The sequence below is a fragment of the Ctenopharyngodon idella genome, chromosome 10 (assembly GCF_019924925.1).
Source record: "Ctenopharyngodon idella isolate HZGC_01 chromosome 10, HZGC01, whole genome shotgun sequence".
In the NCBI taxonomy this organism is placed as follows: Eukaryota; Metazoa; Chordata; class Actinopteri; order Cypriniformes; family Xenocyprididae; genus Ctenopharyngodon; species Ctenopharyngodon idella.
Window position 1 is genome coordinate 43,118,128 of NC_067229.1, and position 261,831 is coordinate 43,379,958.

The window sequence follows — 261,831 nt, forward strand, 5'->3', positions numbered from 1 at the left end:
ATCTCACAATTCTGAGAAAAGAAGTCAGAATTGCAAGGAAAAAAGTCAGAATTGAGAGTTTATATCTCGCAATTCTGACTTTATTTCTTGCAATATTGAGTTTATATTTCGCAATTGTGAGATTATTACTCGCAGTTGAGTTTATTACTCACAATTCTGACTTTATTTCTCACAATTGCGAGTTTATATCCTGCAATTGTGAGTTTATTTCCCACAATTGTGAGTTTTTAATTCACACTTATTTTTATCTCGCAATTCTGACTTTATAATTCACAATTTTGCAAATTTTGCAATTTTGTGAGTTATATTTCGCAATTGCGAAAAATAAAGTCAGAATTGCAAGTAATAAAGTTACAATTGCGAGTAATAATCTCACAATTGCGAGTTATAAACTCACAATTGCAAGAAATAAAGTCAAAATTGCGAGATATAAACTCACTATTTTATGGGAAAAAAAGTCAGAATTGCGACTTTATATCATGCAATTCTGACTTTTTTTCCCATAAAATAGTGAGTTTATATCTCGCAATTTTGACTTTTTTCTCAAAATTGAGTTTATAACTCGTAATTGCGAGTTTATATCTCACAATTCTGAGAAAAGAAGTTAGAATTGCAAGTTTATATCTCAGAATTCTGACTTTATTTCTTGCAATTGTGAGTTTATAACTCGCAATTGTGAGATTATTACTCGCAATTGTAACTTTATTACTTGCAATTCTGACTTTATTTTTCGCAATTGCGAGTTTATATCCTGCAATTGTGAGTTTATTTCCTGCAATTGTGAGTTTTTAAGTCACAGTTGTGAGTTTATATGTAAGCTCGCAGTTTGTGAAAATAAATGTCAGAATTCTGAGACCGAAAGTCGCAATTACCTTTTTTTTTTATTATTATTATTTAGTGGCGGAAACAAGCTTCCATAGTTTTTGGTAGAGTTCTTTTGTGGAGTTTTTTCTTTTTCTTTTAAAGAATACATGCAGTGCTCCCTTAGAATTTGTCCAGAACAAAGTATCTTAGATCTCAGCATGCTGCACGCCTGTAATGTCTTAAAATGCTGTCCAGGTAGGAAGGTTAAATTTTGGAACAGAGCTTGTATATTATTCAGACTTTTTCACATTGTTTTTTTCAGGCTATGAGAGGAAAGATGATTTAGCAGGCAGGAACAGTTCAGCCGTCCACAGAGATGAACAGTCATGTCAGTGAAGCTTGTCAAGCTGTCAAAGAAGAGCAATAGCTGCATCAAGCTATCTAAGAATTAATCTCAACACCAATCAAAATTGTAAAGATTTGGGGCTGGAGAGCTGGTCTAAGCCTCTTAGAAGAGCACCCGTCATTTTGATATCAGGTTAAGATGTTGGAGTCTTTGGTTATGCCAATCATGTGTTTGAAAACTTGAGATCAGACACATATGACATTGCAATAATGGCGCCGTAATCGAATTCTAGCACTCCAGAGTCACAATTTCTTCATCCGTCAGCCCCTGCCGGCGTGCCGGCTTTATCTCTAGAGGAAGACATCACACAGAGCCGTGAGTAAACCCACACACACTTAAATTTATCAGATGACATGGCTTTCCTTCCATCAAATAATCTTCAGCGAAGATAATAAAGAGATTAAACACTTCTACTTCTGGACGGGTTTCTCCGTGGAGCAGATCCGAAACTGTTACGGATGGTGGAGCTCATTCATCAGCTAGTTATTTAGAAAAAGGGGGAAATGGATTCTGCACTTTGACTATGACTAATACAACATTCAGTTAAATGTATAAGAAGCCAGTGAGCCGTAAAGAAGCAGGAGAGGCTTAAGACTGAGCTGAATAATACACACTCATGCTCAAAGAGGTAGGAGGGTAAAATACCGTGATTAACGATTTGTTTCTGTACGATGTGGGTATGTTGATCATCACTTGGCTGCTGGAGCAGAGAACTACTATAAACCCAGCAATGAAGATGTTCATGTAGGTCAGATAGAGTTGTTGGTAAAACCACACGGAACCTGCGGCTATAGGAAGTAGTATTAAATACTTTGTCTAACTGACCCTTTGCTAAGCTCTGTCCCCCTCCTTCGTCTGTCTATCTATCTATCTATCTGTTTTACTGTATTTATGCATAATTTTTGTACAATTATCTGTAAAAACATGATTTCCATGCACTTAGAAAAGAGCAAAAGCTTTTTTGAGGAAATGGTGGATACATTTCAGCAATCTTTATTGCATTGCTTCTTGCACGTTTTGCGACACTTTCAAAGTGAAATGTCCAGTGAGTAGCGTTAAAAGTGTGTTCAGTTTGATCAAAAACAGGTGAACATAATTCTGCCGTAGTTTTATTATGTTGGTTGTTGTACTTATTGCGGTAGTTAAAATGTGCTGTGAGAGGTGCTAAAAGGTTAATGCTCTATAGAGTGGTGCAGTGATGATGTACCCAAGAGTTGGCATCACCCAATAGGATTTTTTTATTGGATTTTGGATTATGGCAGAAAATAAGGTCTGTGACAAATCTTGTGATTCTTACACGTTTTGTTCATCATGATAATCTTCACAAATGAACACAACTTTCATGAATTTTGAAGCATAAAATACAATCGGCGTGATGATACACGGGGCAACTTTTTGAGCAGTGTTGCCGGGCAATGTTGCTTGGGCACTTTCCTATTGAGAATGGGCAACAAATGCCCAAGAAAAAAAAAAAAGTGCCCAAGCAAGTTCCCTCACAATCAACAAAACACTCTTTTGGTGACAGGAGCTGCATCTCATTTCGGAGGCTGCGTTCTCCGGAGGTCGCATTTGAAGGCTGCATATGGGTAATATAACTGACTGATAAGTCAAAAGTAACCATAATATAACTGACTGATATTCAATGTGAGGTGTAAAATACTGTAATTTCTTTCTTACGTTGGAATGTAACGGTTATTTTTCTTAAATGAGACTGCCTCGATGATGTATGCAGCCTTCAAAGGGTGCAGCCCCTGAATTGGAACACAGCCATTGTTGAAAAATCTCTCGGCTTCCGTATCCCGAACGAAGCGCGTTGATGGGCGTGCTCTTGCTCTTGTTCAGGATGATGTGTGTGTGCACGCTTATCAGGGAGAAGTGCCTATACAAGGAATTCCGCTCTCTTTTGACGTCATGCAGGCCATACTTGATAAAAACTCTCCGAAACCCAGTCCGAAACCGGAAGTAGTGTATTTGGCACAGAAATACTCCGTCATACGTCCAACTCGTGTTTTGAAACTTTGGCCATGTTTAGCATGAGAATGCAACTCTTTAACAGTGTAAATAAGTCAGAATGCATGAAATAGCATTATACCCCCCCTTTAACCAAAAACCCATTTAAAAAACCCATTGACTTCAGGGCGATGGAACTGAAGTGCTAAAATGCTAACTCATTTCCAGGTTTTGGCCTACAAGTCATCCCTGCACCACTCTATTGCATTTGAAAATAACATACCACATACACTTAACCCTAACCTAAACAAATTTGCTGAAAGTCTCTGAGCTATTAAATTGTGACTTGTGTTTCACAGGTCTCATACCAGCGTTCAACATTGTAAGTGCAACGCTGTACCAGGTGAGCTATTGAGAGTTTTGTTATAATATCAGAAAAGCCATACAAATAGAGCTGGTTAAAAATTTGAGCTGGTAATCAAAAATGTATTAGTTTATAAATCATGCACTACGGGTAAGTGTTTTGAGGTCATAAAGTATTGAGCAAGGAACTGTGCAAAAATAAGTCTTTATTGATCGATGATCTGTATCATAATTTGTGTGAAAAAGGAAAAGAGTTTGTTTGTGTTTTACTGGTACTAGTGTTCATTTCAGCTGGAAACTGCAGTGAATTGTATGTACAGTATATGGTTTTGGAGTTCTGTAATAATATAGGTAGAGGCACGTTTTTCCAATAAACCTAGGTTGAATGACTTGAACACAGCCCCATTTAACACATTTTGCCATGTTCAAATCTATTCTGTAGATTTTTCCCTATCAAAATCAGAGCAGAGAATGCTTAAAAAAACCCTGCAGATTTGGTCAGGCTCTGGTTATGCATCTCAAAAAACAAAACAAAACAAAAAAAAAACTTTACAAAAGTATAGTATGTCAGGTACAAAAGCTCAAAGTCAATCAGGCAAACATGCCAAATATGTTAGTGGTTTTGAAATTGCTATTGCAGTAATTTGTGATGATAACATTAAACATTTGTATTGGCTTTCCAGTCATGCACATCATGTGAGATACAATCAGGTTTGATCTCTGAAAACATGAGCTGTGCTTTACCGGCAGACAAACAATGCTTTTATAATGATAAACTGCACAATATTTTCCATGTTCTTGTTACTTTAGTACCACTGGGTAACAGGTAAAATGTTATTTTATAAAAAAATCCCACATATTTCCCTGAATGGCTAAATATGGTTGAATGCTATACAGGATGAGTATACTTAATAATACAAAATCATACAAAAAATTAGATGGTCGCAGTGTATCACATGAAGCTTATAGCCGTTAAATATATGGGTCAGAAAAAAACAAATCAACAGCTGTTTATTCACACTGAACTCTGATGACTTGGATTTTCAATTTGATCCTCCATTTGATTTCCTTTCATGCTGGTAATTGGTGATGTGTTTTTTGATGAACATGTAAGCAACAGAAGGTAAGTGCTGCATGATGGGTCTTTCAAAGGAAATGTTTTGTGAACACTTCTAAACCTTTGTGTTTTTATCCTTACGCTCTTCATTATGCTTTAATAATGATCAGTGGGATTGAAATGCTCTGTTTGTCAGCGAGGACGTCTCAAGGTTGAAACACTCACTGCTTGATATGTAGAAATAATCTCAAATAAACTCTGCGTGAGATGGGACATTCAGGAACATATGCACTGTTCGCTCTGGGTTTTGACACACAGCAAACATCCCAACCATTTACAGTCAAAAGGAAATGATATTCGCAACCCAATTTTTATGAAAGTCTAGGGTAGGACTGATTTTTATCCATAAGGAATTGGATTGTATGGCCCTGTTAGCCCGTGCAGGAACATGTAACTACACTATCTGGCAGCAAAAAGCATGTTCCTCTATTGACTGCAGTTCTGACAAAATTACTTTTTTTTTTTTTTTTTTTTGCAAGTAACATTTAAATCACAAATATTTTATAGTGGATATTTTGCCACTGACTGATTTTTTTTTTTTTTTTTTTTTTTTGAGGGCTCTAAATTTGAAATTGATACTTGTTCTTGTCTGCTGTCCTTGACGTCACAGCTCAGGGTGGTTGCTAATGTAGGGTTTAATGGGGCTTTCACACTGCGAATGTTTGCCACGGTCCAAATCCGAGCATGTTTGTTCCAGGCAACCCCCGCAGCGTTGGTCTGGTTTCACACTCACTTGATTCTATCAAACCCTGGTGCATTTGCGTTCATCTTACGTCATCACAAACGATAGAAACAAATGATATTTTTTAATTAATGAAAGTTAAAATGAAGTGAAAGTGACATGTGAAGGCCATACTTGGAATTTGTCCTCTGCATTAAATCCATCCAAGTTAGTGCACACACATTAGGAGTGAGTAGTGAACACACACACATACTACAAACTGTAGACACACACACACCCAGAGCAGTGGGCAGCCATTTTGCTGTGGTGCCCGGGGAGCGATTGGGGGTTAGGTGCCTTGCTCAAGGGCACCTCAGTCATTTGCTGCCAGTATTGAGAGTTGAACCTGCAATCTTTGGGTTACCAGTCTGACTCTCTAACCATGACTGCCCTAATTGAGTGTTATTATACGCAGCAGAGTGAATGACGCTGTATGTGCGTTGCAAGAAGGCGGCTTTCTGCTGCTTGCAAACTAACTCTTTTGAGGAGACAGCGGAATGCAAGCCATTCATTTGCCACTCATACTGCACTCACTATGCACGATTACACTGCACGCTCACTCTCGCTCGGATCCCACGTAAATCATCACCATTGTCATACCATGTGTTTTGTTGAACAAAATGAAAGCCTCATTTTACAGTGCAGGCATCCGTGTACTACGTCAGAACGCCGACTCAGTATTGGCCGACGCTGGTCACATGAGCACCACGTCACAAGCGTGTGATGCTGATGCAGGAGCCAGCCAACAATGAGTTGCGTTCTGACGTAGAACAAGAAAGCTCTGCACAGTCTATACAATGTAAACAGCGTAGGAGACTGACAGGAGAGAGACAAAATTGTTTAATAAAGTCGTTATTTTTGTTTTGTTTTTATGCACAAAAAGTATTCTCATCACTTCATAACATTAAGGTTGAACCACTGTAGTCACGTCTATTTTAACGATGTATTTACTACTTTTCTAGGCCTTGAATGTGGTAATTACATTGCTTTCTATGGGGGATAAAAAACCCTCCAAGATTTCATCAAAAATATCTTAATTTGTGTTCCGAAGGTCTTACGGATATGTAATGACATGAGGGTGAGTAATTTATGACAGAAATTTTATTTTTGGGTGAACTAACCCTTTAGGAGTCACACACATGTGAGAGGACAGCCCCAAAAACCCGCGACACTCCAGTACAAAAGTGGGCATGACCCTTGCCTATCTACGGCAAGCCCCAAAGGGAAAATTTACGTCAGAATTTATTCGGCAAATGCGTTTCCATCTCCCATTATTCGCATTAACTCTTTGTCGCACAAGTCAAAAACCACCTCAAGCGAGCATAAAAACTTTTTTTGCGAATTAAGTGAAATTGGGCGTTTCCATCACTCGTTTCTGATGCGATACTTCAAAATGTGCATAAAAACAGGGTGATGGAAACAGCTCTTGCGATTTTGTAGTGTCATTTACCTTTCATTGTTGCCATTACGTCCTGTGGCTTATGAGTCACGTGACATTAAGGCTTAACTGATTGGCTTATAACAACCTGGCTGCAGAACTTAATGAGCAGAATGGGCAGATTTCAGTTTAGCAGAAGATATATTAATTGGGATTTTTTTTTCTCCGAAAAGCCCCCAGATTTGAAGAGGTTTTTGGTTTAGCTTCTGATTAACATTAACATATAACCTGTGCAGCCTTGATGATGTCATGAAAGATTACAAATTTTTTTTGAGAAATAAATGCATTATAAATCATGTGCGATAAGACCAGGAACAGCTATTCATGTTGGCTGTAGATGACTTTTTAAATACAAACAAAAGAAAAAAAAATAGCATCACCAGATAAAGAAGTCACTTTAAGACACTCTAGGTTGCATTTCAGGGTTTCTTGACCTTGTTGACCCATCGAATTGATGTCAGATCAGTCTAGAGGTGTTTTGAATCGCTAAGGGGTGGTCAAAGGTTAAGAATTACTTTGCTGGATAAAGTGCCAAGTTCGATCCAAACTTTGATTGATGTTGATTTGATACACCCCTGAAAGCATTAAAATGTTTGATATAATTAGGTGTCTGATAGCTTGAGCTCTATACTTTCTGCATGTAAATGGTCTTATATTCCGTTATCTATTGATTAGACAATTGGGCATTTTGTTGCAGATAACAGCTGTATTTTTAGGTACTGTTGAAATGAATGGAAGTCAATTATGCTTGAGGTTAGATTTCATGTAGTGATGATGCAAAGGGACAATGTGAAGAATCAATATTCACTGAGGGGAAAAAAACAAGCGGATGAGTTGAATTGAAGCATCTGAATGAATGTAATATATTGTGAGTGAGTGATCAATTTGCAAAAAGTCAGTTTCGGTAACAGGACCTTGACGTTGTGAAAGAAAGCATTTGGGTAATTTGCAAATAAAACCTCAAACTAAAATCTCCTCTGTCGACACACACCCACATACCTCTTCATAAAAGCCCTCAGGAGGCAGTCGGATGTGTCTGTTTGGTGGAGATAAAAACTCGTTCACTGGATCCCATGAGCTGGAAAGTTGGCGCGACACAATCTGGCAGTCACTCTACTCCTATAACAAGCGCTGCCACTAACTGAGAACGGGAAAGAGACAGCAAAAGAGCTGCGGGAAGAGAGAATGAGAGATTCATTCATTAATAGAATATTCCACTTTAACTAAGAGTTGGATAGTTACACATACAGTACAGGGAACTTTTTTTTTCAACATTTCAGGTTCAATTTAGTAGAATTAATGAGGGAAAGTATATTTTAGATGTCTTGACCTTTTTGCAGTTTATTTAAATGGTCCTGCAGTGTGACATTTTCTGAAGTAAATATTCCATGAAGTCTTGACTTTATTGCGCTCTGAATGCTTATGTAACTTTTAGAACAATATAAGTGAAATGTGGGAAATTCTGTCAAAACTTGTGTTGTTCTCAAAAGAACTAAATTACATATATATATATATATATATACACATTTTTTTTTTTTTAATGGATACATGACATATTGGCTCTATTTTGGTTATTATAGTTATCTATTTTAATATCGGATATTTATTTATGCATGCTCATTTCCATTATTTTTCCATTTAAACTTACCTTTGCCATCATCTAACACTCACTTAAAGGTGCAATATGTAAGAATTTTGCAGTAAAATATCCAAAGACCAGTGTTATATATTTTGTTCACTTGAGTACTTACAATATCCCAAATGTTTGCAACTATTTGTAAACCGTGAGAAAATTGCAATTTTAATCAAGGCTCCGGGACGTGTGAGGAGTCGCCTGTCAATTGCGTCATACCCGCGTTACCCTCGGTTTCCGGTTTTATTTTGTAGAAACCATGGAAACATCAAAGACGCTTTAATATTTACGTTTTAATAGACAAGGGAACAACTGTTTTGATATATTTACAGACAGAAAACTAATTGTTGTTATATAGCTCAACACGTTTAGTCTTATTGTTTAAATCTAATTTTCCTGATTTTTTGCGAGTACCATGCTTTACCATGCCTCAGAGAAAAACACTATTTTGTGAAGTAGCTAACATAGCATAATCAGATGCAGCTTTATTTTTAGTAACAGTAATACAGCATTTTCTCCATCATACAATATGTTTTAAAATTAATTGCATGCCATTTATCAACACAAGCCATCCAGCATTTAATATGATATTCTAAAATCGATCTAGCTTACTGCAGTGTGTAACAGTGTCTCACAGCATCCACTGAGTGAACGCACAGAGTAACGTTATAACATCATTTTCAACACAGTCAAATGTATCTAATATGATAAACAGAGCTGCGTTACCTCATACTCATGACCGGAAAAGCGGAAGCAGCGCCGGCGACTGTGGCATAATAAAAGTTCCACTGCTCACGGCGTGTGTTGCGCAATCGTTCCAGCGGACTCGTTCAGCTCCTACAACTCTCGGTCCTGCTCTGCTTCATACTACAGTAATGTTAATAATCGCATTCATGAACATGATTTCTTCCTGAGTCCTATCCCAATTCTTTTCCACCAGCCGTTGAGGTGAAGACCACATGTCCCAAGATTCCGCGCTCAAACTTGGCGTCATCAAGCTACGCCTTTGTTTTGAATAGGCCTCTAGCGACCTCTAGCGGACAAAATGTTACATATTGCACCTTTAACGTTAATCTTAAATGTTATTTTTTAGCAAATCTCTAAATGAATACTCATTTATACTGTACATTACAATGATGTCATGCCACAAATCACTTGTAACATTTAAAAAGTGTTTTTAGTGTTTTATTTATTCATTTATTTAGACGAAATTGTATATAGTAAAAGAAGTAGTATAGAATTTTGAATAATCATCGGCTTATCGGTTTTGGTCAGAATTTAAATATCAGTGCATCCTCACTGTTTTTGGCAGGGAAAAAATACATGAAAAGGGGAAAAAATGTATTATATGAGCCCTAATATGAAGTAATGTATGTAAGTTCCTAATATTTATTAAAAAATTCAAGAATGTTGTTTGAAATATGGCATTTTTGATGAAGTATATCATGTCACACTGCAGGACGCTGCTATGAGTGATCACAAATGTTCATATTTATTCATTTATTTAGACAAAATAGTAAATAAAGTAGTATAGAATTTTATATCATAATTATTGGTTTATCGGTATCGGCCAGAATTTAAATATCGGTGCATCCTCACTGTTTTTGGTAGGAAAAAATTGCATGAAAAGGGTAAAAAAAAAATATATATATGACACCTAATATGAAGTAATATAAGTGAATACCTAATATTTATAACGAATTAGAATGTTTTGGAAATATGGAGTTTGGGATAGAGTATATCATGTCACACTGCAGGAATGATCTCATCTGCCTGATTGTGACTGATAACACTTCAAAAGCAACAGCAGATTTTACACTTTTGGCATCTAATGGACTGTTTATGCAGACATATGCTGTACATTTTCAGCCTGATAGATGAATAAATGCAATATCAGACTCTTTGGTCTGTATTTAGCTTTTTAGCTGATGATGAGGAGGATTAAATGAGTCTTTAAAACTCACCCTAACCCTCCATTTTCCTCTAAAACTTTGTAACATGTTAATGCATCTCTGTGTCTGCAGTGACAGGGAAATTCTCTGTTGTGCAGAGAGATTGTTTGCAGGTTAGACAGATTGTGCTCTGAGGAACAATCAATATCCTTTAAGCATCAGGAAGTAGGCAGAGGGTGTGGAAGTCCCTTGTGGGTAATCCACACGTAAAATACAAACACATACTTAACCAGCCTTTCCGCAATTAACAAATTGTGCGATTCATAAATGTTTTATGGCGTGAGCTTGTCTTTGAAGCGTTTTGATGTCTCTGGGATCTAAACAAACGTCAGTGATCAAATCAGCCATTTGTGAATTGTGCGGCTTTAATTATTGTACGCTGAAAGAAACACTAGATGAAACTTTGTGCTTTGAATATCAAATCCTAATCACAGCGAATGACATATACACACACTCTTTTCTTAAATCATAGCTGTATTTATGCCCAGGGCTTGGGCAAAAATGTGAGCATGATTCATTACCAATTATGATTTTATTGTAAAAATAAGAAGCAATATGTGCACGAGAAAGAGGGATGTTTTTTTTCTGCGGCTAGTTTTGCCGGTCTTTTGAGATTTTATGTATGCATTGTATTCTATTCAAACTGATGTGAGAGCTAAAGCCCGGGCAAAACTAATAAAAATAAATGCCTGGGCAAAACTAATAAAAAATTCAAACGGTGGAACTGCACGGCTCATAAATTTACTCATAAACTCCAGATACCGCGTCAGTTCATTTGTTTCCTTATTTGATTCATCTCTAGCACAGTCCATTTCATGGATTGCCGCACGTCTTCCTCTGAAAACCATGTTTCTTTCTGTCCACTGTGCAGTGATGCAGTTTGCACACAATGTGATTTAGCCAAATAGGATATGTTCCTGCATTAACAGCCTTTATTGATTCTGCAACAGCATTTTTTATCAACCAATCATAGGCCAGATCCTAACTCTAGCCTTAAACCCTTTAATCTGAGGGAAATTATGGGTTGATAAGAACATTGCTCAAGCTCTAATGATGCTTTCAGGTTGAGTTCGGAAATTGTAAGCAGCAAAAATAACCATTTCAACAGTAGTACAACAAAATAAAGAGCAAAGGATGCACAGTAAGTGTGTATTTGACGCTTTATTTTTGAATTTGATCATTCATTGTGCTGCTACGGAGAATGATGGATAGTGTACAAACCTGTCACTTCATAAAGCAGTTAAATGAGTAGGATTTCCTGTCATTAACAGTACACAAAATGTGCAGAAAGATAAATTGTACTGTCATAATTTACATTTATAGCTTGAACGTTGAGGGAATGTTGACAACCAGCAAGGATGTTGATCCAGGAACATGTCTTACTTGAGTAAATTACATACACTTAAAATTTAGCTATAGAATAACTTCCCTGGATAACTAAGTTGTTAGTTAATACAACATTTCAAGTTGACTTAACTTGAAATTTACATTTCAAGTTGACTAAACTTACTTTAATTTGAAGCAACATTTTTTTTTAAAATCATGTCATGTTTTAAAATAACTTGTTTTTGTTACATTTAGGTATGGCAGGGTATGGTGGCTGCCATACTTTGGCTGCCTGGTCAGGTCAATGCAATTGCAAAGTAATATATTTTTATTGCAGGATTAACGGAGTTATATTACTACGTGTAAAATGTTATTTGTAATTGTTTAATAAAAGAGAAAAATACATTATATTTGTGTCACATGAGCTAAACGGCATTGCCATTTACAACATGATTTTTCAGTGTTGAGTATTGTAGCCAATCATTGGCATTTCTGTTGAAAATAATGACCAATCAGAGGTGTTTAAGTTACCAAGATTCTGAGAATCCGCTCAGAATCTCTCAAAACGCTGAATGAGTTTATGTTTACGGCAAGTTTACTAAGTTCTATACATGCACAAATCCTCTCATTATAACAAACAAAGCGGATACACAATGTAGATAAAAGATCCATTGATTAAAATGGGACTTTTGGCACTCAATGAGTTTTCGCTGAACTGACTGACAGTGTCAGTGATTTATAAAGATAGTGCTCTTTACTCACATCTGTGTAATTTCATTCACAAGTTGAAAAAAAGTATAGTTTTTCATTAAACTTTATAACATTTCCTACAATTATATATTTCATCTTTAAAAACAAAAAAGTGACAAAAATAGATTTTTTTAAATGTTATAATAGTTATAAAAAGCTATATTATGGATTGGAAATGGCTAATGAGCCAATAAGTGCTCCTCTGCAGCCACTGGTTATAGTGGTAATTTAATGTCTTTTTAAATTTTAAAATAAAAGTTTTTGTTTTTCACCATGTGTTAGTTTTACAAGTTTTGAGCTTTGAAGTGCTGTAAAAATATTTTTTGCTGTGCTGTGATATTTGAGAATGGCTGCTGCAGCAGCAGCATGTATAGTGTCAGGAATTAAAGAAGATATGCTGGGCTGTCATGTCGAAGGGGGTAAGATTTCATGACATCATCAGAGTTCGCCATTCCTTGGCTTTTTAGTGAAATGGTTAAGTTCATCTAAACTCGGTCTTGTCAAAAATTTAACTTAAGTTCACTAATTGCAAATAGATTTGATTGTTTCTACTCAGTAATTTCATTTGATTGCCTTATTATCTAAATTATAATCATCGTATTGATTATACCATCATCATTTGACATGATACAGACAAGAGCTCCTTGATTTTTCTGTGTGCATTAAAAGATTGTTGGTGTGGAGCAAAATGGCTTTTATGAACATCATCAAAGGGAATGCTAACCAACCTAACCATGACTGAAACCAGCTATAGAGCACTGCAGATGATGTATTTTTGTAGGCCAAAACCGGAATACAAGTTGCATTTTAGCACTTCCAGTTCCATTGTCCTGAAGTCAATAAGCTTTTTGAATGTATTCTTGTGTTTTCTTTAGTGCTGTCAACGTTAACGCGTTAACACATGCGATTAATTTTTTTCCAGTTTAACACATTAAAAATATTAACGCAGCATCCATTTTTTTCTGTCATCCTTAGGCTAGCATTACAATATATGATCACGCTCTTATTCATGCAAATGCTTTTAAAGCATTTAAATGTACCAAAATAGAAAAAGAGAATGCGCTGTCTGTGAATGTCCTGTCACACACACGACGCACAGAAAGACACGCGCCAGAATCGAGTTCTCTGTCACACTTGAACGAACAATAACACTCATAATAATGCCAAAAATATCCGTTTTGTCGAGTATTCTCATAAGAGGAGCCTTGAATGAGTTAAATAGAGTCTTAAAACGAAAGTAAAGAGCTGTGAGAAAGTGGGACGTGTGTGAGATCTGTGTCATGTGCAGCAGCGGCAGCTCTTAAAGTGACAGCAACCACTAATGCTGTCTGTCATTGAAGTAATGAAAGAACAAAGGTAACAGAGAAAATTACTCACTGCTCTTGACTAAAGAACTTTTGTAGCTTTAATAATGATTATCTATATTTAATTTAGGCTATAAATCATGCAGTACAGACTGTTTGGTAACTTTATTCAATTTCTGTATTTTTGTTAGACAGGTAGGAAAGGCACAGGTAAATATGACATTTATTATGGGTTTATGTGAGGATTGTTCTAAGTTCACTTATATTAAAAGTTGTTATATTTTTGAAGCCTAATAAATGTAAAAAATTATATAGCTTTCAATTTCACTGTAATGTCGAATGGCTATAGTTCATGTTTAAAATTGGGGGAAAAAAATCTATTTCATTGAGAAATCAGTGATACTGATAATTCATAAAAAGATGCCATTAAACATGTATTTAAAATATACTGTCTTCATGTTGTTTCTTTATGTTGTTTTAATTTGGAGATTAACTGTGAAATTATTACATTATAAAATATATTAAAAACATATAAAAACTTAAGTGTTTTTAATTGCGATTAATCGCGATTAATCACAGAATAAAATTGATTAATCAAGTTAATTTTTTTAATCGATTGACAGCACTAGTTTTCTTTTTTTCTTTTTTTTTGTTGAATGCCTGAAATAAGGTCTGTGGTTAACACAAGCTCAAGATATTTTCACTTTGTGTTGCTAACAAGGGGCTAAATGGGACTAGGTTGTCGGGGATGATAAACGTCATCAGCTCAACAGGTAAACTCATCTATTCACTAGTCTGCTTTTACAGTCTTATTGTGTTGATAATTGCGCTCTTGCAGATGATTCTAAACTCAAAACTTTTAGGGACATTGTTTTTAAATAAAGAGTTGAATACTGAAAGAATTGGAAGCTTAATGGCAGTGATGTTGAAGTCATGCAACTGTAATGTAGTTCATATAGCCTTTTATTAGATTTTTACTTCTGCCGACTGTATTTAGGCTTCAAAATTCATAAAGGTTAGGTTTATTTTTTAAGATTACCATGATTAACAAAATGTGTAAGAATCATAAACTTTTGTTGGTTGCAGAGCTTATTTTCTGCAATAACCCAAAAGCCAATGGAAAAATCCTATTGGGTTTTTGTCGAATGAACCAGGGTGGTGCCAACTTACAAATATATGTCATCAATGCAGTGCTCCATTTGCACGTCCCTGTAATTTCCCATGCTTTAAATGAATTAAAGTGCAAGGGCTTATGGGTATTCCCCCTAGCCACAATGCTCAGTATCAGATAATATTATGAAGTTCATCGTTAAGCCTTAGCTTTATTAAAGATTTATCATTCCGTCTAATTAGCTTCAGTAAAAACATATGGATTCAAGAAGGGAGTCCAATCAGATCAAAGACAGAGTTGTGGTATTTCGTAATTGAACACTTAGAAACTTAACCTTGAATTTGTGAATTTTTTTTTGCCAGAGAGGTTGAAGGAAATGTGACATTTCAAGTAATGTTTAATTAGGACAACTTGATGCTTTTTTTTATTAATGATGACATTACTGTGTACCACGTGTCATTTAGCCTGGAGGGCCTGTTAGATTGTTTTTGGAGAGTTCAGTGTGATGATAGATGCTCATGTGCATGCTCTGAGGCAGTCTGTTTCATTACCGAATATCATCTCACCTGCACAATGGGGAATTTTACCCTCCTGGTCTGCATTGTCAAGCACTGACAGACCCCCTGTGGATTTGAAAAGAGAGACGTTAGAACATCAAACGCTGAGTTGAGCTCTCAGAGATCCACTGTAGAGAATGCAGTGACTTCTTCAAATACACTGTGGAGGTCTTTTAAAAGCTACATAAAAGAGTTGAGGTAAAAAAATCGAGGGCTGTTGATATTTGATGCTGCCAAGAAGTGAAAAACCAGAGACTGATCCAAGTTTGAACTTCTAATCCATTTGGAAGTGGTGCGCAGCACGGAGGCACTGGACTTTAGCTCCTCTGCATGGAGCCTGATGGTTGTTTTGCAATTAGACTTCATTTTCCTTACTGCTTTAGTTCGTGGAAGTGCTGATTGCACCTTGGACTACCCGTCAAGGCCAAGACTCTTGATCACCAGCCTTGAGTAAACCTTAGACATTTTAAAGATGTTTTAATGACCTGCCTTGTACCCATGGTGCTCACAATTGCACTATTAGCGCAGGAGTGAATGGGGGACTAATTTAAGTGTCACTCTGTGCTGAATCCACTTGAACATGAAGTCTTTGTGCTTCCTTCCACAAGCTCTGCAGATGCTTTTTGGAATCATATGCACGGCAAAAGGCGATGGAGTCTGAATGTGAATATCATCATATAAAGTCACATCAAAGTAATAATAAATATATTAAAATGAAGACAACACTCGGTTCTTTTTCTGTGGATATGAATGGGTTGAGAAGAGTGTGTGTGTCATTGAAAAGCTTTTCTATCCTAGAGACTTTGGTAATTATTGCCTTTGAGTGAGATGAACTGAGTGAAAAGATCAGGGCTAAATGGGTTTGGAAAAAACAACAAAAAATAGCACCTATAATTTTGTCTGAATAGTTGCAGGTATCCAAACTTGATGGAAAATTATAAATAAATAAACAAATATTTTCATTTTTTCCATTTTTTTTTTTTAATGTTTGCGATTTAAAAGTACACTTTAAAAGTTTATATATTTAAAGGCACAATATGTAATATTTTTGGGTTAAAATATCCAAAAACCACTAGAACAATGTTATATATTTTGTTGACTTGTGTACTTACATTATCCCAAATGTTTCCAAGAATATTTTAAAGGGGACCTATTACGCCCCTTTTACAAGATGTAATATAAGTCTCTGGTGTCCCCAGAATGTGTCTGTAAAGTTTTAGCTCAAAATACCCCACAGATTATTTATTATAGCTTGTCAAATTTGCCCCTATTTGGGTGTGAGCAAAAACATGCTGTGTTTGTGTGTGTCCCTTTAAATGCAAATGAGCTGCTGTTCCCGGCCCCCTTTCCAGAAGAGGGCGGAGCTTTAACAGCTCTCACTTTGGTTGCTAAACAACAACAAAGCTAGAGAATCTCACGCAGCCAAAATGAAGATTGGATTGTTAGTAACGGTGTTCAGCCTTACATTGTTCAAACCGGAGTCAGACACTGATGGAGAGACTCAGGGAACTTCAACTTTTAGAATGAAACTGGATGTTTCTGAACGGTTAATAAATACATTTATGTAGTTGCTGTGGAGTTGATTCAACTCATCGACTAGCATGTGCCGTCATGTTAATCTTTTGTACAAAACCTGTATTGACGCCCACTATACACAGAGTACCTGTTTGTCAAACAGAGCCATACACACCAGGCTAACATTTATGATTGCTATCAAATGCTGTGAATGGTCTAATAATTTTTTTCCCCCCAAAATATCCTTTTTAGCAATCGATCTTGCCAAGGTCAACTTGCAGGCTATCCAAGCTAATGAGACTCTAAATAGTGTTCTGTGCTCGTCTGTGCAGCCAACGACAGAACAGTTAGCATGCTTTGCTCTAACTTTTGCCGTGGCATTAGAACTGGTACACCATTGTGGCTTGCGAAAACAAAATGGCAGCGCCGTGGGTGGAAACATGCAGATTAAGGGGCGGTAATTATAAGAAGATCCCCTTCCTAAGGGGAGCGAAATCTGAGCGGCTTGTTTTTTCACATGCTTTCAGAGAAAAGCTTACCAAAACAAAGTTACTGGGTTGTCCTTTTTCACATTTTCTGAGTTGGTAGATGCACAGATTTTCATGATATGTCCCCTTTAATTCAGAGAAATAAGCAATTTTAACCAGGACATGGACCGTGTCCGTGCATTGCCTATCAATGACATCATACCCGTGTTACCCTCGATTTCTGGTTTTATTTTGTAGAAACCATGGAAACACTAAAGACGCTTTAATATATTATGCGTTTTAAATCTCGTTTTCTTGATTTACCGTGAGTACCATGTTTTACCATGACTAATATTGATCTAGTTTACTACAGTGTGCAACAAGTGTCTCATAGCAGCTGCCAAGCGAACGAACAGAGTTTCACTATAACTGGATTCAGCCTTGTGTTTCATTGACGTTTCCGTGGTTGAAACACTGATTGAGCGATTACATGTGACATGATACATTTCGGTATACTGTACTGTATCTTTCAACATACCTGTTGGTGTTCATTCATGTTTATTTCGTGTTGTAACTAGTAAGGTGGAAGAGACGATCGGTTCATGTACACTCCACGCTGCCAGCTGAAAAGACGTCAATGGTCTCGCTCTAGTCTATGGGAAATTAGCCCATTTTCGATTCTTGTGAGGTTTATTGTGCTTGCCTCAAAAAAAAAAAAAAAACTTTTTGTAAGGGCAAAAAGGGCATGTGCTCTGCACAGGCTGAGCCCTACCTGTGCACGTGCCTGACAATAACAACTTTCAGCACACAAGTGTATCTAATATGATAAAACAGCGCTGCTTTACCCCACATACTCATGACTGGAAGAAGCGAAAACGCTCATCTGTGGCATAATAAAAGTTCCACTTCTCTCGAGCCGTGTCGTGTCGCGCTTGCAATCGCTCCAGTGGCCTCGTTCCACTTCAACAGCTTTCAGCCACACCCTGCTTCATACTACAGTAATGTTAATAAATCTTTAATACATTAGCTCATCCATGAATATGATTTCTGCCTGAGTCCCGTCGGATTCTTTTCCACTGACTGTAGATGTGAAGACAACACCTTCCATGATTCCGCCATGATTCATCAAGCTATGCCTTTGTTTTGAATAAGCGACCTCTAGCGGCATAAAATTACATATTGTTCCTTTAAGTTGCTTGTCAATTTATACTGAAACCTACTTGCGTAAATGTAGCAGCTATTTCTTTACCATGATTAATTTATTCCATGATTGAATGTGTCCATAGCATGAGGTTACTGAGTAGTAACAAAAAATAAATAAATAAATAAAATAAATAAATAAATAAGTAGCATTCAGCTGGTCATGTGACCTCAACATGACAGATTTTATTTGGCTACTGATATGAATACATTTTTCAAAAGTATTATTCCTTTCTTGGTAACGCTTTACAATAAGGTTGCATTTGTTAGATCATGTTAACTAATGTAGTTAACTAATTTTAACATTGAAAATGCATGAAATGCATTAGCTAACATGAAATAACTATAAGCACCCCATATATTTTTGACAGCATTTATTTATCTTAATATTATGTTAATTTTAGTTAATACAATTGTTTATTATTTGTTCATATTAGTTCACAATGCATTAACTAACGTTAACAGACCACTTTTGATTTTAAAAATTGAATTTAAAAATTGTAAAATTAAATTTAACAAATACTGTAGCTAATTTAAACTAACACTGAACAATACTTCTAATGTAGTGAAACTAAACTTTATTGTAAAGTGTTAACATTTTAACAAAGGAAAAATTACTGAGTGCATCTTTTTCTTTTTCTTAATATAAACTCTAGCAAATACATTTTAGAGAAGACACTTTATTGATCCCAGAGGAAATGTATTAGAAGTGTTCATGGATTTCCATTATCACACTTGACTTCAGTTGTAATCAGGATTTTGGGTTGCTATTGCTTCACAAAACAACTCTATCTTAAACTTAAAAGATGTACACTCTGATAATTATTTCATTATTATATTAATGTCAAAACCCAGTGCAAAAACTGATCTCCTAATATTGTATTTCAGAGTATTTCAGTCTGTTTTTATGATTTAATTATTACTTATAAAATGATTTCTCCAGGTTGAGTGTCAAGGTGAAACGTGAATAGACAGTTTGCTCAAGGTGCAAAAATCTATTCATTCGACGTAATTAAATTTGCTGTCACAAGATGAGGCGACTCATGGCTTCATCATTGGATCTGAATGAAAGGTGAATGTCAGCATCACAGAGAACTTTCATGGAGAAGCTTAATTTCTTATAGCATCTTCTTTGCTGCATATGTGAGTAGTACCACCTCGTAGTCCAGAACTTCTTTCGCCCACTGACAGATACAAAATGTCACGTTGCAAAAAGCAACGGAATGACAACAGTTATTTTTTTCATATCACGTCAAAATAAAGACAAAAGCTGTCGTCATTCTGCCGCAGTTCCCATGGACCTGTCAGCACCCTTGCTTCTCTGTGAACGCAGCACCAATCATCTGTTTCGACTCTACAACTGAAATATTACTGCTGGCCTACCAACGCTTTAAACATCCGCTGATATTTTATTTATCTCTAGCAGACAGGATCCAAATGGCGAGAGATTTGCCCATCCTGAGAGATATATTGAGGAAGACACCTGTCAACAGCCTTATCTCTCAGAATAAAATATTTCACTGAAATTTTGATCATAAACCTTTAAAACTACTCTTTCAAATCGGATCTGAATTTGGCAGGTGTTTTATATGCAGTACAGCTGGTTCTCCAGGGGTGATTTGAGCCATAACCACTGGCACAAAAACATGCATGAAAAAGAGGAGGGGGGAAAAACACAATGAAACAGGACAGAAAGCTCCAGATTTATATAACACATAAACACAGACACATTTATTTAAGATGCCGTGTCAAAGTGAAAATGGTCAACAGTAACATTCATTTGTCTTAGAATGCAATAACTTGTCTTGTGTTAATGGAAATTGTGACTTTTTTTCTCATAATTGCAACTTTATATCTCGCAATGTGACTTTATATCTCGTAAAGTTGGCATGAAATGGAAGTTGCGATAGTCTTTTCTTCCCTATTGTGACTTATATCTGAGTAAAAGAGAGAAAAAATGTAGAGCGGGACTTGATTTTGTCCATTGTTATTGATTTGATTGTTGGATGGTTGTGGTTTGCTGAGGTTTGCTTTGGTCTCTGCAAGAAGGAGGGGAAGTTATTTTTATTAAAGATTACTGATGATGTGCATAGATAAATCGTTTATAATAAATACTGCAATATTCCATAAAAATCAAGAACTGTCAATTTTAATTGCGGCTTTAATTATCTTAGTTGCAACATTATTTCCCGTAATTGGGACTTTTACTCATAGTTGCGACTTTATATCTCACAATTCACCCTTCGCAAAAACCCATCCCCCTTAGGTACTGTTGCTTTGTCTGACAAGCCATGCACTCTCACACTACACATCATGTTCTGACAGAGAGAAAAATACATATAGGAGTGAAGAGGACACTGACAACGTGCCGACAGACAAGACAGAGCAGGTTACTTTTGGTATGAAATAGAGTCTCAGCTCTCAAATTTTGTCATTTAAAAAAAAAAAGAAATTCAAACAATAAATATTGTTTTGTGGATCTTTAATGTATCGTGACAGATCGCTGTAGCACCTCAGTTCAAGCGAGACGTGAACCGATCATCTCTTCCTACTAATAAACATGAATTAACATTAGAAGGTATATGTTGTTTCAACCACAGAAAGACATTAATACACACCATTTTTTAAAGTTCAAGTCCACCAAGGTTCATTTATTAACTCTCCTGTGTTTGTTTGTCGGACAAAATGGCGGATTCAGCGTCATGATCGCCTGTCAATCAAACTCCCAGCGAAGGGTGAATTGCAAGTTAAAATCTTACAGTGTGTCTATTTCTTATTTTAAACTTTCTCACAGTTTTCTGTCTTTTTTTTTCTCTTAGGTGGAAACACGCTTCTATACAAATAGGTTCCATTGGTAATTTATAATCAATTTTATCAATAGCAGTTTTAGTAAAACAAATAAGGTCTGTGGTAAACGTTACCTGAATATACGTTCACGTTTTGTTCTAAAACAAAGGTATATGACTCACAGTTATACATCAGATATGATTTTTGAAACAACTGTGTTTTGTAACATAACTGTTGCGTTAAAAACATTAAGTTCCTAAATAGAGATTTGTCATGCATGTAAACACATTTGTTTGTGGTAATTGTTCTTGTGTTGCAACTTAAGTTTTAAAGTGTTGAGGTACAGTCAGGAGGCATGAATAAATGGGTTTTAATCATATTATTCATGTTTTATTAATAGTATAAAACATGTTAAATTGACAGACCTAGTAATATTCTACGCTAAATATCACACAAAAGGATGCTGTTCATGAGGATTATAGAGATGTGAATCACAATTCTCTCTGTGTGGTGTATCCGGCCACACGTATTCCATTGGGATCTAAATGAACCATAAAACCAGCTGATTATCATTCACAAGCACTTGGCACTGCAACCTCCCAAAACCTCTGCTTACATAAATTATGCTGTCGTTGTTTTACAGAGGTAAGCCTACGAGCTGTTTACATAATTGAATTCGTATGCAAACACGACTAACTGGAAAATATGAACTTCTTTGGCATTTTAAGTACTTTGACCTGAAAATATCAACTTTTTTTCGGTGGCTTTTCTCTTCATGTAATCTTCCCTGAAGACCCGACTGAGACCTAAGTAAGTTGTTCATCGATTGCGAGGACTTCAGGACCCATAAAGACTATGGAGATTAAAATTTTTCCGACTGATGAACATTTGTTTGATATTGTTCCATGCGTACACTGTGGCAATTCAAATACATATTTATGAATATCGACATGATAAATAAATGAAATGCAGAAAATGAGACGAGTAAAGTACATGAGCCAATGGAGGATAAAACTATATTCATAATCTGTTAAATTATTCAATATAATGTCAGTCCACATCATTCTGAAATAGTTATACACAATCCCTATCTGTCACCTTCTGTGGAAAGGTCTATTTTCTGGAGGAATATGGCGGGTTTGGATGCTAATTTAGACCAGTTTTGGCCACAGTATAACTAAAACTAAAGCTACGAATAACTTGGGTTTCTTTAAGCTTTTATAAGCACTTTTAATGTTTTATGCATAATTTTTAGGCATAATGTCACGTTCAAGTGATGCATTTCCAATGTCAGATGGCACAGTAAAAACATTTATAGTCTTCTGCCAAGCAACCTAAACATGAGTCAAAGGTGTTTAATGATTTTTAGAAACACTTGCTGAAGCCTCATATTTCACATTCGGTATCTTGTTTCTTTTAGACAGAAATTGATATAGTGTATATACAAAAGCCCAGTTTCCCTGACTGCAATGAAACATTTTCTTTCTGCATATTTGAAAATTCTTCACTTGACACAGAAGGCCAAAGTTTAAAAGAAATTCTGCAGCTGAAATGAGTATGTCTGATTAGTTTCTATTCATAGAGTCGCTTGATAATTGAGACTAAGAGTGACTGATGTCTAAAAATACAAATGAAAAGCTAAAGTTAAGGTTCAGGCAGTTGTTAGGTCTTCTGTTGTGATGTTGAAAGGATGTCATATTAAATCATAAGATTTTTAAAAGCAGAAACTGTTTATTCACCCTTCTGAGATGAAATTGGAAACAACATACCCAAAGTGGTAAGCAATTCAAAATAAAAGTTATTAAAGTCAACATGAAATAGAACCTGACCCTGTTTAATTTCCTAATACACATTCCTGGTCTCATCGGTATGATTCATCACACATTTTTTTCAGAAGGCTAAAAATGTTTGTCTTTATAATCTTTCTCAAAAATGCAATGTAACTTGTTCCGTCTCTGAAACAACTTTCCTCTAGGTTTACGTCACCAATCCTTCGTATTTTTTAACCCTTACTTCCAACCAAGTGTGCTGCACAAGTCCTGAAAAGTGAAACCAAAACGTTTCTATTGCCCCCAGGTAGCAGGTCCCAGTATAGGTCATAAACCCCGCCCTCTCCATGTAATCTTATGGGACGTGAGACAAACTAAACAATCAAATTACACTTCAAATAAGTGAATACATTTTTTCCAAAGATGGTTTCTGTCATTTTAGGTAGTTTTTATTACACTGATATAAGTTTAAGTGTTCATTTTTATATTTTTTAATAAGTTTGGTTTTAGTTAGTTATTTGATGCTATAAAAATGTGACGTCATGATTGACAACTGAGATTGACAGCTTCTCTGAGCAAAGTAGTCACTGAAGCACCAACAGACGTTTTTCGGAAGGACATTGGAGCTTTAACTTTAATTTCTACATTCCCATAGCTGTTTATTTCACACTGACATAATGAGTTGTTCTGCAGTAAACTGTACTAACCGATTCTGCAGGAGTGTGGGCGGGGCCTTGATATCGCACCTCCACTTCTTGCTCACTACTGCACAGACTCAGGTCCCTAATCAGCGCAAGATGTCAGCACCATATTGCGCCACATGTTGGCGGCTTCACTTTTCTACAATGGAAGAGAGTGAAGGTGCGTCATCCATCTTTTTTTACAGTCTTCCAACCAAATGTCTCCATTCACTGTAAGACCGAATATGTTGGCAAAACAGTTGCAACAATCAGTTGCCTCAAAATTTTTAAGTTAAGAAATTCAAAGTTGAAGTAAGCAATACTGGCAGATTTTTATTTTGTACTTGAAATGTTTGAGTATACTAATTCACACATTTAACTTAAAAATTTCATCTAACCTCAATGTGAACATTTTTATTAGTGTAAGCTTAGCTAGCTATAACAAGCTAATTCAGAAAATGCTAACTTGCTTACATGTTAACAATAGCATGGTATAGAACTTGCTTAATGAGTGCAGAAATATAAAGCATTTAACATACTTGCTCTCAAACCAAGCTGCATGCACCACTTGTCACCATGATAACCTCTCCAAAAACCCACATAACAGAAACTCTTCTAAATTAGCATAACAAAACATTAATCACTACTAAATCTCCCACATAACATTAATCTTGCACAAAAAAAAACAATTATATAACACTTAATTTTAGCATTTACTCTCCCTTAAAACTTAAGTTCAACTTAAGTTCTTTTAAATGAAAAGAAATAAGTTCATAAAACTCAAAACAATTTACTTAAAATATATCAGTCCTGTGAACTTAAAAGAAAAAGAAAGTGCTAAATACTCATAAAAGTTAATTTGACTGAACTAATTTGTCTAATTTAAGTTTGTCGTACTAAAACCAATTAATTATTTTGAGCGTTGGGGTTTACAGTGTTCCATTCTATAACGCCACTTTTCACTATCCCTATGGAAAAAAATCATATCCCACCCTACTTTTTCTCTTAATATCTTGTTTCATGCGGAAATATGTAAAATTGTGAACATCATTTCATTTTGCATTTAACTGCAGTTGTAAATGTTGGTGATGCATTTTAAGTACTGTTGATGATGAATAGTGATAAAGCTGTGAAAACATATTTATATATTATGCATTTTTGGAACTTACAATACTAAATAAGAATAGACTATGAATAAGAAAGTCTGTGATGTTGTCTATTTACTAGTTCACTATGTTGTGATAATGAGTTCAGAAATTCATTAGCTTGTAAGCCTACATAATGTTGTGAAAATTATGACATATTCACTAAGGATAAAACAATAACAAACGTAGTATGTCATGATGACATGGTTATTAAACTGAGATTTAGACACAGTCAGAGATGAACATGTAGTCACATACAGTCTGTCACAACAGACGTCTAATGCACCACAGTTTCCACAGAATGACAGCAAGTAAATGAAGCAGGAAAAGAGATGAGTTTGTGTCTGATGGGAACTCATTCATTCAAAGTAAAGTCAGATTGAGGCGACCTTTGGCACGAATTATATCTTGAACATGAGTTTGGTTTTGGTGTGTCACTAAGACCCATATTTGAAAGTATACTTATCAAATTGCTTCAAAATGATCTCAGTGTAGTTTTTATAGGTGCATAGAATACAGTTAGGGATAATGTTGGCATTAGGGAAGGACCTGCCTATATATTATGCTATTTAAGTCGTGGCTCGACTCAAATATGCAGCATGTTAATTTAATAAAACCGCTTAAGAGAAGCAAATAGCTTAATCTAGGCTGTTAATTGAGCTTCAGATGACCATTAGCCCAGTCCAGAGGTCTTTAATTAACAGCAGTGTGGAAATGGGTTAGGATGTATGTTTGTGAAAAGAACGAACTGAGGAAGGGAGTTAAAACAAGTGAAAGCAATGCTTTTATCATCAATCGTCCCATAGGACAGAGTCAGAGTTTTAGAAACCCAAAGTTAAGAAACCCATAAAAAAAGATCTATAGAAAGAAAAGTAGCACAAGCACAACTATAATGAGTTGACGTAGAACTGCGAGAAGATGTGAGCTTTCTGCAGCGGTTTCTGCTAGTTTTGCTGATATGTCCTGACAGGAGGTAGGTAGCACAACCTACATTCTGTCAGTCAGCCGCTTTGATTTCAAAAAGGAAAGACGAATGTTTGTGGGAAATACAAAATGCCTCTGGGCAATGTATTGTATTTGTATACAATCGATAGCTAACACGTGTTCTGTCATTTTGTTCAGTAAGAGAATTTGCAGCTGACATCATAAAACCTGAAATGTAGTAAGAAAAAAGTTTTTTTGCTTTATTGAACTCTGACAGCAATTTAAATTGTCAAGACTTGTATAGAAGCTCTTTAGTTTGTCTAAGGAGCTTCTATATTTGTCTTGACAATTTAAATTGTTGACAAAAAGTTTTCAGATTACCACAATTGGGTTACTTTTAACTAGTTTTTCTTCACTAAGGGTTTTATTCTTCACAAACCAGTAAGAATACAAGTGGGACAGATTAGTGCTTTAGATATGTTTGGTTACTAGTTAGGTTATTTTTAGCCCAACTTTTTTTCAGTTCTTTGTTTTACAATACTTCGTTTTTATTGAAGCCGAGTGAAAATGACCCTAAGTTGGGAATGTGCTTTATATCTGTATGTGTATTTCTGAAAATTTTCTTCTATTCTATGAATTTATAACAGCTAAGGGGTGTTGTTAGGCACGAAGCACAGCGGAGTACCTAAAACCCCATTAGCTGTTATAAATTTACTGTAAACCGCGGCTTCACAGGGCTTATTGCTTTTATAATAATATAAATGCAACTTTCATGAAGTAAAATCATTAAAAGGCTTCCTTCCGCTGGAAAAAATAGGCCCTGACCGTGAACAGCAACAGAAGTTACATTTATTACGCCATTAGATGGCGACAAAGATTGTCTTTATGAGCGAGTCACTCCACTCCAGTTTTATATTGAAACTTGTTGTGAACACAGAACAAGATGCAAATGACAAATGCTTTGACTAGCGCTGTCAGTGTCAGCAGGGCACAGGAAAACCCATTAACTTAAATGTTAAAGGTGCAATATGTAAGAATTTTGCAGTAAAATATCCAAAAACCACTAGGCCAGTGTTATATATTTTGTTCACTTGAGTACTAACAATATCCCAAATGTTTGCAACTATTTGTAAACCGTGAGAAAATTGCAATTTTAACCAAGGCTCTGGGACGTGTGAGGAGTCGCCTGTCAATTGCGTCATACCCGCGTTACCCTCGGTTTCCGGTTTTATTTTGTAGAAACCATGGAAACACCAAAGACCCTTTAATATTTACATGTTTTAATAGGCAAGAGAACAACTGTTTTGATATATTTATAGACAGAAAACTAATTATTGTTATATAACTCAACACGTTTAGTCTTATTGTTTAAATCTAATTTTCTTGATTTTTTTTTGCGAGTAGGCAGGCTTTACCATGCCTCAGAGAAAAACACTATTTTGTAAAGTAGCTAACATAGCATAATCAGATGCAGCTTTATTTTTTAGTAATACAGCATTTTCTCCATCATACAATACGTTTTAAAATTAATTGCATGCCATTTATCAACACAAGCCATCCAGCATTTAATATGATATTCTAAAATCGATCTAGCTTACTGCAGTGTGTAACAAGTGTCTCATGGCAGCCACCGAGCGAACGCACAGAGTAACGTTATAACATTTTCAAAACACTCAAATGTATATATGATAAACGGAGCTGTGTTACCTCATACTCATGACCGGAAAAGCGGAAGCAGCGCCGGCGATTGTGGCATAATAAATGTTCCGCTGCTCGCGGCGTGTGTTGCGCAATCGCTCCAGCGGCCTCGTTCAGCTCCCACAACACTCGGTCCTGCTCTGCTTCATACTACGGTAACGTTAATAATCGCATCCATGAACATGATTTCTTCCCGAGTCCTATCCCAATTCTTTTCCACCGGCCGTTGAAGTGAAGACTACATGTCCCAAGATTCCGCGCTCAAACTTGGCGTCATCAAGCTACGTCTTTGTTTTGAATAGGCCTCTAGCGACCTCTAGCGGACAGGAAATATTACATGTTGTACCTTTAAAAAGACAGAATGCAGCGGACATTCAAGCGGATTTTTTTATTAAGAACATAGGACTGACCTGAAGAAAAATGCTCAATTTGAATGCAGGTAATACACTCGGTCACTCGATATCTCTCTCACAATACTCTTCTACATAATGCAGTAAGCTTTAATGAACTAAATCAATAGAGAACAATCGTATGTTTACGTCGCTAAGACAGACGCAGCAACATATAGGCTACACATTCAGTGGCGCAACGATACTTATGTAATGCGGTCAGCTGTATGTTTTCGGGAATTTTACAACGACTTCGAACGCAGCTCATCATAATCAAGGGCTTTATGTTTTCATTGGCCAGGCGTTCTTGTGTTGTTGTTCTATGCGTGCTTTCTTGTCTTCTTTTTTACTTGCTTTTGGGAAACGCAGCCCAGAACAAAAGTGGAAGATGGGCTGAGTGGAAAAGTAAATCCACTGTCTGACAGTAGGTGGGGGCGGGGCTTATGGAACAGCAGAAATAGAGCGGTTTCCTTGGTAACGGCTGTACACAAAGGAGCGATGCACTAAATTACATGCAGGTAAGATTAAAAGAAAATGCAGTCAAAACTTTTCTGAAGACAGTCATTCCTTTAAATAAATCCAGCAAAAATCTTTTATTCTAGATTAGAAAGTCACCGCATTCCTAAGCATCCTGGACAGATTAGTGCTTATGTTTGGTTACTAGTTAGGTTATTTTTAGCCCAACTTTTTTTCAGTTCTTTGTTATGCAGTAACGGTAGTTAGATTTTATCCGAGTGAAAACGACCCTAATTTGAGAAATGTGCTTTATAAACGTTTGTGTATTTCTGAACACGTTCTTCTATTTATTTCTTTGCATGACTCTTTCTAAATATAAGACATGGTTTGATCTGCCACAATGACTTGGTAAGAAAGATCTTCTGACACTAACAAAAGGTAATTAAAATCTGAATGTTTCGTATATAAATACATCATATAAACTGTATTAACATGTTCTACATTTCAAAATCACTGCATTTCTAAATATGTTCTGCTCTTCTGTTCCTTTTTTGCATTACTCTTCCTGTCTACATGCCATGGTTTAAGCCAGAGCCATCACAATGGTAAACGGCAAGAAACATTATGTGACAGCAATAAAAGGCAAGTCAAATCTACAGTAAATGTTTTGTATATGAATACATCAAAAACTGTATTAACTTGTGTTAAAGTGCAGCATGAATCTTTTTTCTAGAAAATCACTGCATTTCTAAACATGTTCTTCTATTTATTTCTTTGCATGACTCTTTCCAACTTAATGCTATGGTTTGATCTGCCACAATGACATGGCAAGAAACATCATGTGACAGCGATAAAAGGCAAGTCTAATCTGAATATTTTTTTAGATGAATACATCACAAAAACTGTATTGTTTTAAATTGCAAAAAATCTCTATTTCTGAACATGTTCTTCTCTGTTTTTTCTTTGCTTGACTTTTTCCAACTACATGCCATAATTCGAGCCATCACAATGGTAAGCAGCAGAAGCTTGAGTTGCAATTATTGGTAATTGATTCATACTTGAACATTCTGCTACTTTTATGATGTCATAAACTTGAACAGTAGTCACTGTGTATCTTGTGTTTAACTAGAACAAACGAGATCTGTCTATACATTAAAATAAATATCTATAAAATTACAAGAATACAACAACAATTATTGACGTGTTCAAATTAATTTCACCAAAAAAACAATTTTTTTTCTGAAAAGAATCTCTAAATCATGTTCTTTGTTTTTTTCTTTGTATGATTCTGTCCAACTACATGCCACGGTTTGAGCCGTCACAATGGTAAATGTGGTAAGAAACAAATCTGAATGTTTTATATATATATATATATATATATAAAAACATCAAAAACTGTAATAACTTGTGTTAAAGTGCAGCATGAATCTTTTTGAACATGTTCAATTCACTTATTTGAATAGCGCTTTTCACAATACATATCGTTTCAAAGCAGATTTACAGAAAATCTGTGTGTCTACATTACAATTGAGTAATAATTTGTCATCAGAGATAACTGTGTCCAAGTAATCTCCATATGTCAGAAATGCACAGTTCTAAGATAATACAAATCATGCCATTAGCTACATCATGTATTCACTTAGGCAGAAACAATGATCTCATTACAGCAATTATTAATAGCTGTGATCATGATTACAATAGTCTACATGTTCTTCTATTTATTTCTTTGCATGACTTTTTCCATTTGCATGGTTTGATCTGCCACAATGATGTGATAAGAAAGATCATGTGACAGCAATAAAAAGTCAGTCTAATCTGAATGTTTTATACATGAATACATCATAAAATTGTATTATCTTGTTTTAAAGTGCAAAATCACTGTAAAATTTTGAACGTGTTCTTGCACGTTTCTTGTTTTGCATTACTCTTTCTGTCTACATGCCATGGTTTGAGCCGTCACACTGGAAAACGTGTAAGAAAGATCAGGTGACAACAAAAAAGGCAAGTACAATCTGAATGTTATGTATATGAATAATATCCAAAATACTGGAATAACTTGTGTTAAAATACAAAATCACAGTATTTCTGAACTTATTCTCTTTTCCTTTCTTTGCATTGCTCTTTCTCTCTACAAGCCATGGTTTGAGCCATCACAACGGTAAATATGGTAAGAAGATCACGTGACAGCAGTAAAGGCAAGTCTAATCTGAATGTTTTACATTAAATTCTTGTATTAACTTGTGTAAAAGTGCAGCATGAATCTTTTATTCTGGAAAATCATTGCATTTCTGAACTGTTGTTCTCTTTTTCTGTCTTTGCAAGACTCTTTCTGTCATGTCATGATTTGATCTGCCACAATGGTAAATGTGGTAAGAAAGATCATGTGACAGCAATAAAAGGCGAGTACAATCTGAATGTTTTGTATATGAATTAGTGCTGTCAAATCGATTAATCTCAATTAATCGCATCTACACATATTTATACATACACACACACACACACACACACACATATATATATATATATATATATATATATATAGGCTGTATGGGTGTATATGTATATTTGCACACACATATATAATATATAAACTTAATAGATGCGATTAATCGTGATTAATCGATTTGACAGCACTAATACATCAAAAATACTGTAACAACTTGTTTTAAACACATTATCAATTTCTATTATTTAAATCAGTTAAATGATTGTTAGGCTGCATAAATTAGGTCAACCGGAACTGGGAACATTTCCTCTAATACCCGATGTATACTTGTTACATCATAAGAAGAATGCCGTTTAAACTAATATTAGTTTGTCTGTTTCATCCTTATCCCGAGGTTACCGTAGTCATGGTGGACCTGCACCTAGACATGACCACAACGCAGCCCTGAATGTCACCAGAGACCTACTAAATAGACAATCTCCTGTGAAGACCTAGTCGACATGACAGCACAGATCCTCAGCAAAGACCACAAGAACCAGACAGGCCATCCGCACAGACCTATGACCAGCTTCGTTTCCATACTGGCAAGGTGAATCCGATCTTCAAGCAAAAGGAACTGGATGAATATTTGAATGCTACCGATCCCGGTCTGAATTATGACTTGTGATGCAGCCTGAATCATAATCATACTGTGTTCGTTCATTGGCCAGAGGAGAACTGGCCCCCCAGCTGAGCCTGGTTTATCCCAAGTTTTTTCTCCATTCTGTCACCTGATGGAGTTTGGGTTCCTTGCCACTGTTGCCTCTGGTTTGCTTAGTTGGGGACACTTAATATTCAACAATATTATTGATTTGACTGCACTGACACTATGAGAACTGTGTACACTATGTAAATAAAGGTGACTTGACTTGACTTTGCATGCATTTTATTCTGGACAATCACTGTATTTCTGAACATTTCTGAACAAAAATACTGTATTAACTTGTTAAAATGCAAAGGTTACGTCAAAAGTACTGTCATGACTTGTTAAAATACAAAATGACTGAATTTCTGAACTTGTTCTTCTCCTTTCCTTTGTATTAATTTTTCTGTATACACGCCATGGCATGAGCTGCCACAATGGTAAATATGGTAAGAAAGATCATGTGACAACATTATTATTCTTGTTTTAAAGTGTATCATGAATAATTTTATTATGGAAAAACATTTTATTTCTGAACATGCTCACTTTTTTTCTCCTTCCATCTACATGCCACGATTTAAGCCGTCACAATGGTAAACGTGATAAGACATCATGTAGGCTAACAGCAATAAAAGGCAAGTACAATCTGAACTGAATGAGTTGTAGCCTATATAAATACATCAAAAACCTGTATTAAGTGCAGCAAAGTGCAGCATGGATCTTTTATTTTGGAAAAATCACTGTATTTTGGGGGTAGTTAAAGTTATTTTTCACCCAACTCTTATTTTGGATTTAGATTTTCCCTCCTTTTTTACAACTCAGCAGGTCTCACGAGGACAATTTCAAATCATAACGGTCGTAACGGCCAGACACTGCAAGATGAAGGTGAATGTTTGGGTAACTAGTCTGTTTTTTTTTTTTATTTTTTTTTTTTAACGCAATTATTTTGCACTTATTATGTTTTAATATCTAGTCCCTAAACATTCCACAGCACTGGTAAGACATTGAAACCCCCAAAACGAAAATATTCACCTCAGAATATCTACCTCAGAACATGCTTCAGTTTGGCGAGCCGTTTTAACGACGTTGTTCACAAACCGTCCAGCTCTCTTTCCTAAACTGAGAACAGTGATAATTGAATTCGTTAGTTCATACTGTGTGCTTCTTACTTGTGTCAGACTCTTCGAGAGGAGCTGGGAGGAGGAGACGGGGGAAGGAGGAGCGAAGCCGTTCAGCGCTCTCTTCTCTACGGCTGTCTCATCCGCCACTGAGTGATGGAGAGAGTGAGAGAGTATGGAGCTAACTGTGAGTGAGCCGGACACTGATGCTCTCTGAGCGGCAGAGTGAGAGAACGCACATCGGGTTCGAGACACAGCACACGAGAACAGCGTCTATAGGCTGCATTTAACACTAAATTAAGTCAAATCAAGAAGAAATAGCGTAGAAAGGGAGCAGGAAAGATCCTCCACAAAGAGTAGACCTACCTTTTGGAAGAAATCAGCGCTCCTAACTTTGAAGGACCGCAGTGAGCGCGCACCATCGCCTCAGTAACCATCACATTACTGAAGAGATCCTCACCGACTCCAGCGATGCGCTCCGGGATGCTGCTGCTGCTGCTGGTCTCCGGGCTGCTCGGGTTAGGTATGTGAATGGAGTTTTTACAAATAATCTACGCATAATATTCACCTGCCAGCTACTTTATGTGCAGCGAAAAGTGCGCTGCCCACACAATAACTGGGGTTCGTTTATTGTAAATGATCTTCTAATTATTTGTAATGTTAACTGTCTTGTACATTTCGGACGATACGGTATTTGTTTGTGGTGGTTCGCCGTTCCCGTCCCTTATTTTACGTTTGTGCTGTACAGGTTTGCATCGGTTGTGTTACAAACATGGAAATCACATACTCTTTGTTCTTATCGGTGTAGTCATCACTTTGCAACTTCTCTTTATATTCCATGTGTAGCGATCATTATAACTTGCTTTAAAAATGAATATGTGATCAGTACCCCTGCCTTAAATTAGGCTACCATTGTGCGAAGTTTTGTCTGTGGGGGTCTGACCTCCCTAATTAAGAGTTGCACCCTTCCAAAGGAAGTCAGAATAATAAGTCGGGGTCTTCAAAGAACGTAAACTTACTGCATATGAATAGATAGGTACGTTTAAAATGTCGATATTTGTTCGCGAACAAAAATCGCGTTTGGCTGAGCAATAGAATTGACTGCCGGAGCGTTTTTCACTGACAAAAATAATAGTAATGTAATTATTATCACAAGAACTTTCCTTTAAAACTTAATTGTTTAATTTTTGCACAAAAAACAGCCTACTGCAATAAAAATGTGTGCTGAAATTCATATTTTGACCCCTGCCCTTCGCACACTGCACATTATTAAGTTGTCAAATATTTTGCACCTAAAAATACAAGAGAATGTGTATGTGTAAAAGTTTGAGTGGTTTTGTTATGGCTAGGATGCATTGTTAAATATTTGTCCATCTTCCTTAGTGATTTAAACTTTTGGGGTAGATTTAACAGCGGAGATCACACTCATTTTCATTTAAAGTGCGGTGACTTCATGCACCCTTCCGCCCTCATCTGAGATTCTGTGTTATTTGATTATGTGAGCTTGAAATAACCTGAAGATGAACCCCTTAACGCTCACATTTAAAGTCCAGCATGGGCCAAACTCCTCATTTGAATCTGAAACCAGCAATAAAGCCTCCGGTATGGCTCCCACATGCACACTTGAGCGAATGAACATCAAATCTCAAGAGGCTTTCTGGTTTATTACTGCTTTTTATGAGTCTGTGTGCCGAGATGTTAAGCCTCGCAGGGCTGTTTCTTTTTTTCTTTTCTTTTTTAACCTCCCTCGTGTGAGTCTTGAGAGGGAGTGCTTTGCCATCACTCTGAAATCATTTTTTATGACCTGAGAGGAAACACTGACAGGATTTTTGCTGCAGAGTTGTGTTTACGCCATATGCACACGGTGTTGCACTTCAGTGGCTCAGAACTTCGAGTTTACACACTGATGATATACTGCAGGCCCCCTCCTTCTCCTCTCCGTGTTCCTAGTTTGTGTTACCTTACAGCATCTCAGCTTGCCTGCAAACCGAGAAACATTTCATGAACAGTTTACGACAGGACATTGATAATTACCCTCAATAATTAGAGATGGCCAAACTGTACTCCATTATGCTCTACTGTACTCCATTATGCACTGCTCTGTTTGTTGTTAGGATGACAATATTTTGAAAGTTATATTTTTGGCTGATCTGCCTCAGCGGTCTAACAGTGTTCATCACTGTCAGAATGAGTGAGCTGGTCAATCAAATCAAAGAAGGCGGGGCTTACTGTTCACTGAAGATGAGTACGAATTCCAAAGCGACGCTTTCGTTTTAGCCATAGCAGTGAAAGTGTAGGCTACATGGTGGGTAAGTAGCTAAGCATATTTGATGACTGTTTTATGATTTAAATATTCAGCGACCGACAGTAATATGATGCAAACAACTCAACATTTTTATGAAATTTTGCCATTTTGAATTGAAAGCATGATATTATTTGAATAATATGATATGATTAATGTAATTCATAACTGAATGTGACGAGACAAGAAACCTTTTGCATTTTTGACATTAGATATACAAACAAAAGTGAATACATTTAAAAAAATAAAAAAAAAAGATTACTTAACTACAATATACCTGTAACTTTTACCGTTCTTTTTTCTTTTTCGTTATTCCCTTAAATCCTTTTTAATCTTTTAATTATTTAATTCAATTTAATTAAAAAAATTACCCAATAACACCTAGGGTTGAGTACCGAACTCTGTACTTTTAAGGGCACCGACCGAATTACGTCGGTACTACCGAGTATCGATTCACATCAAATCAATCAGTGCCAAATTTCGGTACCTGAGAATGCATCTGGGCTCGAGAGGTTCGTTAGAGAAAGAGAGAGAAAGACCATACTACAGCGCACACATATCATTCACTGAAATAATTGTTTTTGTTATTACACTGACTAGTAAAGTACCGAAAAAAGGTACTGTTGGGTACCGGCACCGAATTTCAGTTAAAATGTGAACGGTACCCAACCTTAATAACACCCCCCCCCGTCCCCCCCAGGAAAAAAAAGTCCCTCCAATCCAATGTTCAAGATATGGTTACGGCCTTGGTTTACAAAACTATACATAAAATTAATGATCACCTTCTTCCAGCCAGCTACACTAGAGATTAATCGGAGTATCAGTTATTTATACTCGCCGTCAGAGAAACTGTTCCTCTGGTGAGCCGAGATGCTATCAGGTGAGCCTTGTGCTTGTACCAGTCCCCGGGGATGCTTTGTTAACCATGGCCAACTCTTGTGTTACAAATGAACGCCGGGTTTATTTAGCATCTCTTGACAGTTGAATCGTGGTGCTGTGGCCAGGGAAAACAGAAGGAGAAGAAAAGTCGATGCGATCTGACACCCTTCATCTGATCCCTTTATCTGTGCCGCGGCCCCGCTGCCTCCCCGGCAGTGAGGGGGAGCAGCAGATCTTTCCCCCGCAGCGACGAGGACAATCTCATTCACGCTTGGCCCAGACACCACTTATAGCTCTCACCGAACAAGGAGCAGCCAAGGACCCCGTGAAAGGGACCCTCGGGCGGAGCGACTCAAAGAGACTCAAGAGGTTGGCGAAAAAAAATGTTTTAGCTTTACTTTAGCTCTGTCACACGTTTTAATAGTTGTGGGACGTTGAACTGAGCAAATATTGAATTTCCCAGATCCCGCCCACTGCACTCCACAACTTCCTGATTGCTGCAGAAGGCATCATGTTTCCTCTTTAAGTGTCATAAACACCATCAGCATTGTCAGCAGTGGCTTGCAGCCATGGGGGCAGTATAGCGCTGCATGGTTTTGTGCAGCCCACATGCTGTTATACAAGATGCTGTCAACGCTTGCTAACAATTATATTGTAATCAGAGCTTGTCTTTCATAAAACATGGACTGTGGGGGCATCTCGGCTGTTGTTTGACAAGCCACCTTGGCCTTTTATCTGTAAGCGGCTTGGGTTGTATTATGTAGGCTACATTTTTACAGCTGTGGCACTCCGATAATGCTGGAAACTGAGCGCCTTTGTTTAGTCAGTGCTTTTTTTTTTTTTTTTTTGATTAAACTAGTTTATGAACATACAAGACTTAACACTAAGGATTTTTTGGTCACACTTTAGATTAGGGTCCAATTTTCACTATTAACTATGACATTTGCCTCAATAAACTCCTAATTATTGCATATTAATAGTTAGGTATTGGGTAGGATTAAGGGATGTAGAATATTGTCATGCAGAACAAGTCATTAATACAGTATGTGCTTTATAAGTACTAATAAACAGCCAATATCCTAGTAATATGCATGCTAATAAGTAACTAGTTAATTGTAAGAGTTGGACCCTAAAGTAAAGTGTTAACGTTTTTTTTTATACTGGCCTGACCATCGGGCCAGTGGTTCCGATTTTTACTCAGCCTGCACAAAAAAAGTTATTGTTTTCATTGTTTTTGACTTGTATTCTAATAGATAAGGTTGTTACAACACTAAAATGGTAGAAATCAGAGAAATTTCACAGTTGACTGTTCGCAAAGACCTGCCCCCTTTAGTTACTTTTGCTATGTCCGACAAGCCATGCCGATCTCACGCCACACATCATGTTCTCACGCAGTGAAAAATACATTGTGGAGAAACGAAGTCTTAAATTTTAAATTTTGTCATTTTTAAAGAAGTTTAAACAATAAATACAATTTTGTGACTCTTTAATGTGTCATGACAGATCGCTGTAGCGCCTCAGTGAACCAATCATCTCTTCCTACTAGTGAATTTATAGCATTAAATAAACATGAATGATTCATTCCTTACATCATAAGGAATGTTAATTCAACCCACGGAAAGACGTCAGTACAAACCATGTTTAAGTTCAAGTCCACAGACGTTAATCTACTAACTCCCCTTTGTTGGACAAAATGGCAGATTTGGTGTTATGATTGGTTAGATCGCCTGTCAATCAAACTCCTGGCGAAGGGTCAATTCTCGATTCTAATTTTGAGACCACAGCATGAACTACTAACTGAACTAATATAAAGTTCAAACATTATTGAAGATATGTAAACATCACTAATAAAATAAGAACAAATAAACAAATTACAAGCAATAGCTCAAATAAATACAATAGAACAATCATACAAGTGAAACAAAGTTTTTCAGATAGGTATAGTATTCAGGTAAGAAACACTACAGAAACTGAATAAAGTCATCAAATGTAAAATAACACAGCATAGTCTTCGCTCTATGAATTAAATATACACTGATTCTTATTAAAGCTGAAAAAGTGATTTCAACCAAGAGCAGTGAGTGATTTTCTCTTTTCCTTTTTCTGTTGTATGATTAACATTAAAAACAAAGACAACAACAAGTATATTAGGTTGCTGTCACATGTCTGATTTTATCCCAGCTATTTATGTTCACTTAAGGCATAACAAACTGTGTTTACAAGGATATTTGCCAAGATGGGCATCTTGACATAAATGTGTGTTTATTTGTCCATTCAAGTGCAATAAGACACAAAAGAGAACTCAATTCGGTACTCACGCTGTCTAAGAGGTGGCTTTATGTGTGCACAGAAAACCGTCTCAGTGCGGAAGTGCCGAATTGTGCTGCTTTTTCGTGCCTTCTTGTGCATAAATGATTTAAAATCATTTGATTGTTTCCACTGGCAAGACTTAAAAGTGATAAGCAAATGATAAATTTGCGTGACGACGCAGCACTGGACTGTTCGGGCCAGTGTCAATTCTATCAACTGTCCTGAGCGTCTTTCATGCTGGTCCCAGGACATCGGGCAGTCCTGAACATAGAAGGAATGATAAGATCATCCCTGTGGGCCCTGTATTTATTCTGCTTATATTGAAGATTCTGAAAAGTATCATGGTGTTGGTTTATGCTTTCAAGGACAGCTTGTTCAGGCATTACAGATGCAGGGCTGTATGTCTTTTCCTGTTTGTAGAAGCTTAAATTTTCTCCCACCTGTTTCTTTTATTTTACACATCTCTGAACTCTCCATTGCCTCAAAGCCGCATTTAAGCTTCAGCCTGCAATGTGGTATTTAAGAGTAATCTGCTCTGTGAAGCACCCAGGTAAACACCAATTTTCTCCCAGCTGGTCTCATCCTTTTTGCTGTCCGTTTGAGTGTGATGGCTCGACTCAGGCCGGGTCAGCCCGGGAATGAGGCGGAGTACGTTCCTGACTTCGGCTCGGCCCGTGTGGATGGGGGTCAGCCTCCATCTGCTCTCTCCTCTATTTGTTTTTTATGTAATTTGATTTGAGTCAGACAGAGACGGATTAGCCCATAAATAAGTAAAGAGAAAATCACAACTCGAGAGACGGCAGAGATAGAAAGAGCTTTGCTGGCTTGCCATCATTCCGAGGGCATTTCCACAGATGCCGACCGGGATGCATGGATAATACTCGTAAAAAAAAAAAAAAAAACCTGGCTGTCAGGAAAGGCTATTTGTTAGGGGGCCAAGAAAATAAGACTTTTACATTTTCATCAGTGGTTCTAGCTCACGTACGTCTCGTAACCTGACAGTTACGAGTGCAGAAGTGCTGCTCTACTTGTCTCGGGGTTAATTAGATCACATTAAAGCCTGAAGGCCGTCAGATTTTCTTAAATGTCACTTAACACTTTTCATCAAAGTTTCTTTCTCCTCACCCACACTGAAGCATTGACAGACCTAATGGGATCTAAGCAGGTAATAACAAAGTCATTTCTTGACATGTTTGTATATGAGCAATCCCGTGTGTGTGTGAGGGTCCCTGCTGTGTATGTGGGTGGCAGTTCGTCTGTGTGTGTATATGAGCTTATTTTTCCTCACTCTGCACAATCAATCATTTGATCATTTATTTCTCTCTCTAATTTGCTGAAGGGGGTAGTTTAAAAAAACATCAGCATCATTTTATTCTCGCACTATATTGCAGCTATGAATCAATGTGACGCTGCCACATATTTGCGTCGCATTGCAAGCAGTTGTTTGCTTGTAGTCCTGACAGACTCTGAGAGATAGACTTAAGCAGGCCTGGTAAATTCCGCACGGATTTATGTTGTTGGACGTGAAATGCTTGATCTGATAAGGGTTTCTGTGTCTGCAGGAAGTTTGTGCCGCGGACAATCGCACACCTGGATTGACAGGCCTGGAGTCTGGTGGCATTACATAGCGAGCCTGTTTACCGCGGCACGGATGAGTGCCACAATACAAGCATAAGCCTGGCTTATTTAAATGCAAATCAATCCTGTGACTACACAACAGCGATTGAGGGCGGGGTTACTGTCCTCTTACCTTCAGATAATTTTGTGTATGTTTTTCTGTGGTAACAATGCATCCTTAACAGCTGCTGTTGTAACTTCACCTTCCAAATCCCCAGATTGCTTTGTGGTCACATTTCTGATAAGAGGCTGACGGTGTGCTTCAGAGTGACCAATTTCAAAACACAGGCTGTTTTGCCGCAGAGGAAGGCTTCTTTCTACCGGGAGTGTTGTGTGATCTGAACCCCGTGAGGCGCGGTTAATACTTCTTCATTATTTTGTGCTAGTAAACCGAATGCTTTGATGGCATCTTTTGATGGGAACTGCAAGTAGTCGCCACGGGAGCTTATAATAATTGTTCTCAGCATGCATCTCTGTGTTGTCTCTCTTCATTGTAGGCAGATCTGAAAGCCTTAAAGCATTTCCCATAAAGAACCTCTAATAATGTTCTTCTTGAAAGAGGCCCAACACCCAAGTTGACTCTCTGGAGACTGGAGCGGCTGGCGAAGACTCGTTATCTTGTGTTTGGTGATGTCTGCAGTGGTCAGGTCTCGGTAAAGCATGCAAAATGTTTAGCTAACAATGAGTTATTTCCTGCTAGTTTGAAACAAAGAAGACTTGTGGCATCTCTTAAAATAACTCACTCAAAACGAGCCGCTCAGATTTTGCTCCCCTAGTGACGTAGGAGGGGGATCTTATTATAATATTACTGCCCCTTAATCTGCATGTTTCCACCCACGGTGCCGTCATTTTGTTTTTGCAAGCGATAACAGTGTAACAGTTAGGGCTGGGCGATATGGCAAAAAAAATAAAATCTCGATTTTTTCAGAACGATTCACGATTTCGATTTCGATTTTTTTTTTTTTTTTTTTTTTTTTTTACTGTTTAACTAGTCAACTTAAAAACTTAACTACAATATGATTTAAGTAACATTCTCTTTATTAACAATCTGGTTAAAAAAAGTTCCATTCCAAGTGCACCACACCTGAAGTGATCAACATGGTGTAAATGTAAAACAATTTGCTAAATATCTTTGCAGAAAATATACCTGAAATATGAAGGCAATTGTTGTACAAACTTATCTTAAACACATATACTCAGAAATAATATAAAATAAGAAAATGCTAAATATTTCTTAGCCGGAAAGTAATAGCAATAAATAACACCAGTAATAGGCTATTATTAACAGCAAATACGGTTATCATTGCTGTATTGTCAACATGTCTAATTGTAACTCTTGCTAACATTTTTATTCAAAATCACGATTTCTTGATTTAAAAAATAATAAAATCGAGGCAAAACATTAAATTCGAATTAATCGAAAATCGCCCAGCCCTAGTACCAGTTCTAATGCCATGGCAAAATATGCAACAAAGGGGGTGAGGCCATGTTGGGCTGCTTTAGAGAAAAGGAAGAGTTGTTGTTGTAGTAGAGCGTTGTTGCAATTCCGTCATCTTATTCCGGACTGCTTCACAAATGAGGGTTAATTAAATGCTGGATTTGCACAAAAGATTAACATGACAGCACATGCTAGGGGTTAAACGGGTCGTTGTTGATCCATGATCCGTATGGACCAGGACCCACGGTTCGGCACGCATGTGATTCGCGGATTAATTTCAAATTTAACCGCCATAGACTGAAAGTTTAAAATTTGCATGTGTGTTGTCTTGCTAGTTTACACATTCAATAGATTTTAAACCATTCAAGCACTAGAAGAGGCAAAAGAGAATTTAATTTAACTCGTCTTGTGCACTTTTATCTGTGTGCACGGCCACACACACACACCAGAGGCACGCACACACAGAGAGAGGTGCATTTCAGATAGCGTGCGAACTCCGAATCGATTCCTCTTCCGCGCCTCCTTGCACCTTTTGTGGACACATACACACAAAATTCATTCAAAATACCAGTCTCGGCAAGTGAACACAGTCAGTTATGCCTCAAAAGAAAGAGAACAAGAGAAGGATGTATATCATTAGGACTATTTTGGATCCGTGCATTCAGTCTTAAAGTGACAGCGGCCTATTAATACCTGCTGTTGTCTATATGTTATTAATGTTAATCAAACTACAAAACACAGCTTTAACAAAGATTTATCTAAATTAAATTTATACAGTGAACATAGTGTTATTTTACATTTAATTATTAATGAATACTACAGTTAGACCTCACTTTATATGTAAATTTGTTAGGCTATATTGTACATATCTATGCTTGTAATTCGTGTATTTGTTCTTTTTTTTTTTTACTGATTGTTCACTTGCTTTTAATAATGTTTGAACTTTATTAGTTAGGCTAGTAGTTTTTGCTGTGGTATCAGAGTACTTAAAGTGGGCTTTAAGTATTAAATGGAAAGCAAAATTATCCCCACCCCCAAAATATTTTTTCTTGCTGATCCGAAAAATGATCCGATCCGTGACTCAAAAACTGTAATACGATCCCAACCGTGAGTTTTGTGATCCGTTGAACCACTAGCACATGCTAATTGATGAGTTGAATCAACTCCACAGCAACTACATAAATTTAACCACTAACCATTCAGAAACGTCCAGATGCATTCTAAAAAATGTAACTTCTCCCTGAGTCTCTCCATCAGTGTCCGACTCTGGTTTGAACAATGTAAGGCTGAACACCGTTACTGACAATCCTCATTTTGGCTGCGTGACATTCTCCAGCTTTGTTGTTGTAGATCAACTGAAGAGCAAGCTGTTAAAGCTCCGCCCTCTTTTGGAAAGCAGGTCGGGAGCAGCAGCTCATTTGCATTTAAAAGGACTCACACAAAAACAGTGTGTTTTTGCTCACACCCAAATAGGGGCAAATTTGACAATCTATAATAAATGATCTGTGTGGTATTTTGAGCTGAAACTTCACAGACACATTCTGGGGACATATATTTCATCTTATGAAAAGGGGCATTAAGTTTTGTATAAACCTTAGGATTAAGCCTTATTTCAATTAGGATATTTAAGTAGCTTTTATAAACATATTATAGAAAAAAAAACATTACTGGCGTGCATCTTGAGACAAAACAATGGCTCTGACATATTTTAAGATTTTAAGTTGCTTTTAGTTAAAACAGCTCAAACATGCATTTTGGTCTAGGACTAGCTTAAGCCTTGTCTGTGAAACCGGGGGTAGATGTAGAGCAGTTCCCTAGTTCTATCTCAAGCTAGATAAAGATGCATCTGGCAAGGCCTGTGAGACTGTACTTTTATTAATAATTTTATCTTAAAATTGAATCATTCCCTCACGCAAAAAACGAAAAAAGTTGTCCGAGACTCAGCTGTCTGAGTGTTTGTCTTTGACTTACATCTAAACCCCTAGACTACCTCAGAACAACCGAGCAACTTCTGTTAAGCGCCATACAGCCGTGCCTTTTTCAGCACAGTAAACGAAGCCATCTGTACATTAAGAAGAGCTAGTTTTGAACGGCTGCATCAATTGCTGTGGTGCTATGATTTAATAAAGGAGAACTCTGATTCAATCAGCAGCTCTGAAACATCCGCAGAAAATCACACATGAAACGCAGACGCATCTGTCCGGCACGCCTGCTTGGCAGCCGACCAAAGCTAAATGGTGCAGCTTGAGTGAATTGACTCCTCCTGCCTCAAGTGAGCCAAAAAAACTCAAAACCGGCTTCTTTTAATATCAGATACGTCCGGCGAACGAATGAAGCAATGCACGACACCAGAGCCAAAGCAAGATTCTGTTAAGATCCTGTCAGTCCTCTGCGGTTTGAGCCGAGAATGGGCCGATAAACAGAAAATCTGTGAGCTAAGTGCACTTTATTTTCACCTTATCAATACCGATAATGGTCTATAATGAAGAACGACTGGGCAGTAATCTTATAAAAGCCATGAAGTCAGATCAGATAGCATGCAGACAGACCTCTGGAGAGCATGGTATTTTTTAAGCTGTACCCTGTCTTCTTAAGTGCGCTTTGAAAATGATGCATCTGTCGAATGACATCGCTTGAGGTTCAGCAAAGCAGGTGAAACTGAACTAAAGGTGCAACTATGTGTTTTTGCCTGACAGCTTTTCAGGACTGAAAGCTCCATTTCCTGTTTGAAAGCTTTTTTTTTTTAGATTGCTGGAAAAAGATGAAACGAGGTTGAGAAAGAGTCGACAGGCACGCCTCAACTTTGACAGACAGAGCTTGATTCTTTTGTGAGACAAAAGGCTTTTTGATAACGGATATTTTTTTCCGGCGAGAACATTAACAATAACTCAACTTTACATTTATTGATAGTTATTCAGCAGAAACAACAAAGACGCTAGAGTGTACTGCTGTAATTTTGAGACATCGATATTTATTGACAGGCACAGAGTCCAGCTGACCTCTGCTAAATGGAAAGAAAATTATTTCTTCAGAGGTTCATATACAGCAGAATGCTGCTTAGTGCTGTAGTACTTGAGACCAGTCTTGGCCTCGAGACCGGTATTAAGACCCTTTTTTTGAAGGTCTTGGTCTTGTCTCGGTCTCAACTACATATGTACTCGGTCTTGTCTCTGTCTCAGATTAAGAGGGCTAGGGATTTTGTTCCAAGACCAGTCAAGACCACAACTGCAGGGATATCACTAAATTGACGGTGCATTGTCTGATTTATTTATTTACATCATTAATGTGACTGGATGTAAAACTTCCTGTTTCAAATGCAATCAATAACTTGTTTCTAATATGATTTATTTATACTGTTGTGTCAGGTCCAAAATTAATGAGGGATTAAGCCAAAAATTTCACCAAAATTAATACAAATGCCCACAAATTTTAAGATATTGTTGCAAAAAAGTATTGGATTTTTATATTATAACATATGTTTCCATTAAGCAATATTACAAGAGTAAGAGAGCCGTTTTCACAAATTTGAGCACAATTGCAAAAATTATATTGTTTTTATACAAACATTCAATAAACAAAATGTTATTTTTAAAACATTATTCTCAACATTATTTATGCATTTGTAATTTTACCAATTCAGATGCAGCTTCTGTGCCACTTCTGCTGCGCAAAGATGAATTTTGTTGTTAGTGGTTTCATTTGATTGGTAACAGCTCTATATAGTGTCTTATTATTCTAATTGTATTTAATGTTTAAAAATAAGTTGGTCTTGTGCTTGTCTTGATCTCAACCCCTTAAAGCCTTGGTCTTGTCTTGGTCTCAACACACATTGGTTTTGGTCTCGAGTCTCGACTTGGTCTTGGATTAGGTGTTGGGGAAAGTTACTTTTAAAAGTAATGCAATACAATATTGTGTTACACCCTAAAAAGTAACTAATTTGTTACTTAGTTACTTTTTTTGTGCAAGTGAGATGAGTAAATGCATGCTCACATTTAGTCTAGAACTACAATAACCATAATGTTTACACAGCGCACACAACGCCTCTGCACTTTATTTCTCTCAACATGGGGACAGGAGAGCTGTCAGTCAATAAATTTGAAAAAGTAACTTGCATTACTTATTTGAAAAGTTAACGTAGATATTTTGTTGTAAATTGAAAAAATAATGCGTTACTTTACTAGTTACTTGAAAAAGTAATCTGATTACGTAACTCGAGTTACTTGTAATGCGTTACCCCCAAAACTGGTCTTGACTACAACACTGATACTGCTTGTATTTTCATGCTGCCGAAATATTTCCCTTTGGGCTGCTAAAACCTTCTCTAACTCCTCTACTGAAGATATATCTCCAAAGGAATAAGAGAGGAAGATGTTGTAACTTCAAATGTTTATACTTACATCAACGATTTCCCCCCAAAAAATGAATAAAATGCACTTCGCCATGAATTATTGTGCATCTCAGAGGGTCTCGGCAGAAAATCTGCATGAAATGATACATTACCCTGAATTCACTATCATGAGCCTTGACTGTATGTGGTTGTTTATCTTCCATTTAAGGTATGAATTTATTATAGAGGAAAACAAAAGAGGGCCATTTTCAGACAACTTAAATGCTTTTGCACAAATAAACAAAACTAGGGAGCCAGGTTCGTCCCTATAAGCACTGATAAAGCATAAATACATAATTAATAGGCTCTCCGTCAGAGGTCCTCACATGAACGCCGTCTAATGCTGTAAGCGTACGGAATGATGTGACACCATCTACACTTATTAAAGATCAAGGTCCCAGAGGATATGACTAATGTAGGTGGCCTTACAGCACTTACCACTTTCTAAATCAGAGGCAATGCTCTATATATCTGTAGATGTTTTTTTCATTTATTGTCATTTCTACAGCCCTAGCAGTTTTTAGGAAGCTCTTTTTCAGGGACATGCATCAGTGCGAAGGTTGGGAGTCCAGCTAAATCATCTTCAGCTTTGAAGCACGAACATCCAAAGTGCATTTTTCAGGTGGAGAATTTTGGACGGACACACTCTGGCTAACCGAAAGCTGTTTTTGGCCAGGAAACTTTTGTGGAGGGTGTTTTAACTTGCCACTGCATTCTCCTGAACCCCTACAGCTCCTTATTGCTTGCAGCCCATAAATGTGCTCTCTTGGAATTCATTTGTAGGTCGGCTGTATGGTGCGTATTGCTGAGCTGTGTGGTTGTACCTGGCATGTGGTCCTGTTTCTGGCCCTTGGGGTTCCCCGTCCTAATGCTAATGGTCCAACTCATGCCTCTGCTGTGCGTTAGATGATGGAAGCAGGTTTGGTAAATAGCAAAGACGGACTGCTGTGTTCAAACATCCCTAATGGGATTCTGGTGCAAATTATCATCTGGGAGGTAAAGACGACAGCAGACGGGGAAGGAGGGAGACAAGACTGATGGAATTCCATACGTGCACATTTCCTTTAAATGGGACTAAAGGTGCGAAAACATTCTGAACAACAAATAAAACCCTGAGAGTCCATTAGAATATCGTTCACAGTTTTGTACTTTCATTTCATGCATCTTCTCTCCGTGAAGACATTATCATATATCTGCCGTCAGTACTAGTGTCATATTGAGTTGAGAAAAACAGAAACACACTCCTTGCCGAGCGAATTAAGATTTACACCTTCTCTCGTCTTCTCTCACTCATTATTTTGCTCCATTTTCAGAAAAAAAAAATTATTTTAAGATACAGTCTTTAAGGACTTTGAGCATCCTGTTAGGCTCAGTGGACATTTCCATTTCTCAGATGCTGCTCTTTCATAGCTCAGGAGACTTGGAGTTTCATCAGTTATGTTTCTTTTAAAGGGGTCACACAATGGGAATTTTTTTCCTTCTTTGTACTATGAAAACATATTGTAACTTTCAGAACTTTAAGCTTCCTTCCAGTAGTTGTTCATTCTCATTTCCATCTATTTTTACATTTACCTTTGCCATCATCTAGTGCTCACTTAAAGGTAATCTTTAAAAACAATTATAGTATAACATCACTGTGAAATGTAATCTTTAGCCAAGACCTGACTAGTGAAGAATGCAATTTGCTGTTGATTACTTTCATTAAAATATTCTACAGTGACCTGTACAATGAAATGAAAAACACATATGATTATAAATAACTTTGTGTCTTAGTATTTATCTCATGCTACTGTATGGTCTTTTAGCATATTTTTATCCAGTTGACATTTCTGATTGTTTTTTTTGCTTTATTTGAAGTTTCAAAAAAATAGGCTAATGAAGCATGTCTGGGGTCTAAAGAGTCTGTATCTCCGGATGGAAAAAAGGAGATAAAAGACTTAAAAGGGATAGTTCAGCCAAAAATGAAAATTTGGTCATTATTTACTCACCCTTATCTTGTTCTAAACATTTTTCAATATATATTCTTTTGTATTCCATGGAATAACATGAAGGGAGGTAAATGATGACCAAATTTTATTTTTTGAGTGAACTAGCACTTTAAAGAGGTCCTATAATGCCCCTTTTATAAGATGTAATATAAGTCTCTGGTGTCCCCAGAATGTGTCTGTGAAGTTTCAGCTCAAAATACCTCACAGATCATTTATTATAGCTTGTTGGCCCTGTTTGAGTGTGAGCAAAAACATGCCATTTTTGTGTGTGTCCCTTTAAATGCAAATGAGCTGCTGCTCCCGGCCCCCTTTCCAGAAGAGGGTGGAGCTTTAACAGCTCTCACTTTGGTTGCTCAACAACAACAAAGCTGGAGAATCTAACGCAGCCAAAATGACGATTGTCAATAACGGTGTTCAGCCTTACATTGTTCAAACCGGAGTCGGACACTGATGGAGAGACTCAGGAATGAATCTCGATGTTTCTGAACAGTTAGTGGATAAATTTATGTAGTTGCTGTGGAGTTGATTCAACTCGTCGACAAGCGTTTGCCATCATGTTGATCTTTTGTGCAAATCCAGCGTTGTATTGACCCTCGTTTATGAGGGTGAAAGTGAAGTGACATGTGGCCAAGTATGGTGGCCCATACACGGAATTTGTGCTCTGCATTTAACCCATCCAAGTGCGCACACACAGCAGTGAACACACACACACCATGAACACACAGCCACGCAGCCAATGCTGCGGCACCCGGAAAGCATTCTTCCTCTCATTCTTCGGCATTCTTCCTCTTCTCTAAAGCAGCCCAACGTGGCCTCACCCCCTTTGTTGTGTGTTCCCGGGGGCAGGGTTATGTAAATTTTGGGGTTTGTGATGTCACCAACCCAGGAAGAAGCTTGTTGTAGTCCCTACTAGCGATTTCTGTAAAATAAAATATATCTGTTTGCATTGATCTTTGAGCATCGTAACTTTGCAGATGTTGTTTATGCTCAAACAGCAATATTACACACTAACTGAAGTTAAAAAAGTGAAATGATAATCAAGGACCCCTTTAAGTAAACGTGTCTATTGGCTCTCATTTCAATCTAGGAGAAACAGTTACTATTAAAAAGATTTCCTTAGTAACTTTTCTTTGCTACGGGGGTTTTCATCGGGCCCTTTTTTTACAAACATGAAAAACTGTCCAGGACTGAAATGAGAAGGTCACAGCTCAGTCTCTGAGGCAGATGCATGGGACTTGAGCCCATGGCAAGGTTGTTTTGAACCACAGTGAGGTTTCCTCCAGTTGCCTGTGATGTAAGTAGGACAAACCCAGGATCCCTCAGAAGATCTCTGTCGTTTTAATACCGCTAGTGTCCAGAGGGTCCAAGAGACGGAGGCCAGTGATAGAGTTACAGCTCCTTCAGAGGGCAAACAAGGAGATATGACACGACGCTGTGATGGGTCTTTAATGCCAGATAGCAGGAGGACACCAGGGACCCGTGAGTGTGTGCTCGCACACTTACTCCTGGCTTTTAGGGGTGTGAAAGAGTAAGAATGTTCACATAGGTGCAAAAAAGAGTAGAGACAACATTTAATTTAGCTTGTCAGTTGTCACGGGTCAGGCTGAAGGGAAAACATCTCCTGTGGCTAAGAGAGCTGATGCGAGTAGAAAGCATGATGTTGACTGGGAAAAATGTGCATTACGATGGAAAAAATATTTCAGAAAAACACACAGTTAAAGCTCAAGATGTCAAACTCAGCCTTTTGGCCACTGGACAGTGCATAGACTCTCAGCTGATAGCCTTGCTTCCCCCCTGAGGAATCACAAACCTGTCAAGACATTTAAATGTGAAGCAATTTGACGTGACAGAAAGGTTCAGACATATGCTTCCTTTGAAATCATTGACAGACAAATGTCTTTGAGAATCACATGTCATTCACGGCTTCTAGTACTCGATGATTAGAAAATCTCTCCCTCTGTAAGATGCAGACAGGTCTCGCGCTCTCTGCATTACTCCTTTCCCTGTACCTCCTAATCTGTCCTTACGGGACTGTGCTACACATTGATTCACAGTGTGTTTGGCAGTTTGAAGAGGAGCACAGGAACGACGCATTGACTCCATACTGACAGTGCTGCTGCTCTTTCTTTTATCCATCTGCCCTAAATACCTACCTCTTGCTGGACAGAGAGAATGTCTTCATCGCTGAATTATAGGGCAGGATGGTCATTAGCCACAAGATTTTTCTTCTACACACAAACACTTACACACTCCCAACTTGTCTTCTGAGAAAAGAGGGTTGAATTAATGGCTTAGTTTTCTTTTCAATTGTATTTTTCTGCACTTTTATTGATTGAATAGTAGAGAGTGGAAGGGTAATGGGGAAAATGTTGCGACCCAGATTTGAACTACTAGGCAATGGCTTTGACAGCTTTAGAAAGTTTTCAAATCTGCAGCACTGAGGTAGTGGTCACACTATATGTTTTGTTCCATTGACTTCTATTCATATGCATGCGAATGCGGGAGACCAGAAACATAAGCTCATGTGAATTTCGCTGCGTTCAGGTTTGGTGAACTCTAACCAGAGAATTCACATCACGTGAAGACGTGTGACTATTAGAAGACCAGCTTGAACCCATTGATAAAACTTTCACTCTTACGCGAAATTCCAAATCGTGTGGATACCTACCGAAATGACTGGGCTTATCCATGTTTTTCCTATACCCCATGATGCTTTGCACGAAATATGGGGGTAGCTACCGTTAAACTGTAAATAATCAGCGAAAGTTTCGCTCTATGAACACAATGATCATTTTCAAAACAGGGTACAATGAGATCATAATATTCTACTCACCCTTTAACCGTCAAACATTAAAAGGACATTTAAAAGTGTAAAAGCATTAACAAATGTCTACCACAAACCATGAATAACCCCGATTATTTCTGCAGAAATATTACAGATGTGTTAAATATCACTTTAGTAATATGTCTGTATTAGGCCTATGTAACATGTTACCTTATTCAAAAATGTTAATTAACTGGAATATTGAGTGATAATAATTCAAAGTGATTTCCGTCATTGTGATGGAAAGAGATGTAAGTATTTAGGGAGTAAAAATGAGAGATTCTTAGTGCATTCCAGTAAATTATTAATGGGCTATATCGTAAATTAAACAGACCACAAATGCGCAGTACTGTATATGTTGTCCTTTTTCATACTGTTACAGCAGAATACAAAGATAAAAAGAAAATAATCAGGACGAAAAGAATGCAGTGATTGAAAAGAGCTCTTGTTATAGATATTCTTGTCATACCACGTACCATTAAATACCAAGCGTTACATTTTTCTCTTGAAGTCTGAGAACATAAAGGAAATTTTACAGCTCATTCAGTCAAACTGACGAATCAGGATTATTTGTTGCACATCCTTATGATTTGAAATGATTTGTTTTAGTCTTTTTGAGTGGAACTTCTCCAAACCCATAATCTAACTTCCACCCATAATCTAAAACACAGTAGGCTCGTTAGCAAAAAGGTGGATTGATGTGGATATCTTTACAGCATAATCAAGTGTGCTTACATGCATAACAAATTGGTGATAACTAATTCAAAAACCCAAGAATTTAAGAAAACCGTGTTTACATGAGATTTGAAATTATTTTGTGTTTTATTCTGTTTTGATATTTGAGTATTGTTTCAGATTCTGACTCGCAACATCCTGATTCGTTTGTGATCTGAATATGATTCATTTGGCTATGTTTCGGATATAGGGTAATATCATACACCTGGCGCAATCGGATGCCAGGCGCGATGCAAGTATTTTTTGCTAGTTTCAGCAAGACACAGTTATCCTTTTCACGTCCAGCGCCTACGTTGTTTAAATAGCAAATGCACTCACGTCCATCTGTTCGCCCATAGGCGTGCTGGTCTGAAAAGGAGTGTTCAGGCGCATTGTTGGCGTGTTGCTATTTTGAGGCAACTGAAAACGACTTTGTTGGAAATTGACCAACAAAAATCGTGTCTAAAGTCAATGGCGCAGTATTTTTGTTGTTATTTAAAGGGCACGTTAGTAATATGCGCCTATAGGCGGGTGCACAACGCGCGTACACTCTGCTTGTTACGCACACAGGGACGCGCAGCAGTACACAAACATGCCAAATATTAAAAATAAAAGGATTACAATGCTTTAACCTTGCTCACGAGCAGATGTTTCCTCTCTGGAGAAGCATGCAGTCTTTCCGCTTGCAAACAGCAATCCACCATGGCGCGAGTGCAACTGGCTTTTAAAGGGTATGGGAGATGACACTCTGATTGGTTTATTGTACGTTACGCCCAAAACATACCCATGACTCATTAAGAGACAACCCTTTTGGATCATTTCGCCGACCTTTTTTCCGTCGTTAAACTAGCAAATTCTCGATGAAACGTGCAGATTTTTAACTAACACTATTTTATGACCTTTCATCAATAAAAGAATGTAGTTTAAAGAATTTATATGACCTTTCTTTTCAGTTTCATTAAGTATAATTGTCGTAAGGTGTAAGTGAACTCGAGAGATGAGAGAGGAGGGGATTGTTGAGCTGTCACATTGTTCTGAGATTTCCCTAGAGCTCTAAATGCTACAGGGCAAACCCCAGAGGTTGACTTTACTTCAGTGCTTTATGATACAGCATTGCCTTAAGTCTTGTTACATTTACACTTCTCTTCTTGTAATTCTTGACAGTTTCTTACCAAGTGACTTATAAGGAGATACATATGTTGGGCTTGTGATAATTATCTTGGCAAGAAGGAGAAGGCACTTTGTCTTAGCACCCAACTTGTCATTAAAAACACTTTACAAAACGTGTCATTTAAGTTTTTTAAAGCAATAAGATACTGAAGGCCATGTGTCTGAGCGCTTTTAATGGTTTGGTAGCAAACACAGTAGTACTGAATTCAGCTGTTGTGTGTATATCATGAAACCGTTTTTGAACGCGGCTCATCGAATCAAGATTTTAAGAGCTGGAACACTCTGAATTTTGTATTCTGAAATAAGTTGAGACATTTTCCATCACACATATGAGCAATCTTTGCAGATCAGGTGTAGACAGGAAGGTTTTGGCCTTCAGAAGGACTCACAGTTTTCTTGGCACATGCTTCTCTAAAACACTCAAAAGCTCTCGCATTTTCTCTTGGGCTTTGTTTTCTGGCCAGTTGGATGAGACAAGCCGTGTCATTTCTATAGCTGCGTCAGACATGCTGGACATGTGCTGTTTTGAACTTTGGCTTTGATTGCTGGGGCGTGAAAGTGAGTCAGCAAAAGTGTGAAGTGTAAAACTGGCTGAGGGAAATCAGGATGCTGCATGCCAACAAACATCTTGAATAAGACTTTTTGGACTAGGGATTTTGTATGGTTTGTAATTTTTCATTTGGTGAAGATTCTTGCTGTGTACTGTATATTAACTCACTGCACTTTTAACATACATTGTACCACATGAAAATATGACTTCACTGTAAAACTTTATAAGTTCAGAATACTCAAAACATTTGAGGACTTATTAACTTAAACATAAGTTTTGAGATAACCTTATTATCTCAAAACATTTAAGTAAACTAACTCATTTTAGTTAGTAAAACTTACAATTTTTGTGATAAGTGGGGCGGGGCCAAGAGCCGTGGAAGCGGAGCAAGGCCAGTGTGGTGCACAGGTGTCTCTCATTAACAATCACGCCACACCGTAAACCGAAATAAGTTGGGCTAACTCAAAAAATTTGAGGTAATCAGTTACATAAATGTTTTTGAGTTATGATGTTCCCAATTTTAAGTAAGCAGAACTGTCAAGTTTTGAGTTTGTAGTACTCGTGCTTGTTAATTGCTCCTAACTTGAAGTATTGAGTTAGCTAACTCATACATTTTGATAGCAATTAACATAAAATATTTAGTTAATTAACTTTTTCAAATCAAATGAGTTATTTACTTCACTGTAAACCCTAAGAAAATACAAAAAAATGTTAATTTGCTAACATGTTAACAATAGCATGGTATAACACTTACTGTATGAGTACAGCAACTTAAAACATGTAACTTACTTGTCACCATGATGATAACTCTCCAAAAACCCAAATTAACAGAAACTCTTCTAAATTAGCATAATAAAACATTAATCACTACTAAATCTCCCTTACCATTAATCTTGCACAAAAAACATTATATAACACTTAATTTTAGCATTTACCCAGTCCAGTTTCAGTTAAACTTAAGTTAGTCTAAATTAAAAGAAAGGAGTTGTTTTGAGAAAACTCAAAACAATGAAACAGTTCAGTTTACTTGAAATATGTCATAGCTGTGAAAGAAAGTTCTAAGTACTCATTGCAATTAATTTAACTGAACTAATTTGTTCAATTTAAGTTTGTCCTACTCAAAGCAATTAAGTATTTTGAGCATTAGGGTTTACAGTGCACCCGCATCCCTTCACTCCCACAGTTCTCAGCCTCGCCCCACTCATCATAATGTTAATTACATATGGTTCATTTACATAACATCACATTCAGATCTTGGTTAAATGTTAGATAGCAAATAACACATGCTATTATAACTATTAAAGAGACTATCATTATATACTTGGATGTATATAATCAAACAACATACAGTATATGTGGTCTTAAAAGTTTTGCAGCCCATCCTCAACATAACCACAGGCTCTACTCTTCACCACAATGGTGAGCCTACAAAACTAACAGAACAGAACCCCCTGTAAATCCCAACATAACACAACATTAAACACTAACTTATGTTTCCCTATATGTTAATCTTGTGCAAAAACACACAAAATAACACTTAATTTCAACATTTATTTATACAGTCTGACGCAAAGCATGCTGGGAATTAGAGATCTGGTGCAACTCTACTCAATCATATAAAGTTCAGCTTACTACAGTGAAATTTTGAGTTCACGCAACTTTTCTCTATTAAGTACAATAAACTTTAATTATTATTTGAGTGAAATAAACTTATTTCATTTAATTAATTTTACTGTTTGATTTTACAGTAGAAAAATGCGGATATTATTGGTAAGTCTGTTAATATTCTCATTGTGACTTGTTTATGGAGAAAAGACACAAACAAGAGACAGATACCAAGAATCCAAAGCACACTTTGCGTTTAGAATATGCAAAAAGCAAATAATTACTTTGACTTTGAAGAATAAAATATGTTTAATTAAGCCGTAACAAAAGGAGAGAAAAGATACTGAAATAAATGAGTCTCTCTCTGTCTTTTTTTATCCGCTAAGTCTGCGGCATAATTTGTCGTGAAAACATGAAAAATACATCACCGGCTTCAGTCTGGTGGGCCTAAGTGTTAAATAATTACAATGAACTGCCTCAGGTTCCTCTAAACCAGAGCACTTCAAAGAGCACAACTTATATTTGACGGAGAAAAAAAGCCTTCACGCTGTCATGCTCTATTTTTACATTGACTACGTCTGCTGTTGAAAACTGCCTGTTTACACGTCCCATAATCCCGTTGCCCCCTGTGTTATGTGTTATTGTGATATTTCATCAAAGCTCTTGGGAACGGCAGCGCTGGATGCTAGAAGGTTACTCTCTGAATGAAAACACCAGAATGATGTCTGCTTTACCTGAAAAACAGAAATAACACAAGATGATGGCAGCTGTAAAAGTAGATGATGGCATTAAAGGTGGTAACGAGAGGCCACGCGAACTGCAGGCAACACTGCGGTGCTGTTACTAGTCGTCGAATCCTTTCGCTTCAGCATATCTTAATATGTTTCCGTCCTTAGGCCCGTTTCATGCAGGAGCAACAAATGTCGATGCTGAGAAAATCTTTTCAAAGGAAACGCAATGTCTCTCAGGTTTAGCAGGTTCTGTGTTTGGCCATCTGTTCATGCTTGCATCATTCTGCGGAGAGCTCTGTAAGTCAACATGAAATCAAAATTGACACTATCTAGTTTTTAATAAAAGTCCCAGGTCTTACTGAGGATGATTCATCAGTGCACTTTATTCCAAAAATAAACTTGTTTGTTGCAAATTATTTTCATGGAAATGCAATATCTTTTTACGTCTGTGAAATTACATTTCGGCTTGTGCAATCAAGACAGTGTGGGTGTGGAAAAATAATATTAACCAATAATATCGCAGCATGTTCCAATCCAGTTCCCAATGTTTCACTTTGAGCATGTCATATTGCTATTTTGTGTTTAACCCTCCTGTAATGTTGCTATTTTTAAACTGCTTGAACACTGGATAAACAATTTATTTATTCTTGAATTTTTGTGACTTTTCATTATTTAGTGTCAAGAATGTGCATGCAAAGTTTTGACAATGTGTTTTGGAAAAGCAGTATAAATTTTGGTTACATCAATTGTGTTGAGGTCAAATTGACCCCTATTGGTTTCCATTCAATTTATAAAAAGAAGTTCCTTGAAAAACAGCAAAGAGTCAGGTAAAAAACAGAAAACCTTTATTGTAGGTGGTCAAAAACTAAAATATGAAATACACATGGGAACTTTTTCCCATGTATTTAAGATTCAAAGTTTACTCAAAATTGAAAACTCATCTTCTGAATTATCCAAAGAGAATTTGTGGTTTCTTCTTCTGTTAGTTTCACAGTCAAAAGTCTGTGAAATTGTTTTTTAGTTATTCCTTTTTTGAATCTCAAATATGTCCGTACACCAAGTACAAATAGCAATAGATACTATTTACACTACGAGTAGAAGTACAAATAATGTTAGATGCTATTTATACTTATAATTGTAGTCACAGTATTTGCATCTCAGTGTGCAAATAGCCACTTCATGTAGTCATGACAAAGAAAAAATCAAGGAAATGTTTTTTTTTTTTTTTCCCCGTCTGTCTGTGCAACTTTTTTTTTCTTCTTTTTTTACATGAATGACCCGTTAGTGCATTTTATACTGGTTATCTATTACGGAATTGCATGGAAACCAATGTGGAACTATATACACACACACACACATATATATATATATATATATATATATATACTGATCACGTCAGGAAAAAACACTTTTACAAGCACGTATTTTAGGTATTTTAATACTAAGAGAATAAAATTTGTATTTTGAGAACACTATCATATATACAGTGTTTCCCACAGGATTGTGTGTTTTCTGTGGTGATTGTACCTCTGTCCCTATAGGGGGGTCTGGGGGCATGCTCTCTCGGAAAATTTTTTTTGTACATTTTAAAGATAAATTCATTAATCTGGTGCACTTTAAGAGTTCAAAATTAAGAGCTCCAACCCATGTTCAGTGTGCAAACTGAACAAAGAAAAAGTCTTGTACCTGAACTTTAAAGGGGACTCTATAGGGCTTGTGCACTAGAGATGTGTGGATCAGCTCTAACATCACCCAAATCCGCTGTTAAAAATAAATCATCCACCCAGCAACTTTCCAAACCTACGATATTCTCAGATTTAGATATCTGCACCTGATCATCACAAAATAATTATTCAAATTCTCAGTGTTAAGCATGATGATATAATAACATATGACACTTGAGTAGGCTGCTTTCAAATAAATATCTAAAATAAAAGTTCTTCTTTGGCAAAATTACATTTCCTTACTAGCCTATAAACACATGTTTTACTCCCTTCAAACTTTTACTCCCTTTCATTACATCATTGTTGAAAAAACACTCTTATCAGAATAATTTCTGTTAAGCTTGTGTATATTTTTAGTTAAAGCTGTTACGTTTTAAGCAATATCATGTGGGGGTTTTCTTTGTGTTTTATATAATGACCACTAGAAGGTGCTCTAGGCATATGCTTTCCTTGATTGGTTTTCCCTGAATAGAAATGCGTTGTCGTTGAAAACGAAAGTAAAAGAGTGACGCGCATTCCTTGCATTTTACCAAATAAGAATTCCGTGTCTTTATTAAAATCAATACATTAATGATTTATCTCTCATCCACCCGTGACCCATCCGCAATTACTTGAAATGTTATTTTGTATTACTTGGCCAGCCCAACCCGGCGGATTATCTGATGCGGATATAACCGCTATCCGTGATTTCGTGCGCTCTCGCAGAATGTCCAGAGTGGCTCTGTTCGAGGCCAGCAAGTTGTAGGGCCAGAGCGAAAGCGATTTTTGTTCGGCACGGAACCCCATTTTCTGCAGTGGGGATGGGTGGAACGGTTCGAGAATGGACACAGGCCAGGAAGCCGCAACGAACCGTGGTAAACGGGTATCTGGGCATGTGACTGCCTGTCTGAGTTTTGTCAACACTCGACAGTCGGAGTTGGCACGAAATTTGACGGAGGCAGCCGCCTCGTAATTCTCTATGCAGGAAAAACCCTGTATATAATAACTTAATAATTTTATATATATATATATACTTGGGCAAGGCGGCGCTGTTGCGCATTCTACAGGCTCGCGCAACAGCGCTTTAGACTGCTTCAAAGTGATTCTCAAGCAATGAATAGCGCACATTTATGCCAAGCGATTGCTAATGAACTCTAGTTGGTGAATTAAGACAGTGTCTACTTTATGGCCTTTATATAATATGTTTTAGACGGTTGTAAGAGTGCACGTTTTATCTCTCTCTTCTGAAGTATCAGCCTGCAACTGTATATACATTTCAAAATAAGAGTCCCTGTGTATTTCGGGCTTGTTTATAATTAAAAGTCACACGCTACGTTTTTTTTTCCTTCTGGGCATTACTAGTATTTTGGTTACACAATAAATTGTATTTAATTTGATTTCCATTTAATTCATAGTAATTTATTGTAGTCTCCCCCACAGGAAGAAAAGACTAAGAACATTATTTGACATGTATATTATTCATTATATAAATTTTACTAGTAAAATCTGTCCCATTCACTGAGAGACACTATATGACATAGCAAGGAGAACTCCATTTAAATGCTGTAATGTTGCATAATTTACAGTGCATAAAAATGCATAATATTAGTATGTAATTAAATGTAATAGTAGGCTATGCAATTAAAATTAATTTAAATAAATAAAAATACTGTTAAAAATCACATATTATTTGTTGTTTTTCGCATGTAGTAGACCATTTTTGTGCCGTGGGTAATAGGAGGATTTTCCACCCGGCTACCACCGCAAGTATATTTCAAACCTGTGGGAAGCACTGATATATTATAGCCATTATTATAGTGATACACTCCCCCCCCCCCCAAAACAAACCAAAACAAAACAACAACAACAACAACAAAAACAATCGATACTGAGAAAAAAAAAAACTTACCAAATAGCTTCTTCATTTAATGAGACACCTGGGCTTGTTTGTCTTTCACAGGTTGTAATGTTCTGGAAGTAATTAAGAAACTTTCTAGAGAAAGACCTAAGCAAATTTTATTAAAGAATGTAATCTAATTAAATGCTAATTTCAGTTTTATAGTTTTAACGAAGCAAAATCTTTCTAGGTAGGGGGTACTTTTATCTAGGAGGAACATTATTTGTTAAGCCTCTAAAATATGTACCTCTGGTTAAATTATGTCAGATTTGCTCCACCCTCATGTTCACCCTTTCTTTCAAACAACATTGGACCCCAGTGTTATTCATATTGATTATTTTTTTGGCAAATTGCATGGAAACCAATGTGGGAATATTTGACATGCAACAAAAAAAGCAAGATTTTCCACACAACAGGAGGGTTAAAAGCTTAATTCTTTTTAAGCAGCAAATATTAATGTGTAGTAAATGAGCAATACATTCATACTTTCTTCCTATTGTTACGCCACTACTGGATATGAATTGATTAAAGGTCAGCAACATGCGCATATGCTCACATGCAGTTCAACCTTCAATGTGTTTTAAGTCACTTTAAAGATTTTTCCATTAAGTGACTCTAGGTTGCTGGCAGAGGCAGAGATGAGCGGGGAGAGACAGAATGATGGAGATCAGTAACAATAGAGGGGGATAATTGTGCCAGAATCACAACCATCTGGTCTCAGTCTCCTCACAGATCCCCACGCACAGCTTGCAATCCTTCCTCTGAAATCCTTAAATCCTCACAATCTGCCACACGCTCTTCTGATGTGACTGCCATCACCCTCTCCTCTCTTCTGCTATCTCTCCTTCCCTCTATCTCTATCCTTCCTTCCTTCCTTCCTTCCTTCCTTCCTTTCCTTTCCTTTCCTTTCCTTTCCTCTTCTCTTCTCTTCTCTTCTCTTCCTGATGGTTCATGCGTCTCTCTATTTGCCTGAGCAATGCTCTAACCTGTGCAGAAAAGCTTGAGGAATTGTTGTTATTGGCCATTCAAGATGAACAGAGCAGTATTGATTCCAGCTGGACGTAACAAGGACAGATAAAGACAAAACCCTTTTGTTGTACAACCATGTTAAGCATGCAGCCACAGAGGAATTTATTCACTACATAATGTCCTCCATGGTCAGAATGCTTCAGTTCATTTTTGTTCTTTCTTCCATTTTCTGTTTGTGCTGTTCTGAGCTGCCTGACTCTTTGCATTCCAGGTTTCTTGTTCTCTTTTGTCTCTGTAAATACTAAGGACCAGATTTACTAAACAGGGCAAATTAGCATGAGAGCGCAATTCCAAAAAAGTGCCGATGGGACTGGAAAGTTCTGCACGTGTCTGAAATGCTTTGTTTGGGTGGTAAATAATGGCACAAATACCAGTAAATTGACTAGCAAAAACCTTAGTAAATCACCTTGCATGATTCATTTAAATACTCTCCTCCCATAAGTCTTTTCACGTCTTTAGTAAATCCTGACAGTAGTTTTTTAATGCCAAAAGAGGGTTTGCGTTGGCGCAATCTGGCCCTAAATGATGCTCCGTACTAGCATGACATTGCAAGTCAGACGTAAGGCTATAAGCGTTAATTATGTGAGCCTGGCACAATTTTTCTTTCCCATCTTCACAGCTTCAGTTTTATATTCGTTTATATAGATACATTCGGATGCATTGAAACTTTCAGGGCAAATTAGGGATTTTTGGTTGATAGAGTGCTAGAAGAATTATATATTATATTATATTATATAAATAATTACTAAACTCAAAAGTATGGGTTAAAATGTTACTGTAGACTGCATATTATATATTTAACTTCATCAACAACATCAAATGTGTTGAAATGTGTTGTTATTTAATGATATTATTTTGATTATAATTCAGGATTATAATTTATTTTAATTGTCCATTATTAAGGGGATACACTTCTCAACAAAAAACAATCGATACTGTGCGTGGAAAAAGACTCACCAAATAGCTTCTTCATTTAATGAGACACCTGAGCTTGTTTGTCTTTCACAGGTTGTAATGTTCTGTGAGTAATTAAGAAGAAACTTTCTCGAGAAAGCCCTAACAGCAATTTTTTTTTTTTTCAACATTTTTATTGCAGATTTTATTTATAAATGCAATCCAATTAAATTCTAATCTCAGGTTTATAATTTTAATGAAGCAAAATTCATTTCAGGTAATGGTTACTTATGTAAGTGGATCATTATTTGTTAAGCCTATAAAATATGTACCCTGGTTAAATTATGTCATCATTTATTTCACCCATATTTGTTTCAAACCTTTCTTTCTTTCAAATAACATTGGACCCCACTGTCTTTCATTGCTGACAATGAAAAAAAAAAAAAGAAAACTGAGACATTGTGTTCCAACATGAGAATGAGTTAATAATGACCAGGGTTCCCGCAGGTCCTTAAAAAGTCTTAAATGGTATAAGAAAAGTCTTTAAGTCCCCCTGTAGTCAATAATTTTATCCCTTAAAACTCACCTTTGATCGCCAAAATTACATATTTAAACATTTTTTCCTGTGAAAAAAAATCTTAATGCCTTAAAATAGCTTGAATGTAACTCTACACCCTTGCCTCATTTAATATACATGGATCTATGAATATGATAATTAGCCCCGCCTCCACTTACTCATTCAACTTACTGAGGTAAACGCTGCACAGTGGTATCACTTTTTACAATGTCGGACACATAACGGTGATTAATATGATTAGCGTTTTGCTTGACTACATTATCAAACAGCTAATAATGTATTGCTAATGTGACAAACCATGTTCCCGTTCGCCATGTCAGAGTCAGACAGCTGCCTTCTAACAATCAGTATCTTTGCAAACGCTTTGAACAGCTCAGAACATCAGTAGAGAAAGGCTAATAGTTCATCATAACATCGTAATATACATCATATACCCGCCATATTTCTAAATATACCCGATTTTTCATATCAACAGAAAAATATACTGGGATAACTTTCTTTTGAGACTCCCTTGCGCGGTCAGTTAATGGTATGCTAAAACCCACTGGCACATTGACATGATTGGTTACAAGGTAGTTTGTGATGTCAGAAACACCAGCAATTTCAAACCGCAAGTTTGAGACTGTCTTTGGTTTACTGCAGTATTAAAGAGAAATGATGAATTTGCACATGGTTTGCAGTGATGTAGTCCTAAAAAAAGAAGTGGTGTACTATACAAAAAAAAAAATTACAACAGTAAATGTTTTATGATGTTGTTCACTAATAACATTTGTTTCATTAAAAACAAATAAATACAGTGCATTCTAAAATTAGTTGACAGTTTTCAGATTACTTTTGACTGCATTACAGTGTGACTATTATTTAAACATGTTGCTTTGGAATTATATTCATTGCGAAAAGTGATATCTGAGATTAATGTTTTATTTTATTCAAGTGGGTGCTAAAAAATAACTTAATATGAAATAAAAATTTCGAGATAATATATGTATTTTTTTATTTGCTTTGGCATTAGTGGCAATATAAAAGCCAATTATTCAAGGGTGTAGTTTTGGTTTGAACATTAGGTAAAAAATTTACTACAGCAACAGCGCATAAAAATGTGGTCTGAGTTTCACAAACAAAAACTGCAGCCAGGCTGAATGAAAATTTAAATCCACTCTTTGTCAGTAGGTGGCACTTACAGAACAGCAGAGATAGAGCCATTTCCCCGGTAACCTCTGTAAACAAAGCAGCGCTGCTTATAATACGCGTTACATGGAGGGGAGATGAAAAGAAAATGCCATCAAAACCTTTCTCAAGTCAGTCAGTTCCCTTGAGAGATACATTCATAGAATTCATTCATACTTTAATTCATATAATTTCCCTCAGCACTTGCTTGTAAAGGTTGTAAAACCTCTCATCTTTCCATCATTTTTTAAACGAAACGAAACCTACGCTGCATGCCCGTGTCTGCCTGAGACTGTTGCTTACTTTCATCATTTTAATGATGATAAAAATATTAAACAGTGGTATACTAACAGTCAGAAATTGCATCATGGTTTATATGATTTTTTTATTATTATTTAAGCACATGTAAGTTTATCAGTTTGACAGAATTTTCTACTTCAATGTGCCATAAGAAGTCAAACTATAACATTTTTCTTTTTTTATCATAGCATTTGAAAAATAGCAACCAACACATATATAAATCTAGTGAAAATATATTCACTAGATTATAATTTATAATAGATTATAAATTCTACAAGTTAGCCGAATTGACCACCACAATTAATAAAATGTGATACATTCTAGTAAGGGAGGGTCATGAATAGTTTTAAAAGCTTTCTAATAAATGTTGGCGCAAGATGATATTTTTTCCTCTCTTCCTCAGGCTTTTGTTCATTTTGTTCACCAGTCTCTAGATCATGTTTGACTTTCTCTATAGCGTTTTAAAGTGTTTAACTCTCAATAGAATTCAAATTGATCGCTCATTTTTCATTGTGTCACGATAGGAATGGCTCGTTGAAATCTTATCACTCTTTTGGAGCGTGATAAGATCAGAGTAGGCCTATAGCTATAGGGTGAATTGCGCGCCACTAATGCATTAAATAAACCGGGCTGCGCTGATGGTCTTTTCAGTTCGTATGGGAACTTAGCGCTTATAAAAGCTCCGAACGCATGATGTCTATAATTAATTAATAGTCTTATTCGCTCACCACCATATTTCTCACCCCGTGTCAACTGCAGTGAGAGAACTGCGCTCAATGCACCGCTCAAAACACAGAGCGGCTTTGATCAAGTTCTCTTACTGCAGCGCGAACACGCACAGTTAAGCCTGGTTTTTTTAGTCGATGATGGGCGGGAAAAGGTAGAATGATAGAAGTGCTAATGCACCAATTACAACAAAGAATCGCGAGTTTACAGAACAGCATTGGACATACAGTTAAAGTGGAAGCTAAAATGATAGTAGATTATGGACTTTCAAGCAAAAAATACAAGTGGGTATACGCAAATGCTGATCCTTAAAAGTCGTAATACGCAAACAGCCCTGGGCAAAAAGTAAGTATACGGCGTATACGTGCGTATGGCCCTGACTACACCACTGTCAGTTTTGTCTTAAAGCATGTTAAAAACACCAGATAGACATATAAACAACATTAAAAACTTGATTTTCACCACAGGGGGACTTTAATTATCATTTCAAGTGGTGTTAAATTTGGATGAACTATCCCTTTAAGAGTTTAGAATTCTCTTACAGGAATGAGCTGTATAGGAGTCTGATACTGACCTCTGCTGACCCTTGCTTGCTAGTCTTTAAAGTCTTTCCAAGTGAACTATATTTTAGTGTTTCTGTTTTTGCCAGATAATAGTGTTTTGTTAAGGCAAGCTTCACTGTTACTATAACTGATTCCCAGGGTTATGAAATAAAACACCCCAGAACATTCTATGAACCTGATAGCAATTTGTTCATAGCATTGCCTGTGTTTGTTTCTTAGACGCACACTGACATACAGTAATGACCCTATTAAGCTAGAAAATGCTCAGGACCAGGGGGAATGAAGAAATGAAGTATTATTTGTTTGCCTGAGACTTTTGATTGCTCTTTGTTACCTGAAAAAGGTAGTTTTCTTGTATCATAAGCGCATTGTGAGGGCGTAAGGTGAGAAATACTCAATCTCTGCTCGCCGCTGATGAATTAAAGGCCTGATTCGTTTTATATAGCGCTTCATACTAAAATTTTATTGATCCATCAACTCAAGGCTAGACCATTCTTGGATTTATTTCTGCATTTTGACCAAATCAGACGGCCAGACTCCATAAAGTTTGAGGTATATGTAAAAGTTCCCTGAGATACCACACCTCTCTGTAGTCCTGTTCGGGGCATTCATTACCCTTTGACATTTCACTTTATCTTTTCCCAGAGCTTCCCAAGAGCGATGAATATTAAACATGCTGCCTGTTTGTAAAGCAGCTTCTGGCTTCGCCCGCCGGCAGAATGTAGTGCTGTGTTGTGAAGCTTCGCTCTCCTGTGAATAGGAGGATATTCGGATTCTGCAGTTGCTTGAATAAGAGATGCAGAAATTTGTACCTCAGAGATATAATAAAGCACGCGGATCATATCTCGCTCTTCGACATAAAATGGGCTCCAGCAAAATGTATACGTAAACAGGTGGCGTGGGAGCAGAGTCTAGTTTATGGGGCCGCTTTCTGGTCGAGGACATTCAGCCGCTACCTTCCAGAACCTCCCAATTACCGTCCCCATGAGACCGATTTCATTAGCATTACTGCTGATTTTCAGTGAAACTATTTTGATTTTTTTTTTTCTTAAATGAGCTACCGTCAACACGTCATGGCTTGCCCAGCGCTTCTGGCTGGGAGGTCAGGGGAGGTCAGACGTAAAATTCGGTAGGCACACGAACAAAACTGCAATTGAATTTGAATTAGCACCAGCTGATCTTAATATTAGCAGTGGCTTATTGCCAGGGGGTGTCAGCTCAAATAATTAACATGCACAAATAGCAGTAAGTCTTGTGGTAACGTACTGTGTGCAACCCAGCAAGTCTTTGAAAGCTTAAGAAAAACATCTTCTTTCTTGTGAGCGGGGAACTATCTATTTGTAGCAAACAAAAAAGAAACAAGCAAGCAAATAAATAAATAAATGGAGTAAGCAAATAAATAACAATATAAGTGTGCCTCGAATCACTTTTCTAGCCATTAATTTTGTCAACTTTTATTCCTTGTATCTGGTTAATCTCGTTCCGTGTTCCTCTGGCCTCTTGAGCCCCGCACATCAAATCTTCTCACATCTTTTGATGCATCTGGTCCTCCCGTGGAAGCTTTTATCGTAGTGCGGCTTGCATAAGTAAGTGACCCTCTTTGAATGAATTTTGAGACTGTCCTAGTTTGTTCTGCTCGAAGAGGCTCTTCATCTTCTCATTTACATGTGATGAAAGCATGCACCACTTACTCTGACTTGTCCTACATCATCTGTCCATTAATTTTTTTGGTGTGAAATTCTCTGAATGTTTTGGCAAAACGTGGCCTTCACATCTATGTGGAAAATGGATTTAATGTGAGAAATTTACAACACTTTAAAAACAGCGAGTCGGTTTTTATTGGGAGTTAATGATGTTTGAGCTTCCAGCGCACAAAATATCTGTATCTATATCTGTACATATACTGATATGACACATGTTTGAGCTGTGACCTTTTAACTTTTTAAAAGGACAAAAACTTGTTTTGCAAACTACCCTTGTAAAAATTAAGTGCGCTTAATTGTATACAACATATATTCACCTGTAGAGTACAAATCTTAAAAGTGTATTTAAAAAAAAAAAAAATGTACTTGCAGTTAATATAATTTTAATCAATTTGAATTGCCACTTAAACACACTTCAGTAAACTTTTAAAAATTGCACTTATTTTGTACTTGATTATAATTGTATAGTGTTAAAGGCACAATATGTAAGATTTTTGGATTAAACTATCCAAAAACTACTAGAACATTGTTATATATTTTGTTGACTTGTGTGTTTACATTATCTCAAATGTTTCCAAGAATGTTTAAATCCAGAGAAATAAGCAATTTTAACCAGGACACGGACCATGTCCGTGCGTCGCCTATCAATGACATCGTACCCGCATTACCCTTGGTTTCCGGCTTTATTTTGTATTTTATTTTATTTTCCGGTATTTATTTTGAAACCATGGAAACACCAAAACACATATTATGTGTTTTATTAGACAGGTGAGCAACTGTTTGTTTGGATACATTCATGGACAGAAAACTACAATATGATTCAAGTAACATTTTCTTTATTAACAATCTGTTGTAAATTGTTGTAAAACACATTACAAACTTATCTTAAACACATCCTATATACTCAGAAATAATATAAAATAAGAACAATCCTAAATATTTCTTAGCCAAAAAGTAATAGCAATAAATAACACCAGGCTATTATTAACAGCAAATGCTTTGTAAAAACAGAAAACAACAGCTTTCAGCCTGTCACCATCATGTAAACATGAAATATCAAACATACAGTAGTAGTCCTTTACAGGTTTTTGCATTCCATTGCGCTATTTGTCCTATTGTTATTTGTCCTATTGGTTTCCACAGCCACCAGCCTTGGCGTCACTATAGACAGTGATTTTAAACTGGATAAACAAATTAACACTGTTGTAAAATCGAGTTTTTTTCATCTTCGTCTTTTATCTAAAATCAAACCTTTTTTATCTTTTAAACATTTTGAGCAAGTCATGCATGCTTTTATTTCGTCACGTCTGGACTACTGTAATGCACTTTACACTGGAATATCTCAAAATGCACTTTCTCGCTTACAGTTAGTCCAGAACTCTGCGGCACGGCTTTTAACAGGAACCAAAAAGCGCAAACACATCACCCCCATCCTCGCCTCGCTGCACTGGCTTCCTGTTCGATTTAGAATTGATTTTAAGATTTTATTGTTTGTTTATAAAGCTCTGAATGGACTGGCCCCTCAGTACATCACGGACCTCATCCAAATTTACACACCGGCGCGTTCACTGAGGTCTGAGTGCCAGCTCCAGCTCGAGGTTCCTAAGACCAGACTTAAAACCAGGGGGGACCGGGCCTTCTCTGTGGTCGGCCCCAGACTGTGGAATGCTCTGCCTCCCCAGGTTAGAATGGCCCCAACAGTTGAATGTTTTAAGTCTCGTCTTAAGACCCACTTTTATTCCTTGGCTTTTAACTCCGTGTGAGTTGTGTGGTCCTGTGTCTTTTATTGGTGTTCCCTTTCGAGGGAACTCGCGCTGCGTCGCCGTGGCAACGCTTTGGGGATACCCTCCAGCGTAAGCGCTCCTGAAGACGTGTACAACTAGTCCAATCGTGATTGGTGCAACGTCATCCCATGAGCTATAAAAGAGCTGTCTAACACAGCTGTTTCAGCTTTCTGATCTTCAGCAAGCGTTCTGTGTCTCTGTGCGTCTTATTTGGTGTTGTTTGTCCCGTAGAGAAAAATAAAAAGCTATATATTACTAGAAATGGTGAGTGAAAGCAGTGAGCAGAACTTTAGACCGTGCATTCCTCCCTGCCAGCGCTTTATAACGCAGGGAGATGCACATGAGTTTTGTGTTTACTGCATGGGAGTGGAGCATGCACGATCAGCCTTTGAGAAGGCTGACTGCCCAGCGTGTGAAGCATTCCCTGTTAAAACGCTCCGCTCCCGACTGGCTTTATTTTCTGAAAGTGGATAGTTTGGCGTTCCTCGCGGCTCAGGTCCCGCGGCTGCTGAGGCAGCTCGCCGCCTGCAGTCGTGGGGTTCGCAGATAGACCTGGCGGCGGGGGTTGAGACGGCTGCGGCCCTTTCTCAACCCTCAACCGCTGGGCCCAGTGCTCAATACCGGGATCCGGAAGCCCGCTCCGCGGCTTCTTCCGCCCGTGCGAGCCTTTAATGCTGAGTCCATCTGCTTCTGAGGAGGTGGATGTTCTCAGTATTGATTGTGATATGAGTGATTTGGGTGACTCGCCAGCCCAATCACCACAGTATGAGGAGCTTGTGGAGGTTGTTTCTCGGGACGTGGCGAAATTAAACATCGATTGGCCAGCCGAGAGACAGGAGGAGCGTAGTAAAAGCAAGCTTGATGAACGTTTCCTCCAGTCAGCACAACGACCTCCACGTCGGGGTTTGCCGTTCTTCCAGGATCTCCACACCGAGGTGGCGAGATCCTGGAATAAACCATATTCATCGAGGCTTTCGAGCCCCACCGTCCATCTTTATTCATCCCTGGTGGGGCTCAAACAGAACGGTTATGGGACGATGCCCAGGGTGGAGGATACCCTGGCGGCGTATTTGTCTCCTGACGCTGCGTCGTCCCTCAAAGCCCCGACACTGCCCACCAAACCATGCCGAACTACATCATCTTTGGTGGGCAAGGCGTATATGGCAGCAGGTCAGGCCGGTGCCTGTTTACATACGATGGCACTTTTACAAGCTTATCAGGCCGAGCTGCTGAGGGAAATGGATGAGGCGGAGGAGCTGCGGCCCGACGATATTAAAGAGCTCCGTCGGGCCACTGATTTATCTCTCCGTGCCACAAAGGAGACGGCTCGTGCTATCGGCCGCTCCATGGCAGCTTCAGTGGCAACGGAGAGGCACCTCTGGCTGAACCTCTCAGGCATTAAGGAGAGGGATAGAACTTTCCTCCTTGATGCCCCGCTGTCGCCATCTGGTCTCTTCGGCGACGCCGTTTCTACGGTCGTCGAGAGATTTCAGGAGTCAAAAAAACAGGCGGCAGCATTTCAGAGGTTCATCCCGCTAAAATCCAAATCCCAAGGGGCTGCACCCAAAGAGCAGCCCCGCCCATATACGCCGAGCTCCTCATACCGGCAGGCACAGAAGGAGAGTGTTGCCTCTCGAGTGTTGCCTCTCGAGCGCCCCCTGCAAAAGGCGCAGAAGCAACACTCTCAACCGAAGCCCCAAAGAGAGAAGACGGATCTGAGGAACGTCATTCTCTCTAGACGGGCTTCGGGAAAGAGGTCCTGACGATTTTGTCAGGCCTCTGAGGGCGCCCCCTCCAGGGCGGGAGCTTATTACAGCCGCTCCCCCGTGGAGCCCTCAGGAAATCGATTTGTTAACCCCGCCGCCTTCAGCGCTTCGGGGCACAACGATTTCCAACGAACCCGTAACTCAGTGTTCGCACAATCTTGTGACGCTGAGGGGTTCGCTCTCAATAGAGAGGCCTGTAGAAAATATAAAACGGTTGAACCCTGCCGCAGACGCGCTTCAGGGCACCCAACCTGCTCCATCGAGTATGGCTGGGGCCAGCCCCGAGAGGCTGGTACCCTTAGTGAATTTCCTCCCAGCATGGGAAAAATTAGCCAATGTGTCAAGCTGGGTCACTTGCACCATTCACAACGGCTACAGACTTCAGTTTGGGTCTCGCCCACCCAGGTTCAACGGAGTTTTGAACACGGTAGTAAGCCCCATGCTGACACAAGTGATGGAGGAGGAGGTTCTGTCTCTACTGGCAAAGGGGGCCATAGATATCGTTCCCCCCCCAGAGAGAAACACCGGGTTCTACAGCCGGTATTTTATAGTTCCCAAGAAAGATAGAGGATTACGTCCTATTATAGATCTGCGTCAGCTCAACCGCTCTCTGAGGAGATTTCGGTTCAAGATGCTGACGTTGCCTCTCATCGTGAGCCAAATCAGGTCCGAGGACTGGTTTGTCACGATAGACTTAAAGGATGCGTATTTCCACATTTCCATCCTTCCGGAACACAGGAAGTTCCTAAGGTTCGCTTTTGGGGGCGTAGCGTACCAATATCGGGTCCTTCCGTTTGGCCTAGCTCTTTCTCCTCGCACGTTCACGAAGTGCATGGATGCTGCTCTAGCACCCCTCAGACTTCAGGGAATTCGAATACTCAACTATATAGACGACTGGCTTGTGTTAGCTCAGTCTCAAGAATTGGCGGCACAACATCGAGATGTTGTGCTCGACCACATGAAACACCTGGGGCTGAGACTGAATGCGAAGAAGAGCATGCTAACTCCCGTCCAGAGGACGGGGTATCTAGGAGTAATATGGGACTCGGTTACGATGCGGGCACAGTTGTCTCCCGCACGTATCGAGTCAGTTCTGGCCATGGTGTCCAGGATCAAGCTAGGCCAACTCATCTCTGTAAAACAGTTTCAGAGACTGTTAGGGCTCTTGGCAGCAGCGTCCAACGTGATACCTTTTGGCCTGCTGTACATGAGACCCCTACAGTGGTGGCTCAGGACCAGGGGGTTTTCCCCGAGGGGCAACCCATTCCGTGGGATCAAGGTAACGCGCAGATGCCTTCGTTCCTTGGTCATATGGAAAAAACTCTGGTTCCTGTCCCAGGGCCCTGTTTTGGGGGTGTCCTGTCATCGCAAGATAATTTCGACAGACGCATCCAACACGGGGTGGGGGGCGGTCATGGAAGGCCGCTCTACCCAAGGTCTGTGGAGCGGAAAGCATCTTTCATGGCATATAAATTGCCGGTAGATGTTAGCCGTTTGGCTAGCCTTGCGGCATTTTCTCCCAGACCTCAGAGGCAACCATGTCCTAGTCAGAACAGACAATACGGCAGTGGTTGCCTATATAAATCACCAGGGGGGTCTGAGGTCGCACCCCTTGTGCAAGCTGGCTCATCAGATCCTCCTTTGGTCTCAGGGAAAATTGCTCTCTCTGAGGGCAATGTATATCCCGGGACATCTGAATGTGGGGGCAGACGTCCTGTCGAGGCAGGGGCTGAGGCCCGGGGAGTGGAGACTGCACCCCGAGACGGTGCAGCTCATTTGGAGAAAGTTTGGACGGGCGCAAGTGGATCTCTTTGCAAACCAAGAGAACTCACACTGTCCTCTGTGGTTCTCCCTTGCTCATCCAGCCCCTCTGGGGCTGGACGCTATGGTACAGCCATGGCCGAGGCTGCGGCTGTACGCTTTTCCCCCGATCGCTCTGCTCCCGGGAGTTCTAGAGAGAGTTCGGCAGGATGGGGTCAGTTTATTGTTGGTAGCCCCATGTTGGCCGGCCCGAGTGTGGTTCTCGGACATAGTAGCTCTTCTCGACGGTCTCCCGTGGGAGATTCCGCTCAGGAGAGATCTCCTGACTCAGGCTGAGGGCTCAATATTTCACCCCCGGCCGGAGATGTGGAAACTCTGGGTCTGGCCCCTGAGGGGGACCAGCTCATAAAGGAGGGTCTCTCTGCTGAGGTGGTAGATACCATACTTAACTCCCTCGGGTCGGCGGTCACGCCGGCGATACCACCTCGGTTTTTTTCTTACCAGTGTGAAAGAGACTCAAAATACTCTGTCAATGTTGCACATATAATTAAGAGTTATACACCATTAAAATTTGTGGAATATCTTCTTTTATTTGTGTACACTCAGAGTAAAAACTAAATTATGTGCTTTTTGCAAAATAAAGAAAACTAACATGATGCGTGATCTCTCGTCTCCCTCTGAACGAGGTTTAATCCGATAGTTCTCAGAAAATGAACTGTAACTTAGTGAATACTAATGACACAAAAATGAGACTTATGTCTAAAAAAACGTTGAAATGTCAGGTTTTAAATCGTGTAAGTCAAATCGAAAACAAATATTCTGTGTTTATGTAATCTGTATGAAAATAGACACATGTCAGACGCCCGTGATTCAGCTCATTATCCGCTAATGCGGCCACGCCCACGGAGCGAGCGCTATTCAGACGCAAATTCTGAGGCAACACATGTATACATCATCTCAATCGTGCATTTATTGTCTTGAAAAGTGTTTATCTGGATGTTAAAGTCATGGTTAGCGATCTGTGGAAGACATGCCGTTAGTTCCTGAATTTCCTGTTCTTCTTTAGAGTAATTTGTGGACTAAAGGTGTACAGAGCGCCCTCCGGCTGCCAGTATGAATTGAAAACACAGTATCCAGCGCTCACAGTGATGACAATAAATATTGAATAAATATTACTCCTCTGTATAGAAAATTGACATAAACATATGAGAATCCATCAATATTTCTCCAAATGTGCATGCTTTTAAGCTAAAAGACTATATGAAATGCCATAGAGGTAACATGAATGTTCAGACGCTTTGCATCACAGAAATACATTATATTTTAAAGTATATAATAGAATACCATTATTTTAAATTGTAATAATATTTCACAGTATTGCTGTTTTTTCTGTATGTTTGATATACACCATGATGAGCTTGAGACATGATCACAGAGGGTTTTTTCACAGCCTACCTGACTGAAAGGCCTCATTAATATGCAGCTCATTAGAGGTTCTTTATGCGATTCTTTTGTCTTCTCAGGTGTAAATCACCCATTATTCATGATGATTCACGCCTCCACGCATACTGTGTTTCTTGACAAAAAGTGTCTTACAAAAACTAAATCAATATATTGTTATAAATGAACGAGTATGCAGGATAATTTTTACATCATTTTGAAGTAAAAATTCTAGTCTACAACCTCCAATACCCAGAAGTCTTATGAGCACAGATTTAATATATATTTTTTGGCTTTATTTCAGTGACTTAAGTTTTTTGTTTTTTCAATAACCACGCATAAACGTTATTCCTTCAAAAACACAAACATGTACATACATGTTCCTCACATATTATTGTAGCCTAGTTTGTGCTGAATACAGTGTAATGACACTTTTTCCATTAATATGTTTATGAACAACTGAAAAAAGCACAAATGTCAGGGCATGTCAAAACTTCTCCAGGGCCCCGAAAATCCTCAGACCCCAGAGGGTTAACTCTAGAGCTCCCTCCACGAGGAAACTGTATACTCTCAAGTGGAGAGTATTTTCTATATGTTGTAGGAGGAGTCAACTCGACCCAGTTAACTGCCCGGTGGCTTCAGTGCTGGAATTCCTCCAGTACCGCTTTTCGGCTGGTCTTACACCATCTACCTTGAAGGTGTATGTGGCGGCTATATCTGCCTTCCACACACCTTTAGATGGTGCATCCCTAGGGAGACACCATCTAATAACTCGTTTCCTCCGTGGAGCTTTGAGGATGAGGCCTACGGCTCAAGTCAGAATTCCCTCCTGGGACCTGACTGTTGTTTTAGAAGGGTTGTCTTTGGCACCCTTTGAGCCTTTGGATACAGCATCTGACAAATTTGTCACACTTAAGTTGGTGTTTTTGTTGGCTATTACATCCCTTAAAAGAGTTGGGGACTTACAAGCTCTCTCTGTGGCTCCATCTTGTTTGGAGTTTGCCCCTGGCGGAGTCAAAGCCTTTCTGCACCCTAGACCGGGTTACGTACCAAAGGTACTCACCAACGTGGCGAGGTCCACAATCCTCCAGGCCTTTCATCCTCCAACGTCGACTGAACGCGAGAGGCTGCAATTGCTCTGTCCAGTCAGAGCCCTCCAGTGCTACGTCAGGAAGACTTCTAACTGGAGAAAATCAGATCAGTTATTAGTATGCTTCGGGCCCCCAAAGAAGGGTTGCCCGGCTACTAAACCTACCATCAGCAGGTGGATTGTAGAGGCCATATCCAAGGCATATGAGGTGCGCGGGTTGCCTTCACCTCTGCCTCTTAAGGCCCACTCTACTCGAAGTATGGCATCGTCCTATGCATTATGGTCGGGGGCCTCCCTCCAAGACATTTGTGATGCGGCGGGTTGGTCTTCCCCTCACACCTTTATTAGATTCTATAGTTTGGATCTACCGGTCACGCCCGGTTCCCAACTGCTTATGTCCTAGTTTGTGCCATTTTTTGCTTCACATCAGGACAGGCATTTCGTCAGTATGGCGACGCGGGTATTCGTTCTCCAAAGCGTTGCCACGGCGACGCAGCGCGAGTTCCCTCGAAAGGGAACGTCTCAGGTTACACATGTAACCATGGTTCCCTGAGAGGGGAACGAGACGCTGCGTCCCCTTGCCATACTTCCTGCATGCCTGTCAACCGCTTGCTTCAGATCAGTAGCTGAAACAGCTGTGTTTGACAGCTCTTTTATAGCTTCCGCGTTCCGCCGGCATACGTCATGGGATGACGTTGCACCAATCACGATTGGACTAGTTGTACACGTCTTCAGGAGCGCTTACGCTGGAGGGTATCCCCAAAGCGTTGCCACGGCGACGCAGCGTCTCGTTCCCCTCTCAGGGAACCATGGTTACATGTGTAACCTGAGACGTTTTTTTTTTTTTTACTTATTTGTTTACTTTACTTATTTGTTTATGCGCCTTTTTATTGTATTCCTCTTATTCGATTTTACTAGTTTTTATTGTTTGAATGGAGGCTAGTGAAGTTAATTAGACCATTTATTTATTTATTGTTTTTTTTGTGCAGCACTTTGGAGACTGTTTGTTGTTGGTAAAATGTGCTATAGAAATAAAGTGGATTGGAATGGATTGGATTGTTTTTATGTTTGGCTGTTGCACTCGTGTCTCGCGTTTTTTTGCAGGTCTCACCCATGAACAGCATTCTAAAAACACGGCGGTCAAGTTTAAAAAAGTTCGCATTTAATAACTTTGCCTTTTTTTTCTCATTCCACTGCATTCCACAGGCAAAGGAAAAAACCCTCTGGTGTGCCAGATCCAGCCTTGACAAGACTCCACACCTGTCATTCAATACTGTATAATATTCACTACAATACTATACTTGCAGTACATACAGGATACAATATATTCACCTAGTTGCGATTACTTTTTTTTTTTTTTTTTTACGTAATTGCAAATTTTGTTTACTGTATACAATATAAATTTTTCCCCATGTAACTAGATGCTCTGGATACCGTGTTCTCCATTTTTTTTTTATACAGTGTCTAATAAATGATCTGTAGTGTTTATATATTGACTGGCTGTGTGTATGATCTGAAAGCATTGTTTGATTTTGAGTACAGGTGAAATGGTTTTGAGCCGACTGTTTGAATTTACCAGAAGAGTCAGAGGTTTTATGGATGTATTTTGTTTGAAGATTTGGTTTTGTGTTTAATGTTAAAGGCTTCAAGAAATTTGTCTTAGCAATTGTGAAAAACTGTAATACATTTTGAATGTATTAAATTGCAACTTCATCATTACAAATGATAAATTACAAACCTATTTAAATACATGACATACAAGTTTCAGTAGAAATTACATTTAGTATATTTTAGGTTACCATAAATATTTGTCAGTACTTTCAGTAGTAGTCTTTATTCATGTTTCAGAGAACAATAAAAGTAATTATGAAATTACATTGTAAAGATTTAAGTCCTACTTATGTAGGTCAAAAAGAAGCTCATTTAAACTATAATACATTTTAATTGTTATTAAGTGTCTGAAAACATTACTTTCAGTTTGTACTCAAGTATATTCTTTTAACATGTATTATTTCTGTAATGAGCAGGCCTACTCTTTTTAAATGTATGATGACGTGTACATCTTTTTCACTGTAGACTGAAGAGAACTTTCTAGAGCTTCTATCTTTCAGAAGAATCACTTTCTTTTGGCATGCTGGGCATCCAAAACCCAACAAGTTCTTTTAAAGAGAAAAACGCTGAAGGGCACAGAAGGTCACATTTCCGATTACAGAGACAGACCACCTCACATTACTTCAGCCAGGCAAAAAGAACACCTTAGTTTTATGGGATCTGCTTCTTATTTCACAGCGAGTGAAGCAGTTACGGGGTCATAGTTGGCCACCCACGAAATGAGTCCCGTGCTTTGCCCCCCTTTAAGGGCTATTTCATTAGTCACAGGTGACAGAGAGCTCTGCTAATTACAATGAACATGAAGCTCGTCTCACTTTGATCCTCAGCGCTCTGAAAAATCAGCTTAAAAGAGAATATTTCAATGCTGAACTTTTGTTGTGTTAAAAGTGTCTATCAAAGACTTAATTGGACAATAGAAGATTGGAAGTACGTTGCCTGATCTGATGAGTCTCGATTTCTGCTGCGACATTCAGATAGTAGTGTCAGAATTTTGTGTAAACAACATGAAAGCATGGATCCATCCTGCCTTGTATCAGCGGTTCAGGCTGCTGCTGGTGGTGTAATGGTGTGAGGGGTATTTTCTTGGCACACTTTGGCACACATTGAGCATCGTTTATACACCCACAGCCTACCTGAGAATTGTTGCTGACCATCTATCCCTTTATGACCACAGTGTACTCATCTTCTGATGGCTACTTCCAGCAGAATAATGTGTCATGTCACAAAGCTCAAATCATCTCTGGTTTCTTGAATATGACAATGAGTTCACTATTCTCAAATGAGCTCCACAGTCAGATCTCAATCCAATTGAGCACCTTTGGGATGTGCTGGAATCGGAGATTCGCATCATGGATGTGCAGCAACTGCATGATGCTGTCATGTCAATATGGACCAAAATCTCTGAGGAATGTTTTCAGCATCTTGTTGAATCTATGCCATGAAGAATTAAGGCAGTTCTGAAGGGAAAAGGGGGTTCAACCTAGTCCAACCCTACTATTTTGGTTGTGTTGAGCAAAATTATAACTGAAACATACCCAAAAGAATCGGAATTGAATTAAATTAATGGATTTGAATTGAGAAATTGTGAATCGTAATAAAAACATATCAGGAACAGTGTATCAATACTATAACTTGGAAAGGCACGGAATATGATTAACGCATTCTACGGACCCCCTAAAGGGACATGGTTAGGCTTGCTGTGGTAGTCGGTTACATCACAGTAAATCATGTCCTTGACGAATATCTTGTCTTGTAAAATGTGTGGTCAGTATCGGCACTCACTATACAAACGTGAAAAATAAAAAGCAAGCGTGCATTCAAAAGTGATTTCAGTACCCCGCATATTGATAGTGGCTCTCTGATGCCCGAAAATTATGTACAATATAATTACCCAACTATATAATTGTGAGAGAACGCAAAAGCATTGAAATATATTTTTTCCTCCCATCTCATGTTTTTCCATCAGACATGTCCCTTTAGGGGCTCTGTAGAATGCATAATTTCCTTTTGCTTGACAAGTTAAAAAATATTTATATTTCAGTATTATTTGTACTATTTTTTAAAGTTTCCATGTTCCTTTTGCCATTACAACCATGAGTACATTAACACATGAAGCCCACATTAAAAGGATTAGTTCACTTTCAAATGAAAATTAGCCCAAGTTTTACTCACCCTCAAGCCGTCCTAGGTGTATATGACTTTCTTCTTTCTGATAAACACTTTCTTCTTTCTGATATTTTAATATTATAATTTTATAATTATTGTAATTTTAATATTATAATATTATATGATAAAGCTTGGATGCATCAGGATATTAATTAAAATATCTTAGAGATTGTTTATCAGAAAAAAGAAAGTCATATACACCTAGGATGGCTTGAGGGTGAGTAAAGCTTGGGCTAATTTTCATTTGAAAGTGAGCTAATCCTTTAAGTTTTAATAGTGTTATACATGGATAAAGTGCAATAAAAGTGTTTTATCAGCCATTGTTTTGAACAGGTTTAAATATGTGTGTTGTAATGCTAGCTCAGAGCGCAGACGCTCAAGAGTCAATAGTGAGACATGAGCGGTTCTGCTCTCCTAGTGTTTTGCCTACTGCCGTACAAATGTTGTTGTTCTCTGTTGTCCAGTAATGTCTGCCATAATCAATGTTCCAGATAAGTGGAAAACTTTTGCAAACCATAATATTGCCTCTTTGGCTTTCCACAAGTTTGTTGTTCAGTTTTCGGAGTAGATGTGACATCAGTTCAATTTACCCTGACTGCTCGAGTCTCTCAGACGTGACGTTCTGCCACTGTGTGCCGTTCAATAACTCCATCATGAATTCGATAGAATCTGCCCCTTCATTTGCGCTAATGTTGGTCGAGGCTCATTAGCCAAGCTATGTTAACCTCTGCTGGCTGGCCTGACACGCACCGCACACCCCGGCAACGACAGGCTTGTTAGACGGTTCACATTAACATTCTTAGCAACAAACACAACCCACTCTGTGAAACAAAATGTTACACACTACTGCTCTTCTGTATCGACTCACAAACGTGCAAGAAACATCCACAATGCAGGACCTTGATGGGTTGTGAGAATTCTCCACCCCCTCTTTAGAATTCAGCCTAATTGCATTGTAATGTGGCATAATAAATTATCCTGATGGTAATTACTGCACGGAGAGGAATGTCTCTGTACTTTCAGAGCGGAAGTTTCTGTGTTGTTTAGATATTGTTGCTACAATTTGTTTTGTGATGAATACCAATTTTGTGCGTGGACCAGTGGGGAGTAACTAATTGCAAGCAGAAACGCTACTAACATAATAAAAATTTTCAGCAGCGTGGCAATAGCTTTGCTGTGCTTTTCCAGAGAAAAACTCATTTTTTTTCCGGCAAGTCGATGAAAGGAAGTTCGATTCATTTTAGTGAATTAGTTCATTTGAATCAGATGTTGATCCAGAAACATGTTGCACTTGGTGAAATCAGGTTCTGCAACAGATTGGAGTCTTATTCATTCAACAGCTGACAGGAACAGCTCGAATACTTCCAAAGTCAAGCCATTTATATATTTTTATGATAATAGCTGTAACAGTAGTGAGAGTGACTAAAGTGAATATCAAAGATACCGACTTCCATAACATCGGAAAGTCTTATCAGAGTTGACACATCGTAATTTAATAAACAAGTCCAATCAAGGAGCGAGTTCATCCGTCAAATCTTAATTAACGACAGTGACTTTTTTTTAATATGAGTGTAGAGCAGCATTTGAGTCGTGCACGGAGCACAAAACTGATGGCAGCAGCTTCCGTGGAAACTTTCAGATGACACACTACTCATATGTCTGTCTCTGTGAGTTACCGAATTCCCACATGAAAACATATAGCACAGTATATGCACAGTATAGCACCATATGACGTGACAGACTTGTTGTACAGTGTGGTTCCATTCACATAACACAAGTTTACTGAAAAAAAATTCAGAAAATTTAAAGTGATATTTTACCTAAAAATGAAAACACAGAAGTCCATACTGTACAATGACCACGTGTCCAACATTGGACCAAAACAACATAGGACCCCATTGGATCCCAATGACTCATTTTATGGACAAAAATAAGATATTTGTCAAAATAATTTGTGTGTTCTGCAGAAGAAAGAAGAAATCTTACAGATTTGGAACAACATGAGAGTGAGTAAATAATGACAGAATTTTCATTTTTGGGTGAACATCCCTTATAAATGAGTCACTTTGCTTGGAAAATGTGGTTGTCACTCTTGTTAATAACCAAATTGTGCACTAACAACTGTATGTAGCACTCTTAAACAGGACTGATGACCACATTTTGCTGCTGTGGGAATGTAACCTTTTTTAGCTTCAATAACATAATAAGATACTTTTTCTTAGACAACACCAGATTTTAAAAACCTGTATGACTGGCTTTCTTCTGCAGAACACAAAAGAAGATGTCATTTGTAGTGTAGCAAACATCTTTTTAAAAAAGGTAGCTTGGCTGTAGTTTAACTACTGTAAATGATGAAAAGTTTGTAGTTTGGGAAAACTCAGTTTCAAAGTAGCTTCCCCAACACTGGCAAGTGTTTGAATGCTGATGTCTCCCCTGGTTTAATTCCTTTTAAAGTATATTTTTGTTTTATTGTTTTTTTTTTCTTTCCCTCCTATAATGTAATTTGGTTGACAAATAGTCACAGTGTGACTTGGTAAGCACAGGACTCACCAGCTAAAGGTGTACACAAGTTCATTATTCTCCATGGAAACAAACCCCCTACAGCAGAAAACATTCTTGAGTGTCTGAGCAACGCTGATTTCACATCCTCACCTTTCTTCTGATCAAAGCAGATGAAGCTGTTTATTAATTAACCTCAGGATTGGAGTGATTGTGTGAGAAATTCATGACTAAAAAAAGCTGATAATTACTCAAACACACTCCTACCTTCCTGGGGAGTAATTGTTGAAAGTTTCAGGTGGACAGATGTGGCGAGCAGCTGGCTGTTCAGTGTGCAATCTGAGTTTTATGAGAGGTCTGATCTGATGACATACAGTGATTATGGATTTTAATATGTCTTACACTCATTACCAGGAGCAGCACTGTTTAATTATTTCATTTCTGATTTAGTCTATTTAGGCTTTCATTACATCACATCTTTTTTTTCCCAAGGGCCTCCAATGAAACAGACAGAAGACAACCAACAATTATGTTTTCATCGCCAGTGTTTCATGCCTCTATATTGAAGTGCAGATGCCAGTACATCCACATAATTACTCACGACATGCGAATGAATGTGAAATGACAGAGAAAGCGAACACGCAAAGATATACTTCATCTCAACTTCAGTTAAAAACAATCAAGCTGAAATTCTAGCTAGGTAGTTTGACCTTTTCGGATGGATTGGGCAATTTGTCCATAGAAAGAAAGGCTGACCTTTTTAAGCACTTACACTCAACGGGATATCAATTAGCAAGAGCCAAAGCACTGACAGGGAAAAGGAAAACGTGTTGGATCAGAAAGAAGCCTTTCCTTAATAATGAAGCATCTCGTCGCTGGAAACCAGAAATGTAACATTTGTGTAGCATGAGTGGGGTTTTGGCTGTTAATTATGGTGACGAGCATTTGACCAAATACCAAGAGTATTCCAGGGAGCCGAGATCATAACAGACACCCTAATGTGAGAGGTTTTGAGTTGCTGTTTATTAACAAGGACTGGAGGAAGCAATGAAATCTGAACTCTGAAAGCATTAAACAGATAGATAGATAGATAGATAGATAGATGATGGATAGATGGATGAACGGACGGACATGGACAGAGACAGGCAGACAGACAGACAGACAGACAGATAGATAGACAGATAGATAGATAGATAGATAGATAGATAGATAGATAGATAGATAGACGGACAGAGACAGACAGATAGATAGATAGATAGATATGTGGATGGATGGATGGATGGATAGATAGATAGATAGATAGATAGATAGATAGATGGATGGATGGATGGATGGATGGATGGACGGACGGACATGGACAGAGACAGACAGACAGGCGATAAGTAGATAGATAGATATATAGATACATGGATGGATGGATGGATGGATGATGGACGGACGGACACGGACAGAGACAGATAGATAGATAGATACGTGGATGGATGGATGGACGGATGGACACGAACAGAGACATACAGATAGACAGATAGATAGATAGATAGATGCATGGATGGACGGACGGACGGACAGAGACAGACAGATAGATAGATGCGTGGATGGATGGATGGATGGATGGACAGATGGACACGAACAGAGACAGACGGACAGACAGACAGATAGATAGATAGATAGATAGATAGATAGATAGATACGTGGATGGATGGATGGATGGACGGACACGGACAGAGACAAACAGACAGATAGATTGATAGATAGATAGATAGATAGTGTTTGTACTACATGAGACATTTAACTGCAGTGCATCTAAAATTCACACTGTGTTTTTTCCCTTTAAGTGCAATTATGTTTGTCATGCAGTGCAAACAAGAAAATGAGATTAATTACATTTGTTCAAGCAAGTACTTTCAGTGTGTTTTGTTTGTTGACTTAAGTACAGTTTGCTTGATCCTAGCAGGAAACGTTGTTGACAATGATGTATGACTCATGAAAAGAATATACTTTTATTTCAGCTCGCTTTGAAAGCTAAATTGTGTACATTTTGTCTAACCTATCCTTTGTGGCATCCTGTTTTGTTTCACATTTCCGATGCAGTTTATTTCTCAGAAGCAGCTGATTTTTTTTAATTTTTTTTGTCCCAGACCTATAATCATTGGGTATATTTCTCTAAGTGAACGCAAGTATCACAGGAACATTAGAGAAAATCACACTCTTGTCCCTTTTCCTTCATTCACATTAAGATGAAAGAATATTTTCATGGTCTATTATCTATTCTGATGGTTTCTGTTGTGCTCTATAATGCAGCGCAGTAGCTGTGAATCAGTGAAGAGCAGGAATGGAGAAGCATTATTTTCTAAAATGTTGCACTGATCTAAATAAAAGGTGAGGAATTCCTCCACGGGCTCTGAATCTCTTCAGACGAAACAGTCTGTACCCGTAACACTGGACAATGATGTTAAGCATTGTATTTATGAAGGCTAAATATAGTGACTTCTTTTTCTTGTGAAATTATAGAGGAATAGTGTAGCAAAAAATCAATACATAAAAGAATTAGTCAATCAACAAACAATCAATCATATCTGAGTCATTCTGTATTTGAACTGTGTATTAACCAATCTGCTTAAAGGGTTAGTTCACCCAAAAGTGAAATTTCTGTCATTAATTACTCACCCTCCTGTCGTTCCACACCTGTAAGACCTTCGTTCATCTTCAGAACACAAATTAAGATAATTTTGATGAAATCTGAGAGGTTTTTTATCTCCCATAGAAAGCAACATAATTACCTTCATTCAAGGTCCAGAAAGGTAGTAAAAACATTGTTAAAATAGTCCATGTGACTACAGTTGTTCAACCTTAATGTTATGAAGTGACGAGAATACTTTTTGTGCGCAAAAACAAAAATAACTTTATTCAACAATATCTTTTTGTTTTTGCGCACAAAAATTATTCTCGTCACTTCATAACATTAAGGTTGAACCACTGTAGTCACGTCGACTGTTTCAACAATGTCTTTACTACTTTTCTGGACCTTGAATGTGGTAATTACATTGCTTTCTATGGGGGATAAAAAAACTCAGATTTCATCAAAAATATCTTAATTTGTGTTTCAAAGATGAACGAAGTCTTACGGGTTTGGAACGACATAAGAGTGAGTAATTATTGACAGAACTTTCATTTTTGGGTAAAAATAATTAACATTTTCAACAAAACATTTTTATGTATCTTCAATTGCGCAGTGGTAAAGTGATTCGTTAAAGTGATTCGTTAGACTGATTTGTTAAAAGAACTGGCTCATAAGAGTTCATTGTTCACTATACTGGTCATCATGATTCCTATAACAGTGCCTTCCTAAAAACACTTGCAAAAGAAAAGAAACAGTACCATCAGTATCAATACTTGGGTCTCTGAGGGATAAAGCGTTTAAGTTAAACGATCTCACTGAAATAAAAACCTGTTTATCTCCAAAGTTAAAACGGAAAGATTTGGCTGTACAGGGAGGGAAAATTTGTAAACGTTTAACGCTTGATTAACATTGCTTTAATTTTCTGCAGTTAAACATCTGTGCGGGTAATTGCTTGGCTGATTTTATCGTCTCTCCCCACAGTGCCCTCCTCATTTGATACATGAACCTGGGGAATAACAACACCGTTTGATTGTTGGAATTCTAATAATGCGCACTGCACCATGCATTCACAAATAAGACCATATGAGATATATAAAAATCAATACATGCTTGAAACAACTCCAAGTGAGTGAAATTAGGAGCGGAACTCGGACGGGAGTGAGTGTGAGCATATGCAATTACGATGCCATCTAAACAGTTCATGCTAATAATGAAGCCCGGCGAAATGTCCAGCCCGGACAGCCGGTGCAGAAGTGTAGATGAAGGTTCTGCGGTCTATCTGAGATGATGATGTTCTCGTGTCATGTGGAAATGGGGAAATAAAAGTTGTGCTTGACGTCCGTGCGGAGGGAGTTGTCAGGTTTGATTTATGAAGTGAGGCCCTCTGCCTGACTGCCGCTAACACGTCAGTCTCCGCGAAATGGATGAAGCCCACAGCTCACTGCTTTCTGATTGGCTTTTTCCGGCTCACAGAAATAAGGTGCCCATCTTCATACAATAACTCGTTTTGATTAATCCAGGATCCCCGTACAGAGAGGCATCGAAATGAGAGATGGTGTTTGGGCTGTTTTTGTTTCGGTGGCTACATGATTTGGTTCTTTTCTGAGGTCATCACCACTAAAAACTGCATCTCATTTTGCACCAGACTGCTCTCCTCTCAGCAACACTGGAGAATTTGTAATGCTGATCGTCTTGCCACGGCGAAGCACTGGTGGGCCCGAAGTCTCCCGCGGTCACACATGGCAGAGTATTCTGACTTGCATACTGATGAAAACAAACTTCAGTCCAACATTTCACAGATCCAAAGCCGAGAAGTGTCATTTGGCATGTGTGAACAACACACTTATTGCAGCCCATACATGTTTGTTTTTCACAAATGTGACTTTTGACTCACAACCCCGTTGTTTGAATTTCCCGAAGAAGACGTAATTTAGTAGACCTTTCTGTAAAAGCAATTTATGGCTGACTTCTATTGATTTTGGTTATGTTGCTGACAGCCAATAACACGTGTTATTTAGCTTCCAGCAGTCTGTAAACAATCTGTCATCTGTTGTAGGTTTATTTTTGATTCTCTCCGCATGTAATGCGACCTGTCTTTAAGGAAGGCCTGTTCTTTTCAGCATAGTTACAATGTTATGTACTTTTTGAACAGATCGAGTGAACGACAAAGATGTGGAGAGAGGGGAAAATCAATGGTTCTCAAGTAGACAGTAGATTGTGTGGTGCAATGCTTTAAAATTGAACCACCTTTTGAAAACAAGTTCTTTGTTGCTGTCGCAAGCCCACTGGAAACTCGCTGTTTCAGAAAGAGGCAGCGACTCGCCCGTCAAACTGCTTTTTTCTCACGGCTCTTTTCCAGCTGGCTTCAGTAAACCCGTAATGTCATTGTTAAAGAAAGATGATTTAGTTTTTTTTTTTTTTTTTTTTTTTGATGGGTTTGGAATCTGACTTGTGAAGGTCAGCAGATAAAAGGGGAATCAAGACAATAATACTTGACAGAGGCAGTAACGCCTGTAGAAAGCATCACCCAACCCCCAGTGCTGCCGCTGCCGCATCCGAACACTTCATAGAGTATGCGCTGAGGTGTGTGGGTGGCCGCTCGCTCTGCCTGTCCATGGGTGGCACAGTAAAGTTGTTTTAACCGTTTGTTCCCCAAACAGGAAGTATGTTCTGAGAAAGTGATTCAGGTATAGTCAAGAGTTTTGTTTATGTTTAATTTCCATTTTTTCTACCTTTAGTTTATGGGAGTATTTTAAGTCTATGACCCCATTATATGATTCAGTTATTCATTTTAGAATGTTTGATGATTAAAAAGCTTTGGGGAAAAAATACTGACCCTTTTTTTTGGATGTTCTTGTGTTCAAACTAGGGCTGTCACGGTATCACTACACGGTTATTGTGGCCAAAAGAATTTGCAGTAACAATATATTGCGATAGCTATAGAAATCTTGAAAAATAAATAAATAAATATGTCTCTCAGTCAAATAGAAATTAAAAAGAAATTATATTATTTTATAGTATTATATACAGTGATAAAGGCTATGTCGATTTGCATTGCTTTTTAAGTAAACATTATCCTTATGAAAATACCCGAGATGGCTTTAAGAAACAGATAAACCATAATCCTGTCACAATGGTGTGTTAATTCTCTTCATGTTTAATCAGTCAAAACATCTCTATCTGCATTTTATTTCAGCCATTTTATTCGGCATGCAGAACCAGCACTTCTCTATTTTTCCCTTTAGTGTACTGCCAGTTCTCTTTGCGTACCGGCACTTCCGACATGTAGCATGTACGGAAGCCAGCCGCGCCCTCCCTACTTAAGGGATATAAGATATATCCCTACTTAAGACATATTATCCTGCGCGTAACTATTATGGTTATCGGCAATATGACATTGCGACACCCCTAATTAACATGATAACGATATTTAATTTTTTAAATATCACAGTTATCATTAATACCGGGATATCAAGACACCCCTAGTTCAAACTTTCGTTTGGTTAGAATCATTTTGTCTTTAAGATAATTGGTGAATGCCTATCGTTTTTTTTTTTTTTTTTCTTAAGTGTGATGATTGTTTTCTGAGACCGTTATCATCCACATCATTAACAAACAGCTGCAGGAAAGTGGTGGCAACTCCTGCCATTTTTCATTTCAGACAGTCCCTCTTTGCACATAAAACAGCCTTGTTACTTGCAGTAATTCAGCTACTTTTTTGTTGCCGTTTGCTTTTCTAAGAGGCAACGAGTTGGAGCTCGTTAACTAAGGTTTGTTCAATCATGGCCTAATGAGAACTCGATTGTATCACAAAGGCTGGAGGTAGGGTTAGATTAATGATTTCTTTTCATCTTCTCTTTGCATTTACTTATTTTTGTTCACTGACTTGTGTAAACCAAGAAAGGCTAATTTTGCCTTATGATGAGCAAAATAACACATTTTCACTCTAACACTTCCAAAGAATGTTCTTGAATTTCACACATTTTCTTTATCAGATATATCTGACATCTGTCTCTCTGTTCTCTTCTCTCTCTCTCTCTCTCTCTCTCTCTCTTTCTTTCTTGTAAATTAAACCACAACTGTAACTATAATTTCAGTCTGTCTGGGGCAGCTATTTTTTTCACACAAAAATTATCCTGTCATCATTTACTCATGCTCATGTTGTTTTAATGACTTTCTTTTTATGCAGGGATCACAAAAGGTGAAATTCTGTATAATGGTGCTTACAATGAAAGCATATGGACTGGCAAAAACACTGTATAGTACACAGTAGTCTGTATGACTTGTTTTGTAAATATTCTGAAGGCATATAATAGCTTAGTGTAAGGAAAGGCCACTTGCAATCAATGATTTAATTTGCTTTCAGATGCACCATGTGAAGACATGTCTTTTCAAATTTCACTTCAATGATGCTCAGTGCTGAATAGTTTCAAAGACTGTATATACCAAGAAGGTTTACTCATATTACTATGAATGGGAGAAAATGCAACTCTCAAAATAGCCTTAAACAGTGAATCGCTAATTGTCATCTCGTCACTGTAGTTGTCCTTAGAAGCTCGGGTTCCCATAGAAATGGTTAGTGTTCTGAATATGCGACCACGTAAGCAAAATTTCAGCAAAATTTTGTGAACAAAAATGGTCCATTGTCTATTGTCAATAGTTTAGAGAAGTATGAAGCACAGCTTACAAAGAAGTCACTGAGCAAGAAGCTTTCTGTTGGTCAGTGTGTCAAACCGTGTGAACTTGAACCCTTTGCGAAATTTCTGTTGGGAAAACTTTTGCCCATTGAAATTACCAGATTTTGGCCAAGAAAATTCACAGGACAGTAAATATGACTGCACCTTGAGACACTTGGGACTGAATATGTGTATTGGCTGGACCAACCTGAAATATTTTTAAAATATGTTATTTAAATGTGAGTTTTACAAGTAGTTTTTGAGATTTCGACATTTCCTTATTTAAATAGAAAGTAGTTGGTCTTGCATGCCGAAATGGCTGGCCGGAGACGTTGTGAATATGGCCACCAAGTGAACTGACTTTCTTTGAAGGGAACTTTGATAATTCTCAAGTGTCATGTGATTGATAACAGTAAAGGCCCATTCACACCAACAATGAGATAACGATAAAGATAACGATAAATATATAGTTCTAAAAATCGTTCTAAATATAGAAGAATAGCACTGTCCACACCACAGCTATAACAATATAGATATAGAGAAACAATATCATTGGGATCACTTTCAGAACGGTTATTTTTAAAGCTGTTGAACGATAAAACATTGACAATCAATCAGAATCCGTTCTAATTTAGGGGATTGCGCATTTAAAATGGCGGAGAAGTTAATCGAGGTCCAGAAAAAGCCACCACTGTTTGACAAGTCAAACCCTCTTTTCAAGGATACTTTAAAGAAAATGGATGTATGGAAAACAATTGGTCATACCCTAAGAATAAATGATGAGAAGTATTAACAATGAGATCATTATGCCAGGCTAGCAAACTGTTTAACATAAAATTACCTCAGGTATCCAGTGCTAGTTTCGACAACATTGTCTTGCTTCCTTTGAGGTTGCAGTGAAAAAAGACTAGGCGTTGTTTTTATTCCACTATATTGACTAAAATCACTGTTAGATTAGATCGATTACACTAGCTATTTACTCGAAACATAGCATGCTGAGGACATCTGCTGGTTAAAGCTGTGTAAATGCAACAAAAACAGCAAAAACATGTTGTACACTGAAACTGCAGCGTGTGAGCTTAGAATAAATAGACTGTTATCGTTCGTTGGTGTGAATGCAAATATAGTTATCATTATAGTTATCTTTATAGTTATCGTTCTTGGTGTGAATGGGCTTTAAGACAAGGTTGAAGGAAGGTTGAAGTTCCTCACACAAAGCTATCATATGGCTTCAGAAGACTTAAAATATAGTGCACAAGTTGTATGAACCACTTATACGAAGCTCTTTTTCAGGTGCTTGACTGGCAAGAATTTATCTGTTCTTCTTCATCTGGACTCCAAAGTTTCCTTAAAATTTCTCTAACTAGTAAGCAGGCACTCAGTTTGGAGGTTAGTCATTTTAGGTGACATATATCTCACCATTTGGTGTCTGAACACATTTACGCACTCGCGCGCCGTAAAAAGCAAATTTTCTTCTGCTGGATTTTGCACAAATAACCTTATAGAACAGAACACGGCCAGCAGGAAGGAACCTTGAATATGTCATTATACTTTCTCACTTGACGAGCTCCACTGTATGTGACCGATCACACTTATTATATATATATATATATCGCAAGACATTTCTTTTGCTACACAGTACACAAGTTTTGCTCAGTCTATTATAATATGACCAGCCTCAGGCTTCTTTTAAAAGGGCCTCGTGTCTGATCAAAGACAAACAAAAGTAACAGGAGAGCGTAATGTTCCAGCTCATTTCGGAGTTTTCTAATTCTGCCGGGTGCTGTTTCTAGTGGGGGGGAAGTAGAGCTGATCCCCGTCTGCTAATGAAAATGCACTGAAGCAGGTTAAATGCATGGAGCAGGAGCCAAAGGCTGCTCTGATTGTATTGCAGGCAGCGCTGTGGCAGCGTGTCTGTCTCCCTGCTCATTTGCATCTGATGGACTTAATAGGAGTTTGTCTCCAGAATGCAGATGAATGCACAAACAAAGGGCTGGAATGGAACCGATTCCACCCACCCCGCTGAGTCTTTCTGCCTCACTGTTTTTTTTTTCTTCTCCTCTTTTTTACTGTTTCAAACGATCTGAGTTTGTCCAGTCTCACAGCCACTCTCCGTTATTAAAACCGTATGCTCCTTAGACAGGAACGACGATCGGAATTAGCTGTTATTGACTATTTTGTGTGTGTGTGTGCGTGCATGGCTAAAGTGGCACTAGTTAATTATGTCTGGCCCTTAATTATGCACAGATGCAACATTGAGAACCGCACGCTATCCTGCAACCCGGCCAGGTGTGTGTGTGTGTGTGTGTGTGTGTGTGTGTGTGTGTGTGTGTGTGTGCTACTGTTTATAGCGGAAGGGAGCGGGAGGAAGGACTACTCTGAAGTGTTTATGATTCTCTGCAGTTGCTACATAGATTCATTTTCTGCATGAGAGCACATGGGTAGGATGAGAACGTTTTACAAGAGTTTCCTAATGAACAGTGCCTCCACCGCACAATGCACAGTGTGTCTAAACAATCTCGCAGGAACATTGGTGCGCTTTGTGCTGAGGGCTTTGGTTTTTAATGCTCGGTGGGGAGATATTTTGTCATTTTTTTCATTTGCTTGTTGAAATATCTGCATACAGGAAAACTTCTAGAAAGTTTGTTTTAGTTTAGTTCTTACTTTATAGATTCATCCATTTGATGAACATAGACGAAAATCGCAGTAGCCTACTCAGAAGTTGCACATTCATTTCTCTGGAGACTAAATAGAGTTTGCAGCTACGTTTCATTCAAGCATCAACTTTGTTTCAGATGTTTCTTATAAAAATGCTTAGGACAGTGGTTCTCAAACTCTGAGATGTGGGATGCCCCCAGGTGGTAAGCAGCATGGCTCAAAATGTGCTCTACCGTTCAGAAGTTTGGGTCAGTAAGATTTATTTTTAGAAAGAAATTAATACTCTTATTTAGCAATTTGCATTAAATTGAACAAAAGTGATAGTAAAGACATTATAATGGTACAAAAGATTTCTGTTTCAAATAAATTCTTTTCTTTTGACTTTCCTATTCATCAAAAAATCCTGAAGAAAATAATCTATCATGGTTTCCACAAAAATATTAAGCAGCACATCTGTTTTCAACATTGATAATAAAAGGAAATGTTTCTTTTTAGCACCAAATCATCATATTAGAATGATTTCTGAAGGATCATATGACACTGAAGACTGGAGTAATGATGCTGAAAACTTTCCATCACAGGAAAAAAAATCATATTTTAAAATATATTCAAAGTTATTTTAAATTGTAATAATATTTTTTAAATGTATATTTAATCAAATCAGTGCCGTCTTGGTGAGCATAAGAGACTTCTTTCAAAAACATTAAAAAATCTTAGCGACCCCAAAATTTTGAACTCTAGTGTACATTGTAAATATATACATTTTGGAATGTAATTTTATTCAAATTGTCATTTGAATAACATTGCCCCCCCCCAAATTGGGCTGGGGGGGGGCAATGTTATTTCATGCATTCTGACATATTTAAACTGTTGAAGAGTTGGATTCTCATGCTAAACATGGCCAAAGTTTCAAAACATGAGTTGGACGTATGACGGAGTATTTCTGTGCCAAATGACTACTTCCGGTTTTGGTACAGGTTTCAGAGAGTTTTTTTGTAGTATGGCCCTTTATTACGTAATAAAGGGCGGAATTTTTGTATAGCCACTTCTCCCTGATAAGCGTGCGCACACACATCATCCTGAACAAGAGCAAGAGCACGCCCATCAACGCGTTTCGTTCGGGATATGGAAGCCGAGAGATTTTTCAACAATGGCTGTGTTCCAATTCAGCGGCTGCACCCTTTGAAGGCTGCATACATCATCGAGGCAGTCTCAACAGAGGATGAAGTTTGTTTTTCCGGGGCAGCAACAGAGTTGTGCACATATGTGTGTTTGTTCCCAGGATTTTGGTGATGAATACTTTGTAAACAAGTCCTAGTTCGGCGCTGGATTTGCAGATCGTGGGCGGTGAGTAAAGCTGCATCAGATGTCTGTGTTTTGTTGGCAATCGGCGCGCAAGTGCATATGATGTAAACTTTTGTTCCCTTTGTATTTATAATGATGTCGCAGCTAGCAAACATCTCTACGCAGAAGCTGCGCGCTCGTGACTCTTTAGCTCCGCCCATGGCACTGATGGCAGGCATGCCTCCAGGATCTCGGCTTTTTCCGGAAAGACTCGGTTTAGCGTATCTATCTTTTATAAATATGATAAAACTAAAGACATTTCGGAGATATGAAGGATGCATTGTTACTCTATATGTACTCAAGATTAACAGGAGATTGGCAGAAACTGTGTGTGATACCCCCCCTTTAAAGCACATATATTTTGAACCCGCAGGGCATATATTTATTTAATTGAATCACCGCCTTTGTGAATTCACAATAGCACTATGCTATAGTATGTTTTTTAAATGGTTTTAATACATCGTGCAGCCTTAGAAAATGGTCTAATAAAGCAGTTCATGGATTCTCATCCATGGAATGCGCCACTTCTCGTATTTTGCCACTTACTCGACATGGGTAAATTGCAATCAAATATTTTTTTTTTAAATCGAGTACTCGAGGAATCGTGACAGCCCTAATATATACACCTATAAAGTTATAGCAAAAAGTTTTAACTAGGACTAAACTGCACCAAAAGTTACTATTGTGGCATGTTTGTATTGATGCTCTGATATATATCTCTTCTACAGATCTGCACATCATGAGACTAATGTCTACTGAGTCTCACAGTAACATGATTTATCTGAATTACAAGAATATTCATATTACTCAAAATATGAGTTTAATTATAAATGTTCTTAAGCCTTTGTTGAAGTTGATGACTAGGTTGTAGAAACATTTAAGTCCTGTCGTATATGTTGCATGGAAATTTGTCAAATTACTGAAGTTCAATGGGTTGTAAATGTCATTTCATGTTGACTTTAATGTTAATAGCACAACTCGTATCATTTGCTCTTAGAAGTTGGTGAGAAATGTTTAAGCTCTTATTGAAATCTCTTTATGTTTGATTGCAGACTTTCATATCTTGGCAAACCTGAGCACAGCTTGTGACATTTTTAAGAAATACTCAAGGAGGTACATGTGAAATTACTCAGATATTTTTCTCAGTAGAAAAATCTGAGCAGCAGGAGACAATTTGTTCTTCATCCAGTCTCATACTCTAGCTGTCTAGGAGAAACAACAGAGATATAAAAATTCTCAAATTCGAGATTTTCTTCTAATGCATAATTTGTTACTTTAGAAGTATCTACATTGTTCAAGCCTTGAAACTTTTAGGTTTCCCCATATCCAGACTCCCCCACCTAATCAAAACTTCATAAGTGAGAGTGTTTTATCTGTAGAACAGCTCTGCCCTGAATGCTTCGAGGGAACCAGGTAAGAGAGATATAAAAAGCTGGCAGAGATTTTCCTCCGAATGCCATTCTGACAGTTTTCAGCAGGCTTTGGAGCTGTTTGTTTGGTCAAAGCCAGTGGAGAACGAAATGATTATTCATTTTAATGAAGGCTGATTAAATATTTAGAGCATTTAATTAGAAATCCAGTTCTATTATTGAGAGTGTCTCGATTATAGCACAATGTTTTTGAAGAGTCCTTCATTAGAGGGTCCTTTGAGCGTTCACAGGGTTCACTGGGTCTCGTTCTGACGTACGATCTGACGTTCAGGGCATCACCTTTCCAGTGCATGGAGCAGCCAGCAGTGATGAGCCTGACAGGAAAGGAGGGATTTATTAATGAGGTGCGGTGATGTGGGGACTGTGACCCAAGCTAAGAAAACCTTCCACCCAGGACAGCGCCAGGAGAACTAACATGCCCTCCCCCCGCCGCCGCTGTCAGCTGCCAACCAGCGGGAGTGTGATCATGTCACACTGACGAGTCGTTGACTGACAGTTGTGCTGCGGTCTCCCTGTTTCTCCATCTCCTCATTAAAACAGAAATGAGTGGGAGCAATCACTGTCACTCATGTGGCAAAGCTACACGGGCATTAATAAACACTGAGAATTGTGGGGAAATAACCCGCTGCAGTCATCTGAGCTGTGGCTTCAGCGTGGAGAGTTTTTGAACCTTGCTTCTTGCCGTCACTCTATGCTGTGTAATGATGGCCAGATGCTGATCGTGAGCGTGTGTATGAATGTGTTGGTGCGTGCGTCCTGAAGATCTGATGTTTGCAGGACTGAACATGTTTGCAGGGTGGCAGCGGAAACCACACTGATCCGTTCAAGCCCACTGCAGGATGCACAGAACAGATGTGAATTGTCATTCGCTTTGCACAGTGCATGAGCTGCTCTCCAGTGAGTTTCTTACGTCAGGATGGTGATCACACAGGGAAAATGTGCACCAGAACCCAGCTGTAGTGCATACGCAGAATTGTGGAGTAAGTTAGACTACTGAAGGTATTACTTAATTGTATTATCTTTTTTGTTTTTGTAGTTCTGGTTAGCGGTTCGTGGTTATTTGATTTACCGCAGTTATTTCAGACAATCGTGATTATTGCACTCTTTTAGAAGGCAAAAGGGGAGACATATACAGTTGCATGAAAAAGTATGGGAACCACTTGCAGAATCTGTTAAAATGTTAATAATTTTAACAAAATAAGAGAGATCATGCAAAATGCATGTTATTTTTTATTTAGTACTGTCCTGAGTAAGATATTTTACATAAAAGATGTTTACATATAGTCCACAAGACAAAAAAATAGCTGAATTTATTAAAATAACCCCGTTCAAAAGTTTGGGAACCATTGGTTCTTAATACTGTGTGTGGTTACCTGGATGATCTATGACTGTTTTTTTGTTTTATGGTGGTTGTTCATGAGTCTCTTGTTTGTCCTGAGCAGTTAAACTGAGCTCTGTTCTTCAGAAAAATCCTCCAGGTCCTGCGGATTCTTCAGTTTTCCAGCAGTGACTGTATGATTTTGAGATCCATCTTTTCACACTGAGGACAACTGAGGGACTCAAACACAACTATTAAAAAAGGTTCAAACATTCACTGATGCTCCAGAAGGAAACACAATGCATTAAGAGCCGGGGGGTGAACGAGTAATAAATCATTAGAAACTGTAAAGGGTCTATTTTTATGTGCGCACACTCACAATAACAAAAAACTTTGTGCTTTTGTAAAATAAAGAAAACAAACAGGGGGCGCTTTCTGCCGTCTTAGTCTCTTATTTCTGAAACGCGTCTCAAAAATGAACCAAAGCTCAGCGAATACTGTGAAAAAGAAATTGGTCAAAAACGACAGAAAGGCTAATAAAAGTATTAAACATCTTTTCAGCAAAATAAATATCTATATTATATAATATAATACATTATATAGATAATATATCAGAAGTGTGCAGGAGCGTTTGAACAGTGATGAGTGAAAAGGTGGATTTAAGAACAGTAGAAAACTACAAATATATTTTTTGTTTGATCTTCTAATAAAATCCACTTGATCAGTAAATAGTCATTTTATACACTCAGACTTTTGAAATGAATTTTGCACAGCAGAATTAGTAAAAGAATTGTAAATTGTCATGTCAGCATTTGGCTTCATGCTCATCTAAAATTCTATTTCTAGCTCTTTCATGCACCTGTTATAAGATGTAATTTTATAATTATTGTATTCTATGATAAGAATTTTTAAAGAAAATCCAGATAAAAAATATAATTTTATTGATGGGAAAAAATTTCTTCTAAGCAACACAAGCAGATTTTTTACTTGATCATGTTTAAAACAAGTTAAAATATCTGCCATTTTTAAATATATTTTTAAAAGTAACCCTCCCAACCCTGTGTATACAACAGCATCTGATTGCTAATTTAGCATCCAACGTCTTCAAAGTGTATCTTTTGATCACCTTTTGTCCATCTGCACAATTAAGAATGAGTCCGCTGGGTTTCTTTGCTCCCACTGAGCGCCGTCGGCAGAGCAAACTGGCAGTGTGGACGGCATACAAATACTGACACATAACTTGTGTTGTAATTAACCAGCGAGACACACGTGGGGTACATATTCATCTCTCTTCCTGCTGGACGCCTCTTGTATACACAGGTCACTATCAGAAGGGGTAAACAGGGGTTGTGGCGGGTCTGCCAGTGAAGCATTGTGGGAAATCATATTAGCATTGCCCCCCCCTCCCATCACAGAAGGAACACTGGAATAGATCAGCCGCGCAGTGGATGCATGCTAATTAGAATTCTAGATTCAATTAAATAGCTCGGCTGATAAGCCATGGACAAGTGCCACATGCTGGGGAGACGTGCTCTCTCGCGCTCTCGCGTTCCTCTGTTATTATGTCCCAGTCTGAATCTTTTAACAGAATTTTAAGAGACCGCTGCCCGTTGAGAACGCAGATCTGTCTCTTGTCTGCATGTAAGGAAGGAATTGAGAATATGATAATTGTCTTCGTTTTAAGTGCTTTGGTCCACAGGGGCTGCATGTGCTGGATAAATGAAGCTGTAAAAGGGAAATTGTGGGATAATCAGAACTTCTCTTTGGTTCTAGTTCATCAGCAATCACATCCTGAAGCTTGCCTGTACATTCAGGCTTGAAAAATATTAATGAACTTGCTCAGAAACACAGAGAATTTAACTTTCTAAAAGCACAGCTACACTTTTTTTATAAAGATAGGCCAATTTCATTATTTTTATTTTTAAGGCAAGACACTACAGGCAAAAATATTGTTTTTTTTATGCACTAGCCAATTTTGAGATTTTGGGCTATTTGGATTTTCATAATATGTTGTGGAAAGAAAACATCCAAAATACACTTATTATTACACTTCATCTATTTGAGTCTGCAGATTTCATTTATAATATATATATATATATATATAAAAGCTGTTTTCTCAAAATGATTTTTTTTTTTTTATCATGCTGAGCCAGAAATCTCTACTTTAGTAGCACTCACAGCAAAACCTTTGACTCTAATATGTCAACAAAATGAAACAAGAATTTTGAACCTGGATTTTTGTTCTGGTAATGTATGTAAATTAGTGCATATTTAATTAGATAATGCAGTTATCAAACTTTTTTGGTCACGCCCTGCTTTAAACCTTTAAAAAATCTGGCGCCCCCCGCCCACCACCTCACCTCTGACTACCAAAAAAATTCACTAAAAATGATAAAAATGGAAAGTTTTTTAAATTGAAAAACGTGCAATGAAAAACACCTGCAATAGTTTCAGTTTGTAATTCCATTGAATCATTGAAAAATATAACAGTAAGTAAGAATAATAGTTCAGAACAAAACTTTTAATTTAAATAAAAGATGTAAATATTTCAGTGATGCTTTGAATGAACAGTATATAATCAGTGGCTGCAGTGAGCTCTTTTGACAGCGCATCACGAGCTTAGCTTCTTGTACATCTTCTCGCCGCAACACGGCAGCGAAGCGGCACATTTACAATAGCAGCTTGTGATGCCTTCTACTGAAGAGGTGCTTTTCTATGCTGACGATCTTCTATTTTGGGCTTGTTCAGATGGTGACAATTCAGTGGTTGATTTGCTCGTTTGAATTGGCATTCGGTGCCGCTTTATGAAGGCAGCTAGCGCTTGAATGGCGTTGTGATGGTTGTTTTCTTTTTTCTTCTTGTCTCCCGCACCCCCCTGCAGTACCTGTGTAACTGTTTCTCTCTATTTGACTACCTGTGTCCTGTGTGTCGCTTTCTTTGGTAAATGTGCACTTTTGATCGTTCTTAAGCGAAGGTCTTGTGTCAGATTGAGTATCTTGCACTCTCTTCATGTGAGAATCGCTTAACATAATATTTGAATCTCAAATACACGTTCAAGCTGATGCAACCCGAATCTCGAGTTTTAGCAATAAAGCCGCTTGTCGGACCAAGGCTGGGGTTTGTGGTCTTTTCGGAAGAGGCTGGGGGTGGAAGGGGCTAAGTCTTCAGCTTGGGCTGACAGCAATCTGTTAATTAAACATCCTAATGGATGTAATTGCAACCATTCATGGACCCAGCTGCTGTTGTAATGCTAGCTTTGCCATGGCTGCCAGGATTCAGCTGTCTAGGAGGTGAGAGCTCTTGACTGCTTGGCAGGCGGGGGGTCCGCGTTTGACTCCTGCTGCAGGCTGATAGCAGCTGCCTTGAGCCAGTCACCTATCTGCCTTGCTTCACCTTCACCTCCGCAGTATGGAGAGCAAAAGGGAGCAGTCTTCTGGAGCCAACGTTTGTGTGTATTCGAACGTGTGAATTGACGCTTTCCAAGCTGCTCACAATGCCGAAGCAGGTGCACCCAAACAAAAAGCACAACACAAACATTGGCAGGTTGGTATTTTTTTCACATCCTCAATAATAGCGCTGGATTCATCCCCAGTCCAAATGTCCTGCTGGCAGCAACAGGATGCTAATTAGGATTTTGGCACTGTTTGACCCAAAATGGATGTGTTGGATCCAGTCTAATCCCCTGCACAGTTCAAGCTGACCTTAAAATCCTGCATATATCAAATGATTTCCAGGGTTGTTCGGGCTGATAAGACATTCTGAGTGGCGTCCAAAACCTCAGCAAGAAAGGACTCGTATCCATATCGACATTTAAGTGCCTTGTGTAATTACGTAATGAGAATATTTCTAGTGTGTAAATATATTTATTTTTTATATATTTTATATATATAATGCTCAGTGTTTTAGTTTTGAGATATCTGGACCAGCTGAAGGGACCCAACCGAATGTTCATTATCGGATCTGAAGCCCAAGCACACGTGTTGGTTTGCCAGATGGATTTTTGTGGATGAAGTGTTGTGTGGGGGCGTAATTGGATGTTGTTTAAGGAAAGTGGTGACAGTGGAAATGAAGGAAGGAGTAAAGCTGAGAAATATTCATGTTGTCTCTGGGATCATGCTGGGTTGCTTATGGAACAGCCAGCCATTGCTAATTGTAATGCTAAAGAGTTATCTCGGATTCAGTTACTTTACTTTTCTACTACTTATGCAAAGCAACTTATTGGAATATAAGCTATTGACCGCATTTATGACATGCTTGTGTGTGCCAATTCTTGTCAGAACTATACAAAGATGATAAAACCTCATAAAGGACACCACAAAGGCACCGTTTAAGAAAAATGTCCATATATGTTGTCGTTATTTTAAAGAACTTTTGATTCTTGATCTGAATCAATCAATTTACTTTTTGTCTTGTCACTTGTGTAAAGTTAATTAATTTGGTTGATGCAAATGAAAATGACTTTCTGTTGGTTTAATTTAAACTATTTTTAGTTATAATGTGTCAACTTGAATTGTCTCTCCATGCAAGAATTCAAAGAGTAAATGTTTAGCAGGAGTGAGTTAATTTCAGTTTCCACTGAAGGATCCAGCACATTGTAGGCAATGGCTAAAGGCTGCAAAGAATCGTAAATGTGAAGATAACACCGCAACGGAAAATCTAAAAAAAACTCAGTTTTTGTAGTCAACTTGAAACTAGATGACCATGAACACAATGTTTAATGCCAAATGGAGGAGAAAAAACTGAATGAAACTGCATTTCTGTCAATTCCGCCCAACGCCCCGAAGCAAATGCCGTCACGTACAGGTAAGAAAGCTGTTGCCATAATGTTCCAATGCTGTTTAAATAGTAGGCATAGTACAGTACAATTTTCAGTGATAATTTAAACCTACCCTTACAATAACTGTTCGGTTAATAACCCTCTGTCAATCTGACTGTCTGTGGATGTAGATACAAAAATGGAGAAGTATAATCTATAGTTTTCATGAAAGCCCTGGAGCTGTCACAAATAAACGTGAATTTTTCAGATAGAAAAATATCCATATTTATAACTTGATAAACTATGATCACTAGCTTCCGGTAACGGCCGTATGCGAATCTAGTTCCTGTGGAAGAGTGACCTCCAACCCGACGCATAACGTATTGACGAACACGGAAGCACAGAGGATAGAGCAAAACAAAACACCAGTCACGAATTAGTCTAAAATGAGAATTTTTAAAGAGAAATGTTCGAGTTTGCTGCCCAGCCCTGTTTGTTTGAACCGAGAGAGGTGTTTACTCTCACCTAAGCTTACGCTACTCCTGCATTCTACGTCAGAGGTCACTCTTCGGCCACTCTTCGACTCGCGTACGGCTGTTACCGGAAACAAGTGATTATAGTTTATTTTTTAATATAACTCTGATTGTGTTTGGCTGAAAGAAGAAAGTCATATACACCTAGGATGACTTGAGAGTGAGTAAATTATGGGATCATTTTAATTTTTGAATGAACTAATCCTTTAAGTTTAACCCTTTCAAGTGTGAGTTTAAAATATTCTAACTGACCGCCCAGAGTGAGTTTTTTTTAAAGCGACTGTTATTTTAGAATGTTTGCCCTTATTGTTTCCATGGCGACGCATCATGCGTGTCATGTACGCTGAACACAGCCACAATAACACTATATGACAGATGGATCGCTATTATTTTGTTTTTCCTTTTTTATTTAAAATATTCACAAACTTGCTTACCATGTCATCAACTATCTGATATTCCGATTCTCGAATATGTGTAAGTGAGTGTGTTTTGTCATTTAAAAAAACCTTTATAAATTATCTTTATCTATAACGCGTGATGGGTGCCGCCATCTTAGTTTGCCCTACAGTTCGCAGAGTCCTGTCAGTCGGATTTACAGCAGGTGAATTCATCAGTTTCTCCCAAAATATATGCAAGTAAGTGGCTGGTGAACTGGAAGAATAATAGAGTAAACTTTATAGGCCCATTATGTGTGTCTGATATGAATAAATGTCGACAAATTATATTTGAATGGATTGTTATTGCTGCTTCCACTGAAGTCTGACATCAGTGTGTATTTTATAAACTCTAAATGTATTGTTTAACTGGTGCTTATGCGTATTTAAATGTCTGAAACCTTAAAAAAATCCATTATGTGGCTGAAAACACTGCATAGTTGTGATATATGACAAACGCTGAGCGCGTCCGTCTCGCAGCCAAAGCGCGAAAGCACAGTTTGAATCTGGCAGTTATGTGACGTTGCTGAACGTTATAAATCCCATATGTGGGACTGTACTCTCAGGGGCACAGAAATAAAAATCCCATATGTGGGACCGTACTCTCAGGGGCACAGAAATAAAAATCCCATATGTGGGACCGTACCGCTCAAAGGGTTAATGCACAATGATCATAATGCAAGGCAAACACAGGGCATATGACCTATTTCTCAACAGCATTCTGTATGGGATTTGACTGTTTGATTAATAGATTAAGTAGGCTATTTCAATCACTATTTGGATCTCTTATACAGACTTCTGTGGGTTTCTCAGACTAGTCAGTTCCAAAATTTCTGTTTAAACGTTACGGAAATTAATTGTGGCAGAAATCCCTAATCCTGAAGATTGAAATACCTATCCTGCACACCCTTATCCTGCAGAAAATGCTCTGTTTAGTTTCCTCTCTTCCATGGTCATGCCACAGGGACAGTTCAATACAAATTTGTAACGTACGTGGCAGGTAACAATTGTGCAGACTTTAATAGCTGAATAATCACAGGCAGAACCCTGAGATAAAGAGGTGAAGGCTTCTATGATTCTTCTGCTCATTTCACTCTGGAGGACCAATGAAGAGGCCCATTACCTGTTCATCCAAACTCATTTGAGTCGCCAAAACCAAGGTCATATTTACAGCATGGAGTTTTTTAATACCTGAGATTGTGTTTTACACTCAACTGAGTTAATGGCCATTATTATGCGGTTGGTTAGTTTGAACGTAGTAGTGTTTGGTATTGCAGTGACATGTGAAGCATGTTGCTCATTTCATATTCATGAGGCAAACCAAATCGGCGCTTATGAAAATGCTAATTACACAGCTCGCATTTTGCACGAAGAAAACTTTTTCTGATGAAACTTTGCGCATCTGCATAATTCCATAAGAACAGGCTCCGTAACAAGATCAACTTTCAGCTGATTCGTACAAGACCCTCAAAAATAACATAAACGAATAATTATGTGTTTAAAGACTGCCGCAGCCGGAGCAATATTACACTGCAGAGCAATCATTATGCAAATCTGAGATAATAAAATTAAAGGCGTATTGAATTTCTTGTCATGGGTGTGAGAGCACGTCCCTGTATCAAACTCTCCCGCCCATAACAACAGCCCGTCATATAACCTTCAGGTTGGAGTCAATAAGTAATTTCTCCAGGCCGAGGCGGTGAGTGTGTGTATGAGGTAATTAGGGTGTGTGTTTGTGTGTGTGTGTTGGGTCATTAAGGTGTTTGTGTGTGTGCGAAGTAATTGCGGTTCAGAGTTGCCACTGCTCTGATAATGGGGAAAGGGGGCGAGTGTGCAAACTCAGCGGCCCTGACAGGTGTGCAGCTGCTCTGATGAAGCTGTCAGACGTTACCGGGCTGCTGGGGTGTTTCCGGCACTCTCTTGGGAGGAGGAGGTGGTGGAGGCGGGGCAGACGGTGCTGATGGCAGGCCAGAGGGACACATGCTTGTTATTGATGCCGAGGCCGACTGTTGTCTACACAAAGCTCCACTCTACTCATCCGCAACACACCTGAGGTTTGAGTTGAAAAATGGAAGAGCACTCAGCAAGCTTTCAGGCAGAAACCTTTTTTTTTTTTTTTTACCTTTTTGTATATGTATGCGTGTAAGTGAACTGAAGATGGCTCTCTCAAGGTTAAGGTCAGTTTTTGTTGGAAAAGCTCTCAACAATACATTATTCTGTGGTGATAAGGCTTGCGGTTGGTTAGAAAAATGCTTTCATTCATTTTTTTTATTTAGCCTTTTAATTTTGTCTAGGAAGTTTTTTGTGCCAAAGAGAGTCATCATTTGGGGAATGTGACCCTGGTAAGCCCACATAACATATAAGCACTCTTTTTCTATTATTTTGGGGAAAAAAATACAAAGCATGAGAAAAATGAATTGATTCACAACAGCTGCTCATGTTTCTTACTGTCATTGCTTTTTATTTGGAGACAATTGAATGCTCAGATATTGTGCCAAAACTTCCTCCAAACACTATTTTTCTAGTATCCGGTCAAAAAAAGAAAAAAGAAAATTTTCCTAAAAATTACAATTAAAACTCTGAAAAATCCCATAGACTTACATTGATGGAATGTTCAAATGAGCCAAAACGGTTCTGTTTTCTGATAGACTGTATTGCCTTCAAAACTGTCAGACTTTAAAACTACTTTAAACTTCAAACTATTTCAAACTGAAAACCTCTGAAAACCAAAGCTTTTAAAACTTCTTCAAACTTTCTGGTCAGGCTTTCTCAAGCCAACTTCAAAGTTTGTCTTGATGATTTTTTTATCTAGTTGGGAGTTTAAAATAGAATTTGATAAGTAATTTGTGTCAGTTTATGACAAAACATTATAATACAATATAATACTCATTTTATTGGAAGTCTATTCAGATAACATATATTTACGTGTGCTTAATAGAGTAATTTCCCCTAATTGTACACAACCATCTGTTCCTTTTGTCACTGTACCTTTAAATATATGCAAATTACCTCCATTATAATTGGATAATAATCATGTACCTACACTACCATTCAAAAGTTTGGGGTCGGTAAGATTTTCAATGTTTTTGAAAAATGTCTCTTATATTCACCACGTCTGCATTTATTTGTTGAAAAATACATTAAAGGAACACTCCACTTTTTTTGAAAATAGGCTCATTTTCCAACTCCCCTACAGCAGGCGCAATGATATTACGCAGCGCCTGTGACCCCCTGTTTGCACAGGGAGCATGCCTTGCAACCATGGAGACATTTGTGAGAGACGCTGCTTAATATCATTGCGCCTGCTGCACCCATGGTATGGCAGCAAAGTTCCTTGATTATTACACTGGAATGAGAGTATAGTTCCTAGCCATATCGGCCTAGAAAATCGCAACTTTTCATTTTCCGTCGGTCTTAGTACACAATGTAACTACAGAAGAGTCAAGTTTTAAATAGGAAAAATATCGAAACTCTTTGGTTATTTTTGAGCGAGATGCTAACGGTCTAATCAGATTCAATGAACTATGCTAAGCTATGCTAAAAGTGGTACCGCCAGACCCGGAGATCGGCTGAATGGATTCGAAAACGGTAAAACTCAACTGTTTAACTCTAGGGGAGTTGGAAAATGAGCCTATTTTCCAAAAAAAGTGGAGTGTTCCTTTAAAACTGTAATATTGTGAAAAAATATTACAATGTAAAACAACTGATATTTTTGTCTTCTGTGTCGCATGATCCTTCAGAAATCAATCTAATATTCTGATTTGGTGCTCAAGAAACATTTCTTATTATCAATGACAATGTTTGTTTTTTTTTTTTGTGGAAACTGTGATTCTTTGTTGAATAGATAGTTCAAAAGAATAGTATTTATTTAAATTTTTTGTAACAATGTAAACTGATGTCTTTACTGTATTGTTGTTCATCATTCATTGTTGTTGATAAACGGTCCGGATGGATTGGAGAGGAACGTTTTTGTGCATAGTATATCAAGCTCTTTCATGTCAAAACAGTAAGAAAATTCAGTCCATCTCCTTGAAATGCCAGTTTTTAAAAAGTACCACGAATATCATGCATTCAGCAGAACCTTGCCCCAATGAAAAATCAAAGAAAAAGACAAAACTGCTTTGATTGTCTCTGAATTGGATACCTACATCCCATAAATGCCAGATGAAAGCTTAACTCTTGCTCCTCTTGCTCAGAGCAGATCTTTAGGGAAAGGAAGTTAGAAATTAGAAAGTCAGAGAGTCCTGTGATTATTACGTCAACCCACGGCCGAAAGTCCTTCAGTAATACAGCCCATTAGATATCTGAACAGCTTCCTGGCTGGTCATTGGCTGAAATGGTCTATGACTGTCAGTGCTGTGGCATCAAAACCTGTGACAACAAAATTACTTAAACTAGCTACCACGTTACTATGGAAACAGAGTTCTTTATTTTGCCCATTATTGTAAATATTGTTTGTTTTAAGAGAAATGAACCAGCATCTTAAGCAAACTATAGCAACGACAGACACGGCACTCAGGGAGATCATATTCCATGTTTGCTTTTAACCCAGTATAGGACATTCTAGGAGACTGAAAGCAAATACTTTGTTTTGACGGACAGGAAGTGAGCATGTGAGAGCTGGCCAGAAAGAGGTGAAACTGCTGCTGGTGACTAGTGTATCATGCTGATGCTGAGTGCATAATTTGTGTGAACTTGGTTTGATATTTTATCTAATTCAGGCATTTTTTTTTTTAATGTGACTTTTAGTGTGTCCCAACACTTTATATGGGGCCACTTAATAAACAACAGTTTTGTTTTTTTGTTTTTTTTGGAAGAAATTAATACTTTTAGTCCGCAATTTGATTAAAAGTAATATTTATAATTTACAAAATTTCGACTTTAAAAATAAATGCTGTCCTTTTAAACTTTCTATTTATCAAAGAATCCTGAAAAAGGTCATGATTTCCACAAAAAAATATTAAGCAGCACATCTGTTTTCAACTTCGTTAATAATAATAAATGTTTCTTGAACAGCAAATAAGCATATTAGAATGATTTCTAAAAGATCATGTGACACTGAAGACTGGAGTAATGATGCTGAAAATTCAGCTTTGCCATCACAAGAATAAATTATATTTTATAATATACTAAAATAGAAAACAGTTGTTTTAATTTGTAATAATATTCAGTACTGGGGAAAGTTACTTTTAAAAGCAATGCATTACAATATTGTTTTACTTCCTAAAAAAAATAACTAATTACATTACTTAGTTACTTTTTATGAAAAGTAATGCGTTACATTACTTTTGCGTTACTTTTTCTCACCTGGGCTGGGCTTGCTTGTTTGTTTTTTTAATAACAATGAAAAAAGTTCTATTTTTGACAACTGTTAAGGCCCTTTCACACCAAAAGTAAAATTAATAAGCCTCAGGCTGGAGGAAATGCATGTTCACATTTAGACTAGAACTACAATAACCATCATGCTTACACAGCACACACAACACCTCTGCACTTATCCTATTTCTCTCAGCATGGGGAAAGGAGAGCTGTCAGTCAATAAATGTGAAAACAAAGTAACTTGAGTTACTTATTTGAAAAAGTAACTTAGTTACTTTACTGGTTACTTAAAAAAGTAATCTGATTACGTAACTCAAGTTACTTGTAATGCGTTACCCCCAAACACTGATAATATTTGTGTTTTTACTGTTTTTCATCAAATAAGTGCAGACTTGCTGAGCATAAGAGACTTCTCTGAAAAACATTAAAAACTCTTACCAACCCCACACTTTTGAATGTTTTGTGTGCAATGTTAAAAATGCATGTGTGTGAAGTATAAATCTGTTGCAGATATCTCCTGAATAGTATGAAAAACCTCCCTGGGAAGTTAAAACTTTGTTTCTTCTTTGCTTCTTGTACATGACATGCCATAATATACCATTATATATACAGACATTTTTTTTCCTAGCAGAGTTACAGATGCTTTTAAAGAAAACTTTGAATTTTTTGTTAGAACATCAAAAGGAGATGTTTGTTTAAACTTGGATACTTGACGAATTTAGAGAAACATTCCACGGTGCTTTATTCACAGAAGTTTCCCCTCGTTTCACTTTAATACCGCAGTTTCATGAACAAACTGTCATGCCGCTCCTCTGATGGTACAGAAGAAAATCTCAGATGCAGCCGTGCGGAAGTTTCATCTAATTGTCTACTCATAAAATAGCTGATCTAGTGATCTAACGTCTCCGTTTGAATCTGGGCCATGGAGTACATTTTTAGCCAAACCTTTTCCATCTCTATTTTAAAGACATCATTTTAGGATTTGACTTGTTCTGCGAATATAAGTTGGCAAAATCATTGGATACAAAAATATATCAGGATCCTGCCTAGGTATGGCATAGGATGGGACAACTAGTTCACTCTAGTAGTCTTCTACTCTTTTAGTATCTCAATCTCAATTTATTTATAAAGGAGATTTCAAAACAACAACAGTTTACCAATGTGCTGTACAGTGACTTGAATAAGTTACAAATAGAATAAAAATCATAGATTATACATATATACACATATGATAGATAGATAGATAGATAGATAGATTTTGGGCCACTTATAGATAGATAGATAGATAGGTTTCACAATAAAGTTAATTCTCCCAGGTGTATCTTTATATCTCCATACTATTTAGTGTATACTAGACTCTTTTTTTTAACCGATTTGTATGACGACTTGATTGCAATAAGACTCAGTCTAATCAATAAGTGTAAATGAGTCGCACCAGGATTTAATAAAAGGATTGTTTCATTACAGTAATGTGTTTCCACACCATATCGATCCATCTCACGTTTCATGCTACTGCATTATCAGCTCTGTACTTCACATGGTTAAAACACATTGATCGCTGTTGTTGGGCACCGCAGCTGTTGCGCATTGAGCTGAAGCATTTCTCATTAGATCCTTTCAGTTCTCTCCGAAAAATGGTATTCCATTGTCTTCCATTTCACGGTTTCGCTCATTTAAAATAATTTTTGAGTTTGCACAGTTAATTAATATGAGCAAATGGAAGAAAAATCATTGCCTCTAGAGCACAACATCTCGCTTGATGCATTGATCATCATATTTGTCAAGAATAAGTCAGGAAGGCTAAATCTAATCAGGTTCTCCTTGATTATGCCACTTTTTTTGCAATCCAATTAAAATGTGCTGATCAGTGCGTGATCACAATTGCATTTGATCACAACTGTGATTTTATGGAAAAACCCCAGAGCTTCTACTCTCTCCAGAAACATTTGACTGGGTAAGAATGTCTTCTGTTTTGCACGACTAAGAGATTTTGCTTTAGGCTGGAGTTAAACTCAGTTGGGCAGTCGCCATGGTGACATGCTTTTTTGGGCCACTTGACAGGATAGCTCACAGAAGCAAAAAAAAAAATGTGCGATTGAGAGCAAACACTGTTCCCTTGTGCAGAACCTGTCTGCTGATTATTTGGCTGATTGCGGTGATCATCGTATTCAGCAATCAGGAAAACTGAGCAGAACCTGTTTGTTTCCAAAATGCAGAGCGCAAACGCCAGGATACCTTTGCCAAGAACTAAAGAGCTGTTATCCAGATGAGTGGATGCACTGCCTGTGCGTTTCAAGTCGACGTACAACAGAAAAGAAGGTTTAGATGCACAGATTTACAAAGAGGTACAACACAAGATGAAAGTAAAGGTCCTTGCACACTGAGTCTGAAATTCTCATCTAAAATAATTTTATTTATTAAAAAATAAATACGACCTCACGTTGTGTCAGTCACGTTTACACACTGCCTCTGAAACTTTCGTCATAAAAAAATTAGGATTGGGTTTAATTCTCTGCGTTTTTCACATCCGTAGCAAGCATTTTGAGAGGTGTTTTGACAATTCAGAGCCACCGTACAATCTAGAATGGCGTCTGAGAAGTTGATCCGCTTCGTTTCGCAGCGCAAAGCACTGTATGAACCAGATACTAAAGCAATCATGTGTTTCTCAGGCAAACAAAGATTTATCACATGCTTTTGGCAAAAATGAATCTCTGATACAGTGCTTCCATCTTTTTTTTTTTTTTTTTGACTCAATCACTTTTGCGTGCATGACGCATAGCATTGCACTCTTAAAATAGTGTCCTTAGGGTTCATTATTTTGATCTTATTTATTTGAATTTGGGAAGCCAGTTGGGAGGCTGGAAACTTGTCATCACCGTCACAGTTTGAAATCTTCCACCCAAAGTAAAAAAATTGAGTTTTTGTATACTGAAATTAATCGTCTCTTTCTCTCAGTGACTCATAGCCTACTTTTTTACAGCCTTTTGAAGCTTTGTTGCTTGTGTTGAAAATCCTCTGCGGTGGGATTATGCCATTAAAAAGGGAATTGAGGTATTTGTGGGAGTTCAAAGCCCTGTAACTCTGCAGGTACTTGATAGTTTCAATTACATTTGCAAGTTTTTCCCCCCAAATCATATACAATTCTTCTATTTAACAACTTCCCCTACAAACATACTCCTGTTTTGCTAAACTACACATCCTGTAGTCATTACTGCATCCAGATTGTGGCCGTACATGATGTGTATTCTTGAATACGCACTTTATTTATACTGTTAAGAGTAAATAGATTCAATCTAATATTTATTTTGTTGCTGCAGTTTGCTTGTTTTTCAGTTTCTGTCCAGCTTTGACTGTGTTCAGGAAAGCAGACAGACCTTATTTCCCCCCATGTCCGCCGAGCAGAGGCCATAAGCGCCGGAGGGAACTGGCCCTTGGACTGTCAGCGAGAGTTAAAAGACCCAAAGCGCAGTGGGGGTCCGTCAAGCACGAGCTGTAACCTGCCGTGACACCTGATGGGTGATGTAAATTGACGTTGCTGCTTTGGAGTGCCTCAGCCGGGGCTGAAAGTGCATCTCAGCACTGCTGAGGCCCCAGGGAGAAGGGCCCCCGTTCCTCCGGCATCCGATCCAATTAACCGCGCCACGCTCCGGCTGTTTGTCTCACATTTCCATGTTAATACAGCCAGGAAAGTCTGTGTTTAGTCAGCAAATCTGTACCGCTGCATAATACCAGAGACTCTACTATCTCTAAATTAAATGAAAATGCATAAACTGGCTTAAGACCATGAGTAGAATCTGAGATTTCTTCTCCCCTGCAGAACAGAGATGTTTTGGCAGATCATGTAAGAATATAGCAGTGATGAATGAGAGACGGAGGCTCAGTGGACCTTTGTGTTCCTTCACCTGCTCTGTCCCCGTCCCCCTGTCGCAGCCTTTCACCCCGAGAGCAGCGAGTGTGTGCTCACTTCCTCTTTCATCTCTGTGGGTCCTGCTGCTCCAGTCAAAGCTAATCAGAAAAACAAGACAACACAAAAGCTCAGCAATTCTACGCCATACTGTGAGCGTTCTACTCCAGTGCTGGGCTGTCTTGCATCACTCTCAAGAGAGAGAAACAACTTGAGCCGCTGTTCTCTTCTACTCCACAGCAGAGTGTTTAACACTTGTAGATAGGAGGGTGATATGATCAAAATCTTATATCACAATATAGTTATTTTTGCTTTAAATAAAGTTTTTATGGTTTTTGATACCATTGAAATTTCAAAATTCTTGTCACCAATTTCAATATCACAAAAAAACTAATACTAGCCTAAGTAAAGAACAAAAAAAAAACTCTCAAGCTTACTGAAGGCAAGTAAACAATCAGTGATGAAATAAAAACAAAGAAACTAAATACAAGCAATATGACAAAACTACAATAGAACAAAGGCACAAATGAAATAGACCTAAAAGAAATACTACATACATTTTATAAAGTAATTAAAGGATTAGTTCACTTTCAAATGAAAATTACCCCAAGCTTTACTCACCCTCAAGCCATCCTAGATGTATATTACTTTCTTCTTTCTGATGAACACAATCTGAGAAATATTAATAAATATCCTGATGCATCCGAGCCTTATAATGGCAGTAAGCGATACCAACGAGTATGAGCTGAAGAAAGTGTCTCCATCCACATCCATCCATCATAAACATACTCCACATGGCTCCGGGGGGTTAATAAAGGCCAAAAATATCCATATTTAACAAATTATGAAGTAAAATATATTTTACATTCATATATTTTATTATATATTATATATTTTACTTAATAATTTGTTAAAAATTCCGTATTCAACTTACAAAAAAAACGGAACTGGTGTTACGTCAGTTAAGCTTTTTTTATAAGTTGAATAGGGAAGGCGGTTCATTCATATGAATTTCTTTGAATTAATTCATTTTAATTCTAATTCCTAGGCCCGTTCACACCAAGAACAATAACTATAAAGATAACGATAAAGATATAGTTCTAAAAATCATTCTAAATATAAAAGAATAGCACTGTCTACACCACATCTATAACAATAACAATAACGATATAGAGAAACAATATCATTGGGATCACTTTCAAAATGATTTTTTTCCAGCTGTTGAACGATAAAAAACTGACAGCCAATCAGAATCCATTCTAATTTAAGGGCTCGCACGTTTAAAATGGCAGACGACATTGCGGAGAAGTTAATCACGAGATCCAGAAAAAGCCACCACTTTTTGACAAGTCAACTTTAAAGAAAATGGACATATGGAAAACAATCGTTCATACCCTCGGAATAAATGGTGAGAAATATTAACGATGAGATCATTATGCCAGGCTAGCAAACAGTGTAACATAAAATCACCCCAGTTATTCAGCGCTAGTTTCGACAACATTGTCTTGCTTCCTTTGAAGTTGTAGTGAAAAAGACTAGGCATTGTTTTTATTCCACTATATTGACTTCACCAGCTAAATTCACTGTTAGATTAGATCGATTACACTAGCATGAGCATGAGCATGGTGAGCACATCTGCTGGTTAAAGCCATGTAAATGCAACAAGAACAGCAAAAACATGTTGTACACACTTTGAAACTGCAGCGTTAGAATAAACAAACTGTTATCGTTCGTTGGTGTGGACGCAAATATTGTTATCATTATCGTTATCTTTATAGTTATCGTTTTTGGTGTGAACGGGCCTTTACAGTTAAATTTGCTTCAAATTTCAATTCAAATTAAATTGAATTGGAATTTAAAAGGCATTCTGAATTCAATTTAATTCTGAATTACACAACCCTTCTTTTCTTGGACTTCTATGAAAAGATACATAATGATATGTTGTGTAAATTGTCCAGTAATCACAGGCTACGTGTTGAAAGGTCAGTGGAAAACAGAGTCAGAGTTGAAATTGCATGTATTTTGTGCATTGCATGGCGCTTTCACTTCATAGAGTTCAGTACATTGGGGAATGTTGATGCTAGTCATGTGAAAGGGCCTTAAGTGTCTTGTTCTAAACACTCACTATCCCCTTTGCCTCTGGCAATGTTTAAATAACGTATTAACATATTAAGACGCAGCCCATCCCTTCTTCCTGCTAAATATTGTACGCAACAAGCAAAGTGATTGCACATAAATTGGGTCTAAATTCTCTCTTGAGATGTCAATCTGGCTTTATATGTGGTTTACAAGCAAATTTAGCAATTTTATCTAATAACTTACTAATGCTTCTTAATTCTGATGCTCTTCAGATGATATCAGATCATGGCAGGATGCTGTGTTTAAATCCTTTCAGATCAACATGTTGCTGATTGTATAAAATCATATAAGATGATAACGCTGCGGTTTTTATTTTAGCCTTCTCTTTTTTCCAAACCTGAAGTTTCTGCCGAGGACTCAGTAATTCAGATGACATGATGGGGGACTCTGAGACTTGCTTTTACCTGTAGGCCGAGTTGAAATGCACTGTTTCAGTGTGTCAGATTATTATTTTTCCTGTTTTACGGTTTTGAGAAAGCATAAACAACCTTACTAAATGTCAGCTGCCTTACTAATTTCCTCGTGCTTCGATTAATCATTTCCCGCTCGCGAAGTCTCCATGTCCGTCTTTCACTGTATGTGCTCCCTCTCTCGACAGAGGCTTCAAAGACTGAGTCGTACTGACAGACTCTCCCCGCAGCGTCTGACTGACCCCCCCAGAGAGAAAGAGAGAGACAGACAGAGCAAGAGAGGGATGCGGTATTATATCTGTGATTGCCTCTCTGTGTGGGCTTCCTGTGTGCCGTACTCTCCTGCCCTGAGTCTAATACTGTGTGGCAGCGCTCATGCTCTCCTGTCCAAACGAATCCGTCAGACCTCTGACACACTCGCACAGCAACCAGTTACTCCCTGCCTCCAGTGAGCTGCGGACCCCGGGCGGCGCGCTTACACGCGTGTCATGTGCTCACTGATATCGCGCACACAGGCTGCCGTGCTCTTCACGTATCAGTAATTTCAAATTAACGTGACTCTTCATGTCTGCTGTTTTCAAGGGTTTGCGCCGCTGGTCTTCGGTCGTAGCCTGACACGGGTTCGCGACTTACACGTACGCAGAGTCTCCGCTTTCTGATTGGCTGCTTAGGAGAGAACAAACTAATGCTTAGATGAAAATATGTCTATAGATGACACTTCGTCCTGATCTGTAATCCTAATTGCGTTAATGAATGGGGAAACCTTGTGGAATTCAGATTCTGAGGGTAATTAAACAGAAACCTAATAAAAGAACAGCCGCCTTTGGCTTGGCGGGAGAAAATAATTACATCTTTCAAATGACGGCCACGTCACCCTGTGAGTTTGCTTAAGTCTTTTAATCAAATTGAGGCTGATGGTCGTCTGAAAATGACATTAGTGCCACACCACCGGTGAGGCCTCATCGCATGGGATCTGTCAGAGGAATTACTGTACTCCGTATCTGTCATGTCTGCTGCCAGAAGCAGAGGGTTTCATATCTAATAATGAAAGATGTAAGTGAAGTGAACACAAGCTCCCAGAGTGAATCTGATGAAGCTGGTCAACCAGTCATTTTTTCCTGGTTAAGCTGGTTGAGTAAGGTTGTCTTGCTGGTTAAGAAGCCAGGTGGGGAAACCGGCACTTTAGCATCTCATACTAGAGACTAGTTACATCAGCTGTGCATACTATAGGTTAGCCTAGTTGTAGTGTAAATGAGTGCTAAGTTTCAACTTGCTTCTAAATATTTCCATTTTGCACCATTTGAATGGTGAAATGTATTAAAATATAAAAGAGTTATTTTAAATTGTAATAATACAATTATTATTATTCCTTGATTTCAAGGGGGCCCACAGCAACAACCTCCACTGGGGCCCCGGATACCCCAGCTATGGCCCTGAGTGTATACAAATTATTTTAAACATGAATATACTAATTATAAATAAAAGGAGTGTGCAGCAGAATGTGTATCTGTATCTGTAACAATCTCAAAATTATTCATATCTGTATCTGTATTCGGATAGAAATGGAAGTTCCTAAAAAAGACCATTTTAAATGTAATTCTGTTTCTTTCTTAGTTATCATTTAACAAATAGGCCTTGTATAACTATACATAACCTTGTATAATAATTTTTTTAAATGATAATTATAACATTTATTTATCTTCTAATTGTCGGAGCTAATAGCCTTACAGTTAGGGTGTTTGCACACCTGAGCATTTGTTTTGGAACCTGGTGCGTTTTCTCCCTTGGCTCGGTTCGTTTAGGCATATGTGAACAGGGCAATCGCGCTCGGACTTGCACCAAAACAATCGCTCCGAGATCACCTGTACGAGGTGGTCTTGCCCCGATTGCAAACGAACTATGGGGTGTGAAAGCAATCCGACCCAACGGACCAACGAACCAAACAATTTATTATGGGTGTGCCCGAAGCTGAATACTGTACCTTATTCGGAAAGGCATGGATAATGGCTTCAAAACGAGTAACAAATCCTACCTAATGATATATAAAAAAAAATATTCAGCATAAAAAAAATAAAATAAAATATTTTTTTATTTTCCAGAGGAACTTTGTGTGCAGAGTTATGTCAGGACAATCATCCACAACTTCAAATAAACTCTATATAAAACGTCAAACTCTAAATAAAATAGCTGATTAGAGAACATGGAATTTAAAAGAAAATATAAACAGCTTTTACTATGTATACAAATGCAAATCTGAATTAATTATAAAGAATACGCAGGCCTAAATGCTTGCTGTCTCCAAGAGAGAGAGAGTGAGAAATATCATAGCCTATCATATCATACAAGGTTTAAATAATATAATAAGTAATTTAATATCATATACCCCCAGAGCATATGGAATATACGACACGTGTCACATGAGATCATTCTGTGATACCTTTTCATCTATTTTAAAATTTGGTCGCTATCCACAGGCACTATATGGACGACCACGAGCGGACATTTTTTAAAAATTATTCTTTTGTGGTCCATAAATGAAAGAGGGACATACGGCATTAGAACAACATCAGGGTGAATGACGTAATTTTCATTTCGGGGTGAACTATCCCTTTAAAAGGCAGCTAATGCTGCAAATGAATGTTGTAAGAAACTGGCAGTGAACCCCTAGTACAAGCATCCAAAACGCAGCATGTGCTGACGATCATTCATGGTGCTATTTTTAGTCTCACTGCTCACCTGTCACAAGTGTACAGGGCCAAATCCCAGGTGATCCTACACCTAAAGTAATGTTCATTTCATGAAGTCTCACTGTTAGTAGGAAATCAAATGAAGCACTGTCTTTTCTTGAGTCTGCTGGTTTGTGACTGAACTCTTGGGATCAGATTTGGTCACCTAAAACTAATCCGTTACCTCTCATGTACAGAGTCTTCCAGATATGACATGACATGCAGGAAAATGAACGACGTGTGTTGGTTTAGACCTTAAAATGGCACTGTTGTTACAGATGGATGATCTCCATTCCCCCACCTCTAAGATTACTTCTAGTACTTGGGGAAAGGAATCATTTAGTTTCCCTCAGAACTGTCAGCTGACACAAGCCTTGAAAAATCACTCCATTCACTTTTTGAGTTATTTAGAAAATGGGTTTTTGGCCTTGAAGTTTTTGTTTAAATTTTTTATAACATGTTTTGTTGACATCGCTGGGACTCAGAGGTGTTTAAGATCTGATCATCTTCATTCAAATCCCAGAATATGCTGTTTTTTAAAGCATGAGCGACTTTAGTCAATCACCTTGAATGAACCTGCATCACCCCCAGTCCCTTTCAATAGCAATGAAGCTAATATAACTAATGAAATCAAAGTTTTTTTCAATACCGTAAGCGGTTGTGAACATTCTGTATGTCTTTGTCTTCTCTCAATTTCTCTCGTTCTCCTTGTATTTGCCACACAAGAACTCTCACCTTCACTCTGTTGACTGTATTGTGAGGTTAATTAAATCATATTTTCCGAACCTTCACACACACAACACTCCAAAATCCAGCTTCACCCCTGACCGCTTCAAACAGCTGTGACATTAGCCTGACTATTAATAATCCGTCATCAAAAGTCCATAATCCTGAGCAAACACTCCTGATATTTCACGTCAGGCACCTCAAGAGAGTCTCGGTCATGTTTTCGGAGGACTCAAGGGCCTTGGGAAAGCATGTCAATGAATTTTGTGCTTTCCCCCTTCTATGTATTGAAAGATTATCCATAGTACAAAGCTTTCCCATTCAAGTGTTTGATTGACACGTGGAGAGACTGTTTAGCATAGCGGCTGGCCCCTCTCTGACATTCCATTTAGTCCATTTAAAACACTCTTGAGAGCTAAACTGATATTATAACCCTTCTGATTCCTGTGTGTTTTGTCAGTATTGTCGGTGCAGGCTAAGGTGAAGTGGCCACAGTTTTCCTGTTGCCTTGTCTCTGACGGCACTCAGGGTGAAGGAGCCCTGGGAGAGAAGTTTAATATTGCCACAACTGTGAGTGTACTGAATGTTTGTGTCTGTTATATTCTCTTGTGTAAGCAATTCACAGGTCATTTGTGGACAGAGTCTGTTGTTGAAATGGCATAAAGGGTTAGTTCACTCAATGAAAATGAACATTGTTATTATTTGCTCATCCTCGTGTCATTCCAAAACACAAAAAGAGATGACAATTCCAGCACATTGTCCTGGGTTTTCTTTTCCCTTCCATCTGTAGTGAATGATAATGGATGCTGTTAAGCTTGAAAAAAATTGACTAAGAAGAATCATTATAGTCGCCCATACAACTTGTGTGCTCTGAAGGACTTCTGAGGTCATGTGATAGCATTGTGTGAAGAAAAAGAGAAATTTAATACTTTTTAAAAATACTTTTATACTGATAATCGTTGCTGTATCTCGCACATTCAAATATACAAACTTTGCTGTGAATCATGACTGGACATATAAACTGTGAAAACCTACAAACATACAGTAGCATATTTGAATGGACACATACTTTACCGATCAAAAGTTTGGGCTCAGTAAGATTTTTAATGTTTTCAAAGAAGTCTCTTATGGAGACTGTCCTCCTCCAAAAAATGACCCTATAGGTCAGGGAAGTGACCTATATGGGCATATTGGTTGGAGGACATGTTGCTCTTATGCTTACCAAGACTGCATTTATTTGATCAAAAATACAGTAAAAACAGTAATATTGTAAAATATTATTACAAATCAAAATAAATGTTTTCTATTTGAAAACATTTAAAAATATAATTTATTCCTATGAAAGCAAAGCTGAATTTTCTGCAGCCATTACTCCAGTCTTCAGTGTCACATGATCCTTCACATTCATTCTAATATGCTGATTTGGTGCACAAGAAACATTTCTTATTATCTATGTAGAAAACAATCTATTGATAATATAATAATGCTTAATATTTTTGTGAAAATAATATTTTCTTTGATGAATAGATAGTAATGTAAGACTTTACTGTCACTTTTGATCAACTTAATGCATCCCTGCTAAATTTCTTAAAAATAAATAAATAAATAAATAAATAAATAAAAAGAGAGAGAGAAAAAGTTCTGACCCCAAGCTTTTGAACTGTGATGTATGTAAATGTTATTTGAGAAAGTTTTTTAAAATTACATTAATTCCTCACAAGGTGATTTTATTTTATTTTATTTTATTTTATTTTATTTTATTTTATTTTATTTTATTTTATTTTAAGAGCTTGAGAGCCCATTCATTTTCAGTGTATGGAAAATCATTCTGTCTTTTATTTTGTTTGTGTTTCATGGAAGTCATACTAAAGTAGGAGCTGAAATTACTCCACAGCTTGTACGGCATACGTGATATTGGAGTCGAAAAATGTTTCAAGCTTAGATCTGTTGAGGTTAATTTCCAATAAATTATATAATGCTGGGTACACACCACAAGATAATCAGGCTGATTTTGGGCCGATTTCTCCCCTTCCGATAATCCTAGGTAATGTCCCGATTATCTTGATGGTTCTACAGATTATCTTATCAAATATTCCTGTGGTGTGAGGTGTGTTAAGAGTGACTGAATCTGCTTGGAAGAACATCGGAGGCACCCCGATCGCGAATCAGAAATCCTGATGTGTGGGGGGAACCCCGAGGACTAACGCCCGCACGCTCTGGAGATTATGACGTGAAACGAAACAATATCCAATCAGAAAGCGAGCTGACAGAAGACAGAAGCATAACAAACGCAGTCATGGCGCAGCACAAAGTTAAATGGATTTGGACAGCAAAGATGGAGGATCAGCTTGTCGATTTGTGGCAACAGCATGAGTATTTATATAATGTGTCCAGTAAAACATACCAAAATCATTCCAAACACTATCAACGCAATTTCTTCCTGCCTATCGTCCGTCATGTTTACTCTGAAGTCTCGAGAGATTTTGCGAGATTTCCGTTGTTCACAGTCGGGACTCTGGTTGAAAATGTGTTTGTGTGGTGTGCTGTCTTTGTCACATCACGGCACACCACACACTATAGGAGCAAAACGGTTACATTTTTGTCCTCATGTTTGTGGTCTCTCACATTTTGAAAATCTTTTAAGTTTTCAAAAATCTTTTAGTTTGTACCCAGCATAAGAGTTATAATGGCGATTTGGTGGTCTGTGAATGGTCTTGATCCGTATATGTAAATACGTGTCTGGAAAACAAATGTGATACCTCTACCAGAATAAAAAAAAAATAAAAAAAAATGAATCTGGCAGTTTTATAGCAATTTCACAGGGATCATGTTTTAAAGTAATGGTTAAGTTTAAGCAGACAGTCTGTGTGGATTTGATGTTGCACAAGCCTGAAATTTCATTAAACGCATCACGAAGGCGTACTATTTTAACAACACAATTAGTTAATAACACACATGCAGCAAACAGTTGTCTGGCTTTTAATCTGTCACATCTAATTCTTCTCCTCCTGCCAGTTAGTCCATTACTCAGATCCAAAGGTTTTTTTCTCCCTGTTTGTAAATCTTGGAATGGCTCCAGTCAAATCTTTCAGCAGATTTCTGTATTGGTAAAGCCAAAAACAGCCTCAGTAACATCGGTGACGGTGCAGGACCAGCATTAACTAAGACTACAATGACAGATCGTGACATATGTTCAGCTAGAACATGCCAAGAACTGATCTATGTCTTCAAAATATCATCCAGCAGCTATAAGGCTACAGAAAACCTGCTGCTCAACATCCCATGAGCTTTGCGAGGGCAGTGTTTGACATTGAGAAATGAAACCGGCAGGGAAAAAAAAAAACCTTTGCCCCCCCCCCCCCCCCCCCCCCCCCCACCCCCCCTTTTTTTTGCCAAGTTATTTCCAACTCAATATAAAGAAAAGTGAAAGTGTCTTGTGAAGTGTGCGTGGTCTGCTGTGATTAGTGCTCTTTCTTTAACCTGACAGTGGAAGAGATTGTGCGTCTGACAGGATTCACTGTGACATGATTGCTGGCCCATTGAGTTTCAACTAATCACAGAAATGTGTGTTTCTAATTGCTGACTTACAAAGTCCCTGATGGCAATTGGAGGCTGTTCTGAGCTATAATTTCTGTGCAGTCTCTTTCTCTCTCTCTCTCTCTGAATCATCACCTGCTATCATTACACACACATCAGACACATATACATATGCACACACACATAGTTACAAATTCACAAAAAAAAGACACACAAGCCTGCACAAACAACATTGAATTCCACAGACACCTGCATAACCTAAAATCAGGGATCTGCTGGGCTGCATTGATTTGTTTGGCAGCGGAGTTGTTCTCACAGGCCAACTGAACAAGCTTTGCTGTAAAATCATTTGGTGCATTTGAGTGATATTTAGACAACATGGCATCAAAATTGACACAATTTTACTTTATTGATAAATGTTCCTTGTCTAGTTGCACACAGTTAATCAGTGTACGTTATTATTAAGTTATGGGTATCGATTTCCTTGATTTGATTCTGATTCAGTTTGGCATATTTCAGTTATCATATTTATTTTTCTTATACATGAATGTGTATGATAATACAATGTTCTCATAATGATAACTTGTTGATTCAGTAATTAACACAATCAGTGGAGGGTCCATCAGACTGATTCAAATTATAGAAACAGTCAAACGGTAAATCATTTTTTAATGATTCAAAAAGAATTGTGGCTCATAACAGTCATTTGTTTGTGAATGGCACTGCAGTGATTGCAAAATGTGGTTTTTGATTCACAAAAGAGGGACCTTTTGTTCATGAATCGCACTAATCTTGTTTCACTGTATGGTTTTGATTCACAAAAAAAAGAACATCTTTATAAGAGTAATTTGTCCATGAAATGGACCACGCTTGTGAACAGTGTGCTTTTGAGTCACTATAAAGAACCTGTTCATAAGAGTCATTTGTTTGTCAACACAACCGTAGGTGCATCCCAATTCGCGTACTTATGCACTATTCTATGATGTTTTCGAGTACAAATAGTGTGAGTATTGCTTTCACACAGAAAATTCCAAAAAGAAAAAGTACACTTTAAATACCCGGATGATGCACTAAATTTACGGAAAAAACAAAGTGCGGAATGTTGGACACTTTATGCACTCAACTGTCACAGCTTTAATTACATAGCGAAGGGGGAGGGGCTTCGATGTTGAATGACAAAATAACCTTATATCATTCATACACTACATGGATTAGTACATAGTGCATAAGTGCACAGTGTAGTGCGTCATTTGGGACGCAACTCATGTTTCAGATATTCTAATGTTAGCTTAACATTTAGCTTTAGCATGTTTCACTCCCTCTCCTTAAATCACATACAAATTATTAAAATCAGGTCTAGCCCTACATTATTTTTCCACTGAATATTCTACTTTATACTTGACACATTATGTGCTGTAAATGCTGTTAATGAAAGAATTCACTGGCTTATCTAAGATATGTGAATGCTTTCCAGCAGCAGAAAACCCATCTCTCTTTCTGTATCTGTCCGCAGGGAGTTCCGCTCCATCCACAGATGCGCGACTCGAAGTTTATTCCCAAACAGTATTTGTAAGAGTGCTTTGATTGTGACCCACTCAGACGCTGTTGTATTAATTCTTTCTCTATGAGCCGTTCGGCGTTGCAGGAAGCTGACAGGGCACCTGAGCGCGGTTTCAGAGACGGAAGCTATTTTGAGTCGTGAGATAAAACTAGGCTCCATCCCACGTTGTTTTCGCGGCGGGTGGTCTCTGTTCCCACATTGTCGGGGATTGTTTATTGAGGGAGAAGGCAGGGCTGCTGCCAAGCGTGGTCTGTCAGACACGAGAGAGCGGTCTGGTTATGACACAGCCTGTCGCATGTGCGTGCACATTGGGAGGGGCGTGTGACTGTTGCTCAAACACTACTTCTGACATTTCCATTAGGCACAGGGTTATGAATCTGCCCGGGCCAGGTGAGTGCAGGAGAGCCATGGCAGTGTCACAGCCTGTCTGCTTTAGCTGCGAGGGACACATTACTTAACCTGCCACCACAGCCCCACTGACATTTGAGCGCAAACTCACAAAACAGAGCACTCAATGAGTCCAGTTCACCGCGACAGCTTTAATTTTACTTTTACTTTATGGATAATGAAGACACCACTTCCTCTGAACAGCTTGGCGGATTGTTTGTGTATTTTGTGTGCAATATTTACCGTAGTTAATGAAAAGCCAATTAATTAAATAGAATATAAACAAAGATAAAAAAAATGGGTCTGTACAACTGTAAAACTAAAATTATGTAATCAAAATCAAATCAAAGGCTACTTCCTTTCATACATATGCGAATGTGGGAGACAGGAAATGCAAGCTCAAGTGAAAAAGTTGCATTTTGTTGCATTACAAAGTCCAAGTTTGGTGAAATCTGAAAATTTGTATCAAGTGAAGATGTGTGAATGAGATTTGAACCCACAACCTTGTAACCCAAAGGTTGTTGGTTCGAGTCTCAGTACCGGCAGGAAATGTAGGTGGGGGTTTTTCAGATTGAAGTTAGGCAGGCACTGTGTTCATTTACACGCTTGCAGCTTATAATACAGTTTTGTTTTTTTTTCAGAGTGGCACAATAAAGGGGGCTCACACTACACTTTTTGTTCCATTGACTTCCTTTCATACATATGCGAATGCGGGAGACAGAAAACGCAAGCTCAAGTGAGAAAGATTTGCATTTCACTGCATTACAAAGTCCAAGTTTGGTGAAATCTGAAAATTTGTATCAAGTAAAGATGTGTTACTGAGACTCGAACCCACAGCCTTGCAACCCGAAGGTTATGGGTTCAAGTCTCAGTACCGGCAGGAAATGTAAGTGGGGGGATGTAGGTGGGGGTTTTTCAGATTGTAGAGTGGCACTGTGTTCATTTACATGCTTGCAGCTTAAAATACAGTTTTTTCAGAGTGGCATGTGTTCAATCCTACTGTGAGTGTGCACTTGGATGGGCGAAATGCAGAGCACAAATTTCGAGCATAGGACACCACACTTGGCTACATGTCACGTCACTTTCACTTAGTCTTTCAATAGAAAATTGAGGACAAGTTGCTGCATGAGTTAATTGCATGTTAATTGCATGTCATATTACAACTGTTGCAGTGTCCGTAGAAATTTTGTGTGCTCAAAGTCTAGTTTGACCATTACTTAAGGGGCTGACAAAAAAGGGGTTTGGAACCCCCTGCCCTACCAGATAATCACACTTTCCAGTATAAATTCCTCAACCATCTCTGTCACAATATAGCACTCAGGTAAAAGCATGCTGTTCCAGCCAGGTGTTGATAGGCACAGCAGCATTAGTCATGATAAGGTCAGGCTGTCAGTTCAAGACTACACTGTAATCTTCCCCGACTCGACCTTTAGACCACAGATTAGCTCCATTAGTTCTGCTGGAGTGACGTAGCGGCGAGCAAACTGTTGGTGTGGTAATTCACCCGATCCTGAGCTTAAGTAGAATTCCTCTTCTGGGCAGCAGCACTTCATGGAGCTGAAGTAATTCAGTGCGACTCGCCCTTCCTAAGTGGCAGGCCGGCAGGTGGGGACGTCAGACACGTCGCAACGTGAATCACATGCTACAGCGGGCGCGCATGGGTTCCCGGGGCAAAAAAACATGCACCTGATTCAGAGTTCATACATATCGAATATGAACGCAGCCCAGCATGATGAGTTGAGGCTGCTCTGCACCTTTCTGTTTTCCCCAGAGCCGCACAACGATACCAAGCCATGTGCTAATGCAATATGAGGGCCGAGATGTCACACAGTGAGTAATTGCAGACATAAAGGTGCTTTGAGAAATTGCTTGTCAGACGATCTGGTGTTTTATTAGGAGAAGGTGCCGTGCCATACAGGAGATGTATACTGGAAATGCGCAAGTTTCCATGGCTGCTTAGAGGTGAGGCAGTTCCTCGGAGTTTGTGGTCCCAGGTTCCCACAGTAATTAGCCGTGTTGGTGCTCGGTTTGCCCTGCCTGTTCGGGACCGAGGCCCAAACGCTGGCGCTAATGAGAATGGAACATTCTGCCTCTTTTATTTTTTCCGTTGGATTGGCTTTACGGCAATGTTAAAACCGCAATTATCGCTTGTCATCTCAGTGTGTGACAATTGCCAGCCTCTGCTCTGCCCTAAAAGTAATTTGCGAGCAAAAGTCTGACAAATTCCTTTAGGATTCTAACACGTCCTCGCCTCACCTCCCCCTCCCCCTCTTCATAATTTAAGGACAATTATCAACTATGTAAAGAGTAAATCAGCGTTCCAGGCCATGTGTTAAATTCATTCTCAGTGTGTGTGCTTACGTATGTATGGATGTGTCCTTGTGGCTGTTTTAGAGTTCTGTGAGTGAATGTGGAGCCGGTGGTGAAGGGAGCAGGAGCCCGTGAATCTCTTTGAGTGTCAGGCAGCAGGATTATTGCCCCGGGCAGCCCCGCAGGCCAGAGGGGGTGGCTGAATCAGGCAGGAGTGCAGAAGGCCTTGAGTTTACATTCATTCGTGCCCTCACCGTACACAAGAGCAGTTCGATCTCCCTGAGAGATGCCACCGCAGCCAAACAAAACCACCGGGCTGGTTCTTAGCATTGCCGGTAAGCCTGTATAAACACATAAACCTCCCAGCGGAAAAAAAAAATGCTGTACGTGAAAATAAAGATGAAATAAATGTCACAAACACATAATCATTAACTCCTCGAGCAGAACGACTCATTTGCCTCGCGGTTTGCTTTGTGATTTGCATACGTGAACACTTCACAAATTACCATAATGTTTCAAATTACAATTTGTAATTTAGACCCTGGTCTAATTTTGTACTCTTTGATGTTCAGATTCACCTGTTTTGATCTTATCTGTCAGAAGAGCAGTCGAATTTGGAATTCAGTGTGATGATTAAACTGTAACTCTCGACAGAAGCTGGTTTCCAGTGAAGCCTGGATATTGGGACTTTTCCATGAATATGGTACAAAATAGGGCCTAAAATTCCTAAATTTATTTACTTATTTACTCAATGGTCAGTGAAAGGTGGTTAATCTCAGGAGATCAAATTCAATTTTATATGAACTGTTTTATTTCTGTTCGTTTTCTGTGGGATTTGCAATTTTCTAACATTAAACATACATTTTTTTAAAAAAAATTGCTAATTTCGAGTAACTTTTGTGGTTTTTGTTAAACATATCACATTCATTCATTTATTCATTGATTCATTTATTAGTCGGTTGATCAGTAAAATGGAAATGTTACAAAAGATTTTCATTTCAAATAAGAATTTATGTATTTTGTTTGTTTGTTTGTTTGTTCATTTATTCATTCATTCATTGGTTGGTTGATCAGTGAAAGTAGGTAATTAATCTCAGGAGGTCAATGAAAAAGGGCAGTTTTATCCTTAAAATATTTGATAATTTCCTCATAAAAATGTTGGTGACAGGATTGAATGGTTGAGCTATAGGAATGTAGTCTCTATAATTTGTATAAAAATGAGAATATTGAATAAGACAGTTGATTATTTACTTGCCTTTCCACCATTCTTTAAAAGTTATGTTGTACAAATTCAAGGAATGTGTTTAATGCAAAAAGTGGCATACAGATAAATATTTTTTTTTTTGATGATGATTGTATGATTTTAATTGAATTATTGTATTTTAATCGTTAGACACTAGGGAAAAAATTTAAATCCTCTGAGGTGAGACACAGAAATCACCATTTTAAAGGGGACATTTGATGTGTGTAAAACTAGCTATATTTGCATTTAAAATGTAACATATTCATTGAAAGTTCCTTTGTCCTCTAGAAAATTATTCAACATTCATATGTGGACCGTTTCTCAGCATGATGGCATGACTGGGCTTTAGATTGGTCTTTAAAAGGCCTCTGTGTGAGTTTTCAAGTGAAGGGAATTAAACAGCTTGACAGAATTGATCACCTTCACAACACAACCTAATCTGGTTCTCCAATAAGATATCATCTCCCCTCAGAAATAACTTCTCTGTCACTCCAGATTGTCAATCCAGAGTGAAAACACTTTTATTTTTCTCAGAAAGGTGTGTGTGTGTGTGCCTTTCGTTGATCAGTCTGGTTTTTGTATTGATGGACTCTTTTTGAAGTCTTTCCGTACATTGGTGCACATCAAATACTTTCACTATGTTAATTGACCTCTTGAGGCATGTTTAATTCAACAAAACAACAAACAAACCCTCTCCTGAAGTTACTGATTATTGTGAACTTTCAGTGGATATCAGTCTTCCTCCCAACAAGGCCACGATCAACCTGAGCCAGGCAAAAAGATCAAGCAGCTTTGACTTTATTATTCTTTGTGTCTTTTTGTGTTTCAAGGTTGCGCTGAGAGTTTGTAATCGCTTTGAAGTACAGGTTAGTTAAGAAAAAAGCTTCTTCAGCAATCATACAAACACATAATGAAGATCAATAAATACTGTGCAGATTCATGTTTATTTCATTGGGCAAATCCAAGGCATGCAATGCACAGAGCACTGATTTCTACAGTATTCAGAACTTCTCGAGTGTTTGAATTTCATGGCAGAAAGATTTAGACCATGTCCATCTTTTGAAGAGCAGAGAGGTCTAGGTGGAATTGGAGGCCCTCTGATTTCTCTTGGCTAACAGCTCGGTTTTGAATTTGTGAGTTTTGAAGACTCAGTTGAGAAATCAATCCAGAAATCAAAGTGATTCATGTTCCACTTCTGTCGTGCACGATGTCTTTTGCTTAGAGTGGCGAGGGCCAGGCCAGCCGAACCTATTTTCTGATATGGGAGAGCTCTCGATCCTTGAAAGCAAGTGCAATTTTGCACATCATTTTCCAAAACTACTCCCAATCTTTCAAGGCCGTCTGTAGCGGAACAAGTCGCAGTCTTATGCAGTCTTATTTTTGTTGGTGGGCCTGAGGAGGACAACAGATCAGCTGTGTGAAAGTGATGCTTTAGTATGATGCTTCCATAGTTTTTTTTTTTAGGTTTTTTTTATTTTTTTTTATTGTTTTGGTTTGTTTATATTTTCCAGTACAAGATTAGAACAACATACAGTAAAAACTATGTCCGGTTCGAGGTTTGAGGGTTTTTTTTTTTTAAAGAAAGAAATTAATACTTTTGTTCAGCAAAGATGCACTAAATTGATCAAAAGTGAAAGTAAAAACATTTATAATGTTACAAAGAATTCCATTTAAAAAAAAAATGATCTTTTGAACTTTCTGTTCATCAAAGAACCCTGAAAAAAAATAAAACAATAAAACAATAACTGATAACTGCACTGTAAAAAAATATATATTTTCATGTTATTACAAATTTTTTTCTTTTGTCAAATCAACTTAAATGATTAATGTTGTTCAGATAACATAATATTTTGAGTTTCTGTTGATTAAACCAGTCGCCTTCATTGTATTAACTCAATTTTTTAATTTCAATGAGCTGAAAAGGGCGCCCCCCTAATATAATGGCAGGGGAAACACTGATATATATAGTATGAATAATCCTCAATCATGATCTCACTTTTTTTGTGGACCGTGAAGAATATCGTTTGTAATAATTTGTTGCACACTAGATTAATCAGCCACCTGTTTCTGTACCTCAGGTAGCTGCTCGCTTTTCTCATTCTCACATTGATGTAAGGCACGGGAATGTTCGAAGAATAACAATAAAGCAATCTTGTTTCCTTCGGCTTTTGACCAATTTCATCGTACCATTGGAGGCTTATGACACGCAATTTCTAAACACCGCTGAAGCGCTGTGGTAAAGTAGTCCTTTGACAACAAGACAACAGAGCTGATTGCCTCTTGCACAAAAGGCTCTTCCATTTCTCCCTCTCTCTCTCTCTGTCTTTCTCTCTGGAGGTGGTAAGGATGCTAGAGGGCCGTTTTTTTAATGAGCTGTAGCATCAGCAGCACTCAGGCATAAATTGCTGACACTGTTTACTGCAGGCGTTTTGCTCCTCTCAGCTGACCCTTTAGCTTCCATAGCCACAGTTAAATAAAGCTGCTTCTGCTCTTCCACAGGTAAGATATTCAGACAGATCCTAAATCCACCTCATAAAATCCAAATTAGTTCACGGATCTGATTTGTTCAGGACGAACATAAAAGGCAAGTGGCAATCAAGATTGACCCTAATTACTTTCATAGTAAATGTCCCTCGTCTTAGTGTCCGCAATTCATCAGCAATCGTTATTCTCTATATATATATATGTTTATATACATTATCATTCAAACGTTTGGCGTCGGTAGGATTTTTAAAATGTTTGTGAACAAGATTTCTTATGCTCACAAAGGCTGTATTTATTTGATGAAAAATACAGTAAAATACAGTAAATATTATTACAATTTGAAATAACCATTTTCTATTTTAGTATATTATAAAATGTAGTTTATTCCTGTAATGCAAAGCTGAATTTTCAGCATCATTACTCCAGTCTTCAGTGTCACATGATCCTTCAGAAATTATTGTAATATGCTGATTTGCTGCTCAAGAAACAATTCTTATTATTATCAGTGTTGAAGACATTTGTGCTGCTTAATATTTTTGTGGAAACCGTAATTTTTTCATAACAATGCAAAAGTCTTTACTGTCACTTTTGATCAATTCAATCTATCATTGCTGAAAAAAGGTACTAATTTCTTCTTTTCTTTTTTTTTAAATGAAGTGACCCAAACTTTTAAATGCTAGTGTATATACATAAAATTTAATATAAAAAAAATGTTTTTATAATATATATATTTCTATATATCTTATGAATTTTATATATTAATGTATTATTCAATGTATAATAATAATAATTAATAGTTAATCAATATCCCTGCACAATTTATCAGTGCTAGTTTTTCTAAATACTTAATAATATTATTATATTTAATAATCTTTTGATATAACCTTTATTTTGCTAAGCGGTTTAGTAGATCATGTGCTGCGCTGTATGGGGAAAGCAAACGATTTCACTTCTACAGAGCAGACAATTCACACTTCTTGAAATGATACCCTGGGAAATCAATTTCATGCAAAACTCCTAAGATCTCACCTTGGTATATATGTTGCAGTATTACCCCAAGCTTGAGTTCTTGCCAAATAAACAGAGGATTTTTTCAAGTAGCTTTTGCGGTAGATTTCAAAAGGGCAGTAATACAATGAACTCAATCAATCTTATATGTTGATCATGTAAATAACTTCCCTGTCATCTTGCTCTCATTCACATTCTCTCTTGGTTTCTTTTCTCTGAGAGAGTTCAATGCCCTGCCTGCATGCTGTTTTTCTCTCCCTTTGTTACGCTCAGAATTGACGTCTTCTGGGAGTGATATTTAAATCTGTGTCCAGGAAATGGAACCGCAGGAATCCAATAACAAAATTCATTTGTCTAGATTTGACTTGGGGTGCTTTGCCCACTGCGAGGGGATGCGCCAAACCTCTGAATGTAATGATTGGATTTATTTATCTATTTGTGGCTCTCATTAGAGGTGTCCATGGTTCCCAGAGCCCCTGCTGTGGATATTGGTCTGCTTTCATGAAGCACAACTACTGGCTCTCATAAACAAAAGATGCTGTGACACCTTGGATAGAGATGGTGAGGTTTATTTATCGTTTTGCATCTGTTAAGGCTAGGAACGATAACTATAAAGATAACTATAACGATAACTATATTATTGCGCAAAAATCAAATAGATATGTGGAAAAACCCATCATTTACAAACAATGCATTAAGAAATCGGTTTGTGATGCAGCTGCTGTCAGATCCAATACAGTTGGCTGCTTCATCTGTCAACAGCAGTTCCTTTGAGAAATCTCTATTACACCATGTCTCATTTACAAAACAATCTGCAGTCAAATGCTCTGAACAAACATATAATCCTCAGATGCGATCCATGACGCCATTAAACATAAACCTGATGCTGGTATCCTTCTGAAGTCTCTACAGAAATTAGCAAACCTGTGGAGCGCCAGTTAAGGGGGGCACGAGCACCTGTTAATTCAGAAGCATACACTCGAGTGAAACAGCCGTAAATGTGAGATTTTACTAGCAAATCTTTAGTCATCCACTAGAGGGGGCAATTTGACTACTCTCCCAGCTAATCGTTGGCTATGGTTACAGTAGGTTTGGTGCAACTGAATTTGAGCAAAAACAACTAAAAACAAAATGGACTGGTGGCTTTTAAAAATCAAGAAGACCAGAGATGATAAAAACTAAGATTAAACTTAATGAAAAACAAGCTCAGCCGTCACTCTAAAGTCGATAAGCTGTTTATATTTTTAATGTTTCAGCTTTTAACTAATACCCTGTCTACACTGGACGCAAGTGGCGCGATGCAATACACAAAATCCTCGACAGTAAACTGATGCCTTGTTCTATTTCAGTAAATGCTCGTTCACACAGAACGCGTCTTTGCTTTGAAACGCGGGCAGCGGAATGGGGAAAAAACACGAGGTCTCGAGATGCGTTTTTTAAAAGTTGAACTGATTTTAACTTGAGCGCGTTTTTTGAACGCCGTGTCATGCGCAAGATGCTGCAAAAGATGCAAGATGTGAGCGCAATGGGGGTAGGCATGCGCATGCAGTATGTCCAGTGTAGACAGCATCATTGATTATAATGGGTTCTATTTGCTTTTTACGCAACGCAACGCTCGCATCTGGTGTATGAAAATGTCAGCCATTAAGCGACTGAATGTCATTTTTCTGTGCCGTTAACGTTATAGTTGTCGTGTGGACTCTGCTATTCTTTTACTTTTAGAACGATTGTTAAAACGATATTTTTATCATTATAGTTATTGTCCTTGGTGTGAACAGGCCTTTAGAAGATGATCAGTGATTCTGTGTGGGTCTTTAAAAAGTAATATAAAATACCCTTAGATTCGGCCAGTCAACATTATAGTCATGCATTAAGTTACAAAAGCACTGTATCACTTGTCCTGCATTCGTTCAAATTGACTGCAGGTGACCTTTGACATGCATGTAGACTTAACTTTCAAACACAGCTCAAGTATAATGGAAACAACCATACATCTTTAGAAACATCCTTTAGAAAGGCTCCTTTAAAACATTCTCTATTAACTGTTTAATTAGTTCAACACAAAAGCTATGAAGGCAGTGCTGTTTACTAGCTGGGTAACATCATTCACATATTCAGGCAGATCAGAGGTGAGAAGCAGTTCTAAATGCTGCCTCTTTTGGAAGCTATTGCAGATTCATAATATTTACATTCCCACTCATCTCTAATGTAAACTTTTAATGAAGTTTGCAAGTTTTCGTAAACTTTGAATATTTTTATTACTTCATTGCTGGAGGACTGTCTGTGACATTTCATCATGATGTCAGTTTCATAAGTGTTTGAAATGTCAAGGGAACTCTGAAGATCACCCAGAAACATTGAATAGTGTGGGTATCATGGGCTGTGTTCTTCTCTTGACTCCCACCCCATCGTTACTTGAAGTAATATGCAGTCATTATTGTCTCTCCACCATTTGTCATCATTTAACAATATGATTTTCCTACTGTGGAAAATAAAAGGAGATTTTTAGCAGAATGTTTAAACTGCTCTTTTCAGTATATGAAAGTGAATAGGGTAGACACAGCCATCAAAATATGTCAAAAGAGCACCATAAAAGCAGGTAAAATGAGCTCTCATATCTATTTTGTTGTTACATAAACTTGATCTGTCGTCATGCGCCATATTAACAAACATATTAAAGGGTTAGTTCACCCAAAAATGAAAATTCTGTCATTAATTACTCATCCTCATGTCGTTCCACACCCGTAAGTCCTTCGTTGATCTTCGGAACACAAATTAAGATATTTTTGATAAAATCCAATGGCTCAGTGAGGCCTCCATTGACAGCAAGCTAATTAACACTTTCAGGTGCCCAGAAAGCAACTAAAGACTATTTAAAACAGTTCATGTGACTACAGTGGTTCAACCTTAATGTTATGACAAAATAACGACTTTATTCAACAATTTCTAGTGATGGACGATTTCAAAACACTGCTTCATGAAGCTTCAAAGCTTTACAAATCTTTTGTTGCGAATCAGAGCGTGTATCAAACTATTTTAAACTGCCAAAGTCACATGATTTCAGTAAACGAGGCTTTGTTACATCATAAATGTTTTGAAATTTCAATGGTTCACCACTGGGGGGCGGGACTTTGGCAGTTTGATACACGCTCCTAACCAGTGATTCGCAAACAAAAGATTCGTAAAGCTTCTAAGCTTCATGAAGTATTTTATGTGAAAACCTTCACTAAAATGACAAAATTAAGTATAGATAATAGAAATAATAACAAGTATTTTTTTTTAATTTCACAGGTAAGTTCAGTTACTCTACTCTAAAAAATACTGGTTCAAAAACAACCCAAGTTAGGTTGAAAAGCGATTGGGTTGTTTTAACCCAGCAGTTGGGTTAAATGTTTGCCCAACCTGCTGGGTATTTTATTTAACTCAACTATTGTTTAAAATGCTTGCTTAAAATGAACCTAAAATATGTTGGAAATTAACATTTATTAATATGTTTAATAAATGAACATTTATTAATAAGTTTAAAGAATAATAATTAAACAATAAACATTTATTAAATTGCTTATTAATAAATGTTCACCTTTTGATTATTATTGTTGCCTCTAGTAATTATGTGTCTGATTTTTAATTTCCAACCTATTTTGGGTTCATTTTAAGCCAGCCATATAGTATATTTTAAACAGTAGTTGGGTTAAATAAAACTGCCCAGCACATTGGGCAAACATTTAACCCAACCACTGGGTTAAAACAACCCAATCGCTGGGTTTGTCCATTTTCAACCCAACTTGGGTTTTTTTTTTAGCCAAGTATTTTTTAGTGTACCGTTCAAGTTTCAGGTCATTAAGATTATTTGATGTTTCTGAAATAGAGTCTCTTATGCTGACCACGGCTGCTTTATGTGAACAAAAATAGAGTAAAAACAGTGATATTGTGAAATAGTTTTGTATTTTATTTTGGGTTTTTCTTTTTTTTTTTTTTTTTGTATTTTAAAAATATTTTTTAAAAGGCATTTATAAATGTCTTTACTGTCACTTTTGATCAATTTCATCAATTTCATGTCTCCTTGCTGAATCAAAGTGTTTATTTCTTTCAAAAAAAGAAAGAAAAAGGAAAAAAAAAAAAGAAAAGAAAAATCTTTCTGACCCCCACATTTCATTAAGAACATTTTTCAGGTAACTCTATGCTATCCACCATGATTTTAAAGCTCTCTGCTATTATTGTGTGACAGTAAGTGTCTCATCTGTGTCTATTTTTATTGCTGCCAAGAAATATCAGGTGAAACCTCAGAAACAAATGTGCTATTTAAATGACACATAACTGAGAACTCTATTATAAAGGAGCAAAAATCCTGTACGCTATGCTATATAAACACCCTTCATCATCTTCAACATGCTTAGACAAACAAAAGAAGTAAGTTTTAATGCTAAGCGTTAATGTTTTTTTGTACTTTAACAGAACTAAGGTCATGTGTGAGAATTGGTGTTAACTTTAAACAGCAAAATTAGACAGCAGCATACAGAGAGAACAATAAGCTTGGCATCTCGGCTGTGTTACAGCGTCGTCCCGCAGAAATCCTGCCACATCAGTGGAAGGCCGAGCGCTATTTATGAAAGATGCACCTCGCAGAGCTGCACTTTATTGAATTTAAGACAAAAATCGACCAAAGTGGTCTCGGGAGACGCACGGGGCTCCTCCGTTTCTCTGATGTGTCAACTGTTTTCACATTAAAAGACCAAAAAAGGTGAGGGAAAGCGGCTTGAAAGGGCGAGATGTTTTTTTTTTTTCTCTCAGAGAATCTTCTGTTTATATATTCTCAGAGAAATACATATTCGCTTTCTATCGACACTGTTATCCGCTTTTCCGAACGGCAAAAATAACTCAGTCTGTCTCTCTCTGAAATTTAATGAGAAGGGTAACATGTACTCTCACCTCTCGTATTGAAGACTGCGTACCTTCAGGGCACTTCTTCATTTGCAGCTCATTCTATTAGACTTCAAGGTGAACAGCCGTCTGCGAGCGGCCGTTCCAGAGCACTCCTGTGCCTGTCATCCAGCACTGGCGGTGTTAGACGTCAGGAAAGTTATTTTGCCTGCTAAGCTGAGTTTCTAGGAGTGAGAGCGGAGTTTGAGGAGCTTCGGCTGCGAGCCGCGAGTTGATTTATGGTGCAGATGCTGCAGTCTTATGGATCTCAGCAGTGTCATGTTCAGCTTTACTAACTGTAAGGCACCTACTCGTACTTCTGTGTGTCAGTGCACTTTATTAAGGATTCCAGTGACATAAAGTTGAAATTTATAGATTTATTCTTCAAAGTGAGTTTTGGGGGTTGGAGTAGATTTACTAGAGCCATAATAATGATTCTGAAGTAAAAGGCTGTTTTTTGTAAATCCTCTGGCAGGGGCAGTGAGCTTTGACAAATTGTATTTTTATGATTTATAATTGTGACCTCCCTCATTTATTCTTTCTCTCTTTCCTCTCTGTTTTAGGAAGCTCTGTTGTGTTCATCCAGCAGCCCCATGACTTGGTGGTAGTGGCCGGGCAACCCGTGACCCTGCCGTGCTCCATCACTGGATATCATGGCATGGTGCTGTGGGTCAAAGACGGTCTCGCTCTAGGGGTCAACCGGGACCTGTCAGGTAAGAGATTTTGCTGCGGTCTGTTTCATAGCCTAACCTGTGGTGAAATAACTTGACCTCTAATGTCTTATTCCTTAGAGGTCAGTTATGATGTGTGCTTTGCACACATCATAACTGTACATACAAATTGTCTATATTATATATTGTTTTTTGCTTTTTTTGCACTTTGTCTATCTTGTATATTTGTATATTATTCTTTTATTCTTTTTATTATCTGTGTCTTGTCTTGTCGCTGTCACTCTGTTGCACTGTGGAGCTTCTGTCACTAAAACAAATTCCTAGTATGTGTAAACATACCTGGCAATAAAGCTCTTTCTGATTCTGATTCTGATTCTAATTTATCAGTTGCTTGCATACACGGTCATCCACATGTGTGCAGTTGGTTGATTACATAATTGCAGTTAATTTATAATTTAATATAATTGCAATTTATAATTACAAAGTATATATAAAGTAGCCTACAATCAATGGCTATAAAGTATAGACTTAAAATTATATCAGTTATGAACTAAAATCTTTTCTGATCTCATGCACTCTCATTGTAGGGGAAAAACTTGGCTTTCAAATTTTCCATGAGATGAATTTATTTAGAGCTTGATATGAAAACAATATCTGTTAAGGTGTAATAAACATTTTTGTTAAAAAAAAAATAAAACCTCTGTTTTAAAAATTAATTTACGCTACCATTCAAAATCTTGGAATCTGTACAATTTTTTTTTGTTTTTGAAAGAAGTCTCTTTTATGCTTACCAAGGCTGCATTTATTTGATCATAATTACAATAAGACAGTAATATTGTGAGGTTTTTTTTTTTTTTACAAATAACTGTTTTCTATTTTAAAGGTGCAATATGTAAGATTTTCTGTTCACTAGAGGTCGCTAGAGGCCTGTTCAAAACAGTAGCTTGATGACACCAAGTTTGAACGCGGAATCTTGGGACATGTGGTCTTCACCTCACAGCCGGCGGAAATAATCAGGATAGGACTCAGGAAGAAATCATGTTCATGAATGCGATTATTAACGTTACTGTAGTATGAAGCAGAGCAGGATCGAGTATTGTGGGAGCTGAACGAGGCCGCTGGAGCGATTGCGCAAGACACGCCATGAGCAGCGGAACTTTTATTATGCCACAGTCGCCGGCGCTGCTTCCGCTTTTCCGGTCATGAGTATGAGGTAACACAGCTCTGTTTATCATATTAGATACATTTGAGCGTGTTGAAAATTATGTTATAACATTACTCTGAGCGTTCGCTCTGTGGCTGCTGTGAGACAAAATTTGTCACCAAAAAAGATATTTGGTTTAACCAAAATTTCGGTTTTACCGAATGACACTTTTGGTTATACTGAATGACGACATTTTCAAACAATGCTAACAGGCTGATATCTAGCTAGCTAGCAAAAGGGCAATCAAACATTTTATATTTAGTACAAGTTTTTAAAATATTACAACATTTTCCATGTTTTATAGCGGTTGTACCGAATGACCTGATGTTTCAGGAGATGCGTATGAGCAAGTAAAAACATTAATTTTTCAAATAGTTAAGAGAGAGTTAATTACTTTGCTTCACGACCATGTGGTCCTTTGCAGGTGTCTGAATGCTGTCACATCCTGTCATATGATTGAACGCATGATCCAAAATGGTCCCTTTATATTGGTTACTCCGAATGACATCAATGAAATTAATTTTCTGGACATTCTTTCTCATAACCAAGCAACGACTTCTACACATAATTTTAATACCATTTTGCACTATGTTGATATATGATGTTATAAAATCATGCCTATATGCATACATTTTAAGATATTTTAATCACAAATGAAATGGCTGTATTGGCCTTTAGACGGTTAAACCGAATAACCTTTTAACACTTCAAAATCTTTAAAATACCTTTATATGTCGCAAAATGTAATTAAACCTTTTGGATTCAATAAAAGAGATTTAGTTGTACTTCCTTACATACTTTGGATGTCTTTGTTTTTTTATTATTATTATTAAGGCCTTTGGACAAAAAACATATATATATATATATATATGATTTATTTAAAATTGACATTAATATGTGAAACATTTGTTTGCTTTGCTCTAACCTTAACCCTAACCTGTCAAGACATTTCCTGCACAAAACAGCCACGTGTCTCTGCTGGATCTGTCTGTATTATTACAGAGATGCTAAATACCTCAGATATTTCTTTGTCTAGTCTTTTTTTCAGTAAGGCATAACAGCCACTACAGCCCATTCTGTCAGGTTGTGAATGCTTCCCCTGACAATACAGAGCAGCTTTGCAGTTTTTTCCCCCACTAACTTTTCCTGATTGTTGTGAAGGTTTTCCTGTTAGTTTCAGAAAGTGGCTGTCAAAAGTACCGTCAGACTGAGCAAAGCAAAGCAACAATCGAGAATTAATTGCATTTCTATTATTAATTAAGGCAAACACTTCATCATCCGCAGAACCCCAGAGAGACGTGCAGCAAGTGCAGCTGTTTTACATTCACACGATGAGCTTTACAAATTAATTTGTTCGAACGGATTGAAATGTTCTCAAAACTTCTCGCTTATGCAAGGACAACCTTTAGGTTTAGGTTTGCAAAGTCAGATTGGCTTGTTTTGTAAATCACAAACAAATCAGATATGATTACCAGACTCACTTTCTTCAGTGCGCCACATGTACTGACTGTTTTATTTTCAGTGGACCATCAGATTAAAGACAAAATGCCAAACAAACTTTGGTCTCATTCAGATTCATTGTACATTCGTCGATAAAGCTTTAATTTGCTGAATGTCGCTTCCAAATTTGCTTCAGCTCACTTGAAGTTGAACTTATTAGCTCTTTGAAATATTTATTGTCTAACGAAGCATAATTCAACAATTTATTCTCATATCTAACTCAAAGTTACAGCGATCAGATCCCTTATAGCTAACGTTACGCATAACTGCTGAATCAAGGGGTCATTATTGCTAACAATAGTTGCTGATTGCGTTCATGTACGCACTTCAAGAAACAGGGCAATTAATATCTGAAAATTGGGCCTTTAGCTGCAGCCTCATTTAGTCCTCTCGTGATGTGTGATTTTAAACTATATACTTTACCAAGAAAGGATTTCAATTTCGGACATGGGTTTCTCCAGAAGTTAGTCATTTTTAGCCATGGCCCTAGGCAGCATTTAGTCATGGACGGAGCTCTTTAATTGAGCCTCTCAGGGTTTTTCTTTCCTTTCCACTGCGTCTGTCTTTCTCTGAGCTTTTATAAGTGTCCAGGGACTCCTGGATATCATTGTACCATAGTATAATCGAGTACAGAGCTGTGATACTTAACCAGCAATGGCAACTGGACAAAGTCTCGCTTCAAAGCGGATGCGAAAACGTCACTCACTAAAGTGTAAAATGAACTAAAATGAACTAGAGCACTGACGTGAATGGATATCATATATATGTTCAGAGCAGCTCTAAGCCTGCTGATTGTTTGAAACATGAAGCAATTTGTGGATTTTTACAAGTTGTTATCGGGTTTTCGTAAAATCTGTCTGATGCTTTATCACCTGCAGTTTCACACTGATGAAATGACACATCCTGCGATCAATGTGACATAGATATCTATATCTTTTCGGGGCGAGTGTCCTCAAAGCTTGAGAAGTTACAGATTTTGTGTCAGAGAGACTGAAGCTAACATAACGCTTGATTAGGATGCCTCTCCGTGTATCTCTCCCCCTTCAGCTTTCACGTTCCCTCGCTCCAAGCTTTGATCTGCCTGCTTTCAGCCAAGTTTCAAGCGTGCTTCCATCCATTGGAGTGTCAGTGAGATGCCCACAGTGTGATAAATCCATGTCCCAGCTCTCTATCGCAGCTTCTATTGATCCGACATGAAGCCGAATCCATTTCGGTGGGATTCATTACCTTTAATAGGGTCATTTCACATTGTTTCTTCTAATTGACAGCCATTGTCTGAAGCCGTCCAGTCAAGCATATTGGGGAATTCATCAGAGCTTTATTGAGGCGCCTGTATGCCTCAATAATCCCTAATGAAAACAGCTCTTAAATAAAAGGCAAAAGAAGATCCAGTGGCAGGAAACCTGAAGGCAGTAATGACACTATCGATTCCTAATACAGGCTTATTACCAGATAGCACAGGACAGCCAAACAGTCTTTAATATAAAGGATCACCAGGGTTTCAGAGACACGCCATGATAACTGTTTACAAGATCATGTTCGGATTTAAACGTGCTTGGGGCTGTGATCTGTTTGCTGATATGAGCAGATTAACTAAAAATGAGACATCTGTCTTGAGTAGGATATCATGTAGCAATTTTGTTGTTCCAATTTTTTCAAGCTACAAAGGCACCATTCATCATTTATTCAAGATGCCTTATTTTACACTTTTGTAGAATTTTTTTTTACCCTAAAGGCCGTGTATAAGTTTTTTTTAGCTTTACATCATCAGAACAGTTGCATAAGATATATACTATATAAATATTTTTTATGGGTTCAAGCATGTAGCGCTGAAACCCTATTGTAATTGTTACATTTTCCATGATCCCCTAAAAGTGATCGGGGAGACCAAATTGTAAGTTGTAGAGACTTGAAATTTTGAGGGCTGGTAGTACTCACACCGCCTACGTCACCAAGGCTTGCCCCGATCGGCCTGACAGGGGCGCTACAGCGGTGAAAAGTACAAAATCACTTAAAACTCCTAAACCGTTAGGTGTAGACTCAATTGTCTTATGTCGCTGGAATCCTTGGCTCAAGATGGACAAACTGCATGCCTCAGAATCCCTTGGCGAAATTTTCAGGTATTTTGGATGTTTTGAAAACCCTACTTTTGTGAACTAGTCCTAGTTTTTTGGCCCGATCGGAACCAAACCAGTGCAGCGAGATTCTCTGGAGTCTGATTGTCAATAATTATATAAAAAAAGTTGAAATTTCCATTCAGGGTCCCTAAGGGCCGCCAAAATGTTCAAAGTGGGTGGACCCACTTTTAATAAAATGGCTATAACTCGTGAATGGAATGAGATATTTTCACCAAACTCAGCAAACTTATGTAAGAGCTCATTCCATGGTCGCGTGAAAAAGGACATGGCGACTGGCCACTTGGTGGCGTCATAACATGAAACCGTTATGAAAACGGCTATAACTACTTCACAGTTAGTCCGATTTACTTTAAAATGGGCATGCAGTGTCTTCGTCTGAGGTGTCTATGAGGACATTGACGTATCTCAAAAAACATGGTCACCATCGGCCAATGAGGTTTGAGCAGCTATCAGAAAAGGTTAACGGAGGCCGATCAGAAGGAAACTCACTGGGCCTGTTTGACTCATGGACTTAGAGGTCTGTGAGAAATTCAAAAGAAATTGGCCAACGGGGGAGCGCCTTCACGTTTTTCACATGGGTAAAGGATTTTGTATAGATTTTTTGCACACGCCCACAACATTCATACCACACCCTCATTCTGAGCAACTTTGCATCTAGGACCGCCACTGTCCATCGAATCCTTTGTTAAATATTGGAGATTATTTCAAAAACAACTTTGGCGAACTAGTCGTAGGTTTTTTTTGGCTCAACCTCGATAAGTTGTCCCCTTGGAATTATAAGGTTCTATCTGACATTTTTGTCAAAATTGAGCTATTCACATATTCTTCTGTGACAACTTATTTACATTATGTGATGTTTTTTTAATGTTGTGTACATTTTTGAATTTTTTCTTTTTTTCAGAAAACAAAAAGGTTCTATCTACAAAGTTGAATGGAATGCAAAAACTATGAAGCTCAATATCTTAAACTGCTCAGAATGTAGATAGAACCTTATAATTCCAAGGGGGCGAAGTGTTAAAAAGCTTTATAAACCATATATTTCCTATGGTAAATTGCCTGTATTTACTGTAAACGGTCTTTTCCATCTATGATCGAGATGGCTACAGGCTTGCTAATTAAAACATAATACCTTTTTACTCATGTGTTTAAAGGCCTTAAAGCGCTTGAACCCCGATAATTGCTCCTCACAGCTATATTTATTATTATTTTTGCAGTTTTTAATAAATATTGTGTAACTACACATTTTAGCAGATTACATGCATTTCCTTTTCATGATTGAATTATATTATAACACACACTACCGCTCAAAAATTTGAAATAAGCCTCTTCTGCTCACCTAGGCGGCATTTATTTGATCAAAAATACAGTCAAAACAGTAATACTGTGAAATATTATAGCAATTTAATAGCTGTTTTCTATTTTGGTATATCATAAAATGTAATTTATTCCTGTGATGGCAAAGCTGAATTTTCAGCATCATTACTCCAGTCTTCAGTGTCACATGATCCTTCAGAAATGATTCTAATATTAGCTCAAGAAACATTTATTATTATTATCAAATTCTTAATATTTTTGTGGAAACCGTGATCCTCAGGATTTTTTTGTTGTTGTTGTAACATTGTAAATGCCTTTTGATCACTTAAATGCATCCTTGCTGAATAAAAGCATTCATTTCTTTAAAAAAAACAAAAAACAAAAAAACAATACCAAAAACAAACCTGCTCTCTTGATATCAACTGTTAAAAAATGGTTTAATCTGTGAACACTTCATGTTGGAAGTCAAGGTGCATGTTGTGTGTTCATGTTGCAAAGTTTAATTCCAGTCATACCACAGAGTGTATTTTGTTACGTTTTTCTTTTCATGACTGGAGTAAATATGACTGGAGATCATTCAAGGCCAACTCAGAATGGGTCCCGTTTCTTATTGTGCAGTAAACTATTGGTCTTTTTGTATGTTTCCAATATTTTACCCATTCCTGCAACTTTCATAGAATTTAAAGGGATAGTTCACCCAAAAATGAAAATTTAATGTTTATCTGCTTACCCCCAGGGCATCCAAGATGTAGGTGACTTTGATTCTTTAGTAGAACACAAATGATGATTTTTAACTCCAACCGTTGCAGTCTGTCAGTCGTATAATGCATGTCAATGGTAACAAAATGTATGAAAGTAAAAAAAAACATGCACAGACAAATCCAAATTAAACCCTGCAGCTCGTGATGACACATTGATGTCCTAAGACATGACGGTCTGCAGCGATCATTTTTCCCCTGATGATTTTACATACCCAGGAGAGGATCACGTATGACTTAAAGGGTCAGTTCACCCAAAAATGAAAATTCTGTCATTAATTACTCACCCTCATGCCGTTCCACACCCGTAAGACCTTCATTCATCTTCGGAACACAAATTAAGATATTTTTGTTGAAATCTGATGGCTCAGTGAGGCCTGCATAGCCAGCAATGGTTTAGCGAAGATTAACAAAGGTCTTACGGGTGTGGAATGGCATGAGGGTGAGTAATAAATGACATTATTTTCATTTTTGGGTGAACTAACCCTTTAAACCATCAGCTGTGCCTATAGTTTTTCCACATCCAACTGAGGTATGTGAACAAGATCTTTGTATGTGTCCTTTTTATTTGTAAAGCTTCCCTTATGAAAAGTAACAAAATAAAATTAAGTTTTGATGTAATAAATCCATGGTTTTTAGTGGTTTACTTCCATTTGTATAATAACTGTTGTACTACAGACACCACGTTTAAACTACGCGAGAGCGCGTACACACCTCACGCACTGGATGCCGTGCACGCGCTCAAGGCAGTTGGACATAGTAGTGTATTAGAGGTAAAAAATGATATAAATACTGTTCAGTTTCTCGCACAAACCGATTGTTTCATGTCTTAGGACATCAATGTGTCATCACAAGCCGCAGGGTTTAATTTGGATTTGTCTGTGCATGTTTTTTTTACTCTTATACATTTTGTTACCATTGACATGCATTATATGACTGACGACTGAAGACTGCAACGGTTGGAGTTAAAAATCATCATTTGTGTTCTACTTAAGAAACAAAGTCACCTACATCTTGGATGCCCTGGGGGTAAGCAGATAAACATCAAATTTTCATTTTTGGGTGAACTATCCCTTTAACAATGCTACAGCACAAAAAGTAAAATGCAACAAAATTCACAATGAACATACAGAAAAACTGGATCTTTCAGATAACAAATATGCTCAGGGTAACTTAAGAGCTCGAGGGCAGACATTTTAGTGCTTGGAAAGTAGAGGATCTTTTTATGCTAAAATGTTTTTTGTGTTTGATTGTTTAATGTTAAACCTAAGAACTTGTGTTTCAGGTTATCCACGCTATGACGTGATTGGGGACCACAGCAAAGGAGAATATCACCTACTGATCCAGAGGACGGAATTGGTCGATGACGGCAGCTTTGAGTGTCAAGCCATCCAGGTTGCTAGCAGATCTCGACCTGCTCGGCTCACTGTTCTGGGTCAGTGTCACCTTCCAGAACCTTCCAAAAATGAGATGGACAGACAGACAGATAGATAGATTACACGGACGGATGGACGGATAGGTTAAATTACAAGCAAGTTCTGTGGTTCACTTTTTGGTTCTCTTTTCAGTAGGAGCCTGTTTTTAGATGAGGGTGGATAGATGGATTGATGGATGAACCGACAGACAATGAGACAAATCAATACATACTTTAACTAGAATAGCACTCGAGCACTGAAAGAGTAAAGAAAGCGAGGCCCTGAGAACGAGAAAGCACAAAAAAAGCACCGCCTCTGCAATACTGTGAATGTAGACAAGAACAAAGTCAATCTCTGAGTCAGATAAATGTGTGATATTCTGAAATCAGGGCTAATCAGCTTTAATAAGACACATTAGATATGTTTGCGATCGATAGAGGCCCTGACACAAATGCATTGCGTCAGCTTAGCTCCTGGGCAGCCCAGCTTGGCCTGATTATCATTATTGATTTCTTTCTTTCCTTTGTTAAAACTATGATATATTCCAGAGGAATAAGTTCATTACGCCGGCCTCGAAGTAACAGCGTTTTAAACCAGTAATCTGAGTCTAGATGCTTAAAGCCGAGTGAAGATGCCGGCAATTCTAGGTCCATTAAAATGATTAATTATAGATGAGAGGCCGCTCATTTGTTTTTATTTTTTGCTGGTCCGGTGGCAGCAGAGACAAATCATCATGCTCCCCAGGGCAGAGCCATTAGCCTGACATGTAATCCCACACAAACTGGCTTACTTCTGAAAAGTTGCATACAAAACCACAAGCGGCTCCTGAGCGAGGTAATGAACCTCATGTAGGGACTCCGTCACCGTCAATCCCCTGTCACTTCCCTCCCGGGGGGGACGACGGCCCGTGACCACAATCAGACGTGCCGTTTCTTTCGTTCGCTCTCTCTATCTTTCTCCTGACAAACGAGATTCAGAGTGGTCTTTGTAACCTGATTGGATCCCTCGCCTGTGAAGTCTCAAACCTGTCTTTGTCACTTACTGAGAAAAATAGCTGTGGAGGATTTTTCCTGACTTTGAAGCCCGGCGTTTGGGCATGAGTCCAGGGCTCCGTTGCGATGCATTAATATGCTTGGGTCTCAAATTGTGCTACGCCGGTGCGTATCGGCCCTCTAAATGGCTTCTCCGGTCCTCGCGAAGCCATCATGCAAATTCAGAGTGAGTTTGCACTTTCTTTTTTTCCAAGTCCATGTCTAATTTTCACAACAATTTTCACGGTTCAGTACGATTTCGGTACAATAGGAAAAATGGTCACACTTTAGTTTAGGGTTCAATTCTCTCTATTAACTAACTATTCACTATGACTTTTGCCTCAATAAACCCCTAATTTCTGCTTAAGGTAGTTGTTAATTTTAGGTATTGGGTAGGATTATGGTAAGTAGAATATGGTTATGCAGAATAAAGCATTAATATCTGCTTTTTAAGTACTAATAAACAGCAAATATCCTAGAAATTTGCATGCTAATAAGCAGCAAGTTCATAGTGAGAATTGGGCCCTAAACTAAAGTGTTACCGGACAAAGGAATGAATCCACAATGCTAGGTTTCTTTTCATTTATTTGAACAGACAGTAGTACAAATCACAATTTGTTCCACCTAAAAGCATTTAGTCCCCTAGCTGGTACAGTACAGCCTCCCTTAGTATATTAAGCTCTAGCAGTAAACAGATTGCACTCTTGCATAGGTCATATTTTTTGCAGGGCAGATAAAAAACAAAAGGTATTTGGTCACAATCAGCTACAAAACTGAAAAGCATCTTGTGTTATAAAAGTACAAAATACACGGAATAATGAAAAATAAAACGTGTGCATTAGGAGTGTTACAATTTGCTCCGCTTAAACTATATTTAAACATTCAAAGCTTAAGCCCAACCCTCCTATACTTAATTTTCCATGTTCTGCTTCGTTTCATGCACAGAGTGTGCGAGCCTTTCAAAGTATTCTCCTCCGCCATGATCGCAGAAAGACGCATTCGACACGTGCGCATTACCTAGTGGACTTTGTTTTCAAGAGCTCAAGTCATTTGCGTATACGCTGTTCTTCTTCTGCTCTTTTTCCTGTTGTGGCGGTGAGCAGACAGCGTTGTATTACCGTGCGCGCCCCCTTCTGGATTGGAGTGTTAATCATCTGCGACTGATTGTATTTGTTGTCAAACTGCATGAACCGAACCGTGACGTCCTGCCGTATGGTTTAGGACGAATACATGTACCGTTACATCCCTAATATATATATTCACACTTTCTTTTATTATTTTCTTGTGGCACAGCTTCGCATTAAGGCTCTCGAACAATTTTCTCTGTTTGGGACGTGCGATTTTGCAATTACACAAGCACACACTCAGCAGCGGGAGGGCGGCTGACCTACCGAAGTGACATTTGAACTTTGAACATCCGAAAGAGAGTTGTGGGGTAACCCAGTTTGCTTTTGGTGGCCAGGCTGCTGAATAAGACATGAGATGGGGTTGGTACACATTGCTGAAGAAGGACCCCTGAGGCTAATTAGATCCAAGGAATTCCCCTAAAGCCAAGCCGAGGAGCTGGAGAGAAAGCGAGAGCCGCGGCGCAGCAACTCAGTGAACCGTGGAGAGAAACCCGAGCCACTTCCAAAGGTCACTATTGTTTAAAAAGAGCCACTGCAGTGTTTCTCTAAGCTCTCAGCATTTGTTCTGCTCATTGTCTTCAGAGTTAAAGAGGCTTGTGCGATTCAGCTGCTTTCAGACTTAATTAGAAGCTTTCTTTCCTTCTTGATGCGATTTGATGCGAATGAAAACAGGCTATGCGGAACAAAAGTACAGTTCATTCAATGTGTCACACTCTCTTAAAGTCAACATACAAGCAGAATTGACCCCAATTACTTTTTCTAGACTTATTAGAAACAATCCATTGGTTATTTCAAAGTTTGAAAATAACTTCGGTCCCACTTTATATTAGGTGGCCTTAACTACTATGTACTTACACCAAAAAATAAGTAGAATGTACTTATTGTGTTCATATTGAATTGCAAAACACTTTTGCTGCTATTGAGGTGGGATACGGGTAAGGTTAGGGAAAGCTTTGGTTGTATGGGTAGGTTTAAGGGTGGGTTAAGGTGTAAGGGATGGGTCAACAGTGTAATTATAAATGTAACTACAGAAATTAATTACAGATGTAATTACATGCAGGTATTTTTAAAATATAAGTGCAATGTAAAAACATGTATGTACACAATAAGTGCATTGTATCAAATGATTAATTTAAATGTACATAGTAATTAAGGCCACTTAATATAAAGTGGGACCATAACTTCTTGTGTCTGTGAAGTGCAGGGGTCCTCAAATAGTGACCACGGTCCAGTTCCAGACCCTGGCTTGGTACCAACCGGACATAAAGACATAATGACACAGTAGCTCCATTTTATCATTTCTACAGTTTAAAGTGAGCAGTGCTTCAAAACAACGGTGAGGTTCACACCACAAGCGTTTGGTCATTTATGGTAATGATCATCTTGCTGCTATATCCTCTAATATTTATATCTAGAGCCAAACATGCTTGATTCAAGCCCTTTCCGCTCTGTGCGCATTGCTCCTCTCTCTTGCTAAAGCACCACATTTAAGAGCTGCAGATGACATGGTTATTTTAGTAGCAGTAGCAAAAACACAGTGAACCGCAAATTAGATTGATTTTACTAAAACACTGCAGAAATCAAGAATCCAAGTTTTTGACAAGACTATTTAGCATTATTTATCAGCATGTTAAGAGCATTTCATAATGAACAATGTTATAATTGGGGAAAGGAAACAAGGAAAGACAACAAAACTTTGAAATTACTAGTTAACTTTGTTTTCTGCTCATGATCAGAGTGTTTTGATTATCATGTACATTGTTTATTTACTTGTTTATTTACTGATAATAATAAGAAATGTTTCTTAAGTGGCAAATCAGTATATTAGAATGATTTCTGAAGGATCATGTGACACAGAAGACTGGAGTAATGATGCTGTAAATGCAGACTTCTTTCAAAAACAGACCCAAAACTTTTGAATGGTAGTGTAGATGGACTAAAACTCTCATTTTGGTGTTCTTTACCTTGAAATCTAATTTTGCAGTCATGTCACATTAATTAGGTCTAAGTGTGGATTTCTCAGACTAGTAGTAGGAGAAAAGCTAGTGGATTAAAGCTTTGTACAAGATGTTATCCTCTGCCTTAAGAGCTTGTTGAACAAGCCATGTTAACCTGTCCCAGAGGGAGACAAACATCAGTCCTAATGAGAGGAGACGGCAATTACGTGTAGTCTTTCAAAGCAAAGAGGCTATTCTGTTTCTCTTCTTTGTGGATAAGACACCAGTCAGGGATCATCACTTGATTCTCAGAAAACTAGAATGGAAAGTCGGCGAAAAGATGTGTTATTGTCTTTTTCCTTTTTTTATGGGTTTCTCACCCTTGCACAGCAAGCTAACTCGCCTAGCTCTGACCAAATATGCTCCCCGTCTCCTTATGTTAATGTCAGTGCCAGCGTTGGCCGCAAAAAGTCACATCGCAGCCAGATTGAGAAAAGAGAAAGCAAACAATGATGTGATGAAATTGAAAATGCAGAGTTTACAGATACAGGTCTCAATCTGAATAACAGCCAAATGCCATTGTTCAATCCCCCCCACCCCCCAATTACAAAGTTCTCTTGGTTTTCAATGTAAGAATTATCACCTCAGTCTGCAAGTGCAGTTAGTGTTATGAATTTTTACAAATTTATTGAAGTTTGCAACAGCTGGTCCTCCTTTCGAACGTCACACTTTGTTGAATAGGCAGTAGGCATGCAGCAACATCTGCATCTCAGAGAAATGTGAATTCACAGACAGGTATGTCATGCTTGTGTGTCACAGCAGAATGAAAATTCTCACTAATGTGACGTAGGTGCAAAACTTCTAACTGCAGCTGAGATAAATGCAATGTCTAAAATTAACTTGCTAACACTAAATGTGAGTAACAATAGGATTTGGGGAGTAAATTAAATTGGCCATTTAAGAATTTGGTCCCACTTTAGATTAGGTGGCCTTAACTACTATGTACTTACATCAAAAAATAATTACAATATACTTATTGTGTTCATATTGTATTGCAAATCACTTTTGCTGCTATTGAGGTGGGATACAGGTAAAGCTGGGGACAGGTTTGGTGGTATGGGTAGGTTTAAGGGTGGGTTAAGGTGTAAGGGATGGGTCAACACTGTAATTATACATGTAACAATGTAATTATAATTACAGAAATTAATTACAGATGTAATTACATGCAGGCATTTTTAAAATATAAGTACAATGTAAAAACATGTATGTACACATCAGTGCATTGTATCTGATGATTAATTTAATTGTAAGAACATAGTAGTTAAGGCCACCTAATATAAAGTGGGACCAAGAATTTAAACAAAATTTTCATTTATTCAGGAGTTAGTTCAGTTCTTTGTGTTTACTTGGTGTGGCGTTCCACTTGACTGTTTTTATCACTCCACTTGTACGTGGAAATTGACTCTTTCTGCAAGTTACATCATGCTAGGAGGTGGCAACAAATTACTCCATTATGAGTGAGTCATTTGAATCACTTACTCAAATGATTCACTCAAAAGCACTGATTAATTCAAGAACTAAACAAGTGACTGTCTTTGTGAATGAGTTGTTGAATCATACACTCATCCAGTTTGTTCATAAACACAGATTACTGAAAGGAATCTGCATTTATGAGTGAATCACTGATTTATTGGCTCACTCATAAAGAGTCACTTGTGAGTTATTGATTCGTTGTATTCATGAGTGAGTCAGTCTTTCAGTGACTCACTTATAAAGCCTGTTTTGTTCCTGGATGAAAACAGATTCATTCATGAAACCAAAAGCTTTTTCTGTAACTCCAAATTGATCTCCTCTTTATGATTTAATATCTGTATGTAAAGTGCGTACATATTCACTACCATTCAAAATTTGGGGGTCAGCAAGATCCCTTTTTGTTAAGTCCCTTTTGTTCACCAAGGCTGCATTTTATTTGAGTACTACAGTAAAAACAGTAATATAGTGAAATATTATTACAATTTAAAGTAATTGTTCTCTATTTTAATATATTTTAAAATATCATTTATTGATTCTTTCAAAAGGAGAACAGTTTTACTGACCACAAACCTTTGAATGGTAGTGTGCATTTTAAGTCTGGGTAAACAATATTAAACATTTGAACAACTTTACATCTCTAAAATTGTACATATTCAAAAAGGATTTGTGTTTTAAAAGCTGTCCATTCGTCAGTATCAGTGTCTAAACAACTACACTTTGAATACAAATGCCATCTGACTGAAATTAAGATCACATTGCAATATCATAGGGAGTAACAGGAAAGTAAAACTGCAGTGTGACAGGCTCCTCCTGTACTGTAGAGCTCCCACAGGGCATGTGGAGCGGGACAGTGAGTTCTGATTAGAGCAGAGCGCTGCTGTTCACTGGTCTGTTCAGGCCAAAGGGCTCTCTGGTGTGGGCCACTTGTCCATGCATGTCATCTCTGTACATTCTGCAGTGTTTTTTTGGGTGTCCTCCCTGTTTTCTGAGCATCAGGCGTCTCAGTGACATGCCTTCCCTCCCAGAGATGCTTTAAAGAGAACTCGAGCAGAAGGAGTGGGATAAATCGTTCGCTCTCAATTCAGCGCTTCTGTCAATAATGGCACCCTGTAGTTAAAGCTCATCAAGCAGACATCTATTTATTTATTTATACTCACTATTCATGTCATAACGGAAGAACAAACACGCTGAACCTAAAGCTTAATTGAACTTTAATATTCATCGCCTCCTCGATAGATTTAGCTCAATACATGGCAGCCTGTCTTTATACGATAATTAAGACATATTAATGTGAAATGACAGAACTAGTGTTAACTGAAATTAAGAAAATATAGATTGTCAATTATCTGAGGCATTGGCCAAAGCTTTTAGTATTAAAAGGAACAGATCAGCATCTATGGAGTCCTGCAATACAACATTTTGTTTTCTTGCACAGATATTTGTGAACAAATGTGTATCTGAAAAGTTTCACTTGAGGCTGTTTCCTTTAAATAGAGCAAACTGTTTGCAATTTAAAAACAGGCACAAGGTCAGTCGGATGTTCTCACATTGATAAGCTGACAGAAGGATGTAAGACAATGATTTCTATTACAAAACAAATAGACAGTTGAGTGCTGCAAGGCCGTTTGGCCATTGTGCTGTTTAGTCAACATTATCGCTGCACTTTTTATTTTATTTGATGTTGTTGAACGTTTGTTTCAAGGTTAGTTTACTTCTCCTAAATGTAAAGCAGTTTTCATTAATTATGTAAAAAATAGTCCTGGATTTAACATTCACTGCCCTTAATTGTGTTAACATTTTAACTTTTTAAAATGTTATTTCACCTTCTTTATTCGATTTTAATTGGATTTCCAGTTCATTTGAGTCTAAGTGCCCCCTTTGTTAACAAACTGGCCTTCAGCAGGAACTTTCAAAAGGTTTTAAGGTGAAACAATGTGCCATCATTATCTGATCAACAAGAGCGCAGTTTCAAACAACACAGGAGAATATTTCACTTCAGATGCTTTAATTCAAATAAATATTTACTGGTGGAAAGATCACATCTGCTTCTGTTTAAAGGGTCTTTATCGTGACCCTCCGTGAGTATTTTTAGTTAATACACCTGGAAAAAAAAGAAGAAGGGATAATTGCTAAAGGCTGTGTGCCGCTGTGTGGTACAGCAGCTAAACTCAGGATGAAAGTGATTAATCCACCGTGCTACCAATTCCTGCGAGAGAAAGACGGAGAGAGGGAACAAGAAGGGAGAGAGAGACATCTCCAGATGTAAGACCGAATCCAGGTACATTACAAAATAGGTCACATTTCCCAGAATGCCCCTTCTCTCTTGTTTCCAAAATGAAATTGCTCCATTTTTCTCCTTCCACATGCTGAATGACTCGAGGTGTCTCAAGGGCCCGGTGTATCAAGAGGGCAGAGACAGAAGTAATTCAGTCCTGGCTGTTCGTTAGGCTCCATGTGAGAGTTTCTCCCCACTCTGAACAGCAATTACGGCGGGATGATTAATCCATCGTGTTGACCGGCTCAACACAAAGAAGATGATTGGCCGCGTTAAGGTTCCGGCTTTGGAAAGCGTCGCACCAGGGCATATTTGCAAACATGGTGGTCACAAGAAGGTTTAACGTGGTCATGCCAGTTTTTGGCGCTCAAAAGGAGAGCATGAACCGTCTGGGATCCGTGCCACATGGAGAGTCATGGGATGCTATCCAAAGCTACTTGGAAATGCCAGTGTGTGAATTCACACCATAATATATTGGCACTTAGCTTTCTGGAATTCTGGACTTGAATGTTGGACTGCAGTGCCAGCTTAGGAAGCTCTCTCTCTCGCGCTCTAATTCAACCCCATCAATAAATGAAACTTGAGCAGACAGACTGATTGACTTAACTGTTGTGCTCATTTGCATACACTTAGCCTCTGGTCTATCAGTCCTGGAAAACAATCCCAGCATGCAATTGTAAGCTATGTTTGTTTCACTTGGAGAAAAAAAAAAAAAAAAAAAAAAAAAAACGAATGAGTTTGCTCTAAACAGGCAAAGCACTTAGGCGTTAAAACAAGCTGTTAAGGATGGCTTTGATGTCCAGATGGAGAAAGGAATATGACACTGACTATAATTGCTCCTGGAAATGAGAGTGGATTCTGAGTGGATGGAAGTACTTTGCATTATCTGTCACTAATTTAAATGTGGCAAAGGGATTCATTCCAGTTTTCTATGTTTGTTTTAGTAGTAAGGAAGAATCACTATTACTGTTATTCATCTATCTGTCTATCTATCTGTCTGTCTGTCTGTCTGTCTGTCCGTCTGTCCGTCTGTCCGTCTGTCCGTCTGTCCGTCCGTCCGTCCATCCATCGAACCAACCAAAAGTTTGGGGTTGGTAAGATTTTTTAATGGTTTTGAAAGAAGTCTCTTATGCTAATCAAGGCTGCATTTATTTGATGAAAAATACAGTAAAAACAGTAATATTGTGGAATAATATTACAGTTTTCTATTTTCATACATTTTAAAATGTAATTTATTCCTATGATGGCAAAGCTGAGTTTTCAGCATGATTACTCCAGTCTTTAGTGTCACATGATCCTTCAGAGATTATTATATATTATAGATTAAAATATATTCAATGTTGAAAACAGCTTAATATTTTTGTGGAAACCGTGATACATACAGGATTGTTTAATTAATAGAAAGTCAGAAAGAACAGCATTTATTTGAAAAAGACATTTTTTGGAATATTATAAATGTCTTTCCTGTCACTTTTCATCAATTTAATGCATCCTTGCTGAATAAAAAAAAAAAATAAATAAATCTTTAATAAAAATATAAATTTTACTCACCCCAAAGATTTAAACTGAAATGTATATCTATTGTTTACTGTATATAATTTTTGGTTTACATAATTTGTATATCTATTTATACTATTTGAGCTGCCTGTGTGGCCGCACACTTAAACAGATTTACTTTTCCATCACGACAGACCGAATCAGTTTTCTACTTTTCATTTTTCCTCATTCTTTCTTTATCTCTCTCTTTCTCTAATCTCTCCCACTCTCTCTATTTCTCTCCTTCTCCAAACTGCGCTGACAACTAGATGTGGCTGTGGCCTTTATACACAGAGGCAGAAGGGAAAAACTATTCATTCGTTCTGAGAACCGTATGATTTTTCAAGCCGGAGGGAGACTTGATTGGTTCCAGGGAAGAAATACCAGCTAACAAATCACACAGGACTCCGTGCTCTGAGATCATCGTGTAGCGCGAGGGCCAAATCTCCACGGTCTGCTGTGCTACACAGAGAGATCTGAAGGGAAGATGTCCAGTGTCCTCCATATAACCGTTCAGAGACTTCCCTTTCGTGGAGAAACATGTTCAGAACGTCCCCTTTGCACCCTAAACTTCGCTGTTACCATGGCATCTTGAGGTACCCAGTTGCTCAAACTTGTGTGTGCCGTCTGATTGGCCAGAAATCTCAGCGAGAGTAAAAGCTGGCTGAAGTCTAATCAGTAAGATGTGAGTAATGGGGTCTCAGCTTCCTTATTAATAAAGTCAGCATCTCTGGGACCTTCCCCAACAACAACCACCCCCAAGCTGGCCCGTTCTGGCATCTTCAAATAGTCCCTCCTCTTCTCACGTCTTACTGCCCTCTCTCCCTCCATCGCTGTCTCTCTGGAGCACTCAGGATGTAGCAGCTGCTTGTTGCCTTTGATTTAGACTTGCCCTAGATATGCTCCCTAATGAGCTGAGTGCCCAATCAATAATTTACCTGAGTCTGAGTGAGAAGCAGGCTGATCAGAGCTGTTTAAAAAGAGAACTGCAATCAGTGCTATTCAGAAACAGTTTTTTGACTCATCCTTCCATTTTTCTCTTTCTCTCTTTTGCTATGTGCCATTGTTTGTGATACAAGAGGATAAACTTCCCTCTGATTTTTTTTCCAGTTCCCCCTGATGACCCTGTGATAATCGGAGCACCTGTGGTGAGCTTGCGTGCAGGAGACTCGCTAAACCTCACCTGCCATGCTGACAATGCCAAACCGGCCGCCTCCATCATCTGGATCCGTAACGGAGAGGTGCTGAACAGTGCGGCGTACACCAAGGTACGGCAGATCATTGCTGCTGGCAGCTTTTTAACAACAGAACGCAATACAGAAACACGATGGAACCACAGCCTGTGTCTCAAAATTATTTTAGGCATCATATATGTGTTCAAATGTTCGATTGAATTCACCTCTGATGCTCGAAAAAGTGTTTAATTTCAAATTGAATGTTTAAATTCACCTATTATGCCCAAAAATGCCAGTTGAAGGGTGCTTTCACACCTGAGCGTTTGTTTCGGAACCTGGTGCGTTTTCTCCCTTGACTCGGTTCATTTAGCCATATGTGAACACGGCAATCGCGCTCGGACCCGCACCAAAACAATCGCTCCGAGACCACCTGAACGAGGTGGTCTCGGCCCGATTGCAAACGAACTCTGGAACGGTACGCTTGTGGTGTGAAAGAAATCCGACCCTGCGGACCAACGACCCAAACGATATCATATTTCATAGTGGGAAATGTGTTATATAAAATGCATTATGATTCTCTGAGTGTGCACATTAGTTACTGCAGTTAAAAACCAAAAAGCGCCTCTTCATCTTAAAATGTTGTGTAGTCGTGCTTATCCGTGCAAGTCTGCAAGAATGCTGTCCTGATGAAGCCTTGATTCCCGCTCTTGCTGCATTATATCATTCATATAGTGTTATGTGTCTCGACACTGTTAGCCTACTAGACAGTCCTGGGAGATACAGAGAAGGTGCGCTTGAATTAATATGAACAGCAGGAATGACGGCTACATTCGTATAGTGTTTGCGTGTGTCTCGACAGTACAAAAAAAGCCACAATATGCTTATAGAGCGAACTTGTCAGTCATTTTAATGGATGATGGCCAAAAATGTTATTGCCTAAAAAAGCTGTCTCACGTTTTGATTCGGTTCAAATGTGCAATTTATTCCTAATAGCTGTTTCACTTTTTTTTTAATCAATTCAAACAATTATATGATGCTCAAAACTGCACTTTATTGAGTGTTACAAAAAAAAAAACTTTTCTGATACTGGTGTTCCCATCATGCACTGGGGCATGAATTTTTTTTTTTTTTTTTGCTGCTTTCCAGCTGTATTTACACTGTTTTATTGCTTTAGGCTTAGTAACTTGCGATTTTGTGACATCTGGAGTTCATTTTCTACTCAAAATGACACGTTCATACTCAAAAATGATCTATCAAATGTTACTGTCATTGTGTATTGTGTACCAAGTATTGAAGCCTCTGTGTTCGGATGAGTGCGGCATTACTTCTGTTATGTCATGGGTGACCAGACTCGGTCCTGGAGGGCCACTGTCCTGCAGAGTTTTGCTCCAACCAGCTCCAAAACACCTGCCTGTAAGTTTCTAGTATGCCTATTTAGACCTTGATTAGCAAGTTCAGGTGTGTTTTATTGGGGTTAAAGCTAAACTCTGCAGGACAGTGGCCCTACAGGACTGAGTCTGAACACCCCAGTTATATGTAGATATGGTGTCTACACGATATATATTGTATTATTTACTTAGATGTTTCTAAGTAAAGCATAGACTTTAAAAGCATGGTTTAGTTCAGTGTTATTATTTGAGTAAAAAGTAGGCTATTGCCGAGTAAACTTTATTATAAGTTACTTATTTGTTAAATTTACTTAACTTAGATTTGACTTAATTCTATATGTAAAAAATAAATTAAATAAATTAAATGTAATTAAGTAATATTTACTTAATTTCTTTATGAATGTTAAGTTCAATAGTAAGTAGATTTTACTTGATAATAACTGGTAATTTGTACAGAGTGGTAGCAGTAAAATTTACTTAAAATATGTGTTTTTGTGCAAATTGTTACGAGGATTTTATCAAGTAAATCCTACACATTATTTTTTTTCAGTGTATACAATGGCCAAAACACTCAAACTGTTTGATTTTAACATTAAAACATTTGAACATACAAACATTTTGATCCATTTTGAATGTTCAAGCACTTCTATGATGTCCAAAAATGCTGTCTTGAGTGTTTCATTTCAAAGTGAAATTCAGTGCATCTGATGCTCAAAAGCGTTTCAAATTTTTGATTCAAGCATTCAAGCATGCAAGTAATAGACAAAAAGGCTGTACCGAGTGTTTTATACCAAAGTGAATGATCTATGATGCCCAAAAACATTGTAATGAATGTTTTAGATTTAGTTTGAACATTGAAATGCTTCTGTGAAGGATCAAATGTTTTGGTTCATTTTAAATGCACATGCGATGCCCAAAAAATGCTATCTTGAGCATTGTAGATTCAGTTTAAACAAACCAAACACTCCTGTAATAGCCAAATAAGCTCTCTTAAACATTTTGTTTCAGCTATGTGCATGTGATGCCCAAAAACATGATGATTGAAACATAACTTGAATGTTTCAGTGTGCCAAGAATACAGTATTTAAATGTACTTACGTTCCCCAAGGATGCTGTCTGAAAACTTTCAATTCTATTTGAATGTTCATGCTTTTCTTCGGCACCCAAAAATGCTGCATAGGTGAACAGCCTACTAGGTTTTGAGACACAGTCTGTGACAGTATTTTTTGACTACAGTTGATATTTTCAATATTAGCCCTCTTTCACACGTCAAAAAAAAAGAGTGTCTTATGAAATCCTGCACTCCGCCTGACTGCGTGTCCTCGAAACGCTCAGCTCTGTCAAATTAATGACAAGTGAGGACTAATTTTTAATTTAATCCTTGGGGCAAAGTGAAGCTGTAATGCAGTGCTTTAAATATGTCATAATGGGAAGACATTCCAGCACTCCATTATGAATGTGTTCCTCAGCAATTTGCTCAGTTGGTCGGCTTTAGGGAGGAAATTGAGAGAGCAGGAAATGTGTTTAAAGGGCTGCTCGTACTATGATTGGAGAGCGTAATCTGCTCATTTTGAGTAAGCCGAACCCCTCAGCACCTACTGGAGAGAGTCCCTTCATTAATTAACCAGGCCTAATTTAGACACAAGCAAGCTAGACAGGTTACCTCTTTTTTTTCCAACAGAAGTACTGCTTTCAAATCTGTTCTACACTTGGGAGACTCTTTTAAATGCTTCTGAAATGATCGAGTACCTCCATGAGACGAATAAAAACAAAGCTATTCACGTCTCAAAAGTCATTCCAGAGTAAACTGGATATTAGATGAGAGACAAATCGGTTGTTTTAATGAAAACGGGAATCATGTAAACAGCTGATTCTTGAGTGCTGGGACAAAACAGCCTGCAGAACTGAACAGAGGAATGTACAGAGGAATTATTTTGGATTAATCTGTTAAACATGTTCAGAGGTGCTGGTTCAACCTCCTGCTTCTTCCGTTTTCACAGTAAATGTGTGTTTTTCCTTGATGCAACTCAGTGTGTCAACATGATTAAGGATGAATTGAGATTACAGGATGGTTTCACACTGATTTTCAGCTTCATCTATTGAATTGTCACCACAGTCAGACAGAAAATCAACAGCGTTGTCAAAATAACCATAATGCATTTAATCACACACTCATACAGGATGTGTGCAGTAGCTGTTTTGTTATTTTGGTGCTGCTACTAATAGGAACTACATCAAATAAGCGGAGATATATCTTATATATATATATATATATATTAGGGGTGCAACGGTTTTTATCACAGTTTTAGGGTCATGATTTCGGGACAGTTTGGTGTGTTCTATGTTCAGGGAAAAAAGGATTCTGTCATTATTTGCTCACCCTCATGTCGTTTCACACCCGTAAGAGCTTCGTTCATCTTTGGAAAAAATTAAGATATTTTTGATCAAATCCGATGGCTCAGTGAGGCCTGCATTGCCAGCAAGGCAATTAACACTTTCAATGCCCAGAAAGCTACTAAAGACGTATTTAAAACAGTTCATGTGATTACAGTGGTTCATTCTTAATGTTATGAAGCAACGAGAATACTTTTTGTGTGCCAAAAAAACAAAATAACGACTTTATGACAATATCTAGTGATGGGCGATTTCAAAACACTGCTTCATTAAGCTTTACGATTCTTTTGTTTCAAATCAGTGGTTCGGAGCGCCAAAGTCACGTGATTTCAGTAAACGAGGCTTCGTTACATGATAATTGTTTCAAAATTTCAGTGGTTCACCACTGGGGGGCATGACTTGATACGCGCTCTGAACCACTGATTCGAAACAAAAGATTCGTAAAGCTTCAAAGCTTCATGAAGCAGTGTTTTGAAATCGCCCATCACTAGATATTGTCATAAAGTCGCTATTTTGTTTTTTTGGTGCACAAAAAGTATTCTCTTCGCTTCATAACATTAAGGTTGAACCACAGTAGTCACATGAACTGTTTTAAATATGTCTTTAGTAGCTTTCTGGGCATTGAAAGTGTTAACTGTCTTGCTGGCGATGCAGGCCTCACTGAGCCATTGGATTTTATGAAAAATATCTTAATTTGTGTTCCGAAGATGAATGAAGTACAGTTTGATTTTTTACCGAGAACAGTTAGATATATATACATATGTGTGTGTGTCTGAGGACAGATGGTTTTGGGAGGAGGGTAGTGAGTGATGTCATTTTATAATACTGATAAAATGAACAGTAGTTAATATGTTGCATTTGTGTAAATATCACTGTAGCGATCATCTCTGATAAGTGTCATAGTGAAAATGTGCTGTTTTCAGAACGAATGGCAGGTAAACGTGTGGGAATGCTTTGTCTCATTTCTCAAGAATCAGTGAAATATTCAGATGTCTGTATGTTGAAATGAGTTTAACTTGATTTTGGCCTAAAACTTTGATTGATAACTGAGCACACTGAATGTCTAATGACTGGAGAGCCTTGTCTCATCATAACACAATTACCTTTTAGAAAAATGTCAGATGATAAAAGCACAAGAGATTTGAATTTTTCATATTTCTCCAGGAATCGAGCTCCACTCTTTATTGCGTTATTTGATTAATTCTCAGAGAGAATCTGTTATAGCTGCGAGGCAGACGGGTGTTTTAGATGAAGTCAATATCCTTCAAATATCTGTACCAATTTTTTAATAATCTTTCCTCAATAAACACTGTTCCTCTACAATAGCTTGAACACCAGAGCGCAAAAGTGCAGGTAATATCGGCATGAATAAGCTGCTTTGTGAGTGACATATGAAGTGTGTAACCTCTACGCCGTCACGCCAATGAAAGATTCCTGTGTAATACTCTTGATACAGATTCCAACACAAAGCTTGTCTGATAGCAAAGCGAACATTTCAGGAATGCTATAGCTGCACGTTCACATGCTGATTTGGTGCTTGAGAGGGTTATTGGGTAAATGGTATGTTCAGAGACCTTCAACAGTTAGGAGCTGATTGCAAGTTCCAAAGTCCGAAGAGGAAGTATGGCTCATACTTTTTTCTTTTCAATTCTGAGAATATCGTTGCCTATCTGTGAAGTGCTGCCCCATGACACTTTAATGCTCACAGTGTTTGTGTTTTCATGCAGACGCTGTTGCGAGATGGCAAAAGAGAAAGCACGGTGAGCACGCTCCACATCTCCGCCTCAAACATCGAGAGCGGCCAGCAGATCACCTGCCGTGCCTCCAACAAAGCGGCGCCCAATGGCAAGGAGGCCACGGTCACCATCGACATCCAACGTGAGTGAATCTTCCACCGACTGCGCTTCTGTTCAAACATAATTAGCTGCAGACAGGCTCAAGCTCACGTTCCCCTTCCAAATCCAGCGACCCGCATTCTGTTCTGAGAGCTTCTTGTGTTTTCCTGTCTGTGTGGATAAATTATTCACATGTGAAAATCCGCTATGTGCTGTCCTATTTTCTTTATCCAAACAGCCGTTGTGTATGCATGCGATCTGATGTCTGAGCACATGTCGTACTTCGCTCCACAGACACACAAGACTTGACACAATTTTTGTTTTTCCTTGTTTTTTGTCTTGGAAAAGCAATTGTAAAAGTGACAGTTTCTCTGCAGGCAGCGTACAGGGACATTCCAAAGCTTTAAGCCGGTTATTGTGGACATAAATGCTAATTATTAGCTTTTAAACATCTGAATAATTGAGCACGACCAGATCCTGCTTGTGTATACGGCATTTTTTGCTTATTTTTATTTATAGCAGCCATAAGCTCCGCTGTCAAAAGTGTATCTGAAAGCGCTAAAATGAAAGGCCTTAACTAATTCAGCGCGAAGATTAGCATTTGATGAAATATTTCTGACAATGTACGCATTGGGAACAAAGGCATTCTTTCAGCTCTCTCAAGTTTTGAAAGATATTAACTCTGACTAATAAAGCAGAAAATATATCATATTGAAAGATCCACAAGTTCTGACAGCTCCTTTCTTCATGTCCGTAAAGTCTGTTTTATTGCCCAGAAGGAATGCGCCTCAGCACAATGGAGCTCAAATTCTGAACTGAAAGCGTAAAACGGAAAACGTTTGTCTGTTTTTTGCTCCTCCAGACTCTGCCCAAATCGTTTTGTCATGCGAAACAATAGAAGAGTTTTACTGTAAGCCTCTTTCCACCCAGGATTGCACAGACACCCCTGATTGGTCAGTTTAGATGATGTTCGCTACTGGGAGAGCCAATGAAATGCTTTGTTTAATTAATCACGATTGGAGGAAGTCAAACCAGCCTGGTTTGAGAATATATCTACTCCTACACTACCGGTCAAAAGTTTGGAATAATTGTTTTTTTTTTTTTTGTCTCTGAAAATCACCAAGGCTGTTTTTTAGTAAAAAATATAGTAAAATAAATAAATACAATTGTTAAATATTATTATAATTTAAAAGAACTGTTTTCTTTTTGAATATATTCTAAAATGTAATTTATTCCTATGATGCAAACCTGATTTTTCAGCAGCCATTATTCTAGTCTTCAGTGTCACATGATCCTTCAGAAATCATTCTAATATGCATGGGGGTAAGATTAAACAAAATTAATACTTTTATTCAGCAAGGATGCATTAAATCGATCAAAAGTTATAGTAAAGACATTTATAATGTTACAAAAGATTTCTATTTCAAATAAATGCTGTTCTTTTGAACTTTCTATTTATCAACGAATCCTGAAAAATGCATCGTTTTCACAAAAACACCCATTATTAATAATTGAGCACAAATTGATAACAACTGAGCAGCAAATCAGCATATTAAAATGATTTCTGAAGGATCATGTGACACGGAAGAATGGAGTAATGATGCTGAAAATTCAGCTTTGCATCACAGGAATAAATTACATTTTAAAATATATTTAAATATAAAACAGTTATTTTAAATTTTCATAAAATAAATTGCCAATGTATTTAAATGAATTCTGCCTTAAATTCAACTTAATTATTCCAAATTTTGACTGGTATAGTTTATGTATAAGTCAATGAAATTGCCACAAATAAGCTAACTGCTGCTGTCAGGATTCATTTAGCTCACGATTCAGGGTGGTTCACTTGAACTTCCCTTTAGCTATCTTTATGGGAATAATTTACACCATGTCTAACCTGCGCCTGTGCGCTCTGTCGTTTGAGATGTGCCAGGTCTAACGCGAGGAAGCAGTTCAGTGAAGTGGAGACCCCGCTGTAGGCCACACACTGAAGGAACATGTGCTGGGTAAATAAGTGATGACTGAGAGCAGAGAGGTGCTTGAACCTTTGGGCCACGGCGGGCCACAGGGACCTCGAGCCGGCATCAGGGGCGTTTCCTGATGCATCATGTCATCAATATTCATAAAAGGCAGCTGTTAAGTGAGGTGCCATGATGGAAACGTGTTTTGTGTCAGACTTGGCAGTTTGAAGAGCTCGCAAAGATGTTTTCCACTATTCCTGAAGATTATTTACAGAAAACACTTCCATTATATGTCACATGCTGTTTTTTCCATTTATTCTTCTCTGTAGGTAATTGCCCAACAACAACAGTTATAAAACCTGCGGGCCTGATCAAATATGGCAACATGACAGAGTTGCAAGAGTTCATCAGCGGAATGGGAGAATGTTTGGATTTCATTTCATCTGAAGTTTTTGAGTTCCGCCTAAAGTATACTGCTAATAAACAGCGCTATCAGTGGGTACATGAGTCACCGGTGACCCAAATAAGCGTGTTGCTTTTCACTTATTACTGAGATACTCTGGCCCATCTCTTCATACTAGACAGGAAACATTTGCTCATAATCATTTATAAGCTCTTGGCTGTGAAAACACTGGCCTATTTATCAGGGCTCCTGCAGAACCAGCTTCATCTATCCTGACCCTGCTGTGAATCACAACAATTGCCCTATCACCACTTGGGCTCTCCTTTTGACCAACAATGATCTGGATCATGGTGAGCCACAAAACGCTACTGCTATGCTGATGTCATGAAGAGTTACAGGTTCCCCACAATGCTGCCCACATTGGACCCCAGGGGCTAGCTGGTTAATATATAATAATAATATAATAATTAATAATATGTTTTATATATATATATATATATATATATATATATATATAGACATAATGTTACCAGCAATGTGTGAAATCCGGCATTGTATAGAATGCCTAGGTAATATATAGAATGCCTTTGTAGGCAAAGTATGAAATGGTTTATATTTCACACATTTCCTAGGCATTCTATACAATGGCAAAGGGCCAGCCGGATTGTCATTCTGTATAATACCTCGGTAATGTATAGAATGCCTAGGAAAAGTATGCAACATAATCACAAAAACCAGACATTTCGTACTTTGCCTACAAACTTCACACATTCTGTATATTCCCTAGACGTTCTATACAATACCTGCTTTTCAGACATTGCCAGTAACATATGTTTATATATATATTAAAGGTGCAATATGTAAGAATTTTGCAGTAGAATAACCAAAACCCACTAGGCCAGTGTTATATATTTTGTTGACTCGAGTACTTACAATATCCCAAATGTTTGCAACTATTTGTAAATCGTGAGAAAATTGCAATTTTAACCAAGGCTTCGGGACGTGTGGGGAGTCGCCTGTCAATTGCGTCATACCCGCGTTACCCTCGGTTTCCGGTTTTATTTTGTATAAACCATGGAAACACCAAAGACACTTTAATATTTACATGTTTTAATAGGCAAGGGAACAACTGTTTTGATATATTTATAGACAGAAAACTAATTATTGTTATATAACTCAACACGTTTAGTCTTATTGTTTAAATCTAATTTTCCTGATTTTTTGCGAGTACCATGCTTTACCATGCCTCAGAGAAAAACACTATTTTGTGAAGTAGCTAACATAGCATAATCAGATGCAGCTTTATTTTTAGTAACAGTAATACAGCATTTTCTCCATCATACAATACGTTTTAAAATTAATTGCATGCCATTTATCAACACAAGCCATCCAGCATTTATTAATATGATATTCTAATCGATCTAGCTTACTGCAGTGTGCAACAAGTGTCTCACAGCAGCAACCGAGCAAACGCTCAGAGTAACATTATAACATTTTCAACACACTCAAATGTATCTGATATGATAAATGGAGCTGTGTTACCTCATACTCATGACCGGAATAGCGGAAGCAGCGCCGGCGACTGTGGCATAATAAAAGTTCTGTTGCTCGCGGTGTGTGTTGCGCAATCGCTCCAGCGGCCTCGTTCAGCTCCCACAACACTCGGTCCTGTTCTGCTTCATACTACAGTAACGTTAATAATCGCATCCATGAACATGATTTCTTCCTGAGTCCTATCCGGATTCTTTTCCACCGGCCGTTGAGGTGAAGACCACATGTCCCAAGATTCCGCGCTCAAACTTGGCGTCATCAAGCTACGCCTTTGTTTTGAATAGGCCTCTAGCGACCTCTAGCGGACAGAAAATTTTACATATTGCACCTTTAACTTAAAACTTATCTTAAGTTACCTAAAACTTAAGTTCTTTTTTCAAAGCCTAATAAATGTTGAAACTGATAGCTTTCAGTTATACTGTAATGTTGTATGTACATAATTAGTTTTTAAAAAAAAAAATCTATTTCATAGAGACATGAGTACCAGTATTAGCATCAGTGATACTGGCCTTCATTCATAAAAAGATTCCATTAAACAAATATTTAAAATATACTTTAAGTTGTTTCTACATTAATTGGAGATTAATTAAATGGAGAGCAACTGTGAAATTATTACAATATAAAAATATTAAAAACTCTTAAAAACAAAACCAAAAAATGTAAAAACACAGAAAAATGTGTGATTAATTAGTTATTTTTTTTAATCGATTGACATCTATCTATCTATCTATCTATCTATCTATGTACATAATATATGTACATATTATGTACAATGTACATAATATAGTCATTTTGTATGATTTCTACTTTTTTCAGTTAACAGAAATGCTCTCAGGTTTTCAGTGAGCTGAACATGCAGACTGAACTGTTCACGACACCAGCTGTACCAGCATTAAACCAGAATAAACTAACCGGGTCCATTTTGGAAATTCATAGTGGTTTTAGTCGGTCTGTTCAGCAGGGATATATGTGCATTTGTTTAATCAGTTTGGCCCTGAGCAGATGGTCCTCCAGTGTGCCAGAGTTAAGGGTTTGTATCGCTCCTCAATGATATGGGTGCTACTTTTTAATTAGTCTGACACCCTCCTAGGCTTCTATTCTAGATCCCATTGATTATTTCCATGGAAGCGGACATTCAAAAAAAAAAATGACTTGATGATGGTGAGCAATGGCAAGTTTCTTGGAGGTTCCTCTCCTCACAACACAATTTCGATAAGGATTTCTGGACTCAACCAATCTTCATGGGCTAGATACACAAATTAATCTGCGACGTGTTGACATTCACATCTCCAACACTCCTTCTTCCATTCACATGTTCTCTCTTTAAAGGTCATCAGTGCCTCTGAACCACATTCAGTAATTAAAAGTTCCCCATTAAACAACACATTTCATATTTCATAAAAGGTTCTCAAAGCTCGTAGCCCACATCAATCTGCGTGCACACTTCACTTTAGCCCCTTTTGGATTTTCTCCCTCTTACGACTCAAAGGAGATTTGGCTTTATTGTAAAGGCAGCTAATATTCTTCACAGCGGGTGCCACCGATAACGCCGTCTGACCCTTTGCTCGAACGTGGCGTGAAGATCTTCGGCGCCGTTAGCTTGTAGGCCTCTGCGTAGCGGTTCGTTTAAGAATTAGCACCCAGGAGAGTGGCTCTCCGCTTCTCAAAGTAATTGCCTTGTAAATAAGAGCAGGATTGAAACAATGCTGTTTGTTAGGAATAATTAATGACCACATGCACACACGGAGCCGCGTCTGGAGGCCTCTCGTGAGCTCCTGTCGGGCGAACGCACTCACTCCACACAAAGGAAACTGACAAGAGGTGCTTTATCAAGCTCAAGGAAACACTCACTTGCATCCCCCCTCGAGTCCTCCATCCTAAATAGATGCATGCCTCTATGTTTAGAGGACATGGCGGTTTTGGATACAATACTCTTTCGGATTTTCAGAAACCTAGAAACTTCCCTAAATCCCAGTGTTACCAAAATCCAGCGTAAACTTCATTTAAAATGAATGATCATGAATCGATGTTGATTCTGTACCATCTGAGGACCTGGTATGTTTTCTTAGGCGCCCATGCAGCTTAATGGACTACTGGCAGTGAGCCTGGTGGTGACATAGTTCTGTTTGCAAATATCGCAGCTCACTAGTTTATGGTTATGTATGTTTTCAATGCTGCTTTAGATAAAATCAGTGCAGTTAAAATCAGTGTCAGCAAGAAGATTTAAAAATCCGAACTGCACTGTTGCAGTGCAAGACCTGATGAATAAGACCAGAACAAACCTTTATTTATTTGTATTAAATATTTGTATTTTAATCACTATACACATACAAACAAAATGATTTTTTGATGCAGTTCACTTTATTTAAACAATTTATTTTGATTTAACACCATTTTATCAGGTTTCTGGTTCAAATATGATTGATTCATGTTAAATTGATTTGAAACGGTTACTCTTTGACTTAAAGGATTAGTTCACTTTCAAATGAAAATTAGCTCAAGCTTTACATGGAATTTTATATACTTAATAAAAAGAAGCATTTATTAAGCATATAAAATGTGTCAAAACTCCAGGAAACAACAAGCATATCGTTGAGAAAAAAAGAAAAAAAATAGCTGAGAACACTGCATAGCCCATACACCAGGACATTTGACTGCACACAGGAAATACATTAGCCTTAGCGTTTAACAAATAAAAAGTATAAAACGTTTTTTTTTTTCAGTACATCCGAGATTTCCATGTTCCACTTAAGTTACATGTCTCCTAGCCCTAGCCACAACCTACAGATCCCAGCATAAACGGTGATACATTATAATATTTGTTATTAAAGTATCAACAATATTCAGAGACATAAAAGCAAGCATAGGCAGTGATGCGTGCATGATGTGGCGTTCCTTTATAATTACTAAAAAGATGAAAGTTCGTTGCGATCTCACAACGCTTCAATGACTGCACAATGATTCTTTAATAATAATGTCTACACTTTTTTTAATCAGGATTTGCCAGCATACAAAGCATTCAGCGCTGAACAAAAACTCAGGCGTTTTGAGCGGTGAGTGGATCCTAACATATTGCGTTCCAGAAATCAACAGATTTGTCTGAGATTGGCTACATTGCTCAATGCTGCAAAACATGTTATTGGAAACTCTGCCTATGCCTGATCCCGTAAAGCATTTTTATTAGATTTTAGTTGTTCTTTAAAAAAAAACAACAACAACAACAACATTTTTATAGCCCGTTTAAAGTGTTTATTACAAACAAATTATTAAATGATAAAAATGAATAAATGTAACTGAACAAAAATTTGCGTTGCATTTACTGTCCTGTGAAAATGGCACCCCCACTTCCCACGCCTATGATCTCATGTGTGAAGAAAAGTTATATTTAGTTTGTCACATCACAGGACTAAACAGGAAGCATTAATTGTAGGATTATTTGAATGTCAATTTAAATGAAAACCGTTTATTTGAGTTAAACTGAAACCGTTCCTTAAAGTTAAAAATGAACACCATTGATTCTAGTTAGTTGCACATGGTTGATTCTATTTGGTTTTACTTGTTTCAATCACATGTCCACTGTCCATGATTCATTGACAGTTATTTCAATATATGCAAGTTACATGTTTATGCCAAGCTTCCCAATTATATTTTTAATATGGTTAACTTTATTAAAGCAGGTACCACATTCATTCAACTATTTTAAAAAGACTTGATTAAGAGCACCAACACAAACAAAAAAAACTGGTTTATAGGCCAATTCACACCGCACAGACAAACACCAACAAACAAGTTGGCAGTTGGATTTAGAATTTTATGAAAAATATTTGTCATGTTCACACTGCCACAACAGACACGACAAACGCTGACTGAACATGTTCACTCAGGGGAAAACAAACCCCCAACCAACGCCAACAGATGCCAACATGGGTAACGCACTGATCCAACAAAACCCAACAAATGTGTTTGTTGGCGTTTGTCTGTACGGTGTGAATTGGCCTTATCAGTCAAATTAATTTATAAATGGAAATGCAACAGGAGCACTGAAAAAAAGATTTGTGTAAAAACTATTACATTTCACAATTAATTAGAAAGAAATAGTTGGCAACACATTGAATTAAGAGTGAATTTGAAGTCGAAGTAATGAAATAGTATTTTCTTGTAAAATGTACTCCAGTATCATTATCACAGTATGAAATACTGAAAACACTGTTAATGAGATGATAAGCACTGGACTGCTGCAGGTTAGTGGGGAAATATATTTATTTTTATTTTTCAGAATCCACATTGGAAATGAAAATATATATTTATAAGAACATTTTAGCAGGTTTAATGTATAATTCATAGTTTGAATCAACTGACAGCCCTAAAAGTAGTAATAATCTGCTTTCTTATGAGTAACTGTATGCATGTAGGTGCACTGGAGTCATAATAAGGTGGAAAAAGTTGTGCAAGTAGTCTATTTGACTAACCGCTCGCAATGTATCGCTGTTATTGTTTCTCTAATATGTTCGAATGTGCCACTATTTAGTTTCAACGTTTTTCAGAAAGCCTGCAGGTTAGTTTTAAATGACTAGTCCCGCGCCATAAGGCATTATGAATGAAACATCTGTCCCAGGTACAAATACGCTGGCCGAGTGACGGGAGCAGACTGCTAATGAGAAATCAGACCCAGCGCTGTGTCTGGGCTTTCCAGAGGCCTCTAATCACATTCAGACCTGTGGGAGGTGACAGATCTGTCCACTGTGCTTTGACAGGACTGGGGCAGATTGTAGGAGCTTTTCTCATATTAAAGTTTCAGGATTTTGGGGGGAAAACAGCAGGAGGAACCACTGCTGTCTGGAATTGCTGTGATTTGTTGGTATGTCGCTGATGTTTCTACCGCTGGCCTAGTTAATGTCCAACATGCCCTGTGTCCAAACAAACACACGACACAATCATGCTTTCACAGACACTTCCTTCAGCTCTGAGCATGTCAGAGCCTGTCTGTCCGCTGTCACTTCCTGTCTATCTGCTGTCAGTCCTGTCTGTCTGTTTGGGTTTGGGTGTGTGTAATTGGAAAGGAGGGAACGAAAGCAAACTCTAGAAAAGTGGTATAGCCTTGATCCAACCTATAAATTTCATACACATTTCAAACTTTCTTTTGTTTTAATTGAAACTGCCATTTTTTAAACGAGAATTTCAGCGCTGCATTAAACTCAACTAAATAAAATGTAATTGTCTGCTGAAACGGCTCGATAAAAAGTCTGGGTTAAATATCGCTTTTGCTTAATGTGAATTTGGCGGCTGTTTGTTTAATTTGTGTAATCAATCTATTTGTTCATTTCACCAAAAACTCTCTTTAATCATGCTCATTTTAAAAGTTGTTTAAATTCCAATTCAGCAGTTAGAAGGCGAGTTAAGGCGCCAATTAATCTTAATGCAAAGTAGCTCTCATTACAGAGAAAAAGAATAATCAAGCCGTTCCCACTTTTTAGAGTATTTTTAGTTTGTTCTTTAATTCGCAATTAATCTTTCTGACGAGTGTTTATTAATGAGCGTTTTGAGACATTCTGCTGGAAGATGAAGTTGACCGGCCCTCTCTGCTCCTCCAGATTTCCCACTGGTGAACCTCTCTGTGGAACCGCAGCCTGTTCTGGAAGGCAATCTGGTCAAGTTCCACTGTGCCGCTAAAGCGAATCCCCCTGTCACTCATTACAGGTGAGAGCTCACACTCACACACACATCAACTGAAATACTGGTGTTATTTCCCAGTATCTCATTCTTTCACTCTCCTGATGTTTTTGTTATTGTGCATAATAAGTCTTTGCAGAAAAACCACATGAATTTAACATGCGAACACATGTTCATAACATATGCATGTGAAGCAGCATGATAAATTAATGTTTTTGTTTCAGCACGTGATCGTATGAAAATAGCATCTGAGGCACACTGTGTTACACTGAGAGCTTGCGGGAAATGCTCCAGAACCACACAAAAATCATGTGCGAATCTAGTCATTTGAAATTCATGTTTTTTTCTGTATACTTTTACATTACTTTGTATCAAAAATTTTTTTATTTATTTATTTATTTTTTTTGCTGGTTGTGACATCATTAATCTTATTAATATTAATTGAATATGAATTATGCTCCTATATTTTAATATGATCTTCAACTTGATACACACACTTCTGTTCAAAAGTTTGGGGTCTGTTTTTAAAAGAAATTAATACTTTAATTCAGCAAGGAAGCATCAGAGTGATCGAAAGTGACAGTAAACAGTGTTGGGGGTAATGCATTATAAGTAACTCAAGTTACGTAATCAGATTACTTTTTCAAGTAACTAGTAAAGTAATGAAAGTAATAAAATTACCTTTTCAATTTACAACACAATATCTACGTTACAATATCTAAGTTACTTTTTCACATTTATTGACTGACAGCTCTCCTGTCCCAATGTTGAGAGAAATAAAGTGCAGAGGTGATGTGTGTTATCATGATGGTTATTGTAGTTCTAGACTAAATGTGAACATGCATTTACTCATCTCACTTGCACGAAAACATTCAGTATTCCTCAAAATGTATAAAAACAGTGAAATGCAATCTCAGAATTGTACGCAAACCTGTAATAATTAACTATATTAAATTACACAAATATACTTTATGTATTTAATCTTACTTTATTAAAGGGGGAGGTCTAATGCTATTTCATGCATTCTGACTTATTTACACTGTTAAAGAGTTGGATTCTCAAGCTAAACATGGCCAAAGTTTCAAAAAACATGTTGGACGTATAACGGAGTATTATGTGCCAAAAATACTCTTTAGATTGCTTACAAACTTCTGACATTTTTTTTTCGAGTATGGCCCTTTATTATGTAATAAAGGGCGGAATTCCTTGTACGGGCACTTCCCCCCGGAAGAGAGCGGCACACGCACACATCGACCAGAGCGAGAGAGCAAGAGCACGCCCATCAGCACGCTTCGTTCGGCTTTAGGGAAGTCGTCGGCAGCCCTGAACAGGACTTGCTCGAGAAAGATTTGTCATTTAGTTTTTAGACCACGAAATCAACAGCGTCACCAAAGAAGTGTGTTTTTGGTTGTGAGGGAAAGATAACCTTGCTTCCCAAAGAACCCAGTGTTAAGTGGGGCTGAGAGATTTGTGTTCACACATTACATTGATGCGCTCTCAATATTTGTTATTAAAATAACCATAGAAACTGATAGTCGAAATCACTTTTTTATTGGTTAAAATGAATGGAGAATATCTCGTGTTTTTCCGTGGCTGCTCGAGCCCTCAGGATCGGTGCTTATGGTTTCATAAACAAGGCCCAGTTCGACACTGGATTTACAGATCGTTTGAAAGTGAAAGATGGAGCGGTCACAGCAGTTCTCGTCACTCTTTAGCTCCGCTCACATGGCACGCCTCCAGTCGCTCGGCTGTTTTCGGAAAGACTCGGTACAGTGTATGTATCTTTTATAAATATGATAAAACTAAAGACTTTTCTGAGATATGAAGGATGCACTTCTACTCTATAGGTACTCAAGATTAACATGAGATTGGCAGAAACTGTGTGTGATACCCCCTTTAAACAATGTCTTTGCTGCTGACCTTCAATGATGCAACCATACTAATAAGCAAAAATGACTTTAGATTTAGAAATAAGAGTGTTGAACTTCCTTCTCCTGTATCCTATTCTTCTTTGATCCAGAATCTCAGCACAGCTGAAAGGTTTGTTTGAGCTGCGCCCTCTACTGTACAGGTGTAAATATGCATTTCCTTCAGCCTGAGGCTTATTCATTTCACTTTTGCAAACAAGCAAGCTCATGACAGGTAAGAAAAAGTAACGCAAAAGTAATGTAACACATTACTTTTCATAAAAAGTAACTAACACAATTAGTTACTTTTTTAGGGAGTAACGCAATATTGTAATGCATTACTTTTAAAACTTTCCCCAACACTAACAGGAAAGACATGTATGTAATAAAATAAATGCTGTTCTTTTGAACTTTCTATTCATCAAAGAAAATTTGTAAGCAACACATTGATAATAAGAAATGTATCTTGAGTAGAAAATCAGCATATTAGAATGATTTCTGAAGGATCATGTGACACTGAAGACTGGAGTAATGATGTTGAAAATTCAGCTTTGGCATCACAGGAATAAATTACATTTTAAAGTATATATTAAAAAAGATAACTAAAATTGTAATAATATTTCACAATATTACTGTTTTTAATCTTACCAACAGTATTTGTTCATTCCAAAGCCAAAACTAATATAAATTAACTTTTTAAATAATGTTACGATAACTATAAAAATGATTACACAATGATCAGAGGAATCATTCATGTGCTCAAATTAAAATTAAAATCTAATTAAATTAAAATCTGCCACTGTATCAGCCGTAACCTGTTGGTCAGGAACACGTTTGTTTGCATTTTGTTGATTTTACTGGAATATCTTCATCATATAGAGAGAAACAGTGTCACACATAACATCCTTTTAATCAGTGTGGAGTGAGAAACGATCTCACCTGCCACCCCATAAGAGTTTAATGCATTATTCATGCCGGAGAGGTCTAAAGAAGCATAGACCGACACACACCAGACACTTGTGCCTCTGCCCTCAGCCAGCTGGACAAAGGATCTCTCCAAAGCTCAGAGGACACTGTGTGTCTCCTGTTTCTTGACCCACTGCTGCAGGCTTCAAATACACGCTGTGCCACAGACCGAACCCTCGGCCAAATGTAATGTCATGAAATCATCAATCAAGCACAGGGAAACTTCCACATGGAGACTGGCTTCTTGGAGAAACACAGCATTTGAATTCACACTGCAGGAACACAGAAGCCCAACTAATTACGAAGAAAGTCATTACTGATTGCGGGAGATTTCCTGTGGGCATTACACCGTTCCTCTGAGAGGATTAGAGCTGCCTCACTAGAAAGAGGAAGGATTATTTTCACTAGCCAATATTTTATTCATGTTCATTTTGTTTACATAAATATGGAAATTAATTTAACTTTGTTTTGTTTTGTTTTTTTGTAAGACAAAATGTAGCATTGCTTATTGGAGGCGTCCGGTCCAGCTGCTCGCAGAAATAAAACTCATCACTGTCCTCCTGTGGCATTTGAAATGAGATTAGTGAAGCTGTAAATTAATTAGCAAAAATAAAGCTTTTATGTTCGGCGGTCATGATGGCCATTTAAGACCTTGAGTATTTTTCATTCATGGCTTTTCATAAATTCACAGAGCAATTTTATGTTAAATGGAATCTGGCGTGACGTGATCTCACAGCTCCACTAGTGTTTGACTGATTTTTCAATGGCTGATGTCGATATAGTGGGTTGCAAAAATCTATTTTAGCATTTTTACTTTTTCTTTTTTTTCTTTTTGCTTTAGTTACATCAGCACTCAAGCTGACATGAACTTCACAAAACCTAATGTCATGTTCTCCAGCATTATTTAAGAACAGCTTGTGCTTTAATTGAAAAAAGGCTGAAGAAAAAAAAAAAAACTTGCTTATTTGGTTTTTGACTTATAAATATTGCAGAATAATATTTAAAATATTAGTATATTAGTAAATTTCCACATTTAAATGCATCTCAGATTTTCAGTGTGGATTCAGACTTTTGAACCCCACTTTATATAATATAAGAAATTAAAGTGGCAAATATATTAATAAAAATTGTAATATTAAACAGATAATTATTTTATGATATTTACTGTCTATGTTGGTAAAAAAAAAAAAAAAAAAGGTTAATTAACATTCTTTCTGCAGGTTATATTGTTGCAACAAGTGACTGTTTTAATAAGCGAGTCATTCATTCATTTAATCAACCGATTCGCTCAAATACTGATTCATTTGGGAACTAAACTTTGACAATCTTTATGAGTGACTGGTTGAATCATTCCCTCAACTGATTCTTCCAAACTCTGATTCACTCAGAAACGAAACAATCGAGTGAGTCTTTGAATCATTAACTCAAATATGTTGAAAACACTAATTAAAATTCTACTACTTAATTCTCTTGTGGCTTTAGACCATGTCTACACCGGACACGACAGTTGTCCGTTATCAGATTATTGTCTGGATTTTGACGTTTCACGCCGTGCTGCTCCGCATCCAGTGTAGACAGCATCACTGATTATAATGTACTCTATTTGCTTTTGACTCTTTTTCCATTGGCGGAGCAAAAATAAAAAAAGTAACTATTAATAATTTGTCAAAAATTAAACTTTTTGTTCATTGAACTGTTGTAATAAAGGCCATTTCACATTCGCAATTGTGCTTCTGGTCTGAATAGCGAAACAACCGCTCTATATTGCTTAAGCATCCCTACATACAGTATATACAAAATGCTGTGAGCACTGTGAAGTGTGTTTATGATGCCAGTAAGCTGGACTGTATGGAGAAAAGCACTGCATTGTCCCAGGGAGGCAGTGTAATGTAGTGTGCATGAAATTCACAGTGACAGTAAAATCGCATAGAGACTTCAGCTCTTTCTTTTCCAAGGATGTGGCCTTTCATTTATCCTAAACCTAGACCTCTCTCCACCAAAATAACACCTTCAAATGTGAAGCCATCATAGAGAGTTCAATAAAAGCCACTGCACTCAAAAAAATAAGTCACAACTTTGCTATAGAAAAGAGTAAAAGAGAACAGGTCTCTTAATTCTGGCCAAGAATGTTTTCTTCTTGAACTCTAATGCAGGGTACAGACTACACGATATCAGATCGATTTTGACACATATCCGTGTTGTGAAATCATGTTTGTGTATGTATGTATATATGTGTGTGTGTATATATATATATATATATATATATACACACACACACACACTATTCAAAAGTTTGGTGTTTGCTTTTGAGAAAAGTCTCTTCTGCTCACCAAGGCTACATTTATTTGATCAAAAATACAGAAAAAAAAACTTAAAATTGTGAAAAATTAATTCAATTTAAAATAACTGTTTTCTATTTTAATATATTTTGAAATGCAATTTATTCTTGCCATGACAAAGCTGAATTTTCAGCATCATTACTCCAGTCTTCAGTGTCACATGATCATTCTAATATGCTGATTTGCTCCTCAAAAAACATTTCTGATTATTATCAATGTTGAAAACAGTTGTGCTGCTTAATATTTTCGTGGAAACTTTCATAAATTTTTTTTCAGGATTCTTTGATGAATAGAAGGTTCATCGTGATGATTCGTAAAAAACAAGGTATTGTTTTTGTTTTTTTATTAAAGGGAATTTAATAATTAAAAGATCAAAAGGGATTTAAGGGAATAACGAAAAAGAAATAAAAACGGTAAAAGTTCCAGGTCTATTGTAGTTAAGTATCAATTTAAACTTATTTGCAAATATTATTTTTTCTACAAATATATTCACTCTTATTTGTATGTCTAATATGTCAAAAACACAAAACGTTTCTTGTCATGTTCAGTTATGAGTTACATTTATCATATCACATTAATCAAATAATAGCATGTTTTCAATTCAAAACAGCGAAATTTCATAAAAATGTCGAGTAGTTTGCATCACTGGATAGTATTGTCGGTTGCTGAATATTTCAGTCATAAAACAGTCATCAAATATTAGATGTTTAGCTACTTACTTACCACATAGCCTACTCTTTCACTGCTATAGCTAAAATGAAAGCGTCACATTGGAATTCACACTTGTCTTCTGTGAACAGTAAGCCCCACCTTCGGATTTGATTGGCCAGCTCACTCATTCTGACAGTGATGAGCGCTGTTAGACCGCTGAGACAGACCAGCCTAAAAGTGTAACTTTTAAAACTTTTTTTGTTATCCTAACAACAAACAGGGTTAAGGCCTTGACATGTAGTATGACATGTGCCTCATCCACGACAAGAATTTAGGAGTCAGAATCTCATAATCTGACTACTGTAACAGACAAAAATATTGTGTAGTCTGAACCCTTCCTTCAGAAGAGTGGAAAAGTAGGGCATAAATGGATGGAATCAGACACGTCAGTTTTCTGCCTGTGAATAAAGTGTGTGCTTCGTGTCCCTCCAGGGTCTTTCTGTCAGCGCTAGTGTTGGCGGCTTTGTTCTGGCGTAGGTGATTTGTCTTGTCTTATCCTCATTTGTCACCTCTGAAGTGTCTAATGGAAGACGCTCTGTTGGGCGTGTCGAACATTTGATGTGAACATGTGGCTTTGCTGCCTGGCATCGGTCGGCATCAACGTCCATGTGGCTGATTGCTTGTTTTGGTGGAGATGGTTCATACCACCCAGTGTTTTAATTTGAAATGCAGCAGATCACAGACAGCCCTCCTGCAGCATCTTAAAAAAAACAAACAATTTTGTTTCTACAGGTGTTGTATCGGCTTACACCTTCAGAGGATTTTTTTTTTATTCTAGGGTTTGTACGTATATACTATTGCTGTTGAATTATGTAAAGAAAGCTGGATGTAGCAGCAGATCAAATATCTGTGTATTGTGAAGGTTTGAGAGCACGATTTGTCTTTCTGGCTGAGGCTGGACATCTTATTTTGATGTTTTTATTTGTGGTTACGTTTTATTCGCATGTCCTTTTCCGTGATAAAGTTGTCACAGCTCTATGCATAACACAATGTTTGAATATGTCAAGACTCAGCCCTCGTCTGAGCCAAAAAAAGTGTCTCCCTGGCAGGAGGACGCTGTAATTTCTCAGACTGCTTCTGGGTCTTGATTAAATTAAAGTAAGACTGTTAATCACTTAAATGTCAAGAATCCATGGAAATTGTTCACAGCATTTTTCCTATTTTAGCACCAAATACGGGATTAAAATAATTTCATAAACAGCTTACACTGACTATTGGCACCATTGGAATTGATGAAATTCAATTTTCATCTAACAGGATGAAATAAGCCCTTTTCCGGTGTTCGTTTGAATCCGTGATGAGATGGCAGAGACCTGCTGTGATCCAGAGTAATCTCTTCATTTTAGACGCTTTTGATAGTTAATCAATTGCCACTGGATTAGCTACACATTTACAATCCTATACATTGGAATGAAATGGATATCTGTCCATCGCTGAGGATAAAATATTTCTCTTGGCCTCTTTTTTTTCTTCCATTCTTGCCATATTTTGAGCTGGCCAGACTGTTTCCCACTGAGATTGACAGGTGAAGCCATCAGCCCTGTCCTGTGTGTGGATCTCTCTCATGTGTTTGAGTTCACATGGAGGCTGCCATCCCCAAAGGAACACTGAGGAAACTCTGCAAAAAAGAAAGTTTGTGTTGGAGCCATGGCCTGGGGGTCAGGAGTCACATACACATTGAGCCGTGGTGCACATGCAGGCAATGTGAGTTCGAGTCTCAGTTCCATCAAAGTGCCCATGTAGAGCTGCTGTTAAGAGAGCAGATGTGCAAATAAGTGAGGGGCGTTCACAAAGGACGTTTTGAAGCAGCTAGGCAGCGCAGTGAAATGGAATTGAATGCATGTGTGGAACGACATGAGGGTGAGTAATTAATGACAGAATTTTCATTTTTGGGTGAACTAACCCTTTAACATAAAGGCTATGTTTATAGTATGGAACCAGATCCCGAACATGTCCTTAAACTTTGCTGCTGGTATGACAACTAATGCATGTCTTGTTTTTCTGTTTGTTGTGAAAGGGAATATCACAACTGTTCAAAAGTTTGCAGTCAGTAAGTTTTTTTTTCTTTTTTAGAGAAACTTAATTCTTTTATTCAGCAAGGACACATTAAATTGATCAAAAGTGACAGTATTTATAATGTAACCAAATGTTTGTTTCAAATAAATGCTGATCTATTGAACTTTCTATTCATCGAAGAATTCTGAAAAAAGTATTGTAGCATTCTCAAGACAAGGACAAGGCATTTTGATGCAAAGTGGTGTTTAATAAATGCTGTTGTTGGCCGCAGCCCACGCTGTAAACACCCCGACTTATTCAGAGAATCACACTTGAACCAGCAGGGTACTCTTCTGCTCCCCTTCTCCCAGCTCCCCCTCACCTCAACACAGTGGGCGGAGCCTCTATATACTCAACTTGAACATTTAATCAGAATTAGAATGAGCTTTATTGCCAGGAGTGCTTGTACACACAAGGAATTTTTTTTCCTTTTTGGTAATTAAGCTTCCAGTGCACACATATAAATACAACAACAAGACACATAATAATAAAATTAAGAATAAAAAAATGAATGAAAAAGTATAAAGACAAGTCAGAATAGACATATTTACAGATTATCAGCATATTTACAGTTTTGTTGCTAATATAAATAAGTAGGATTGAATTTGTAAAATATTGCACTAAATGTGAAGTATTGCACTAAGAGAGGCCTAGAGAGGTAACAACTGTTCAAGCGGGAGATGGCCTGTGGGAAGAAGCCACTCCTGTGCCAAGATGTTTTAGTGCCTGTTGTTCTGAGTCAAGTTCCAGATGGCAACAGTTCAAAGAGGTTATGGCCAGGGAGTCTGTGATGATCTTACCTGCCCTCTTCCTCACTCTGGAGGAGTACAGGTCAGGAGAGTTTGTTACAGGGCAGAGGAGCACCAATAATGCCTTCAGCAGTCCGGACTGTCCGTTATAGTCTTCTGATATCTGATTCGGTAGCTGAACCAAACCATCAAGTTATTGAAGTATATAGGACAGACTTTATGACGACCGAGTAGAACTGGATCAACTTCCTCGAAAGAAGTACAACCTCTGCTGGGCCTTTTTCACAATGGAGTCACTTCAGGTCCTGAGAGATGGTGGTGCCCAGGAACCTGAGTGACTCCACTGCTGCCACAGTGCTGCTCATGATGTTGAGTGGATGGGATGGGAGTGCTGGGGGGATTCTCCTGAAGTCTACTATCATCTCCACTGTTTTGAGCATGTTATGACTGCACCAGACAGCCAGCCGCTAAACCTCTTGTTCGTATGCAGACTCATCACTGTCCTGGATGAGGCCGATGACTGTGGTAATAACAGTTCCTCAACACCAAATGAATAAAGTACAACGTTAACATTAAACACATCCTTAAATACAACAACAGCAACATTTTGAACGCATTACAGTATCATGGTTTGCCAAATAATATTAAGCAGCACAGCCATTTTTGACATTGATAATAGTAAGAAATTTCTTTGGCACTTTTGAAATGCAGATTTGCTATCACTGGAATAACTTTTTACAAATACACTAAAATAGAAAACGGGGTAACACTTTATTTTAAGGTGACGTAGTTACATTGTACTTACTCAAATAAGTACTGAGTAATATTAATTAACTACATGTACTTCCTAAAGAGTTACGGTTGGGGTTAGGGTTTGGTTTATGGTTAGTTACTAACCCTATTAATTATTAATTAAAACCCTAGCAATTATCCATAATTGACTTATTACTATAGTAAGTACATGTAGTAACATGTAACTATGACACTAACAAAGTGTTACCGAAAACAGTTATTTGAAATTATACAATATTATTGTTTTTACTGTATTTTTACAAATAAATGCAGCCTTGGTTTGCATACGAGACTTCTTTCAAAACCATTAAAAATATTTTCAGTGTATACATAAATGTATATACCTTTTAAAATACATGTTATTTGTTGTACAGTCATTGTAAATAAGAAATTCTAATTGCTCTATTGCTTCTGACACTGATGAAATATTTCATTTTTGCCATTTTTTTCTGTCCAGCAGAAAAAAGGTTATTGTTGAGCTTCTCCACTGCCAACAAAAGCGATGAAAATACCAAACATAAAATAAAAGCAGACAGTTGTGTTGAATACATTCATTATATCAAATTCTTATTTATTTCTGTAACACTGTCCACTTTTACTTCACAGATGCAAACAAAAGTCCATCTGCTCAGTGCTTGATCTTCCCGTATGAACCAGAGCAGTAGCGTTCGCTTGTGTTGTCAGTGGTTTCTTTCCCTCTTTACATTTCACTATAATGACTGCAGCATCAAAGGGTGCCAATGACAGAGGCAGCATCTAAAACCTCTTAATGTGTTCCTGTTATTCTTCCGCCAAAGAAGACACGGCCTGCCGACAGCATGAAAATGAAAAGGCACGAATAAAAAAATAAAAAACATGCGGTGTCCTGAAAATTACATTAGACACTCTGAAGGATGCTTTTGTTGTTTCAGTACACCATGCAAATAAGACATGATCTCAGTCATTTGCCCGTGAAAAAATACCTTTCTTACTGCCTTTGATCTTTAGAGCAGATCTGGGAAAAAACCTTGGCAGCGTCCATCAGGGTTGTTCATTTTCTTGCTCTGTTTTTGTCTCTGATGGATAATTAGATGGGCGAAGGGGGGAAACATGATCACAGACGCGACGGGAGACACTTATGAGGTGCTGGTTGATCATTCCTTCTTCACTGAACCAGTATCCTGTGAGGTCACCAATGCCCTGGGAAGCACCAACATCAGTCGCAATGTGGATGTTTACTGTGAGTTTAACAGCGTACCTACTGCATATAGATGTTTCTTTTCATTTTATGGTTTATTCAGAAATGATTAATGATTCATGATTTCAATGATTTGTCATTTCAAACCTACATGACTTTCTTCCCTGAATGTTCTTTTGCATATAATAAAAATTAATGAACATTTGTTTGTTTTTGTTTTGTAGTCGGCCCTCGTCTGGCTGCTGATCCCCAGAGCCTCCAGGTAGACCGGGGTTCTGATGCCGTGTTCAGTTGCGCTTGGATTGGGAACCCTTCGCTCACCATCGTCTGGATGAAAAGGGGCCATGGAGTCGTACGTACTTTTCTCTGCACTATTCAGAATATTTATCTATGCTTCTGTGTAACTACTATTAGTCCTGTTAATATTTTGAATTAGCTTTCATTTTTATAATTTCCTCTTTTATACTTTACATTTTAATTTTAGTTCAAGTTTTAGTAAATTTGTTATGTGCTTTTTGTCATTTTTATTTTAACTTTTTTAACATTACTAATTAATTTTATTTATTTTATTTTCAGTTTTGGTTAAGTTTTAGTTTTTTTTTTCCAGTTAGTAATTTTAGTGTTTTGACTTCTCTTAAATGCATTTCTGTTAGTTGCCATGGTTTAGCTTAAGTTTTTATTAAGTTTCACTCCAATTAACAAAAATGTATTTAATAGTTTTATTTTTATTTTTAGTTAATAATAAAAACCCTGTCTAACTGTGCGTTCAGAATGCCGCCGGCGAGAGTGCCGAAGTGACCAGAAGTCATTCATTTTCAGTGTGAGCTGGTGGCAAGCTCTGGCGAGCAGCAGCGTGTCTTGGGCGGTGGGCGGTGGGCGTTGAGGAAAGTTGAAGTCAGGGAAACTTTATGGTAATGAGCTAAGACGCGGTTAGCCAGCAACCAATCAGAATGTAGAAGTCCTCCACTTGAGAGGATTCCAGTCGTGTAAACTTTGGTTCCGTCCAAACATTAGTTCCCAAGCAAAATGGAGGAGAGGTTGATAATTGCTGTGGCGGGTTTCCCAATAATATATGATGTGTCCCTGTTTGCATACAGGGACATAAATAAGAAAAACACAAATGGCTTTTAATTGGTTTATTTCCTTAGCAAACGTAATTGACCGTTCGCCCCGTTTAGTTACTGTTGCTATATCCGACAAGCCATGCCGCTCTCACGCCACACATCATGTTCTCACGCAGTGAAAAAGGTACAGCGCGGAGCAAAGATGACACCGACAATGCGTCGACAGACAAGGCAGAGAAGGTTACTTTCGATATAAAACAAACTCTCAAATTTTAAATATTGTAATTTAAGAAACAATTTAAACAATAAATACCGTTTTGTGGCTCTTTAATGTGTCGTGACAGATCGCTGCAGTGCCTCAGTTCAAGCGGCTCGTGAACCAATCATCTGTTCCTACTAGTGAATTTATAGTATCAAATAAACATGAATGAACATCAGAAAGAATGTTGTTTCAACCACGGAAGGACGTCAGTACACACCATTTTTCAGGTTCAAGTCCACCAACATAATCTACTAACTCCCCTGACTGCTTTGTCGGATATAACAGCAGATTCGGCATTATGATTGGTTAGATCGCCTGTCAATCAAACTCCCTGAGAAGGGTCAGTTGTTCAGTTCTTTCCATCGATCAGTTTCTTTCACATTTAAAAGATTTCATGAGGTTAACTTTTACCCTACTTGTGGTCAGTCTACACAAATACTGATCAACATGCTTGTTTGCTTTGCGGTGCTTTTAAATAAAGTTTACAAGACCAAGCATTCGATCTACGTCAGAGCATCCACAAATCTTTCTACAGCGTTGTTGGCAGGGCAGCCATAGCAAATTTTGACGCTTTTGCCAGCGGCGGGCTAAATGCACAGTAAAAGGCTCATAAATGTTCAAACTTCAAAAGAAAAAAGCTTTTTCAAAGCTTTCAAACAAAGGCTTTGTCGAACCAAAGTTTTTTTTTCTGCATTCTGTTTGCTCCTTCAGATCAAATTCAGGAATTTAAAGGTGAAGTATGTAGTTCTGCGACATTAGTGGCACCTAGCGGATTTACAAAAATGCAGTATATTTTCTCACCTCAGACATCATAAATACAGCTTTTACTGGTGCTTAGAATAAAACGATCCAACATATCTGCACTGGGCACATTTTTTGACATGACGCACAACAACTGTTTGAGGTTGTCTACAATGGACACAATCAAAGTAAACTATATAAACTAAAACATTTGTCTTCCTGAATGGGTGCATGATGATGTTGTTTTGAAGCGTCCACTGTAGCCCATTTCATTGCAATGTCCCATTTGCTTTGACATGTTCATGACCTGTTTAATGACCTGTTTAATCTTTGAAGGTCTAAATGTAGTGAAATTTGGCTTGCTCTTCTGTAACTGAAGCTGATTGCCTTTTCCCATAATACGTCAGTCATGGTCCCACAGCGGCTAAACACCCTCTGGCTCCACCTGCTACAGTAGCCACACACCAAACTCATGTTATAGATTGAGCTGGAAAGAGACTGACAGATCTGAGCAGACCGCTCTTAATGTTTACACTTTTGGGTGAGATAAACCCATTAATGGCATACTAATAGTAGACAATGAACAAGAGAATGTATTTTAACATAAAAATATTACATACTTCACCTTTAAAATTAATTCTCAATTAAATTTTTGAATGCCGCACAACCCTGACTTATGGAGTTTTATTTAATTCTCCATCTGGATGTGATGAATGTTTCCGACATGTGACGGAACTATTTTTGATGGCAGCTGTGACAGTTGAGTTTCAAGGGCTAATGGACCCTCAGTAGAGCACATTGTGTTTGTTTGGGTCGTCATCTGTTAGGATCTCACAACTGATGTCGAGATGAAGTCAAAACACAAGCAAGAAGCTGTATTTGTGACTACAGTGATGGTTAATTATAGAAGCAGTTCTGCTTCATATATTTGCTTCAAAAAAAAAAAAAAAAAAGACAAGGAAGAGAAAACTTTTTAATGATATCCACAAAGTTGCTCAGACTGTGGTGTTGTGTTTTTTTTCCAAACATCTGTTACCTTGCAGGTGCTAAGCAACGAGAACACCTTGACACTGAAGGCAGTGAGACAGGAGGACGCTGGGAAATACGTATGTCGAGCTGTGGTGCCGCGAGTGGGAGTGGGAGAGAAGGAGGTCACGCTTACTGTCAACGGTAAATACTTTAAATGCTTTGTTTATATGCAGTCTGTCGGCCTGATCAGGACCCTTCAACGAATTCTCATTTGCTTCGGGTTTTGATTGCTTTGACTCACAAGAGCTGGAAGAGCCTCTCAAAAGCAGGATCAAGCCACATTTCGCTCGGGGTAAAGGGGATGTTTTCTACACTGTTTAGCTTTGCAATAACTGAGACATGCTCTATGACCCTCAAAGATATGGGCGCCGTAATCAGGAGAGATGATCTCGAACCGCTCTCATCATTTCTTCTCACTCGTCATAGATGACAGACCCGGGGCCGTGTGATTTGCTTTAAGGACTCTGCCGGGTTTCTGAATCAATATGGGCATATTGATTAACCCCACACTTCAAGAAGTGTCTTTCCCTGAAATGTAATCAAAAAAATATCACAGGCCTTTCTGGGGAGTTCAAACAATACCAGCACCAGCAAAGACCATATACATATACGTGTTTTGGTTGTTTTGCTTTGTCTTGCTGTAGGCGTCATTTTATTGGTTATTCTCTCTCTAGAGTAGCTCATGAAAAAGTGTTATGGAGCTTTGTATGCTTTATCCATTTGTTTTGATGGAAACTTTTAAGTCCTCAGGGCTTTGCAATAACACCGGCCTGCTCCTGTGAGGCAATAAGCCTGTTCAGCGCTCTATGAATTCTTAATCTTTGCTGTTTTTCCTCTTGTGGTGTTACTGGGTTGAGATCAGGGTCGGGTCAGCGTGTGTGACTGTGGGCCTCCTTGAGTCCTTGTGTCTAATCCAGTCTAATCCAGGAACAATTCAATCAAAAATGAAAATTCTGCCATCACTTACTCAACACTTGTGTCGCTCCAAACCTCTATTACTTTGTATCTTCTTGTGAAACACAAAAGGAGATGTTCTGAAGGATGTTAAGCTCCAAAAATGACAAAATGCAACATAAAAGTCATGTCTGTTTGACTTGCGCACTGCGTTCCAAGTCTTCTGAAGTCTTTGTGTAAGAAACAGACTGAAATTTTAAGACTAAGATGTAATTCGGCTATAAGACACATTGGGACCAAATGATGTTTGACCTATTATGCCCCTTTTCATAAGACGTAATATATTGTTTCTGGTGAAGTATGTCTGTGAAGTTTCATCTTAAAATCCCACAGATCATTATTAAAGCTTGTCAAATTTGCCCGTATTTAGGTGTGTGTCCCTTTAATGCAAATGAGCTGCTGCTTTCCAGAAGAGGGCGGAGCTTTAACAGCTCGCACTTCGTTGCTCAACGACAACAAAGCTGGAGAATGTCACGCAGCCAAAATGACGATTGTCAGTAACGGTGTTCAGCCTTACATTGTTCAAACTGGAGTCAGACACTGATGGAGAGACTCAGGAAGAAGACTTCCAACTTCCAACTTTTAAAATGCAACTGGACGTTTCTGAATGGTTAGTGGATGAATTTATGTAGCTGCTGTGGAGTTACGTTGATTCAACTCATCGATTAGCATGTGCTGTCATGTTAATCTTTTGTTCAAATCAAGCATTGAACTGACCCTCGTTTGTGAAGCAGTCCGACTTAAAAATACTTAAATTTTCTTCACCTGCAGCTTTGCCTCATTAGGTTGGTATCGTTCCCTCGTTCAGGAACAACTTTGAAGCAAATCCTTCTTTGTACTGTCCAAGGTTGAGAAAGCACTCAACTTGAAGTGATTAGCACACACAAGCAAGATTTGCTTACTGTTTCTGGGTGATTTCCATTGAAAATAAAATAAATCCACTGTTCTCTTGTCTCCTCTGAGGCTGCGACACTAAATAGTGTTCTGTGCTCATCTGTGCAGCCAATGACAGAACAGTTAGCATGCTTTGCTCGAACTTTTGCCATAGTGTTAGAACTGATACACCATTGTTGCTTGCGAAAACAAAATGGCGGCGCCGTGGGTTGAAATGTGCAGATTTAGGGGCAGTATTATTATAATAAGATCCCCTTCCTGCGTCACAAGGGAACGAAATTTGAGCAGCTTGTTTTTTCACATGCTTGCAGAGAAAGGCTTAGCAAAACAAAGTTACTGGGTTGTCCTTTTTCACGTTTTCTGGCTTGGTAGATGCACCGGCGACCCGATTATAGTACTTCAACACAGAAAACGTCAGATTTTCATTATATGTGCCCTTTAAACTAAAAATTTGGCGCTACAATTTGTCTCACATCATTTTTTAAAACTGCACAAGAGAGAGACAGAGCTGTGGTGAAAGGAAAGATTTTCAGTGTATAAAATCTACATTTTTAACCTGTTCCTCACAAAAAGCTATTGTTTAATATGGCTTCAGAAGCACATGGGTGTATAGACCACTTCTGTGATCCTTTTCTAAGATACTTTAAAGGTAATTTTTGAAACTTAAAAAGCAATCATGACTTTTTTTTTATGTATTAGAACAAAGTATATACTGTACATTCTGCCAAATGCCAAAATCTCCTTTTGTGTTCCACAGAAGGGTCTAAGGTCGCTCCTGAGGTCTTTATCACAATGTAGCACTGACAAAGCCTACAAAGTACTTTGGATTCAGCCAGACTGAACATTTAAAATCCAAATATTTTATGCAGTCTGTAAAACCACCCACAATGTAAATGAAGTTGTGTTCCTGATGCAAATCAAGAACCCAAAAAGTTAAGGTCTATATGATAATGTAGCTCAGTCACCTCATTGTCAGAGATGGTTCTCGATGACCCATATCTGCTCCTATTCTATAACCAATGAACTTTTGCTGAGGATGTGAACATGCAAGTAATGCAGCAACACCAAGTTTTTGACACTAGTTCATGTCTGTGATGATCAAGCCATTTGGATGTTGCAGTTACTCTAGTTTAATAATGGTGAGTTAATGACAGTGAGTTCTGTCATTATTTATGCCAAGCTTCAAAGGTGTTCTTTAAAGTATCAAATTTTATATTTTAAAGGGATAGTTCACCCAAAAATGAAAATTTTGTCATCATTTACTCACCCTCAAGTTGTTCCAAACCTGTATAATTTTTTTTGTTCTGCTGAACACAAAAGAAGATATTTGGAAGAATGTTTGTAACCAAACAGATCTCGCCCTGACAGAATTTTCATTTTTGGGTGAACTATCCTTTTAAGAAGAAAGAAAGTCATGCAGGTTTGGACTGGCATGAGGATGAGTAAATGAGAGTTTTTGGGTGAACTGTCTCTTTAAGAAATGTGCAGCCATATGCTAATAAACAGAGGAGACACATTAGTGCTTAAATACCAGAAATTAGATGGATTAGGCAGATGATGAACGGGAAATACGATTACTGATATTATAATATATCATTAATGAATAACCACATTAGAGTCCATTAGGCTGCAAGAGCATCTCTTTGACAAACACAGATGATTTTATGTATTTGATAACGACGTGTGTGAATGAGCCACCTCACGGAAACAGATCAATATCTCTGCAATCCTTACACAGCTTGTGACCCTCATCTAAGAAAAAAGGTGCTTTTAAACTTCAAACTTCAAAAAGTACTCCTAAACCCGAAGAAATGAAACAAACCAACTCGGTTCTGGTTTTGGATTAACCTCAGTTCATCTTAAAATAAACAGGAAACCAAACACCCATTAACAACTTAGGATGCCATTTCAGAAGCATGTTATGGAAGTGTTGTCGAATGCAGTTTGCTGTAGTTTTAAGAAGTTGTGCGCCCTCACCAAAACTGATTGTCCTAGAGCCAATGGTTTGTTTTTTGAGCATCTCCCTGCCACCCTCTCTCACTTCTTCTTTCTGTTCACCCTTTAGACAAGTCTTCTTACTTGCTAGAAATCAAAAGCAAAAAAGGGAGGAATGTTTATAGCACCATACAACAGTGGTCAAGTTAAATTGCAAAATAAAATGCAGCCAAATGCACCCCAGTTACATATCACTGCAAAAAAATGTTTTTCTTCTTTAGTATTTTTGTCTTGTTTCCAGTTTAAATATCTAAAAATTCTTAAATCCAGATACTTTTACTAGATATGTAAAATGACATAAGATAATTTTTCTTGTTTTCTTGGGGAAAAAATCAAAATGAAGTGTTGAATCAAAATTTTGCTTGTTTTGCTTAAAACAAGCAAAATTATCTGCCAATGGGATAAGAAAAATAATCTTGTTTCTGATTCTTGTATTAAGCAAAATCTCACTTCATTTTTTTTTTTTTTCTTCAGAAAACAAGAAAAATATCTTATATCATTTTACTTATCTAGTAAAAGCATCTGGATTTAAGAAGCTTTTGATATTTGGACTGGAAACAAGACAAAGATACTACGTAATAAAAGCATTTTTGCAGTGTATTTCCATCAAGAGGTGCATTGATTTTTGGTCAAGATCTTGTATTGACAATGCAAAAGGTGAGCACTCTGTAAAGTCTACTCCAGCACATCCCAAAGACTTTTAATGAATTTAAGGTCTGGACTCAGAGGTGCAAATTCCTGTATGAAAATTATTCTTAATGCTCCCTCCCAGCCATTCTTTCACAATTTGATCCTGATGAATCTTGACATTGTCATCCTGGAATATAACCATGATGTGTCTTCCTACATGGTTGTTTCAGAAATGTAAAGCTACACACTCCATTAATTAGGATTAGAAGAACTGTTCCCAAAAATATAACATGCTAGACACATAATAATCACAGCAGTAATGATCCATTCATAGACTTTAAGCATTTGCCTATTTAAATTATTATTTTTTTGCCCGGGCAATGTATACATGTTTATATTATATGCTAAATTAGACTTAGAGCAGTTAGAGTAGATGATCGGGCCTCCTTGTTTCCCATTGTACGTGCAGAGCGTCGTCAGGCACGGAGCGAGACGCGTGACGCCACCTTCCTCGTGTGGCTCAGTCTCACATCCCGCTCTCTCTCCCTTCTCCGCTTGTTTCCCGTCTGAGCCTAAGAGATAAAGCTGTTTAATTACAGCCCTCATTTATGGCCATGATCCCCTGTCAGATTTGTTTGGCTCCCCCAGAGGACACGATCTGAGCAGACTGCCGCTGGAAGAGCACGGAAAAAGCGTCCCATCCCTCTGCCCGACTGCAGCCTTTGAGCGCACGTGTGATTAAGAGGGTGCTGGGGAAAGCGAGAGCATTGTCTCGCTCTCTCCAGAGAGACGGTGCTTCGGTGTGTACAGAAGACTCCTGCACGCTGCTGGGATCTGTAATTGATGGGATAGTACTCGCACACAGAGACACCCGAATTCCAATTAAAATGAAAATCTGTTTTCATATAGAGACACATAATGAACCTCAATCTGCTGTGGATGGAGAAATGGAAATGTTATGATTGTATTTATTATGATTTTATCTCCCTCTTTTCTCTTTCACTTTTAATTATTTATGAAATTATGAAGTTTACTCTAAGCATTATTTCCAGTTTTGTTGAATAAGATGCAATGGGAAGAGTTAAGTGACTAGCTCATCCAAAAATGAGAATTCTGTCATTATTTACTCACCCTCATGTCATTCCAACCCCGTATAACTTTCTTTCTTCCGTGAAGCACAAGACGTAAATTGTTGGAGAATATCATGCCAGTTTTCAATATAATGAGCACTGGAACTGTCAAGCTCCAAATGACAAAAAAAAAAAAAAGCACCAAAAAAGTGTTCCATGCTATTCATGTTCAAGTAATATGATGGTTTTGAGTGAGGAACAGACTGAAATTTAAGTTGTTATTCAGCGAATAACAAATCTTAACATCCTCCTTAGCTCTCTTTGGTGTATTTGTGAGAAAACGTACAGTGAACTGTGTAAAATGTATGGTCAAATATTTGTTTGAGTTGGATCTTTTCAGTAAATTTGATCCAGTTATATGAAATTTAAATTGGTCTTTTCTAAGTGCAACTTATTGATCCGATTGTGAATGATTCAGTGCTGTCAAATAGATTAATCGTGATTAATATCATCTAACATAAAAGTTTGTTTACATAATATGTGTGTGTGTGTGTGTGTGTGTGTATATATATATACAGGGCTTGACATTAACACCCGCCAAATGCAGGTAGATTTCAGCTGTGGCGGGTAAGACAGCCACTCCCACTAGCCACTTTGGCGGGTATGATATAATTTTAGCCTACAGTCAAATGAAAGGTAGCTAAGCTCATCGTAGCACAAAATTACAATCTGATCACAATTTCTTTGTAGATTAACTTGCAGTTAGTGAAGGCGGGATCGGCGGAATCGGACTGAATGACACACAAAAGAAGCGTTCTCTCTCTGTCGCACGCGCGATCAGTTCTCCTTGCGCCTGAATAGTCAAATACACGCACACACGGATGTCAAAATGTCCATCGTTGGAGTATCTCACGTGAATACAGTCGGTTATGGCTTAAGTCGGCGTAAACAGGTTGGTAAAAACTGGATATGTGTCAGTATATTACATACATGCATTCAGCAGCCCAATTAAATATCTGTATGTCATTAATGTTAATCAAACAACAGAAGATGTTAAATAAATGTTAAATAAACCTACTGTATCTGAAAAAAGAGTTTAGGCTATTTACTATTGTATTGTAATTTGCTAATTTGCTTCTTTGTTCTTTTTATATAGCCTAACAAAAATAACTTATACAGTTATAAAATGTATCATATTATGGTCATATTACCCACCCTTTGCCCACCCATACATACCAGCTGATATACCATGTAGTCCTAGTCTTGATTTAGGTGGTCAATCTGCATTTGAACGTTTGAAAGGGTTTTAAATCTAGCTAATCAAGTAAAATGACTCAAAATCAAGTAATTGTAGCATGCCAAAGTCAACTTTAATCATATAAAATGTAATCCCAACAGCAAAATTGTGGCCAGTGAAAATGCTGAGTGGCTAGTAACTTTGGAAAACCACTAGCCACAGTGGCTGGTGAGCAAAAAAGTTAATGTCAAGCCCTGTATATATATATATATAAGTGCTGTCAACCTTAACGTATGCGATTAATTCAAAATCCTTAGCGCGTTAAGATAATTTGATGCATTTCATGCGAAAACATTACGGAAGCATGTGAAATTGCGTCATAACGTAATTTACGTCACACAGTTAGATGATCTTAAAGTCCATGCTGATTATATCAGAGAGAATTATTCATTCCAGTGTCTGTTTCGCTTTAAAACACAAACTCTCTGTCATATTGTGTCATTGTATCTGAAGAGCGCAAGCCGTTATATATATATATATATATATATATATATATGTATGAATAAATATACTGTATGTGTGTGTATACACACACACAAACACACACACACACACACACAGACGTGTAATATATATAAATGTAATAATATATATACACACACATATATTATGTAAACACAAACTTTTATGTTAGATGTGATTAATCGATTTGACAACACTAATGCATGTTTCATTTTGTATTTTTTTTTACATTAATTTTTAATCAAAATGTGAAATGTCAGACTTCTCTCTAGTATTCTAATCAAGTCCACCTAATCAAGCACCATCTTACTTTTTTTCTTTTTTTGATAATCCGTTTTATTCAGATGTACATCACAATACAAAAGAAATTATCTGTCACTACTTCTGTTACATTGCTATACTTTAAGCTGTAGGGTAAAGTGTTAAATGTTTAACAATACAATTCACTAAGAGTGAATTTGTGGCCACTGTATTTGTCTTACTCTCTTTTTGTTTAAGTGCCTGATTCACTGGAAAAATATGCAAATCCGGTAACGGCGTGAACGTGTCCACAAAATCTACAATTCAGATACCTGAATCTGATCTTGTCTGGATGTGCGCCTGGTTATATGTGTGCCTCTTTTCCATCATTTGATCATCGTTTGATGAATGCAGTGATCAATGGAAAATGTGCATGAACATCTCTTTGAAAGGAAACTGCACTGACCGTAATAGTGCATTGATAACTGTGCCAGTCAAACAGCACCGAGTTTAGGCACAATCTATAATGAGCCTAATTTAAATAGAAAGGAAGCATGTTTGTTCTGAAAAGAATGACAATGACTTCATTTAAATTCTCACTGGGCATTTAGAGGCTGGTTATTATGAACTTGATTGCGAGCGGTCAGTGAATAAGAAGCAGTGAAATACCGCATGCAAAAGTTTGTCCTTGATTCTTTACTCTAACTCCTCATCTTAAGATAGAAGATAATCAAAAGCAGATTGGAGATAATGAAAACAGCAGCTTATGTCCTGTCATCTCTGTTCTCAGGGAGGATGTGAGCTGATGTGGTGTGCAGGCGGTTCAGCTGTCAGATAGGAAGCTTGACAGTCTGTTGTTTGTTTCAGGGCCTCCCACCATCTCCAGCACACAGACGCAGCAGGCTCTGTACGGGGAGAAGGGCCAGATCAAGTGCTTCATCCGCAGCACTCCTCCTCCGGACCGCATTGTGAGTCCTATCTATCCATCTATCAATCTATCAAATATTTAGGAATCATTTTAAGAATTTTAAATCAATACTTAATCTCCACTTACTTGTAGTATTATAAAAATCTAATATTATAATTTTATTATAAAATGTGATATTAAATATTTTATAATAATAATATTTATATATTAATATATTTACTTATATATTCAGCTTTGTTTATATCCACGTTTCCATCTATCAGTCATTCTGTGTATTTAGTGGTCAAATATTTCTGAATCATGTCAGTAATACTCAAATCAATATTTATTGTAGTCAATATTCAAATCAATATTTAATGTTTCTCATATACTATTAATATAATTAAAATATGCTATTAAAATGTTTATAATAATAATAATAATATTTATATACACTACCATTTAAAAGGTTGAGGTCAGTAAGATATTTTAATAAATTTTTTACTTTTGTTAAGCAAGGGTGCATTAAATTGATTAAAAGTGACAGTAAAGACAAACATATATATGTGACCCTGGACCACAAAACCAGTCATAAGGGTCAATTTATTGAAATTGAGATAAAATAATAAATAATAAATAAGCTTTCCACTGATATATGGTTTGTTAGGATAAGACAATATTTGGCCCAGAAAATCGCCTTTAAAGTTGTCCAAATGAAGTCATATTACTTACAAAAATATTTTTTTATATATATATTTATTGTAGGAAAAGTACAAAATATCTTCATGGAACATGATCTTTGCTTAATATCCTAATGATTTTTTGCATAAAAGAAACCCATGTACAATATACCCATGAAATACCCATGTGACTTATGACTGGTTTTGTGGTCCAGGGTCACATATATGATGGTTTCTACAAAAATATTAATCAGCACAACAAGTTTTCAGTAATAAGAAATGTTACCAAATCAACGTATTAGAATTATTTCTGAAGGATCATGTGACACTGAAGACTGGAGTAATGATGCTGAAAAATTCAACTTGGCATCACAGGAATAAATTACATTTTAAAACAGAAAACAGTTATTTTAAATGTTAATAATATTTTTCGCAGTTTTACTGTATGTTTGATCAGCATCAGAGACTTTCAAAAGTCTTTCAGAAATCTTACTAACTCCAAAGATTTTAAAGGGCACTATAATAATCTGTTTATTTGTATAATCAGGTTTGTTCTGAGACTTATGTCGGATTTTATATTTATCTGTCCCTATAAGTAAAAACTGGACCATGGCTGGTCACGTTACATGTTGGTCACATGGTTCCTTTTTGTACAAGTGGATAGGTCTGTGCCAGAATAAGTGGACAAGACAGTCCACAGTCTACTACCTTTTAATGCTTTTAGATTTAAACACATTAAACCGATCTTTTAAAGCAATGAAGATCTATTAAACATGATTTATCGCTTGAGTGTTTGGGTTTATTTCAGTGGTTTGAGTCACTTTAACAAAACCAAGATGATTATAGATGAAGAAACATTTTTTTTTAAAAAGTTGATTTCCTTAAAGTAAATGTCTTGACTGAATTTAAAACGTCAAGTTGCCATGACTTCTGTTGTAATTTTAAATAATATAATTATATTATTTAAAGAATCAGAGTTCTGTGCAACATTAAATAGTTCATTTAATTATGTGCTTAAAGCTCATTTTCTAAGTGAATTTGACAGAAACTATTGAGAACATCACGTAACCACTCACGAGGCAAAAAAAACATTTGTGAAATACCACCACACACAGACCTTCAACACTTGGTGCATGAAACAATCAATCACTTTAAATCGAGGAACAAACTCCTCCTGACATCACAGGACAACGAGTGTAAATCAAATTGGCAAACCGTCAGACAGTGCAACCATATTAATTATTCATGTCCCGATGCATGCTGGGAAGAGCTAGAAAGGACTGAACCGCAAAAGCATTTTTTCAGTCTAGGCCTATTTGAACTAAAAAATGCATTAATCCAACTGACCTGCTGTGCTTGTGGGCTCAGCTTTAAAAAACATTATTTCGTAATAGCAAAATGGTGCTGAAACGCTTTACTTCTGTTCCTAAAAGTTGCAAGAACTTAGGAATAGTAAGTAAACCAAAAAAATAATTTAATATTTACTTTTCAGTGTTATTTACTTAATTTTTATGTGTATATTTTATGCAGGCATGGTCATGGAAAGAAACGGTGCTGGAATCAGGAACATCGGGCCGTTATACCGTGGAGACCGTGAGCACAGAGGAAGGCGTCATCTCCACCCTCACCATGAGCAACATCGTTCCTGCTGACTTCCAAACCATCTACAACTGCACCGCATGGAACAGTTTCGGCTCTGACACCGAGATCATTCGCCTCAAAGAGCAAGGTAATAATCAAGTCTGTTTTACTCATGTCTCGCAGTGATTAAGTGCCCTGACTTGATTTTTCCGAGCATTAGGGCAAAGACTGGATCATAGTCTGTTTATTCAGGTAAATGTCACCTACTTAAATGTGTGGATTTCCTTAATGGAATTCCGACATATTCAGAACTTCCATTTGTGATCTAATTTAAACAGCCCTTAATCCTTTTTACTCGCCTTTATGATTTCTTTGAAATATTTAAATGAAATTAGATGGTATTTTTTTATTCAAATACTGGCCCATTTTCCTCTAGTAAAGCCGGCTCCCAAGGTGCAGAGCTGAGTTATTCAAAGAGGTCAGCTCATCCCCATAGGATTTAATCGAAGACTCTTGGAACTCGACTTCATTATGTCTCCTCAAGTGACAAACAGGCTCCTGATCCGGACTGTTCTACGTTCTGTCACTGGTTGTCTGATGATCCCAGCGGTTCTGTGTTCTCCTTAGGGTCTTTGCGCTTGGCCGTCATCATCGGGGTTGCAGTGGGAGCTTTCCTGGCTCTCATCGTCCTCATTGGGACCCTGGGGGCTTTCTGCTGCGCTCGACTGCAGAGGAGTAAGTGAGCTCGTTGTTTCTACAAAGACAGAAACACAGAGGCGACTCGCTCCACACGTCCACTGAGACACCCACCGCTTTTAGACTCAACTTGTAATGCAGTATTGCACAGTGTAGCACAACTTTATCCACACAGTGTTGGAAAGAAGCTAATTAATAGGAACACTGCTTAACTACATTTTCCTGTAGCATGACGGCAGTTCAGATGTTGTCAAATTAGTGTTGTTTTCCAATAATAAGTTGTTTTTCCAACAATTAGCAGCGTAGCGTGACAAAACACTACATCGCTCTTTTTATATTATATTGTATAAAGCCAAACAAACTCTCCTGGGAAGTCTGAAATAAATAAATAAATAAATAAATAATTGAAATAAATAATAAAAAGACTTTGTTGTTTATCACTGTTTTTTACTCAGTTATATAAATTATGTAGTCTTTTAGTTTTAATAATTGCATTTAGTGTACATTTTATCTGTAAATTTCAATTTAATATTATCATTATATATACAGTGCTGCTTGATAGTTTGTGAATCCCTTGCAGAATCTGCAAAATGTAGTACTGTATTTAATCCACAAGAAAAAAAAATAGCTGAATTTATAAAAATGACCCTGCTCAAAAGTTTACATACCCTTGATTCTTAATACTGTGTGTGGTTACCTGGATGATCCATGGCTGTTTTGTTTGTTTTGTTTTGTGATGGTTCTTCAGGAGCCCCTTGTTTGTCCTGAGCAGTGAAACTGCCCTACATTCTTCAGAAAAATCCTCCAGGTCCTGCAGATTCTTCAGTTTTTCATCATTTTTTGCATATTTGAACCCTTTCCAGCAGTGACTGTATGATTCTGAGATCCATCTTTTCACACTGAGGACAATTGAGGGATTCAAACACAACTATTAAAAAAGGTTCAAACATTCACTGACGCTCCAGAAGGAAACACGATGCATTAAGAGCCGGGGGGTGAAAGCTTTTTGAATTTGAAGATCAAGGTAAATTGTACTTAATCTGTCTTCCGGGAAACATGCAAGTATCTTCTGTTGCTTCTGAAGGGCAGTACTAAATGAAAAAATATGATATTTAAACAAAATAAGAAAAATTTGGACATCTTCATCCTGTTCAAAAGTTTTCACTCCCCGACTCTTAATGCATCATGTTTCCTTCTAAAGGCGTCAGTGAATGTTTGAACCTTTTTTAATAGTTGTGTTTGAGTCCCTCAATTGTCCTCAGTGTGAAAAGTTGGATTTCAAAATAATTTTGTATGATGCCTCTTGTTTTGTTAAAATAATTCAAATTTTGCAGATTCTGCAAGGGGTATGTAAACTTTTGATTGATATATATATATATATATATAGTATTAAATTGAAATTGCATGATTAGTTCAGGGTAGTTAGCTACTTTAACCTGTAATGCAGCTACTGTTCAAATGGGAGGCTTGACAGTAGTTGAACTCCTTTAAGGTTCCAGTAACTTGCAACTCGGCAAGCCACATTTTCTGAGTAGCTTCCTCAACACTGTACCACGCAATGATAAGAGCACACCCGCACCTTACTCACGTCTTAGTCTATCTGAGGTCTTTATTGTCTTATCTTTCCTTTCGCAAATTGCCTCCATTAGCGGTGAGCTCCGGCTCCTTACCAGCAGCAGCCGGGCTTTATCTGACCGGGACTGTAAAGACCTAATTTTTTTAACAAGTGATATTTCTTTCTTTGCATGTTGTGACTGTGCACCACAGAGGACATGCACCTGGTGATGTCATCACTCCCAGTGTCACTCTCCTCTCGGCAGCGAGAGCTCTCCGGCACATTAAAAAGTGAAAGTAAGCCCTTCTGTCACCTCTTTCAAATTAGCAGCCAGGTTTATGGAAAGTATACCTGCATGTTGTTCACCAGCGAGTGCTGCACATTCACGGGTCTGTGAAGGGATACTCAGAATCATGTCTGTAGGATATTGTGTGGCTTGCGTCACTGTGGCTAATCAGAATGATTTCTGCCAGATCTCAAAGGGGTCGTATCCGCTAAAAACGACATCCGAGTGGAGATTGTCCATAAGGACAATAATGCAGCCAGAGAACCGGAAGAACACAGCAACATGAAGCAAATGATGGTGAGTTTGCACTCTTAACCCCCCACCAGCCCACCACCCCACATACACACACTTCTCTCTGACTTCCTTTTCATCTGTTTAGCATTTTTCTGTTATTCTGATGTTATCAGCCCTAAATGCAGGTGTAAATTGGCTCCTACAGAGCTTAAAAGTCAAGCTAGAAGCGTTTGCGTACACATTCATATGTTTTGAGTCTGAAGAGTCAAACATTCTTTATCCTAAAAATACAAGATGTGATAGTTATCTTGCTGTGGTTAGCCTTGTTTTTTGTTGTTATAATGTTCAAATATTGATTGTAGACGATCATGTCACTGGATGCCATCACATTATTGGTCTTCTCACAAATTATATGCATTGTCAGTAAAAATAAGACTAAATTCTTATTTAGCACACACAAACATGCCAAATATTAAAAATAAAAGGAATACAATGTAAAAGATTATTATTGTGTATATAAAGATAAAAATGCCTACATGTCATAATAGTCATTGCATGTATCAGAATTGCCTATTTACAGAGAATTGCCTATTTGCCTATTATGACAAATGAAATTGGTTAATTATTTGACCAATCATGGCAATACACACATGTATTTAAACTGACTTGTCAGGTTGAGGGTGTCTATATTCCGTCATGTAAATAGCAATCCACCATGGTGCAAGCGCACCTGACTTTTAAAGAGAATGAGAGATGACACTCTGATTGGTTAATTGCACGTTACGCCCACAACACACCCATGACTCATTAAAGAATTAGTTCACTTTAAAATGAAAATTACCCCAAGATTTACTCACCCTCAAGCCATCCTAGGTATATATATGACTTTCTTCTTTCTGATGAACACAATCGGATTTATATTAATAAATATCCTGACGCATCCAAGCTTTGGAAACGTACTCCACACGGCTCCTGGGTGTTAATAAAGGCCCTCTGAAGTGAAGAGATTGTGTAGGAAAAATATCCATATTTAACAAGTTATAAAGTAAAATATCTAGCTTCCGCCAGACCGCCTTCCGTATTCAACTTACAAAGAAAGTGTAATGCCTCTCGCAGTTCCAAACGCTTACACTATGCCCTATGCCTTCCGTATTCAACTTATAAAAAAAGCAGAACTGACGCGATGTCAGTTTTTGTAAGTTAAATATGGAAGGCGGTCTGGTGGAAGCTAGATATTTTACTTTATAACTTTTAAATATGGATATTTTTATTACACAAATGCATCGCTTCACTTCAGACGGCATTTATTAACCCCCCGGAGCTGTTTGGAGTATGTTTATAATGGATGGATGCACTTTCTTGAGCTTCAAACTCACTGGTCCCGTTCACTACCATTATAAAGCTTGGATGCATCAGGATATTTATTAATATAACTCCGATTGTGTTCTTCAGAAAAAAGAAAGTCATATACACCTAGGATGGCTTGAGGGTGAGTAAATCTTAGGGTAATTTTCATTTTAAAGTGAACTAATCCTTTAAGAGACTAGGTACAACCCTTTTGGACCATGCGCCTGGCGCAACATCCATTTTTTTCCGTCATTAAACTAGCAAAAGTGGATTCGGACACATGCGCTTCAGACCATGCGCTTAGATCGTTAAAATAGGACCACAAGTCTTCGCTACCATTGATAGCCACTGAATTGTTTGCATAAATAATTGCTGTTCATTTGCATAAAGCCATACTTTTCTCAACATTGTTGAGTTGCTGGAAATGCCCACATCGCTGTTACAATTGCCGGTTTCTTGTCACGTCTTCGCTTTAAGTCGCTGTCAGCATAAACAGGTTTTTTCGTCTTCCTACCTATCTACCCCTGCAGCACTCAAATCACAGCACTGCAGCATCCTTGAACTTTGACCGGGTTCAGATCAGACTTGAGCTTTGAGGGAATTTCTGTTCTTGCTAGATGCTGAAATGCTCTCGTACATGCTTACAGGCTGAAATCAATACCAGTCACATCTACTGCATCATCTCACTTTCTCTCTGCTTTTAGATGGAGAGAGCCGAGTTTCAGCAAGAATCGGTGTTAAAACAGTTGGAGGTCCTGCAGGAGGAGGAGAGGGAGCTACAACACATTAAGGTGATGAACAGAGGGATGGAGAGACGGGGGGAAGAACTCTGCAGGACTCACATCTGTCACCATTAAAGAACCCCAGAGAGGCATTTCTCCATCACGCTCATAAAAAACAGATTTAATACAACAGCCGGGTAATCTCACAGAATCTAATAAAGCAGAGTTGTGGGAACTCTCGCTCTCTGACTTTTTTCAGAATTCCTTGCCATGTTCTTTTTCTTTACTAAGTCCATTATAGAAATGTTAATAAACGGACATGTTGTCAAACTGACTGACTGCATGTCAGATCTCCACAGCCCAGTTTTTCATTATATTCTCTGGTAATTGAGAAGTACTGGGGCATTTGTTTGAATGTGCATGCTAATTCGTTTAATGAAAGCCGCTTGGCTAGACTTCAGTCTGGAACTTTTGTCTGGAACTTTTTAGTCTTTCAGATAATTTCAAAAGCTCAATATTTCAAGGACTTGTTAAGATCTTTGGAAATTGCACATTTAAGACACAGCATCCATCATTAGTCATGTGTGCTTAGGCAAGCATAACTAACAAAAGATAGAAACTTTGACTTGCGACTTCCTATTGAGTGTCATTTACAAAGAGAAAAACATTTATCAAAGATAAAACATCATATACTTTCCTTTAGATACGTGTGACTTTCAAAGAAACAATGTTGAAATAATATAGTATTATGAATATTTTAAATTGATTGTCTTGCAACAGCAAAACTAACCTATAGCATTAAACAAATTACCAAAGGGATTTTAGGATTTTAGACTTTAACTTGCACCAGCATGAACATGTCTGTTCCTTATCATCATTATTTAACACAATCATGTAACTCGTTTGAAGAACATGAAGGTGAATAGTGAACTTGCCGTTACATTTGGAAGTGAGCAGACTCGACTTCAGGACCCGAGCCTATGGAGTCCAAGGTGATGAAAAAATATATATATTTCAATGCCTTTGCATTGTCCTGCAAATGTTTTGCGTTCCCTTGAGAAACTTTGCATTAGCTCGCAAAACTTTTGAGTTCTTTACGAGTGAACATGGCAAAATATGAGATGGGTGGAAAAAATTATATTTAAATGCTTTTACCTTGTCTTGCAAAAGTCTTGCATTTCCCAAGAAACTTTATCTTTGGGGGAACACAAAATCTTTGTGAAGAGAATACAGTGTTTCTCAGGGGAACGCAAAACTTTTGCGAACCGAAAATAACGTTTTTCGGGGAATGCTAAACTTTTGCAAACCAAAAATAACGTTTTTCGGGGAATGCTAAACTTTTGCGAGAGAACGTAAGAGCATTTAATTATTTTTCCTCCATTTAAATATATATTTTCCTATATATACTCCTAACATAGAGTTGGGGGAATGCAAAACTTTTGCAAGGAGAACACAAAACTTATGTGAAGTGAACAAAGGAGAGAATGCACATTTTCTCAGGAGTTTCTTCAGAAAATGTTGGTCCCTCTAAGGCGGAAATCTACTGTCAATCTTGAAATATCCCAGTCCATCTAGTACGATTAGCCCGCTGGTCTTCATTCAGAGAGGTGCGGCCTTGACTCTGACAGCGGTAAAAGTGTACACCATACTATTTTTTTTCCAGGAATCTCTGAGTTGTTTCACCTCAACGCTCCCACAAGGCCACTAGGATTAAAAAGAAAGAGCAGATATATGTTATCTATATAGAAATTGGCCAAAAATAAAATGTGAGTGAATTTTATGGAGATTATTTCGCATATTTAATGCCGACATGAATCGTCAAGGCCCATTTAATTAGCTGATAACAGGATTTGACTGTTTATGCTGGAGATGACTGTTTCACACCACTAAACCATGTAATCTTCTTAGCGTGGGACAGTTATCAGTCTGTTCCCTAATTTCCATGTCACGCTGCCTATAATTAGTGTGAGCTGAACTTGACCTTGGCTTTTTACAGCTTACAAATACATGAGAGGAAAATTACAGTTTCCTTTCTCTTTTTCTATCATTCTACTTTTAATTCGGCTGAAAGGTATATACTGTAAAAGTCCTGTAATATAAATAATTGTTTGATAAAATGAATAACTGTGCTAACAGACTTCAGATAAACAGATTATTTAGATGTCAAGCTTTATGAAAACATCCTGTGAATTATCCACAAACAAAAAGAAAGAATCATTTGATGTGTTTAATGATTCATTGACTTCTATTAAGGTGAGAATTCATTACGTTGTTATTTCAACAGAAAAGAGCCTATTTATACCGTTTCCACCTGGTATTAAGATGCGTTTTGGTCGATCGGATCACAAGTAGAGATAGTTTTTTTCAGATCTTTTGATATAATGGACAAAATAAGCTTGTGCATTTTACGTATGAATGCGCACAGTGACGACGGAAAAACATACGGGGAGCATCAGCTTTCGTTTCTGCACTGTCACTGAAAGCTACAGTTTAAATCCTGTCTGGCTAGCGCGCTTCCAATAATAGGGGCTTTTGCACCGGAGGAACCTTTTCATAGTTCCTAGAACTATTGGCTACAGTACCCAGATTTTGCCGTGTTCGCACTGCTGGAACTAGGAATGTTAGTTCTAGGAACTCCTTTTGGGGGAACTAAATTAGATCCTACTACAGAGTAGGATCTAAACCAGCACTATAGGAACTATCAGTGACGTAAGTGTACATTGATTGGTCAAACACATGTCAAACACCGGCACCCACCATTTTTAAAAAGCTGTGTAAACATATTTAATTAACGCACATGGAAAACAGCGATAACAGTATTTACCTGTTGTCTGCAGGGTTGTGTTCTTTTCTCCGCCTCGATGATATGTAATACTGAAAGTTGTCATAGGAGATTTCGTCTCTTAGCCCCACTTTTTGCTCTTTCAGTCGTGTAAATTATGCGTTCACATTCTATCTCTGTTATCACGAAACCCACAACACACAACAAACACAGTTCCGATCACAGCATCCTCCATCCACCGGTTTTTAGAGTTTGTAAATGCCGCGCTTAAAGACGCCGCTGTCGGACGCTTCAGAGTTCCTTATTAGTTTTTTGGGGAACTATCCTAGTGGCCAGTTTCTATAACTGAGTTCCTAGAACTATTCGGTGCGAAAGCCCCTAATGTTTACGCATTACTGTAGGTCAGTAGATGGAGAGTAGGTGGTTTTTTGTGGCTGTTCGAACACATTCAACCACATGAACATCTACACTATGAAAGCAATCCGGTCGTTTTCGACTACCTTTGGAAGTGCTCGAAAGTGGACAAGCTCATAACATAACATAAAAATTTAGCATCTTCCTACTTGTGATTCGATTGACCAAAACATCTTAATACCAGGTGTAAACAGGGACTTACATATCCGCCACAGTTTAACTTACACTATATGTGCTATCATAGCACTGTGCCATGCATTTGTAATTTAAGTCATTGCCATTCTTTTTCCGATAGCTTATTTGCATAGAAAGAGTCCAAATAATTAAATGATTGATGAAATGTATTTATTTATATCTCATAGGATCCAACCAATGGATACTACAGCGTGAACACCTTCAAAGAACAGCCAACCCCTACCATTTCTCTGACAGCCAACCAGAACACAGAGGTCCGAAACCCTGCCACGGCGACCCTCGGAAAGCACCGCGTCCCCACCGGCATGTCTTACACCAACATTTACAACACGCTGGGCGCCGGTCCCAATCGCCTATATGATTACAGCCAGCGTTTCGTGCTGGGCATGGGCAGCAGTTCCATCGAGCTGTGCGAACGCGAGTTCCAGAGGGGATCGCTGAGCGATTCCAGCTCGTTCCAGGACACGCAGTGCGACAGCAGTGTCAGCAGCTACAGCAAGCAGGATGGATACGTGCAGTTCGACAAAGCTAGCAAAGCCTCTGCGTCGTCTTCATCCCACTACTCACAGTCGTCGTCCCAAAACTCGGACCTGACCCGACCGCTGCAGAAACGAATGCAGACGCACGTTTAACGTGAGAATCGGACGTGCTTTTGAACGAACACTAAAGGTGAGTCACCTGTGCTTCATGCATCATTCGTGAACAAATTCAAGCGTCGCTAGCTTGGAAAGACAATTCCGACATCTCAAGCTCATATTTCTGTATATTTTGAAGAGTAGCGTGTTTTTTAGATCTCATGTTCTTTGTGGAAGACTTACGATTTTGAAAAAGAAAAACGAGGGGAAAAAAAAACCTTGGACGTCGTTTCATAACATGACAATCAGGAGTCACAATCATCACTGACTATCACGGTGAGCCGATCTAATCTGTTCCATGCAGCCTGGGATCCGGTACTCAGATGCGGGAAAAACTTGATGGTTGTATTCGTTTTTTTTAAACAAGGAGCCAAACTTGGGCCGTTTTGTAGTTCTTCTGCTGTGGCCCAAAGCACAAGGATGTCTGTTCAATGCCAACCGCAGTGTTTCTATGCTGATAAAGAAATCTAAACGAGGATGAATTATCCTCCTGAGGTCGTCGCTGAAAATGATCATTCTGTGCTTTTCTAAAGACTCTGTAAGATAGATTTCACTTGTGTGCACTAAACTGTTTTTTAATTACATCTCTCTCGTTATGTGGTCTCTTGTCTTTACGATTTCATGCTTTGTGTTTTTTTCCAATGCAAAGCGAATGTGTAAAAACACACACGACCAAACTGCATGTGTGAAGAGTTCTTCATGAGCTTTGCTAGCGTGGACAGCGTAGTGTTTACATGCCAGAGACCAGAATGTAAATCCCAATTTTTTTTCTCTTTTTTTTCTAAACACGTATTAAATGTGAGGTGATCATTTCAACACTTCATGGTTAATAAATGCGTTTACGTATGTACACGTCCTGTGAATTCAAACGCTCTGTTGTTAAAAGCTTTTTTTATACCTCCAACAATGTGCTGTTGTTGTTGTTTTTCTATACATAATTGCTCATAAACCCCCCATTCTGGTGGGAGTGTGATTGAACTCATTTTTTTGTTTTTTTTAATTCTTTATTATGTTGTGCTTATTTTAAGGCTGCCATATGTTTAAGCTCACTGTTTTAAGTAAGCTTCTCTTTCCCGCAGCCCCCCTGAATGTCTGGCGTAAGCGTTTACATTGCTTAATTGATGCAGGAAGTGCCTCCCGTAGTCGGATGAGCCTGCAGAACGTTCTGAGTGAAACTTTAACTCGAGCTGTGCATCAGAGCAATTACACTGATCAAATAATCATGATTACAAAATAAGTGTTGAATAAAACAGTGTGTGGGAAAGACGTTCTGTGGTCATTAAAGCTGAGGTGGCGTATATTTTTTTTTTTTTTTTTTTGTCCATGTAATGTTTTTTCATGACTTCCTGTCAAATCCAATTATGTCAGCAGAGGGTCATTTCAAATGTACCAACTGAAATATGCATGCTGTATGATGAATAGGTTATGAACGTTTTCACTAATGCTTCATTTAAAGGAGACATTCCTTGTTCTTTGGAAAGAAAACTCTAACACTGAGTGACAAACAGTCTATTCACTCTGACAGCACAAACACTGCAAGATGCAACACAATCACAGATAGTCAAAACATGATGTTTAATATAGTGTGCTTTATGGCACAGAAATAAAAACATGAGTGACCAAGTTTCATTTAAGACAAAATGTTAATTTGCATGGAACAGATGGCTGGTATTCACTGTACTGAATTTCATATGAAAAGAAGTAAAAGTACAGTAGCAAAAGCAGCCTAAATTATGAGTATGCAGGAGAAAGTGGACTTTAAAATGTCTTAACATTAGTTTATGCGTTGTTTATCAAGAAGTAACAATGGTGAACAACACTTTTACAGCATTCAATAATCTTGGTTAATGTGCATTTCTAAATATACCAATATATTTTCAATGTATTATGTATGAACATGAATTACTGATGAACAACGTTGCAGAAGCTCCGTTCACTGCTGAATCTGTGCCAAGCAGAAGAAATCATACTGTGCATAGTTGTGAATGTGATTAAAAGAAAAAAAAAGACTGTGTACCGTAGAATATTAGCAGGTATAATTGCAGGTAAGTTATCCTCACGAGCTACACGCATAATTGTACGCACCTGTACTCTGATTCAAGAACAAATGAGTCTTTTGAGTCTGTTCTTTCTATAGACCTCGTGACCAGTGTAGTCTGATTAATGACTCTTATGAGCCGGTTCTTTTTAGTGAATCAAAAACATACAGCACAGCCAGAGTAGTCCGATTCCTGAATGAATGACAATCATGAGCCAGCTCTTTTTGGTGAATCAACAACATACAGCGATGTCAGTGTGTAGTCATATTCCAGAATGAAAGACTCTTATGAGCTGGTTCTTTTTAGTGAATCAAAAACATAGAGAGCAGCCAGTGTAGTCTGATTCCTGAATGAATGGCTGCATCCGAAATCGCATACTCTCTAGAGTAGGTACGCTGCTTGTTTTGAATATATGATTACTTTGCAACCACTTAAAATATGTTCAAACTATGAATGTGTTACTGTGTAGTATGAACATACTCCAGATGTACTATATTCACCATTTCATCATTATCATGTTACCTACCAGTATCAGTTGCGTCACTTCACTGCCATTCAAAAATTTACGTGACGATACCAGCATTTCCCCCTAGCATTTTGAGCGCTGTTGAACGGATTCTTAAACACCTCTGATTGGCCATTGTGTTCACACGCTCAACAGATATGTCTGTGATTGGCTACAATGATCAACGCTTCAAAAACATGTTGTAAATAGACATCTTTGACCTTCTTCACCAAGCGCTTATACAGATACACATGGGAGCGTATATATTAGGGATCCGCTGATAGACGCCTGCTGGTATCATCACATTTTTAAAATTTCAGTACCGACTTGGTACTTTTGACAACCCTAGTCGAGAAGTGTGTGATTACATATGCAGCCAATGACTTTCATGAGCCGGTTCTTTTAGTGAATCAACAACATACAGTGTGTGCATAGGTGATTCAAGATGACTCTTATGAGCCTGTTGTGTTTAGTGAATCAAAACATACGGCGCGGCCAGAGTAGCCGGATTCTCAAACAAATGACTAGAATGAGCTCATTCTTTTAATAAATAATTATGGGTTTTAAGTTACAGCAGGGATGTTCAGTTCAGTTCCTGGAAGAGTTCTTACCCTAATCAAACCGCCTAATCAAGTTATCTTGAAGACCTCGATAAGCTGGTTCTGATGTGTTTAATTAGGGTTGGAGCTGCAGATGGACAGTACATTTAGGGGTGAATTCAGGTTGATTGGGACACTTTTTGCCATTGAGATGACTGGGAAAAAGAGTCCCAATCAACCTGGATTCACCCCTATATAACATGAATAAATGCTGTAAAATGTTGTTTGTTGTTAGTTCATGATACCTAATGGCAAATGCACTAATGTTAACAAAATAGTGTTGTCAAAAGTACCGACTTCGATACCAAGTCGGTACTGAAATTTTAAAAATGTGAATCTTGGAGCGCTGTTGAGTGGATTCGTAAACACCTCTGATTGGCCATTGTGTTCATGCGCTCAACAGATATGTGTATTTGAAACAGATATGGGACCATTTGAAAGCATTTTGAAAGCAGGAGCATTTGAAAGCACACGTCTCAGCAGACCAGTTCGCTGATAGACGCCTGCTTTCAAACGCTCCCGTGTGTATCAGTGTAAGTGCTCGGTGAAGAGCGTCATATTTACAACATATTTTTGAAGCACTGATCATTGTAGCCAATCACAGACATATCTGTTAAGCGTGTGAACACAATGGCCAATCAGAGTTGTTTACGAATCCACTCAACAGTGCTCAAAACATCACATTTTTAAAATTTCAGTACCGACTCAATATCGAAGTCGGTACTTTTGACAACCCTATAACAAAATAACATACATAAGCATAGAAAATGCTCTCTTTAAAGTCTTTAAATACATAGAGTCATAGGATCCTCCTCTATTCACATCTAATCTGAATAAACCCTCCCTGAATAAAGCAGCAGAGGAAATGCAAGTCTACCCTGATATAATCTCCCCGTGATAGCATTAGTGATATTTTACAAACCCTCCAAACATCTTTATACAAATGAGTTCTTCCATGTCTTTAATCCATCATCTTGGCTTTTAAAGGTTGGCCCGACCACGACGGATCCATCTTGAAACTAAATGGACTTCAAAGGATGATCTTACTCGAGGTACAGAGCCTCGTGTTTGCACTGGATTAAATTACAGTCCTTGTTGCTTCCGGCTTTGTCATCTTAATCGAAAGTCTAGTCACACACTTCGTAAGTGCAGCTATTTGGAAAAGCCTTCATCAGCACATTCTTCAGTTGCCTGCGCCGTGTGTGTGGAGCCCTGAGTGCTGGAGCTGAATTTGCCTATCTGTTGTGACCAGTGCTGAGTAAATTACTTCTGCAGCCACTTTCAGGATGCATCTATTGATTCTGCACACGGCCAGAAGTGATGGCAGCTTAATGCTTCAATTTAGCCCAATCCACACAGTACACAACTTTTGAGCTCGTGCCTTGAACTTTATCGGCGCTGCTGCACACGTGATGTTGTGGACACGGCGTGGTCAGAGCTGCTGCTCAAACCGCGTCTTCCTGAGCACTCGAGTTTACAGCAGACACCGAGATGTTTATGTAAATTAAGATACAAGTATGCACATTTATATCCCTCCAAACGCTCTGAAACTGATGATCACAGCACGCGAGGAGCCTCGGAAATGTGACATATGAAGCCCTAAATAAACGCCGTCATTCCTCATCCTGCGCTGTGCGAAACCTGCTGCAGGAAAATGATTCAAGGCTCTGAATGTATGATGAAACATTTCTACAAACCCGAGCTTCATACAGGCACTGCGTGAGACGTATATCTGCACTCCATCCTCCTGAACGACGCTGTGCATCTGGGTGGTTAATCATACTGAAAATTCATAACAGACAGTCTGAGAGGAAGAGGTGAAATACTCATGAAAACATGTGATTTATTGTTTTTCTGCTCCAAGGTTAGTATGGTTAACTAAGACTATTAGGCATCACTTTTTTTTTTCTTTTTCTTTTTTCTCCACACTGTAAAACCCGGTAAGTTATGATAAACCATTTGAGGAAACAGATAGTTTTAAAACCACTAAGTATGAGTACTGTAACTCATATACATTAAGTTAAATTCACTTATATTTTAGTGTTGGTTTAGTCAATCAGAGTAAACTCAACCTAAAGATTTTAAGTTTATTCCACTCATTCAGTTTCAATTCAGGTAACAAATCTAATTCTTAACAACTATATAGCTACTTAAATGGTTTGAGGAAACCGATTGCCTTAAATGGTTTAAGTTCATCAAACTCAAAGTAATAAAGTTTCATAAGAATAAGCAAAAACTGGTAACATTTGGTAACACTTTAGTTTAGGGTCCAATTCTCACTATTAACTAGTTGCTTATTAGCATGTATATTACTAGGATATTGGCTGTTTATTAATACTTAAAATAATGTAATTAATTACTCACCCTCATGTCGTTCCACACCTGTAAGACCTTCGTTCATCTTCAGAACACAAATTAAGATATTTTTGATAAAATCCGATGGCTCAGAGAGGCCTGCATTGACAGCAATGTCACTGAACCTTTCAAGATCCAGAAAGGTAGTAATTTAAAACAGACATATTTAAAACAGTTCATGTGAGTACAGTGATTCTACCTTAAGCCCGGAACACACCAAGCCGACGGTCCACCGTCGGGCAGTTGTTGTTCGTCGGCTGTGTGTTTGTTTTTTCAGTGTGTTCTGCACAGTCGGCTGAGGTTGGTCCTCGTCCGCCTTTTTCGGCCGATTCGACATGTTGAATCGGCATCGGAGCTCATCGATCAGTCGGGCCATCTGATTATTCTGATTGGCTGTTCAGCTACTGCCACCTGCTGGTACAGAAAGGCATTTCTTCTTACGCAGGCGCAGTACAGACGTGCTACTTGGCTGTCGGGTGTCGAGCTTCGGGTTGGTATGTCAGGGCAACTTTGGACTCAGACGCTGCCGACGTCAGCCAACCCCGCAGTCTGCTTTCATCGCCACTAGTGCGTCGGCATCGGCTTGGTGTGTTCTGGGCTTTAATATTATAAAGTGACGAGAATACTTTTTGTGCTCCAAAAAAACAAAATAACAACTTTTCAACAATATCTAGTGATGGGCGATTTCAAAACACTGCTGTTTACGAATCTTTTGTTTCAAATCAGTGGTTCGGAGTGCCAAAGTCACATGATTTCAGTAAACGTTTACGCAATCCAAACCACTGATTCGAAACAAAAGATTCGTAAAGCTTCAAAGCAGTGTTTTGAAATCATCCTCACTGAGCCATCGGATTTCATCAGAAATATCTTAATTTGTGTCTTACGGTGTAGAACAACATGAGGGTGAGTAATAAATGACATAATTTTCATTTTTGGGTGAACTAACCCTTTAATGCCTTGCTCTGCATGACCATATTCTACATCCCTTAATCCTACCCAATACCTAAACTTAACAACTATCTTACTAACTATTAATAAGCAGTAATTAGGAGTTTACTGAGGCAAAAGTCATAGTTAATAGTTAGTTAATAGTGAGACTTGGTCCCTAATCTAAAGTGTGACCAAACAATTCTATATAAAACAGTGGATGTCTAATGTTAAAATGTATGTTTTTAATGTAACCCTCCCTTTAAGTCAGTTCAAGAATAATTTATGCAATTTATTATTTGTTTAAAAGAATTAAAAGAGCAGTTTCTTTTCTATCCTTTAAGGTTGATATGGGATTTAGAAAGTAATAAGTAATCAAATACATTTTTGAGAGAATAATTAGTACAGTAATCTAACTACACTGTTGAAGATGTAATTAGTAGCTAGTAATTAATTACTTTTTTTTGGAGTAACTAACCCAACACTGGTTATGAAAGGCAACAGACAGAAAAAAAATAAAAAATAAATCTACTTCACACTTTTAAGAGCTTCCAAAAAAAGAAACAATCACTGGTAAAACTGCTACTGTAATGAAATATTTTATGATTTGTTTCAGTATTTAGTATGTGCCATAGGATTGAACAAGTTGTGGTGCTGTTATGGATGAAAACTACACTTCCACTACAAAAGAACAAAAATTAAATAAAAACTATTTATTCTCCATTAAAACTTACTAAAATGAAAAATGAAATTTTCAAAACAATAATACCCTGCTTTTGACAGATTATTTTTCTTGAAAACATCTTGAAGATTAAGTAGAAAACTTTCAATTGATTTTTCTGTGTGTAATGAACCGACGAAGTGTCATTTAGAATCAACCTGCTGCTCAACAACAGCACAAAGCAATTAGAAGCACAACACAAAATATTAAAAAAAGAATCAATTCAAAATTGCTCGTCTACTGGCATTGTGTTGTTTTTCCCTCATTGCACATATGGCAAGAGGAAGTCACGAAATGGAAAGAAATCACTATGCAACCTTTAGTCGAGATGAGCTCAGGAACAGAGAGCATCACATGACAGCAGAATAAGGTGATTTCTTCAAGATCATCTCTCCGCTAAACTGCTCTGAACGAGGTTAAGGGACCCCGGAGCTGCTGATGGTGTCGGAGCTGTCAAACCAGAATGCTTGACTTTCCTGCTTAACCTTTTTGAGAGCAGGGCAAATACAAACATTGTGGAGCTCTCGGAGAACAGGGGAAAAAAAGAGACGAATCAGGTGACAAAGGAACTCGGCTCTGTTCATTCATCATTTCCTTTCAAAGGAAACTCAAGGATGAACAAATAATGGAGGCCTTTTCTGAAGATTCGCACACAGGTTAAATTGTGAATCGTTTGCCTACAACTATCACTAAATATAAATGGATGTCTACAGAAAATTATGTTGTATATTAAAAAGATTTCAAATTAGCTTATTATATCTGCAGTACATACAGTATCTCACAGAAGTGAGTACACCCCTCACATTTTTGTAAATATTTTATTATATCTTTACATGTGACAACACTGAAGAAATGACATTTTGCCACTAGCTTATATATATATATATATACAGTCAAACCAAAATATATTCAGACACCTTGAACATTTCATTCATTAATACAGTTTATTCACTATAGTTTAAAAAAAAATGGTACTAAAATATGACAAGATCTCAGAGTTAAACTGTGTCAGAAAAAATTTATCTTAATTATGTCAGATAACACTTAAGAAAAACATGGTCAGGTCAAAGTGTCTGAATAATTTTTGGTTCCAAATTTTTATCAATTTTAATAGTAGTCCACTGTATGAAGAATTTTTGGGTATAATATGTCACAGTTTACTTTATTTTGCTATCCTCACTTACATAAATGAACTATAGTGTCCTGTGCCCACTAGTAAAAATATATCAAAAATATCAAAAATGTCTGAATAATTTTTGGTTTGACTGTATATATATATATAAATATATACTGCAATTTTTTTTTGTATGTTTCAAGTACCTGGATGACTGTGTCCCACAATCACCTTCCTGGAAAACCTGGTAATATCAGGGAATTTCAAAAGTGTTATTTTCACTCCTGGAAAAGTTATGGAAATGTATAAGGTCATGGAAAAATCATGCAAATTTCTAGAGTCAATGCATTTTTTGCTTGCAGTCTCTGCTAGAAACTACTCTTTGTGGAGTGTAATCTATTAAATGATTTTTAAAAATGACTTAAACAGTTGTGCTTTCGGAGCTGTGTGCATTGTCTCTATCATAGGACAAGCACAACTACTGCATATCTAATGTTCCGTCATCTGAAAGTTATCATGACTGACTAGAAAAATGTATATTGTCTATAAAAAAAAATCCATTACTTTTCTCTGACCTTTCAACATTTTATTAATTTCCATGACTTTTCCAATATCTAATAAAAGGCAAAATGTCAGTTAAAAAAAAACAAAGAAAAAAAATCATTGGTTAGAATGAGCGTGGCACAATGCAAAGCATTTGACTGTCTATTTCTAGTATGACAAATGAGTAAGAAATAATTACAGCTGCAATATTTTAATCTATTATTTCAATATTTATCAGATGTTACTTTTTTTCTAAACAAAACAGAATGCAAATAACTATTTCCAAGATGATCACTGGAGGCCATTCACTAGGGCTGCACGATTTGGAGAAAAAATCGAATTGCGACTTTTCTGGTTAAAATTGCGATTTGCGATTTAAAATGCGATTTTATGAAACAAATGAAAAAAAAAAAATTATGAACAATACCAGGCTTGTTTTGCTTGTTTGTAGGGCTGCACAATTTGGCCTGAAATTTTGTGCTAATATATTATTTTGACTAATTATTTTTATTATTATTATTATCATTATTGCTAAATAAAAATATTAAATCAAATAAGAAATATTACTGTTGTAATAACTTTCATTATTAAAGTATTTAGCATTAGTATTTAATTATAAATATAACTATAATAATTAGAAAATAATATTTAAAACTTGTATGACAAAATGTGGGGTTACCTGTTAACATGCAAGCAGTATGTCTATAAATCATTAGAAAGGTCTAAGGATTTATTATCAAATATTATATTATTATGATAAAAATCTGTCTCAATAATTTCTTTATTTTTGTCAGGAGGTATGCAAAATCAAAAATGGAGTCCATGTATTTAATATGAACTACATACCTCTTATGCATCCACTGTGGGAAAAAAAAAAACCCTGTGCACTTATGTACGCTGGAGAAAAACATTGATTATATGTTCCAAATATACGCAATATAACAAACAATGTTCCAGGAAATCCCCAATGGGCATCATGCTATCGCTGTGACTGAATAAAAAGAAGGTAGAAACACTGTGATTGTTTAAAAATGAATAAAATAAACAGACGACTACAACAATGCATGGTTTATTTGTTTTCTTCAAGCCTTCTCGGGTATTTCCGTAATAATAAAGTATATTTATAATCCAATGCTAATCAAAATGCTATTTCAAACACTCAACTGACATTATGAAGGAAATTTCAAATTCCCCTCTTCAGAAGTCGTGATTACAAGCTTGTTGCATTCAAATGCTTTGTTGTCAGAATGAACAGGAATCATAGAGGTCACCAGTTTTATTCTTGCCTATTTATTGGGAAAATCTTAATAAAATCAAAAATAGTGTCCCATGCACTGACAACCATATAAATACAGGTGCTGGTCATATAATTAGAATATCATCAAAAAGTTGATTTATTTCACTAATTCCATTCAAAAAGTGAAACTTGTATATTATATTCATTCATTACACACAGACTGATATATTTCAAATGTTTATTTCTTTTAATTTTGATGATTATAACTGACAACTAAGGAAAATCCCAAATTCAGTATCTCAGAAAATTAGAATATTGTGAAAAGGTTCAATATTGAAGACACCTGGTGCCACACTCTAATCAGCTAATTAACTCAAAACACCTGCAAAGGCCTTTAAATGGTCTCTCAGTCTAGTTCTGTAGGCTACACAATCATGGGGAAGACTGCTGACTTGACAGTTGTCCAAAAGACGACCATTGACACCTTGCACAAGGAGGGCAAGACACAAAAGGTCATTGCAAAAGAGGCTGGCTGTTCACAGAGCTCTGTGTCTAAGCACATTAATAGAGAGGCGAAGGGAAGGAAAAGATGTGGTAGAAAAAAGTGTACAAGCAATAGGGATAACCGCACCCTGGAGAGGATTGTGAAACAAAACCCATTCAAAAATGTGGGGGAGATTCACAAAGAGTGGACTGCAACTGGAGTCAGTACTTCAAGAACCACTACGCACAGACGTATGCAAGACATGGGTTTCAGCTGTCGCATTCCTTGTGTCAAGCCACTCTTGAACAACAGACAGCGTCAGAAGCACCTCGCCTGGGCTAAAGACAAAAAGGACTGGACTGCTGCTGAGTGGTCCAAAGTTATGTTCTCTGATGAAAGTAAATTTTGCATTTCCTTTGGAAATCAGGGTCCCAGAGTCTGGAGGAAGAGAGGAGAGGCACACAATCCACGTTTCTTGAGGTCCAGTGTAAAGTTTCCACAGTCAGTGATGGTTTGGGTTGCCATGTCATCTGCTGGTGTTGGTCCACTGTGTTTTCTGAGGTCCAAGGTCAACGCAGCCGTATACCAGGAAGTTTTAGAGCCCTTCATGCTTCCTGCTGCTGACCAACTTTATGGAGATGCAGATTTCATTTTCCAACAGGACTTGGCACCTGCACACAGTGCCAAAGCTACCAGTACCTGGTTTAAGGACCATGGTATCCCTTGTTCTTAATTGGCCAGCAAACTCGCCTGACCTTAACCCCATAGAAAATCTATGGGGTATTGTGAAGAGGAAGATGCGATATGCCAGACCCAACAATGCAGAAGAGCTGAAGGCCACTATCAGAGCAACCTGGGCTCTTATAACACCTGAGCAGTGCCACGGACTGATCGACTCCATGCCACGCCGCATTGCTGCAGTAATTCAGGCAAAAGGAGCCCCAACTAAGTATTGAGTGCTGTACATGCTCATACTTTTCATGTTCATACTTTTCAGTTGGCCAAGATTTCTAAAAATCCTTTCTTTGTATTGGTCTTAAGTAATATTCTAATTTTCTGAGATACTGAATTTGGGATTTTCCTTAGTTGTCAGTTATAATCATCAAAATTAAAATAAATAAACATTTGAAAAATATCAGTCTGTGTGTAATGAATGAATATAATATACAAGTTTCACTTTTTGAATGGAATTAGTGAAATAAAACAACTTTTTGATGATATTCTAATTATATGACCAGCACCTGTATTCACAGTGCTATCTAGATAGTCCGCTTGCTGACGATTCATATCATATATGAATACTCGTAAATATGCACTACATTAATGACAAGACAAGACGATCTAGCTGTTTTGGGGGGAAAAAAACTAAATAAATCATACCTGTCACAGCCAAGCGTGCCACACGAGTCCTGAAGAGTGAAGCCAAAGCGTCTCGATCGCCCCCAGGTGGCTGGATGTAGTATAGGTCATAAACCCCGCCCTCTCCTTGTAATGTAATGAACGTGAGACAAAATAAAGAGTCAAACTACACGTCAAATATTTTTTCTTCCAAAGATGGTTTCTGTCATTTTAGGCAGTTTTCATCACGCTGATGTTAGTTAAAGTGTTTGTTCTTTAAATACGTTTGTTTTAAGTAAGTTATTTGATGCTATAAAAACACGGGTTTTGACGTCATGATTGACAGCTGAGATTACAGCTTCTCTGAGCGAAGTTTTCACTGAAGCACCAACGGACTTTTCTCTGGATCGTCGGGAGGAGATTGGAGCTTTAACTTTAATTTCTACATTTCCAGAACTGTTTATTTCACACCGACATAATGTTGTTCTGCAGTATTAACCGATTTTGCGGGAGTGTGGGTGGGACCTTGATATAGCGGCTCCACTTCGTGCTCACTACTGCGCAGACTCGGGCTCCAAGTTCACTATGCGCAGACTGGAGACTTAAGATGTCAGCGCCATATTGACACACTGGCGGCTTCAGTTACTACAATGGAAGAGAGTGAAGGTGCGTCGACGCCATCCATCTTTTTTTACAGTCTATCTGTGCGTCCCAATTCACGTATTTATGCACTATTCTATGATGTTTTCAAGTACAAATAGTGCGAGTAGTGCGTTCACACAGAAAATTCCAAAAAGAAAAAGTGCACTTTAAATACCTGGATGATGCACTAAATTAACAGAAAAAAATGAAGAGTGGAATGTTGGACACTTCATGCACTCAACTGTCACAACTTTAATTATGTAGCGGAAGGGGAGGGGCTATCAGACTCCGATGTTTAATGACAAAATAACCTTATAAAATTCACACACACTACATGGATAAGTACATAGTACATAAGTACATAGTGTATAAGTGTATAAGTGCGCAACTTATGGTCACAGCAGTAGTTCTCCCCTCCACCATGTTTAAAGTTTATGGCACGCTCATCTCTGGAATTTGGGTATCAAAATTATGCTGCCTTCACGTTCTATCAGAAATTTGATAATTCCCACTTTTGAAGTCATGGTTACGGGCTCATTGCATTCAAGTTTTGCATTGGGAGGGCGTTTATGTGCAATTTTTACCTAGGAAGCTCGCATTTAAGATAATTTCGATAGCACGTGAAGGCAGCATAACAGATTCCATTCACAAACAACCAGAGTCCCGACTGTGAACACTGGAAATATTGCAAAATCTCTCACAGTCAAACGTGACTTTAGAGTAAACAAACATGGTGGATGATAAGCAAGAAGAAATGGCATTACTCCAACTTGCAGCTATCCCTGTCTCGAAAATTCGCGGGAAAAAAGGTTTGGATGAAGTCGTGCTATGCTTCTGTCTTCCGTCAGCTCGCTTTCTGATTGGGTATCGTTTCGTTCCACGTAACAATCTACAGTGTGTGTGCGTTTGCCCCTGACGTTCTACCGAACAGATGCAGTCACTCTTAACACACCTCACACCACAGGAAAATCTAAAAAGATAATCTGCAGAACCATCAAGATAATTGGGACTCGATTGTCGGAAGGGGAGAATTGGACCCAAAATTGTCCCAGTTATCTTGTAGTGTGTGGGTGCCTTTAGGATGATGGACACGTCCAGTCTTGCTTTAACTATTTGCCTACTATAATTAATATCAGAGGAAGTTGAGCTGGTCGATGGCAAACTAACTTCTGACATTTTATTTCAGGTCTCTAAGAGACTGTCACAAATCAATATGCATGTCAATTTTTCTTTTTCAGCTTCCATTGTTCTCTCTGTTGACCTGAAGAATCACAAATACCGCCCCCCCCATCCAGCCTTTTTACAAAGCTAAAATTACTCATAAATGAGTCATTCGTTCCAGCTGAAAGCGTCTTTCATGGATTGATCATTATTCACAGATAATGACCATAATGGTCTACACAGATGTTTTTGTAAAACTTCAGCTTTAATTGGCTCGCTCTGCTTTAGAACTTAATTGCAATGCCTTTTGAATGAGTTTGTCCTTCTGTGATGTCTTTTGGGGGATTCAGGTTTAACTTCTGTTCTGGACACAAAGACCTTTGCATTAACGGTCGATATAATATCTCTAAATCTCAGACTGTATTGTTGATGCTGGTGTAATGAATCATTTTAAGGTGGATGTTTAAGATTATCTAATCTTTTAGATGTGGTGAAATTGATCGTTAAAATCTCTCTCAATCTCAGACTGTATTGTTGATGCTGGTGTAATGAATCATTTTAAAATGGATGTTTAAGGTTATCTAATCTTTCAGATGTGGTGGAATTGATCGTGAAAAATTAAAGAGTTTTCTTGAAATTAAACGCCCTATTTGCAGAGCATAAATCTTCTAAATCTTTATTTGACTGTATAATTCACATTATGAGATTTAAATTCAAATGTTCTCACCCTCAGGACAAACCTAATACTTGCATATGAATCAAATAGTTACAGTATGATAAAGTATTATTAAATAGCAACACAAAGTCAACAGAGAGAGAGAGAAAAAAAAGATAAACAAACTTTACAGAGCTCAAGCAACCAAACATTCACTTCCCCCGATGGACGGCTTCATGCACGATGAAAGTCGATGAGCTGCAAATCCCGTCTCGTTCTCCTGATGAGGTCTGACATATACCTCACGGCATGATACCTGCTCGCTAACAATTACCATCTGTAATTAATTGTCATTTGTATTATGCACATGAGGATGGTCCAATAATTGTTCATGATTGCACAATCACAGACTAATTAGGTTGACATTATCAGCATTTTAAAGAAGGAGAGAAGAGAGAGAGAATAAAGCCCTGGGTATACTTCGTTTTTTTTACACTCACAGCCTTGCAAAGTATACTTCAATTGACTTGTAAGCCTACACATGCGCAGTTTTGAGCAATCTCTCGCAATGAGTTACAACCCATGTAAATATATTTGCATTCTTTCATGCTAGAGTTGTACAAATGAGGGTACTTTCTAACCTCTTCGCACAATCTGTCGTCTATGTAGGCCTCCATTGTCGCTGTAGCTTGCATGCGTTCCGGTCTGTTCTGTTTATGCAGGTTTTCTTCAACTACCTTGTGAATCGATGCCCCCAGGGCATGGTTGCCACCTTGTGGATAAACTAATTACTGCCAAAAAAAAATTAAATGCGCATATGCGACCTGCAAAGTACGCACGGTTACAAAAATCCCGCGATGAGTGTACAGTAAGTGTGTACTATTCTGATGACGTATGATCCCTCACGTACGCGTAAAAAAGAAGTGGACTATAATTTGGGCTTAAGTGGGTGTTTTTTTTGTTTTTTTTTTCTCACCTTATGGAAGTTAGTTAGCTAGTTAGTTAAACTTTATTGTCTCCCTTAGGAGAAATTTGTCTTGGGCAAACAAGAGAGCAGATCAACACACATACCATCAACCCATAACACTTACAAAACACCATACAGTTGCACTCAAGAATCAATCAACCAGTGGCATCAATTCACTATAAGCCAAGGTATGGCAGACCCTGACCCTTACTTAGCTCGACATGACAGTCCCACTTTCTTCACACAACTTTTCCAGCACTTCAAAGCTCAAAAGTCTGAATATTATCTGAATATATCACTCGTCTGTTATTAAAACAGACATGTTGATCAATGCAGAAATGTTTTCTGAAAACACCTGCAATTGCTGAAAAAGACGCAACTCAACAAAAGTCAAGGGTCAAGAGCCCAACTAAAGCAACTGCGGATCACCATGATGGTGACTTTAAACTAAACATTTTCAACCAAACTTCAACATTTAAACCTCTGTTAATTCTCAATAAGAACCTCTGTCGACATGTGACAGAAATAAAGTCAGTCTGGTTAGTAATAAGTGAAGCTGGTAATGCTGTTTGTGGAGTTGTTTAATCAGATCTTTAGAGATTTAATGTCTTTATCTTCAGTTGATTTCATCTAAGGCTGTGCCTGAAGAAAGTCATAGTTTGTGTTCTTATTTCTTTCAGTGCTTGTTCACAGCAGGTGTTTGAATGATTAAAAGAATGTTCCAGGAACATCATACTAACCTTTAACATTCTATTAACACTAAGGAAACTGGACATTTTTATGTTCTTGGAATGTTACAAATCAACGTTCCTAGAATGTTGAATGTTAAATCAAAATTAAGTTGAAAGAACGTTTGAGGAACATCATACCTTATAAAAAACATCCCTCTAACATCAAGAAAACTGGACAATTTTTACATTCCCAGAACCAACAGTGAATATTTGGAGAATGGAGAATATTTGGAGAATATTCTTTATGAAGAATATGGCTTGAATCACCAATAATTTTAAGGCTCTGCATCTTTACAGTCCTCTCAAATATATCTTTTGAAAAGGAAATGAGGGCAACATGCCATTTATTTTTCCAGCTCTTGTGACCTATATTTAATGGACAGATTACCAAATAGCATCATACACGTAGCATATGATAGATTCAATGGCTACTCTATAGAACAGTATTATGGTACTTTTATCCACCCCATAAACCTTGGGCCTTCACAGAAAGTGCAAGCGCTGACTAGCTTGTGTACAGTCATACTCAACTTGACGACCCCATTGTAACTGAGAATCAAAATAAATCCCTAAATTATGTTGTTACCTGCTCCACTTCCTCCACATAAATTGACACGGGGCTATGATTGCCAACAAACCTTGGGTCAAGTTATTGGACTCATAATCACAATTAAAAAGCAGCTTAACCAATTAGATTTTTATATTTTTGGAAGCCAACACAATGCTATTGTGTTTTAGCATGTTGCTGTGAGGTTTTCAAGGTAAAAGCATTTATATATATGCTTTTATGTGGATAAACAAATACGTTAAGAATGCTAGGTTCAATTATGGTTAAAGGCCATCTCCGTCCAACCTGTGTGGAATCAGTCTCGCTGCTTTCAGTAGAAGCTTCCAGTGATCTGACTCTATTTAGTGATCGGACAGAGCTTTGAAACATTTACGAATGTTTTGGTTTAGAATCAGTGGTTCGGGAACTTCACTTGTATCAAACTCACCAAGACACGTGATTTCAGCAAAAGAGGCTTTGTTAGGTCATACTGTTTTGAACGTTTCAAAATTTGGATGGCTCGCTGAATGAACCCCTGAACTACTCGAGTAGCCTATGGCAAGCCGTAGAACGAGCGTTTAATGATTTTAACTGATCTCAGTTTTATAAAGTAGGTTCATTTTTAATTAATGTAATGAATGTTAATACTTATGCGTGTATAATACAAAAAAAAAGGAGAATGATATTTTTAATTGCTTCTAATTGACCTAGTTTACCAAGCCCTGCCTAACAATGCACAAAACAAGCACTACACATTAATAAAAGAACACTAATTTTATAGAACAGACATACTTAATGGTATTTAATTATTTTGTACATTACATTTAATAGATTATACTTTCATGAAAACATTTTCAATGTGTGTCATTTATAAATGGACTAATTTTCGTTGTATTTATGCATTTTGACCAGTTCAGTGCTTCAAGCACTTTGAAACGGTGAATCAATTTGCGAAGCAATTGGTTTAATTGATTCAGAGTTTAAAAAGTTTCTCCCATCACTAGTAATCAGCCTCACCGCTTTCATTAGAAGTTTCTAGCAATCAGCCTCTATTGCAAGGAACCACAGATGTGTATTTTATCATTCTGAGGGATGGTCTCGTTACAAAGAAACAAGTGTGCGCAAGTCCTGAAAAGTGAAGCCAAAGCATTTCAATCACCCCCTGGTGGCTGGCTGCTATATAGTCATAAACCCCGCCCTCTCCATGTAATCGAATGGGATGTGAGCCAAATTAAAACATCCACGCAGACAAATGTTCAATGTTCGTTTTCCCAAGAAATTTGGTTTTAGTTCATTTTTTGATGCTATAAAAACGGGTGTAACGTCATGATTGACGGCTGAGTCTGTGGGAGTATGTGCGAGACCTTGATGCTGCAGCTCCACCTCAGGATTACACTATTGTGCAGACTCGGGCATTATTTTAGGGAACAGCCATTTGTAGTGGTGTCAAAACCGTAGTGGACGATATTGAGTGCACTCAATTAAATAGTAATTAGATGCTATCTATACTTTATATTGGCAGATACTATTTGCACCTCAGTATTTTTGTATATTAACAGGATGCAATAATATCATAGAGTGTAAATTATTATATTTATTAAAATTATTAAATGGATGCTGCCTTATTGGGTGAATAAAAACCCTCACTACACCTTCCCCTAACCCTACCCAAACATTCGTTCGCAGTTTATTTCCACTCTTAGAACATTATTATTTTTATTGAAAATAAATGTGAGCTTGGCAAAAAGGCGGAATCGAACCTGTGTAATCTGTGTAACAAAAATATCCACATTTAAAACTTTATAAGGTAAAATAACAAGCTTCCGGCACGACAGCCATATGCATTCAATGTACGTCCAAAAAGCGTTAACTTCCGCGACATAGTACACAATGACATGACGTACTACACGTTATAACGTAGGACATAGCATAGAACGTCATGGCATTGTGTACTATGTTGCGGAAGTTAACATTTTTAGTTGAATGCGTATGGCTGTCGCACCGATAGCTCGTTACTGTACTTTATAAAGTTTTAAATAAGGATATTTGTCTTACACAAATGCATCGATTCACTTCAGAAGGCCTTTATTAACCATCTGGAACCGTGTGGAGTACGTTTATGATTGATGGATGCACTTTTTGGACTTCAAAAACTCATCCTCCAATCACTCCCATTATAAAGCTTAAAAGAGCCAGGATATTTTTAATGTAACTTCAGATTGTGTTTGGCTGAAAGAAGAAAGTCATATACACCTAGGATGTCTTGAGGGTGAGTAAATTATGGGGTAATTTTCATTTTTGGGTGAACTAACCCTTTAAAGAAGGTACACTGCCATCTTACTCTGACGAAAGTGACTTGAACACACCTGACGCCGTAAACACGACTTCCACATCGTAAATCACCTCACGATCTTCCCAGGAGGACTTGAACGCACCAGAAGCAGAGACGTGCTGTCCATCTTTTACAGTCTATGTAAAGAGGACTAATCCAATGTAAACCAATGTATTTATGCAATGTTTATAGTTACATTTTTGGAGAGGTATACAGCGTATGTTCAAAACAAACAAAAAAAACAAAACAAAATCAATAGTTCCCGCTGGCTAAAATGAGAAAATTACAATCAATGCAAATTTGGAGAAATATATAGTAGCTTATAAAATTCACAGGTCTTATATATGAGGGAGACATCAATCTCAAAGGTCTCAATTACATCTTTGACACGGCTTCTGATTCTGCTGACCCACAGATCAGCCATGGTCTGTTTGTGTATTTTATGTTCTACATAAATTATAAGCCATTGAGAAAGCACATGAGCAGACGCTCCATCAACAGCTGTTATTGACACAGGGCACTTTGCAACTAGACTTAAAGATAAATCACTGTGTGCTTATTGACATTTGGAAAATGCCGGCATGGGTCGACCCGCACGCTAGTAGCATACAAAGCTGTGTTCCTGCTAATCCAGTTCCTCATGAGCGTGTTTTACAGTTTCATTTTGGCTGAGGGATTTACATGGATTCATTTGGAAGTCGTCAGACTGAAACAGAGATGTCAATGACTGCGCCGATAAAAGAGTGGCATTTCCCCGACATGATGAAAACAGAGCATCAAATCTCGCAAAGATCCTCTATCACACTGACTTTTAAAAATCTCCTAAATAAAAAGATTCAACCTTTTAAATTCCCCATTGATTTAGGTGCTGTTCTTCTGTGCCTTTGGGTTTTGGTGTTTTAATTAAAGTAAAGGGTATAGGGCCTTTTAAAATGAAGGTTTAGCTTTTAAAAGCCAGGGTGAGAGCAGCGCTTCTAGGAATGAGTGCTATGTTCATGGCTTATATTTTTTAATGGACTGAGGTGAAAGAATTTTCTCATTGTCTGCACAGATGAATGCTCGGCTTGAAAGAAAATTCTTCGGAAAAGGAAATTACCTAGGCCACCGGCGTCTCATGCCAAAGATTGGTTGTACAGAGGGAAAACTACATTTCTAAAACAGCGTGGAAAAGTCATGTCAGTTTCAAATTGATATCTAATCAGATATATGAAAGTGCAGAATGAATCAAATTGGTTTCCAAGGCTAGAAAACCAATGACTACAGTTTAAGATAATTGTTTAAAAACACATATGCAATAGCGTTTGAAAGTCTGATTCACATTTAGTTGGTTTGTTCGGATGGTTCATTTAAATGATTTACTGAGTCATAAGAGTCTCTGCGAGACAGAAACCCCATTAGAGCCGCGGTCACACTAGACTTTGAGCATGCAAAATTTCAAATGAAACTGCAATGGTCGTGATATGACGTCACATTCTGCAGTGTCTATTTTTATAAACATAAATTCAACATATAATAATAAATCCAAATAATAATAAATCCAGAAGGTACTCCACTTTTCCTGCAAAAAAATGTGCTTTCTTTTAATTCAGCCAAGTGGTCGTGTCATGACTTAACAATCCTCTACTGGTCACACGTCTTCATGTGATATGAATTCGCAGGTCAGGGTTCACCATACTTGAACTACGTGTAGTTTGGTAATTACCATAATTTCGTAATGACATCATGGCCTGGTTTCACAGACAGGGCTTAGCCTAAGCCAGGATTAGGCCTTAGTTCAATTAGGACATTTAAAGCTGCAGTCTGAAACTTTTTTTGTGTTCAAAATTTACAAAATTTATATACTGAGTAAGTACATCATGAATCCATTTTCCAAATTGTGTTTTTGTCTTATCCTGAATCACTACAGTACACATATAATAAGTATTTATATTTGGACTATTTTAGACCGGTCGGGTCAGCACCACTGCGGAGTAGCCCAGCACCTGCGCGACTCGTCATAGACATAATCAGAGAGAAGTAGCTCCAGCTACAATGTTCTTCCGCAAGACGCATGCAGTTTTGTTTATTAACTGCCAGAACACCAAAAGTTACTTTTAAGTAGCTTTTAGTCTTTCACTAGAAAAAAAAAAAAACATTACTGGTGTGCATCTTGAGACAAAACAATAACACTGGCATATTTTAAGATATGTCAGTACAAGTTGATTTCAGTTAAAACAGCTCAAACATGCATTTTAGTCTAGGATAGCTTCAGCCTTGTCTGTGAAACCAGGGGCATGTATGATTATGTTCTTAGATGAAAGTGTTCTTGTTTTCCCTCTCTGTCTCTTTTATTTACTGATTATGCCCTATGTGTTTCCATAGTTACTGATTAGTTTCACCTGAATACCATTTAGCTCCCCTTGTTTGCTAAGTATATTTAAAGGTTCAGTAGCCTATGTACACTGTAAAAAATATTCCGTAGTTTTTACAAAATAATTTTGGCAGCTGTGGTTGCCAGAATAATTTTGTAAAAAATACAGAAAAACTGTAAACACATTTACAGAACAAACTGTCAATTTTACAGTATAAAACTGTAATTTACAAACAAGAAAATTTGAATGTAAACAAGTAAATTCAACAATGCACACTACTACTAGAATCTGTTTTGTACCTTTAACATATACTGACAACCACCATAATAATGCAGGTGGTAAAAGAGAAAGCCACATGAAGAATCAGAGTTCCTCACAAATAGCTTTTCCACGAGCTGAAGTATATACTAATGTAAAGAGGGTGCAAAGAGTCATTCACGCAAACGCAAAACACCATCATGGTAACCTACAACACTTACATAATGCAATAAACATTCATTAAACAACAGAAGATGTAACATAAAACCCTAATGTACATAACTGATAACAAAAACTATTAAGAAACATGATTTTTTAAACAAAATACTTTCAAATGTGGAGTGTCACACAGGGAATTGTGGGAATATCAGTTTACAGTTTTTGACTGTAAATTATACATTGATTTGTTCTTTTTTACTTCTACAAATTGTAAAATTTACAGCATTTTACTGTGAAAATTACATAAAATGTCTGGTAAGAGCTTTTACAGTTTTTCCCTGTATATAGTACTGGAACTTACTGTTAACCTATTTACAATTTTTTTCCGTAGTGTTTTTACAATATTTCACTGTTAAAATCACATTCATTTTTTACAGTGTAGCCTAATATTGACAGCTAGTGGTTGAAATGAGTACTGCAGTCTAAATTCAGAATATTGGAGAGGGCCGTTTATCTCACAATTCTGACTTTTTTTCTCAGAATAAACTCACAATTGCGAGTTGTAAAGTCAGAATTGCGTGATATAAAGTCAGAATTGTGAGTTGTGAAGTCAGAATTGAGAGTAATAAAGTCAGAATTGAATGATATAAAGTCAGAATTGAGAGTAATAAAGTCAGAATTGCATGATATAAAGTCAGAATTGCGTCATATAAAGTCAGAATTGTGAGATATAAACTCGCAATTGCGTGTTATAATGTGCAATTGTGAGGGAAAAAAGTGAAAAAAATTTGTTCTCAGAATTGCGAGTTTATATCTCACAATTCTGATTGTATAACTCGCAAATGCAAGTTATAAAGTCAGAATTGCGAGATATAAACTCACAATTCTGAGAAAAATGTCAGAATTGTGACAAAAAGTAGCAATTACCTTTTTTATTTTTTTTTATTTAGTGGTGGAAACAAGCTTCCATAGGACAGAGTTTTTTAAATGGATGCTAAAGATTTTAGGTGAGGTAGAATCTGTGATTTCTGACCTAGGCTAGTTTGTTTGTTGGCTTCCATGGCTGCAATACTCTGTGTTTTCTGCCAACTGGCAACTCAGGGTGTCGAAACACTATTGGGTAAACTGAAAGTGGGCGGGATCACAAAGACAAAACAAAAAAGAATAACTGGCTGTAGCATTGTTTTTCATAAAAACGTGAACTTAGCATGTAACTGTAAACGTATTATGATCATTTTTGTGCTTTAGTACAGTCAAAAAAATGACATACAGCACCTTTAAGCCTTATGTTTCTGTTACTCCTGGTCGGTTCTCATTGATGTACTGTGTGTTTTTGCTCCTGAGATTATGCTAGTGTTTTTCCCGAGTTTTGTCATGTTTAATGAAGACTGTTATTTATATCTTCTTCATCTTGATTGTGTGCTGCTATCATCACACAATACATGACTGTGACATTCTGCTCGAAGCTGTTCACGTTCTTGGACTGGGAATTATGCATTTCTATGGCAACACTATCAATGCCTAAATGAATCTGCAGTGGTCAGGTGGTACAAGTAGGAAATTCCCAGGTTACAAGTTGTAATTACAAGTGAACACTTTTTACAAGTTATTTGTGACATGGCGTGAACACACACTCAGAAAAATGAATTGTGTCAAGTGGTTCCACGCAACTATTTTGAGTAATGTGTACAAATAACAATTTAGTTGTATGAACAAAAGAAATTCAAGTAAAGCTGACAAAATTTCTTTGAGTAAATACAAATCATTTGAATGTCACTGTTACATAATATTTATATGTGCAGTTTACTTAATAATGTTTATTATGTAAGGTGAACACATTTATTGACTTAATTTACCTTATTAAATGAACTATTTTCTCTACAAAATGCACTCAAAAAAAAAACACAATTGAACAAACTCAATTGAATTAAGAGCAGAAATTCCATCCTAAACATGTGTATATGAGTGCTCACAGCCTAAACGCAGGCGCCACTTTTCTGCATAATGGTAACCACAAAATTCAAAAACATTACAGAAACTCCCCTAAATGTCCAACAAACTTAACATTAAACACTAACATAAACTAACAACATCTTTCCCTTTACTGAAAAACACATAAAATAACACTTAAATCCCTAAATTTACTCTCCTAATGCAGTCCCTTGCAAAGCATGCTGGGAACTACGGATCCATTGCCCAGTTAGTTATGTCAACATTAATTTGTGCGTTTCACTAAGCAGTGTTAAGTTGACTGAACAAACACTTACTAAGTAAAGCTGACTATACTCATTTTTAGTAGAAACAACGCAGTTATGTAACTACATAAACGTAATTTGAGTTTTTTAAGTAATGTGAACAAGGGTGGTTTGAGTGAATCTAACAACAGTGAAAGTTCGTTTTTTTTTTGAGCGCACCGAAATGCAAAACTTCGCATGAGCTTGTGTTTCTGGTCTCCAGCATTTCTATGTGTATGAATGGAAGTCAATGGAATGAAAAAGTGTGACCACCCCTTAACACTGAAGACTGTCCTATTCTGCATCGTTTCTGACTGCATTTGATTCATCAATCTCACTGCTCTCAAAAGTTCTTTTACAATTGCGTGATTCAAATCGGTCAAAAGAACGATTCATTCACATAAACGTTGTCTCTCTGTGGGCCAAGAGAGTGTGATTGTTCAGTGGGTCATGGTCTCACTATTGGGTTTAATTGTGCATCAAAGTGGATTATAGGACTCCTGGCCAATATGTTCCAGAATGGTGTGGCTAAAGATCAGGGCTGGCAACTGGAAGGTTGCTTGTTCAAGCCTTATATGGAGTGAGCCTTTCACCAAGGCACTTTGGGTAATTCCTATAATTCCTTCCTGTGCCATATGAAAAACTGCAAATTAATGTCAATGCTAATAGCTAGCTTTCTCAAGATATTATAAAACTCCTTTTTCAGGAAGATTGTTCCTGTAATATGTGTACTGTGTGTCAGCTTAAGGTTCTTTATAGTGGAAAAAGAGGTACTTTGGAATATTAAAATGTTCTTCTCGATAAGAAAAAAAGCGGTTGTTTTGTTCTCTGAAAGGTCCTTTGGACAGAATGGTTCTTCTATGGCATTGCTGTGAAAACCCCCTTTTGGATCCTTCATTTTTAAGAGTGTATAGGCTATATATAATAATACTGCATAATAAACAAGCATTCTATGAATTTCAAATGTTTAAATTCTGTGGAATTCGGCAGGCCCAGGTACTGACTTATATATAGGCTACTGTTATTTTTTTCCCAAGAGCAGCATTTTTAGGCAAACAATATTTTATAATTCTTCCCATGAACTCTCTCCAGGTATATGTTCTCTAATGGAAAATGTATAAGATGCTGGAGTACTTGAAGCAAAAGTTCAAAAAGATCAAGTTGTTCAATCAATGGTACCATTGATTTCTACTGGCTTAAACAGCCTAGAATATGATGTTTGGGGTATTAAGCAATGCTCAGAATGGCTCTAGACCATGTTACAGTTTGAAATAATCATGAGTCATGTAGCGAAGCTGTCTTTAAAGCATCTTCAGTCAGTATTTCTGCAGTGACAGGTTTCACATAAGCCACTAAACAATTTATCAGATTGGATTTTCACGTTTCCCAGGAAACCCCAGACACTCGCACAGGTGAAGATGAGCAACATAAACCTGCATCTACTGTTTTCATGATGACTGTTACACCCACACAGCTGTGAGGAAAAGTTTATCTTCCAAAACATCTAACATTTAACCATCGCAGTGCACATTTATGTGAGTGTGCCTTCTTAGTTAAGTGTATTCGATTTCCCCTTCAAGCAATTCTCCTCCAATCAGAAGTGCTCATTTCCATTCAAGTGGCATCCAGCTAAACTAAACAAATAATTCTGCTCTGGTATTCTGGAATTCACGAGAGGCCCTGCCCTCACCTCGGGGGCACCAATCACAGCAAACGGCCACTGGATGAGTGATTAGACGCCAGGCATGATTTGACCTTCAGGCTTTGTGTTGGCAAGCTTTAAAATACAAAAAAAGAGTGTGACATGATCTCTTGATCTCCTTCCCTGTCTCAGCTTGGACAACAACACTTTTTTTTTGATTGCCTGCACACAAGATTCACTCCCTCTGAATAGAAAACAGCTTCTGAATGATTTTTTTTTTTTTTTTGCAGAGAGTTCAAAGTCTATTTACATTTAGTACTTAATAAAGTTGTATGTGTGTCCTGATAAGACAGAGAAGTGATTGATTAAATTTGTCAGTCTATGATGAGTGAGCAACTGTACTAAATGATAATCAGAGATTATTACGTTCAATACAAACACTGTTTATCAAGTTCTATACTTTTCAGCAGAGTTGGCCTTTGCAATTTGGAGGCCCGTTTCAAACAAACAGTTAAAAAAAAATAAAATGACATTAAAAATTGACAGTAGGTGGCGGCAAATAACGTTAGTCATTCAGACAAACACTTCCTTCAAAAACGTGGACTCATTCAGGTGCTCTGAGACACACAATGGCTCTACTGTGGATTTGTTGTGAAACAGAGCAAAAACAGAAAGTTTTAAGTCTAAAATGTAAGTCACACAACATTAACCTCTTGTTTATTGAAATGTTATATAAAATTAATAGGCTATCAGATGATCGGGAAAACAACACTCTATATCCTGTTATAAATATTAAAAACAAGAACTCATACATTGGTTACACTTTATTTTAATGTGACGTAGTTATACTGAACTTACCCAAATAAGTACTGAGTAATATAGGCTATACTTACTATAGAGTTACAGTTAGGGTTTGGTTTAGGGTTAATTACTTGTAATTATTTATCATTTACTGTTATTACTATAGTAAGTAAATGTACTAACTTGTAAGCATGGCCGGGGGAAGACAATTCAGCGCTCTGGGCAAAATAGGAATAATGCCGCCCCCTACATTCAAATTTTTAAGAGAAAAAAATGCCAATTTATCATATTGGAGCAAAGAGGACACACAAACAAAACAGAGCAGGTTACTTTTGATATGAAACAAAGTCTCAAATTTAAAATTTTGTCATTTTTAAAGAAATTTAAACAATACATACCGTTTTGTGGCTCTTTAATGTGTCGTGACAGATCAAGCGGCATGTGAACCGATCATCTCATCCTACTAGTTAATAATTTATAGCATCAAATAAACATGAAGGAAGGAATGTTTCAACTCCGGAAAGACGTCAGTACACACCATTTGTCAAATTCAAGTCCAACGACGTAAAAAAAAAAAAAAAAAAAAAAAAAAGGACGTTAATCTACTAACTCCCCTGACTGCTTTGTCGGACATAATGGCGGATTCGGCGTTATGATTGGTTAGATCGCCTGTCAATCAAACTCCCAGCGAAGACATTATTGTCGATCGTGCTCGTCATGGTGCGGCGCCCTCTAGTGATCTGGCGCCCTGGGCAACTGTTCAGTTTGCCCAGCGATTCTGCCGGCCCTGCTTGTAAGTACATCACCTTAAAATAAAGTGTTACCGGGACATTTATGTCCCTTATATCTTGATTTTTGGGAGGCATTTTTATTAAATTTGGTGGCTCTTTTTCGAGCGCAAGCGGACGGACACTTCTGCTTTTCAGGGTACCATAACAGTGGGTGATTCCCCCTAAACTTACGCTTGACCATACAGGGCTGTACTCTCTCACACCAAATACTCACATTCTGTAGCCTACTATATCTGATTATATGTAAGTTAGAACTTGTGAAATCACTAAAAGAGATTAAAAAGTCTAAAAGACTCATAACAGTCATTCATTTTGGAAGCAGGCTATACTGGTCACGCTGTATATATTTTAAAGGGGGTAGTTTACCCAAAAATGAAAATTCTGTCTTTCTGCTGTACACAAAGGAAGATATTTGGAAGAATGTTTGTAACCAAGCAGATCTCGCCACTTATTGTCTACCATAATATATCTTTTTCCTATGGTGGTCAATGGGGGGCGAGATCTGCTTGGTTACAAACATTCTTCCAAATATCTTCCTTTGTGTACAGCAGAACAAAGAAATTTATACAGGTTTGGAACAACTTGAGGGTGAGTAAATGATGACAGAATTTTTGTTTTTGGGTGAACTATCCCTTTAATTTAACCTTCCAAAAATAACCTACTCATAAGTGTAATTTGTTTGTGAATCGAACCACACTGGTTGCGTACAGCCTGTGAGGACAACTCATTAGAAAGACGCTTCCAGCCATTGTTTCGCAGTAGACGTCTTATTATTGCATCACATTCAATGCAGACAGCTCAGGTAAAATATGATTTTTAGGCACTGAAGATTCAGCAGTGGGGAGAACCGCTTGTGTAAAGCAGTGCAAGAAACTTTGACCCACAGTTGATCAGAACAATTACATTGAAATGCTATTAGGCTACTGCACAGAGAAAACCGCGATTTTATGGACCAGAGGTGTTAGGGAGGAAAATGACTGACCCAAAAAGGCTCATTAAAGGGATAGTTCACCCAAAAATTAAAATTCTGTCTTTGTTTACTAATGTCATTCCAAACCTCTTTGCAACACAAAAGCAAATGTGGTTATTTTTCTTACACAGAGATATTGTATGACTTGTAAAGTAGTGCACATTCTCTGAGTAGCTTAAATGATGACAATTTTTTGTTGTTGTTGAACTATCCCTTTAAGTGTCAGCGAAGAGCTGAACTAGCATTTCCAGCACCATAAACAGCCTTCCTGCAAAAACCCTTTAAAGATAAAAGATCAACAAATCACCTTAAAAACATTACATGACACATCCACCCTCCATGTAGCACTCGGCTCTGAACGCGAACGCACCGCAATTACACCTTACAGTAAGGTGCACACAGCCGACGCTCTGAAAATCAATCATTTGAGATTGTTTTTTACAGTTTTAATGGGTTCCTGTGACCTTGCACCTTGTATTCTTTGGAGTGGAAAGCACTTCAGACTTCAGCCTGTCGATTTTCCGATTTTAGAAATAAGTTGTGGCCAAATCATCCGGGTCAACAGCGACCCAGCCAAAAAGTTCAGAATTGGGAACTTCAGGCATTTATCCAGAAGGAAAGATATGCTTTTAAAATAAATGTCTCCATCGTTTTGATATATGTGGCGGCTGTTGGTGACAGTGGCAGTTTGTGGGTGAGCTGATCTGTGCTGTGGATGATATCAGACGCCCGGCCTGCATTAGTCTGTCCACTTTATGGCTGCAGCCAGCGCTTTCCTTCCTCTTATCTGGCGAGAGTTCAGAAGTGACGGATGCATTAGGACATGCACTAGTAGCTTTCAAGAGCTTAAATCCATTTGCTGGATTATCACTTTGAGCCCCTGTGTAATGACATGGCTCAACCCCAAACATCTTCCAGGATGTCGGACACGAAGGGTCGTTTTTTTTAACACGACCCCCATGGCCCTTTTTAAAACGGCAACGCTGCTAACATTTGCATTTTTGTACTGGGTTTAACTCATTTAATGTACATCTAACTCTTGTATTAGCTTCAAATTATGGGTACACTCTTAAAAATAAAGGTTCTTTATTGGCATTGATGGTTCCATGAAGAACATTCATGGAACCTTTCCACTGCACTAAAGGTTCTTTATAGTGGAAAAAGGTTCTTTAGATTATTAAAGGGAACATATTGTGCCCCTTTTTACAAGATTCTGGTGTCCCTAGAATGTGTCTATGAAGTTTCAGCTCAAAATACCCCACAGATCATTGACAAAATTGCCCCTATTTGGGGGTGAGCAAAAACACGCCGTGTTTGTGTGTGTCCCTTTAAATGCAAATGAGCTGCTGCTCCCGGCCCACTTTCCAAAAGAGGGTGGAGCTTTAACAGCTCGCACTTCCGTTGATCAACAACAACAAAGCTGGAGAATCTCACGCAGCCAAAATGACGATTGTCAGTAACGGTGTTCAGCCTTACATTGTTCAAACCAGAGTCGGACACTGATGGAGAAACTCAGGAAGAAGTTACAACTTTTAGAATGAATCTGGACGATTCTGAACGGTTAGTGGATAAATTTATGTAGTTGCTGTTTAATTGATTTAACTCATGGACTAGCATGTGCCGTCATGTTAATCTTCTGTTCAAATCCAGTGTTGAATCGACCCTTGTTTGTAAAGCAGTCTAAAATGACGGCATGGTAAAAATACTCTACTACAACAACTCTTCCTCTTCTCTAAATAGCTGCACACCCTTTGTTGTGTGTTCCCGGGGGCGGTGTTCATGCAAATTTTTGGGTTTGTGATGTCACCAACCCAGGAAGAAGCTCGTTGTAGTCTTTAAAATGTGATTTCTGTAAAAGAAAATATCTCCCTTTGCATTGAACTTTGAGCGTCGTAACTTTGCAGATGTTGTTTATGCTCAAAGAGCAACATTACACACTAACTAAAAAAGTGAAATGATAATCAAGGACCCCTTTAAAATGTTCTTGACACTAAGAACATTTAAGAACTGTTCACTGAAAAGTTATTTGGGGAACCTTCTTTATGGCATCACTATATTACTTTTGGAACCTTTATTTTTTTAATTATTTGTAATTTTAATTGAATTGTACAATTTTTAAGGAGTATGTCTAATTGTATTCAAAACAAAAATCACACAATGAAAACATTATTAATTGTTAATTAACATTAACATTTCTCACACATTACAAAACAGAATAATAATAAACAGCAAATTCACAAATTATGAATCATATAACAGTATTGTAGATATTTTTAACATTTTAAACAAAACAAGTGTGGAAAAGGACTTTGTTGTGTTTCCTGCGTGCTCAACGTGGATCATGGGTTCGATTCCCAGCGAAATTATGCATGAACTATTAAAAAAAAATATATGCCTTCAACGCAGTGGAATATTTCGGATAAAAGCATCTGCCAAAAGCATAAATGTAGCTACATACCCTCAGATGGTAGTTGAGAAACTTACATTAAAAAAGTTTTTATTTTGGGTCTGTGCCTCAAACTCACTCAATGGAAGTTTCAAGAAATTGACTCAGAAAATAAACTCCCAGAAGGGCGCAAAAGCATAGCCAAAAGCATAGAAACGCTCGTGTTTTGTCGGCAAAAAAAGTATTCCTCCACTTACAAGCGACTCGATAATAGTGCAAACGTTTTTAACATCTATGTGAGATATTCAAAGAGGTGTTCGCACGCTGAAATATGAGTGCCTTACTTCCAGGACCTTAATGCTCTTCAATTGAATAAAAGAAGAAATCAATATCAAGGGGGTGGTGGGGCTATCCTGCCCTGAACTCAGGTTACCTTCTGTTTCATCATTTTTTTTTTCAGTTCGCTTGTTTGAATTTGTACGTGCGAGTGTGCGTTTGCGCGAGACAGAAGCTGAGGGAGAGGAATAATGAAGCCTGTCTTCCCATCATGATGCCTTTCCCATGCCGCATTACTCTAGTGCCATCAGACGGCGAGGGAAGCCATCAGCAGCTCTGCATTCCTACGACTCTACTAATTATTCTCCTGCCTTTTTATTAGACTACAACCATCAGAGGGAGAGAAGGGGAAGACATCATCATCATCTCCAGCCTAATTCTCCTCCTCTCCCTATCTATCTATTTCCCGTCAGACCCTGGTCTGAAGGAGGTCGTTGCTTTTATCACACAGATTACTTCACAGGGTGACTCCAAGCCATTAAATTCTTATCTGTGTCAGAGTTGAAATATGATGTTTACGGTCCTGTCTGGCTATTAGTGTTGGAACTGAGATCTCATATCCACGACAGGCTCGGTAGCCACTACAGAATTGATTAGGTGACCATGTCGCTTGATTTGAACGTGAAAGCTTGTATTACACCACAAATGATATACACCAAACATTAAGAGGAACATTAATATTAGGGACTATGTGGCTGTGTGCACAACAACATTTTGTCAAAGATAAGCTTGTTAAATACTAAATTAGACCAACAAACCTAAACTTTGGACTTTTGGATTTCCAGATATCGAATGATATACCCATTTGTATGGCATGTGCCATATTTTCCATTTTGTTGTGTGTATTCAGGCCCAGTAATGGTCCATCTGCGCCATCTTATGGCCAAAGTGCGTTACTGCATCTGTACTAATATACTAATAGTGCATGTTTTGTCCACATATAATCAGATACAGATTCACAAAAAGCTTTACATGATTGATAAAATGATTTATAACAATAAACCAAAATTAAGCTTTATTGGCATGATTATTGAAGGTACAGTATGTATAGAATACAAAACATTGTAATGTTTATATACAGTTTATATGTACCATGTTTAAGTCTTTAAATAAATACATACAGGTGCATCTCAATAAATTAGAATATCATGAAAAAGTTTTTTTTTCTTCTGTAATTTAATTCAAAAATTAAAACTTAAATATATTCTAGATTTATTAGATATAAAGTAAAATATTTCCAGACTTTTTTGTTTTCATTTTGATGATTACAGCTTGCTGCTCAACAAAATTAAAAAATCAGTATCTCAAATTATTAGAATATTTAATTTCAAGTTCTATTAAATTACCATTCTCAGGGTATAAATACTGGGTTTAGGTCAGTAATCCCAACAGCAGTCATGGGGAAGTCTGCTGACTTGACAGTTGTCCAGAAGACGATCATCAAGACCCTCTACAATGAGGGTAAGCCACAGAGGGTCATTGCTGAAAGAGCTGTTTGCAGAGTGCTGTGCCAAAGCATATTCATGGAAAGTTGACTGGAAGGAAAAAGTGTGGTAGGAAAAGTGTACAAGTGAAAGGAATGACCGCAGGCTTGAGAAGATTGTCAGGCAAAGCCGATTTAAGAACTTAGGAGAGCTTCAAAAGGAGTGGACTGAAGCTGGAGTCAGTGCATCAAGAGCCACTGTGCACAGATGTGTTCAGAAAATGGGCTACAACTGTCACATTCCACGTACCAAGCCACTTCTGAACCAAAGACAACATCAGAAGCGTCTTACCTGGGCTAAGGAGAAAAAGAACTGGACTGTTGCTCAGTGGTCCAAAGAACTCTTTTCAGATGAAAGTAAATTTTGCATTTCATTTGGAAATCTAGGTCCCAGAGTCTGGAGGAAGAGTGGAGAGGCACAGAAACCGTGTTGCTTGAAGTCCAGTGTGAAGTTTCCACAGTCAGTGATGATTTGGGCTGCCATGTCATCTGCTGGTGTTGGTCCACTGTGTTTTCTGAAGTCCACAGTCAACGCAGCCATCTACCAGGACATTTTAGAGCACTTCATGCTTCCTTCTGCTGACAAGCTTTATGGAGATGCTGATTTCATTTTCCAGCAGGACTTGGTACCTGCCCACACTGCCAAAGGTACCAAAAGCTGGTTCAGTGACCATGGTGTTACTGTGCTTGATTGGCCAGCAAACTTGCCTGACCTGAACCCCATAGAAAATCTATGGGGTATTGTCAAGAGGAAGATGAGAGACACCAGACCCAACAATGCAGATGACCTGAAGGCCGCTATCAAAGCAACCTGGGCTTCCATTACACCTGAGCAGTGCCACAGACTGATCGCCTCCATGCCACGCTGCATTGATGCAGTAATTCATGCAAAAGGAGGCCCAACCAAGTATTGAGTGCATAGAAATGAACATACTTTTCAGAAGCCTGACATTTCTGTTTAAAATATCTTTTTTTTATTGATCTTATGAAGTATTCTAATTTATTGAGATAGTGAATTGGTGGGTTTTTGTTAAATGTGAGCCAAAATCATCACAATTAAAAGAACCAAAGACTTAAAGTACTTCAGTCTGTGTGCATTGAATTTATTTAATACACGAGTTCCACAATTTGAGTTGAATTACTGAAATAAATGAACTTTTCCACGATATTCTAATTTATTGAGATGCACCTGTATATAAAATACATGTTATGTATGTTATAATTTGCATTTAAAGACTTAAACAAATAAAAATACTGCTTTATACTACTACTAATTAATGTAGTCTATGTGTTAACAATATACAGTTATAATTTAAATATATTAGACTATATACTATTACTCTTTTATTGTTGTTTTATATTGATATTGAGGTCAAACTATATGCTTTATTTTACATTCTAAACCTTTTATAGTTGTTTTCGTATATTTTATATTGATATTGTGTGATTGTATTATTTGACTTATATGCTTGTGAAGCACTTTGAGTTGCATTTTATGTATGAAAAATGCTATACAAATAAATGTTTATTATTATTATTATTATAATTATATATTATTATTATTACTTTAAATGTACTATAAATGAAAAGCACACACACACACACGTTATGTAATAATAATACTATTTACCAAATAATTACATCCGCCATCAATTACATCAAGTGCAAAACTATATAAATGCATTTAAATAAACATTGCTGGCCTATTATAAAACAGTATTTGAGCAGAGTTAACCAGTGAACTAAAGCGCGTATTCTGTTTCCATAGAGTTTACTTATCAAATGTGTCTGCCGCTGACCTGCCTGCACTGTTGCGCCGCGCTGGTATTTACGACACTTGCGTTCGGAAGACGTCAGTATGCGGGCACACATGTGGAGTGCGGCGTGTGTTTCTGCATTCAGAGTCCTGACTCGAGTCTGCGTGTCATCTCAGCAGGTTAAAGCATTTCCTCCGGTGTTTACAGCCCACAGCCTCTCTCTTTTCAGTCCATGTTCCTCTGTGCTCGTCAAGGGTTTGATGTCAAGAAGACGACCTTACAGTAGGAAGATGTCACAGTCCTTGGCGCAGCGGATGGTCTGGGTGGATCTGGAGGTAAATAAACAACTGTTGAAGTACACAATACGTAATTTTGTCTTTTTATATGATTTAAGTCAAAACCAAGATGTTGTTTTAACGGAAACGACAGTTTATGACCAAGAATCAGTATTTGACAGCAGATCGATGCTAAATGAATTTGCATGGGTTTATATACGTGAAATGATCATTGAATCAAACAATCATCAAACATGTCATCTGCTTATATAGCAACTCAAGCACAGTCTATTCATATGTCAAAACTTGTTTGGATAAGATTTAGATTAGTCACTGCAGCTGATGACCAGCTGACCTGCTTGTTTAGAAGCTTTTGCACACCCTATGCAGTTTTTGTCCAGGAACTCTTTACAAATAAATTTTAACTGATGTCATCAGCAGTGATTGTGCAGTTATAGGAATGACTGGTTTTCAGTGTTGTATATAAGTGCCAATGTACTTCCTGTTTCAGATGACAGGGTTGGATATCGAGAAGGACAAGATTATTGAGATGGCTTGCATAGTTACAGACTCTGACCTGAACATCATTGCAGAGGTGGGTGATTCTTTTTTACTTGGCATAAAATTCCCATGCAGTCAGAATTGGGCCATGTACAGACTACCTGCAAAAATCAGATTTTTTGCATATCCAGATTATATCCAGATGAGTTTTTGAAAGTCTGGACATACAAAAACGCATGAAATCTGATTTAAACCACATTTGGAGGTGGTTTGAAATGCGATTCAAATCAGATTTTTACAGATGCTTCTCAGTCTGGACACTCTGGCTGCTCAAATTGGATTTCAAATTGTCTATTGTGTCACCCTTAAAGGGGTGATGAACTGAGAAATCAAATTTTCCTTGAGCTTTTGATATATAAGAGGTCATCATACTATAAGAATATCCTGTAAGTTTCAGAACTGAAAACTTCCTTGTTAATCCAATAAAAGCTTTTATTGACACCAGACCCAGCAAACGACAGGTTTTTCAAAGTGGGGATCTATGACGTCAAAGGGCAGCAAGCACCGCCTCCGCAGAAGAAGATTAACGCCTACTTCATCACTGCCTGTTTAGCCCCGCCCACTGATTCGCACATGATATGCAATAGAATAGGTAGCCTAAGTAACATAGGCCTACTTGGTGCTAAACCGAAACGAACTACCAAGCAATAAACTTGCCGTTGAGGATTACAAAATATTGTGCAGTGCCTCGATTCGATTCACAATCACAATATGTACCAGTCTTCATGTTTGTTAGTTTTGAGGTGATCTATATACTTGTACACTTTTAAATTGACAGAATTGGCTTTTAAGTTCAAGTTTAGGTATATTTATAAACAACAAATGTTGTATGAAAGTGCTATACAATCAAGATAAATTGAATAAATGTAAAATTCAACAGAATATGGAAGGATCATACTTTTAATTAACGCCTTTGATTAATTGATCAAAAGCAAGAGTTTTGGCAGTTTGCTGGTCTGGAGCCTTCAGGTGTGTGATTACGCAATGCCAAGGAGGAAAGACATCAGCAGTGATCTTAAGAGAAGCAATTGTTGCTGCCATCAATCTGGGAAGGGTTATACAGCCATTTCCAAACAATTTGAAGTCATCATCCTACAGTGAGTAAGATTATTCACAAGTGGAAAACATTCAAGACAGTTGACAATCTTCCCAGGAGTGGACGTCCCAACAAATTCACCCAAATTTCAGACCATGCATTGCTCAGAGAAACTGCAAAAAAACAAAGAACTACACCTCAGACTCTACAGGCCACAGTTAACATGTTAAATGTTAAAGACAGTACAATACAGTACAGATGGGACAAATATGGCTTGTGTGGAAGGGTTGCCAAGAGAAAGCCTCATGTCTCTAAAAAGAACATGGCAGCACAGCTTAGGTTTGCAAAATTGCATCTGAACAAACCACAAGACTTCTGGAACAATGTGCTTTGGACAGACAAGACCAAAATGGAGATGTTTGGCCATAATGCACAGCGCCACGTTTGGCGAAAACCAAACACAGTATATCAGCAAAAACACCTCATACCAAAACTCAAGCATGCTGGTGGAGGGCTGATGATTTGCACTTGTTTTGTAGCCACAGGACCTGGCCACCTTGCAGTCATTGTGTCGACCAAGAACTCCTCTCTCTGTATATCGAAGTATTTTAAAGTCAAATGTGAGGCCATCTGTCTGACAGCTCAAGCTTGGCTGAAATTGGGTCATGCAACAGGACAATGACCCCAAGAACACCAGCAAATCTACAACAGAATGGCTGAAAAAGAAAAGAATCAAGATGTTGCAGTGGCCCAGTCAAAAGTCCAGACCTTAACCCGACTGAAATGCTACGGCGGGACCTTAATGCTGCATTCACACGGGGCGTTGACGCTTGATGGAGGGCGTGTCTGAAGCTTGGTGCTGATGTGACCGTCATAGTGACAACAGCCAATGATATTACTTTCCGGTGTTAGATGAATGCAATTAGCTAGAGTCTGCGCTAGGGTATTTGCATAAGACATTCGGATTGGCTGACGCCTGTGTTGGCCCTTGAAAAGTTGAAAATTTTTGGCAATGCCAGTGACATGACGCAATGGAACCCACAATTCAGTTTGGCAAAGCGTGATGTCACCCATTCAAAGCCAATGAGAAGCGTTAATGCCAGAATGTCCTTGTAGAACGTCTAGAATGAGAATGTCCCTCTCCCAAATACCACCTGCCTCTAATCTCTCATATATGTCTCACCCTTCACCACCAAATAAAAAAATCTGCCAATACAAGACAGAATTCTATTACACTGGGTATTTAAAGCTATAACATTTTATTGTTGTTAGGGGCCAAATCTGATCATCAACCAACCAGATGATCTGCTTGATGGCATGTCAGACTGGTGCAAAGAGCATCATGGGAAGGTGAGTACAGATTGACGCACATGCTGAGTGTTTCCTGTTTGCCTGAATGAGCTTGTCTGTGTTTGATGCGTGTTGTGTGATTTGTGTTCCTGTTTGGTGTGCCAGTCAGGGTTGACGCAGGCTGTCAAGGACAGTCACATCTCTCTCCAGCAGGCAGAGTACGAATTCCTGTCTTTCGTCCGACAGCACACGCCACCCGGACAGTGTCCTCTCGCAGGTAACCTACGACACGAGCTGCTGGTGTTTCTCTTGCATGTTGCAGGTGTGAAATTGGCCTCAGAAAGTTTGTGGTTTTTCATCCACAGGGAACTCTGTTCACGCCGATAAGAAGTTTCTGGATAAGTACATGCCGCAGTTCATGCGACATCTGCACTATCGCATTATTGACGTGAGCACCATTAAGGAGCTGTCCAGGTATGTTCCCCATTTAGGTTTTATCAGATGACCAAATGACCGCTGTTGCCACATTAAAGGGGACCTATTATGCCCCTTTTTACAAGATTGTGTCTGTGAAGTTTCAGCTCAAAATACCACACAGATCATTTATTATACCATGTTATACATAAATGCCCATTTTTGAGTGGAAAGAAAAACATGCTGGTTTCGTGCATGTATCTTTAAATGCAAATGAGCTGCTGTTCCCCACCCCACCTTCCAGAAGAGGGTTGAGCCTGTACAACTCGTGCCTCAGATACTCTGACAAAAACTAAAACATCTGTTTGGTTTTGTATCTCTATCATGGCCACGCTCACGTGACTTCGTCATCATGAAAGTTTATTATCTGCATGCGTTTTAAAGCCATATCAGTTTAAATATATGGTGATATATGGTTTTCTGAGTGCACACATCCGAAGCACGCACACAGAAAGCTGGCTGTCAGGCGACATGTCGCGTGAGTACTTAAGTTCTTTCACGTCTTATTGCGCTTAACCTTGTGTGTATTTGATAGTTTGTCAAAAACACTCAAAGTTTACAAACACAGTCGGTTATGTCTGTGAACGTAAACAGCGAGTAAAGAAATTGAATGTGTATATTCTGTGTATTAAAGTGACTGCAGTGTAAGATATAGTACTCACTGCTTTTGATTTAATAACTTTAGTAGCTTTAATAATACATCTTCTACTTGAATGCTGCTGTTAAATGATCTGACGAGGAGATAAACATGGTGGACCGTGTATAGCTCACTCAGGGCAGGGTCTATGCTAACAGGGCAGAGTCTGTCAGCAGTCGTGGGCGGGGCCTGTGCAGTGTGATGTCACATTGCATGGAAACTGAAAACGACTTAGTCTGAGACACTTCTTATGATTTATGGGGATTAAAAAAAGGAGTGGGTGGATTTTTACCATTATAGGGTGGTTGTATACACACACTGCGACACATTTATGTTCCCTTTAATGCATGCAGACGTGCTTCTGCAAGAACAGGAAGAAGGTGATGTCAAAAATACTTTCTCCTTTTTTTTCTAGACGATGGTATCCAGAGGAGTATGGTCTCGCACCGCAGAAAAAAGCATCGCACAGGTCTGTAAGCATAACAGATGTTTCACAGCTGTATTATTGAATGACACATTTAGCATCGCAAGAGAGCCTTTGATGTACTTCATAAATATTTAAACCTAAAGAAGAGCTGTTTTGTCTGATCTCAGAATAATGTTGTGTCTGTTTGAATTTTCAGAGCGCTGGAAGACATCCAGGAGAGCATAAAAGAACTGAAGTTTTACAGAGCGAATGTTTTCAAAGTGAAGGAGAAGAGAAAAGTAGTTGAAAACGGTGATAAGACGTCTGTGAGCTAATCTCTAAGCCGATCTGGAGTGGTTTTAGGATCTTCCTCACATTTGAATGAAAGCTTGTGCGAATACTTGAGAGAGAGAGAGAGAGAGAGAGAGAGCAAAGCTCCATGTTGACGTCCCCACTGTTTGTTTCCTGTTTTATTTATCACTGCAAATATCTTAGTTTAAAAAGAATCCAAAAAGTTCAAAATGATGGAAGTGACTCATTGTTTTGAACAAGTTCCTTTTTATGCTTTTGTGTTCCCTTAGGGAATCTGATTTGTTGCTTGTTTACTGGATTGTGTCGGTGTGCAGTAATGAAACAAAAGTATGTTTGAAAAGGTTATTCTGTCTTAGAGTGTTTTCATTACACTCCTTTTTTGAAATAAAAATCATTTGTTGCGGTTTTTGGAGAATGTTTAACGAGACTGTGCTAATATTTTGTTGCTGACTTGTACATGCAGTAACCTGAACCAGACGGCAGATGGCAGTATACAGTCAGGTAATATCTGGAGAATATTGCACTGGTGATTAGGGGGATTGTCGACAGTGCGGGGTAGATTACATACAAATTGTAGTCGGTTACTGATTACAAATTACATGACAAAAATTGTAATCCATTACGTTACACATTTAAGGAAATATAAGACTACTTTTAGGTTACTTTTGACTTAACTCATTTATCAAATTGATTTGAATAAGATAATCTTATACCATATAGAAAGAGAAAGAAAATACATTACATTGTTATCAACAACATGAAGTGTGTTAAATATTATGTAATGTCAGGGTTTTATTGATTGGGCTTCGTGATGGAATTGCAGGGGTGTCAGCTGACAAAGAAAAGAAAAGGAATCCTTGCATTGGATGTAAATATGAAATGATGTGAATTTGTACATTTTCATGTGTTTGAAAGACAAAAGCCTTCCAAAGCCAAGACGTGGTTAAATGATATTTAAACCAATAATTATTGGTAATTATTTGGTACACAATTTTTAAACCGCGTAAGTCAGATATATGAATTCTCTTTTATTCAGTTGTTTCACTGAAAAAAAAGTGATTGCAGTGATTTAAAAGAAATTTAAAACTACTGTAATGTATTTCATAGCGAAATTGCGTCCCCAGGCCATTTAACTAAGGTTATTTGAAGTATCCGCGTGAAAGGATATGTAGCGGGGGAAAAGATGGCCAGATTTTAATTGAAATAGCGTTTGCCGAATTCTACGTAGCGTACTAGCATACTCTTAGCATTCCTGCTACATGTCTATGGCTCTCTATGGCTGGTGGATGGACGGGAGGGTCGGTGAATCGATCTTCTACAAGAATACAAATGATTTCTATTAAAGGTGCAATATGTAAGAATTTTGCAGTAAAATATCCAAAAACCACTAGGCCAGTGTTATATATTTTGTTCACTTGAGTACTAACAATATCCCAAATGTTTCCAACTATTTGTAAATCTTGAGGAAAGTTGCAGTTTTAACCAAGGCTCCGGGACGTGTGAGGAGTCGCCTGTCAATTGCGTCATATTGTGGTTTTATTTTGTAGAAACCATGGAAACACCGAAGACGCTTTAATATATTACATTTTAATAGACAAGGGAACAACTGTTTTGATATATTTATAGACATAAAACTATTTGTTATATACTTCAACACGTTTAGTCTTATTGTTCAAATTTAATTTTCTTGATTTTTTGCGAGTACCATGCTTTACCATGCTTCAGAGAAAAACAATATTTTGTCAAGTGGCTAACATAGCATAATCATATGCAGCTTTATTTTTATTAACAGTAATACAGCATTTTCTCCATCATACAATACGTTTTAAATTTAATTCCATGCCATTTATCAAAACAAGCCATCCAGCATTTATTAATATGATATTCTAAAATAGATCTAGCTTACTGCAGTGTGTAACAATGTCTCACAGCAGCCACCGAGCGAACGCTCAGAGTAACGTTATAACATCATTTTCAACACACTCAAATGTATCTAATATGATAAACAGAGCTGTGTTACCTCATACTCATGACCGGAAAAGCGGAAGCGGCGCCGGTGACTGTGGCATAATAAAAGTTCTGCTGCTCGCGAGAAGTGTGTTGCACAATCGCTCCAGCGGCCTCGTTCAGGTCCCACAACACTCGGTCCTGCAATTATCCCAATTATTTTCCACCGGTTTGTGAGTTGAAGACCACATGTCCCAAGATTCCGTGCTCAAACTTGGCATCATCAAGCTACGCCTTTGTTTTGCATAGGCCTCTAGCGACCTCTAGCGGACAGAAAATTTTACATATTGCACCTTTAAGAAAGTAAGTGGAACTAAATTTGACTGACTTTCAGTGTTACAACAAATTTGCTTCTCAGTGATTTGAATGTTTGTATTGACTGAGAGCTTTCTAATTCTTATTTAACTTGACTTAATCTTGTTATTTGCTCTAATACATAGGCTAAACAAAACATGCAATCTAGTTTCAACTCTATGTCGAGGTTGGTAAATGTTGCCCTCACACTCCACTTAGTTTTATGCTGTTTTAATGTGGCAGGGACTGTTGGGACTTCAAACCCTGTTTGGTTGGAGCAGCCCAAGGTAACATGAGCACTCTGTCTGTCACTGCTGCCACTGGAGGATCGCAGGTTTGATTCTACAAGGGAAATTTTAAATAGACAGAGAGACACACTGGGCCAATGCATAAACCATGTAGCTTGTGAAACACTTCTTTCATCTCTCTCCCTTAGAATCTCTCTCCCAGAGGATAAAGAAGATCCTCATTAGTGGTCAGCACTGAGTGTTTGCACTAGTCTGGTCAAACGATTTAGAAACACATTTAGTCATTTGGCAGATGCTTTTATCCAAAGCGACTTGCAATATAAAAACATCTCAAGCAATTTCTCATAAGAGCCAACAATATTTGCAGTACACAATGCCAATTTTCAAGAAGTAAATTATAAAGTAGTAGAAAGGTTGTTTATTATAGGAAGTGGTAAGTCTTCAGCTGTCTATTTAAAGCTCTGATGGTTTCAAGAGATCAGATGAAGGTTGATATCTCGTTCCACCTCAGAGGAACAGAGAGGGTAAAGGTTCTGGAAAGTGACTTTTTTACCGACTTTGTACCCAAAGAAGCCTCAGAAAAAAAGTTTTATTCTTTTTTTTTTTTTTTTTTTAGAAAACCAGCTATTTAGACATCAACAGCCTACAGTGCAACATTAAGAACTATTTTAAATCCCATAGCCTGTGAAAGAACCCTATGCAGAGCTATTTGCTGAACCTATTGTGAAATAGAAAGGCACTAAAGACTTTTTTTTTAAGATTCTGCAATCTCTGACATGGTAAATGTCATTTGCAGAAGAAAGAGATACAAACTTTCTTGGGTTTGCTCGAGTGGTATTGCTGCAGGTTCACCAAGGCCACACTGGGTTCTGGAATGGACTGTTCTGAAGAGGCAACACTTCAAGTCCAGGTAGATGCCTTTTCTAAAGCGCTCCTTCACCTAATCACATTTGTTTATCATGCAACAAATTAATTTCAGTGTTACAGAGATGTTGCATAAAATCTTCTAACAGTTTGGCATGTTCTGCTGTGTGTCAGAAGATTGTAGTGAATGGCCCAGCATATGGAGGATTTCCTGAGGGTGCCTGATGACTCAAATAAAGAGAGATAATTAAGACTTTTGGAATTAATGAATTCGTTAAATCCGCTTCTCATGAAAACATTCTCCATGCTCAAACACTAGCAGAACATTGGGCGCTTTGGACAAAATTAGTTCTTAAACCAGTCAAACTGTAATTTATGCATTTCTTAATTGCTTACTCTAATATTTCTGCTATTTGCATTCATTCAAGGGCAGAAAAAAATAAAGTCTGGAACGTGATGATGGACTAAGAACAGATCAATCCATCATGAATTCATAACCCTGAACCAACAGGAGCTCACGTAATTACTGACAAAGTCTCATAATTTATCACTTTTATTCTGACAGGCTCCTCACACTCATTAAAGGTTCATTAAATTTGTGCTCTGAAAAATAGCTCGCATTTACGCTAATTTAATTATGTGCCAATTATCAGCAGTTGAACCGAGTTGGTTTTAGACAGACCTTAATATAACTGAATGCTCCTTGTATTGATATTTATATATTTAAATATCCAAAAATAATACATATCGTGTCTTCAGCTGTAGGTGTGAACTTTTGTGTTATTTGTTATTTTTCATTATTTGCAGCAAGACATTTTTCGTCTTCCAAAGCCCTGACATGGATGAAACGCGGATCAGATCGGCTTTGATCAGAGCTCTAAATCAAAGGTGAACACTGAACATGAATCTCAGTGACATTTGTGACACGTGTCAGGTGAGATAAAGTGTGTTTGGAAAACTTTGAACCATACGAGTATTAACATTTCACCTGCATATATGGAAAAAAATCCACATTTCAGGGCTTCATCAGGATGAAATGCTCTAAATCTGGATTTAGTAGAATAATTGACACAAAGAAGAGTGTTAGTCACACAATTTTGAGCTAAAACTCACTCACACAGGCTAAATAGCATGCAAACACTACTTTTATTTATTTTGCAGTATGTACATTACTCATACTGTGCTTACTATCAATTTTATTAGTATAATAAGATCTGTGGATATATGCAAGTTAATAAATAATGACTACAAGTACCACAAGGATGTGAGTTTATGTGCTTGATAAATCTGATAATCGTTATAATCTTTATATAGCAACTTGTTAGCATAAAGCATTTATAGTTGCATTCATGTTCACTTTTCATTAGGTATTTTTAAAAAGAGTAGGTGGTATATAGTGCATACTGCGCAGTATTCTATAAGTAGAAAGCTAGAGTTCCATTCTGAACGTAGCCAGATGTAAGTAATCATAATTTGAGCTGTTGTTTGGCAGTATATATGGGATGACATTTAGCTGGAAAATGAGTCTTAAGCACCATGAATTTCTGCATCAATCATTTGTCGTTGTAAACCCAATCCAGTGGAAGCATGCTAGCATTAAAGCATTTAGCTCTATTATGCTGTCAGTCAGCGCTGATGTCAGCATTGTTCTCCAGTCCTGCCTGAAAGTCCAGGCCTTTATGAGGAGAGTTTATTCAGGGGAGCTGCATTGGCCAAAGTGACAGACGCCACTCAGATCCCTTCCCCTGCAGACCTGCAGCACACACTGAAATGCTCAGTACTTGACAATATTTCACATACTGTAAGTATGAACAGATACTTTTGTGACAGAAAATATTCCTTGTGTATAAAGTGTCCCCAGCTCTAAGGGACCGTTTACACGACACCATTTTCAACTAAAAACTGGCTGTTCATTTAAATGACAACGGCTTTTTGGGGGCCTGAAAATGCACATTTTTAAAAACGGATTTCAAAGTGCAAGTTTTTGAAAAAGATACTGTTATAGTCTTTGTGTAAACTACAAAAATGCGAATTTGTGAAAACTGATGTCATGCTCATGCGTATTACGTGTTCAATCTATAGGCGTGTAGTGTTTCTTTACAAAGTGACATCGCCAACTACTGGCCTGGCAGCATAATACAACGGTTTTAATCGTTTTCGTGGAACGGGGATCATTTTGACAGCGTTGTCGTACGCAAAAAAAGGCAAAACTTTTCCGTTTTTAGTACATCATTGTCATGTAAACTTATTATAAATATTATAAATGATTTTTTCGTGTACATCATTTTTTTTGTTTTTTATTTGTGTGCCCTCGTAATCATTAATCAAAATAACTTCCCCTCTCTCTTGTAGCGACATCTCTTCTCTGATGATGCGTTTACTTGCATGTGGGCGGGGCAAAATGTCACTCACCTGAGATCCACCAATAGCAAACCACAACCATCCAATCAATTCCCGATGAAAAACTCAAGTCCCATCCTACATTTTTTCTTGTTCGAGAAGCCAAGGATCACATCTTCCATTTCATTCGACTTTAAGACGCACTTAATGTATGAATTTCATTGAAGTAGATAATTCTAGAGTTTTTCTCAGAATAAAAAAATGAAAATAATAACTATATTAGTTTTATCATTTGTTTTATCATTTTAAACCTATCAATTTAGTATATTGTATAATGACATTCAGACATTTTCGTCTTGAGTGTCTAAATACCTTTTTAGGCCACTGTAAATACATATAAAAATCCCAAACTAAACATTTATTCCCAAATTTCTTGTACAGGAAAGGCTTTGATGCATACATCTGTAATCATTTGGCACAAAAGCTGTTCACAATACTCAAAACCTTTCTTTGAAATATGACCTGAAGTTTCATCATTGTGTTGATTTAAGGTGAAGCTTCATAAATAACAGGTAAAATAGGTTCTGAGCAAAAAATAGAAGAAAAAGGTGGGAGAAAAACAGAAGCACCGCAAAAATCAAAACTGAGGGAGCCTGAGGGAATTGTCCTTTAATGAAAGGAAAAATAGGCCATGTTACATGCTAAGTGAGAACGTAATTAGATGTGCAGAGAACAAGAGAAGTTAAAAAGAACAGGTCATGTGGTTAGTCACGGATGTTCTGTTTGGAAACTTGCAGGAGTCTGACAAAGCACATTCAGACAACAGAATTCAGATTCACTTGCAATGTAATGAGGTGAAACAGGTCAGAATATGATACCTCACTTAATTCAGCTGTATTTAGTAGTGTCTAACTGAATGTATTCTCAGAAAATAGTGCCATTTCTGGTTGGAAAATTCAGAATTTCAGGTGTGTTTGAGTGTGAGGATGAGCCTCATGTTCTGCACACTATAGGGAAGTTAATTATTCCATGGAAGACCAGTAATTGAAGCCATGGCAGGTAACAAAGACAGGTGTCATTCTGATCAGGTGAAGGTAGTGGGGCATTTAGAGAATTAAAGTCACTGTGATCTTGTGCCAGACACCTTACAAAGGCCTGGCAGGCTCTTTATGTCTTTTTTTCTTTTCTTTTATTAGAACGGCCTCTGAAGGTCATCTGAAGCATTACAGAAGCACTGCGCTGTTCCACGTGTCTTTGGGGGCTTTGGGACCAGAGGAATAAAACATCTCATCTGGAGCCTTTGAAGCGGTTTGCAGCTGGTACGTCTCGTCAATTCTGCTGCATATCAACAGATCTTGTTTGGGTTTATCCAAAAATCCTAAATCCTACCGCCGTAGTCCCTAACCTAATGCTATGCCCGTCAGGTAGATGGTTAGATGTGAGATAGATTTTAATTAGATTAATCTTTTAGATTCAGGCAAAGAAAAAAGCACAAATTTATTCTGACTGGTTGCAAAAAAGTTGCTTTTTTATTTCCAGTAAAAATGTAAACATGCTCAAAATAAGATATTTCTTTGAAGCAAAGGTGTTTCTGATAATTGGACATATTTCAGAATATATATATTTTGAATTAATTTGTCATTGACAAATTGCTTTTTTCTTCTGTTAAGCATAAACTTAAATTTTTTTTTTCCAGATATGTGGTTAAAACAAGATATTTCAGAGAAAAATAATTTTATATTTAATAATTATTTCATTTATGTACTATATACTGTATATATATATATTAATACATTAATATGAATAGAATTATTATTCATATTATGTCCATCCATCCAGTTTCAATCTTTTTCAATTAGCATTATTTCAGAGAAAATGATTTGATATAATATATATATATATATATATATATATATAAATGTAAATAAATAAATATTAATATAAATATAATACTTTTATATAATATTAATATACATATAAAATAATATAAACAATATAAACAATATACTATGTCATTAATATGTATATAATTTATATAATACATATTTATATTAATATTAATACTTATATTATGGTAAAAACATTATATGTATTTAACATATAGCTATATAGCTAAAATTTATTTTCTCTAAAATAATATAATATATATTATTTTAGAGAAAATAAATTTTCTATTTAATAGTATTTTGATTATTTGTTTAATTTACTGGAAAAGGAAAAAAATATTGATTAAGAAAATGACTTTTTGCAGTAAATACCCTGTTCGTTCAGGACACCCCCAACCCACACGCACACAATTTACTCTCAACCTCTTTAGAGCTTCTGAAAAATTACGTCCCATCGATTTTGTAGGCGAAGAGCAGTGGATGAAAGTTCAGGCAGAGTAATGCACACACAGAGTGCTGCATGCCAACGAGCGAAAGAGAGAGAGAGAGAGCTGATGAAAGATGCTGACGTGATTTTCTGTTCTATGTGATTGTCTCATCTTGTAAGTGACGTTATGGATTGAATATTGACATGCGCTTGAAGCAGCCTGTGCAACAAGGACGCCTGCATTAGGATAGAAATGCACATTTGAGTGCAACGTTTTAGAACAAGGCAGTTGTGAGGAGAGATGAGCATTGAAGGAAGGTTGCAACATGTCGGTGAAGGTTCTCACAGGGGAACAGGAGGTTTTAAATTATGCAGGGCCAGCCAAATAGAGTCAGGATGTCACTCTGCAGCATGTCTGTGCGGGACAGGATACACGGATAGACGGACCGCTCTGGGGGAAAAAAACAGAAGGGCCAATCCTGTCAGTGGATTTGACACATTAGTGCCGTTTATAAAAGAAGTCGACTCTCAATACGGACACTGCTGAGGTCAGCGCTCCACCTCAGCTGCCCTGCAGGAGTGATTGTGCCGGGTCTGATGTCCACTATTAGCTGTGCGATTAATCTCTTTATATGGCCTAGTCCAATACAACAGATCTCTTTAGTGTAAGCAGAACACATTTAGTGGTCTGTTTACTGAAGCTCAGTGCGCTCCGGCTAATGGCAATCATTATAAGAGCCATAAAAATTAAAAGAGTAATTGGTTATATGAGGATTCAGGTTGAGGAGCTTCTCTTCAGTCAGCAATAAATGAAAAAAGGAGGTCGTATATTTTCAGTCTTGCTGCAAATTGAATGAAAATTCATTGTCCACATGCCTTGGATGATAGAAACTGCGGTAGTGAGTGTTTTCATATTTAGCGTTTATCATTCTCAGGATTCTTTGAGTGTTTTTCTTTCTCTTGCGCATGTGAATGATTAGATTAGTCAGTATTCAGATTAAGAGGAACGACTGGAGAGGTACTTGGTGTTCTGCTCAGAGTTGACCTATTGGACAGTAAGCACATGAAATTAAAACTTACCCAGTTTACTTCAGTTTATTAAATGTCCTTGTAATATCTCATCAAAATGTAATAACTGACTTTCCTTTTTGGCTGATGTCATCAAGGCATGTTCTGTTAGTTAAAGTGAACTAAGAGCCAGATTCAATTCAGGACTAATCCATTCAGATTTGTGGCAACTTATTGTCCTTGTCCTGTCAAATCCAGAATCACCAAAATCAATGAATATCCTGTTCTTCTTTTCTATCGTTAGAAATATGTCACATTGCAAAAGTAAAATGGTTTACAATGGCCATTTTATGTTGACTTTAAAGTCTGTTCAGACCAAGAATGAAACACATCATGGATGAAATGTCACTTGCATTAATACAGTGATAGTGATTTGTAGATGTATATTGACAATAAAAAAGGTATACTTTTAGTAGAGCTGTTGTATTAAAATAGTATTTTTGTGTATACTACCGTTCAAACGTCTGAGGTCAGTAAGATTGTTAGGGGCCAAGCACCTATTTTATCCGTTAGTGTTCTTCTTCATCATCTTCTACATCTTCTTCCGCTCTTGAGTCAGTGGCAGCCCATAGAACCGTATGGCTCAAGATGATTCGAATTAACTCTATGACGTCATTTTCTGTCATGAAAATGTTTCCGCCATTTTGAATTTTCCAAAAAACATAATTTCTCGAACTCCTCCTAGACCGTTTGCCCGATTTTCATGAAAATTGAACCAGATCATCTTCAGATCATGCCGAAACAAAAACATGGAATTTAAGTTGATTAGTCAAACCGTTTTCGAATACCGAGCAAACGAATTTGATGAAGAGCACGCCAAAACAGAAGTGAGGTTATATCTCTGCAACGCTTTAGTGTATTCTGACCAAACTTGGTGTGTGTCATAACAACCATGACCTGAGAGTACCTGCACAGTTTAGGCGCAGTGCCACCTAGTGGTCTGGAGATATGAAAAATGGCTATTTTTGCTTATAACTTCTGAATTGTTTGGCTAAAAATCACAAAAAGTACATTTGGTGCAGCATGCCGAGTCGAACAGTACCCGATTTTCCCATATCGGCCACTTTGGGCGTCGGCCATTTTGAATTTTGTCAAAATGCTATATTTTATGAACGCATTGGCTTACCATTACGAAACTTGGTAAGTGTCATCGGCACCATGTCCTGAATGTACTTAAAAAGTTAATGAAATTTCAAAAAATGCTAATAGTTTTTGATTCATTTTGCCTTTTCTAATGAAATTGGTCTTAATCCAAATATCCAAATGGATGGAAATTTTACATGCAATTCAAATAAGGAAAGTTAGGGGTAAATATTTTTGGAGAATATATATATATATATATATATATATATATATATATATACACACACACACACACACACACACACACATAGGCTGTTGAAGAAAAAAACAAAATTTTTCATTTAATCCAAAACCTCATATTTATTTGCGCTCTGTGTGAATAAACCTTTACTGTATCTTCGTGCCCAAGTGAAGTTTCCTCCATAATGATTTGCAGGAGCTTGAGGTATTTGTTTTAGAGTGATCTCCACACCGCCGGTCCTGGTGTTGTTGTTTTTATGGGATGCTCTGAAATGGCTTTTTGATGGACAGCTCTGTTTTGCCTCCAGGTCTGCTGAATTGAATATATCTCTGTGTACTCAGCATTCCGATGTCTCCATATCACCATGACAACTGCTATTGTCTGCTGTCACTCCCAGTCGCTTTTTACATCTCATAGTTTGGTATTCAATATTTTATCACCTGTGACCTATTTTAATCTTTGCTTCCCTGTGATTTTTAAAAATACATTTCTCCATTCACTGGAGATAAAGCGACTGCAGTGTAAAACCATTTGAAAGCCTCTTGTTAATAGTTAAAGTGTCGGCGTGCCCGTCCCATCTGGGCCGATGGCCACTGACTGATCAATAACCGATCTTGTGTCTCACTGACTCCAGATTGCTTTGCAGTCCCACCGCTTTAATTGAGCATCTAACTTTCTGTGCTTTCCTCAGTGGATGATCTGGCAGATGGTTTTTAAGAGCTCCTGCGTGGGTAGAGCGGGGGAACTGCAGAGCGTCCCGTGTGCCAGTTGTGCTGGGCATGGAGCCCTGTGAGCTTAGGCTGCATCGTTCTGTAGAGGATTTCTTAGGCCCTCACACACTCTCATTCATATCCATTCAATACGCACATGCAAGTCTGATTCATCTCTGGACTTAGAACCTATTTCCTGCCTTCAAGTCTTGTCAGAATGAGAATATTTACAGGTTGAGTGCACATAAATGTCACCACAATATTGCCATTTAGAAGTTAGTTGTCTTTGATCCAAACTTTCTTTTTAGTTATTTCAATCATGACATTTCTCGGAATAGTTTTGGCATGTTGTTGTATATAGCAATGCTAATGTATTTGGTCTTGGTGGACTAGATCTGCTATGCTGCTGCTACTGCTGCAGAGCAAGTATGGACTTGCTACTGATAATAGATACACAGACACTTTTATGTGAGCATGTAAGATATGCTGCTGCTGCATAAATAGACATAAATCCCATAGCAGATCTAGGCAGGTGGAGCTGAGGGAGGTGGAGGGTTTCAGAGGAACTTTGATAGCGCGCTGCAGGACTAGCTTACAGAAAACAATGAACCAGACTATTTAAATGTTGAGCAAGCAATCTCGTTGGCTTCAGGATCAGCAGAGCCAATCAGCTTGTGCCATGCGGTAATGATGTGATTGCTTGCAGATTACACATAATGGACCTATCAGCCTGCACCCTCTAGAGTTTCATGACTTAACTAGGTATTTATTTAAAAAGAGAAAAAAAAAATTGTGAAATTGTCTAAGGTCCAAAATCTACTGAACGTATATCATTTTAGTAGATAAGACTTCTGAACATGTAAGTAGGAACTTCCCAGGAGGACTTAAAGGTATATGTCTCTGGCTCTGCTCCTTTCTCTTCATCTCGTTGTGTTTGGTTTGTGTGCTTGTGCTGGTGTTTTTGTAGCATTGCCTCATACCAGCTGTGTGTGCGTGCGTGTATCGCACCGAATCGCTGCGTTTTTGCTGACCATCTGCTTTATGGTGTGTCCTTCAGGGACAGCTCCTCTAAGTCAGAGTCATTTCAACACACCCTACACAAGTCAATATCTACCCTCACGCTCTCAAAACACCTACAACACTCTTTAAAAATGCAGGGCTCTCTGAGGTACACAGACATTCAGGATATCACACAATGTAATTGCACCTATTGATCAGGATTCTTATTGAATGATACAACGCAACTGTTGTTGACTGATCCTAACATTTTTATTCTCTCTTGTGTAGGTGCTATGGATAATCACCACTGTCATAGTGCAGCAAAATTGCCTCAGTCTTGTTTTCATGTGTAGTTCTCTACAGTGCAGCTGTGCAGGAAACCGAGCTTCAAGGTGACTTCTGTTGCTGCGCTGGAGCCAGACCCACAGAATGTGTCTGAGACGGATCAGTTACAGGGTGACAAATTCAGCACTGAATCACAACTAGTCTGGACCTCTCGTTGTCGCTCCCTCGCTCTCTTTCCCATTGCTTAGACCACAAATCATTGCTCATGTCGTGATGCTCATGTCAGACCTCTACATTGTGTAATATTTATGTGAATTAACAACTGATGCATGCAGAATCTGTAGACAAAGAGTTTGATAGCAATGAATAATGTAAAATAAGTCATCATCCCAAAGACAAAACAATATATACCATTCAAAAGAGTTTTTTATTTATTTATTTCAAAGAAATTATTACTTTTATTTACCTAAATTGATCTGATCTGGTAACACTTTAGAATACTGTTCCATCATTAATGAATAACTACACAGGGACAAATGAGTAACACATTATTAACATTCTAGTGACTACTATTAACTAACAAGAAACTCTGATGAACGAATTAGTAAGTAATAGTGCTCAGTTGAATATGGTAGTTCACTATTAACTAATCTTTAACTACTATTTATTTCATACCTCCCAGAGAACTACTAAGAACTACTATATACATGTTCATAATTAATCTGAATAATGCATAATGTATAATTCTAAAGTTAAGATCATGGTAACGCACTAGTAAAGACTCAAGTTTTACCAAATCCATCAGAAGGAATTACTAATTATTTGGATCAGTATTCTAAAGTGAAAAGCATGATTACTCCTTAATATTGACTGAAGTCATTGTAGGCTTGTGAGGTTTTTGTAAGGTTTTGGATAGTAATTACTCTGATGAATCACGTTTTCTTTTTCATCACATGGATGGCCGGGTGCGTGTGCGTGTGCGTCACTTACCTGGGGAACACATGGCACCAGGATGCACTATGGGAAGAAGGCACACCAACGGAGGCAGTGTGGTGCTTTGGGCAATGTTCTGCTGGGAAACCTTCGGTCCTCTTATCTATGTGGATGTTACTTTGACACGTACCACCTACCTAAGCATTGTTGCAGACCATGTACACCCTTTCATGGAAACGATATTCCCTGCGGTGGCTGTGGCCTCTTTCAGCAGGATAATGCGCCCTGCCACAAAGCAAAAATGGTTCAGGAATGGTTTGAGGAGCACAATGAGTTTGAGGTGTTGACTTGGCCTCCAAATTCCCCAGATCTCAGTCCAATTCAGCATGTTGGATGTGCTGAACAAACAAGTCCGATCCATGGAGGCCCCACCTCGCAACTTACAGGACTTAAAGGATCTGCTGCTAACATCTTGGTGCCAGATACCACAGCACACCTTCAGGAGTCTAGTGGAGTCCATGCCTCGACGGGTCAGGGCTGTTTTGGCAGCAAAAGGGGGACCAACGCAATATTAGGAAAGTGGTCATAATGCTATGCCTGATCGGTATATATATATATATATATATATATATATAGATTCAAGCACAAATGCATTGTCGGACAAATTAAAGTCAGAACTAGATTGAACTTGTGCACTTTTGTTACATTGTTTGCTTTAAGTATAGACATGGTGTTCATGGACATTTCTGCTCATGTCAGATCAGTGGCGTCCATTAGTATCTTCAGTGTCTTGGAAAAATCAATTGTGTTCACTCAGAGCAGGAGTAAAGCCAGACTTGTGTAGCGTGCCTTTGGTCTGCCTGTCAGTGTTTTTAGAGTCAGTATGCAACGACTGCTATGTGGTCAGAGCAGAGCTATAAAGAGGTGGTCACACTACACTTTTCGTTCCATTGACTTCCATTCATACGCATGCGAATGCGTCACACCGCAAACCAAGATCATGTTTATAAAAAAAGACGGCCGTGGTAACACTAGACTTTGAGCATGCAAAATTTCCGTCTTTTTTTATATAAACATGAATTCAACATATAACAAATAATAATACATTCAAAATTTAAAAATATACAATCTACCTGACTTTAATGTAAAAATATTGTTCTTTTAATTCTGGTCACTCGTCTTCACATGATGCAAATTCACAGCTCAGAGTTCACTACACTTGAACTTTGGAACACAGCAAAATGCGAAACTTTTCGTATGAGCTTGTGTTTGTGGTGTGACGCATGCGTATGAGTGGAAGTCAATGGAACGAAAAGTGTAGTGTGACCACCCCTTTAATCTGGGATCTCATTTGCGAAGGGCCACTGGTGTCAGTGGAGTGGATGTGAGAGCTGGTGCTATAGTAATGAAGCAAACTGAATCTTTATTTGGAGTAAATTATGTCTAGCAGCCGTGTGCCTCATAGAGGGGTGAAAAGTTCATGCTGAAACTTAAACTGTGAATTCTTCCCCAAACTGAATTTAATGGTGAACTAGAGACAGGAATCATCTTAGAGTGTTCAGGGTTCTTAGTTTAAACAGTTTGTTAAATATGGTTTTTAAATCTTTTGAATTTTTCTGTTGTTTCCTTTATTATATTATATTATATTATAGTACAAGAATTTGGACTTAGCGAAAGACTTGAGGTATGTTCAGATGGCAAACTACAAATGATTTTTGAAAAAGAGTTTATTATGGTTTTAGTTAACTATAATAACCCTGTTTCAAAGCACTAAATGGAAAGGAAGTTTACATTTCTGTTCTCACATAATAGTTGTGTAGGGGGAAAAAAATGTTTTATTCACTTAAACAGCAGGGTATTAGAAATGAACAGCACGTTTAACTGCACAAAGCCTGGCAGCGTTGCTCTCTGTTGTATTGAGTCATTCGATAGCTGTAACATGTCTCAGACTCTTCTGCAATCCAGGGGTCCCATGCGTGGCTTCACAGGAGATTCAGAGCTATTTTTGCAGGAAATTTGGGTCAGCAGTTTATTGTCCTCTTTAACCAGCGTCTTACATTCACTGAAACGTACAACAGAAGTTCTTTGAACAGCACAAGAGGTCAGGAAATAATTGGATCTCTTTGTACAGAACACCAGCAGACATTTTCTCTCCTGATGGACTGATGTTAACATGCAAAAGAAATATTCACTTCTTTTATTTTTGTGCACATTCAAAAAGGCAAGAGGTTGCCTTTAAAGTTATTTCATACTATTTGAATAAAACACACAAGATAATGATTGTTTTTTTTCATAACACAGCAAAAAGAGTTATTATATAGTGATTCTAACAAAATTATAAAAGACATTTAAATGTATTTTTGCATATTAGTGTACTGTTATGAAATGTGTTACAGCATTATTTGTTCATATTGTGCTTAACCTACAGTGTCAATTTTTTATATTAAGATTTTTTCATTTCATAATTCATAGAAATATTGATATATATTTACTTTCTTCACATGTGTAATGTTTCCCCAACAGGTGAAAACACATGCACTGAGCTGAAGGAGTTCAGCTAAATTTGATATGAGAGCCTTTGACGTCAACAACAAAAGATATTGGAAATATTTACTTCTTGCTTTTATTAGTTGATAAGCCTTTTTTATGCAGAATTATATGATTAGTTGCATTGTATTATTTGCATTTAGCATTGTTTCCCCCCCTACTGTCTTCAAATCAGCACCTCCAGATTGAGAAACACTGCAGAAGTCCAGATATCCCTTACAGAGGTCATGTAGATCAATGTCTATCCTATAAAAGTAAGTCACACTTACTTTTTAAAGTTTGAATTATGTTTTATAACTATGTGTTAATATATATTATGGTGTATTACAGTATGTATGGTCTCAGAGAGAGGAAAAAAAATGTCCTCTATGCAGGACAAAAATGAATTGCTGGGTCTAAAATTGATTGCTGTTCTAAGATTTTGAAGTGAACATTTTTCATTTCACATTAGCCAAAGTTAAACATTCCAACTTTGTCTAATGTGTTCAGAACACACACTTCTGATTCACATTTACTGTAGCCAACTGTTTGCTTGGACTCAATTAAGGGCCGGTTTGTTTGGAAAGACATGTCAGCATCAGTCGACCAATGGGCTCATGCGAAGCTAATTCTCCTTAAATATTATTCTCATATCCTTTCCAAGTACTCATCACTCATTCAGCCAAGCAGTGTGAGCAGAATATTCCCACACTGCTTTGAGAGACGTGAAATCCATGGCCATTAGGACCAGACCACTGCAGCAACATCATCTGCAAGTCTAATGATGTTGGCAGTTCATGCCGTTGCAGTATTTAATGAATTTAAATAACCCAATTTAAACAATGACATGCGTGCTCTGGGAGATTGATGTCCCTGTCGGTTAAGGCAGGTTTGTCTGATGATGTGGGATCCCATCTCAGTGTAGTTCCCATAATGCACTGCTGGAAATGGGGTGGGGGGGAGGCTGTTAAGAGAGGTTTGGCCGTTACTCATCTCACATAAAACCGCCATAAATGCTGAAGCTCGCACATATGACGCACACCTACTGATGAAGAAAATTGCTAAGATAATCTCTCAGGGTTAATTAGTGCAAAACATAGTCTGCCATTTGGAAATGTCCTAACAGAACTCTTGATTGTTTGGTTTCTGAAGAGTTTTGCTCATTTTATTCATTCTACACTCGTCTAAGTTCATTCTGAGAAAAAAAAAAACAGGTTAATGCAATGTCTGAAAGGAGGAAGGAGTGATAAACCTTTGCGGTTGTAACCTTGAAGTAAATATAAAATCAAAATTGACTATTTACTTTCTTTCCTATTCTTTCTTTACTATTTGCTTTCTTTCCTATTTACTTTCTTAAGACATGTTCCTGACATAGCGGAGTCTTGGAAAAATACATTGGTTATTATCATTTTTTGTCAAGAATTTATTAACGACTAAAGAGAAAAGGAATCACTTCATCCGATGTTTAAAGCGAATAGCCTTGACAGCCTACTTACTGGAGTTTCACAACTATGAAGAACTTGGTTCTCACCCACCGGATTTGTGTGTGTAGGTGAGGTAAAGGGGGAAAGCAGGCAGTGGACCAAAGCACTGTGAGGCAAGGGAGGGGGGACTCAAAATGTTTCTAAGCTTAAAACACTTTTTTTCGCCCCATTTGCATTTGTATTGTTTTATTACTTGCACAATTATTTTGAGTGTGTATATATATATATATATATATATATAATGTGATGGCTGTAACCTACAGTATAATGCAGTCAGGGTGGTATTAAATCTTTTTTTTTTTTTTTCTTGAATAAAGCTAGTTAGTTTAGACTTTACCAAAAATTACCTATTAAAACTTATTACAGTGTAGACATGAGTCAACATACTTTAACTCTGGATTTTAGGATGAGTATTAGTATTATTTTCATATTGTGCTAATGTTTTTGAGAAATACTATTTAAAATACTGTACATAACTGTATTTTTTCCCTGTCTTTCAGATTTTAAGTATTCATAAAAATACATTCTCTAAAATGCAACTCATGAGGATTAGTGATAACAGTGAGTACTCTCTATTGTCATATATCGTCATGTAAGATATAACTTATATTGTTTATATCTTGTGTCTGGATCGTTTTTATGCTTAGTTTCCAGTCTATTGTGTTTAGGCTTCCCCTCTTTCTAAATGAAATGATTGACTTTTTTATACGCTTATTTTGAGCGTCTGTTTCCACTCAGTTTGATGAGCTCAGGTTTGGCACAAACAGTACATTTTTCTGATTTAACGCACCGTCAGGTAAAGAAAAAAAATCCAGATATGCCTGAAAGCAATCACTTTAATTAAAGCTCAGACCACAACAGTGTATGTGTATGTATACAGTAATGTGCTGATATGTTTGGAATGGGTTCTGTTCACTCTCTGATATTGTTTCTTGTCTTTCACATGGAAAACTGACTGACATTTATCTGTTTCTCTTTTTTATTAGGCCTCTCTAGGAAGTAGACGGCAAAGAAGCTCACTTGGATTTTAGAAAAAGGCACTCATTTTTCTTGTTCTTCCTCTCTGAGGCCTTGAAAATGGCCTTTGAGAAAATAGACCTCATCTTTGAAGGGAATTGAATCACAGGGCCTTGGATTTTTTGGCTTTCCTTTCATTTACTTGATGTTTCTGGGGATATTAAGGTTGCATTGTCCCCAAGCAGACTTCTAAGAATCATTCCGTTTCAGAAGTGGTCCATAAAAGGTTTGATTCACTCTGATCATCCGCGCAGCCACTTCATGGCTGTCTCCTGATTGTGCTTTCAGATTGAATCAAGAGAAAATACAAAGATGACCCAGTACCATCAGAGCTCGAGACTGTGGTGTGGACCTCCGGTTTTTCATCACCACAGATTCCAGCAAGACCACAAGCCAGAAAGATTGAGTACATGGGAAAATCTGCGGAAAAAGAATCATATTCCCACTTTCAAGTTAGGATATCTTTCAAATTCTTCCAATGTCGTACCAGAGAAGGATCTTGATTAATCCCTGCTATGCTCTCAGGGAAGGTTATTAATTGAGCGGTTTGATGAATGAACACTTGCCTTTGAATTATGGGTATTCTGCAGCAGTAGAGCTCGCAGATTTACGACGCTCTCCCTGGCGATGAGGGGTTTTAACTTCTCAGTCTGAAAAGCTAAAACCAGAGGAGGTTTGGAGAGTTGTTGTCTATTCTCCCTCTAATGTGTCTGTCAGAAGACCGCTGGGTAACAATTCACAAAGAAAGCTAATGTGCATCTAAATCTGCAGCTGAAGTCTCATTGGCCATTCAACGCAGCATCACCATTTTGCCTCTGACATTTTTTGAGTCTTGGAAATGAATGAATGAATGGATTAATGGATTGTTTTAAGGCCTTCATGAATAATGCAGTGACCTCGGTATGTTCTAAAGCAGCTTCAGATTTCTTGTAGGGACATGTGGACATTTTGTTTTTAGACATTTCCTTTCTGTCTGACCTAAATTTAGTTGCTAAACTTGAGTGCCTTGTAACTGAGGCTGTAATGAATTAATAATCATGGCAAAGAACTTTGTCCTCAATCTTTAGAACTCAAAATAGTTGATTGATAGCGGAATAAAATACATTGTACTTTTTGTGGTTGGCTACACCGCAAGTAACCAAATGGGCCTTGAAGCTCTCGGGCTTGTTTTTCAAGCCATCAGATGCTTTAAGGTACGGTGCCCGCCTGTGCCAAAATATGAAAATTCTGTAAAATCGGCATCTGCAGCAAACTGTAATCAGGTCATGGCAATAAGTCCTGTCCTCCTTCACTGCTCCTTTTCAGGAGACCTTCATGAATAATCAGAGAAAAAACAGGCCACTGTTGGTCTTTGAAGTTTTCCATGCAACTAAAAATAATCCCATAATGCATTATAATGAAAAACCATTTGTTGGTTCCATCACTGCAGATGTAGTCAGAAAGCTTCAGCGGTAAACACAAAACAAAATCCAACCGCCTTGCAGAGAAACTGAGGACGTGTGTACTTGAAAGGGGTTATCTGCATTTTGATTGACATGTGGGTTAGCCATCAGATGATCACATATGAGTGAGATATATGTACATTATTAGACATAAGGTTATGTAAAATAACTGATTTTAGGACATGCCACATCTTCTAACTTATATATTTTTGTTGTTTTAATCTTATAACATGCTGTTGAATGGCAAATGTTCCATTGTGACCTCTTATTTCATGTAATGTAACAACAAGTAATTGCCTGTACCTTTCACAACTTTTTACTGACAGATACAGTAAATGTCCTTAATGAATAGTTTACCTAAAAATTAAAATTCTGTCATTCCATCCTTCATGTTATTCCATTCTTGTAAGCTGTTATTTTTTCATGGAACATTGTAGATTTCATTCAAATATTTTTCTTAACAAAGACAATTAATCGTGACCACATCTTGTTGTATGCTATAGAGTACCTCAGGGATGACGTGTTTTTGTAGGCCAACCCGGAAGTTAGCGGCGATTGGGTTCCCTCGATCGAAAGCCTATGCATTTTTCCCATAGACTTTTGGAAAATCGCAAAAAATAAGCTCTGTGTTTAACAAAGGGTTATGACACTTACACGTTTTGTCTATCAAGATAATCTTTACAAATTAACACAACATTTATACATTTTGAAGCCTAAATAAAGTCGTCAGATATAAAAAGCTAACAGTAGGCTATAAACAGACTACAGCACACCATGGTCGCGGATCAACATCCACCACCAAGCTTCCTTAAACCATATTTATAAAAAACAACTTTATTTAAAAACATGCTCGCTGAATATGATCTGCGCTGTGTATGAATACTTATCCACTTTCATGAGAAATGTTGTCCAAATGTTGTCCCTATTTGTCATGATGACGTCTAAAGTCCCCACCAAAGGAAGTAGTCCCTTTTAGCAATTTGTTAGCAACCGCTGTTTTTAAGACACAATAAAGGTTTAAATGAGTATCACAAGCGGGTTATAACTGGTGTGTTTTATGTCATAGATCAAAACGTGAAAATATTTAGAGGCTTTGTTAACCACAGACCTTATTTCAGGCAATTTAGCAAAAACCCATTCAAAAAACCCATAGACTTTAGGGTGATGGAACCGGAAGTCCTAAAATGCTAACTCGCTTCCGGGTTTTGCCTACAAAAACACGTCATCCCTGAGGTACTCTATATTCCATCTATGCAAACCGTTACTAATCACATGACATGCAAAAGTGCAAATGGCATTTGCCCATAATTGGTATGTTCAGGCCATGTCGTAATTACCATAATTATAAGATTAAAGGCCCGTTCACACCAAGAACCACTATAAAGATGATTATATTAGCATCCACACCAGCAGACGATATTGTTCTGTTTATTCTAAGTCTGTCACTTTAAATGCTCGAGCTCATTACAGCAGGATGGATTCTGATTGGCTGTCAATGTTTTTATTGATGGATAAAATCATTCTAAAAGTGATTCGAACGATATTGTTTTTCTGTGCCATGATCTTTATAGCTGTGGTATGAACTCTGCTATCGTTTAATATTGAGAACAATTTTTATAACTATATCTTTATCTTTATAGCTATCGTCCTTGGTGCGAACGGGCCTTAAGACTTGTAAAAAGCATTCAGTACCTCACAGAACTCGTATTTACAACTTGTAAACTGAGTATAGAGTGGTGCAGGTATGACGTCACTTTGTAGGCCAACCTGGAAGTTAGCGGCGCACGGGTTCCCTCGATCAAAAGCCTATGCATTTTTCCCATAGACTTTTGGAAAATCGCAAAAAATAAGCTCTGTGTTTAACAAAGGGTTATGATACTTACACGTTTTGTACATCAAGATAATTTTCACAGATGAACATAACTTTTATGAAGTTTGAAGCCTAAATGCAGTCGCCAGAAGTAAAAAGCTAAAGGTAGGCTATAAACGAACTACACCACGGTCGCTCGACTTCAACGTCACCATCACTGAGCTTCCGACAACTCTTTCAGTTTTTATCTAAAAACATTTTCCCAGCACGTTTGAGTTAGAATAGTTTATAAGAGTACAATTATGAGCATAATGAGGCTGTAAAAGCAGACTGAGCTTACCTTTTCGCCGTGGTGACGTCTAATGTCCCTGACTGCCTGTGTAGTCCCATTTAGCCACTTGTTAGCAACCGCCTTTTTCAAGACGCATAACAGCTTAAAAAAAACCACAAGTGGGGTATTACTGATGCATTTTATGCCGTAGAATAAAACGTGAAACTGTCTTGAGCTTGTGTTCACCACAGACCTTATTTCAGCCATTTAACCAAAATCCCCTTCAAAAAAACCCATCGACTTCGGGGCGATGG

General features: G+C 37.8%; 2 protein-coding genes and 2 long non-coding RNA genes across 5 annotated transcripts; 3 read left to right on the forward strand and 1 right to left on the reverse strand.

Moving 5' to 3' along the window:
* Positions 1–7,804: 7,804 nt before the first annotated feature.
* LOC127521460 (uncharacterized) lies at positions 7,805–33,217 on the reverse strand. The gene is made up of 3 exons (XR_007932361.1): positions 33,075–33,217; positions 15,442–15,498; positions 7,805–7,969 (listed from the first exon to the last, which is right to left on the reverse strand). It is a non-coding gene; the product is annotated as an uncharacterized LOC127521460 (long non-coding RNA).
* Positions 28,841–30,460, forward strand: LOC127521459 (uncharacterized). Its single transcript, XR_007932360.1, has 3 exons — positions 28,841–28,900; positions 29,051–29,797; positions 30,242–30,460. It is a non-coding gene; the product is annotated as an uncharacterized LOC127521459 (long non-coding RNA).
* kirrel3a (kirre like nephrin family adhesion molecule 3a) lies at positions 33,017–202,255 on the forward strand. 2 transcript variants are annotated; one of them, XM_051910728.1, is made up of 17 exons: positions 33,017–33,231; positions 132,906–133,055; positions 141,213–141,362; positions 151,892–152,049; positions 157,466–157,616; positions 167,080–167,185; positions 177,748–177,896; positions 178,079–178,206; positions 180,965–181,091; positions 189,360–189,460; positions 191,610–191,808; positions 192,288–192,395; positions 194,124–194,207; positions 194,385–194,494; positions 196,483–196,569; positions 197,410–197,492; positions 200,059–200,221. In XM_051910728.1, exons 1-17 carry the CDS (start codon positions 33,180–33,182, stop codon positions 200,084–200,086), a joined length of 1,971 nt encoding a protein of 656 aa, XP_051766688.1. In that variant the 5' UTR covers positions 33,017–33,179; the 3' UTR covers positions 200,087–200,221. The 2 variants fall into 2 exon arrangements, with proteins under 2 accessions (XP_051766688.1, XP_051766686.1); XM_051910726.1 differs by lacking the exon at positions 197,410–197,492 and having other exon boundaries at positions 200,059–202,255.
* A 32,391-nt stretch (positions 202,256–234,646) lies between these two features.
* smfn (small fragment nuclease) lies at positions 234,647–240,004 on the forward strand. Its single transcript, XM_051910994.1, has 7 exons — positions 234,647–234,926; positions 235,378–235,461; positions 237,736–237,813; positions 237,919–238,030; positions 238,119–238,227; positions 239,280–239,333; positions 239,488–240,004. Exons 1-7 carry the CDS (start codon positions 234,693–234,695, stop codon positions 239,603–239,605), a joined length of 789 nt encoding a protein of 262 aa, XP_051766954.1. The 5' UTR covers positions 234,647–234,692; the 3' UTR covers positions 239,606–240,004.
* Positions 240,005–261,831: the final 21,827 nt, after the last annotated feature.

Coding starts and splice junctions, on each gene's coding strand:
- smfn (XM_051910994.1), top strand. CDS start 234,693: ATGCGGGCACACATGTGGAGTGCGGCGTGTGTTTCTGCATTCAGAGTC. Junction 235,462..237,735: donor ACCTGAACATCATTGCAGAG/GTGGGTGATTCT, acceptor TATTGTTGTTAG/GGGCCAAATCTGATCATCAA. Junction 239,334..239,487: donor CAGAAAAAAGCATCGCACAG/GTCTGTAAGCAT, acceptor TTGAATTTTCAG/AGCGCTGGAAGACATCCAGG.
- kirrel3a (XM_051910726.1), top strand. CDS start 33,180: ATGCGCTCCGGGATGCTGCTGCTGCTGCTGGTCTCCGGGCTGCTCGGG. Junction 157,617..167,079: donor GGTCACCATCGACATCCAAC/GTGAGTGAATCT, acceptor CTGCTCCTCCAG/ATTTCCCACTGGTGAACCTC. Junction 178,207..180,964: donor TGAAAAGGGGCCATGGAGTC/GTACGTACTTTT, acceptor GTTACCTTGCAG/GTGCTAAGCAACGAGAACAC.